The following is a 203,480-nucleotide window of genomic DNA, read 5'->3' on the forward strand; positions in this document are numbered from 1 at the left end:
AACATCCATTTGATGGCTTAATAGGGAGTCGTGGAACTACTGCTTGTGTAGTGCGTGCGTGTGTGTGTGTGTGTGTGTAGCGAGTCCCCCACAGGCCCTTAAGTGGTGTGTATTTATAGAGAGTGCGTCTCTCCGAGGCCCAGAGGCTGGTTATATGAGCCCCTTCTAATGGCTAGGAGGAGAGGAAACAGCCACAGTCATGTTCCCACAAAACAGACACACATGCACACACGCATGCACGTACACACACACAAACATGGGGCGTTAGATAAGGCAATTAGACACTCTGTTGTTCTGTCCTCTCTGGGATAAACTTTGACCTCTGAGGGCAACACTCTAACCTTTTTTTACATGAATATAAACGATGGAACAGTTGAGGTCCATCCTGCAGTGCTGATAAGAATCTAATTCAATCTTATAATTTAATTTTACACATCCTTCCTGTATAGCTGGCGGTGGAGTTAAGTGGCTTTGGCCAGCAGGAGGGCAGGTTGACTCCAGACCCAAATGGAAACTCCTGTGTGCATCACTCTAATGCCTCCCTCTTCAAGTGTTGTGCAGGTGCTGCTGGTTCCTCGTGTCCTTCAGCTGCACCGGGGTTACATACAGTAAATGAGGTAAATGAAGAAAAAGAAGGGCCATATGGCTTTGTTTGTGTCTGTACACAGGCCAGCCAGAGTGTGTGCACGTGTGTGTGGGTATGTGTGTGTGCGCGCGTGTTTAAATCTGTACGCGGGCCAGGCAGCGCTGAAACAGCAGCAATTTAACTGATGCTCCCACCATATGGTTAGAGTGATAGCATTAGAGAACCTGCACTGAACCTGAAAAAGAGACAGAGGGAGAAAGAGGGGGTAGGGTGGACGGGAGCTACAGGCCAGGATTTGTAGCGCAGCCCCATTATGGTACCCTGGTATGCAAATCATGAGCGCGCACACACACACACAAACACGGTGCGTGAGAGCACACACGTATGCTACATAATGTCCCTACAAGTGTGAAGGCACGTAAATGCAAATTAATGTGTGTGATCATCGCACTGACCGGAGTGCGCTTTCAGGGAAATACTCACAGGCTTGTGCACAGGTAGTGGTGTGTGTGTGTGTGTTTGTGTATGCATGTGTGTGCGTGCGTGCGTGCGTGCGCATGTGCACATACACACACATGGATGCACAAACAGAAGTGCAGAGTTACCCTGTGTGTTTCAGCTATCTGGGTGATTTATGCCTTGAATACTGCAGTGTTTTAGGTGGGATCTCAGGGAATTCACAGCCATATGTCCTCATTTTCCTGCCTCTCTCCCACACACACACACACACACACACACATACACACACTTTTAAATACATACCCACACGCACACAAACTGTATCATGTACACAGGGCACACACACACACACTATTTTCAGCTTAAAGGGCAAGGGCAAAAGAAGAGTGTGCAGGTTTGAGAGTGTGAAGCAGGGGGGATAAGGGCTATAAGGCAGACAGACAGAATTTTCTGCTCCAGTTAGAGGGAAATTCTCGGCTCCTGCTCTGGGAGCCAATGGACAAGTGCGATGACAGGACGAAAAAGGAAACGCTGCTGTTATGGTGGTAAACTGGTGCAATTGGCCGATAGTGCCTCTGTGTTTCATTCTTAGAGCGCGGCGCGTTGGCTTCGATGTTCCTGATCTTGGGATGTGTTATAAAAAATTGCACTGACGGCGCTCAACTCTGACTCCAGTGCATCATCACCACCTGTGCCAGCCAAATGGAAAAACAAAGACTGAGCCGGGAACATCGAATGCAATTTATTCCATCAGGACCCACTGCTGCACAATTAAAACAGCTGCTTTGATACCATCTGACACTAGATGAAAATATAAAATTGGATAGAGTGAAAAGGCAAAGAGAAGTTTCATGAGTTACTATGAGAATATCGCAAAACATTATGGCGTTATGTAAGATTTACGGAAGAATAAAACATATTCAAAAACAAATGTGGTCACTTTAAAATCACTAAACCCTGTGGACGACTATGGAGTTATTACACAAGACTTACAAACATAAACTCGTGAGTAAATGAAGGACCTCAGAAAACTACTTTTCTATTCATTTTTCAACTGATTGCATAGAGTATTACTCAAGTGCATTTTAATCTTCTCATTGTGCAAGAACTTGTATACATTCCAAACGGATAACGACATCTAAATTAGGAAAATTCAGCTATAAGGCGACAAGTCACTACATCACATTCTCAACGCAGTCCTGATGTATAATAGAACACCTCCTCCTCCGCCTACATGACACAGAAGCACGATCAATAATGCATTTCATGCTTAATTATTTTTCATGTTGGAGGAAATTAGGTTGGTTAATTAGGACGCTTCGAGGGAATAAGCTACTGTAAATTGACTGACACAATTTATAAAGGTGTAAATGGTGCTTGGCTAAAATCAAACCTCAGAAGTAGCTTACTGTACATGGAAACACGTGGAGGCACGTCTGGTGTATGACTCAGTGCTTGTTTTACTGTAATTCAACATCACACAGAGTTCTCTACACTGTATTGTCCATTTGAATCCCCTGAATTACTGTTAGACAGTATGGACTGAAACCTCACTATCCAATAAAGCAATTTGTACTAAATGTATTAATAAATGAACTAACTGAAACAAATGAATGGGTGGTTATTTCATTAACAAATGTGCATCACGTCACACATCACTTAAATCACCTGAGATATCTAATTGTTAGCTAATTAGCATCCCGATTTGCTTTTAGTTTTGAGTATGTCCACATGCTTAGCCTCAGAGGGCTGGATTACATCGGTAGAAAAATCCAATTGCCTGAATAACATTTTATGTTTTTTGATGTGGCAATGATGTGGTTCTGCTTTTGTTAGGTTTCAGCTTGTTAAGGAGTTAGGAACAGATCATACTTTGGGCTAAAATATCTGGGTTTGTTACTACTGCAACCTGTGGTCTTGGCAAATATCTAACAGAGCTCTGCCTTCCAACCATTCCCCCTCCAAAGTCAGCTCAGGCAGGTCTGAGCCACATCACTTAACTGTAGTAAATGTTGTGATAGGTATGAAATGCTTAAACGTACAATGTCAACATTTTATTCTGCTAGCCGGGGCAAGAAGAGGGGGAATGCTAACTAAGCTTAGCTTCACAACTAAAACACATGCATTGAGCCGGCAGGATGGAAACAATGAATAGACCGTGGGACTGTACAGACCTCACAATCTTCCAAACTAACCAAAACTCACCTCATTAAAACGGCTTTTAATGTATAACTTTATGTTTACAGTGTGTTGTTTTAATTTCATTATTATTATCATTATTATACTGCAGTGTTTTTGGCCTGTGTGCAGCCTACTCTTATAGGGTACGGGTTAGCACAGCGACAGTTCCTCACACTTATTTTAAATATGCTCCAGCTCTTCAGTCCATTAGTAGCAGCTTTCACCTGGAGATGAGGTTCACAGCGCAGATGTCCGAACACTAGACACCTGTGAATTAGAATGTCAAGAGAGGTGAAACCGGGGATGAAGCGTCCGTGAAAAGGAATTTCTGTCGTGCAGCGATACGGAGAGCCGGAAGCATAAATGAAGAGCAGTCTCACCACATGAGTCAGGCTCTTCAAATACACCTTAACCATCCTGGGAATACTTGGAAGACAGTATAGGGTGTGTATATATGTGTGCGCGCATGTGTGCATCAAGGTTTTTCAGAAGGTATAAGTCACCTTGACTGGTGTGCACAACCCGGCCCTCATTTTCATTCCTTTGGCAGACAGTCAGGACCAACTCTCACAGGAGGCAGCCACGACTTTGGAAGGCTGTCTTCATCTGAATTTCCTGAGTGTTCGAAAAGGCTACATGATGTCAGATTATGTTGTTTGTGTGTGTCTCCGGCAGAGCAAGATGGATTAGCCCCCAGTTTAACCCGTGGCATAGTCAAAATGCAAACTGACAGCGAGGCTCCCCGAGTGAGAGGCAAGAGAGGAAGAGATCCGAGGTCCAATTCTATTATTGAAATTGTATCCCGTCTTAATTATTGAAATTGTATCTACACTCTGAGAGCCATCATCCTCCATCTCCCTCTCTTTCTCTCCCTTTTTCACTCTTTGTCTCCTTCCCCCCTCTTCACCCCCTGATTTCTCAAAGGAGAACTGACAGACTTGGCGTGCAGGCCGGGGCAGACAGAGAAGCGTTTAGTCAGACGGGAGAAAGGAAAGGCAGAAGAGCGAGGGAAAAACTAGAAGGGGCAGAAATGAAAGGGAGGGGGGAGAAAGAGGGGGAGGAAATCTCAAAAATTGTTTCTGCTCATCCATCTCAGTGCGTTACACTCCTCCTCAATCGCTTTCGCTCCTCCCTGCCTCTGTCCCCTTTCTTCTTCCCTTCCTTCTGAAGTCTGAAATCTCCGAGGAAGCTCGCTCGTAAGGCCTAATTTATTTACCACCGCCACCCCAGCTGTATCACTTCGTCATTAATTTACCAATGTCACATTTGTGTGAGCGGTTGGACACCAGCCCGGGCAATGCTGCGGCTACACAGCATAACATACATGCAGTGAGTCTCATCCATAAACATGTATTCTATCATTACTATTCCCTGCAGAGTTAACACACTTGGTAACAACCACTAATGAGCCCCGATCTGACCTATATATTCAAATCATAGATGTACTACTGCTACAAGCTGTTTTAGCCATTACCACAAATTTGCCACGTTTACTGTTACACGCCGCTACATGGGACTACCGTGTTGTTTCCGTTTGTTTCACAACTGAGGCAAATTTTCCAGGAAAGTGAAAAAGAAAAAACCTGTTTTCGTTCAAGTTTGCTCTCTAAGAATTTGGACAAATGAGTGCACGCAGCGATGAGGTGTAGGAGTAACTGCTATGATCACAGCGACCAGGCTCTGCCATGCTGGATGATTATAGATTCATGGGGAGACAGGGAACACTCTGTTTGAGTGTGTGAGCGCGAGGAGAAAAGGAAAAGGTGTGTGTGTGTGTGTGTGTGTGTCCGTCCATGTGTGTGTCTGTGTGTTCGAGAGCAAAGTTTCCAGATCTTCCAAGCTCACTTGCCCCCAAATATTCAGGCGAGTATTACATTGATTTTGCATCACTGGAATAACAAAGTACATTCCATCTCATTAAGATACTCACATCAAACACATACATTTATGATGAAAGAAGGTATTAAAAACTTTATGGAAGGCTTTGAATAATACAATGGCGTTATGAAGCAATAATTCTCAGAGCAGGAAGGGTCTTCCACAAAATGTCAAAAGAATTTAATTTATTAATCAATAACCATGCAAAGTTCATTTCGGGCTCTTAAAAAATCATTTAATTTGCCTTGTTTTTGTCGAGGCAGTGGAGGAATATTCTGCCTAAATGCTTTTAAAGAGCGTCGCACTGAAGAATGGAGAGGGAGAGCCGTAGAGGCTTTCATGGGGCTGGGTTTAATGAGATGAAACTGCGATAGCTGGCTGGATTTTAACCTCCGAGCATGCACAATCAGCAAAGCACGTCTGTGCTGTTACATGAGACGTGCTCCATGGAACATTTTAATGTAATCTCATCCTCAGTGGGATGCAACGTGGATGTAAAGGTGTGGATGTAACAAGCTATTCAGTGCAAATGGCCTCAAGTAGAAAAGAGATCCTCTTATCCTCTTCAGACTGCAGACAGCTGACCTGACTTAGATCCTCCTATGATGAGGGATGAATACGATGAACAAGTCAAATACTGCTGCACTTTTGACTTTTTGAAAAAAACATTTTATCAGGGGTGGGATCAATTTTCCGTGTAATTATATGTAATATTGTGGTTGCATGAATGGATCAATCAGGAGTAAGAAATTAGTTTAGTTAGAGATTAATTACTCTGTGGTGGTTTAATGGTTTAATGATGAAGAAACCGACAAATGCAACACACCTACCAACCCTCCGTATCACTCTTTTCCTGAGCACATCAGCTACGGTAAAGTTAGGGAAACATTGTCACGGCTAATAAAATATAGTTGACGTACGATTAAAGCCAGATTATTTAACTGTTTTTCAAACTCTGTGCTCTGGACGCCTGTTCTTACATTATGTAACTTGGGTGGGGGCGGGTACGATCTCACGCTTCACACAACACCAACTATGTCGGTGAAAACGGATGATATTTAACGGAGACAATGTTTCCTGGTTTTCCCCTTCTGATGTATGTCTTCCAGCTGCGAAGCCTCAGTGCTTCTTGGTGAACAGACAGCTCTGCTTCTGGCCAAATTGACCGCTTATTGTTGATAACTAGCTGTAGTTAGCCAGTGAGTTCTGCTAGCCATGCAGCTATCTGATTTTGTGTGAGTGTCTAGTGTGAATTGGTAAGTCTGGTGGGAAAAAGGAAACGTGCGTGTTGACATGTTGCAATGTCGATGTTGTGTCTGTTACTTCATCCAATTATTCCAGTGATAGCCTTTCGTTGTCAAGGTCGCCTGTGGTTTCTCCTTGTGTGAGGGAGCTGTTTTCCATAACAAAAAGTACAAAACATTTGCAAATGCCTCCAGTTTGCATAATGTGGTTGTCAGTCTGCAAAAACTGTACAAGTTTAAGCATAGACAGGTTATTTGCAAAGTAATCTCATGAGTTCTTCGTTCGGTTATCAACAACGCCTTGTTTATGTGTGTCAACGATGCCATCTACCGTTACCGATATCCATTGCCAATTTTACCATCCTGCTCTCATCTGCTAAAATTACATCCGGTTTGCGGTTTACTGTCTTCCAGAAAACAATGTGAATGCAGCATTAATCTTTATTCACAAGACTACAGCATAGACATCAAGCAAGTAATGTTAGCTGGCTCGCTTTGTCTTATTTTGTTGCGCTTGCTGTAAAGTTGATTTGCCTCGGCAAAGTCATGGCCCCAGTAATCTAACCAGAACAAGTCCATGTGTACAGCTGCTCATATTTACGACAGTGGTGTATAAGTGAAAAGCAATAAGTGAGTTAGCTAAGGGCACCAAATCGCAGCTAAAACACGATGAACCGCTTTCTATGGCTTTGTGCCTGCAGTCTGTGGCCGTGTGCAGGATACAGAAACGCCACTGAGGAGACATATCTCTGCTTTGAGTCACAGCACTCTCCTTTTTATTTGTCAGGATAACTCAAGGTATAATGTATCACTTTTGCCTATTCCATTATTTATATTCCATTAAACATTACTTACAATATTACATTCGCTTCACTTTGATGACCATGCAACTGGGGCAGGTGAAATCATAGCTGCCCCTGCTCGACGTAGTAAAAACAGAGAAGTGGCTCTGAGAACGGATTGTTTGTGTGGAGGTGGAGATTTGCCAAGAAAGAGGAGAGAGAGAGCATGTGTGTGTGTGAGAGAGAGAGCAAGATGGGAAGGGTTAAATATTTAATTATTCTTCTATCCCCTACAGTGAAGACCCTCCATTACCGATGGTAGCAGTGTGAGTTTGAGAGGTTGTGTACGTGGGTTCATATACCTGAGTGCCTATTAGTCTGTTAAATCTTCAAGTGGAAAAATAAAGCCCAGAATAGGGCAGTGGATGACGGAGACTTAAAACAGAGTGATGGTGTGTAGGATGATGTTAGTTGATGGGTGGTGAAAAACACACACACTTTTCTCTTCTCTCCCGTCTTCTTGTCCTTGAGGGCGATCATCGTCACCGTTACGCAACTAATTAAACCGCTGCAAAAAGCGCAGGGTATTTTTCCATGGCTGCGGTGTTCAACTGATGATGAAGTTTGTACAAGTTAAGTTTATTGTCATGTGCATTAGAAGTCCCATTGCAAGCTTTTTGCTCTTCTCTGGCACTGCTTTTGCTAACACAACCCAACTGTTATCCTTTATATTGTATGCTTTTTCATATTGTATGCCTGCGAGTGATTCTTTGAGAAGAGCATTTTTTTTTTTTTAAAAGAAAAACATTCTGATCTCAGGACAATTCCCTTTTATTTGGTACTGCTAATTAATTCATTGTATCACTGTCCAAAGTAGCCGCTCTAAATTGCCAGAGAGGATTTTTTTTAAATCCAACCCACGCAGCTGCCTCGGGCTCTCTGAGTGAGACACCAGTCAATACAACTGAGTGAGTGTTTGTGTGTCACGAAGGTGAAAATCTACATTTTCTAGCAGAGCACAGTTTTTGTAACTGACAGTGAAGAAAAATGCTAAAAGCATTACCGCATACAGTACACACGTAAACAGTGAGAGGCAAGTGAGCGTAGGAGCGCACACACCTGAGCGCGTTCGACGACAAATGATGCATTTCATTCAAATGCCAAATTCTTTACTTTCACCTTAATAAAAATGTACACGGTGTTGCTTCAGCCAGTTTTGTGCGTGCCTGAGTAATGCTGCACGCCCGCTGTGTGCGTGTATGTGTCTGTATGTGTGTGGGCATAGATGTCACAGCAGCAGGCGGGGAGGTGTTGATAACTTATTTGGCATTTTGACAGTGATAAAGGACACTTGTTGCCCTGAGCGATGCAGAAAAACACACGCATGCATGCAAATACGCAGAAAAGTATGGCAGCCAGACTTTTGATATTATTTTTTGCCCATAATATGAGCATATAGATTCAGAAACATCTGTATGGAGACAAAAGGAATTCTCTTCTTCGCCCACATCCTGCTGAAATAATTCCGGGGGGATGAGCTATGGCTTGACAAGAAGCAGAAACAGTATGGACGACGAAGAAAAAGCCCCCAACAGCAACATTTTCACAGACTTGGTGGACCACAACAGCAGCTCTCTCTCTTACACACACACACGCGCCCATACGCACGAGCCCACTCTGTACACATATTTACACCCACACAAATATCGACGTGCGCACATACAATCACTTAGGCATGTTGTGGCATGCATAATCATTAAATCCTCTGGGCAACGAAACAATTAAACAGAAAGAGAGGCTTCATGGATCACAATTGCTCCTGTAGGGCTCAAAGACGGATGCAAATGAAGATTTTCAGTGTCAGTGCTGAATGTTTTGGGTGCGTGTGTATTTGTGGTGTCAAAAAGGGAATTATATTCTCGCTGTATCTCCAGCGCTTCAGATAGAGTGAACAGCAGCACGCCCAGATGAATGTGACATTGGTGACAATTGCACTACGGGGCGCGCAAATGCACTAGCCCGCAGCCCACACAAACGCCGCAGCCCACCGCATGCAATGAGGAACGTAATGAGGGATGATTAAGGGAAAGGAGGAAAGTCTAATTGGAAAGGCGCAGGAAAGGTGGAACAGAATATTAAAGAAAAGGCAAGTAAATGTTGTCCCAGGGCATACGCGCGTAAGACGCCAAGTCTACGGGTCTATTAAAGCGTCAGTCCCGCATTATCTCAGGGCTGCAGCTATTAACAATCTTAGTAATCAAGGATTCTACTGATTATTCCGGTGAGCAACCTAGTAAATGTCATATGAAGTATTAAGCACTCTGCAATTCTTTTCAGTGAATCACTTCAGCTTAGTTTAAATATGCTATTTGTAAGGAAAATAGATTTTTGAGTCTCGATCCCAACATCGTCAAAAGCACATTGGGACGACAGCTGACTTGTCCTACAATCCCAGAGTGTCAGTTTTTGACAAGTTAGGAATGACACTCAAAAATCTACTTTTCTTAGAAATAGGACCTTTAAGAGCAATAGCGATATACAAAAGAGAAAACATAATAACAACATGAGTGAAGCTCAGGTTGGAACAAACTGACTGAAGCATTTTATATTCTGTGGGTTATTTTATTTTATTTATTTTTTTGGCGAAACTTAGCTAACTCACGGACATAACCAGGTAGACAGCACATTGATTTTCCTTCTTAACTAGCCATTAAGTAAAGTCATAATTAATGCAAGTTCTTCACTAGCCTTCTCAACCAGCAATCACATTGATTTATGTTAATTGTGCTATTGTTGTTTGTCAATTCCATCTAAAATTAGACACAGTACCTTGTTTGATTTTCATTTTGACTTGTAGCAATCCTGCATTTTCCGTCGTTATATCTGGGCTTTCTTCTGTCTCTTCCTCCATTATTCTGCAATCCACATTCACGCTACAGCGTATCAGCTCTGTGCAACAGAACTAGCCATCCATGCATAAACCCTGTGTGTTGTAAAGTTAGCCTGGATTTGCCATGTCTGTGCATCCAGTCCACAGAGCGGACCTGATGCACAAAGGTAACATTAAAGTTTCATCACCAGTAGGATTTAACATAATTCCATTGTGACTGCTGGTTGAGATCAAGGCTAGTAAATAACATGCGTTAATTATGGCTTTTTACAAAATGAGTTACACTGAAGATTCCTTTCAGCCCCGCAGTATTTATCATCCTCTCCCTGTTTGCATGTTCCAGCCCGGAGTGTTGCATTTGATTTAATGTTTGGTTCAATCAGGGTGAGTTTTTTTCTTGTCGATTCAGTGGGCTTGCCATCCCACTTGCTAAAGCACTTGCTGAGAATTATCACAGAGGGGTTCTGCCGCAGTCGGAGGCAGAGAAACAGGAGTCCACTCTCTCCTTATCTGAAATCTCACCCACAAGGTAAACCCCCTCGTGTGTTTTCAAGAAAGTATCACAGATTATTAACTCATTACATGACAAGTATCACCTGTTTAGGGTATTCTCTGTGTACTTTGTAGACTTTTTGTTGTGTGTTTGTCTTTCTCTTTTTTGTAATTCTTTTGATGGTTGTGTGTCTGTTTGGTTTGGTCCCTTATCCACCTCCCCTGTTGATTCTGATCTGAGATGAACCCTTATCCGATTGGATCTTTCTTACTCCCAGGGGGAGGGTCTGGAAATAGGCTTATCCTCTGATTGGATCGTTTGCCCCTGAGGGAAGGGTACAAGAGAGGTCAAAAAGAAAAACCACGCTATTTTTTGGCCAGCGCAGACAGGGGTGCTGCATTAACCAAAGACACACATACACACACTAAATACATCAAGGTCTCCGGGGAGATTACAGTAAAGAGTTTGATGACCCCATAGAGAGAAAGGCAGAGGCATGGGACTGTGATAGCCTCCATGGACACAAACACACAGCAAATGTTGACCTCAACAAGCTGCCAGAGAAACAGTACAGTTGCTTCCCAGGATTAATGAGGATCAATCGGCAGTGTGTTGTGCTGGAACAGCCCATCCGCCAAAATCCAAAGTTGGCATCGTGCATTTCCGCAAACCGCGGGGACACTGAACTTGGATGTTTAAGGTAAACAAACTATCAAGAGAATGGCAATGATTAGCAGCTTTGTCATTATGTCTTGGTCTTATGTTGCAGTGATATCTGCTGAAGTTAGCATGCCAACCAGCTACACACTTAGCTGAACTTTCATACTCCCCTGGTCCACGAGCTCCAAGCCCAAACAGCTAGCTGCACGGCTAACTGAGCTAAATAGCTACGATACGCAGCCGTTAGCGTTACTCATGTTACATTTACACAATCTGTATCATATAATGCTCAGAAAATGGACATGAGCTGAACTTTTCATCAGGAGAATGAGACAGCTATAGGTGACGCGACTTCCAAGCAAGAGACAACTATCAGAGACCATCTTTAGGGTAATTTTAGTATTTTTTGGCAACTAAACCAGGCAGAAAAATGCATCTTTACTGAACTCTAACAAGTGTTTCTTTTTTGTTTGTTCGTTTTGTCCCAGCGTAAAATATGAAAAATGTAATCTTAATAAAATTAGAGACAAGGTTTCAACGGGTCCTGCAATGGAAAAAAAATGCATTACCAACTGTGATGGTGACATTGCACTTCTTGTCTTTGTCTCTTTCCTTCACACTTTGTCAGCTTGCCTGCTTTCCTCCTGCTGTTGGTTTGTCAGGGTTTGCTCCTTGCGTGTCCTCTGTCTTTCAGTTTTTTGTTCCCCATTTGTTGTGGTTTGTTCTTGTTTTTTATTCAATTTATTTTTTCTTTGATTCTCTTTCGCTTGCCTTTTTGTGTTGGCAGCCATGTTTTTGCCTGCATGGATGCCGGTGTTGTAAATAAAGCTTCTTACCAACCTATCACTGTGTCAGTATTTGGGCCTCCACCTTTTTGCAAACTGCAACAGTCAATATCTGGTGACGGATTGTGACATTGTGAGAATGTCAGTGGCATATGATGGACCACTGACTTTGTTTCAGTATATATTGTTTGCTCTGTATCACACATTACTCTGCTGTTTAATGTCCACGTTTTACTCTGCTGTTTCACTTTTTGCTTTCCTGCTTTTTATCTTTCAGTGTTTCCCAGTAATGTGCAGCTTCAGAAATGGTATAAACCACAGCAGTGCCAGCAGGTATTAAACACTGTATGAGACATCTTTCAAAAGAAAAATAAACAGAAGAGACGGAGCCTCAGAAAAGATCAGATCAGCTGGTTGGAATGAGGCACTATGTTTTAAAGTAGATAAAACCTGCAAAGGAAAAGCTAGAGATATACCAAACAAATGATTTCACAGTTCACAAAGTAAAAAAAAAAAAAGGTATTCAATGTGGTTATAATCGTATACTCACATACACACACAAAGGCTCCCAAAATGTGACAGATACTCAGATACTGTGACAGAATTCATACAGTATATCTACGAAAACGCTTTAATACACCAGTGATTCAACTAACAGAAATTAAGCAGTTTTGGGGAAACTTGAGGCCTGTAAAGACAAGTCAAGTGATTCCTCAGATCAAGCCACTCACAAGACAGTCATACAAAACGTAATGTCAGCTTTGAAGCTAACGTTTGAACGGCTCATAAGTTAGCTGACGAAAGACACAGTGACGTACCTTTCTTTGTGGGCTTTGTAGAGACAGATGTTGGGGTGGCGGTTTTTTGTCATTGACTTTTGAGCATGCACACTTTACGTACCACTGTTTTATACTTACTACCAACATCAACAACATAATCCTTGAATCCAAATGGTTGCCCTTCCTGTTTTTCCTATGTAACTTACTAAGATATATGCTTCTTGTAAGAATTGTTATCCAGATGAGCAACAGCTCCACTGCTGAAACAAAAGTTGCAGTCTTCTCAAGGCAGCAGTGGTGGATGTGTTGGAAAAGATACATGTAGACACGAAACGCTTCCAGCGGCTTAGCTGGGCTACTTGTTAAAGCTATAGGTCACTCTGTAACTCAGTGCAGTTCACATAATCATTAACAACATGGCACCAAAATACCTGAGGGACTATTTCCGCAGGACTCATGAATATCGGAGAGGAGCTGTGGCATTGCTGACCTGCGCCTATCTGCACTGAAGATAAATACAGGTAAACATGTCTGGAGGTGTTCTGGAGCTTAACACTGGACTTCTAACTATTATAAATACTTCTAAATACATCATAATGGTTTCTTCAAGAAACAAGTCATAACTTGGCTAAAGGAAGATACAGAAGGGCAGATGTGACATTAACTATCAGATCAGACTGTTCAATGTGTGTGTTCTTTTCTTTCAATGTATTGTTTATGATGCAAGTCTCCATACATTTGTTAGCAGGTAGCTTCCTCACCATTGCCATCTCCATTTAGAGGACTGTCCGGATGGTAGCTCACCATTTTCGGTGACATCAAAGAGCACTCTTGGCAAAGTACTGCGCACGCTGCCATTCTAAATTTTAATGCCGATTTTCAAATTTAAACCAAACAACTGTTGAGCACATGGGCACTCAATATGCATGCACACAGATGTCCCCAAGTCTCTGTCCTTAGAACAGGCACACGCTCAGGAACAGTTGGCATATACGTGACTGTTGTCTAAGTGGAGATAGAAATAGATCAAGCAGTGGCTTGTCATAGCAGGAGTTAGCCATAATGACAAGAGGTGTTTGAGGCAGAGGAGACGGGAGACGAAGAAGAGAGAAGAGAAGCAGAGAGAGATACGGGGAAAGGAAAAAAAATGCAGAAGGGTACTGACAGAGCATGTGGGAGGGAGGTGTAGTTAAGAAAATGGGTGAGAGACGGCAGGAGAGAGAAAATTATAAGAAGAAAAAAGGGTGTGAGAGGGAGAGACTAGTGCCTTTTATTTTACCTGGATGGAGAAACTGTAATATGTTGGAGAAAAAACGATTCGAGTCAACTGGGAGAAATTGAATCTCCCCAAAATGTAGATAATTTATCCCAACTGTCTAATGTCATTAATTGTATTATTGCATGTGAATTTAGTACTGTTTGTCAGACAAAAACAAGCAATTTTAAGACATTACTTTGGGCTGTGAAAAGATGTGATTGGATTTATTTCAACAATATCCTACTCTGCAAACTAAAAGTAGAGGGCACATTAGATTAGATGTTTCTTATTTTGATGCTACTGCTGCCTAGATGTGATGAAACCAGCAGTGTGCGAGCAGCTTGTCTCACTCTCGGACTCACTGACCCCTTCATCCAAACCAGTGAACCGCACCTGTTGGCTGCTGTAATCAGACTGGACTGTTTTCTGACAGATAATTCACCAGCTAACTCCCTCTAGATCTGTTGATCATCATATGACCGACCAGGAAACTGACATGGATACTCTAAAATCTGAAGATAGATTTGATTTCTCCCCCCCCCCCCCCCCCCCAATTATAACTTTGATGTCATAATGTGACTTAAGCTTATTATTAAATCCAAGGGTAACTGAAGTCTGTTTGTTAAACCTGGGAATATCCAGTATGTGAATCATTTTCTCTTACCAAGGTTTGTCTTGTATGCACACAAATGTCCACCATGTTATCAGGAACACAACTGACACTTGTCTAGTGACGGAGGCATTGTCTGTGTCATTGGATAATTAGTTTCAACTGCTGGAGAAGAATCAAAGCATATATTTAACTTTATAAAGATGCCATATCCATAAAGTTACGAGCCCGAGGTCAACGCCAAAGGGAGTTGTTCTCTACGACAGAAAACGCTGCTCCTCAACTCAACTCAGCCTTTAATCATATAGGACCAACAAAAGTCATCTAATGATACTTTCCAATCATTTATTGACAGAGACCCGACGTTACCCTCCGGAGCAAGCGACAGTGTCAAGACAGCACTGCCTTATAACAGGCAGAAACTGCGGAGCAGAACCTGACTCAGTGGTGGGCAGCCATCTGCCTGTGTTATAATACTGGGACAGTCAACGGAAACTGTGCTGGTGTCGTTCTCATGTTGTGTTTTGTGTGTTTGTACAGCAACATTAGCTCAGTTAGTGGTAGCTTTGCTGATATACAGTAGCAAAACCCGTTTTGCAACAGAATTCTTACTGGAATTGAAAAATGATCTTCGCTTACAGGTCAGGTTTGGTCAAGTCAGTTGTAATGGAATGCATGTTCTTGGCAACTTGTGTGTAAATTTGATCAGCACCCAGCAGTTAGCCTGATTCATACTAGCCTTTCAGACTAATGTAAAGTGTAAGCATTACATTAGCCTTAAAGGCTAATATGGATCAGATTCATTCTCAACACGTTTTTGATTTAGAGGCAGTTCTTGTAGTGATATTTATGGTAGATGTGCAGCTAGCTAGAGGGCACAACAAAAATAGAGTTAGCATGGTGAGCGGTGCTGGCTCGGGTCTGTGTCAGCTGACCAATCAGAGCACACTTGGCTTTTTGACAGGGGACCCCTAAAGAAGAAGTGTGCTAAAAAAAGAGCTTGGTTGTCGGAGGGTGGTCAGAGGCTGTAGCAATGGACAATATGGGTAAAATGATGTGCACACATGTGTGACACCTAAAATATGAGCCTGGAAGTGACCATAATGTGGCCCCTTTAAGGATTAGGAAAATGTCACATTGTTTACCTATAACTTTGACAGGATGACCTGTTATTTGAAAGAGTAAAAAGCAACAAGAAACTTGCTTCTGCAACACAGCAAACAACTTCTCAAGCTGATTTGCCCAGTCAGTTTGTTTACTTCGGGGCTCCATGTTCTCCTCCAAATGTCTGCTGAGGATGTGTCAAGTTGGCCCCAGGCAGGCTGCCAGCTTACCTGCAGAAAGTGTCTTCTTTTCCACAGAAATAAAAATAAATAGCCATGGTGTCCACGGAAATGTATTGGTTTCTGTGATGGATATCTTACCCCCTCCTCTACACTCCCGCTGACCTTCCTACTTAACCTTCTCTTCTTCTGTTGTTTAGCATCCTAGGAAAGAAAAAAAAAAACAGCCCACGCTCAGCCATGCGTGCCACCAACGTTGCAAACACACACATGCAAGGTGCACACACCTGCACGTACAAACAGAAAAACAAACAGCTGAAGCCATGCATAGCAGATGTGTTATGACAGGTCTGATTTGATTTCACTCTCTAGGACACGAGGCCCTGTTTTAACACTGAAAAAAGAAACAGATCTACGGATGTATTTAATAAGTTACGCAACCTCATCGGAAACAGCTGAAGCGGACCACGCCAACTGAGTATTTCACAAAGAAAGGTGTGATAAGCAGCACGTAAAAGCTAGCACAACAAAGGTCTCCTGTATTTAAGAAATAAGACAGACAAGCGAGTGGGAGGGAGAGAGAACTCACTATTTGCTAACTTGGTGAAACAAAACTCCACTTTTCAGCCCGATGACAGGTAATCGATGAGGAGAACAGGAGAAAATATGATAACATGACAGAACACAAAGGGAGCACATGCTGCGGCTGGACACAGAGGTAATGACACACACACACGCGCGCGCGCACACACACGCAGACCAGAGCACGAACACACAGAGAGAATTTAAAGGTCATCAGCAAGTCTGACTACCCAGAAGACAGCTGACAATCAATAGAATAAAGAGGAAAATGGAACAATAGGCAAGGAGGCTGTTATTTAGGTATTGGGAGTATTTTGTTCCCTTAGAGATGAGAAAAAAACTTGGTTGTTGTTTCAGCTGACCTTCAAATGGCACCGGCGGCCCGAACAACATTGGGAGAAAATTTCATTAAATCTCTCTCCTCTCTGCGCAGCCATCAAAGCATTGTCAAATTAAAAAAAGAAATATAAAAACAATAAGCAGAGAAACGATCATCTCTTGCTCTCGTTTTGGTTTTGTTTTGTGCACTTTGTCAGACGGAGCAGACGCCTGAAATCACTTTTGTTTTCTTTCGTCTGACGTAATCTGGTACCATGCATCTGCTCTGACTTCTGAAAAGCTTGTAATAGAAGTGTTTTAATCTATTATCAATCTGCAGCCCCAAAAATCTCTCTCGCTCTCTTTCTCTCTAACGCCACTGTCAGACCGGGGAATATTCGCACGAGGGTTCGCGCCACGTGTGTGTCTACTGTTGAAGAGACAGTCATATCAAGTCAGTGGCAGCGCTCCGTGAAATGAGGGCTCTCATCCATTTTGAGTGATACTTAATGAAAGTAAAATGGGTTTACACAAGTGTGTGTTTCCTTGCGAGAGCGTGTCAGCGTGGGGATTATGCGTGGCAAGGATCAGTCGGAGTTTGTTTGGGTCTATTATTGTCACTAACCCATACACAGTTATATTGTTCCCGCCGAATTAACGTGATCTGCAGTTTGTAGCCTTTTGATGTGGTAATTTTCGCTCGGCTGAGTAACACCTGAAACATTTCCAAGATACAGCGAAGCCGAGAGGTATCCTGGGGAGCCGTTGCAAGGACACGTTTCAAGGAAGAAGGGGAGGAACATTAGTATGTAGCTGATATTTCACCCTGAGCGGGCGAGGATAATATTCATATAGCTGAGGGATTAAAGCCTCCTGCTGCAGCTGGTGGTAAACTCTTTTCTACCTCCAGGCGTGTAGGAAAAAAAAGCCTGTACAGATGCTGTTAAAGTCTTGTTTGTTAGGGAAATAGATTGCGGAGTACGCCAGCAAGCATAGTCTCAGCTAATTATACCCACACAATGTACACACACACACACACACAGAGTGTAATAAATGAGTGTGCTTAACCTCTGTGTCTCCAGAAACACACCCTCACCTCCTTATCGGGGGCAGGTGACACAAACGGCGGTGGCTCTAGTAGTCAAGCAGAAAATCACGCAGTTATTGGGGTATTTACTATATCACATCAACACACAGACACAGACACACAGACACACACAGAGACACACTGAAAACCAGGCATCCTCCAGGGACAGTCACGTCTCTCTGCTTGATAATCTATCTCCATTAGGCACAAGTGATAGGTTCTGATTAATAGAGGCACGGGCAATAAACACACACATACACAAACGCGTAGAAATACTGACGTACACTCTTATTAGCTCGGCACCACCGTCAACAGCACAGCCACAATGATTTATTATTGTTGTGTCAGTCACAAATGAAAATACAATTTATACAATTAGGGTATGTACTTATTCTATTTTTGCCTGTGTGTATTGTTTCGGATGAGTGGGAAGTGAAGTTAATTAGCTGTGAAAAAAAATGAATTGATGGCATCCCTTGGGTTCATTAATTTTTTTTTAATCATTTATTTCTTGAATTTATAAATGTATATAACATAATATAAGCAGCATTTTAGTGATTTGCATTGATTTTTCCAACTTGTTCTGAGGATTTAACCCATCCCTGAGTAGCAGTGGTTAGCCGACATGCAGCATCCCGGTACCGACTCCATATCTGAAGCAATGAACCTGAAATACATGTTTTGATGGTGGGAGAACTTGTTATGAGGCAACAGTGCTAACCTCTGCTGTGCCGTGATAACTGTTTATACACCAGTTATCAATGCTTCATAGGAGGAAATATATTTGTCGACAAATGCATCATCAAAATGCTTGCCACAACATTTTTGTGTGCAATAACCAATTTATTTGACGAGGAAATTGCAGAATTGAGCAAACTCTTCAGACCAGACCATTGAGCGCAATGGCACGGATGTAAATATCTATAATCTAAGTCCTGCAGACTCAGTTTGATATGCAAGAATTTTATGCGATACATGTAGTAGGGGGTATCAGCTCAGGACTGAAAATGGTTAAAGACCCCTGATCTATATCTTCAAATTTGATGCCAGAGGATCATATACTGCAACATGTTGGCTGTGTATCGGATAACTAAATTCTAATAGCAATCTCTCTCAGTGATAGAAACAAATGATAATGTCGCCATCACTGTGTGACATCACTGGCAGGTGCCGCATCGCATAACTCTCACAAGTACATCTATTAAATGCAAAGCCCTGCTCAGTGAGAGCTTCATCAACATGTAATCTACGTGAACATAAAATTTTTTCTTTCCATGGTGGGAATATTTGAGGGGACTACATAGCACATTGATTTTACACTGAGAATTTATTCAACTAAATCAGGAGATGTAGGTATGGTATATAGTTGGAGATCCAGAGCCAGTAATACCATCTATCGAGATCTGAGCTGTGTTTAATAGGCAATGCACTAACTGTAAATGTATGTCTGGTGTGTGTGTGCATGTGTGTATGTGCGTGCTGTATTCATGTGACAGGTCAGATGCCAATTGATCTCAAAACGTATGAGCTCTTTTTCATCTGGCGCCGTCTCTGGCGATGGTCGTCCTGTTCTCCATGTATTTTAAATAAAGGTGCCATATAGACTTTTCTTGTAAACAAACAAATGTATGTTAACATTTAAAAGGCTGAGTGCATTTCTGTCCTCATAAAATATTTACAAACCAATTTTTTTGAAAATATATTTGAAGTCCCACGCTGTGTTTCCTTTGTTGTAGTATTTGCATTGGTATCTTTCTTTCCCCATTACAGCCACCATCTGTCAATCACCAGAGCAGCATGGAATTGACAGCAGGACGTAAATAGTGCCGCCCACTGCTCATGCCCAACTTTAACCGATAAAGCACCACAAGTGCCCAGGCAAAGAAGCACTGTTCTTATTGTTATCTGACGACTTGAATGATAGGGTGACGTTGAGAATGCACGCAGGAAACGTTCAGTGGTGTCTGTTTACATAAACACCGTTGACGACAAACTAGTGAAACATCGGGGTGTTGAAGGGCTGTTCAAGTTCATAGGGGGAGATTTCAACCATTACTTCTTGCAGTGGCGGGGGTAAAATTAGGAAATAGGATCGTGCTTTAGCATTTCCTAAGGTCCAATTGCCCCATTCCATTCCACTCCACTCCTACAGCGGTGTGATTGCAGCTTTGGTTTCAGAGCCGGTTGGTTTTTGTTTTAGTGGGTCAGATAAATGAGCTCACAGCGTCACTTCTTAAACCGCTTGGGCACTTGTTAATGTAATGCTCTGTGCTGCCACATCCCACAATGGGCCAATTAGATAGATAATCAATAAAAGCATTAGTACCTTTACAGTCCGTACTTAGTCTATCTATCTATCTGTCTGTCTGTCTGTCTATCTATCTATCTATCTATCTATCTATCTATCTATCTATCTATCTATCTATCTATCTATCTATCTATCTATCTAATCCCACGTGCACTCTTCCCTCTGCCTCTTTCCTCCACTCTCTCTGCGACTTCCTTGGCTTTATACAGCTAAGCCCTTCACAGTCCACCTTTCATTATACAACCAGAAATAGATTGGAGTCAAGAGTTTTTCGTACAGAGAGCCCACAATACAAGCTTCCCCACTCTCTGCGACACAGCCTCTAGACACAGCAATTTCATTTGTGCCTGTGTCCAGTGCCATTCAATCCATATCTGTTCTCCCAGCTGACATGCAGGCAGCATCATGTATGTGGCATGTGCGCCCGTGCACACACACACACACACACACACGGATACATAGACACAGATGGACTCACGCAGACAAGTACATGCAGTACACCTACATGAGACAACAGTGTATTATTTCCCCCGTGACTTTGACTGGCAGGGTTGAGGAGGAACATTGAACCAGATGCTCTTTAATCCTGTAATGAGAAAACCAGCCAACCACACACGCACACACACACACACACACAGACCCAATAATCTGGAGGACACAATGCCGCTCTTTTAATCCCGATCCCTCTCTGCCTCATAATGATGACACTAAGACGCCCTCTCCTCTATTGCAACTAATCATTTATCTGGTTATCTCACTGCGCACACTGAGAAACACAGATTGCCTTTGTGTTGCCGTCTGTTCCGTTCTAACAGGCCGAGAGGAGGACTGACAAGCTGGCGAGCAGAGAGACAGACAGATGTGCAGTAAGACAGATGCACACTGATCTGGGTTTCGGAATGAGCCAGTCGGTCCTGTCGTACTTTGCAGTCAGGATTAAGTTTGGCAAAGTAAATGGGGCATGTTTTACATTACGTTTTTCTGAAAAATGAAAAATGTTTGCGCGTGCATGCAAACGGGCTCATACATACATTATATACATGGGTGTGGTTACGTGCCTGCAACTGGATGCACGCCAACAAACAGACTCCGGTAACCAGGCAACTGATTCACTCCTAAATCTTTTAAAACCTCAGATACTATTGTCATTGTTTTTAGAAAGTGCACACACACACACACACACTCGGATGCACACAAACACACAAAATCCCAATGTGGCAAGTGTGGTATACTTAGAATATAAACACACCATTTCTAAGCTGCAAAAACTTTGAAACATATTCTCTCCCAGACGTGCTGGCATCCAGAAATAGACGACAGCGAGAGCACATCACACGCTTTGTTTAGGCCTAACGATTGAGACGGGTGCGACGTTGAACAGATAGATAGATGCTACATGTATGCTAAGTGAAAGGGTAAGGAGAGAGAGAGAGAGGGAGTGAGAGAGAGAGAGAGAGAGACAGGGGAGAAACAGAGAAGGAGGGGTGGGGGAGAAAGGGAGGTAATCACAGTTCCACCCAAACAGATCTTTCTCCAGCATGGCTGGGCTAAAAATCGATAGCACTTCTCCTTCTCCCTCGCTCTGTCACCAGAACAAACTTCTGCGCACACACACACACACACACACACATTCACACACACACACACAAATTGTTGACGGGGAGAGATAAAGCACGCGCGCACGCAGGCGAACCCACGTATGCATACACAACAGATGATGCATGGATCACGTTAGCGCGCTCACACACGGAGTCACGCCCGCCGGCCATCTAACTGCCACCAGATATGAGGGTTTGATCAATACAGTAATATCAGTGTTTACAGCAGCCGCACTCTCTCCTCTGCTCCCGCTTTTTATTTTTATTTTTCTATTTTCACCATCTTTTGCCTGCCTGGGAAAACACACAAAAAAACTAAACAAAAAAAAATAAATACAACATACACCCACATTTATCATAAACGTGCGAACGCTGACGCACAAAGTTTGTCTGTTTGCATGTGAGTGGTTAACACGCACAGATAAGCAGCAGAGGGGGGCGGCAGGAATAGGAATGAGTTCTGTTCCATCACTTGCATACAATCAAGCATATTAACACTCATTCCATATTATACATTTGCTAAGAGTGTGTGTTTCTGTTTGTGCCTTGCATGTGTTGCATATCCCGGTGTGTGTGTGTGTGTGTGTGCGTGCGTCAGGATAATGGCTTGTTTGTTTATTTGCCGTTTGACACCGGTCCGCCCTCTCCTATTGATTAGTGCTCCTGCCTCTCTCTTTAGATCTCCTCCCAGTTGGCCGGTTATGAAAACACGATTGTTGAAGAGACAAGTACTTTGCCTAAAGGCTTCGAATGCTCTGTGCTGTGATTTCACAGGTGGTCATAGCGAGGCATATCCAATATCCATGGGCGGAATCGACCACCAGACACTAGTTGTGGTTCCACCTGACCGGTGCTTAATGCCTCTCCGCAACTCACGTTAACCAAAACTCTTTGGTTTCCTCGTCGCTCTGTCCTTCTCATTTCCGCTCCCCTCCCGCTCGCACTCACGTGTCAGCCTAACAGCCGATCAGACGGATCTGATGTCAGTTGGCTGGTTGAGTGGGTGACATATTGCGACTTGTCTCGCGAGTTTAAAACAAAGTACCCCCGGTGCCGCCGATAAATCTATGGAAACCATTAACTGGTGGCTCGGGACTCAACCTCATCATTTAGTGACGCACGCTTCCCACCCTTTCCAGCCCTGCACAATCTAAATTCTGCAGACTTCCATTGTGCTTGTGCATGATGTTACTCAAAGCCCCCCGCTTTCAGCGATGGATTATGGCTAATCTCTTTACAGCCTTAAATCTGTTTCATCTATACCTGCCATCTAAACCCAGGTATTCACCCTGTGGCCCGCAATGCAACTGAATCAGCGGAGGCTTTGCGAAAGATTGTTGTCAGTGGAGAGATATTTAGCCATCTATTTGAATGTAAACAAATTAAAGTCCTCACCACCCCATCCGTCAAATACTCCCTCCTATCAGAGGAATAAACGCCTCCTCCTCCCAATCTTTCCATCCCTCTTTCTCCCCCACTCGCCACCACTCACTCCTATCTCCACCCCTCCATCTATCCATTTCCTCACGGCGCTTACCTCTCTATCCCTTCTGCCTCCCTCCATCCCTTGAGGAGAGAGATGCTATCTGTTTACCCCTCCTCCCCCACCTCTGTGTCCGCGTCCTCTTGACCCACGTGAAGGACGAAGCAGCCCGAGCCGGCAAACTTCACTGGGGCCTAAACACTTAAGAATAATCCCCTTTTGTTCTTCGTCCTTCCCCGCGCGCCGGACAATTTTTCCTGTCGCACCGAACTCTTTTGTGCACCTCTAGGGCCTCATTTTTGCAAGTCATTAGCATGTATTACTGTCTCCTTTGCCTCCAGCTTCAAGTCAAACTCATCTCCAGAACTCCATATCTATCCATCACGGCGCCATAAAAAAAAAAAAGCCCTCCAACATCGTCAAACGCTCTGCGGAGGGTCGTGTTGAGATAAAACGAGAGGGTGAAAAATCAATCCAATGCCCCACTAATTTGTGCGAGAGGAATGAGGACGAGGTGAGGAGTTGAGAGAGGACGATGACGAGCCCGAGATAAAACCCCAGCCAGCAGTGAAAACCCAATGTGATGGTTTACTAACTTCCACATAAGACGAGAGAGAGGAAACTATGCATACTCCAACTGATGAAAGACAACCTGAAGGCTTATGAATCTTTCAGGGATTAAGGGAAGGAGGCGAGGAAATCAGTGGAGAAGGCATACGCAGAGAACAGGTAAATATATCCGACGTAATGAAAGCTAATCAACCCTTTACCTCCACCGAAACAAGCGGCGCTTTGACGGCATTTGTGTCGCGTCTCTACGCCAATATTCCGTCTGCCAGGATCCAAGAGCGCACTAAGATTTTGCACTAACTTCTCCTGCTCGTCGGTGCCAAATTAGATTCATCTGGAGGCGGCACAAACACAGATGGATTTAAAAGCATGCAGGTTGTTTTGGCAAAAAAGAGCGCTGTGCATAGTGGCGAGGCTGCTACTTCTGTCACCTATCTAACAATCTGTGGACAACGTGGTTGTTTAAAGAATAAACACATCGCCGGCGGAATGACTCCGGTACAACCGTCTTCTCATTCATACATGCATATCTCGAGGAACAGATGAGTATTTGTCGCAGACTCACAAAGCCGCCGGGTGAGTCACGCAGGAAACACACACTTTGTTTTTACTCACTCACTCACACACACATAAAGTCACATAAAATGCATCTTGGAGGTGAGCGGGAAAAAAAAAAACTGTCGGACCACTGTACCTCACCTCTGACTACAGTAGGTCAACTGCATCTTTATTCTAGAAATCAGCCCGATTAATAATTCATGCAACCCCATCAATATTTCAGTCATAAGCAGTCATATTTCTGTCCTGCCTGTAAGAATAAATCATTAATGGCCAACGGAAGTCTTAAAAACAACAAAGCAGAGGGTTGGCGTGCGTGCATGTGTGTGTCTGTCTCACCAGACATGTGAGCTGCTGACCCTGGACACGTCAGCACCGTCTCATCACTACATCTCATCCCCCCACCGCCACCATCACCAACCACCCCACCCTGCCCTCCATCCTCAAATCACTTCTGCAACAGTGATTTAACACTCTTGGCGGTGCGGTCTATGCCGCTGATTAAAAGGAAATTAGTCTTTATTTTTAAACCGCATCATCAGTTGAGACTTATCTCCAGGCCTTCACTGGGAAGTACCATGATTTCATGCTGAAATTGCTTTTTTTTTCTCCTTCTTTTTTTTTTTGTGCAACCATCAAGTTTTTTCAAAGCAATTTACTGGAAGTGTAATGGATTTCACATTGTTGTGTGGTTCATAAAGAATGTCAGGCCTGACTCAAGGCTGCAGTGACGGGGCAGCTTTGGAGCAATAAACAACACTATTATTCCAACTGCTCCCAACAAGATGAGAAGTCAGAATAAAGGATTGTTCGGCGGACGCTTCACACTGAAGCCATTAACTTGCATAAAGACTTGAAATGAGTGCAGGGTTTAACAAAGGCCGACAAAAAAAAGGCTAAAGATGCTGCATATCATTTTCTTCCTTTATTTATTTTTTTATTCTAAACTCTTTTAGAGGTGAATGGGACACGACCACAGCCACATGAAAGGCGTACCAGCGTTACTAACACGGGAGCTTGCAAAATGTCTTCACAGCTCCCTGGTTTCATTGTCATCAGTATTCACTGACCAGAATGGATGAGAGTAATAGCTGGTAAAATTGTCTGACTGTCACAGAGCAAATTACTTTCATTGCAACGCAGCACCATCAAGCAGCGAAAGCCACTGACATGTAAATAGGTGGCAAAAAAAAAAAGAGAGGGAGAGAGAAAGGCACTTATGCAGAAGTCATTGACATGTAAATACCAACGGAGGGACGGAAGAGATGAAAGAGAGCGAGAGGGAAAAACAGACAGAGGGAGGGAGAGTCAAAGCGACAGAAGGCTTTTGAGTTCTCAAGTGCTGTAATGGTCCTCATTCACATTCAGGTGTAATTTAAATGAATAGCCGGGCAATTTGATTGATAGAATCTTAGATGTAGCTTTCTGCTCTGAACATGAACCCGTGAAGAATGGAAATAACACTCTGCTCTTTAAGAGCATCCCTCTCCCTCAGCCCTCCTCTCCAGCCAAGTGCAGCGCCACCCATGTGAGACCAAGTTGTACACGAGTCACATAATATCCTCTCTTTTGCGCCGAAATGGCTTCCTCAGCGTGTCAAGCTCTGTGCTCCAATGGCTGCCTCAGTTGCATCTCTTGCCTATGCTGTATGAGTGATGACAGGGAGCAACTGGCTTCCATTGGGATCTAATCAAATGTGAGGGCCCATGCGGGCTGCAGCCTGATAGAGAGGCGCTTTAACAGAGCTGCTCAAGGGAGACTCATCCATCAACCTGCAACCAACCAAAGAGCACCGGGCTACCGCTGGCAATGATGGAGAGCTCGCTGACTGACTCAATGGTGTGTGTGTGTGTGTGTGTGTGTGTGTGTGTGTGTGTGTGTGTGTGTGTGTGCAAGCGTCTGTCTGCACATGCGCCATAAGAGGTGCAACAGATATACAGTATGAGAGGAGATAACTATGTTAGCCCCTGCCTTAACCCAGCCTTTAAAACGAGTTATGTTTGACAGTGCGGATATCTGATCTCTGACAAGTCTGCTAACACAGTTATTTGACATCAGATGAGGCCTTCAGGAACACGTCTAGGCATCGAGCAGAGCTCATGATATTAACTGTCAGGATCGCTGTCTTATCGCTGACCGAAAGTTATCACCTCATACAGATAGGTGTCCATTGTTGTCTCTGCTCAGAGGAGGCTTGGATGCCAGCTGGTGTCCTTTTAAGAGCTGAATCAGAAAAATTACCCAAAGCGCTTAATTATTAGTTTTTAATCCAAGCAAAAAGTGTGTGAGACCAGTGGTGCCCAGGGGTTTACCTCGCATCAACTTATTTTTTTGAAAATAAAGCATTTTTGAAACTTAAAGAAAAACATTTTCAGCGGGGTGAAGCAAAAGAAAGAGACTGCGTGAACAATAGATTCTGAGAACAGATCACAGTGAGATTATCTCTCTTCCCTCGGCTCTGGGGGGGAGAACAGACAGAAAATATGAAGAGCAAGAAAAAACCCAGAGCGAAAGAGACAAGAGAGAAATGAAATGAATGAGCATCTGATAAGATCAAATGATTTACTGAGTTCAAAATACAGGGTAGGGTAGAGAGGCTGTGTGTGTGTGTGTGTGTTTGTGTGTTTGTGTGCGTCGTCCGGTTTCTTTATCGGGGTAGACAGCAGGCCTGTGAGGTCAGTACCTAATCACAGTGGAGGTTAGATTTCTATCTTCCTCCCTTCTCTATCTGCACATCTCACTGGCCTCTCGGCTACTGTCTGAGATCCGCAGCCGGGCTGAGGATTCAGATAATATGTTTGAAGAGACATTTCAATCAGAAGAGAAAGATCTTCATCGATTGATGACTTCATCGTCATGGAAAAGATAAATATTCCTGCGCAGGAATTCTTTCCTCATTAATATTGTGAATATTAACGATTTCCCCTCCAAAACCTTCAAAGTTTGAGAAGGTGGAAGTTAGCTGGATTTTGTTGGCCAAAGTGAGCGTGAGAGGCCGGTGTTATGTTTCTTATCGAGCCCGGCATAGACTTTGTGTTCATTTAGTGCTTATTTATTGTTTACTTAGTCACATTACCTCTCCTCTGTGTCCCCGCAGCGACACAGCTATAATTCACTCCCATAATTAAATATCTGGCTGAAAACTCAAAAGCCCGATTTTCTCCAATTGAATTCCCAATTCCTCACAGATACGCCGCATCAGCTTACAGACTCACTGAGGCTCCGGGTTGGACAAGGTTTTTGGTTCGGAGGCAGTGAATATGTACAGAACAGAGAGAGGGAGAGGACGGGAAGGTGAAAAAGTAGGAAGAAATTGTAGGAGGAAGGAGAGGTGGGGGTGAAGTAGAAATGAGAGTAGACACAGAGTGAGGCAGAAAACAAATCAGAGCAGAGAGAAAGATGTAGATTTTGTGTTTTGTGCCAGGACAACATTTGGACAACTCTCTCCTTCTGGGTGTTGTCCAGGCACTTAGAGATGGGTGACACACAGTGGCATCTGTCTGTTTGTGTGTCAGTGCATCATATGTGTGTGTGTGTGTGCGCGCGCGCGTGCGCGCGCGCGTGTGGTCACTGGAGTTTAGAGATTACGGGCGAGAGGTGAGGCCAAACTGACAACAGCTGTTGACTCACGAAACCACATGACATTGATTTATTTTTGATTCCAGCGTAATGCCCTTTCCTAACCCCTCGACGTACACACACACACACACGCATACACATGCTCACACACGCTGATATAAGTCAGTATGATTGATATAAAGGCTGTCAGTCGCTCTCCCCTCGCTGTCAGGCTTCTCTTATCTCCATGGTGACACGGTGACAGGACTCCATCTATCCCCAGCACCCTGACACACACACACACACACACGCAAGCACAAATTCAGCACGTGTCAATTAAGTTTGCATGTTGAAATATTTTATTACCCCCATTCATCTCCTTTTTTTTTTTTTGGCCTGCTCAGGGCTTCTGTTTCTCCACACGGATCATTTAACTTTCATCTAAAATCTTACACACACACACAGACACACACACACACACACACGCACACACACACACACACACACACACACACACACACACACACACACACGGCTCTTGAAGGCCTCTGATGTTTGAATTGAATTTTACCAAGGCCTCCACAGATGGCCGGGGCCACATCTGTCATTCAGAGCTGGAGACCAGAGAGTCTGAGGCAGATATAATGGGAGTTACAGCTGGATGTACGCTGGGCCTGAATTACAACGGCAGCCCACCGCCACTGCGGGAAGCAACACAAAAACACACACTCACTGTTGCACGATCTTTGCATCAGAAGTCTTCTTAAACTCTGCTCAACAGGTTCATCAACTGTTGGTCAAAGGGGTAGAGGTGTGGGCAGAAAAATAGGCAGAAAAATAGAGACAAAAAGAGAGACTTGCAAGGTGAACGGAGGACCTGATAATGGAATACTACTACCCTCTGCTGGACGTGAGAGGAGCCTGCAGGATGGTTGACGGTTTCAGTCTCATGTTCTCTCTCTTCTGGGCACTTATGACACTAGAGACACTGACCATTTTTTTTAATCAAAGAGAAGCTGTATTGATCCCAACCTGATTCTCCTGTCTACCTCTCACTAGACCAAAGAAAGTCGATGAAAGACAAAGAGTAAAAGCAGACCAGAGAGAAGTCTGTCACTGGCCCTTTTTTGGTGCTGATGATGTGTCTGCTCATTACAGGCACTGGAGGTTTCTTCCGGCGGTCCTCATCTTGAGGGAGGCTCACGAGCTTTTCGGCAAAAGGAAAGCAAACGTTTTTAGCTTGAGGAGCAAACGTACTGTAGCACCTCGCTCTGCTGTAATAAGAGCAGCCAAATCCCAAAATACATGTGAGGATTTGGGCTATTTTTGTTCAAGGGAGCGAGACTGTTTCTTTTTTTTTTTTTTTCACGTGGTTCCGCTGCAACACAATTCAAATGTGAGAATGCGAATGTTGGAGCTTGGGGACAATCCAGCAACGCATCAGGTCCATCTCATGAGAGATTCATCCTCTGAAATCATCAATCTTGACAGATCTTTCTCACTCTCTTTCCATTATATATACATTATATACACTGGTGAAATAAGTACATTTACTCAAGTGTTGTACTTAAGTAAAGAAGTGTATCTCTTATTATATAATAATAATAATAATAATAATAATAATAATAATAATAATAATTATTATTATTATTATTATTATTATTATTATTATTATTATTATTATTATTATTATTATATCTTACTTTTCTGTTAATTTTCTATTTACAATAACTCTAACTGCATATTTGTCTTATTCTTTGTCCTGTACTTGTTGCATCTTGAGCTGTTGTAACAAGTGAATTTCTGCTCCACTGCAATGTTTCAACTGCTTGAGTTACTCATTACTGTACTTTTAGGATGACAATTTTACAAAGCTTTTGAAATAGAATAAACAAGTGGTTTCGTACCTTTTTGGCTTCCGGTTTTACACATATCAGTGTATAATTGAGGGTAAGTAATACTAATGTCCTTGTACTGTAATAAGTATTAGTCAATAGGTGGTAAGGCTGTTATAATGATTATACAATGCTAATTACCATTAATTACATGTGTAAGCATTCATAGTAGCATCATAAACATGATTACTGTCAGATTACGAGAAATGTCTAAACACTTACAACTAACTTACCTAAAATGTCATTTTTACACCTACCTGACCCACAATCCCCAAGTGTAGGAGGGCAAGGAGCATTAAAGCCTCTCAAATACATTTCCGATTACATGGAGGTTTGAACAGCATGCATCTCCACATTTGAGATAATTTCTGATTAATAAAGGACTGAAAATCTCAAGTGTTCTTTATGAGTTCAGAAAATTCTGCTCTTCTTAAGAGAAACAGAAATTTGAAAATCTCCCAGAATTTTTTGAAAGTATCCACAGCAGTCATAAAAATCTAGATCTAAATAAAATACATCCTGAATGAGTACTTTTACTTTCAATAGGTTTTACACGCAGGACTTTCTAGTAATCAAGTATCCGCACAGTGCAGTATGAGTACTTTTAAAAAGGATCGGACTACTTCTTCTTCCACCGCTGCATACTTTCTATGTGCTATGATTGAGATGAACAAACCTGAAGGAAGGGCATCATTCATCTAAGCTCACACAAGCCAAGTCAACACTTTCACTACGCTACTACACCCTTAGTCAATCACAGACACACACCCACCCACACACAACCGCTCCAACATCCTGGTCCAACACCCCTCACACACACGTTACATCCTCTTCACCTTGCTGTCACATTAAGACCCTGAACAACAGTGTGCAGGACTCGAGCATGCCCATGTTGTCAAAGTGTTTGCAAATCCGTCACATACTGTAGATCTTGTGCAAAGACAGAGGACTCTCCCTCCACACTGTTATCCCACTTAGTCCAACACAATGTGGTTAATTGCTCCTGATGATTGTCCTTTGAGGTGAAGGGGGAAAAGGTAGTTAATAGGCACTTACAAGGATCTGAGGAGGGAGGAGCGGCGGGGAGAATGAATGGAGGATGTCATGAATGATGTCCACTGCGCCGTCTGTGATATCAGATTCCCCCATCAGCGGAGACCTGCCCTCCATTCCCCTCCATTCTCTCCCCCCCCCCCCCTTCCCTGTCTCAGTTAACAGAACAGTGCCCGATTTGGCCAACAGTGACAACAAAAGAAAACAACTTCAAGAACGTAAATTAAACATACCTGCAGATGCTTTTGACTGGAGTGTGCGTGCGTGTATGTATGTGTGTGTGTGTGTGTGTGTGTGTGTGTGTGTGTGTGTGTGTGTGTGTGTGTGTGTGTGTGTGTGTGTGTGTGTGTCTGTGAGGTCTGCAGGCCCCTGCAGGCAGTGTGAATAATTAACAGGGCCAGCGAGCGAGGCAGGGTACCAGGCCGGGGGGTTTTGTTACCTTAGCCTCACTCAGCACGAGCATACATCATTAGATAACCCTATCTATCCGGCTGGTTCGTGCACACGCATGTGTGCGTGTGTGTGTGTTCAGTTGGCTACTTTAGATGATTCTACCATTTGATACCTACAAAACCTCACGCTGCTTGGTAACAATTCCCGACAGAAAGCCTATACATCCCGTATCAAAGTGAGACTGGCAGCACTGACATCAGCCGCATCGGGTCTGTACGCGCCTGTCTGTTCAATAATGCCATGCAGCTGTACTGATAACATGCAACAATCAATATCAAAAAAATAAAGACAATCCAATTAGAGAAAGAAGTTTCAATCATCTCTGCAAACAAAATGTCATTTTTATTCAGCATTAGTATTTTGTTTACATTGTTCTATTTACAACATAGACACACTTGACAGGAAAATTGAGGACTATGTCATTTTAAAATCAAAGCAAAATGAAGTTGTTTTTTTTTTTACTTAAAAGCGAGTGAGTGGAGACATCTAATATTTAGAGGGGAAAGGGGATGAAGAAGACGGGAATACAAAGACAGCGGAACACATTGTGAAGTGAAGAGTAAGACAAAGAGGTGGACAAATGGAACTGGCGCCTAGTGACAACAGGACGGGGAGTCTTTGAGTTGATGAAATGCAAACGTCACAAGAACAGGAAAGTCAGACTGCTGGGTTAGAACACAGAAGCAAAGGACGAACATGTAACTATGAGGGCTAGAACATTAATACTGAAATAATAAATAACTTCAAAAATATGTTGTTGTTTTTTCTCCACACCCTGTTCATAGCTTGTGTAGCACCTGCGGGCCCAAACTACCACCCCTAGCAGCTGAAGCTGTTAAAGATGATGATATAATGATATTCAAGTATAATGTGTTTTCAGCAGGGTTGGGCTGGGCTGGGCAGGTGTACTTGTAGCTCACAGAGAAAAGGAAGATCATGAAGCCTCAAAAATCATCATACAGGATTTGTGAGCATAGTGTACGTGCATGTTGGTTGGATGTTAAGTGATTCTTCTGTTTTCCTTTAATTTTACATTGATAAATATATATAGTCCATGTGTGAAGCTTTGGTAAGTTGGTGAACAATGTCTTTTCTAGAAAATGCCAATTAAAAAGTCTGGACTGTGCTGCCAGAACAATGGAAGAAAATACAGTATGTGTGGCCTGGTGGCTTGGTAACCGTCCAACTGGAAGTCTCATGTTCATGAGATTTTTATGTCCCATGTCCACGAGCACCTGCCCTTCTGAATTGTCCATTAGCCAGACACCGAATCCCCAAGAACTCAAAAGATACTCTTCCAGCTCGCCCTGTACTTTGATCTCCTTGACGGGGGTTCAAGAAAAGAGAATTTCTCTGCAGGGATCAGTGTCACTTTGACACATTATTATTCATTGTAGAAGTCGCAGGGTTCACCTTTGTTGTCGGAACTAAGTCGCTCCTTCACCCTTTCATCCATCCGCATTAACAATTAACAGACATGGCGGCCAAGAAGCAGGAGTAAAATATTGTGGAGTGGAAGATAAAAAAAAAAAAAAACTCTTATTGAAAGAATAGAGCACAGAGAGTCCTTCACATGGGCCTTCGCTCAGTTTGATGACAGACTTCACAGAATAGCAAAAAAAGCCAATGGTTGTTTTTTCAGTGGGCTAAAACTTTGTCTGCCTTTTTCATCCACACACGGTGAACTACAGCACACAAGTGCTGAAACACCAAGCACACATACACATGTATTCAGGCATACTGCATACACAGATCTCTGCATAACAAAAGAGTGAAATACAGAATGTGAATTGGTCGCACTAAGAAGTTAATAGAAGTACATAACGACTGCCTTAAAGAAGGTGCAATATGTAAGAATTGGCCACTTGTTGAGTGCATACTCATAACAAACAAGGGGAAGGAGAAACCACTAACTGCTGCCAACTGTAGCTGCCGTTAGCTCAGTTAGCTGTGCAGTAAGCGGTCCAGGCTGGAAGCTCAGATTACAACGGAAGTGTTAGCACAGGAGCTTTGGGGCTAGCTACTGTTACAGCATTCCTCCACATTCTGTTGATAATTTCAATGAAGTTTTAAATTGTTTTAACAAAAATTCTTACATATTGCACCTTTAACCTGCAGAAGATTTCAACCTGAACCGTGTAATTCAAAACTACCATTTGCAACATGTTAGATATTATCCATCACTGAATCAAAGCGGAATGATGTAGTGTTGAAGTGTAGCACTAAAAATGGCCAACAGCTGATGAATCCTTACTAATTACTAAATAGAGGACAGAAGCAGAATCAAGATATGGGACTGACGAAGAAAGTGATCATAAATCAATAATGCTCTGACTCATCCCTGATCACCTGACTGAATGAGCAAGAGCACACCTCTTATCTGGCTCTGTGTATCCACAGTATCCCCTCTAGTTATTATTAAATCTCTACATAATGACACCCTTTTCTCACTGGTAAGCCAAACAGAGCTCAGCTGAGTTATTCTCTGCCGGAACAAAAGACAACTCAGCTGCTGCACAGCTAAGTGCAGTCACAGTTTGGCACCACCGTTTGAAAAGGGAAAAAAATCGAAAATATTTTCAACACTCCGATTAGTTTGAAGGCAAGACAACTGTGAATACTGTGGATAGTACGAAAAGCACAGACCTGTGCAGACTTACAATGACTAGCCGCTGTCACGTTTTGCTTTTGTTTTTGTTGTCATCAGTATGAAGTGTCAAATGTTAGCTTAGAGGAAGGAGTGTACATCCGCCATCATGCCATCACACCGACACATGAAATAAATTAAAAATAAGATTAATGCTAAAAAGCTTCATCATTAAAATGCATTTGTACAGTAATAAATAGATTTGTCCTCTATTTACAGTTTTTCAGACAATTGTTGAAGCAGAGTTTGCAGTTAAAAACATTTAAATCCTAAATATTTCAAAAGTTATCCGTTTGTTTTCTTCTTTTGTTCTGAGGATGAGGGGTTGGCGGCACTTCATCCTCCTTCCACCGGGCGAGGAAGGCAGGAAGACAACAGAGAGCATGCAGGAGAGAAGACGCACTTGAATGAACGACATCCTCCGATGCATCTTTCCTGTGTTTCATCCTCAATCACTTTCCAATTTGGTGTTTTATTGCTGTAGCTGCTGTTAAGAGTTTGTTGTTTTTTAGTTAAATTCGCCTCAGTGCACACATACACATACACCCCCCCACACACACACATGCACACACACACACACACACACACAGATTTTGAGCACCCATGCCACACGACGCATTGTATATCCTTCTACACAGCCTTCTGCTCGCTCCGACTAACAGTTGCCTCCCGACACAGACCTACGAACAGCTTCCTCTCAAAGCCTTTATAAAACTACTACACCAATCCTAGAGCTGAGTCCTTGGGGCAACTTCTTCCTCGTCCCTCTTGGCCATTTAAAACATTAATTAATCTTCTTCTCGTTTTTCAAGGAGCCATTGCGTTTGTGTTTCCCGTTGGCCATGCTCTCGCTATGGCAATGGCCATTGGCCATGTTACCATCATCCCTGGGGATGCCATCTCCTCTGGTCTGGTCCTTGACCTTCCCCCTCAGCGACCGTACCAACCGTCGCAGGGCAAAGAAACCCAGAGCCAGGGCAGCCCCTACCGTGAAAACCACATCCAGCAGGAAGTACTGGTAGGGGGACACCTCGTACACAGCAGAGCGCAGGTGATCGGCACCATGGTGACGGAGGATGTAGCTGATCCAATAGACGGCCCTGGTCACAGGGTGGCCTGGCTGGTCTTTGTGAATGTTGGAGAGCAGACGTGCTTGCTGGCGGTACCTAGGTATGGAAAGACAGAGGTTGGATACAAGGAGAAAAGCTGTTATGGGCAAACTTTGGCATGTGAGAGGACAGAAAGACATGAGAGAACAACCAACCATGTCTGAATATATAAACGGTCATTACTGTATGTGTGAATAAAATGTTTCAATCCCACTTTGTTCTTCATCATGTCAGACCACACCAATATTTACCATATACAAAACATTTGGATTACTCTGAACAGTTTGGATTGTCTGCCAAACAGCCATCATGGAGCTTCTGGTGTACGAATATGGTTGTGATTTTCCTTTTTTTTGTGTTGTGATGAAGATTCAAGTGTGATTGAACAAGGTCTTTATTAAACTCCCATGTTCCGTGGGCGAACTTTTTTTTTAATTGGTAAGAGCCATCTGACAGCAAGGTAAAGCAGTGAACATACACTTAAACCGACATTGTGGCCTACACTTTTACTACTACCTGCTACTCCTTACCGCCATCAACTGTCGGTATATACACTGACTATGAATGACTACCTCATATAACCCGGCTTCAAGGTAACAGGACTATCCGTTTGAGTCACAGAGCGGTGATTCAATACACGATCACCAGATGGCACTGATAATTGATAACAATTTGTGTGTGACTGTGCATTCTAACCTGGAGTCAGTGATGACGCTGGTCAGGGCTGTGTAGAGGTCCTCCTCGCTCATGTACTTCCAGTGTAGCATGATGCCCATACCTTTAGCTGCCACGCGAGTCATGGTGTCATAGTGGTCTCCAAACAGGGGCACGCCAACCACCGGCACGCCATGGTACATGGCCTCGTAGATGCTGTTGAGGCCGCCGTGGCTGAGGAACGCCCTTGTGTTGGCGTGGCCTAGATTATAGAAGAGAGGAAGAGGGATGTTAGTTTGCATGTCAGGTGTTATGTTCATTAGGCTTTTCTTGACGGGGCATTTATCTTGCTGGGGTCGTCTTTTTTCTACATTATTTACAGCAAATCCCACAGACTGCTGCACACTCAGCATCTCTCACTGTTGCTCCTCACTTCATGAAGTTGGGGAGAGGATGGTTTACAGTTTTGCATCCGTGTGTGTTTTGGAGTATCATTTCAACATCGTAATTAAAAAAAAACTCAGTCTGTTTTTATGACGGCAGAAATTTCAAGGTAAAAGATTACCCTTCTTTGTATGTTATACATTTTAAAAAGGTATTGTAGCACAATTCAGCCCTAACTAGCCCACACATTCTTAATTTTATTGTCATTACATGTGGAAGATGATGGAAATGCCTTATTTATTAAATTGAATCGAATGTTTCATAATTTGGTCATCAATAGTTAATTCCGATAAACTGTGGTTTTATTGTTTTATGGTGAACTGTCACTTTAAAATGCCTCTTCCACACAGGCATAATGTTTCAGTATCTTAAGTGTAGAATAACGAAGGTATTAGCTGTAACACCGTTGCAGAATACAACGGCTGTTGTCAGTCTCCGAATGCTGTTGTTTCCTCATTCTTGACAGGCACAAAGTGGCTTACATACTGACATTCTGCCCACTGTTGTGGTTAATACGTAGGAATGGGAGGAAGCCACTCGCACAAATCCTTCTCCACCACACCCACATTCACTACATCTCATATAAGAATGCCAAGGATCAGCTACGTGTCACCAGCCACATGAAGAAGATTATACTGTTGGCAGGTTGTTTTCAAGCCTCTTGGTTCAAGGGTTTTACAGGTGCTATAAAACAAGATTTCAGCTCAGCTAATTTGACTGTTGTACTCACCTAATAGGTCATTCTGAGGCATCCAATCAACAAGCTTGGTGTTGTTGCCAAGGTTACTGGGTGGAACTCCAGAGAATCTAAAAGAAGGAAATAAGGAAGTAGCAGGAGAAGTTTGTCAGGTACCGTGAACACTGTGTCCAAAATGGAGCTCTTTCAATAGTGTACTGTATCGCGATGCTTACCGAGCTTACATACACAACAAAAGTTACACGCTTAAGTTCAGCTTGTTTGGTAAGTTTAAAGCAGCAACACTACTTGGCTGGCTTTAAGTTAAAGGTTATGGTTTGGGTTAAATGAAATCTTAACTCTGTAAGTATGTACAAGTAAGCAAAGGAAAAACATAGTTAAAAGAGCAACTCACTTCCTGTGTGAATCGAAAGGTATTTTACCAAACCATGATTTTATTATCTTTTTTCTTAAAAATCCTGCAATATTCAGAGGAAACGGTAATACGATTCCATCTCAAGTAGACCGTATCAAATTGCAGTAATACATTTGTACAGTAATAAATAGATTTGTCCTCTATTTACAGTTTTCCAGACATTTGTTGAAGCAGAGTTTGCAGTTAAAAACATTTAAATCCTAAATATTTCAAAAGTTATCAGTTTGTTTCCTTCTTTTGTTCTGAGGATGAGGGGTTGGCGGCACTTCATCCTCCTTCCACTGGGCGAGGAAGGCAGGAAGACAACAGAGAGCATGCAGGAGAGAAGACGCACTTGAATAAACAACGTCCTCCGATGCGTCTTTCCTGTGTTTCATCCTCAATCACTTTCCAATTTGGTGTTTTATTGCTGTAGCAGCTGTTGTTAAGAGTTTGTTTTTTTCCTGCCTTAAAAATCGCGCAATTGTTAGAGGAAATGGAAATACAATTCCATCTTGTGTAGACACCATCAAATTGCAGTCTTTTGCATATAAATTACAAAGAGTTTTCATGTTCTGGTCCTGAATGCTGCCACAACCATAGCTAAAAAAAAAAAAAAGAAAAAGAAAAATTGATGTAAGTATGGCAGAAATACAGTGTATAATGCTGAGAGACTGTGGTTTATCTCTCCAGTTTGAACAGGAAGAACAAAAAAAATCTTTGTAATGGAAAGATATTTCTCTTTACACTATCTAGTCAGAGGGGCTAGTCACACAGTATTTCAGATTTATTTCTTATGTGTCAACACCACTGACTGTGTAGCCAACTACAAAATGATTTTTATTTTATATATTACATTGTATATATATTCATTTTAACTCTGAGTTGTTGTATTGCTCTCTCACAAGCAGTTTGGTAAAATGTGTCCAATTATGTATGATATTTCATCTGTTTTCTGATTTGCAATCACTTTCATTGAATTGCTTGTGTTCTATCCAGTACTGTTTTCAGTTTCACAGTTTGCTTCTACTAGAAACTTCATGAAGCCCACTGCTTTCTTGAGCATTTACTGTAAGTGTGTTAAGCTTGCACCCACAGTGAGAGCTGAACATGTAAAGTGTGTACAAGAGATAATGTATACAAAAGGCTAAATGAATCAACTGAGTCGACCACTTAATGATGCAGAAAGTGAACAAAGGGGAATTCAATGTCCATCCCTTTTTCTCTAGACAAAAAGCAAAAAAGCAGAAGGGCTTTGTTTGTTCACTCAGACATTTAAGTTTCAGCCCTTTGTCCTCTCTGGGCTGGTGGTGAATGTGCGGAGTACTGCGTGTGTGTCTGCTGGTGTGCATGGTTTGTGTGTGCGGAAGCATTTCCAACAAACGCAGCACACAATACATATGCATGCTACATAACAACCCCCATCCGTCCATCTCTGTCTCCTTCCATCCCCAAGTCAAACTCTTTCATCTCTCCTTCTCTCCTCAACAAAGCACCAATTCACTGTCCTGCCAATCAAAGCGTACATTCATGCAGCCAATTATCAATGACACGATTCATTTGGCTTGCTCTCTGTCCCTCTCATCAGCCCTCTTCCTTTTCCATCCTCTGAGTTTGGGAGGACTACTGCAAGCCAATTACCATTCAATGTTGCATAAAAGTCTTGGAGCTTCCACGAGGATCCAGTCTTAAGCTGTGAATTTCACATCAGAGTCTCACTTCACCTGTAGACCTTGATATCTCGCCGTTAAAGGTCGGTGCTTGGGAACAGAGGAATGCATTTCCTTTGTCATTTTTACATAATAAAATGTCACTTTAAATGACAAATTATCGCACATATTACTCACACATGTGGCATGCAAAGGGAAACCCAGCAGCCCTCATTCCAACATGCAGTATCTTTTGCCCACAACCCTGGCAAACTTTCTGACCACAATTGGATTGCCTTTGATCTATGTCTCGCTGCTTCTATGATCTATACAACCCCAAAAATCCAGTAATAAAGTGAGTGTCTGTTGTTGGACCCTGCCCTCTAGCATGCCACAGTAGGCTGCCAAGGCTGATGCACCACACATCCGCCCTCCCCCACAGCTCTGTACACTAACTAATGCTTCATGTTCTCCTTTTTGAGTGATACAACAAGAGAGACACTTAAAAAGGTGAGGTCCAGACAACCAAGAGGATAAGCAAACATAGTCCGCCCAAGTATATTTGGTGACCCATTTTAGCATTTTATGCTTTTATTGTTTTTTTCCCTTCCGATACCATTCATGATTGATTTACTAGCTGACAATCTGCCCTCACTCACCACCTCCCGTCGACTCTCAGTCAAAAAAATGCTTGGCAGGTAGAAAGACACTCTTTGATATTACATCCCTCAGCTGTTGATGTTCAATGTTGTATAAACTCCAACATTAAACCAAAGTATTTATTAATGAAAAGCAGCTGTGTTATTAAATTCAGTAACACATCTGATTGATTTGTCATGCAGGCCTTGTGTCAAGTCTCATTCCTGATACCAATATAATTTAGCTAATAAGTTGTGTTTATATGTCTGTTAATTTGAAAGTAAAGAATTTCAAAGAAAGATGAGTTATGGCTGTGCAGAACCTCAGTGTTGTGCTGGAAGCTGGTTGTTCATTTATGTTCGCAGACTCTACAGAGACCCTTTCATGTTTATTAATTTCATCTGATACATCCTATCATTTTGCAAAAATCACCCCCTTTGGTAAAGAGACTTTATTTCTTTTAATAGTATTCACTGGTATTCGTCCATATGAGACTTCGAGTGTGTTTTGACTATTTTTGCTTTGGTTACACAAGAGGGGTCATACTCTACCAGAGCTTGACCTTTCTCCCTGTTAGCTATAATAGATTCATATTCCAGTGACTGTCGGGGCCTCGCTATCTCATTGAGTACATCTGTTGAATCTGAGCAACCTTTACAAGACATTCATAATTTCCTCCTCTGCTTTTTTTATTCATGCAAGCTTCACATTATCTTGAGTAATGTATTACAATTGTCCTGAAAAAAAAGAGGAACAAAAAGCCCTGCCATACCTCTCCTTCCTTCTTATCTATCTTATATCATATCTTTGCAGGAGCTTACATGTTCACTCTGAGGTTTATTTCAAAAGGTCAGTAGAGTGGTTTGTCTATTAACAGCTGACTTTGAACTTCTTACCCTTGGGTATTTGTCATGATTGCACTCATTAATTTTCACTCTAGAGTTTGAGCTTAAGTCTTTGTTATCCACCTTTAAGCCCTTAAAGTAGTTAAAAAGGCACCTCTGCCTGTCACACACAGTGCTTGGAGGAAATGTAGCAGTGCACAAGGTGACATTAACATAAAAGCTAATGGTTACAATGAACTAACTGAAATAAAAAAAAAATTGAACAATCTTAACTTTCCAAAAACATTGGAAGTTCAATGATTTATTTCCATTTGCTCCATAAAAAAACAAACACTTTGAAGCTAGAGCTACAGTGTGTGTGCTTATACTTAAACTACTACTGAAAACTGACCAAAAATAAAATAATAAAAACTTTAAAGAAAGAGAAAAAAACTTTAAAATGGACTACAGCAAAATTATCATTGCAGTAAGAATAAACACCTCATATCATTGCAAAACTGTTATTATGTGGCACAGACGGACCTAATGAAAGGTTATCTGACCACTCTGTCAGGTATGACATCACTGTAAATTGTGTAGTGTGCTGTTTGAACAAGTGAAGACCTTAAGCACCAGCCACCGACCTCTGCATACAGGCACGTGTTCAAACATTAACCCAACATACACCTATAGAAAAGGCAGCATGAGAAATGCACTACTGGGAACACACCAGAATAGACTGACCCATATAAACACATTTCAGTCTGTCGGGGAATGCACAATCTCGCACTCAGTCAGTGTGGATGTCCTATTAACTGATCCTTAATCATTTATGAGATTAAAGTGGTACAGCAACAATGAAGTTCAAAGTGGTCGATGAATCACAAAGATAAATGCACAGCACCAAGATAAAAGTTCAGGTTAAACAGGTTCAAATCATTGGTGAAACTCAGGGTCATGTCTTTTTTTCCCCTTAGGCCCTCTTTCTCTTCTCTGACATGATTCCCACCCAAGTCAATATCAACTGATCATTGCTGTGGTAGAGAATATATTTTAATCACACCTACAATATCTGTCTCAGCTGGTAAACACAAGAATGTTATAGTACTCTTGTTATCAGTTCATCATGGATGAAATTATATGTTTTTCTCTGTGTTAAGCATAGTGCATAACACAGAGAAAAACACATGCCTGGACGGACAGAGACCGTTTCCCTATTTCAGGTGCAGCAAATCACCCACTACGTCACAAAGTCAGACCACTTTGGTCAAGGGCAATGTCTACTTCATGGCGTGGGCGTGTAGGTATTGTTCAGGATTTATCACTTCTCATATTTGATTTTTGCTGAATGAAAGGTCACACTGATAATGTTTTTATGTAGACTAAATAATACAATCGACAGAGTTTGTGGAAAGGGGCAGAATAAAAGTATATCTCCTCCTTAAAAATATTATTATGATTGTGAATCAATAATTTCACAATGTTTGTTGGGTCCAAAATGATTGCTTTGTTTTTTGACCGTGTAAGAATTCTGACTGTTGGTTCCAGCTTCTAACAAGATTTAGCAACCAATAGTATAACACTGTTGAAAAACAATATATATTAATGACTAACCAATAAGCAATTGTTAAGGATCAATTAAAGAGATCTCTCAGAATTTGCATCCCTACTAGCTAGCATTGGCAACATTAGGTAGTGCAACAAACTGGCAACCGCTTGAGGGGGCAGATGATTCTAACGACAGCAGTGTTGTGACCCAAATGCAATGGTAAGGGGGGATGGAATGCTACATTTAGTAGGTGAATGTTATTTATAACACGTTTAATAAAATACTGAGATCTCTCCGACATTAAAATGTGAAGCCATCATCATTAGTTTATGTCTTACGCTTTTCTGACAAGTGAAAATAGACTCAGGATCCACTCAAAGCTGTTGTATCAAACAGACAACCTCATATAACACCTTAAAGTAAGTGAAAAGTGGCATGATGGACTTTGGTCTCAACATACAGACAAAGTCACAGGTAACAACCTGCAGTATAGCTGATTATGGCGGGCCATAAAGAACTACAAATTCACTTCCTTACATATACACTGTACATACTCATTTGTGTGACATACAGAGCTTCCCGAGTGCTCAGAGTGTTGGAAAGTAGCCTGAGGCTAACTAGAATAACCCTGCTCACATCTGTCACAGTGAGAGCTGTGTACAGTATGAGTCAAAGTGAGAGAGCAGATGCTTTACCTCCAGACGACGCGCTGGGGCAGCCTGGCGAGGGCTCCTGCCAGTTTGTGGGCAATGTCCTGGGAAAGGTACTTGACCCCAGCTCCGAACGACACCACCACGAAGCCGTGCTCCGCCGTGTCGTTCACCCATGCCTCAAAATCCTGAAATATGAGAGGCAGACAATGAGAGCTAAAAATATACACATTTTGTTGTGTTTCTTGCCTGTGAAACAAAGATTCATAATTCAATGCAACACTACTATATTGGGTTACATGCTGGAGCTTCTATTCATTCATGTGTGTTGAAAATTCACTTGACCCATATTGGACAGATGCGATGATGTAAATATAACAGCTGATTTTTACTGCGTTACTGCGTCATACCAGACCAGCAATAAAACCAACCATTGACATAAACTTTGGACATTGTTATTGCTGTACTTGTCATAAGCAGACAGAGGAGCGATTTATTGCTATGAGTCAGGTGTGGTGTGTTTTACACTCACATCGTGAATAATTCACAGGCTAAAAGATAAACGTGGGATTATGTTTAAACTTATTAAACAAAGAGAGACTCAAAGACTATAAATCTCTTAACAGGTGCAATCTTCAGTTAGCATATTGCATCTTCTTTGGACTGTACAAAAGTATATTGCGTGTAGACCATTTAAATTCAAATCCAGAGAATTTGTAACATTAAAAAAATGTCCAAAGAAGAAGTTTATCAAGCATGCTACAGAATGCCCGATCCATGAAGCTGATAGATATATGAACGTTTATGCCACAGAACCGCATGTAAAGATATGCTGAGCTTGTATTTTTGAGGTTTGGTGCCCAGTGTTGCATTATACGTCATCACTCCATATTATGGCATTAATGTATACAGTTTATAGTGGGTGGGTGGGGGGGGGGGGGGGGGGGGGGGGACACATTGTGATGGACTTCATTGTGGCTGTGAGGAAACTTGGAAACTTTTCCTAAGCTCACTGTACTGCTGATCAACAATAATTTACATGTTTAACTGCACAAAAGTCAATAAGATGCAGCCAGCCATCAGACAATTAACAAATGCCTACATTCTTATCAAATCCATACATCCACAACACACGTACCTTGTTAAAGTTCACCTAAATCCCAAAAAACAAACGTATGCAAGTTTCAGTTTTATGTGCCAGCCAAGTTTTTAGATATCGGTTTCTGTTTCTGCTGCCATCTCAGTACAACAGATGTTAAAGGAATTTCTTTTGTGAAGCTTAAAGAACTCAACAGCAGCATGTCTCTCTGGAAACAACATCCCAGCTACTTTTGGATAATCAACAGACCTCGAAATAAATAAATTAACCACCAACTATTTGTCTACAGAACAAAACAGCTCCAAATATTAAAGCTAATAAGCAGAGGTGGAGGTATAAACTCATGAGCATATTACCCAAGATTATAGAGTCAGGCAGAGGGCATCCATGTTTGTTTTACTTTTAGGCACTTATATTCTCTAGATTTCAGATCTAGATGTTGACATGAACAATTGACTTGCAAGTCTGAAACTAAAAAAAAAACATCTCTATGAGAAAAACTCTGATTATTTCTACACCTTGTATGAAATCATTACCTTAACAGAAGTTGGATAGAGGGTTCAGAAAGAAATCTGCAACTGTCTAACTAGAGGCCCCATAAGCACAATTTACACGATGGAGAAATCGCAGTACTCAATGGCAGTCTTGGGTATGAACACAGTAATTGAATGCATTCATTGAATCTGCAGATGTTTCTGGTCAACTGTAAACTAATAAACTGCAATGGCAACTCTTGAATGTGAATGTTGTTTACTCCCATGAGAGTTAAACTCCTCATGTTAGAGTTGTTATCCCACCTACTGACTGGTCAGAGTTTGGGATAAGTTTGGGTGCAGGTCAAGGGAAACGGTAAAACAACAAGAAGCAGACTTGGACACGAAATCATCAGCAGGGTTAATGCAACTGGCAACTCAGACGCAGCTACCTTAAGTGCTGAAGCTAGTTTATATTCATTTGTGAAGTTTGAGTTTTGTGAACCAATCGGCATGGTCTAAATCTCACATTAAATCCAAATGTCAGCCTCATGAGCAGACAAATTTGAACAACATTTCGAGTTAATGTTCTTGGGAATTATCTGTGAGTGAATGATGATCATAGATCATCTACAAAGGGTAAGACCATGTGCCAAGAGCAGCAAAAGTTCCCTCACCGAGTCAAAGGTTTTATTGAGAACAAATGAGGAGTTGCAGCGATTAGCTGCAGGCTTGTCAGTGTGGGAGTGTCATATGATGGCTAGTCTGTGTAACCTAGTGTTGTTAACTTTAACCATCTGCCAAAGCAGAAGTTAGTGGCATCACATCTCAAAGCAGTCTGCCGCAGGCCATTTAACTCCTGAGGAATAGCTGCTGTGTTGCTTTGCTACTAGAATGCTGGCCCTGCGAGTGATTGTTTGTCCACATTGATGGATTAAAAACAATTTAATCAAAGATGAGTGAAACATAACATCACACAAAGAAATGTCCACTGTGTTCCCACTGTAGCATTTAGCCCTTGCTAAATGCTACAGTGGCAGCGCATCCATGCGCCCTTGGATGACCCGTCTTACTCTGGCTCTGATCTGTGGGTCATGCCATCGCCTTTGGAGGATTCATAATACCGCATGCCCGTCCTACATTGGGCTTTTTGTGTTTATGTCCACATTTAGGATAGCTGCAGTGCATTGTGTAGCAAAATATTGTACATTTAAGAATGAAAGGTAAAAATGTATGGACTGACGGACGATGAGGAGGGATCAGGGAATAGCGATGCTGGAGTGATAGATGGGGAGGACAAGTCGAGGGAGGGAGGCTAATGGTCCAGCTGCAGTAGCTAAGACCGGCCCTGGCACAGAGCAACCTCAGGGGCACACTGGGCTCTACTGTCCCTACAACGCCGCCTCAGTGACCCCATAAAAGACTCTCAGTGTCCCCAGAGCCCTGCCCAGAACAATGGCCTCGTTCTCCCTCCAATTCCATTCTAACTCCCTCCGCACAGCATGGCACAATGCTCCCTATTGGCCGGAGTGGCATTGCAAAACCCCCCGCAGTAGATGCCGACAGCCCTCGCTCTCGGCGTCTGAACGCTGGACTAACCCCCATCCCCGCCCGCCTCTGTGCCCCATGAATCCCCTCCCTCTCTGCTCAAAATCTACCGGGTCCATTCAACCCCAAAGCCATCCTCACCCCAGCAGCGTCTATAAAGGATCGCTTTGTAGCAGGATGTGATAATAAGGGATGCCAAGTGATAGGAGAGACAATGGGTACAAGCAAGGGTGGATACAGAAAAGTACCAAAACTCAGTCAGACCGGAGAGTCGACAGGACAGAGAAAGAAGAGACATCAGAGAGATAGGCCATCAATAAATGATTGAGAGGTGTGTGTATGAGTGTCGTCATATAAGTTGCAGCAAGGTGTCGTGAGTCAGACAAGTGAAGGCGTAATTCCACCTATCAACAATGAGTCAGACTTAGGCATAATAACAATATGACTTTCAATACAACAGTAAATTTGCCATTGCACTGCAGTGCTTTTGTCGCCAATGGCACAGAGCCTTCCTTTAATATTCCAGCACTAAAAGCACCACATGTGGACACATCTGTGCGGTTTGTTGTGTGTGAAATATTTATTCTAGCACTCAAATCTAGAAATTAGGAAGAGCATCTGTAAATATAAAGTATTGTTAAAGGTGATATGACGATATACAGAATAATAAATACCGAGAGGATATAAATGTGTTAACCAAATCAGTTCAATCAAAATTTGATCATATAGTTTATACTGAGGTAGCTATCCCTTTAACATCTCTGGGTGTATTAGGGCCATCATGGGCAATGTTTTATATCAGTGAGCATGATGAAGTACCTCGTATTTAATTTGCTGGGTTAGGCACAAACGTGGCTGTCTGGGTATTCAATCCCCTACTGATTTGTGAGAAATGTTCTAACTTAACACAATACACATAAATAATGATCTATAAAATAACTTATAACCAATATTTTAAAAGTGAACAGCAGAAACCCTCTTGTGCATGAGACCAGACATCTACTATACAAAATCTGTCATGAACAGTCTTATCATGTGCTTGTCAACTGTCTGTGTGTCTCTCAGTACTGACCTGTGGCAGTGGGTTGGGAGGCTGGGTAAGGATGCCTCCTATGTACACCACATGTGGCAGGGTGGGCCTGGGGAACTCCAGAGCCATGTCAGTGCAGAGCATCCACAGCCGGCTACCCTGCACCAAGTCAGCCATGGCCACTTGAGGCTTCACTCCATGTTTCTTCATAATCCGGTCATACTTTGGTAACGCAATATAATGGACTCCGAAGCGCTGCACCAGGTAAACAGCTGTGTTGGTGATCCTCTGAAGCAGAGTCATGCGGTCCGTCAGCAGTGAGTTGAATTCAGGTACATATGAAAGCGGAGCTGGGGCACCCGCTTCTGCAGGATACCACAGGCCGGTGCTGAACACGGCATATTTCACACCCAGGATGTGAGCGATCACAAAACCACACATCTCATTAGGATCCACAAGCAGCAGGTCGAACTTGGCCTCCTTGAGGCGGGTCATTACCTCGACATTGCCAACGACAGCGTCACAGTTCTGAGAGTAGTGGTCAAGAATGTCAAACAGTTCAAGAAATGTCAGGCGGCCTGAGAAAATGTTGCTGACTTTAGACTGGAGGAAATTGTCAGCCGTAGTGCTGTTAAAGATCCCTGGGTAGTGCTGTAAGTGGTAGTGAGGCGAGGGGGGCACCTCACGACCCTTTGAAATTAAAAAATGGGTCTCATGGCCCTCCTGGTGCAGAGCCGTGGCCAGCGTCTTAAAGATGTAGAGATGTGATTCAAACATGATGGGTGGGACCACGATCACTTTAGCAGCCCATGATGTGGGACTCCAGGTGAGAAGGCCAAGGAGGAGTAGTAGTGACGAAGGTAGTAGCATGGCTGAAATCATAAATAAAGGAACAACGTTAACACCTGATATTAGAAAGAAAACAGGACAGTCTTCAAAAAGTAACAGACAGCTTATTAGATGTGTGTCGAGGAGAGCTGTCTCAAATAATAATACATTATTGAGGCTTTGAAGCTTCCTTGCTAAAAACTTCACTGCCATTATCTATTTATCACGTTTGCGTCATCTCAATCTATTTCCTACTGGAAAGTGAAAAAAACAGGACAGGGTATCATTGTAAAATGCATAATTCCTTTCTAATAAAAGAAAAAAAGTTAATAGTTATTCTTATCAAGGATTTAGACCAGTGGTGTCAAACTGATCCAGTAAAGGGCCGTGTGGCTGCAGGTTTTCATTCCAACCAAGCAAGAACACACCTGATCCAAATCAGGTGTGTTCTTGCTTGGTTGGAATGAAACACACCTGATTTGGATCAGGTGTGTTCTTGCTTGGTTGGAATGAAAACCTGCAGCCACACGGCCCTTTACTGGATCAGTTTGACACCACTGATTTAGACATTGATTAACATGGCAAATTTTAAAGCTTTGAAGTTCCCAGGTAAGCCTTGCAACATCTTAAACTTGTATAAACCTTACTCTGGCCCACCTCTTATCAGTCACCCAGGATGCAAGAAGGCCAACGTGTCACATAGTGGAAAATCTTACACTGAATGCAACTTCAACAATTGTTAAGTAAGTTTTGGTGAGTTATACATTCTGAGCGGTGCTTCAGATACACAGTATTTGCATGGTTACATTTTTTTATGGTCATGATTTACTTATCAACCTTTGCCTCCTTTTTACGCATTTCACTTCCACCCCTTCCACCCTCCTCACTCCCTGCACAGCCGTCACCGACATGGTGTGGGTAGCACCAACGTCATTCTAAACCTCTGTCCGCTCTATTCACAAACACCAACACAAAAGGGCTATTATCATGCCACCATGTCATAGCCTGTGCCCTATATGCCTACTCTCATTCTCCCTCTCACTCGGATTAATCATCAACACTGGAAAACACTTGGAATGAGCCACCAATTATCCAGGTTTTCCTACTCTACAATGAGTAACCTATACTCTCCTTCCACAGGTTGTTTCACCTTAAGGAATGCGCTGACCTTTGAAGTTAAGTGTGCAAAGGACGACACAAATTATGACTGTGGCTTTGGATGAGGAGTTAAGTAAGCCACAGCCAAAAGAAAGGCTTCTCTATGAATTCTTTGGGAAGCCAAAAAAGTAGTCCTCTTGATTTTTGTACTTGAGGCAAACACCATAGCACAATACAGCAGCAGATGAATTTTTAATTTTTATTTCCACAGTCTAAAGGCCTGAAGATAAGAGGAATAGGAAAATGTGAAGTGACTGTAGATGTGTTAATTTGAATAAACGTCTGTACTATCAGCCTGCCACCCTGACCAGGGTGTGCCCTGTTCTTTGTGTTCCCGGCCATCCTGAAGAGCACGAGCACTCATTTTCTCATGTTAGCCCCTAAAAGGCATTTCCTTCATTGTGTTTTAGCATCACCGATGTCAGTGTTCTGTCTGAATATATATCAAATGGCATGGCCCATATTGTTCCTGCTGACCACCTCCTGATAGCGTCTGAACAAGATTATATAGCCCATCAGCCACCTGTTTTCCACAATATGAAGTTTCTCTTCACAAACAGCTGTGGCCTGGCAGGAAAACGACTCAAGGTGGCCGCCATTTTGTTTAGCATTGTCCGGGGGATATCGTTACAAACACTTCTGAGCCCAGACTGTTGACGGTGACTATAGAAACCGGCCACTGTCTACTGAGGACTGTGATCCGCCATGACTTAAGTTACTAATGATGGAGTCTGGTTACCCTGAGCACAGGGAGGGCTGATGAAATTATCTGGATTAAGAAAATTAAAGGATACGTAATGACGAGCTGATCTGGGTGAAGACAAATTGAGATTAAAAAAAAAGGCACAAACGTTATGGGAACATAGTCCAAAGTTTGTAGGGAAAGGAGGAATAGTGTTATATCAACCCAAGCATACTTTTCTCCATTGTGCTGCGTAAATAAAAGTTTTCCTATCTGACACCATACGTGCAGATGCCGATATATCTGTGACGGGCCAATATCAGCCAATAGAGCCCAACCAATATATTGGTCGGGCTCTACTCAGGGATGCAACTAATGATTATTTTCATTATCAGTAAATACATTTTTGGTTTATAAAATGTCAGATGGTGACAAATGTCGATCAGTGTTGATCAAAGCCCCAAGATTACGTCCTAAAATGTCTTCAGTTTAGTTTAATAGCTGACAACTAACTGATTATTCCTTTGCAGCACTTACCGGTATTACGATTTATATTATTATACTGTTAAACTGTAATTAAACAAAAATAAATTAGGCATTTTAGGCATATAAAGAATTACTTCTGATGTAATGTATAAAGGTAGAGCACAAGTAAGTGCATTGAAACTGAATGTGATTATTTCATATGGTTATGCAAATGACCTATCTTGTAATAAGTCTGATGTTACTAATATTGTGGTATTGATTTTTTCAACTGGTGTTCTTTATGTCAACAGTTAAAACTCCAACAACTGCATCTTATTTTGCAACTGTATATTTAAAATCTAAAACTGTAGAACCAGCTACCAGCTAGGCTCTAACAAGACAACATCATAAACTTCAAGCATCTCTCTGCTATCATTTCACATTTATCGGCTTGTGTTGCAGCTTTCTGTTGTGTGTTTTTCAAATTAAAACCAATTACAGCTTTCACAGGGGGAATTTATATCTCTTAAGACTGAAACAAGTGGCTAATTATACAGTAATTATCCTCCTCTAATACCATAATCTAGACGAACATTTTCTTGATTTAACACAGCAGGAGAAGCAGCCTTGCAGCCTCCACAGCGGGGGTTCATTAGCTCGGTGCACCCTGTTGAGAGGAAAAATGTGACTTCCACGCACTGATATTAAGTCAAACACAAGTCAGTCCGCGCTGTTTATTTTGCCTCATATCTTTCATGTGGAGCCCGATTAACTAATCTGAGGTTTGTTTGCTGCAAAAGCATCTAAATGGGGTCTCCTGAAGGACAAGGATGGCAAGACTAGGCTAGTAACGCTTTGATTATAAAGACTCACTATCACATTGGCTGCCGGTTCATGAACTACTGCTTTGAAGGCAGATTTGTGACCTACCAAAAGTTGTAAAATGTCATGAAATTATTAACTTTAGCGTGACGTTTTTTATCATATCTCAAGTCACTGATAATGAAATATCAGACTCCGATACTTGGTAACTTGGTCTGATGGCTTTATTTCAATGTAAACAGAAATATCTAGCGCAAAAAGTCACATTAGCTAGGAAGTTAGAAGGTTAAGGTTAATGATGTGATATCTGTAAAAAAAATAAATAAAACACTTTGTCCTCTGAAATCCAAGATGAAAGGTGGAGCCGAGAGCACTTCATAGATAAATTTAGCTGAGGTCAAGAGCAATTAGCGCTTGAACTTTAGGCCAAAACAAAATCAACTTGGGGGAACAAACAATCCTCTTCCCCATGCCGAGGCACATGGGAAGGTGTTTGTAATGGCAACACGGTCTCTCTGAATGCCTGCATATGTTTGTGCTTTATCAGCAACTGAAAAGAAAGCGCAGATTAGATATAAATAAAGCCCATCTATGTAGATCACTCAGCGATGAGGAACCAAACTCGACAGACCAGGCTGACACTCTGTGTCCTAGTGAACCCCATTCATTCCACCTACCCGCCCTCCTTCCCCAACTGCCTCTATACCTGTCAGTGCTGGTTTCCCATTCATTTCCATTGTACCAGTCTCCTCTGATTTTCATTACCGCATGCTACCTCACCCACACACTGCAACATTCAGCAGGCAGAGAACAGGTCCGACCTGCTCTGTCTTTTCCCCGAGTTAATGATTGTCGTAGGAAATAAACAAATAAAGCCGGGGGCCTGGCACGAAGCAGCGGAGTTTCAAGTGACCATCAACAATATCTCATTAGCACAATGTACTGCAAATAAAGATGGGGCAGTTGAAAAAGGGGATGTAGTGGGTAAGAAGAGTATATACCCCGCGCACCACACACAAGGAGTTTGGAGAATTTGCATCCCCAGTAGCCATTGTATGTAACTATTTTATTAGCTTTTTTTCCCAGCTTAGCGTCTGTGGACCATTTTTTTCCCCAACAGTCCCCAGTAAATAGGAAACCTGGTGAGGATTGACTACCTTAATTCCTGAGTACACCTTCTCTCAAACATGGCAGGCCCTCTAACTCTAGGTTGAGTTTAAACCTTTATCCTTTGTAAATAAGGGTTTGCTTTGGGTAAAGGCACACCTCATGACACACACACACACACACACACACACAGCTTGAATGTTAAAGCGGTCCATCAAAGGATTTCTGGAGGAGGAAATTTATCTCAATCCACAGCCGGGTCGGCGTGTTGCTGACGCGTTTGGCCAGTGACTTGCATATCTGATAGCAGGAAAAGCCCTACTCATCCCTCGGATCATCGTTTGAAAAAAAAAAAAAAATGTGTCAGGTGATCGCGTTGCGCAAGTGCAACAGGTGAGACCGGACAGGTGCTTTGGAGTTGCGTTTATCAAATAATTAAAATTAATCAAAAAATGGAAGTAAGCATCGAATAAAAACAGAATGGGCTTTGAAGTATGGATCGCCTCGGGTCATACAGGATCACCCTCTTAACATTTTAGGGGTTTAATAACTTCCCCACAGTCACGTAATGTGATCAGATGGTGCGCATTTCATACAGGCGAGGAAAGTTCTGATTGTGAAGTGCTGCTAACCTGACGAGGCTGTGCTTTTCTGGACTTAAGTATCAAGGGTGAAAAGTCATTCTGACAACCCAGAGGAACAAAATAAATGAATAAATAAATACATGAAAAACTACTGTAGCTTTTAAAAACTCTTTTATAGCTACATGGTGGAACACCAAATCTAAAACTGTGGCCTAAAACTTTATATGTATATACACACACGAGGCTGGTAAAGTGGTGCTTCAGTAATACCAAGAAGAAAACCAGGAATCATCGCCCGTGGTAACATTTTCTTTGGTAACCCGCAACACAGGCTACACCTGCGTCTCAGGAGGTTCCGACTATCACCTGGGCCAGATATCACGAACGACCTTCACAGCCGTCGAAGTCAACAGTATTTAATAAATCTGTACTCGGGATAAAGAATAGATTTTTTTTTTTCAAAAACGGGAGGAAAAAGTGGGTTTCTGTTGCGGAAACCTGTCGCCGCACCTGTCGCGTTGTCTCGCTTGCGGGTGGCCTCCTTACCTTGAGACTTCAGTGCTGGTCGTGAGAGGAAAGGGAAGAAAACTGCGAGTAGTCCGAGTTTGCTTGAGCGGGTTTTAAAGTGAGACAAAACACATAAGGAGAAAAAAAAAAGTGGCGAGGGTTTAAAGTAAAATGGGTCCCCGGGTATCGAAGAGGCGCAGAGGGAACATTAAACTCGATGTCCCTCTGACAGGGGCGGTGACTCACACCGCCCTCATCGGTGGAGGGGAGGGGAAGGGAAGGGCAGAGAGGGCGGGGCGGGGCGGGGGGGGGGGGAGGAGCAGAGTGGCTGTGGTTGGTGGAGTAAGAGCAGTATAGGTACATTACAGGTACTTTGCCTCTGTTACAGGGGGCCCTCCATCTGTGTTGATACTGACAACAGCTGTGATGAGTGTGTTGGTCATAGGTTGAGCTGGTCTTTTTTTCTTTCCCCCTGACATCATGGGAGGAGACTGGCTCTGACAGAAAGAGAAAGCTCCAGGGCTCTTACCTGAGAACACCTGAGAGGACAGCCTAAAAGCACGATGCCCATGTGATAGTTGATAGGTGATCATTGTTATTAGTACCTTTGTTTTAAAGTGATACATTACGTTATGATGTTACTGTCTGCGTAGAGTGATAAATTACTCATTACACTACTTTTTAGTTACTTTAAAAAATGAATTAGCCAAGATCTTTTTAAATCAATGAATGGCCTTGGACACAGTGATGAGCAGGCAGACTTAGTCTGATTTATAATGAGATAGGAGTAAATAATTCTAATCATGTGCTTAGTCATATCAAACAAAACAAACCTATAGCTTCTATAATGTAGCCAATCATGACATGACGAGACGAAAATCTATTTTTTCTATTTTTTCTATTATTATTATTATTATTATTATTATTATTATATTTTAATATGGTCATGTTGGAGTGGATGGGTTCTTAAATAAACAACAATAAATTCTTCACTTCGGCCGGTAACATGGATTGTAACGCGTTACGTGACATAATTGTAGTAATATATTACTGAAATATTATCTAGTAACACGTCATAGCACCCAGTTACCACTAAAAGTAGATTCAGAGCTTCTATTAAAGCAGAAATCCTCTCATGTCTCAGAATGAAATATCTCATATTACAGGATTATTGCACTTTAATGCTAAAGCCGGTACGCTTGAGCTAATCTTGACAAGTAATATATACTGCTGGAAAAATCAGACATACTTAGATGGCTGGTATCTATGAGTGAGCACAATTTGATGTGGCTCCTTGATCCGCTGAGTTTAAATTACAGTTAAGCAGTTATGGGTGGTTTAAAGGACCTATTAGTAAGAAAAAAATATTGTTGAGTCTCACTCCCAACTCATGAAAATGATGTTTTGGGATGGTGGCCAACCCCTGCTACCATCCCAAAGCATCAGTTTTGATGAGTTGGGAATGAGACTCAGTAATCAACTTTCCTTATCAAAAGGACCTTTAAAATTCAGAGTGATACAGTGTTTGATATTGGCTGGGGACTATTGGGCCTTGGTGGAGGCATATGCTTTAAGCATTGAACAGTTTTTTTTTACTTTTATCTTTTTTATTTTTGGGTGAATTGATTATTTTTTTCCGCCAGATGCCAAGGTGATGACCAAAATTCCAAAACGCAAAGATAATCATTTAACAAATTATATCAAACTAACAATATCTGACATTTGTTTGCTGATCTGTAAGGCTAATAAAGGATTCAGAAATCATTTATAAACGGTGCCTTATTTGAAACGGATGCCCATCTTATTACCTACATCTTTCCTTTTTAGAAATCGAGAGAAGATCTTGATTCATTAGAACCTGTTAGAAAGTGGTAAATGCTTCTGTGTGAGGTTTATGGTATTATAAAAGGACAGTTCCATTTCCATAAGGCATGTCAAATTTCATATAATATCATTATGTAAACATAACACTATCTATTCCCCCCATTCAATCTTAGGAGATTGATCATGCTGAAATTCAGCAGTTTACTCTACTAAAACCATTTTGGCAACAACGTTTTGTAACAAATCTTTTTAATCAGCAAAATGATTAGCTATCCTCAACAAACTGTTGTACTCAGTCTCATTATTACACCATCTGTACCAGTGTGTGTGTGTGTGTGTGTGTGTGTGTGTGTGTGTGCGTGCGTGCGTGCGTGTGTGTGTTTGTGTGTGATTGAACTTAATCTTCATTACCAACTCATTCATTGGCAGAAAAACAGCACAACAAACACACACCGTGTACTGTAGGTATAAAGTATAAAGTAGCTGTTGTGTTGGTGCAGTTCTTCTGCAGGGACAGGTTTCAGGAAACGGGCTCGGGGGGTTGACTCCCCCACCGGCAGAACAGCCAAGACAGGACAGATGCTTATCAGGCAGAAAAGAGGCGGAGATAAAGAATTTAAAGGGGTGAGTCCATTATAATTATGCTGACACAGGGACTTAACTGTCACACAAAGAACTGGGTCTGTTTACATGGTAAACACACACATGCACACACAAATTAACTGAGGGGAATGTAAAGTCATTTGGGGGGATTGGAGAGCAGAGCCACGATGTGTTTGGTGAAAAACAAAACGATGTTTCTTCTCTAACAGTGATCCGTTTGTTTATGCATCGGCCTTCCACACACACACAAACACACACACACACATACACCAAACCGCACAATTCATCTCTTTCGATACATTCGCTGCCCTCAGCATCACATTTCCTCAGCTATGCCCTGAGTCATCACAATATGCCACTTTGCTATTGGCTGCTTGGCCAGAGCATCCATTCGGCCCTCCAATCCAAAAACCGCCTGTATGTAGATTTGAAGTGTGTATTTGTCTGTTAACTTGGCCTTTCACACTTGTCAAGTCATAGTTGAGTAAAAGTAAAGATATCTTGTTAGAATATCATGTTGCTAAAAGTGAAAGTCACACATACAAATGATGCTCGGGTAAAAGTCTTAAAATATCTGATATTTAATGTACGTATGAATCAAAGCAATTTTCTAGTGAAACATGTATTGACAAAAAGTACAAGTAAAAGTAAATTCTACATATATTTACATGTATACATATACTGTATACTATGGTTGATATTTCTTGGATTCAGTGTTTTGTCTGATTGTTGATGGAAAAAAGTTAATTTCAACATGTGCTCATTTGGCTCAGATGCAGCATGTAATCTGAAAAGTAACTTGTAACTAAAGTTAATCAAATAAATGCAGTGAGTAAAAACTACAATATTTACCTCCAAAATGTAGTGGAGTGGAATTATAAAGTAACAGAAAATGGAAACACACACTACCATCGTTGGTACTTAGCTATAATTAGAAGGCACTTGTGTACTACTTGAATATTTCCATTTTCGGTGCTTTCACTACACCACACTCTGGAGCCACATACTGTACTTTTGCCTTCACCACATTTATTTGAACTTTGAATTTGCTGAGCAACTTTGAAGGATACATGCTGTGCTAGAGTAAAGTAGCAATTACTTAAGATCAGTTATTTTACTGACAATTGAATAAATACTTGTGTTCACGTGCTGTTCATATGAGTGACTGTCACTTTAATCAAAGTGATATTTTAACATGATACTGTTACTTTTACTCAAGTATAGCTTTGGGGTACTTTTTATCTCTGTTTCACTCTCTCTTTTCTCCTCCCTCTTACTCTGCCTGTTCTATTCTCTTTCTCTCTCCCTCCCTTCCTTCCTCCCTCCCCCGCCTGCCCCCATGCCTCACCCCACCCCCAGATATCAGGTGTGTTACCTGAGCTCCATATCAATAGTTAATCACCCTGGGACACCCAATCTACAGAGCATGACAGAACTCTCCCATGGAGAGTTGTGGTGGTCATGGTGTGTGTCCGTGTGTGTGTGTGTGTGTGTGTGTGTGTGTGTGTGTGTGTGTGTGTGTGTGTGTGTATAGTTAGAAAGGGAGAGGGGAGAGTGGGGATGCTAACACTTGCATATTTTCAGAGAAGTGAAAAGCTGCTGAGAGAGCTGGGAGGGAGAATGGCCAAGGAGAGTGCAAACAAAGAGAAAGATGGAAGACGAATGGGCAATGAAGAGGAAGCTGAGGGAGTTTGGATTGTGCAGGGATAGACACAAAAAACTGACACACGAAGCAAATTATCTGACATATGCCTCAGTTTTCTTCTTTTTTTTTAAGGGTTGGGAGCTGCTAATTCATTATAAACTCACTAAATACATAAATCGTACTCGTTTGGGATCATCTGGTAAAAATGAAGCACTTAAAGTGAAAATAGATGGACCACTCAGGGAATACAGGGTGTTAATATCTCTGAATGAGTTTTTGTTGCTTGAACTGGATTGAATTCAGGCAGACTCCGCTCCTGTAACTGTTCTGTTCTGCTCCCTACTGGACAAATAATAGTATTACAAAAAACTGTAGTCGAATATTGCCTGTGTTTTATCGACGTTTGTTGAGCTAAAGATGTCTTATTCAATGTCACTTTTGAGCTGAGACAAGACAAGAACCGTCCTTGTGTTACGAGGTGTGACAGCATTGACATTTTCCATCCATTTTTATTATTACATATATTCAATGTGCACTCTCACATTATTGCAACTCTCTACCGTGTTGTTTCAATGTGAATGAATTAAATCACTTGGTCCTAAGTATTATTTATAATGGTTCTTCTGTCCCCTTTAATAAATCGCACATCTAACTATTTGAGCTACACATATAGAGTCAACGTGATAGAAACACTTTGCAGTGAATGTGTTCAAATACTTGAATTGCTTTTTTTTTGTAGTGTAGTGTAGTATGCAACTTGAGAGACAACAAACATACAACCGATCACTTTTTGCCAGAGTCTGTTCAACACATGAAAGCTTGTTTGTTAAGAAGCAAACATATTGTACAGTATGCCGTATGAATACTTTATTTTCTAATCTCCATGTCCTGACGCTTGTGACTCTGAAGAGGGTGAAAGGAGAGCAGTTGTGTACATCTGTTTCTCCCTGCAGGCTGAGGGTCGAGTTGTCCTCTGCGTCGATAAGTAGAGTTCATCTGTGGCCTCAGGGACTGGATATCATGTTTTTTTTAAAAACAAAGAAAAGGATACAAACACAGATACATGTAAGCACACACATAATTACTTATACACAGATAAATAAACAGACAATGTCACTCATTAGTGGTGTTGTGTAATAAAATGAATCCAGACATTATAATTATAAGCGATTCAGTTGAAATCGCACTGCGCTCCTGAACAAAAAGCCAAGTCATTAGAATTTACTTTTCATAATGTGCAAATGTGGCTGACCAAAACTGATCCCACTGACAGGTGTGTGAGCAAGTACCTATGAGTCTGACAGCTGCATTTGGTTACGAAAACGGGGTCAAACATTCATATCCTGTGCACATACATATGTTTGCTAGATTATTTGATACAAATCGGTTAAACTAATGTGACCTAAAACAAGCCTCCTGCAACAAATTCTGCTTTCATGGTGTTCACTTCTGATGTGATCATTCTGGAGGCTGCAGTTTGTGGTGCTGCTCAATTGCATTGCGCTATACTTAGAGGTGTTTCCGTTGTTTACCCTCATTGATATAAATAGGTTGAACTTAACATCACAAACACACCTCGGTATGATGGAACCTAGTTAACTGCAAACTGGAAGCCTCTAAAATTACCACATAGTTGAATCACACCTCTCGAAAAGCAGGACCAAAAACACTGTGGTTCCTCAAAACAAGTGTATGAGAGGATGAGATATTATGAATATGGAGGGATGTAGAGAGGAGAAAAACATTCAGTTAGAAAGTGTCAGTAGTCTGTCGTGATGACCGTTAGCACAAGGCAAGGACAGCCAAGCATCTGGTGGTGGAACCTGAGTGAAGTAGTTTAAGTGTAGCTGCTGGAAAACAGCCTGGATGTATGTATGGCCAGATCCTCTCCCTACCTCCTACATGTGCAGGGGGATAGCATGCACGTGGACTAACAGTTCTTGAAAAGTAGAAGAGGTTGACATAGGAGAGTTTGGGCAGGTTAACTTGAGCTTGCGGTCTTCTCCTTGGAGCAACTGGTCAGGAGCCGAGTAATGAGGGCGGCGCAGTAATCCAGAGAGAAAATGACTGCAATTTAAAAAAAAAAAAAGATGGGATTGGACTAAATCCCTCATAAAGATGTGTCTGATCCCTTTGGCTGCCGTGTTTAACAGTGTCGTCTAGACTGACATCAAAATTTCAGTTTTAGTCGTGATTCATGTGTTTCCATGTTTTTCCAGGGAATAACACACCCTCATCTCTCATGTTAAAAGTAAGCAGTTGGCGAAGCTGTGAATACACATACAAAGAATTACAACAATTCAGAAATTTTGCTCAGAGGGCCAAACTTAAAAAGGGATTTGAAGAACAGCTACATGATTTTGCAAGGTCCTATGAATTTAATAAAATGATTTATTAATTAATTAAAGATTGCACATATTCGTCCATTACAGTGCCCTCAACAATTTCTGAGATTGTGAACAGGACTGTGTTGGAATAACGCAGCAGCCCGTTGAAATCTTTCTACATTAGGCCAGAACATCTGTATTTCACATCTGGGAATATGTAGACATGGAAGAAGACAGAGGATAAAATGACTTCTAGGCCAGTCAAATATGGATATATGCTTTCCAGACAACATGGAGTCTCAGACTCAGTGGATTAAGCCATCCTGAAACCAGACCGGTTATCCTGCTAAACATATTGGGAGTGTTAAAGGCAGCATGTTCAACGCATCCAGAAAGCTCCGCTTGTGTTCCATTGTTGTTGCTATCTGGAACAAGGTCCCTGCTATTATGCGGAGCGATTAGGTGAATGAATGACTGGGAATACTGTCTAAACACTGTCGGTGTTATATGAGCCATAGAGAAGCTATCAACGTACACTGAGTGAGCAGTTAATTAGCTACAGCAGTAATGCAATCCATTACGTGTGATAACTCCAACATTTGTCAAGCTTATTACATTCATCTCTGTCATGCTCATGTTTAAATTAAACTCAGTGGACATTCTTTGATCCTGTACAGTAATTAGTGGTGTTGTGTTGGAGGACTACTTCTGTCAAATTATGTGTGCAAACCAAACAATGAAGACCAGCACATGATAATTCCCATATTTATTACAGGGCTATTGATTGCATTGGTTGCGTACCTTACATTAACTGCTTAAAGATACAATATGAGGGGTAGCATATCACCAGAGTAACCACCAGCTGCTGTCAACTGTAGCGGCAATTAGCTAGATAGCTCAGCTAGCTGTGCAGCTGGTGCTCCTAGCGTTGTTGTTGTTCACTAACAGACAATCACCTCACCAAAACTCTCACCAAAATGCAACCTAGGCTTTTTTTTGTGAATGTATATGAGTCAAACCTTCGTGTAAAAGCATAATTACGATGAAAGAGGAACTTTTAAGATTTACAGTATTTTAGTTTTCGGGCAAGCACATTTTCAATGGAGTGCTGGGGCACTCTTACGCTAGCATCAAAATCTCTATTTTTAAAACACTAAGAAGGCTCGACACAACATGAAACTTTGCTCGGAGAATCACCAGGGTCTCTACACATGAACACGAGCATTGAGAACATTGCTTGTGTACACAGAGTTCACTAAAAAGAGAGTTTTTGGACAACTCACGTTAACAGATGTTTCCTCCGCTTGCTGCCGTCCTGTCTCTGAATGCAACGTAACATGGAGGACAGTTAAGGTGGACCGCTCCTAAAGCTTAGTTCCATATTAATGCACAGATAATTTGTTGTCTTGACGTTGGCGCAAAACAATATAGTGACCTTGAAGTTGAAAAGGGAGCCTCATATAAGAAACAATACTAAAATAAAAAGCCGGAAAAGTCACGTGAGATATCGCCTTGCTTTGTTGCTGGAAGACAGTAACGGTCCACCTTAACTCTCCTCAAAGTTACGTTGCATTCTGAGATCGATACTTCTCAGCTGCCATGAGAACAAGCTACTGCTAAGGTGAGTTGTTAGAAAAACTTTCTTTTTAGTAAACTCTGTGTACACAAACAATGTTCTCAATGCTCGTGTTCATGTGCAGAGACCCTAGTGATGCTACGAGCAAGGTTTCATGTTGTGTCGAGCCTTCTTAGTGTTTTAAAAATAGCGATTTTGCTGCTAGCATGAAAATGAGCTTGCCTGACAACGAAAATACTGTGAATCTTAAAAGTGCCTCTTTCGTTGTGATTATGCATTTACACCAAGGTTTGACTCATATACATTCACAAAAAAAGCCTAGGTTGCATTTTGGCGAGAGTTTTGCTCTAAGGTACAAGTTGGCAAGCGGCTAGCTGGTTATCATGCCGACTTCAGTAGATATCTCTGCAACACAACACATGCACGTAGTGATGTCTCTTCACCGCAGACACCTGGGGACATTTTCAGAAGTTTTCTGTGGAGTCAAAATCTGTTATCATGGTGACCAAAACACTTATTTTCAGCCAAACCCTGATCTTTTATCCCCTAACCCTAACCAAGTTGTTCTTGAGCGTCTTTAACTTCACCACAGCAGAAAAAGTGTTGTTACAAGTGGTGAAGTTGCAACATTCAGTTCAAACTCATCAGTGGTTTTGCAGAAATGTACTTAGCTAGCATTTATTCTTGTGATTGGGTTGGCAACTGTTCCGTTAATGAATTGATGGTTGGTGACCTAAGTTACTGTGTCATTTAAAATCCTTCATTTACAGGAGGATGTAAAAGAGCCCTCTCCTGTTTCAGCTGAGTAACAGAAGCATGCTTCACAGTTGCAATGCTATTCTAAATGTAATGAGTACCAACGACCACAAGGGGGAGAACAAACACCACAACCAAAAAAAAAAAAACTCTGCAGCATGTTACTGTCAGTTCATTCATAACATTCCTTTGACTCCATGATCAAATTCCCCTCATCGCCACTTTTTCAATTAGTCATGTCTCACACAACTCACACAAAGACTCTCTGTAGAATATATGTGCCCCTTTTAACATGTTTCATGTGACTCCGTCTCTGTCAGATACAGATCGAAGAGACCTCCTGTTGGGTCCCCTGACCTGAAACCTGGGACTGTGGCTAGGTTTCCAGTCGTGGGAAAACAGATGGAATGACATGTGAATTCTAACAGGAATAGAAAACAATTTATTGATTTAAGATGGCACACAAGCAAAGATAGTGTGTGACTATATTTCTCTTTGTGAGGACATCAGTTTGTGCTTTTTTGGGGGGTCACAGAAAATACGGGGTCGCAACTCCTCAAAAGTCACTGCCCCAGTGTTCAGAACATCCATCCATTTTCTATATCCCATTCTTTTTCCCCTCCTCTCTCTCTCTCTCTCTCTCTCTCTCTCTCTCTCCCTTTAGTTTATTTTCTTATTCTCGCTCACTGGCTCTGTAATCAGCCCTCTCAGCGATGGCCATTTTGTTTCTGTCTACCTTATCTCCTGCTTGCAGTTTCCCTCTCTGTCATTATTCTGCTATTAGCTTTTCATCCTGGGGCTAAAACACAGGACTCACACTGACCTTATAGTCGCAGCTATGCTCAAAACGTCTGTTTTGCAAGATAACACACACGCGCGCGCGCGCACGCACACACACACACACACCCAAGCCACCCACCCCAACCCCCTCTCTTGCTCTCTCCATCTCTCTCTCTCAAACGCAGACAGAGCCATGTTCAGAAACAAAATTCACTCATGTGCACCTACATAGCCATGTGCACGCACACCCACACATACAAACGTCCGCACAAAAACACTTTCTTTTTTTTTGCTAAAATGGCAGAAAACAGTTTGAGGAGTTGTGGTGAAACCAAGCAAGCCCAAATGTTTCATTTCACAGAAGAACAGAGATGACAAGAAATCCAATTAAAGATTTAGGCGCACCTGAGTCTCCCTCTAATTCAGCTCTTTTTTTTATGGCCTTTCTTCCCACATCGTGACGGAGGAGTTCAGAGAGAGAGAGAGAGTATTTCATTATTATAATACTCCATTATTTCCAACATTATAATTTAATCTTTCGTAACACTGTTTGAGTGACACCCGAGCTGCACTGAACAAGAAGGAGGGAGACATATTCTGCAACGTCTGTGTATGTAGAAACGCCCTTCAGCATGCTTATGTGTATTTTGGTCTGAGGCCAGTCCTCTTAGATACAATCAGGGGAAATCTACAGAGGGCCCTTTTCAACAGGTTGAGCCTACAATCAATGATTCTAAAAGGTGGGTCTGGGACATTCAGGGGTCCTTGGAGGAGCTTCAAGAGGGTTCCTGGGAAAAACAAGAATATTTTTTCCCTATAATTCCATCCAAAAGTGACACAATGACTATATGTATGACTATTTAAGTATGTCTCTTCCAAATCACAGATAAGTTAAAAATGTAAGTTTCTTTATGCGGGTACTCTATTATTCATTGGGTAAATTTTTCTACTCCTCTCTCATCACCACGCTGTGCTTGTGGTCTGTTACTTGTTTTTGTCACCACAAAAAACAGCTGAAAATGGCCTGCCTTCTCAAGAAAAATAGCCAGCTTTGGTTGCCACAAAAACAGCTGTAATCTCCCTGAGTCGGACTGCTGTTGACCACTTGGCAGCCTTGTGGCTTGTAATAACTCCCTCCTACACATAGAATGTGTACCATGTCAACGTTTGACTTCTGTCATCAATCTGTGGTTAAAATGTTAACTTCTCACATTATATGTGGGCAAATGAGCTGGTTCTGGCCACATGTTTCACACACTGTCTGTAATCCAGACTGTCTGTACACATCCATAAGAAAAAATATGATCAGAGAATAAATAGATAGATAGATAGATAGATAGATAGATAGATAGATAGATAGATAGATGGGAGCTATTGTTAATGTTATCCCACTCATATTTGACCCAATTCAGGATTTTATTTCTTGTCTTTTTTTTTAAATGAGTAAACTAATTTATTATCATTACCATTATTGTGACCATATTTAAATTCAAACATATTATTACAGAGTATGTTTGATGTTTATTCTATTTGTTTACAATAAGGCCATTTTTCAGAAAGCATTTTGTCATGATGCATACATGCTTGTATATCTAAATCTGTTTAACATAACGTAGTCTTATGGTGGTAGTCTTAAAGCAGAATAAATTCCGTCAGTCCCCTCACCCTAATTCTCCCTTGATGGATTTTGAACTCCCTTTTACCCCAAACCCTCTTCCCTCACCTCATCTCACGTCCCTCTTTCCTCTCATTTCTTCCCTCCCACCGTCTCAGTGAGCAGGTGCACAGTGACAGAGTCACTGGACTGTGAAATCTCAGCTCCTTGAGACATGTTTCATGCCTCTCCTGTCCACACACACACACACACACACACACACACACACACACACACACACACACACAAGCACATGCTCACACATTACGTTGTTTTTACCCCACTTCCCTTCAACTCCTTCCTTTCATTCCCGCTCCTTTCCAATCTTTTCTCTCTGCCCGTGTAGAGATTGAGTCAACAATTTGCGAGGAGGCAAAAAAAAAAGGGGGGACAATCAAACTACAGTGGAATGAAAAATCCATGCAGGATTTCATTAGGCAACAACAGAAGTCAGTGTGTGAGCCCATGTTTGTGTGTGAGCACTCTGTGTGTCTCTCCTGCATATGTCTCTGACCACATCTACATCTTTAATGTCTGAGAGTGAATAATGTATGAACCCCCTGGGCAGGAAGACACACACACACACACACACACAGAATGAGAGAGAGAGAGGGAGAGCACCTCTTTCACCGCTTCCATCTGCAGAAATGTCATAAAGCACACACTAACAGTAAGCCGTAAAAGAATGACCACATCATCCACAGCCCTGCACGCCAGCATCTCCCCAACTCTCTTGTCATAACCAGGGTTAGATCATCCTGTGCTCATCTGAGAGGACAAACCACATTTCAAAGAAAGCCAGCGCCACCGACTTCCTGTTTACACGCTGCACACTTCCTGTCGGAGTAAACGCAGAGCTCACATCAAACATTTTCCTTTGTCTTACTCGTCTGACTCTGCGTGCGCCTCTCTTGTCGACCACCCCGCATCTCTCAGTTCAGGCCACACGATGCACTCCTTCCAACGCAGTCATGCATGCTTCATAATTCTAATTTGACTTTCAAATATCTGCATGCTGTCATCTTTACGCACACATACACACACACTCTCTCTTCTGAAGATGAAGATGTGAAGCCGAGGTCAAGGTTGGTTTCTACAGCAACTGTGTGCATAATAATGTTGTGACCCTCCTGACCATCCAGCTCCTCTGTAAAGAGCGTGGCAATAATATTAATACTCTCAAACCTGCTCACCCTTTCCACGTTTGCAGTGGTTTTGCTCTTTCGTCTCTGCGTCATTCTCCTCTTTGCTCATCTCATCAACAGAATGGTTGACAATTTAATGAAAAAAACATGAATAAATTAAGAGGAGGACACTGTGAATGGTTCGATAACCAAGAAAAACAGTGTTAATCATTCAAATGTTCTTTGCAGCAACCAGATTTCAATGTAGCTGAAACGTATATGTAAGATATTGACCTGGCCAGATGAGGAAATACCTCTAGATCAGCGCTCATCTTCTTGTATCTGTAAATGTTATTAAAATCAGTGTACAGTCTGACATCTATTTTGGTAATTATCTTGTGTGGCCTGTAATCTTCCAGCTCACCGTGGTGGAGGGGAGGTCGTCATCCTGGATTCACACTCCAAAAGTCTAAGGCCATTATTCACGATACTTCTATTTTGCATTTGTTTCGAATCAATACATTTTTTTTTTTATTCTTTACCATTCTGTTCCTGCCATAAGTCTCAAATTTGGATTCAACAGTGAATAGTAATTTGTTCCAGTCATCCACTGTGACCTTCAGGTATTTCTTTTAGCCCACCTCAAGTGTTTGGCCTTGCTTCTGTTCCTGATAAGTGGTTCAGAGACTGCTACTCATCCACTGAGATCGCCACAAGACAGCCTTCTTTAGACAGGCTGATTGAAGTCCTGTGCTGTTTATGTAGAAAAATGTCTGTGATGAAGTTGCTTTTTTAGCTCTCAGGGAGCTAAACTGTATGTACTGATGTTCTGATGGTGATGGTGTGCTCACTTTGGGTCTGCCTGATAGAGCTTTGGATACAACTGATCAAGTTTCTGCAGCGTTCAATGCAGGTCCCTCTCAGAAACCTTTGATTTGACACCGAGAAATCATCTCTTTGCTTAGAATAACAACTCGAGTTCTGACGGATTCACGTACAATCAGAATCCTCAAACTTTTGGATTATTTCCAGGTTTATGTGATAACATAACACATGTTTCACACTGCTGTAAGCAAAAAAAGCTATCCCTGCCCACTTTATCCAATCTGGAAAGAGAACTCGATGAAAGAGGTGAGTTTGTCAGTTTGTGATCCCACAGACAGTAGGACCCTTCTGGTCTGGCACAACGAGGTAAGCTGCCAGTTCCAGCGCTCCGGATGACGGCTTGTATTACAGGCCAGGCGATGAAAAAAGCTGGAAGCAAAGAAAGAAGCAAAGAGCTTGCTCGAGTCAAGGGTCTAAGGACAAAGGGCAGAGTACACTGTACAGATAGTAAAGCCCACTCAGGCTATGTAATTTGTGATTTTGGACTATATAAAATAAATTGACTTGAATATGTATTCATTCTTACAGTAGTGGTTTGAGACCTGTAGAATCTACACCAAGGCGCATTGAAGCTGTTCAGCCGCTGATGGTGGCATTCAGAGTTGATTTTTTTTCTTTCTATACTGACAAATCCTCTCTCAGTGCAACAGCAGCAAATCCTCCCCCCTTGAAACACCTTCAATCACGCATAACCACTCTGAGGAAGAATGCTTTGCGGCTGTGCGTGTCCCAGAGAGGACTGTCCTAACAGAGCGGTTCCACCCATCCCCACAAATCATCCGCAGTGAGGCCGTTTTAGGTGCATTTCTGATGGAAAGCGTCTTATCTTACAGCATCAATTTACAGTCCTGAGCTCACCTCTGCCAGGAATGTGTGTGAAAACTCTCTCATGAGTCACCATACTGTACAAACAAGCCCGTGCGGCTTCCATTTGATGGTTGTTAAGAAAGACACATGGAAAATTAAAGGACACAAACACACACACACACCCATACACACACACTCACACACACACACATGCAGGCACATGGGTCTGCTCTTTGGGAAAAACAAAACGACTTCAGTATTTCCTTTTTTTGTGTGTGTGGGGTTTTTGATTCCTCTCAGGAAAGAGTTGCTGACTTCACAGAATGATTTTTCTGGGTTTGTTTAGTTTTCTTGTGTTTTCTCACATTTGTCTTAATCGTTTGCAGTCATTCGATCTTGTCACAGGATTTGCCCTTTTGTCTTTTTCATAAGAGGTAATCAGTGGAAAACACTTTTGTGGTGGGCCGATAACAGCTCACAGTGAGCCATCATGACTGTTTCCTCCGCACTGAGGAGAGGCAAGGGGGGGGGGGGGGACGCAGGGCCCGCGCACGGTGCCATGCGCGCTCCCGCTTTCCGCTGCGCACAGACAGCCGGTGCGGAGAGAGAGAGAGCGCGCGAGAGAGCGAGAGAGAGAGAGAGAGGGCTGCTATTACTAGTGACAGAAAACGGCAGCGAGCACATACAGTCTGGAGAGCGGTTGATGCCACAAGGTAGGAGAGAACAACAACAACAACAACAAAACAAACAAACAAAAAACACCTCCGCATCTTTGTGTTCAGTGGTGACGCGCCGCGTCCATCACTCGATGTGATGCGGGGTTGAGCCGCCCGTGTTTTCCGACGCGATTGCGGTGTCCCGCAGCCTGATCCGATGTCCTCTCTCCGTGCTGTTGTTGTGTGTCCGCAGATGCTGAGCGTCGCCTTGCTGTGTGTGTGCGCCGTCGCCCTCGGACACGTCTCCGCTCGCTCCGACAGCGGCAATTTTTTGGACGATAAGTGGCTGGCGGGGAGATGGGACAAATTCAGAGACGTGAGTACACATTTCGGCTCTTGTGTTATCCAACGCCGTCCCTCCTCGTTATCATATTGACACTACCACCACCACCACCACCACCTTTTTTCCTTCTCCCTGTAGCCACCCCTCATTGGTTTGTGATCATGCGCTCCTCGTTTTGTGTCCAAGCGACGCGTCACGGGGCCCGTCGTGGTTGTTTTGTCACACGTTCATCACCTGCTCCGCCGAGACAGTACGGTGACGGTGCGGGGGTCGTCCCTGCCTGTGATGTGAGTGTGTGAGTCCCCGAGACATACAGCCGAGGCCTTAGCGAAACACAAATGCTCATCTTCTAGCTGTCCGAGAGGCACTGCTGAGTCCAGCCCGCCACCCCCCGAAAGAAGGGGCCTAATTGCGGGCAGGTACGAGGGATGGGAGTCCGCAGCGGTGAGGCCTGCTTGTTTAGAGGCATGAGCACCTGGCACAGGATGAGACGCGAGTGTTTTTAGACATCACACTCATGTTTGTGTGGATCTATGGGTGTGTAATATATAGATATCACTACACAGGCCCCTGTCGGTGGAAATAACAGCGTAGTAACACAATGTAAACGATGGCAAGGTAGAGCAAATGGACACTCAGTGTATTCAGACATTTCCATGCAGTACACTGAACGGTTTGATTAGCCTGAATACATTGTAATGTTTATAAAAAGCTACAACATGCATAGTATAGCACTAAGAGGGTCCCCCCCCCCCCCCCCCCCCCCCCCCCCCCCTCCCAAAGTCTAAAAACAGGACACCTGGCTTGTAATCAGCTGTGTCTGGAAATAGTTTGGATTTCTTCTTATTATGAATATTTCATCTATTCGCTATGATTACAGCAGAAGTGCATTATATTTGCCGTCAGTCTGTTGTGAATGTGCCTCTGAACAGCTCTCAGAAGTGTTGGCATTTGAAAAATGTGCTTTAAAGCAGCATTATGTGACTTTTATCACCTTGAAGTAGCAGCTTCTAAATCATTTTGACGGTACCGTGTCGAGCGAATGGTGCCCCTGTAACACTGTGACTTCAGATCACTGCCTTACATACGTGTTCACGTGATACGAAACATTGTTATCAAATCAGTTGTAATTATAAAGCCATGAATCACAATCACAATTGCCTGAGTGGGCTTTACAGTGTGTGCAGTGGACAACATCCTCCGCCCTTTGTGCAGGCAAGGAACAACTTGCCATAAAAGAAAAACTTGCCATTGTTAATGATTTTAGTTTGTAGGTAGCAGCTACATCACAGTTGCTACAGACCTGGGATTAGTATCCACAACAGTGGTGTTGCATAAACACATAATGTTTCTCTGAATATATAGTGGTGTGCAGGTGGAGAGGTATGAATGACAAAAGAGTTTTATGGATTTTGGAAGATGTGGTCACTGGATAGAGACGGATGATTTTAACACAGATTGTGATAAAAAAAACAAAAAGAGAGCGAGACAGCGATTGGTCGACTGCGGTGAGTTTTCATTATCGGGAATATCGGGAATCGAGAAAATTGGGGAGATTCTCACGTGAATGGCTTGAAAAAGTCACCATGGCTGAAGGCACGGCTTGAACATTGTATAAAATAAAGTGAAAACGGATGTCTGTAAATACAAAGCGTCCCAAACTGAAGACCTACAGGGAGACGAGGTCGCCACCATTTATTTATCCTCTAGTACATCACATTTTTCATATCGTCCCATCGTGCCGTTGAATGCAGTTTGTGTGAAAGCAACGTTCATGAGGAGTTTGGACAATGTGGATTCAAACCGTAAAATGGCATTGGCAGTAACCATATTTCACAGATGAAGATCTTGAGATTGAACACCTTAATAACAGAATGACAAAAAAGAGCGCATGTGTGTTTGAGTGTCCTTGCGTACATGTGAGTCTCCCACAGGTCTCCAGCGTTGCACTGATTGCGTTCGAACTGATCTGGTTGATTATGCTGCTGCTGTCAGGCACCATTACCCTGACGTGTTTCTTGAAGGTGGTGCTGCTGCTGATTGTCATGGCACATATACAGCCTCTGATCGTGTAGCCCAGCTGGCTCATGAGGCTTAAGGTCTGAATCTTAACAGTCTATCAAGCGTGGCACGTTGTATAAACCCAGATCATGGCTGGACAGGAACCAATGTGTCTTAAAGCGAATGGTCGGAATGACGGAAGCAGGCGGCAGAGCCCCTCCTCCTCCTCCTCCTCCTCCTCCTCCTCCTCCTCCTCCTCCGTGTAGTCATTTTGCTCAACACCTGTCCATGAAGCATCAGCCAGCATCAGCAGAGAATCAGGGGACAGTTTTTACCCTCCTGACAGTCAGGATACCAAAATGAAGTGGCCTAAAGTAAATACAATGAGGGGCAGCAACCTGCACTCGGAACTAAGCCGTGCAGATGTGCCTAAATAGTAGAGCCTGACCGATACTGGATGTTTTGGGCCGATACTGATACCGGTATTAGGTAGTAAAAATAATATGATATCCGTGTATCAGTTGACATGCATACACATTCATATACAGTGCTTATGTATACACAGATTATAATTTTGCAGATTGAAAGTGGTAATCTAACACTTAAGACAAAGATACCTATGTTATCGAGGCAGGGTATTTTACACTGTAGAGGTTTCATATTGGACGACATATACCAATATATCTTTGATAGACAAAAAAATCGACTGATAATATTGAGTTTCACTTCACGAGTAACATTACCCAGTTCGTTCAAACAGTAGCAGCTGATAATAATCATTAATTTACTCGCTTTGATTTCAAACAGAAATGTTTGTGTAAACACGGAGAATTTGCCATAAAATTTCCAGTTGCTTATTTTTCTGATTATAATGTACGCTTGGGTGGCTTTTTTGCAATAATGTAGCTGTTCTTCTATTAGTTTTATCTCATTATCATTGATTTTTTTTTTTATCTACAGTACAACACCTGAAGTGCTCGATTTGATTTTGTTTCTGAAAGTGAAAACAATGGCACTTCACCCACCCACATAACAGGCTAGGATGAGTTTCCCATATTTTTTAAAATACATGTCTGTTTTGATCCATTCGATAAATGTTAAAAGAGGAAGGGTTGTTTTGTGTGTGTGTGTTTGATGTGACGATGATGAGATGATAGTTCATTCATGACCCCACACTTAGATTTGCCCCTGGTCAAGATGCTAAAAAAGAATTAATGTATTCAAGCTTTCCACTGTCACATCCTTATTTTTATTAGACATCAGCCTTTCAGTGTGTGTTCAGAAAAAAAATTGCATTTTCGTGGCATGACCCCAAATACTGAGGCTTGCATTACGATGCTTTCAGCTAGTTATAGTGTTATACTAATCAGCAGCAAATTCCAGATAGAAGTCAGTGGGAATCACTACCGTTCAAGGTACAGAGGAGACAGAGGAGAACCCAAAGTAAAAAATAAATCTGTTTAAATATTTCTCTTCTAAAATAGTGCCGTGTAGGTTTCAGGTGGAGAGCATTTGTTAGAAGCACATCTTGCCTCTAACCACAGATTGCGGTAAATGGGTCCACACAAGCAGAAGTGATTTGTACACGCTTGCACTTGCATCCATGCACACACACACACACACACACACACACAAACAGACGCATAAGCATGCATGCCCATATGCACACATGCACACACACATTACGAGAAACAGGCTTTTTGCGAGGGAGCTGTACTTTGAGTGTGCTGCAAAAACAACAGCGTTAACATAATGCACCAGAGAGAATACGCTCTTCACTCGCACCAGCTTTAATGAGTGGTTTCACCACCATGCTGCACACATGCAGGAGGATTTTTCTCTGAATTGGAGCCTCTTGATGAATCTGGTGTCAGGGAGAGAAAAGCAGGGGGAGCGTTCTCTTTAGTTTGCAAATAAAAAGGGAAAATGTTGCCATCTTTTTTTATTCATGTTTCCATGCATCAGGACTGTTTATTTCTTTTTTTAAATCTCCACTCTCCCTGCCCGTCAAAGTTAAGCGTGTGAACTCATCAGCTCAGGTGGACCCACGTGATGCACCCCAGGTTGAACTACTCAGTAGGATTTGGATTATGCAAATAGGGTGCCAGGACAGAACGTCAGAGAGGAAAAGTGATTGGCCATGCGCTGCTCTTTGAGACAGACAACAAGACAAAGAGTGATAGACAGATAGATAGATAGATAGATAGATAGATAGATAGATAGATAGATAGATAGATAGATAGATAGATAGATAGAGGATTGGAAAGATAAGAGCGTGATTGTCGGTGAACTGAAGGTTCTGTGTGCATTCACGTTTGTGTGTTAACCTTGAGGCTCAGGCATTACAGATAAAGGTGGAGCAGGATAGCATTATCTGCTCTATATATATACACGTGCCTTTAATGTGTTGCTGGGTGTTTTTTTACATTCTTTCACAGAGGAATTTTATCTATACATTTCATGAAAATAAACACAGGACTTACTCATCTTCCTCTTTGCATCTTGCAAAAGATTTCTACACAAAAGCAGAAGGTTGAAGCAGCTTTTTTTTTTATGCTCGGAATGGGATGAATATAAGATGGACAATGCTGCCGCGGTCTCGTTCTATTTCTAAATGAATCGATTCATTATCTGGATGTGCTGTAGTTAGAAGCTACGCCAATCTGATTGATATCGTCTCGGTTAATGGAACACATGCATCCCAATACTGTCACATTATTGTCACGTGACGCACTGTATAGAGGTTACAGCTCCAGGGGCCAGTTAGCACAGGAAGGCTGCAACTGTTTGTCATGACACATACTGCACTGGCAGTGATTGTGTCAGCCTAGAACATGTAGGAATTGTTCTTCTGAGGCACACACACACAAACACACACACACACATATATATACATGTTCACATCCAGAGAAAAGAGTGTAGACTGCTTTATTAAACCCTCAAAAACTAACAAATAATGATCAGAAGTTTGCTTTATATCTGCTCTTTTTAAGTTCAAATGTAGTGAAGTTTTAGTGTAAGAGTCAGTGGTGATTAACACATCCCTGAATTAAAGCAGGCTGCACCACGCAAACTAGTTCTTACATAGAAATGATCTTTTACAAAAACTGGATTAGCCGTCGTGAAGCTGACTCAACCCACAAGGCTAACACTAGCTTGCTATATCACGTGTCCAGACAGACTGCAGAGTTAGAGAGGTAATTGAAGAGGATTCATCCACACATGACAATAATAAATCCCATTTTCAACATAGCTCAAATCACAAGACATCAATAACTCAAATCACCAAACAAGGTTAGCTTAATCCGATGTTTCGTCCTTGCTGTGAATGATATTAACATGAACACATGCATGCATAAACAATTTGTAGAGTAACGGTGGTTCCGTTTAGCATTAAGCTTAGTCATATTTGGAAGTTACGGCTTGTAATGCTACAGTGACTTCCTTCTTACTTACACAGCTACAAATAATTCCTAGCAATAGATTTATACATTAACGTTGCGTTCAATGATTTGAAGTGGGATGTCAAAATTACCAGTTGGCAATTTCAGCTGGAAGTGAAGTTGGATTTTTAAAATCTGTGCACCAACAGCTGTGAAAGCTGTACGTTATACTGTTTACTGACACTTGTGTTTCATTTGTGTCTCATCACATAAGTCTTAGACACAGTACTGTCCAACTACAACACCTGGACCTGTAACTTTGATGTTTGTATGCGCAAAATAACACACGGTACTTCGGTATCAGCTTGTGTTGCTATCAATGTCTACTAACCTGACTAGAACTGGTATTCTGACTTGTTTCACAGAGTATGACATCAATCCCAGCTCCGACTTCCCAGGTACAGTAAATGGAGCGCAATCAGACATTATTTACACAATAATTGCTGCAAAATTTAGCAAATCACTCATTTCAAACTAGCTAGTAGCTAACGAAGAAGGAAGTAAGGAAGGACTTTATGCACAATCTTGCTGGCTTCAAGACCAACCAAAGTGGATTTTTAACATGCTGGTAGTTCATAAAGAAGTTTGGATACCTTAGTTTTGGATGAAAGTCTTTGCAGTTAGCGCTATCTTAATCCTACAATCAAATAAGCACAGTATTAATAATTATATGTAATTTCTTTTTCTCAGAACTGCGCAGTACACCTCCTTTTTCATCTCATGTGCTGGTATTCTAGGCCAAACTTTGCTTTGAATTTTACTTTTTAGGCATGTACTGTCACTTTGATCTTTCAGCAAGAGCCATAAGTGGGTCTCCTGCTAAGTGCACTAGATAGGATCTTGGCCACTGATTTACTGTAAGTCCTGGATAGGCCTGGGGCTGTCTTAACTGCACTGGTGCCATCTCAGTTTTTTTAGACATTCTGCTCTGTTTACTAGGTCTCGCCCAGCTTTCAGTACAGCCACAGAGTAGAGAGATAAGCTGAGGAGGAGGAAGATTTAACAATGGGTGGAAAAAACACAATGAGTGATGTTGATGAGGAGCATGACACTTAATTGCACGGTATAGGAATAAATTAATGCCTCGTTTGGACCAGCCTCATTAGAGCATTTTACACCTTTTCATCCTCTCTTCTCATCACCTCTTATCTCACTCTCTGTGTTTTTTTTCTCCTGTGCATGTCCGTCCTGCGTTGTTTGTGTTGTGGAGGGTGAATGATGTAGGGGAGGTACAGAGCTGGAGGCCTTTTCCACTTCAAAGCACCTCAGTGTGTATTTGTGTGAGTTTCTGCGTGCGTGCATGCATGCGACATGCTTGAGCAAGACAGGCAGAGCCATTAACAGTGAAAACATGCACATATTTGTCCTGTTGGAAGTCAGGAGGAAGGCAGTGAAGAGTCGGGAAAAGGTGTAAGGAAGCCAAAGGGGACACAATTAGCGGGGCTGATCTGTGAAAATCTTAAGCAAAGGTGAGAGAAGGCTCATCAGAGGCAATGTGTGCACGAGGACTTGGCTCTATAGGCATGCAAATAAAACCAAACAAAGTAGGGATGCACAGTGGCAAATTATGGTGTTAGCCAACAGAGGCGAATGCACACGCTGTTGTGTTTGTGCACAAGAGGAGAAAAAAGGGACAGCTGACTGTAAGGGAGAGGGAGGAATAGAGGTGGAAAGAGATGGAGAGATAAATTGAAAAGTTGCTATTTTTAGAGCGTACACTCAGGAGGCCATTAGACCTATTGTTGAATTTCGGATTTTCCGTGGTTTTTGGAAAGTGGGTGGCTGGTTGTATGTCCAGTGAAGTGCATTCATGCAGTTATTTGATGTTTTGTAGTGCTGACAGATTCTGGCACTACAGTCAGTGTTGTGGTGATAAGTTTGTTTATAGAACTGTGCATGTGTGTGTGTGTGTGTGTGTGTAGACGTGCATATAAGTGTGCGTTTCATGTGTGTGCGTACGAGCTTGCGTGTGTCCACTGATTCCATTAAGGAATCAGACCGCAAGCACTTTTGTTGTCTTGACTGGTCTGGAGGGCCTTGCTCCCATAATGCAATGTTCTCATTATTCAGTCATCATGGTCCGCAGAGCTAGAGGGAAACCATCCTGAACAGAGGCTAGAGTATCTCTTTATTTGGCTTTATCTTTGCAAAGCTTTCAGTATATGGGTGTCCTTCATATTAAGATGTCAGTGTACTGTGCTTAAATCTAAATGAATTGAATTGCTGAACTTTCTCTCATTGTAAAATGGACCTCTTATTAGAAGTGGAAGGTAGAGAGGGAGGGAGCAGTGTTACAACGAGTAATGAAGAGCCTGTAGTGAAGATGCAGAGGGTCAGAGGGGGCCAGAACTGAAGGATGAGCAGGAGAACTTAATTAGAACTGAGAGAAAGCACAAGGTGACCCTGCTTATTTTTGCAGAGTCCAAGGAAGTAAGAGAGAAGCTAAAGTCGTGCTTTTTGAAAGGTAACTAGGATCTGGTGGCAAACAGTGTCAGAGTATAAGGGAGCGAAACGTACATAGACATGCTGCACATGCATAGAGACAAATAGATTTAAATCTAAATTCAGCTCCACGGTGCTGACCAGCAGTAACACCTATGGAGCAAGTTCAGGCTAGTTGAGGCGTGGGTATCACTGTGTAGAGGTCTTTGCAACAATTCCAATGAAGCAGTGTATAGATATGTGCAATACTATAGGTTCCTGCCATGTTGGTGTTGTTCCTGGACCACAACTGCAACAGTCCAATCACAGTTTTGTAATGTTTCTGACACGGGGGGAAAAGAACAGAAAAAGACCCACATGGGAGAAGTTATCCTTTCAAACATGTTAAACATTGTGAAAGGGTTTAGTTGAACCCAAACCCTGTTTTCCTAACCAAGTATTTTTGTTTCCTAAACCTAACCAAATATTCTTGTTGCCTTAACCTAACAGGTTTTTTTTTTTGCCTAAACATAACACAATGTAGTGTTTTTGTCATGTAAACACAACCAAATAGTGACCATAAAAAAAATAAAGCCATGACAACTAGCTCCAAATGTGGACTTTGTCACTTTTGAAAGGAAAATCCTGGAGCAACACTGTAAGTTCCTGAAACAACACCAATATGAGTCGCGTACCTATGACATCACAACAGCTTTATAGGTCAGTTGCAGCGATGGTCCGGGATCAACATTAATTATGATGTTCAGCACCAACATGACAATATCAGATAGACCCTGCTGACACATACAGAGGTGTAACAGTTCATTAACTACATTGATGCATTGACCATAAATCAGTGATACAGACAACTGGATGAATGTCTCTGGGTTCAGCACCTGTTATGATATGAGGTTTGAGCAAACACCATACTGCACCATATTTGCAAACACCAAAAATGCATCAGAGTCATGAAATTCGGGTCAGTAACTCTGCAATCGTAGGTGTTTGCTCTGCGGGTGACAATACAGGAAACTGCATCTCATCAGCAAGCGTGGAAGACGTCCAAGGAGTTCACATATTTTTGCTGCTTGAAGCAAAATTGACAGCTTATAAAAAAACAACATCCTGTAAACTTTGCAAAACTACCAAAAAAATAGCATTTTCAACCACATTTCAGCCGACGCTGAACCTTTCTTATAAATGTTTCTATCTTGTCATGGCAGAGAACTTTTACAATGAAGCTGCTCCAACATTTATACCAAGGCCAATCAGAAGTAGCACAGTGTAGTACTGCCTCTTTATGAAAACACCTTTTCAGTCACCAAGAAGCCCGCTTTATTGCATTTTTTATGAACATACAATACAATTGTGTCAATTGTTATGGCAACGATGGAAAAAGGTAACTGAATTCACTTTAAACAGTGTTAAGCCACTGATTCACAGCTCTGTGGAGACTCCTACCCTCACATGGCTGATGAAGTTTCACTTGTCTAAAGCACATTCAGCTTCACTGTTCTTTAGTTCCTTACTGCGCCATAACTAACACTGCTTTATAATGAATAATGGCCTTCCTGCGTCATGGCTGATGCACAATTAATCAATCTGTGCTGTTACACTCATCACCATAGTGATCGTGCACAGAATATATGACCATAGCACAGTAAGTCTGATCTGTACATGCTAGAGTGAGAGGTGATCGTGTCCACAGGAATTATTGAACTGTATTTCACTCTTTAATTGAATTAGATGCATCCGATTGGTTGGGATTTTGCACAACACTGGAATGCGGAAAATGTACAACGCGGACCTTTCATCGGGGGGGTATGACACTCGTCTCCATTGAGCCACGCTGTGGGATTTATGCTGATAAGATGTTTTTTCCTCTCCCCTGTTTCCTTCCCTTCCTATTTGTTCTGGCATAAAGAGCTGAATGAGTCACACACACAAACACACATGCAGAGAGAGAGAGAGAGGCCACACACACAAAAAAAATGGAAAATAAGAGATCAAGACAGAAAGAGTGAATATTTTTTTTCTGAGTTACAGTAAACAAGAGGGGCTGTATTTCACTTCAATCAATCTAGTGGTAAGATAGTAAATTAATTGTAATTTGTAGATTAAGCAAGTAATTGTTATTATTTATTTATTGATTCATCTGGTTTATTTATTGAGTTGGAATGAGTTGGAATTTCTATATTACCAAGGGATCTAATGCGGTGGTTCATTCACGGGGGAGAAGCACAATCTGTCATTTTTTACTTGATTTTACTGACGTTGTCCCCTGGATGTCCAGGCGTCTGTGTAACATCAACATTTTAGAAGCGGAGCATCTGTTCTTCACAAGCCATATTGATATAGTTTAGAGTTGTTATGTTCTGTATGTGTTAGATGTATAAATGCTCGTTTGTCAAAGGCAGCCTCTGCAAATCATTAGAGGTCCCCAGGTAATAGTTGCACCCATGCAAATATGGCTTTTGATTTTGGATATCGTTTTATCGCAATGGGGCGCGTGCTGTCTGTTCCTAGTTTTGAAGTCTGTATTAAAGTAAAGCGATGTGATTTTTTGAACTTACCAGACTGTTCTGTTGGTTCTGCTTTTACCCACTTTGTCATTATATCCACGTTACCGATGATTACATATGAAAAATCTCACTGTCATACCAGCAATATTGTTGGGAGTATTGATATGAATAACTATTTGGTCAAAAATATTGTGAGATTTGACGCTCCAGCCTAGCATTAATGAAGTGCTTTTGGAGAGATTTCCAAATATGGAGATATAAATCATGCATCATGATGTAGCCTGGAAATATCACAATTGTATTCAAAGGCCATGTCGCCCCGGCCTTAGTGTCAGTTCAGTGACTTCATTAGAGGTTAAACAAGTGTGATGTTGGCATGTGTGTGTAAGCATGTACGTGTGTGGCTGTCGTGTATGATGAAAAAAGATGTGTTCATGAGAGCGTAGTGCAGTGCTGAGTTTGAATGAAACCAGTGACAGAAACCAGCGAATGAAGCCTCTGAACACAATGCAGCTCTCTATTTCTTAAGCTCCCTCTAAATTTGCATCAGAGGCCAGCACCCCCCTGGGTGTGTCTCCCTCTTCTATTAAAAGCAGGAAAATCACTCACCTCTGTGCTCGTCTGCAACCCTTATTTAGACTGTTTAAACAAAGCCACAGGCAACAGATTGAACCATTTGACTTCATCTCAGAAGGTTTGAACAAAACAGTTCACTTTCAAACATTTACGGAGAGACTAAAGCACTTTGGTACATGGGAAATAACATTATTCATAATTATTATGTTATATATTCAGTTTTCTTGATGTGACAATGTAGTGGGCTTAATATAAAAGAGAGTATATGAGCGCTCTGGGAGGTCTGCATTTTCCCAGACTGATGATGATTCAGTGTTCGATCATATTTGTTTTTCACACTGTATTTGAGATCGTCTGTGACTGCAGTGTGACAAAGCGTTGAGTCAGATACCTTTTAGTACAAAACGTAACATTTTAACGTCTATTGTCTTTGCTGTAAATAAAGATTTTTCACAACCTAATCCATGTTGGAGAAAATAAGTTTCCAAAAGATTTCATGCATTTCTGCTCCATGTGAATTCGACTGGCTGATCAGAATTTGATTCCGACTTTAATGCCTTGAAGTCTTCCCTTCATTTCAAATAGCTAAACACAATATTTTTCTTTTTCTTTTTTTTCTTTTATAACCCTATCATAGTAAATGCAATCCACTTCAAATTGCATTTTCATGAGCCAAATCAAAGGAAGAGCCATTTTATATTTTGTTTTTTTCTTATGTTCTTTCCCCCACCTACCTCAGTTGTTTACAAAAATGCCATCGACATGTGGGTGACGAGATAATGACAGATTTTTCATATTTAGGTGAACTTATCCTTTAATAGTTATCTCACATATTCAGAGGGTTTGGTTCAGGTGTTTTGATGCCACATGTGGTATATAAACAACTTTCCATTAGGTGATATGTGGGAGTATAAGCAGCACATACACTGAGACCCCTTTTTATGCAAATGATGGGATAGAGCTGCTGTCATGACATTGACACTGTCTCGGCTCAATGAATGCATGCTCCATGTGTTTGTAAGTTGATGGTGTGTCGTTGAGTGTGTGTGTGTTTTCCCGATCATTTTATTTCATTATGCAAAGTTTCCACTCAAAAAGAAAGAACCTAATCAAAATGAATCCCTCATTCTCTCTCTCTGTAATGCTTTCTCCTGAAGGAAGTGGAGGTTTGTACAACAGCTTAATAGTATCGTATCTGTCATGTATTATTTTTTACTCCAGAAGTCATTTGAACAGTGTTTTTGTTGTGATTTTGCTCATTGGTTAACCTTGTTTCAGGAGCCTGGAACGTGGACTCCATCCAAGCCCTTCGATCAAGGTGGGTGTGAGGAAGAGAGCCTTGAGTGCTGTTGGCTTTGTGGTAAAACAGAACACAAGAAAAGATAAAAAAGGACTTGCACATCTTCCAAAGATGAACACATCTTTAAAAGTGGTATTTTTTCCATCAATGATGTAGTTAAGATGTTTAATCTGCATATTGATGTGGACAGTGATGAAAAATCAAGAGTCATGGTTTTTTCGAGAATACACAATTAATGCATTACATAAAATTAAATGGGAATAAATTAGGGCATCAGAGTACATGCTGTAGAAAAGGTACAATACAAGTGAGTTGCACGTGTATTATGTTTCCACTGGATCCGTCAACATCCAGTGCGACTGGCTGCCTCCAGACAAACTAGCAGAAAGCCCACGAATGGCGTTTGTCCAATTAGGATGCGCCATGGTAAGATGTATCAAAGTTAAAGGAGGTAATATGCTAATCTCCACGTTCTTAATTTTGTTTGGGGTTACTACTAGAAAAGGTTGACATGCTTTAATACTCAGTCTCCTCTGATTGGTCGGCTTACACACGCCCGACCCAGCACCGCTAACAACATTAGAGCAGCTGTGCTAAATTGATTCTTACATACCAAACTAGCAGTTTGGCAGAAATTATGCAAATATGTGACGTAGTGATGTCACAATGTCTTGGAATTAAAGGCGGGACTACTGACGAGACTTTTCTGGAGCAGTGATTGCTGTAGGAAAGAGGAGCTTCTGTTTTTCAACCATGTACAAGCTGTTAAGAAACCGTATATACGTATATAAAATGCTGAAGAAAACATCAAAAACAAACCCCACGTAAAAAAAAGTCTAAAACAAGACTTAACAGAAATAAAAACATCAAAGTTTCAGCCTCAGTAACACATATGGCAAAGCATGCCATCTGGATATCACACAGCGAGGACTTCAGCTATGAAACAGGAGAATTGAGACGTCTAATAATTGGGCCTGAGATACACTCTGATATTTTGTACAACCCATGTGTGTTTTGACAGGGCCTCTCAAGATGTATCCCTGAAAATATTCCCCTTAGTGCAAGGCCTTTAAACTTTCTACCAAATTCAATTAAACAGTTGTTGCAGTATGATCAGGCATTGAATCTATTTTCCTTACATTGTCATATTTCTAAATTTAATTTTGTTTGTCTCTGAAACATAGACTCTCAAACATTTTGTTATTCGTAACATGTTGCAACCAGTCGCCCTGTGACTCATTACAGCTCAGATGTGGTTTACCAATAATTAGTAGCAGTGAGGAAAGGATGGTGATCATCTTGTGTACTTTATTGTGTAAACCTCCATTAGGCAGATTTTGACAATCACACTTCTCTCTTATTAGTGAACCTATATGAGTGTGTGTTATTTGTACCATTACCAAGTCTTTTCACTGCACCTACCAGTTGATTTTCTATCCTTTGTTCATCTCATTTTCCATTTGTATCAGACAGTGATAAGCTCATACACACATCCAGAAACAACAGGACATGAACACATTCACTCTCCCTTATCACTGTATCCTCAAATGCGCACACACACACACACACACACACACACACACGTCGACATGTCAGGGAAACAATGGCATTAGATGCGTTGGAGGCTGGAGGCAGGATAATCTTCCAAAGCTGCTCAGGGATTACTGTAAGGTTCTTTCAGAGCAGAGGTCATTCACAAACTGTTCTGAGATCAGCTGGAGGCCTCAGATCCTGCACACAGGTTGCCATGCCGAAGGCTGACTAGCGGTCAGAAACAGCTAGCTTGTCTTCTCCGACAAAGATCGCACTCTCAGCCTGAGACTCAGATCTAAAATCGGCTCTCCCTTAAAAGCCAGATATGGCCCTCAGCTGTAAGATCTGATACCAGATCAGTTTGTGGATCTCATTGAGAGCACACATGAGACTGACACTCAGTTCAGGATGATGTAAGGTCAGCAGCAGCCTCTAAAACCAGTTCCATCTGTTTTTAGCTGTAAAGATACTTAACAGTATTATAGCTCATTCGGTTCAGCGTGAGAAACACATTGCCAGTAAACTGTAAGTGAACAGACAGTGGCTGGAATTAACACTCGCGGATTATAACACCTCACAGCTTGGATCTGTATGAAAATAAAAGGCAGTACATGGTTTAACCAGGAATCATTGATCCAGAACAAAAAGAAAATGTAACCTCGGTAGATTTTTTCTCTGTTTGCACTAGTGGGCTTTTGAGAAGCTCTTTAAAAAGGGAGGATATATTTTGGTTGCACATGCAATTAAGACACACATTTACAGAACACACTTGTTCTCATTTTATGACTCTGTTTTGTGTTGTTAGGCCTCGATCCTGCCAAAGACCCCTGTCTTAAGATCAAATGCAGTCGCCACAAAGTGTGTGTGGCTGAGGATTACAAGACTGCCTCCTGTGTCAGCCAGAGGAGAGTTAGGTAAGAACACACGCACATGCACACACACCTGTCCTTATAAGAGGTTAACGTTTTGAAAGTTCCCTTCCTGAAATGAAAAATCACAATTTCAAAAGTAAATGTAATATTTCAATAGAAATATAAAGACAATATGTCACATGAGAACTTGAAATTTTCACGTGAATTATATGAATGCATACGTGATTTGCTTTTCTGACCTGTTGGATTAGAATTTCAACATGTAAAAACAAAACATGGCACGTGAAATCACAAGAAATCTGCCTCTCCACAAACGACAGGCTATTTTTCATATGTGAAGTACATTTTTAAAATGTGAAAACAAAACCTTGTTAGATGAGAATTATGTATTTTCATGTAAGGATTTGAAATCTACACACAAGACATTTATGTTTTCACATGTTTGATATATACGCCAATACGCAACTAGCTTTTTTCACATGTGGAAACAAAACATGCTACATGAAATCAAATATTTGGCTATTTGTACATGTGAACCGATATTAAAAAATGATTGAAGATAAAATAATGTCACATGTGAACTGCGCACTTTCACAAGTGACTGGCTTCACTCACATAAGAATTCGAAAATCACACACAGTTTTATTTTTTCACATATTGAAACTAAACAAGACACATTTTACATTTTCACATGTGAACTGAGCTTTTAGCACCTGGAAAGAAAATGCCACATGGGATCTGGACATTTTTTGTTGTTTTTGTTCACGCAGGAATTAACATTTTCACACTTGAATTACACTAAAGGTGCAATACCTAAGTCTAATAGAAACACATCCACAGAAGAATAATCAGGTTTGACCTGATGTATTGTGTTGGAGAGATGTCAACTGAAGTTAGTGCGCTAACCAGCTAGCCCCTTACTACTTAGTACCTGGACTAATATGAGCGCCAGCTGCACAGCTAGCTGAAATAACTAGCTACCGGCAGCTATACTTAAAAAAGCATCTGGTGGTTAGTCTGGAAATATTTCTGGAGATATTACTATATTTGGAATCCCTTAAAGTTGCATTTAGTTGTTTCTGTGACAAAGCCAGAAATGAAGCAGTGGATTAGGAGCAAATCAAATCTCTTTTATTACTTTGCTTCCCTTCTCTCCTCCCTCGTTGTTTCCCTGCTCACTTATTCATGCAGCATGATAAGCACCAACACCAGAGGGGTGGCTGTTTTTCTGTTTTTTTCCAGCCAGTCTACTGGTTTCCCGGCTCTTTTGTGACTGTTGTGTGACATTACTTTTTAGTCCAATTACCCCGGCGTTGGCACTGCCTTACAACGGACACAAAGTCCTGCCAAGTGATATGAATGGGCTTTGTAAGTATGTGTGTGTGTGTGCGTGTGTGTGTGTCTGTCTGGGATACTGCAGACTGGACAGAGGACAGAAACGCCATACTGACCTCATTTCCCATTCTTAGCAACAACACAATTGCAACTGCACAGTGTAAGCAAATCAGAAAATAATCACATATAAATCCTAATCCATGTCTCATTCCTGAAATTGATGTAAGAACAACAAAAAATGCAACATGGATATGGACATTCTTAGAAAACATTAGTTTGGAATGAAGCCGAAAGGATAAACAGCGCATTGTGGTGAAGACAATCGTTCACAATATTTTCATATGCACACAGTCAGATGGTTAGTGTGCGCGTATGGAAAAAATTTGTCTTCCAAATCTCCTCTCTAGTTTTAAAGATGCCAGTTTGTACCAGAGTCCGGGGTCGAAGTGCAAACCCTGCCCTGTGGTCCACCCCTCCCCTGTCTGTGGAACCGACGGCCACAGCTACTCCACCAAGGTACCCGCACACACACACAATCACCGCTATCTCACATCTTAGAAGTCATGATGAGACGCATATCCTGAATTTTACCCCCTCTTCTGTCCGTGTCGCTCCTGCTCAGTGTAAGTTAGACTACCAGGCGTGCATCACTGGAAAGAAGATCGCCGTGAAGTGCGCCGGCGTGTGTCCTTGCCCCGCTCAGCCTGAGCAGAGCTCCACGGAGAAGAAAGGTACAAGGTGCTGCACACATGACTGCACACTGCAAGCTAGGAGAAACAGTAAATTCCCCTTAATTAAAAAGTCTTCCATGGTGTTAAAGCCCCCCTCTGCCCTACTAAAGTGTCCTTTAGCATGACACTGAAGTTGTAAGGCAGCTGCGCTATAGCTGACTCTGACTTCTCGTCTCCACAAGGGAGAAGGGAGGCAGTAAAGCATCACTTTATCATCATTAATCATCAGTGTAATTGCTCCTCAGTGTGCAGTGAGTCGGACTTGAAGGAGGTGGTGAGTCGTCTGAGAGACTGGTTCAGAGTGCTGCACGAGAACGGCAACCACAAGAGAGTCAAGATCCAGAAGCCAGAGAAGAACAGTGAGTCGCGTGACATTAACACAAAACGGCTCATCTTGCATTACCGTCTGGCTGTATCTACCGTCTCTCATTTCTTTAAACTTTTCCCAGCAGAGTTCGAGGTCGGGGCGTCACCTATCTGTAAGGACCCTCTGGGCTGGATGTTCTCCCGGCTGGACACGAACTTTGACGTCCAGCTGGACCAATCAGAGATCAAGAGCCTCTACCTGGACAGGAACGAGCCGTGCTCCGATGCGTTCTTCAAATCCTGCGACACGCGCGCCGACAAGATTATAACCAGCTCCGAGTGGTGCACGTGCTTCCAGAGGCACACAGGTACGGTTATCTCCCTGCACTCGACATGCAGATACAAACATGGATGTTTATTAATTCAATTCATTCAACCTTTAATTACATTTTCGAAGAATGTCCAAAGGCAGAAGGGGTGTCTGTAGATAACATCACCATAATCCAAGAAAAAAAAAACCCACCACAGTTATCTGCTTCCTACTGAGCAGAGGAAAATCAGTTATGTTTCTGTACAAATCAAAAATCTGGCAATGTTGATAAAAAGTGAGAAAAGAATTCCTGGATCTGAACCTGAATCTGAAGTGTATTTCAGAGTCTATTCCAGGCTGAGACTCATCCTCCATCCAAGTTTCGGGAAAATCCATTCAGTAGTTTTTGTGTAATCCTGCTGACAAACCGACCAACCAGCTTCAGCCTCTGGATCTTATTCTTATCTTAATGACAAAAAGGACGGTGGCCCTGAGGGTAAAAAAAACAACAATATTTCAGAAAACAAAACAGCGTTTCACAAAACACAGCTTTATCAGCTCATATAAATGTTGCGTTTTGAGCCCCAGGGCCACCGTAGATACAGGGAAGATGAAAAATAAGCAGGCTTTAAACAAAAACCCAATTAGTACCTGCTAATGTCCACTGCTGTCATTCATCAGAACAGACTGAATTCTTGTTTTTGAAAAATTGTGGCTTGTCTGATCGCTCTCTGATCTTACTCTTCGTCTCTTCGTATTTTGTTGTAGAGATTTTACTGAGTTCCACGGACTTGGTGAACAAAGTTTTCGTCGCAACTGCTCAAATTGACGGCCAGAATTCAGAAAGCAAGACCTAAGTTTAGATAAACAATAAACGAACTTCTACAGACAAAAGACAGTCAATCAGAATGGAATATTCTCCCTCTGCATGTGAAGAATACATAACTGTAGTCTCTAAAATACAATAAATGCAGCACAGTACAATACAATGCATGGCATTAAAATGCCATTGTACAAGACCTTGGATGAAAATGAGTTTTTTAGCTCATAGAGAAACAGTATTTACAGATCAGTCAGTCGCACTTATAAAAGCAGAAGCAGCAGGATAACAAACGCCAGAAAGAGAAACAAAGAAAGAAAAGGACACAAAGTAAGCAAAGTTTCAGATTCAGCCCAGAAAAGCAGACTTGTGCAGTTTGTCACCGCAGTCCCTTGTCTCTCCTTTGCAGATTCCCCTTGTAAAGCAGAGCTGTCCAGTATCAACAAAAAGCAAGCGGGGAAGAAACTGCTTGGTGAGACAGACACACTAACACTAAAACACACACACACACACAAAAAGGCAAAACGACAAGTGTGTTCGCTCTAATTCATTGTGTGCGTCTGTGTGTTGTCTACGTGCAGGTCAGTACCTTCCGTCCTGTGATGAGGAGGGTTACTTCAGGTCACACCAGTGTCACAGCAGCAGCGGCCAGTGCTGGTGCGTGGATCGGTATGGCAACGAGGTGTCTGGCTCACGCACCCACGGCCCGGCAAACTGCGGTAGGCAAAAATCTCAGGGGGGACAGGGTGTCATATTTCTGTGTTCATGTGAGGGAACAAAAGAGATTTGCAGCGAAGGCGACATGGAGGAAATAATTCATAGACATTAGCATCAGATTTATTGCTCATATTGCACAAAGGGTGACTGTAAAAGTGATTTCAAAATGTTTCTGAAAAGATTTTAGTCAAGAAAAAGGCAACGCAGGAGCAGAATCTTCATACGTAGTTCATTTGCATACACTACCCACACTCTACCAATGCAAAGTAATTTGAAAATCGTCGGAGTTGCCCCTTTAATTGTAAGATTTGGTTTGTTCCGTGTTTCCAGGCGTGATTTTGGAGTCTTCTGGAGACCTCGGCAGCGGAGACTCGCTGTTCACCGACGACGACGAAGACTCCTTTGTCCTCGACGACCAGGCCGGGATGGACGACGAGGACGACGAGGATGAGGACGACGATGACGACAACGACGAATACCTGTCGTAATTTTTATTTTTTTTTTCGAAAAAGAAAACAACAAAAAAAAGAAAAAAGAGAAAACTGTTTGTTTGGTCAAACTGCACGTTTCTAGGTGACTCCCCAGGCAGATACTTAATCGTACTAACAGCCTACGGACTACTCTGTGTATTGTTTGTTCATTAGTAAGAAAAGAAAAAAAACAATATTCCTGGCAAACGTTTATGATTTCTCTTCCTCTCTAAGTATAAAATATGGTTAATGACACTTGCTCACTTGTGTGTCAGCCAACCAGAGAACATAACAAGGACTAATCGACAAAAACCAATCCAGCGCTTTGGATTTGGTCACGTGTGCAAAAGACCTCTCCCTTCATTGGACAGTCTCATGTCTTCTAGTGTGTCCCGTCCTTGTGCAGCACTCCCGACGCCCGAGTGTGTTGACGCCTGAGGGCGCAATGTTAAAGAGATTTCCCCCTTCTTCTTCTTCTTCTTCTTCATCCTCTTCCTCTCCTCCCCCCGAACCCCTTTAACTCCTTATCAAAATGTTCCTGTGTATAGGTGGGATGTTGATGATGTAGATAAGAGAATATTGCACTCTTTAGGTTTTCTTTTGATCTTGATTTGTAACTGTGACTGTAACTGTGTGGAAAAACAAGATAAGAGTTAGACATGCTTCATTAGGAGTATTAAGGCAAAAAAAAAAAAAAAAGGCAAAAAAGAAGAAAAAAAACACAGTCTGAGTTGGATAACAATCAGAACCGACATGCTAGCTGTTTTCACGGAGACACAAATCAAATCAAATCATCTCAAAGGCTCAGCAACGAGGGAGGAACAATGTACTGCTCGGCCGGTGGTGTGAGAGGGGGGAGAAAAAAAAATGTTATTATTATCTATTTTTCTAATCCATTGTTGGATGAATACAGAAGATGAAACAGATTTGTCGTAGCATGTCTAATACTGCGTGATGTCGTTTCAGTCTGTAGAACCAGAGGCTAAAAAAACCCTTTGCGGAACCGGAAAATATATAGAAAAACTGAAGCTTGAGGATGACAAAAGGATTCCCTTCGAGCGTGTACAGATGAAAACTGCACTCGCATAGTTAAACAAGTCTGTGTGATTATAAAAAAAATTTACTTATCTTTAATACGTCGAAGAAAACCTCGTCGCAGCTCACGTCGCAGGATCAATGTCCGGGGGTGGGAGTGGGGGGATTTGATGTTTTTAAAAATTCTTCATGATCTGAGCACACGGTGTGACAGGATACGTCTCTTGCACAGTAAATAAAACCACAGAGCCATGCGAACCTGTCGAAAACGTCCGGCGGGAGGGTGAAGGTGTGCCTTTAACTGGTGAGGACGGATGGTGGCAGCAGTGGGAGGAGCATGCTTACTGGGCTACGACTTGAGCTCGTCTTTACGCTGCGTAAGAGCGGCTTTCGGAAAATACCGTCTTGGGGTTTTGGTATGGCTTGTGCTCTGGGTCTCTCTTATGATGGTGTTAAATAGGCCATATTTCAGATCTTTTCTGATTTGTAACTTAGGGTAGTTAGAATGTAGAGAAGCACAGATATACTTAACAGTTAAGGCATAAAAACACTTAGATTCTGCTGGATTTGAAAATGGTTTATATATTAGTACACCGGCTAGAGGAAGCTTTGGTTTAGACAGCTTTATATGACAAAAAAGATGATCATCTTACAGTGGTTTTCTTCTTTTTTTTTTTTGCTTTTGCTTTTATTTGTACCTGACCTGCTCTTTCGACTTATATTGTATATCTGTCAGGGTTAAAAACTGATTCCCAGATTTGTGTATTCTTGATAAGTCCTGTGACTGTTTATGCAGACCTGGGATTTGCTGAGCTCCGATGTTGAATTTCACTTATTAAACCAGCCGTCGGGCATCATTTTGAATCAAACATCTCTTTGAAATTCCATGTTAAGACCTGAAAAGTGCCATCTAACTGTCCGATAGTTTGTTTTGTTTGTTTGTTTTCTTTTTTTTTTGGGTCTCCCCTCATTCCTTTTAACTTGGAATTTCAATTCACTTTAAGGCCTGGAGACGATTTCAGTCTGAAAGTGTGCAGTTTTCATGAGTGTGATGACATGCAAATCATTTCGATGACCTCAGACACTGTAGCCACTCAAAACCAATCACACACTGTCATCACAGCTCTGATAGCGTTTTAAGGTAATGATACAGATGCATTTTTTACAGTGTATGTATGATTTGCTGAAATAAAAGCTATATTGACCAATGTTCGGCGTGAGTGTTAACTCAGAGGATGGATATGACTGCGTGTGTTGAACGCTTGTATCCGTGTGACCAAGTTTCTGTTCCGTGTTTTTGTTTCGATTATGTATTTCTATTCCTTTTCCAGGAAAAAAAAGATAAGAGAAAAAAAAAGACGAGTTTCTGGTGTTCTGCGCTATAGAATTTGAGGATGTTTAAATTTACATTCATGGAGGAAGTGAGAAAGCACATATCCATCCGTATCTGTTTTAGGATGTACAGCTGCTGTCGCATTGATGTAACATCTGCCATAAGTGGAAGTTGAAAGTGCATCACTTAAAGGGTAAGTTAACGCAAAAATTGGAATTCAGCCATTATCTTCTCACCAAGTCAGGGAAGTTTTGTAGTTCACAAAACAGCGTTGCAAAAAGACAGCTGTGAAAAAAAATACAGCTCATCTGGCATAATCGATGTCTCCAGAACTTCAGAAATCCCAAATTGAATTGAAAATATGTTATTTACGCCCTTTTTAAACAGACAAAATCTTCACTATAGCTAAAAGCGTTAGCAATCACCCATCCGAAGAGGGTGCACAAGCTCCACGGCGAATGAAGCTGTAGATAACTTCTTTTCTAAACATTTTGGAATCTCCAGGCTTCCAAAAATGCCGGACAAGCTGTATGGAGCTGTTGGTTTTTTTGTTTTTTTTTTGGGTGAACTTATCCTTTAAGGCAAATTCTTAAGAAGAAGTGACTTCGTGGTCAGGAGAAACGGACTGCTCGTTTCAAGGTGATGAGTTGTGTGTGCAGGAACATTTCTGCATTATGTAGGAGAAGAACAGGTGAATATTTTATGAGCTGCCATCCGTCACTCCCACACTGCACCTATACGTACACTCCTGCGTACACACAGCAGCTACAAGCACACGTAGAGCAAAACAGATACATTAAATGAATTAACACAGGAAAACACACATTCTCTGACCTGGAAAAAAGTTAGGTTCCCTTTTTTTCCTGCTGTGAGAACTACTAAGTGTAAGCAGACTGCAGGAACTCACACAACGCATATCTGTGTGTGTGTGTGTGTGTGTGTGTGTGTGTGTGTGTGTGTGTGTGTGTGTGTGTGTGTTGGCAAAGAGAGCTGTCAGCAGCTCCACATAGGGAAGTCACTGGGTAAATATCAAGCGTTCACTTCCACACACTCTTTCCTCCGCCTGTATGTGCCAAGCACAGAAATGTGCAGAGATACCATCTAACTTCCACACAGCGGAGCCCCGATGTTGGAGAGCGTCCAACAATAAGAAGTGATTTTGGAGACATTATGACTGAGCGCTGATGGGAAATGCCTCAAAATGCAGGAAGCACTTATGATGTTCTGAAGTCAGGTTTCTTGGATAAGCAGCAGTGTGTGACGCAGGTTCTTTTATCACTTCCACACTCTGCTGCCTGATGAGGTGTTGTTCCTGAATGAGCTGTAAACACCTGCTAAGTTTATTAGACATAATAAGATGCTATTAAGATATCAATCATGATGTTTTCAGCAGCAGCAGAACCATCTCAGTTCAATAGGCAACAATGCCAATGCTAAGGTCCAGTCAGTTTTGCGCTTTTGACCATACAACATAATTCACTTAATTTCACTTGAGTTTTTTCAAATGGAACAACTTCACAAGATGAAGTTGACACACATGCATGTTAAGTAACACGTAGATATACATTAAACAACATTTAAATGATAAGTTAAACCAAAAATGTAAATTCAGTCATTATCTACTCACCCTCACACCGATGGGAAGCCCGTTAAGTTTCCTTAAAACATTTCTGGAGCTTCACAGCTAAAAACAGTGTGGCAGACTTCTACTAAGCAACTGAAGTGGATGGGGACTTGTTTTACAATCTCAAAACAACAAATCAGCAATGGAGCCATTTAAGTTTTTCCATCTGTTTTTTGTGCCTCATCTACATCAGCTGAGGCTGGGATAGATAATGACAAAATGTTCTTATTGGGGGAACTTGTTCTTTAAGATTATTGGTTACACTTGCAACTTTCAAGCCAATCGTTTTTTTCTTAGATTTTTCTCAGTATGATCCACTTACCAGATTTTACAGTGTGGGAGTTGTACCTGAAATTTATTTTTTCAATGTCCTTTTATTTTTTCAGTCACTTGAAGAAATACTGCTCATCAGTTACAACATGGACGTGGTGATGAGACTATTGTCTCCACTCAAGAATGATTCTTGAAAGTCAGTTCATACGTGCATTTTAAAAACAATGAAAATGATTATATACTGGTGTATGAATGTCGTAAAAAGGAAAAGAGGACATCATGTGATACCATACAATCAAGGCACATGGCAGATGTACTGTCATTTTGTATAACGCTAGTCCTTTTATGCTATATTCACAGAAAACAAAACAGTATATTCTATTCTATTCTTTTACATCCAAGTATTGCATTATATTGCCTCGCCATTCTACAAAACACATTTGGTAAATGCGATGATTGCCTGCTCCTCATCTGTGGCTCGAGCAACCGCAATAATGATAAATGATAATTATAATCACAGCCTCAACTGTCCATTGTTTTTTACCAGCTGTTCTCTCCGTCTGTGCGTCTACAGCGGCACTGTGGGCTCGTTTCATTGTTGAATTCTTGTTTGTGTTCTAAACGCAAGCAGCATTGAAAAGGCCTGAGCTGAGCTTCCAGGGCAAGCTGCTGAGGAGGCAGTACGGCTCACCTTTAATGGTTAAGTCACTGTTGGTCAATACTCTGAGACACACACACACACACACACACACACACACACACACACACACACACACACACACACACACACACACACACACACACACACACACACACAGGCACAGGCACAGGCACATGCACTGCAGGCTCATGTTACTGTGTCCGAGTCAGCGCAAACAATAGACATCCATTTAGCAGTGGGACAGAGCAGGTTTAATGGTTGTAAACTATTTACCAGTTGAATCAGAGCCCTAGAGCTCCTGTCAAGAAACACATGATTATTTCATACTCTGCCCATCTCGAGAACACTATAAGATGATACACCGTACCTCGCCTGCAAGTTAATAAATAAAATGCAAAGACTGTTTTGAGATAAAGGTTTTAAAATATGGAAAAGGGGCTCAACAAATACATGCACGTGGATCTAATTTAAAATGTATTCACAGAAACTAGGATAAATATGCCTGCAGATATTTTAAAAGCCTTCCAGAGCACTACTTGTAGTGTAATTTAAAGAATTATTATCTCCGTAGTCCTTTTTCAAATGACTGTGAAGTATGAATATATTAGGCTTTCATGGGAAGAAAAACTTCAGCCATTAAGCGACAAATGTTCAAAGGCTGACTACTTGTACTACTACTGTAATAACTGCCATGATCATTACAAAAAAAAAAAAAAAAAAAAATCCATTCAGGCTCAAATCTTGCTGCTTCCTGCCAAGGCGGCCTACAGCAGAACTTGTTTTCCTGTCTTTCTAACAATCAAAGGCTTCCAGGAATGGTTCTTTTCCTGAGCACTACAGAAAACACTTAGGTGTAACTCACGATCAGCCATCGAGCTGTTTTCCTCTGAATTCCTGTGTTTTATGGAGGCGGACAGCAGCGCGCAGAGAGAGCTTTCCCATCAATAACCGTTAACTGCTTAGCGGCTCGATTCTCGTCAGGTCAATGCTAGATGGGAGTGAAAACGGAGGAGATGAGGCCGTAATCTACACATCAGTAGATTGTGGATATACTCACAGGGGATCAGATTTATGGCAGGTCAGTCCATCTGCATGAGGAATAGAATTTCTTTACAAGGTAGGTGGAATCATTTATTTCACATTTTGAAGGAAAAACAAACAAGACTGTCTTTCCGTATTCATTTTTAATACAAAAAAAATACAAAACACATTTTTACATATATAAAGTCAGCTTTTAACATTTTCATCCACTGTCCCAGGACTTACCAACTACTTTACTGAGGTTTCATCTTTTTTCTAAATTAAAATCAGATTCGGATTATGAAATATGAAATAACATAAATGGCAAAATCATTTATTTCCCCTAAGTGGATTCAGACAACTCTAAACTTGTTAGTCCTGGTATGAGGCTGAAATGTAATTAGGTTCTCATTACTTTTGAAGGGCAGGACACCAACAGTGGACACAGTGGAGAGGTCATTCATTTGTAAAGATTTGCTGCCCTCAGGTGGTTATAGTTAGAGACTCCACGGTTGAATACTTGGGCAAAGCCTCTCCTTGTTTTTCCTCGTTTACCAACAGTTTGTATCAGTGAAGTTTTGTTGCATTTTAGCCTCAACAGATATTTTAATTGAACATTAAGTTCAGTGTTAATATTTTTGAGGAGGAGGGTGTAACTTCTACCCTCTTAATGAATACTTTTTTTTTTTTTAATAATTGATTTTGTAAATACTAATATCCCTTCAAGAACGTGTTGGGGACCATTGCATTTTTATTGTTTTTTAAAAAAATGTTGTTATAATGCAGCTCAAGTGCTGCTTTCCATTTGTTTCTTTACACTACTTTCAAGGTGCACTATGTAGTTTGGGGGAAGAAATTTTAATCAGAAGATCTTCATTTACTTTTTTTTTTATGCCTAAACAAAGTAAATAAACAAACTGACCTCATACTGTTGTACTTTGTTTAAAGTTAGAAAGCTGGTGAGTCCGCCACATATAAATAGTGTTCTGGGGATTATTTTCAAACAGTTTGCTATTCAATCAGGGAAAAAATATATAATTTTGAGTCTGTTGTAGTACTTCATTAATATTGTAAATATTAAAATTCTGAGTTTGAATTTCTTCTCCAAACCTACATGGTGTCCTTTTAAAGCATTTGGCCTTCTATAATTTATGTCAGTAGATACAGAGAATAATGAATAAGGACCTGAGAGTCATCTTTTCTATTTATTGTTCTAAATTGTATTTGTACTTTCTGTCACAGCCCCTGTACTGTTTAGATTCAAAAAGTATTGTTTGTCATTTCAATACATTTGCTGCCCCCTGCTGACTTAAAGTGGTTGATGTACAGTATAATTTACTACTCCATAGCATTACTAACCACACATGCTATGATATATCAGTTCAAAATGATACAATTTGAGAAGAAATAAACAACAGCCTAACAAACCACAGTTAGCTATTCATTTCAAAGTGTACACCAAACTGTAGCTAACAGTATTTATGCAACAAAGCAAACATGTTAAACCATGTTAAATCTTTCATTCAACCCGTAAGAACCTAGACCCATTTTAGGACATTTAGAGTGGACATTCAGGACATTTTAGCACATATAAAGTGTCAGCATGGGTTCTTATGGGTTAAAATAAACCACATTTAGAAAAAGAACAACTTTTAAGGAAAAAAAGACTAAAACAAACAAACTTTTCCTATTAATAACAAAACACAAACCCAAATTAGATTTTGCCATATTACAACTATTATTTTCAAACCTTCTTTCTTAAAAAATGAAACATCAAAATTCAGTGCATGTTCAGCTGAAACTACATGTAGCTTCAGTCTGAAGTGTTCTGAAGTTATCTGACTGATGTCCCTGGGGTGAGTTAACCTTTGGTGTTTATCAAGTGGTTTTGGCAGTTTTTCTGACGCTTGGTCAAGCTACAGTCCCACCATGTGCCTGTCAAGGGAAAAAATAATGTATAGTATTTGAATCCCACACAACTAAGTGATTAGTTTATATACATTAGGTAACAGACAATGAACCCAGTTTTTGTGCTTCAACAGAGTAATAGCTTATGTACAGCATACTGGGGAGAAAACTACAAGCATTTTGTAACTCACCATGGACTTCATCTCTCGTCCATCTCCATCACCTGGACCGTACCGACCCATTTTCTTACTGTTCTCAACATATTCCTGGGAAGGGAAAGACAGTTAAAGATCAGTTATTTTACTTTCTCTTGTCACAACACTTGTATTCTGGGGGCAGTGAAATGTTCAAGAAATCAATAATGGTAAATAGGAATCCTGTTGTTGGATTTCACCCTGCTTTTTTATCTGAGTTGCTGATAAATTTGGACAAAACGTTCCCCATGGTTCATGATTCACTGAGCCCATGAGCAAGTATGCCTTGATTTCACAGGCATCTGCCTCTTGAGTCAAATGAGAATGTTATGAATGTTATGCCTGGTGAAGAGAGGCAGTCTGTGCACGAATAGTACAACAGGTCTGCAACACTCATGTTTCATTAGTATCTGTATTACAAGTGGTACTTGCATGAGGAACCAATGAGCCTCTGAAAGCACTAAATGCTTCTAACACTCCACTCACTTGGGTACAAAAACATCCTCTGAAGACATTCATAAACATTACAACATCTCATACCCGTTTATATACACAATATCTTCTCACCATTAAGGCCTTGTCCATGTAGTATTCGCGTCCGGGGCTGCCATCGTTATACTTTGTGTCCACAGCGAAGCAAAGGAAGAGAACATCAACCACATTCTCAAAGACTGATAGGAAGCAATGAGCCACCAGATAGGCAAACAGACAGACGATGAGGAGAGGCAGGACCCACACGGTGTAGTCCTTCTGGTAGTTCAGAGCCAGGACGCCAGCAAAAGCTGTAGAGGAGACTATGAGCACCTAAGAGTGAATGAAGATATAAGAGTTAGAAAACATATAGGTGGGGGCAAAAAATTACAGAATAATAAGTCTCTGTGCAGTACCTTTCCTAAGAAGAGGACAAAGTCGCCCACAGTGTTGATGGCAGCCACTCGGAGGGCGTTCTCCACCAGGATGAGGAATGCTTCACGGGCAGAGGTGCAGAAACTGGTGCTATTAATGGCGGTCGCAGTGTAAGCATTCTGAAATAGCATGATATGGACATATTTAGGATCTTGCTTCCACTGTGAGGTATACTAGATTTTCTTCCTTGACCGACCTGACATGACTTACTTGATTTAAGTATGCGAGACACTTCTCAAGACACCACAAACAGCAGACACAAGCTTTCAGCATGCAACGAGCACAGGCGTTTTCCTACAAAGAAAAGATGACATTTACAAACAAATTGTGTTAAAACATAAGTATAAAATGTACAAATAATTGAGAATTATACACTTAACATAAGGTTTTAGTTGAGTTTTTGAGATTGTGGCATTTTAAAATAAACTTTGCATAATTTCACACGGCTCACCTTTCCTTTGAGCTGGCTGTGGATGTATGTTAAGATGAGACGAGGAATCTTAACAAGCGTGATGATGAAGGAGCCTTTGGCTAGAGTGCCCAGATGGTAGCGGATGGTTCGTACCATGGAGGAGAGGATGGGAGTGACTGGCATCTGGGATTTATTCCTTTAGACACAGAAAGACAGACATGATTGAAACTGAATTATCAAAAGCAATGTGAAGCAAAGACAGCATTAAGCCTTTCAAGAGACAAAATACTAATTATTTTCTGTTGCTTACCTTGTGAAGTAGTAGGTCACCACGGCTCCAGCGATTGTCATCTGCTGGAAGGCGAGAATGAACTCACTGATCCAGATGAGACCCACAACGTGGTACCACACCAGGAACTGAAGAGGCCCCTGCATTTCATATTCAACCACACCTGTAGAGTTGTTCTTTATCGGTGTGCCTGTGAGGGAATACCAGCGTGAAGTTGGGTCAAATGTTTTACAGGTTGGTCAGTGTAAATTTACATGTGAGCTAAAACAAATGTATCTACAGTACGTCCCCCTGTATTTCCTGCATATTTATGGGACCAAGAGCAACAAATGCAGAAATGTACTTAAGGGGGTCTGTGCAAAAACACATATCTACATTTTTATTCACTGTGACTATACTAAATCATGTTCTCTGTGTGCACTACGGGGGGCATCAATCACACAGGTATTTGTTTATTAATTTATAGAATGGCTTTTATCTGTTTCTATAAATTAACTCTTCACTTGTAACGAATGTGTGACTGCATCAAGCAACTTGTCACCACTGTTCTTCATCACCTCAATACTCTCCTTATCATTTGGTCTCTTGTAGGGAGTTGAACACAGGTGACAACATCAACACACAGTACACCATATTTCATAAACATATGACTCTGACACTTTTACTATAATGAACATTATGCAACAACCCTCCTCATAATATTTTTTACACATCTAAGTTGAAACAAAGTGCAGAGCATAATTTACGTATCTAACTGAAAGAAGGATCTTATGAAATCACATACATGTGCCTTTGGTCTCTGTAAACAAATGAAAATGCCATTATGTTGCACTACGTGTATTTAAATTAACCAAGGCATTTTAATTTTGTGTTAGTCCAACTTGCATTTTATATTTTTTGTAAACTGAGATTATACGAAACGGATGCAATGAGCCCTTCATAGGATAGAATAAGCTCTCAAATAGAATGTTCTGATTGCATTTGTGCTCCCCCTTTTCTTTTGAATACTAGTTTTTCTTTTTTGTTTGTTTGTTGGAAAAAAAAAGATAAGTGGGAGACGAAGAGAGAAGTTGCTCTTTGATTCCATCCTCCCACATCACGAGACTGGCACAAGATTCCAAATGTGGGAGTTCAGTCATGCCGCAAAACAGAGACAAAATGTCACAGAGTAACAAACTTAAGATTCTTGTTTGGGAGAGTTACCACAAACACATGAGGTGATAAACTACTCTGTGCTCTACAAATCATATATACTCCAACAAATCTGACAAATTAATGAACTACAAGCACCTGAAGTCCCGAGGAAGAGGAGCACAGTGACCCAGTACACCCAGAAGAGCATGAGGCAAATGAAGGTCCAGAAAGGCTGCAGGGCCAGCAGGGGAAGATGGATGAACACTTTACCAGCCACGTGGAACAGGGAGATGGTGAGAGCCACACGCTTCCTCATAATGAACATCACTATCAGGAGAACTACCTGGAGGGTTAGACAAGGACCAGTGAGCTAAAGAAATCACTAAACATATGTCACTCTCTGATATCAGATATGCTCTATCAACAAATGCATGAAAAACTACATTCCCGTTGCACTCAGACATACCGTGAAAATAGTAGCACCAATTGAATACACAAGCAAGGCCTTAACGTTGTCTGCAGCCACTTCTTTCCCAAATACTGATAAGGTGCTATTATTGAGGGCATGCTTGTGATCCACATAGAGCCACCAGAGGACGCCTGTTCCACCTGCAAAAGACCAGAGCCCAAAAATAAAAAACAAAACAAAAAACAAAACATCATGTTCTCCTGTTATGTATCTGCATTATGCAAATCACCACACTGCCTCATTTGGTCTAAAGGAGGCCTAACAGTGCTAGAACATGTACGTTACTCTAGAAAGTTACCTATAGAGCCGATGATTACCAGAATGGTTAGAATCCACACCAGCACTTTGGAGATGTAGCGGATGACAACCATCATGATCAGGGACAGAACTGAGAAAAAACAAAGTGCATCGTATGAGCATATAAAACACTGATTATATTGAAATAGTTACATCAAGCTGCAGAAAAGTGCTGATTTTATGGTATCTGCTGGTAAAATATTGCTTAATCTTAAACATAAATAAAACACAATGAACTATTAAGCCATGGGTTTGCTTTTCATTTAGACAGTAATTGAATGAGAAAATTCCATACGCCCCCTGTAGGGAATCTCTGTTCTGCCATGAATCATGTAGCCTTGACAATCACTTTATGCAAACAGACAGATCAAACAGCTGAGATAAAAGATGTCTAAATCAGTTCTGTCTTTTTTGCTGTACCAGTGGGAGGAGTTAGAGCAGACCTTAAATTGCATGCCTGTGGGCTAAACTTCAGGGAATACAAAGGCAGGAACCACTCAGACATTTCCTGTTATTCTAAAAGGGGAAAAAAATAGCTTCCCCTTCCGAATGTTGCTCTCCTACCGAATCCTCATGAGCAATTACGGCTGTGCAGTGGGAGCAGCAGAAAATAAGAAACATACCAGCAGTCTGTCATTGTATATTCACAAATAATATCCACATGCATTATTGTAATCCAGATGTAACCATGTATTATACCTAAAGCCAGCAAACAAAGGAGCATGATGATCTCCTTGCTGGCCATGACCCCTGCAACGACCCGGCGCAGCACGCTGTTGTCACTCACGAATGTGACGAACGCCTGCGCAAATTCAGCGTAGCAGCCGATATCCACAGGAATGCAGCGATGGAAGACTGGGAGAGACTTACTGAAAATGGGACAAAGATAAAGAGCATGGATTCATTCATTTTCAATGGGTAGTAGTTCAAGCAGAGGACTATGGATATCTACCTGTACCTACATATGATTTTATATTGGTCCTCTTTTGTATTACGTGTGTAAGTAGTTCAAACAAGAGTAAATCACTGGGTGAAACTTTGTTCTGGAATTAACTACTGAAATACATTAAAAAAGTAATAACTAACTGAATGACTGAGTGGTTAAATTCCTGTCCTCATAATTTGAGTTTGAACTCACTGGACCTGTGATGTTATCACTCTACTGATTGAGTTAAATCAGTCCAAAAACAATTTAAAGGAGACTCATTATGCATTTCATTTTTTTTTCTTCAGTGTTTTATACAAGTTCTGGTGCATGTTAAAGATCTTGAAAGATAAAAAGGTCAAAGTCAACAACAGAAGCTCCTCTCTCCAACAGATTACACTGCCCATGAAATGCCTCATTACGCCTTTAATTCTGTGACTTTGTGACATCACACTACGCAATTTATGCCTAGCGGCTATTTCCCATGTAAGAACTGATTTAGCACAGCTGCTCTGTTGTTGTTGCGGTGCTAGGTCAGGGGTGTGAGCTGACCAAACAGAGGAGACTGGGTATTTGGGAAGGCGGGCCATAAAGGCAGGGAGGGAATACAGAGCTGCAGGACTGGAATTTTTTATGCACTAAACCATGTATACCTATTCTAGTAGTAACTCAAAATAAAATTATGAACCTGGAAATAAGCATTATTTGTATCTTAGGTGCATACAGCAACACTTAAAAGATACAAGGTCCCCCTATAAACACCAGAGACATAAATATCTCAATTGCTTTTGTCACTTGCTGTCCAGGTTGAAAACATACCATACCTACATGAGCTTCATTCAAGCCTTCACCAGCACTCACTGGTTATGCCCTTTTTTAAAAAAATATCAATAACGGCATTAATAACAAGGGGAAACCAGGTACTAGTGAGAATGTAGCCTTGTCCAATGATCAACAACTTTATTGTTTCTAAGTTGATGCTAAATTAAAATCTAAAGGATATGACTAAAGACACAGAATCAGCACCACCCACAAACCAAAATGCTGGTAAATTATTCAATGAATGGTAGATTTGCACCCCCAAAAACAATGGTGACCAAAATTTGAACCTTCACTAGACATATGATAGCTGGACAAAATAATTATTTTTGTACCCTTTGCTTGATTACCTTGGTGGAACAGGGAGTTTGGGACATTTAGTGGATCTTTCTGAATGACTTGGGTACTTTGTCGGAGTAATATCATAGGAGCAGAGATTGGATCCTATCAACATGAAAACAAAGAATAAATTACATGTTAAGTTTCATTAAAATGTTTGCAAGCAAGTGTAATTGCATCAAATTGTATATCCCATTTATGCCCAACATTTATACATGTAAATATGAGTAAACCAAAAACTCGCATTCAATATACTGGACAACTTTTTTCTCGTTTTCACTTTGCAGTTTTCCTCACCATTATTCAGAGCGAACTGCTTTACATCTTTGTATGTCTTCAGTTCAGCATCAGGGCATTTGGAGACACACAGGGCGATGGACTTGATCTTCCTGTTAATTAAATCAAGGTTGCAAGGGTCCAAAAAGAAAACATACCTGACAGGAAGGAAAAAAAAGAAGGAATTTCAGATTAGCTGGTCAATTAAATAAAGTGTTGCCAAAACCTCCGAAATAAGAAAAAAAGGGAAAGAAGCTATCAGCATATTTGGACTTTACTATGTCGGCTGTGACTGTTCTGTTCGGGCAGAAAATGAAAGATGTTGACATTTGCTACTCTGTCGCACAGATCCTTCTTTGTAGCCGAAACGCCTTTTATTCAAAGCCTCCGCGGGCAATCAGCCCATCAATAAAGCATGACCCATTGTTTCAGTAAAACTGGGCTGACAGGCTGCATGCTGATGGAAAGCTACTGCCCCAAAAGGAGGAATATCATCAAAGACTTCTCACATGAAAGGGAGGTTTTGGGACAATTCTGTCTGCGTGATAAAAAATATCTAACTGAGAATTTCTCAGTGAGAAATTATAAAAAGGGAGATAAACTACTCATTCAGATAAATGGAAAAACTTGCAGAACACTGTGAGTCATTGTGGCTCTGTGTTGGTGATATTAATCTACATTAACCTTCTGAAAAACGTACTCCAAATGTCAGACTGTCAGTAATTTCCTTAACATGTTACAACACGTAGCTCATGGTCTGGACAGCTCAACCTCATCAGCTATGTAAGGTAGAACAGGAGGTAAACTGGTGCGCTTACAGATGCAGAAACTGGTCCTTTGTGGCAAATTAGAATATTCGGATTACATGATGTAATCCTTGCATGGGCAGAAGAAATGCTGACTTCCTTCCTTTGACTACAGAGGGCAAAACGGGTCTGAACATGTTTGCTTCAATGTACTGAAACTATAGCTAAATCAGGATAACAGAGCCAATAAAAAGAGTCGAAGAGGTGAACATAAAGCAGTATGTCTTATGTTAAGGTCATTTGTAAATCACACTCACTTGTTTTCCTTCATGTCCCGTCCACTGAGAGGCACTCCCTCAATTTTGGTATTATTCCGACCACAGGTGTTGCCATAGCTGTCATAGCCTGAGATTAGCCTTGAGGCAGCTCCTGTGGCGATGGGATAGCCACAAATACAGGCCTGCAGATCACACATATTAGAGTGAATCACGCTAACTGTCCGAAAGTATAACATGACAGACATGCACTCATGTTCAGTAGATTGTGAATAATATAAACATGACTTTTAATTTGCCACACTGAAACATTGAGATGTTTGTAAAAAGCACAATTTTATAGCAAACCTACAGTAACAAAAGAGGAATGTCTACCCTTACAGTTCTAGGAATGTTCAGTTTTAGTTGAAACTGTTCAGGAGAGGTGTTCAGCTTTATAGTAATTTTACAGGATGTGATTTATGGTGCTGTTGAACTGATTTGCCTTACAGTAACAGGCTTTTTTTCTGTTTTTTTTTTTACATACATCACTGAGCGTGGAGTGAATACTGACACAATATATTCAAACAGCCCTGAAAACTATAGTACAGCCTCCAAAATGACTACAAATTTGAATTCATACTTCTCTGAATCAGTTTCCAGCAAACCAAAACTTAGTTTAGTGCAGAGCTGCAAAGGCTAACAACTGTTTGCATTATAGAGCCCTTTCACCGACGTCTATGCATTGATCAATTCCTCAGTACAGCATGGGATTTATAGGTATGACCAGGTAAAAGAAATGCAGTCTAATGCATCAGTCATGCAACAAATCCTGCCTAGTCTGAATAATATATTTTTTGTTGAGAATGGGTTTGAGATGTGTTAATTGAATTTCTTGATCATTATGAAAGCTGTAATTGCTGATGTTGAATCCAATGGCCCTAAAATTCTACCCTAACAGGAAATTTGGGTAGAAAAGTAATAAGAGTAACCTCTTATACATTGCAATACAACAACTTCACACAATACAGTCTAAGAAATGGCCCTGAAGTCGAATCAGCACCTATCTAACATAAAGTCCCAACACAAATTTAGTACTGTAACCCTCTTGAATGTGAAATGTATTAAAAAGAGCTTAAGGTAAGTGGTAAACTGAAAGACTTACCATCCCAATACAAAACAAGGTGAATATGATGAGCCATGGGATGTCCGTGCAGCTGTGCTCCTCCAGCGGTTTCCAGTCACGTTTGCCCTTCCAAGGCATAAATAATCAATAGTTATTAAAACAAAACAGATGACACAGATATCCCGACTTCAGTTTCGCTTGGACTGCCGCGGTGGTGTAGCCGCCCTGCAGCGCCACAAGGCAGCAGACAAATAAATGTGACTGAAAAAAAAGAAAGGCAAGCGGGTCTGCTACAAGTGCCGAACAAGTGACGTTGTCGGAACACACGCTGCCTCAAACTCCTCTGCAGATTGAGTGCTTGTGAGTTTTAAAGCGGCCATAACTGCCATCGTGTTTATAGCTAACTTACCTCTGTGCTGCTACAACATCCCATTGTGAAGGAAAACACGACAAGTTGGCGAGGTCAACCCAACCAAAACGAAACTAAACTTTACTTTTTCTTTGGTTGAACTTTGCCGTTCCCCGTTCTCTTCCTTTTTTTCTACCTGTAACCCATACAAGTACACGAATGTGCCGATTTGTTTACGCCTTTTGCAATGCAGTAGCTACACCCATTTGTGTAACTCCCTTCGTTTGGAGTATCAGGTAAACACGGAAGAAGGCAAACTTTCTTATGATGCATTCACGTGCTTTCAGAAATATTAAAATGGTCACGAAAAGAGCTGCAACATCAGCCGCTTTGAGCAAAGCTTTTTAATTTGCATTTCCATTTTTTGTTACCTTCGTGTAAACATTGCTAGCGATTCCACAGAAGAAACAGAGGGTCTGTTGAAATGAGAAAAAAAGAACATCTAAATAATTGGGAATTTGGTCAACAGGAACCCACGATAACGCCTCCCTAGTTGTCTTATAAATAACTGTTTATATTCATGAGTTCATGCGTCGTATATATATATATATATATATATATATATATATATATATATATATATATATATATATACATATATACATATATATATATATATATATATATATATATATATATATATATATATATATATAGCGAATCTGGCCTATGATTACGACGCGGGTGAGTAGCATGTCAAATAGGCTACAGATACGTCTTAGAGAGCGTAAAAAGGCTTACACGGAATTATTGTGCATGTAAATTACGACATGAATATCAAATGAAACACTCTCTCACACACACAAATCGTTATTGTTTCCCTCAAAAGTGAGATCCATGCATGGCTTAGAAAGTTACAAGGTGCCGTGAAAGCAGCATAACAGCCGGTAGACTGGAGGTTGAAGATAAGCGCACGTGGAGAGTTTTCTGGAATAATGAAGTAGTTAATTAACTAACTATTAACTAACTGTTAATTTAACGTAACAAATAGTATGACTTGGTCTGTTTCTCCATAGTGGCAGAAACATATATTATGAAGACGGGTGAAGCTTAATTGGGTTAACTTTAACCAGGGGGGATTCGGCCGTTTGCTAGCTTAACGGCGCCATCTTGCGGCAGCAATTTTACACAGGTGAGTTGATGAGCCTCAGGTTCACAGGCAGACAGACAGATATTTATGTGACATTTGGTCACTGTAAGCTATTCTTATGTGTTCAAATACAAACATACTGGCGTCCCCTTTTTGAAAACTACAATTTGACACGCTGAAAGTTGAAAAGTTTAGAGTTAGCCGTTACAGTCCCTTTCACATTGGCGGGGCAGAGAGAGGAGAGGCTGAACAGTACATTTGAATGACTGTAACGTGGACCACACAGTTCAGGACACTCACAACTCTGGATTTATCTTCTTTCAGTGTGTTAAATAAAACTTGCCAATATGCTATACAAATGTTAAAAAAAAAAAAAAAAATGAAGATGGTCGCTTACCTACATGTGCAACAGCTCCCCCACATTGATTCATACGAGGTTTTGTCGCCCCCAGCAGCTTGTGTCAAGCTATTACAACCAGTTTCTTCCCGCAAATGCTAATATTCATTTTTCAAAACAGACTCTCAGGTAGCCCCATTTCTGTGGCACTCCAGAACTTCATCTCGCTCAGAGACACTTGAGTGGGGATACCTGCTGACAATGTGATTTCTGCAGCCCCTGCAGCTGATGGGTTTTCTCCCACACTGTGCAAGCAAACTGCATGTGGCAGGAGCCTTCCAGAGGCACACATATTCACACATCCAAGCACAAGCAAAGGTTAGTGACTTTGGCTCTGACTTGAATCCTGTGTGGTATTTTTGAAGTGTTTTTTAATCATTGAAAAACACTGCCACATCGTATGTTGTTATTTCTGTATTAGGAACAGCATTATTTCACTGAAACAATGGATTTGTAATTTTTGCATCATGTTATAATAGTTGGACAAACGATAGGGCTACGTGACATGGTAAAAAAATCATATTGTGATTATTTTGATGGATATTGTGATTGCGATATGATTCACGATTAGTGGGAATGATCATTTATGCATCACAATTTTCATCTGTGACATTTTTTAGAATCTGAACCAAACAAACGTGCTTTTTTACATCTGGACAACAAGATTTATCGGCCAGGGCCTCTCTGCAGCACTATTTAATTTTATTAATTATGATCCTGTTTTGTCACACATTTTACCTTCATCAAAAAGGTGCAGCTTCTTAAAATTTGGATATTGCGCTAAGCCATGTTGCAATTTTGATGATATTTCGCTTAATTGTGCAGCATTAATATGCTTTTCTAAAAATCTTGCCGTTAGTCTTTCCCCACATGAGTCAGATGTTTGAAGTAGCATCATTTTCAAGAGGGCATCACCCCCTGCCTGCTGTTTTTCAAGAGGTTTCTGGTTTCTTGACCTGTATGTCCTGAGTGGGCTGGAATGCCAAACATTCTTTATTTTTATTTTTTCTAAGAAGAGGTGCCTCACGTCTTATTTTCCTTCTGCTCTTATTGCACTATAAACTTTTCTGCTGTGTTGCGTAGAAGACCGAAAGGGAAGGTAAATATTTAACTGTGTAAATCAACTATTGCTAAATTCCTGCAGCCTTACACCTGAAAAATAATCCTGTTTAAAAACACTGTATTTCAGAGACACATGCACGTTTTCTTCATAGCCGTTATTGTGTCAGTGTGGATGGAAGGGTTCAAATACAGAAAAGTCAATAGTGATATTGCAGGAACAGAATATATGATGAGCACCACGGTTTGGTATTTCTATATGATTGTATTTAGGAGAACAAGTGCAGATGTTGGGAGGTTACATTTGGAACCAGAATGCAAAGTAACATGGAACGGAAACACAACTGCTCAGAGGTCCCTCTCATCATATGATGAAACAGCTCCAGGCCCCTCATCTCCTTACTCTCCGTCTCAAGTATTTCCTGCTGATGCTGCTGTGGTAACGGTGTCTAAGGACAACACGTTTTCCTGGATCTCTAACTGGAGGAGTCAATGCCAGCACAGCATATGTTCAACAGAATCCTGGGTGGAGGGGTTGTGCAGTACGTCACTATTCAGGCCCTTACAGGGATGGGCCCAGGCTCAAGAATCATTCCTCATAAAAAATGACAAGAGGATAAATATTATGTGTCTCTGTCCTCTATTACTTTCAAGATTCAAGCTGTTAGAAATGGCAAGCTTTGGAGGATATGATGATTTCCACAAGGCAGATCATTGAGTGTCTATGTTGCATCCATTTTTTTTTCTTTCTGCTAAATGGACGATGGGGTGGTGATAAATGACTCACGTCTTACAACAGCTCTTTGTGAATCACTTGCAGTTGCTTTTTCGCCCATGTGAACTGTCTCAAGAAAAGTAGTTGTAGTTTGTAGTTTTATGTTGGTAAAAGAAGCACAAATCAGAATTTTCAAAAAGTTCTGATATTTAAAGAGGTCCGAAACCAGAGCAAAGTTAAACATCTGCTTGTTAAAACAATTTTGGTACACTAGATGGCTACTGTACATGTTTGTGTTATCAGCCTGTGGAACGTTTACCACATTTAATGCTAATGCCCATGTGACTGTTTTGTGTGTCTCCATATGGCTGTATGCATTCCTGCACACACGTTAAAGCTACAGAAGTGTGAGAATGTGCTCAGGTGCTGGTGTTTACAGGGTTATGGGGCATTTGTCTGAGTCACAGATGAAATCCAGCTGTTGTTGCCAGCTGGCCCTGCCTCAATCCATATGGACCTGTCTCTTTTAAGATGCAGGTAGATTGTCTGAGCAGAACATAGGCTGCATCTATTTTCACAAGGTATGCAAGACTCACTTATACTTAAACAGCATCTTTATGTTGTTATTCAGATGCCAATCAACTTCCATGTGCTGCAGAAAGTAGTAGGCCATGCAGCGCTCTCTCAAATACAGCTGCATTGATTATTTAATAGAATATGAGTCGTTTGAATAAAACTCTTAATGACCAGCTTTTAAAAATGGATTGATAGTTTCAGTAATTTTTCACGCAAAAATATTTTTGTTTTATAATAGTAAATGTAAGGTCTCAGGGTATTGTCATCTCGGGAATTGTTGAAGATCCAGGATGACAGAGAGGCAAAGAGACGAGAGTGCTTTCAACTATTTGATGACTTTCTTTGTTGGAGTATTTGTTTATTTCTGCTTGTCCAGGACAAGGTCACAGTTAAAGACACAACGTTTTGCAGAAGTGAGATTTTGAGGGACATTTAATCCTCCTCACTGCAACATTGTTGATGTCTCGTTTGAATAAAATTAGTTTCCTCCTTTCTTATATGCCTGTATGTAATAGGTGTTTCAATTTCAGGCGTGTAAAAGCTGGTTAAGAGCGTATTAGAATATTTTCAAATGGTGTATAATATTAAAGTAAAAGCAGCAAAGCAAAAAATGAAAATTCCAATCACTGAGTACGTATTAACAGTATATTGGTATTGTGCAATTTGATTATACAATTTATGGGAAAACTAATCAGTGCCTTCAGAGATAATGATGTTCCTCCCCAGTGAATGATGCAGGTGGTTTTGTATATACATAATTATATTTACTTATGTGAATCATGCAGTCATCCCTAATAGGTTTGGCCAAACTATATTCAACACAAGTGTGACTGTAGCCAATTGTTTGTTTTCTTGTAAAAGCAGTCTAAAATGTCAGCGTCCCCTTCACTGCTGGTCCTCAAGGCCTTATAACCAAACCAGAGTACCAAAAAAACACATCACAGATGGTAATCAGTGAACACCAATGGGACTTTTAAGTGTGTGACACAATATTTTCCACTGTTGTCTTGAAAATGTAAGGCCCAGCTGACACAAGTCTGAATCATTTGATTTGACATGCCAAACATCATGCTACAGTATACACACATACAGTGTATAACATTCAGTCATGTCTCTTGCACACTCGAACACACACATATCCTTTCACAAGAAGATTAGATAGATTATTTTAGCCTGGAGATTGTTTTGGTCCATATCCTTAATAACTTGTACTTCCTGTTCCCACGGTTAACAGTCACACTATAACCCATGATCACTGGCCAAGGCCCCCTCTGTTTCTCCCACGATGACTTCTTGTGTTTAGACCCACACGAGCAAAGCGAGTTAAAATCCAAAGATGATTAAAGACTTTTTTTTTAATAAAGACAGCAATGGAGCCTTCGGGTGGCTTTCTAAATGCTCTTTCTAAAGTTGCATCATCTACATCGAGATGTTTCATTCAACAACACTGTGATTGCTCAAGTCCCACCCAGGCCTCAAATAGTGTTATTTAAACCGGCATGACTGTAGGCTTTTGAAAAAGGAGTTGTTAACCACAGGGCATAGCAAGTGACAGGAAAGGATTGCAAGGATCTTGGTGTGGTTTGTTGATGTTAATTTTAGATCCACAGATGAGATCCTGGCATCTTGTTTAGTTTTCTTTTTAGTGTAAATGAACCCTACATCCGTTTCTACAACTTCACATAACTGCTAGGCAAGTACAGTAGAAAATGGTTATTTAAAGAAGCCTTAAAATGGGCGCAAGAAAATCTTCTCAAAGCAGTCTTTGTGTATGCAAGGACTCAAAAATGACTCAGTAATAGGAGGGACAGGATTTTTTTTTTTCTCCACAACCGTCACCTACACTTTCCGACATGGGCAAACAGTGTATGTTCTTCAATGCCCATGATTTAGACGGGCTTATTTTTTCAATAATAAACTATATCAGTGAGGAATGTGAGGCTGTTTCCTCTGGGCCCTCACTGCTCCACTTACGGAGTCCAAGGGTTGAACAGTGGGGGATTATAGGGTGAATCATGAATAGGTCTTTCTTAACCATGTATGTGACCGCTGTAGACATGTGACCAATGATGCTGCATGCCTGTGAGAATGTTCATGCTCCTCCTCTGTGATGTGGGACTTGGACAGAGTCTGGCCTGTAGATGACTCCAAAATCGAATACTCACAAACCTTATATACAGTACATAGCAATTTACACAGATTTCAAAATAGACTGTGCAAACATCTACATAAATAACCACAAATGGAAACAGAGAATTTTTCAGCTCATATATCAGCTCATTGTGTCAAGTCACAGTCAACAGTGCTGACATTTATACAGACTTTTCATCTAGTGCCACCAGCAGCTCAAATTTTTCACCTATCCTGTAAAATATTTCACCATCTACTAGACAATTTATGGTTCCCAGCTGCTGTGTCCAAATGCCTTTGGCGATCCTCTGACTTTTCCTTTTAGCACCATCATGAGGTTGACATTTTATAATTGAGTGAAATTGTCTCAACTATTGGAAGGATTGCCATGTACTTTGGTTCAAACAATTGTCAAAAACTTTTATTTTGTCCAAAACCAAGACCAAATACCTGCACAGTAATTTATTTATATATTTCATCATATATCATTTAATGACATAATACTACCATCAGCCTTAGAATGCAGGGATGTTGATGAAAGAAATCAGTCGTATTCGGGTGGCTGGTGTCTATGAGTACAATTTAATATGGATACAAATAAAACTCTATTCTTCTTCCTCAATATAAAGGAGATTATGATTCCATCTGTGTTGTTTGTTGTGGTGGCCTAGTGGTTGGCTGTATAGATCTGGTGATCTTAGATCATGGTTAAGTAGGTATCGTTTGATATTTGATTAGGCTCGACCGTATTAAAGGGCCTTGACTGAGGTATGCGCTCTACTGGGTTCCATTCTAGTTTTCTTTTTCGATTAATCCTCCAATGTTTTTTTTTTATGATTAAACGTTTAATCTTAAAGATGTCAAATATTGTGAAAAATGTTCTTCGAAATTTCCCAGTGCTATGATCACAGTGATATCTTCCAACTGCTTTTTCTGTTCAACCAACAGTCTGAAACGACAGAAAAAAGCAGCAAATCCTTACATTTAAGAAGCAAGAACAAGCAAATGTTTAAAATTTTTGCTTGAAAAATGTATGCAACATTTAATCGATTGTCAATAGTTTGCGAATAATTATCTTTTGATTGACTAGTGAATAAATCAACAAATCATTGCAGCTATAGCAAGCATAGTAGCACCACTGTGCCCCAGAGCTGCTACTGTGGCTGGGGACTTTCTGAAGCTACATTTTGTTTTAATTCCACAATTTTAATGCTTCAGTGCCCTTGCAGCTGATGCACAAACAGACATTAAAAATCCTGCTCATGGCCATCCAGTCACACACATGTTGCTGATTGAACATGTGTATGCACAGTGTCACTGACAGATCAGACTGTGACGTAGACCAGTTGCCCTGTGGCTGTGCAGGATGGTCGGATTGGCAGGGGAGGAGGCTTAGCCTTTTAAATTATAGGCCTGTGTTGGATGTCCACAGGAGGTAATGAGTGGATAGCCTGAGTCATGCGCTGTGTCGGCCTCTGCACTTCAATCACCAGCCTTATCCACATAGAAGCTTCTGTGACCGAAAAGATCTGCATTTCGTTACAGTGCACTCAGCGTTACCACAGAACGCCTCATGTGACACGCTGTAGAGGAGGCTTGTTGAACTTGGATCCTTCCCCTTGAGTACGAACATCTGTGTCCCCGGAGAGCCAACTTTGACGGCAGTGTACAGTTTCCCAGCGAGGCCCCTAAGAAAAGACTCATCCAGAGCTTCAGCTCACATCTGGATGACCCAGAGGTTAGAGGCCGGGGTAGCAGGCAAAGTTGGAGGGGGCTTCATTCCACTTCTGTCTTGTGCTTGAATCATCCCTATTTCTTTGACGCTTTGCTCTTTTTGTGCACCAGACCCTACTGAAAAAATAAAGTCTTAAATAATATGGACACTGCTTGTAATATGGATTTGCTATTGTTGGAATATAATGAATGTATTAATTTGACTCTGCAAATGGTAGTCTGTGGAGTATTTTATTTGTTTTACAACCCATGTGTCAATCAAACTTTACAGGCAAAATTGATATTCATCTTAAATTGTCTCAGTGGCATTAAGTGCAAATATTTCAAGCTTAGCCTTTTCTTTCCGCTGAGTACCTCTTGCAAATGACTATATTAGGAAATGAATTACTGGCATTTGAGAGCTTTAATGTTTTTTCTTCCATTAGGTCTACCATAAAACAAAGATATCAGGTTGACGGCACTTTTAACATTGTCCCCATCACCTTGGAACAATTCAAAAGAGATTTATATTGTCAAGATAATCTCACAGAATACTTTAGAAAAGGTATTCACATAGCATACATCTGTAAAGATATCACGCTTTGCTTTTTTTCATCAGTGCCAGTGTGTTTGGTTAAGAATGCCTGTAGCATTACAAGATGACAAATTTTTTTAAAAAGCATGCCTCAGAAATAACTGCCAAAACATTAGAGCAATCTCTCTTGGCCCACAGCCAGAGGTCTTACGAGGCAGCCGGTCTGTTGCTAATCAAAACCAACTGGTGAGAGCCTTGCCCAGCTTCATGGAATAGCGAGTGAAGGCAGAACGAAGAAAACGTCTACTGAGAAAAGGAGAGAGACAGGTTTTTGGAGAAGAAGTGGAGAGGAAGTTTCTAAAACCGTTAGGAGAGAAAGTACATTAGAGGAGGGTGGAGTGAATATAAAGTGTGCTGGGCGAGTTGTGCGACGGGGGATGGGGCTCCTAGGATGTGACTCAGACTCCCTGTCAAAACCAGCGGGGAGGGGACCTGATGAGAAAAGGGATAGAACGGAGGAGAGCAGGGGTGGAGTGGGGGAAAGAAAACCCGGCCCCTATTACACCACCCCGACTCTTCGGGATTCAGCGTCAGCAAAAACGTTAATGTGATCAAGATGGAAGTTGTCTTTGGATTTTTCACTGCTCCCCGGCTTTCTGCCTGCTTCTGGGGGCTTCACTGCCTTTCCGACAGTTTTACAGCGGAGATACTGACTGGAGACCAGAAAATGGTTTGCAGAAACCAAGACTGAGGACCGCTCACAAAATAAGACGCATGTCAAGTGACTTAGAAAAAGATGGACTCATATTTCATGAGCGTGGACACATCGCTTTCAGTGGATGAATGACAGACTTGCAAAACATCTCTGGATAACTGCACTCTAAGCAAATACTGGATCTATAACCCGGATCTGTTGGATTGTTACCTGTTGTTGAATTACTTTCTTTAAAGCTGCTGGATTATAAAAAAAACTGTCATCACTGGATGATTTGGTAAAAGGAAACATTGTTACTCCATTTTTACAGTAACTGAATTTTTACTGAGCTGTCAGTTTTGATGGACTCCTTTTTGTTAACCTCTCGTACTAATAACCAGGTGCAGGTTTATGTCAGAGGGTGCAGATGGTAGTCGATACCATCCAGCTGATCTCCTGAGGAAATAAAAGGTGAACAAATAAAGATAAATTAATTTCAATGTTGCTTTACTGTTAAAAAACTATTAGAAATGTTATTCCGGAAGCATTTAATAGCATGTCATGTAGTCAATAATATGTGACATAATGTGCAAAATATTTCATTTACTAATTTTTTATAGTATTGACATTTGAACAACAATAGAGAAACTGTATTGAAAGTGCCTCATTTTAAGTCACACACTGTACAATACATGAGGCATAGCCAGGATATCCTATGAGCTATAGCTTGATATTTTTCATCCTCTATCATGATTTTTTTGTATATAGCAGATGTACAGCATGTACATCCTGCTTGTTGAACCCCTGTGTTCCTTTACTTCTGCACATTCTGACCTAGAACAACAGGAAAAAAAACTGAGCACAGTAAAGAGCTTGATTCATGTGATAGGACTGACAGTATGTATTATGGTAATGTTGCCTTGTGCCAACCTGAGTTTATCAAACCAGTTTTACACAGTTAAAGATAATGTATGTTGATGGTTTGTTGTGTTAATTTGACAACCTGGTTCAGTTAAAGTTAACTGTGTAAAGATGTTAAAGAGTAAACAAGGGACGTCTATGTTTATCTTGATGTTTTAGCAGCCAGGCAGCTGTGTTGGCTTTTTTCCTGGCAGCTCCTTAACACTTCAGGCAAACACAACTGTTCCAGATCAATACATTCAATGTAGTTGACATGCTTTAATGTGAAATTCAGCACAGCTCGGCTTAAAAAGGCATCCCATGTTAGATGAACTAATGGAGAATCCTGTCATACAACTTCCAGGAAAGGGTGAATACAATATCAGTGCGTCCTTCTTGAACTTCCACTCACTCACCAGCTGTTTACTTTAAAAGTGAAAAAGTATTTGCCACGTTGTCACCTGCACAGTCAGTTATTGTAAACTCATCACTTGGAAACACTGGCTGTTTCTTATCCCCATTTCTCTTCTCGATTGCAGCAGACTTGGTTCTCCTTTTTTGCCTGGTGTCAGAAGAAGCTGTATGGGATAACACTGGCTGTCCACCATGCCAGTAGCCATACGGAAAAGGAGTTGGGAGGACCATGTGACTCATGCTTCAGGATTACAGTACAGCTATGACGATCTGGATCTGGTGTGCTGTCATGGGGTGGACAGCAATGGGCCTTGGATGGGAGCAGGGGCTTCCAAACAAGGTCGACGGACGAGGTGTGCCTCTATGCCAGAGGGCTGCCACCAACTGCCTACAGAAGACCTGGCTCAGACACGTGAGGTGACGGCTTCTGTTGTGAATGATGAAACTAATTCAGAACAGTTGAAGCTAATGCAAAGCCATGTAGAAGTTCCTCTGGATTTGCAGGAGGAGTCAGTCCACGGCTCTCATGCGTTGGTGGATGTTGACATTCCCAAACGTGCCTCTGAGTCAGTACATCTCCAAACCACAAACATTGGGAATTCTGAAGTGTCTCACTGTAACTCAAACAGTGAGATGTCTATTGCAAATAATTCTTGTGCAGCTGAAAGTAGCAGTGAGAAAACTGTCAATGTTGAAGCTGAAATTGGCACAGAGAGGAGTCAGAGTCACGACATCTGCAATGACGATAATGTCTTTAAAAGTCCACATATCTGTCGTGAAGAGCAACAATGCGTCCCTATCTCTTCAAACAATGGGCCTCCACTGTCTGAATGTGCTAGTGAACAGCCTGGCAAACTTCCAAATCATCAGGAAACAAAGGAGAGCCATACAGAGGGTTACAGCAGACCTCCTGAAATCTCTGAGGCCACACAAAACCAGTCTTCTGCTGCTGAACGGGAACCTCAAACTGACCTCCCAGATGTAGAGGAAGAGAAGATTTCCACCTCTGGCCATGCTGATGTGAGAGTAACCTTACCTGTTGCTATGCTGCTTAGTTCAGTTGATATGATGGATAGTGGTGATGTGATGTCACAGACTAAGAAAGTTGTGGAACCAGTTGTGACTTCAGTGGTAGAGGAAGTATGGGACAAAGGAGAAAGCTGGAATGTAGATTCTGCTGACAAGCTGGATGGATCAAATGGCCCAGAAACTCTAAATGAAAATTCAGGACTTAAACATCGCTCAAGAGACATTCAAGAAGGAGAGCAGGATCATCGTGACTGCACTGGGGTATTGGATCATGCTCGTGGTTGTGAAATATCCTACCAGACATTGTTGGAGCAGCATAATGTTGAAATGACAGCGGCGAATTGGCCTCAGATAGAGGAAAGTGCACAAGCCGAAAGCAGCGAGAAGGCAGCAGAGGTCAGGTATGAGGCAATCACATCATCTGAAATGTGTTTCAAAAGTCAATGTTGCTCTTTGACAGTTGAAAAACTGGATACAGAAAAGCCAATACAAACGATCATTTCTCAATATGCAGACCAGTATCTCGAAACGACCACCTCCGTAAGTCAACCAACAGTAAACAGAGATGAAAGCTCTGTGTCCAAAGAGTTGGCCTGTTGTGAAGATCAAACCCTAGCTGAAGAGTTGGAAAATAGCTGTTCAAAACTGGATACTATCCCAGAAGCTAGCCACACTGAGCCAGATGACACCCCTGTACTGGATCCTCAAAAGAACTCAAATTTCCCCCCAAATCCAGATGTTCAGTGCTCCCACGTGGGTGATGAACATGCAGCTACTGAAAAGCACACCCAAAACCTGCCACCATGCTCTGCAGAGGTCAACGATGAGCTGTCACCAGAGAGACTCCATGACAACCACGAGACCAGTGGTTGTTACTTCAGTGAGTCACCTGCCTGTGAGGTGGCAGATGGTCAGAGGGAACACCGCAGACCAGCAGCAGCCTCAGACTCTAGTATGGAGGAGACAGATGAGGCCGCACACACGGTTATTTACAGTGACACACAGCCAGCCAGTCCAGTTTTAGATGGAACAAATGAAGCTGGAGATCAGAAAGAGGACAACGTGGTCAAAGTGCGCATGAGAAAGGTAAGACTGTATTTAATAAAGACATGGAAGGGATGCAGTAGATCATCATTAGTATTAATTTTGTCTTCAGCACCTCGAAAGTTATTTTTCAACGTGAACTGACACTTACTGGGCAAATATGGCCTACAAATAATTTTTGTCCCACACTCTGGCAAGCCTCTTGGAAAACAATGACTTCACTCTCACATGCTTACAGATCTGTGAGTGGGGGGGATCTGTGAAATGTTTTACTCTTTCTCAACTGCTCATTGCAAAACAAGGTCCTATAAGGGCATGGAGACTATGAACGCACAGGGGGCTGGAGGCTCGAGTAATCTCTGGGGTGAAAGGCTTAAACTGCTTTCTTCAGCTAATACTGTACATTATACCATGTACACTCTGCTAGCCAGCATGCTTGTTAAGTACAATCAAGTACCAAAAACATGTTAGAACAAAACAATGGCCTGAGAACTGACTCACTATTTATTCACTATTAGTAGTTGCAGTGTTGGACTTTTTGGACTGACAACAAGAAATCTATTATTTACAACACAGGGCGCATTGAGCAGGCATGTTGTTTGGACAAGTACCATATTGTGGAAAGTCAAGTTCTTGTGATTTGTGCTTGTTGAAGACGATCACTCGCTTGTAAACAACGACTCTTTCAGAGTTTTATATGAAATCTTATCCTCAAATTGTTTTCAGAATTGTATCCCAGTACCGGTGCTGGTTATGAAAATTTGGTGCATTTAAAAGCCTTTAACACCCATCATATATGAAAAGTTATAAGTTATAAATCATACTGTAAGTCATATTATATGTCATGATGCTGAAATAATATTCCTCTCTAGTCGTAAATCACATCGCAATCATAATGATTTTGAAAATAAATGCAACATGTTTTGTTTTTTTACCATATTGTGCTGTTCTGATACAGTATCTGGCAAAAATTGTAATTCCTTCATAAAGACAGATTTTTACGACTGTTTTTATAATTATAGCTATTGATATTCATTAAAAAAACTAATACTGATATATACTAGTGCATTATCGTGTGTGAGAAACATTTAATTCAATGTTATTATAGTGCCTATAAAATCATATACTGGTTTAAGTGTAACCAAAATGATTTGTTTGCTGGCATGTGTTGTGCCTTGGCAATTTTAAAGTGTGGTGCAGAGGGCAGAAATAACACTGAAAGTTTTATTCCTACATAAATAACAATGACTTAAAAAAATGCCTGGCTCTAAATTTCTTATTTGAGTTTTTTTATCATTAATAACTGTTTTTTTTCCCTCCATTGTATCTCAGCTTAAAATGCAAAAGATAATCAGTTATATTAAAAGGCTTATGAATTCCTTGTGATGTAATATCAATCAGCTGAAGCGTCCAACATTAACAGTGGCTTGATGTTCGGTCTGAGGATGTGGGTTTTTTCAGTCCTCTTGGTTTATACAATGTAGTAGTATGTCACACTGGTAACATAACTTGTGGTATTGTTTTGCCGTGTTGTAGAATTTTTTACACTCTCGAACATACTCTTGGTTTGGGAGTTTATTAGGTACAGCTAGCCGTATCTAACTTAATGGTCATTTTACAGGCTTCAGTTGGTGGTCTGTTGAATTGAGTTGCATTGTACTGACAGGGATTTTATCATGTTGTCCACTCCATGTATATCAATGAGTGTAGGCTAAATAATATCATACATCTCTATATAATGCAGTCCAAAAACTTAACTTTATAGCCATCATGGAGGTCGACTTTATTGTAGTACTGTTCTATTTTTAGCTAGGTGTATCTAATACAGACCACCACAATATGCTTTGACAAAAAAAAAAAAAAAAAAAAGGCCAAGTGTTTAACGTGTCTGTATGCTTGATGTATCATATGATGACACTCTGGTTCTCTGTGTTCCTGAAAAGTTTCTGAGTTGTGTAATCCTGCAGATTTTCATGTATTACCCCTGCATTATTTCAACATAAATTCCGTGTTTGCCTAGAAAGGCCCTTTGAGGCCCTCTTAGTCATGACCAATATTAACGTCAGCCCATCTGCTGCAAAAAACGAGAAATCATAGTCCAGTGTAGGGACATGGAAAACCAGTGCTGCCTTTATTACCACTGGCTCTAGAATCAATTTTAGGATGACTTTAAACCTTTGGATTAAATATCCTAAAAAACTGGCCCCTGGAACTTGAAAAGAGGAGTTGAGCCATTAAAGTGGAAGGCGCCAAAGGCAATCCATCCACCATATGGTGATGGCTGGCCTTCTCTTTGACTGCACCACAGGGCTTTCACCATGGGGTGTATTTACATTCTGTATGAAGTCAGTTTACAAAGAAATTGTGCTAAAGGGAAGGAAATTAGGCAACAAAAATTAACTTTATCATACACATGGGAGGTAACTTACTGTATTAGCATAAAGAAAAGAGAGACGAGGCTTTAAATGAATATAATTACTGAACTGATGTTATTATCTTAGTGGACAAAAGCAACTGGAAATATCTCTGACAAGATATTGTATTAACTCGTGATTATGTCCCCAGTGAAACATGTTGTTGTTGGAGATTCAGTTTGTGAAATGAACCCATCTGGTTTGCATAATGACTTCAGATTAACCTGATACTGAGTTTTGTTTCCGTGTTTATTTGTTTTAGCAACAAGGCTTTACTCTGACCTCAGGGCAAAACTGGCTCAACTGTCGTTTATCTGACAGCAGACGACTTGGCAACATCATTGTCTCGGAGCTCTCTCTGTTTCATTATCTGCCTCTCTTTTAAAACAAATTATTTTCTTTTGGTATCTGTATGAATGAGATCCCTAAAGTAAACAGTATGCGTGTGCAGTGGTTTGATGCATAATTGTCTGAACACTATGTTTAGCTCAGCAGAGAAGGAGACAGTTTAATGGACAGGTCTGAGAAATGGGCTAAAGACCACCGGGTGAAAGAGGAGGTTTGAAAAAGAGAGCAAGGAAAGGAGAAAGGAGGGGTCTAAGAGTTCAAACAGTGTGGGAACTGTCTCCCATCTCAAAAAACAGGAAGTCGAGAGGAATGTAAAAGAAACCTCAAAAGATGGGAATGAGAGAAAAGAAACCTTCTGAGAACACCCAAACCACCAGAATGCCCCTTAAAAAACTTTGCCTCGCTGAGGCGCCTGACATTGCATTGCACTTGTTTTTTACTCTGCCGTTTTGTGGTTGTTATTGCCATCTCGAGCCAGATGCTTTTGTTCATTCAGCGAGGGCTCGTAAAGATGTCATTGTTTTACCACGACACAATGTTTCATTGTGATACTTTGCCAAGGAGAGGGAACGTAGCGATGTGCGAGCACGAGCTAGGAATGCCAATGAATGCATCAATATGGGACATTTTCAAGAGACACATAGTCCTCGATGTCTATTTGCTCCCACAGCAAACCTAATAGGAACTGATTATGACAGGCTAATAGGTCACTAACTGGAAAATAAATCTAAGCGCAAGTCATAAGACATTATTAGGGATGGGAGCCAGGCGCAGTGTTGCAGCTGTAGCTTGTTTATCTTGATGTAGATTCTATCGAGGACCCATATACGCCTGTCGACCCCATACACATTAGCATTAGTCACAACTCAGCATCTCATAAGAATCTTGTCATCAAAACACACCCATTCTAAACCTAACTAAAACAAGATTGGGCCACATTAACCACTGCAAAGGATATGTTTATGATTAGTTTAAAGCACTTCCTTAGTCCTACATTATCCAACAAATTTCTTTCTGATGCATCACACCTAAGAACGGACACATGACATTAAAAAACAGGCTCACAATTAACATCTTAAATGCCTCTATACTTTTGCACAAACATACAATCACAGTGACTGTGTGTCCCATGAGCTCACCCTCATAAAGTGTTTAACGGGGTCTGTTAGCAGAGATTGTAGCAAGGTTTGTTTGGGACTAATGAGCCCGCCGTGTGATGTAATTTCTTGGGGTACTTCTCGGCAGAGGAGCTCAGACGGAGAGCCACACCCGGAGCCAGCATAAAACACAGAGGCAGAGAGAAATGAAAACATAAACAGTTTTAAGAACTCCAGAGAGGGATTTTACAAGTTTTTGAACTTCAGACAAATGGCATATATACTGATCTAACAAACAGGATTGAGGGATAGCAACCGAGAACAGAGTGGTAGGTGGAGTATGAGAGCGGATTTAGCCTGTCTTACTGGAGACACGCCACCTGAGGTCAGTGTGAGACTTGTTATCACAGCATTAGACTGGCTAATTAAAGTCTGCAGATTAAAGGCCTAAAGGGAAAATAATCTTAAAGTCATGTTATTAAAGAAAGACAAGAGATGATACATGATTCATAAACAATACACAGGGTGTGTGGAAAAAGCAGAGGAAACTGGCAGGAGTATTTTAAGTGCAGAAAGGAGAAGGATGTCGAAGATCAGAGGGTGAAAGTTTCAGGATAAGAGTTATCAGCAGCGGTGGAAAAGGAAGAGGAAAAAGAATTGAGGAGGATGAAAACAAATATGTGCATAGTTTACAGAAAAAGCTCCTCGGTCCTCATGGCGTAAAGAGCCAAGAGCCAAACTCAACTGGACGTGAAACATAAAATGAGTTTGACATTAATTAATTTGACATTTATTCAAATACATGAATAAATACAAATATTTATGATAATATTGTTTAAAAAAAATATTAAAATACCCGTGAAGTGAGTGATAGATAGATAGATAGATAGATAGATAGATAGATAGATAGATAGATAGATAGATAGATAGATAGATCACTAGGTATCAACTATAGTATATGGGTGAAGTTGAGATTCATTTATTCTAGTGCTTTCTAATTCAATTTGTGAATTGCAAGAAATGTAATACTCTTCTGCCAAACTGATAAGCAAGCAGGCCACAAGCTGATGAATCTATAAAATGTATGACTTTCCAATTCTCTTCTTTGTTGTTGATTACATGATAGAGATAACAGGAAGAATAGGTATTCAACTTTTATAAAATGTGTATGTGAGAAAGATAGTAGAGTAAAACAGCCATCTCTGATGTTTTTCAACAAAATGTAGTCTAAACTGGATGAATGCAAATATCGACAGTATGATCTGAATTACTAATTAATTGCTTTATAAGTGAAAAGATAACTGTGTGAGTCACAAGTAACCCAGAGACATAAATGGATAAAGTATAAATGTTCTTTGTTCAGATTAAGTACCTGACATATGTTGAGCATATTTTACTTGTATAACTGAGGAGGGAGGCTAATGGTAAATGAAATGCATTAAATGGCACTTAACATACAAAGTATTTCACAACTTGCTCCTCATTCAACCACTCATACACTGTTGGGGACAGAGTTGCCACACATAGCGCTGGCGCGTCCACCGAAAGCAATTTAGGGTTTAGTTTCTCGCTTAAGGCCTCTCGGACAGGTGGGGCCCAGTTTCCAATGGGTGGTCATTAATAACATGCTAAAAGAGTTTGTCTGACTGATCAGATTTTTTCTCTGATTGTCTCTTTATTCAGCGTGAGCATGCTCGTCTGGACTCAATGGTGTTGCTGCTAATGAAACTGGACCAGCTGGACCAGGAGATTGAGAATGCCCTTAGTGCCACCTCCTCAATGGACAGCACCCCAACCCTCCACCGCCGACAACTCGTGGTACTCACGTGCATGTTAGCTCGCTGGATTTGGTAGCAGTTTCTACAACAGTTTATTTGAAGCTGCTATAAATGGATGACCTTAATTAAATCTTTCTTTAATGTATTTCTGTACTTGCTTCAATAGTATCTGACTCCTAGTGGCCAATATGAGATATGTCATAAGTCTTGTCTTTTCCTGGTTTAAAAGGCTGCATTAAAAACTAAAGTTATATACGTTTCTGAACTTAACAGACTGTTCTACATGTTCTAAAACTTGCCTTTAACCACTTAGATAATCATTATATCCTCATTGATAATGATTATTTTTCATTTTTATTTTATTTTGTCGTCCAGTCCCAGAAGGAGATTTCAATATTGTGAGCTATACAATCTATTGCATTTTGCAATACAGCTTGAAAAAATTGCATTATTATTATTATATTGCCCAGCACGTCTACATTGCCACCTCTGTCCTTTACCTCTGCAGGAGTTGGATTTAGGATCTGTGCCAGATGCATCACAAAACCCTCCACATCCACACGCTCCTGCTGCCTCCACCTCAGGACCTACACCAGTCCTTGGAGCAAAACCTAAGAGTGGGGTAAGTCAGGTGCTCTGCATCATACCAGTATACATCAAAACCATAATCAGCAGGTCATGAGGTGACAAATCTGGAAATAAACCATGTTTCATACAAAAATATCAGCAGCATGTTTGCTTGGAGACCATTTAGATCAACCCCCACACTTGCATTATTGTCTACTATCGTGCCTCATCATCATTCTTTACTTCCTTTTTTGGCTTCCTTTCCTTTGCTGTAAACTGAAATTGGCAGGTTCAGGTGTCACTACTATGAGGTATGAATGTTATTCTGACAATATTTACAGTTTTTTAAATGTGCATAGCTGTGGCTGTTTTATAGGTTTCTGGTTTCTCTTGTGTGTTCATGACTAAACATTTCAAATGATTTGCATTGTTCTTTCAGTCCAACATAGAGCTACTGTTAAACAGATTTTATGTCTCCAATTAAACAAACTTCTATTGGGACGTAGTTCTGCAATAGTTTATATAAAAACAGCACAGGGCACACACACACACACACACACACACACACACACACACACACACACACACACACAGACACTCTTTATTATAGTGAATCTCCCAATTGTAGGAATGTCCCCCAGCACTTAGGACTTAGCCAGGCAGACGTTAAAACTCTATAATTAGCTGGTTCCAAAGATCTAGACCGCTTCTCCCCAACAAAGGGGTCAGAAAGAAGGGGCGGGGGTGAAAAGCCAGGGCAGGGGGGAGTGAAGGGGGAGACACGCTTCAAGTGAGACCTGCGTCTTTCAAACCCCTTGCTTGCTCACTTAATGACTTTGTCAGCCTTGCTTTGCTATTGCCTTCAGAACGAGGTCAAAGTGAACAAGGCCTGTTGCCAACGGAATGGGCACTCAAGCAAGGTTTGAACGGATATACAAAACTTGATTTTTTTTTTAACTGCTTTGAGACCATTTATCTCATGATGTAGAGATGTATAATGGGATAACCCTAAATCCAGAACAGGATGTTTCTTTTGCAAAACAGTCCTCTTATCTAGCCAGAACAAAACAGTGCAACCTGTGGAAACATCAGAGTTGCCTTGCCTCACATTTCTGAATTATCTCTCACAATTCCTCATTGATATTGCTTTGTCTTGTTGCACGTCACAACTCTCTTTGCTTTATTTCACTCACGTGTGATGGTTGATTTAAGTGACACATAGCAACATACTCTATGATGGCTGATTTATTATGTCTGTGGCCAACTGTTTCCACAACCTCCATTCCTGCAGTAACCCAAGGTAACTCACTAAGCTTGGGTAAACAGTGCTTTCACTGCGCCTAATAGGAGGCTTTTTACAGTGGAGGCCCTGTGGGGTGATTGATTGAGGCCAAAGAGATGATGACTTCATGAAGGGGATTCTCAGCGGTTAATAGTAGTAGGGGACTATTGAGTCTTTTCAGACTCAAAGTGTTGTGACGCCCCCTTAATCTTTTTAGGCAGACAATACAAATCCTTTAAATGATGTAAACACAAGGCAGATGTGAGGAAGAAGCAGGGTTGAGGTTAAAGCTTTAATTCAAGCAGACGTCAGAGTCGTGTTTTACAGGATGACTACATAATCACACAAGGCAGGACGTACAGAATAATTACTGTCATTTGTTATTGTTTAATAATTCTACTCGGTTTATAATAACAGGGAAGACAGTATATAGTCACTGTTTACTGTAAAAGTTTAGACAAGCTTGAATGTCTAACCTTTTATTTCCCTTTTATTTGATTGCAAATAAATACTGTACACAGGAATTACCAGAACTGTGTACAAATACAGTATCAAATGATACCAAATGTCTCAAAAATTTTAATCAAGTTTAATTATGTTGACAAAGACTGAATATGTTCACCACATACACAGTGAGTAGACACATCCAAATAACCAAATCACACACTGAAAACCAACCTCATACTTTGCATGCAACAAAATCAGAATCCAGGATGATGTATACACAACAAACACTATTAAAATAATAAAAATGCCAGATAATAAATCACTGCCTCCATGCTGCATATCATTTTCAATAGCATGTGCATACACTGGCCTAAACATGTCTTGACATCATTTGTGACAAAAAAGGTATTTGCAAATTGACAGCAGAAGACAACAAACAACATATATCTTTTTAGTAAGCCAATAGTGAGTGCAATCTCCTTTTAAAGGTTACATCAAAGCAAAGATTGCTACTGTACACACAGCTGCGATTTATGAGAAGAGGTCCAAGCAGTCAAGATAAAAGTATTAGTTTGTAGACCTATTTCGACACAACCATGATACTGATAGATTAAGTACCAAGATAAATATCTCCATGCAGAAAGGTTTATCAGGTTCAGATCTGAAACTCTGTCAGACAAACTAATCAATGCAGTTTGTCTTATTTTTTACTTGAAAAAATCCTGCGCTTTGGGATTGGACCTTACCCTTTTCCGGTAATTTTGATTTTGTTTCAAATTAACAAAAACTTGGACAGATTGGAATGTGCAGCTATAACTTGTTGTTGATATGGTGATGCCAAGCCAAACCATCCATCCACCATCCATCCATTGGATGTAACTGCTTTATTCCGTTTATGGGGTCGCGGGGGTTTTTGCTGGAGCCAATCCCAGAGGGCAGGGTACATGCAAGGTGTCAACCACACATCAGGAGCAATTTAGGGTTCAGTATCTTGCTCAAGGACACTTCAGCATGCAGCTTAGCTCAGCCCAGAGCTAAGCCCAGAGCTGGGATTTGAACCAGCGACCTTTCGATCACTAGCCAACCTGCTCTACCTGCTGAGCTACAGCCACCAAGCCAAACCAACTGTTCAAACTGCTTTGAATGAATGTGAATACTTTGGGGGACTGAAATCATTGTCATGACTTTCAGTTTCAGGTAAGAAAATAAATGATGCTCTGGGTTTTACAAGTGAAAAACGAGGAATACAGCTTTTGCCGGCTGATGTAGCTTGATCAGAGGAGGCTCGTCCATAGAGGCAGAGGAGGTTGGTCCTCCTCTATTTTTGAGAGGCAAGAGGAAGATACATTTTTTTTTTAGGAAAGAGTAACTGGTTGAAATAAATCATTACCAAATCTCAGTATCATTTATAAAATATTATATATATATTATATCATTAAAAAAAGTTTCTTCTTTGGAAGAAAATCCACTTAAAACGGTTCAACAGCGACAGCTGCAGACGGAGGAGACGGAGCAGTCTGTGAGAGGAGCAGGGAGCAGGAAGGTGGGGGCTAGCGGAGGACGGAGGGCTTCTGTCCTCCGTGGGAGGGATGAGGGAGGACGTCCTCCCTTACCAATCAGCAACCAGAATACAAGATTGACAGCAGGTTGGTCCAATAACAGTTCCCAAATTTCATTCTCACATTTATACAACCGTAAACAAAAAACACTACTATGTATTTTACAGCTTTCACTGCCAGCCATGCTCGGACAAGAAATATGGAGTTTTCAGCGATATTGGAATCGGTTTCAAGGAAATATAAGCACATTTCTGAAAGAAAAAAAACTGTTAGGAGAAATCAGAGAGAAGTTTCGTTTCTTTCGTTCGTCCTGCTGGAGGACATAAAGTTAGTGGCACGACCGGGACAGCAACACAGTTACAGCGCACACAATACAGAGCAGCATGAAGTCACTGTCGTTAAGATCATGTATTGAGTGCCAAGATAGCACAGGGGGTAGCACAGTAACCTGCTATTCAGGTGACTGGGGTTTGAATCCCAAAGGAGATAGTTTTTTTGTTTTTGTTTTTTTGTCTCGTATATTAGCTTTTTAATGAAATGTTTTTTTAAAGAAGTCTTGTAAATCATTGTTTTATTGCTTAATTTTCATTGAATATAAGAAAGTAGGGTTAATTGGTTGACTTGTATAAAATAACATGACACCGTGGACTGGTTTTCCTCCTGTCCTCCCCAATTTTTTCAGTCACCAGCCGCCACTGAGCTTGATATAGCCGTATTCGGTGAACTTGGGGCATCAAAATGAATATACATCTCAGCAATGTGTCACTGTAGCGGGTCAGGGGCAAAGAAATGTGACCGTCTCATCTCATATCACGTAAATGATTGCAAAGGAGTGGCTGTTAGATTTGATAGTGATATTTGTAAAGGCTTTGTAAACTATGATTGTACTTTTGCATTCCTTCCATCTTATGTTGGATTATGGATGAGGTAACTAGTGTTTGTGTTTTTGCTGTCCTCTTGACACCTCCTGGCACTCAGTGTAACACTTGTGATTGTATCAAGAACATTCTTGTGCTGTTCTGTCTTTTATGTAACAGCGATAAATGTGAAGTTTTATCGTATGTGGCTGCGAACAGTAGTGATGAGTGGATATTCACATGGCATGTACAGTGTCATTCACTCAAAATTGTGCATAAGACATTGGGTTCAAGTGAATAGATTCCTGGCTCCTTGCTAGCTTAACTGGTGGCTATTGTTAGCCTCAAGCAGGTGGCTGTTATTCTTGCATCAACTGTGGGGCTAACATCTAGCGGATGTTGGGCCACAGCAGGTGTTTTTTTCTCATGGTGGAACTGCTATTCTTTGCCCACAGTGTTTTTGTTGGCAAGTTCTATTACTTGCTTAGTGTAGCAGGTGTCTTGCAGTGTTGTTTGGCTTGCATTGTTGTGTTGCAACAGGTGGTTTTTTTATTTGGTTTTGATTTGGATGTATATTATATTGAGGTCTGCAACCAATGATTGTTTTAAGTGTTGTTACATCTTCTGATTATGTTCTTAATCAACTGTGAGAAAAATGTTTGTTTTCTAAAGCTCCTAAAGAGAAAACTAATCACACTTTTACTACTGAAACCAATGTATGATTTTTGCAAGCAAAATGACAAATGATTAATTCATTGTCAAAATAGTGGGTAGATCAGTTAAATAAATGTTTCAGCTTTAATTATATATCCTTATTATCCTAATTATATATCCTCTCTGGTATAATTATTTCCAATCTTGAGCGACAGCTTTAGTGATTTTTTATTTTTTTAAGAATTTGTATAATTACTTGTCATAGCAGTATTAACTGTCATTAATTTGTCTTTGTAAGTGTAATCTGTAGTGACAAACTTAAGTTATGTGTGGTGTAAGAGCCATTTGTTATGTGACTCTATATTTAGAGCTCTGTGGCTGCGGAAGATGTGCCAAGCCACACAGGCGGGTGAAGGCTGCTGACCCCTGACCACCTTCCTCTGAATGTTACAGTCGGAAACAACATATCAGTCACCCTCAGTGAGAAGCGTTCCCACCACTAAGTCATACTCAGAATCCCCTAAAGACCTCAGCTTCTGATCAAGACACAGACTGTAGCTGTCTGTTAAATAGCACAGGAGTGTTTTACATGTCACGCATATGGTGACAGGTAAGGCGCTGCCCTGTACCAACGCTCATCCTCTCCATCTTTGGTAAACATTAGTGAATGGGGCAACCTTTGACCCTTTGTTTGGATCTGTATTCTGTCCCATGGCAACAGCGTTTCAAACACAACTTCTGTCATCTCCTTTGGGGGTTTTTTCCACTATCTGAAAGAGGTGGAGGTGGTGGTAGTAGTAATAATGTGTTTTCATGTCTGGATCCAAGGGATTTTTAGAGGGTGATGATTGATTGAGAGATATTTTTATTCAGAATGACGGAAAGACTTTATTGCCTGTCAGAAGGTTATGTATGTACATGGCTCTTTATCTGTCTGTGTTCTGGTGGACAATAGAAGTGCTGTGGTTTGCGTGCTAAGGTCACTAGCAGATCTCTGCTCTGTCCTTCCTCCGTGTTCCGGTTTGGCAGCCTCACCGTCCCCAAACATCCTTTATCCAAACCACACCTTCTGAATCTCCAACTCTGATAAAAGACTCAATATTTAGGTACTTTCACTACATCTGCTCCCACTCACTCTTGTTCCCTTCCTTGATCAATAGTCACCAGTGTTGGCAGCAGGCATAATTATGTTTGCCTACATCCCACCCCACATATTTGACTTAAAGTCTGTGTAAAGCGGCAAAAAAATTGTGTTATGAGTTTGTCACACCAAAGAAACATGTATCATTGACCACTGAGCCAAATTTGAAAGATTAAAAAAATTGTTAAGTATATAAAATTAGGTCTCTAAATCATGGAAAAACAAGCACTTCTTTCTGCTGTGAAACGCTGGGGGCGTGTCAGTTAGAGGTGCTGGAACCACGCCCATGCGGCGGGGGCTACACGTCATGTTAATGACGTCGGTGTCTCCCCAGGTGTTCCCCAGGTGTTCCCCTTGTCTATCTAAACCCGCGGACAGTTTATAATCATATAGATGCTGTTATAACGTGTATTGATTGAGATCCACATCCTGGAAAGTGACGGAGTGAAGTTTTTCGCGCTAAATTACATAATTATACATAATCACCATCAGTAAACAGGACGCTGTCTGACTCTGTCACTCGCGGGGACGGAGGCTGTTTTCCGGGAGACAGTTTCCTTAAGTCTCGGTCAGGAGGGCTGGCGGTCGCGGTGATTTATTTTCGTCAAACACTCGGTGAGTTAAACACTCTTGTGACAAGCATGACAGACGCTGTTTTGTGAGCAGAAATATGAGGAAGAGTCGGGAGGACAGGGAGGGGACGGACAGGAGGACAGACGCTTCTCCACATACAGCTGTGGGATTTGTTTTCCTCATATAAGTTGCTAAAGACAGTTATAGTTACTACGTTACTTTTGTTCGGTCATGTAACGTTGCTTTGTGGGACATTTCTCTGTATTTAGTTGAGTGAAGGACCTGTGCAGTTAGACTGTCAGACCGACACGCCCTCGCTCCGCGCCTCCGGATTATCCGTTCACACTGGGACGGCTCACCAATAATGCGGCCCTGATACTACCTCCACATACCGCCGGTGGGACCCGCCGTTAGCGGGAAGGAGGGCCGGCTGCGGCGCGGCCACATCATGCCGGTGGGACCCGCCGTTAGCGGGACGGAGGGCCGGCTGCGGCGCGGCCACATCATGCCGGTGGGACCCACCGTCAGCGGGACGGAGGGCATGCTGCGGCGCGGCGGCCACATCATGCCGGTGGGACCCGCCGTCAGCAGGACGGAGAGGAAAGAAAGATGCAGAGCGATGTGGAGGAGACATGGCTGGTTAGCTGACTGGTTGGCTGGTTAGCTAGCTGCAAACTATTGTAAGCAATGCAATCCGAAACTGGAGAGTGAGTGGGAGAACCGCTGAAGCCGATGCGCTGAACATATTTATACCACTTCCGCAGCAGGGCGGGGAGTTATGCAAATCATATGGCCGCGTTACCTAACGCGGCCATGATTTGCATGATTTCTGACCCGCCCATTAAATCCTGAACACAGAAATGTTGAAAAACTGTTTGTGAGCCTAGCTCCAAAATTAAATTCTACATGGCCGAATGGCTTTTACATGTTTTAAGTAAACACATTTATGACCCGTTTAATGTGTTTAGAAGAAAATGGCTGATTTTGGTTTACACGGACTTTAAAGACTGTAGTAGGTCATTATGAGTCAGCAGTCTATCAAACCAACAAGGATTCAGTCTGACAAGGGATGCCAGTAGTGGCTCTGGTCATGGTCCAGCTAGCTGCTTTGTGTGGTGTCATTGTCCCCAAGGTCAGTCCTCTGCTGAGCACAGCTGTAACAAGGAGACAAACACAGACCTGCTGTGGTTTTAAAAAAAAGAGGGAAAAAGAAAAGGCCTGTGTTTGGAACAGGATGTGGAAAATGAACTTCTCCTCAACCCCCGCAAGGAAATCTTGTTTTTCCTGTCGATTCAAGGCTATAGCTGTTGCATAAAGCACTCCAAGAACAGGGGGAGAAAGGTATACTGAATAAGTATAGTCCTCATGTTTTTATAGTTGGCAGAGTAATGTCAGAAAACTAAATCCAAAACAAAGCAGAGCAAAACACGGTGTCATTAGATTTATTGAAATTCTCCTTATGTACCAGCATGACTCTGTTAAACATTTTATCATACTGATTTGACCTTTGATATGCTTAATTGTGACACAGAATGAGTTTTCTGTTTAAGCATCTTTGTGAAAGTCAAACAAAACATAAATCTATGTGTTTACACTCCTATACTCAATGGCAGCTTTCTCCCTCTAATGAGAACATACTGTGGCATAACGTCTAAATCTCATCAACTTAATCACCAATATGATTAAAAAAGCTCCTAATGGTTTCTGGCACTTTCCTTTAAAACTCCAGTGAATCATAGTTTTTCATCTAACCCGAAAACATCACTACAGTGTATTTGTTGCTTACAAGTACTAGTTGGTAGTGTTGAAGGCACGCACTGAGTCAGTGAAGCGAAACGCACATTCTATTACGCAAAGGAGACAGTAAAAGAGCAGGGAATAGTTTCAGGATGATGGTACTTGTTGACAGTAAATCTTAAGGATGACTGGAAAATGCAGGCATCTGGAAACACCCCTGCAGCCCATTGATAATGAACTGCCATAAATCACTGAAGGAACAAACAATCTGAATGCACTCTTAGATGCACATACACACACATTCATAGATGCTGAAACATGCATACAGGAATTCATTGTACAACCAGGTGCAATGTTGGCAACACTTAATCAGGAGTGTGGTTAAAACTCTAATTGGGACACATTTTTGTTTTGACTGTGTGTTTTTGTTCTGTTTGCCTTGAAGTTACATTACCTCAGCCAATATTTAGCTGAGTGCCTCACTCAATTCATCATCTCTGCTCTCAGCTTTAAAGCTTAAGGACAGTGCAGGACCCACTCATTAAAGAGGTTTTGTTTTTTATTTAGAGCCAAACCCCTCTTGACATTCACATATGTTGGCTTGACCTTGCCATCAGCCCAGCATGGTAGGAATTTACGTTACAAAAGGGCTTCCCACCTCAAGGTCTGTCTGATGACGCTCTTGTCATGATATATAGATGATCATAGATGACGTTTCACTGTTGGTTGTTGTTGGTAGCCAGCTACATATAGTTATGAATTTGTAGGGAGTTATGGTTTTGACTTGCATCTACTGCTTATTGCTTGGAAACCAGAGATGGGATGACAAAACAGAATTAGAAAACAATTTTTTTCCTTGAAAGATGATGAAACCTCTCTGACATCACTGCAACCTGCTTGGAGGTGATCGGGGATCTCTGACCCAACTCTGGAGAAGGTCCATCTTTGGTGCGACTCAGCACAACTTGGAGCATTTTAAAAGTGGCAATGATGAATTCCATGAATATGTCATTGTACATGGGAAACTGTGCAGTCTAGAAATTGTGTGCCGTCATTGCTCTGTTGTCCAGCAAAATGCAGAGTAGACAGTGCATTCTTGAGTAAATGTTTAAAAACTATGACCCAGCAGTGTCTCTCCCATAGGTGCCTCTGGTAAGTCAGTAAGCTATGTGTCTGCCACAGGACTGCTATAAGGCCACCACAGTCTTCTAAAGGGGACAGTCTAATCCGTCTGTGTTGTTAACCGACTCTCCACTCTTTCCTAAAAATGTCAGTAACTAATCCACAGGCTAGCATTGTTGGTGCAGTTGGGATCATAAGGCTTATCCCTATTAAATCTGGTCCATAAGCCACAAATTCAACTTGGTGGTGAACAGGAACAGGTGACACATTTACTCTCATTATTACACATTTAAGTGTAATAAGACAACAGTGGTGTAATGTGAGTAGAACAGCCCCATGTGTTTTTGCCATCCATTTTTCAAATTTATATGTTGCATTTTCGGCTGCTCTGTAACATATTAAAGAAAAGTCTGTTTTTGTCAGAATAATCTATAATGGATGATGGATTGATGGGTTAGCCATCATTCAGTTTTTCTTGGTAAATTTGTTCTTATCATTGTGGAAATAAAATGTTCTGTGTATAGAGAACCAAAACAAAAGGGAAAAGGGTGATACTGGCATTGTATATTCTCTGCCTTGTATATATGCTTTAGTTGTTTGTTTCTTTTTTACCTTTAAGCTGCCTTGCATTAAATGGGACTTTTTAAAAAATAATAATTTATCTTATTATTTAAAAAAAATAATAAGATAAATTATTTTTAAAAAAATGCAGTATGCTTTTAACTATATTTCCTAGTTTGCCACAGTAAACCAGTCTGCTGTGACTTGTTGCAAAAAGTTAATGAGGATAAATTATGTTGCTTATGTTGTCTCTAATGCCATTAAAAAGTAAACTATCATTGTTTTATTTCCCATCAATTAGTGATATAGTTTATATAGCAGGACCGTCAGATACTGATGTTCCAATGGTGATAAATTGACCAGTAATCTTTCTAATCGCAATTTTTTTTTAAGTGATCCCCAAATATGTTTATCAAACAGATGTGACGATGGAGGCAGGATATTTTACTGTTTGCAATACAATTGTAGCAGGAAATCTTTATCTGCACTATGTTCTATAAAAAAAATAATTATATATCATCGCGTATCAGACAACATATACACTGATTGATAGGCTAATATAAGCCAGTCAGTATATTGGTCTGGCTCTATTATGTAGTGTAATATCGGCATATTTTACTATACAACATTGCAACTGTTGTTGTTTGACTGCAGAAGATTTTGATTTCATTTTAAATTTGAAGTTTGTTTTTTTTTTCTAATGGAAATGTTAAGTAGTTCATTTTATATACTATAGATGTAGCCAAAATTGTATTTAGTGCATAATAAGAACCATGGAGTCTTATTGAGGACTTTGTCTGGGGCAAAAGATTTATGGTCTTGCGCCTGAAGTTAAATGTTGTACAGATGAATAGTTTACATTTATGAACACCGGTATGAATGATCTCAGATGTGAAATTCGGTGATGACCAGTTTGCCCTTTAGAAGGAAGTTAAGAGTAATTGTCTCGTCCGGTGAAGGATTCCAAGTTCACATTTCACAGCTTATGCTCCAGGGGCCCAGCACTAAATCCCACCAGACACTGCCTGAAACCAGAAGCCTGTTACTTTGGCTTACTCTTGTAAACAAAGGCAAATGTGTGTATGTCTGTCTGTCTGTGTGTGCATATCCACTTTTCTCACTCTCTTTTAGTCAACATTACCCCAAACAGAACATATCATATGGCTCAAGGTTAAGTGAGAGAACAAGGCCTCAGTTGGCAGTCAATGTGTGCGAGTGCACAGTGGGTATGGTAAAATCATTAATCTACTTACTGAAGACTGAAAGTGCAACCATTCATGCTATATATTTCAACCGGGCTTTTACCGTCATGCAGGATGTCAATGCATGTTACTGAGACATTTTGAAGTGTCACCACATCTTGTTTGAGAGTTATTTTCTTTTCAAATAGCTGCAAATCCAACATCTGGACACTAATATACATCTTCTGCAGGAAATGTTCCAACGCATCATTACACCAAGTCATCGCATCACTTCCTGTTGACACACTTCAAGTGTGACATATGGAAACTATTGAAATGTTGAAAGGGGACGCGGGGGAGAGAGTATGAGGGTTGGGGGTTGGGGGTGGGGGGTGGGGGGTGGGGGGATAATTTTCCTCGAGGAGAAGGCTAAAATGAAATTGTTTCCCACGTTTCCCTGCACACGTGCACTCAGGGGTCGACCGAGCATGGAAAATAAATTCTTGTATAAGTGCAGGGCAGAAAGAGCACTTTCATGCCAGTCAAAAAACAGAAATGAGATCCAGATAACATCTCCAAAGGCACTGGACAGACGTGCACACACACACACACACACACACACATGTTTCTCTCCCCTCTGTCACACAGTTACCTTATACGTCTAGTGCTGGAGCCGCCAGCTTACCTGACCATAAGCCATCTGCACTAATTTGGCCATTTGCGTTAAGTGGTGGAGAAAAAGGTTTGGGTTAGCCTGAGCCCCCTAATCCATGGCCAGCAAAGACCATGGGTGGTCACACACACACACTCACACACATACTGCAGCTGCAGTGCAGGAGGGGGGCTGGGGATGAGAAGGTGGCTGTGGGGTTGAGAGATGCATGGGGGACTGTGGATTTGTTGTGCAAGAGCCACATGCCAGTGGCTTGCTTAATATCTTTGACCAGCTCACACAGAAAGCATGTGCATACAGCTTGACATTCGGCTCCACTGCTAAAAAAACAAAATATTATTTGTTAGATTGGCTCAGGATTGAACCTCATTGCTTTTTTTGGTATAAACTGAAATGTGTCAGCAGCACTGAGTGTTATTTGGTCAGCTTCATTCTCGTCTTTCAGATAATTCCTGATTTAAAACTCTACTGCCAGTCACAGAGTCAGACCAAACTCATGCTGTGCAGCCAAACTTCAAACCCTCAAGATGCAGTTTTCAAAGCTAGTCCAAAGGTACCATATATGGTGTATGTCTCTAAAATGATGAGCAAGGCATATGTAACATTTTCATTTGATGGAAACGGTAAAGCCGGTAAAGCCTTCACCACATGGAGCCTCCAGTTTTCATAATTCACTCAGTTTTTAACATCATATTGCTACAGTCAAGACCTTGAACTACATGATACATAATATGTTTGATATTATCAGACAGAGATGGTTTAAACATCCTGAAAAGAAAACAATAATAAAACTCGATATATAATAGAAAAAACTTTTCTACAGCTTCAGGTTGGGCGTGTGAGGATACTCACATTTACCTTAATTCACAGGTAGATAAAGGTTCCAATACTGAGCCTTTGAAACTTGTTAGTTTCAAAAAATCATACCTTCAAAACTTTATATTCTTACCCAGACAAAGTCTTCTTCTATAACGTTTAGGTTGTAAAAAACTATTTTACTGAGCTGCTTGCTTCAGTAATGACAATCATGACCCTAAAGTGGTTAATCAAGCAGGCACACATGCTTTCAAGCCACACATACACACACGTCTAAAGCAAACACATACCATACCCCCTGTGCCCCCACACATCCCACTTCCAGTAAATTAGTGGCAGTAAATGAGGCAGCTGACGCTTGTGTGCTGCGTAGCCTGCAGTTTCCCAGTGGACACCTGACATAGCCCGGACAACCCCACACTGGGATAACCTGCACTTTGGCATGCCAGGGGGTGCACAGGTAAACACCGGGGAAATATGTGACTGTGGTGCTATGAAAACACTGGTACTTACTGGTACCCATTCATTCACATTCTTATTAGACTCTATGGTCTCACACTTACATTTATTCAACTGCAATTGCTGTTATGAGGGAAAACACAGCATTTTGTGAAGCTGAGATTTACACTGTGTCTAAGTGACTTCAGGGGTCATTGACAGGAACCCGTGGTGTGGTGTTTACACAACAGGAAGGGCGCTCACTGGTGAACTGAAATGTCTTGTTAGTGCTAAGCAGAGAAGTCATGCAGACCTCCCATATTGATTCTATTATTCAAGGCCATTCTTCCTGAGAGTTGTGGGGTTTAAAATGCAGAGAGTTGCTGACTTTTTCCTTTTTTTCTGAAGAAAAAAATGCAAGTGGTAATGAATTGACAGTGTTGGGGAAACTACTTTGCAAGCGTAACTTGTAAAATTACATGTAGTTCAAACAAACTACATTTCTACCCCTGGAGAAATGTAGTTTGTAAAACTACTGCTAAAAAAAAGTAGCTTTAGCAACTACTTATACTCATTATACTCATTTAAGTCATCATTAAATAAATCAACATATGGTGTGTGTGAAACAAAACATAATACCCTACAAAAAATTCACATGCCAGAAGAAATATGCCTCTAAACTCGAGAGGAAAAAGTTGAGAAAAGTCAAAATTATTGTTGTTTTCGGCTTGCAGGTGGTAGCGGGAGGGTTGTCCATGACGTGCTTGTGCCATATGAGCACTGCCTTCCTTGGCACAAAGACTCACCCACTCTGTGAAGCGTGTTGTTAAGAGTGCTGCCAGGGCAAGCAATCAGAGGCAGTGTTGGCTTGGCATGTCACGACATGTTTCATGCCTTTTTTCAAAGAAAAATAAAAGAAAGTTATATTATTTAGGTCTTTTTTAAATATAAAATATTTCATGTTATTGGTCAAAATTGTTGTTTGTAAATTGAGTAGTTAAACTACAAAAAATGACCCAAAAAGTAGTTGGGACGCAGCACAAAATATGAATGTAGTTTAACTACCAGCAAGTTACAGCAAATTTTAGTTCAGCTATGTAGTTCAACTACATGTAGTTTACGTCCCCCCAACACCGTGAATTGATGCAGTACTTTTAAATTTTTTTTAAAAGGGGGTAGGTCCAGTGCTATTCATTATTCTTTTCTTTGTCAACAAATCCTGCAAAAAGACTAAACCCAACAATTTACCATTCCTTATGTCTTGATACTTTTTTCCAGCTTCCCTACTCTCACTGTGGCAATCAGCCCCAAGCCCTTTCATTACTTGAAAATGTAATTAACATCAAGGCACTGTAGTTTGTTAAAAATATTACTCAAACTGCAGTAGGCAGATTATGCCCAAACCAAACTATATAGCATGCTCACAGTAAAAACAAAACAGTGAAAAGGTGCTTGTAAAGGTTCAAAATAAGAATAAAAAGAAGAGAAAATATGCTGTACACTTACCAACAGAAACAGTTCATATGCAATTGATCAATAGACAAAAACAAACAGGTTGTTTGTGTTGTGTTGTTGCAGTGAAGACACTGCTATTGCAGGAAAAGCAGAGTCCAACAGCTGAAACAGCACCAAGTATAAATCTGTCTTTGATTTCACTTCACTGTATTTCTGTTTGTGCCGGTGATTTAGTGAAAGAGAAGTGAGTAGCAGTCTCTGGCTGTGATTTCTCCCTGGTCTCTTTTTTGAGGTCATTAATAAGCCATAAATTGTAAAGCTATTCATCCACAGGGCCAAGGGAAATTTACTCACTTAGTGTCTGAAACATCAACTATGAAGTGATTAAATGCTGTTCACGCACACACATATACAGATGCACCTCAGCAGACATACCACAAGCTTCTAAAGAATATGAGTGAGACAGATTGGGACCAAGACAACACTTTATCCAGGGTAAATCGGCCAACACGTTCAGAAAAACAAACTCACGTATGAGAGCAGCCATTGTATTCGCGCTCACCACACTGTGTCATGCTTGTGGTGGTTCATCATAAAATATTAGAACCTCCATGATGTTTGAGAGGCAAAGGGCCTGCAGTCAGATCTTTGCTTTTTGATGATTCATTCTGTTCTCATATTAGAAAGTAAAATATTTTTACTGATGCTCTTATCTTAAATTTTGATTTATTAAGCACAAAAAGGGCAAAGAGCTACAGAACATCACGTTAATCCAATCTGTAATGTTTAATGTGCAATCACAGTGGACTAAGTTGGGGAAATTCCACGGCAACATATTTAAAATACCTGTGAGGATTATTACCTCATTTAAAAATCATTCCTCATGTAAGATGTGTAGAACAGACATAACTATTTGGCACAGTGAGAAAAAATGATAATAGTCATCATGCAAAGTACAGGGCAAAGATTCAACTCACAGAAAGATGTATTAAACGAGAAGTCCCATGAGGCGTAATACTGTACATTGGCAAAGGAGCACGTTTGCCAAACTAAGGTGGGATACAGAAAAGATAGGGAGATGTAGCAAGGAAGAAGATACAATGGGAGAAGGGGGATATGTTGTGAAGAACTATGGGAAAAGTGAATACTGTGGTTTCCTGAAAGCAATTCTCTCAATTCCTTTTGCATCCTTTTTCGATCCTGACTGTAAGACTATTTTGTGGCTCGGAGCAGTAATATCCCACTGTCTTTTCGTCACTGTGAAGGTGTCAAGAAGCCAAATGAGAGTCCAGGAAGCACACAACCCTGGTACAATTAAATAAAGGAGATGTAGCCTGTAAATTTCATGAGCTTTAGAGGTGCTGGTACATGGATTTTATGACCTTTGGCAGTTCTTTACATAACTGCATAATTCATTATAGTGAGAATGATCATTTTTACATTACAATTTTCATTGATGATTTTGGGGGTCTGTACCAAACATGTTTTCTTACATTAGAGAATAATATTTGTAGGCCGGTTTGACCTTTTTACAGAAAATTGCAGCTTTTGCCATTTGGATGTTGCTCTCGGCTGTACTGGGATTTCAGTAATATTTGAATTAATTGTTCAGTCCTACTTTGGATACAGTCTGGCTAATTGTTTCACCCTAGCCCCTTTCACACAGAGAAGCTGCATTATCACCGCAGTGGCGGTTCGCCAATTCTCCATCGTTGGTCATTCACACAGAGCAAAGCGTCTCCACCATAAAGACGAACTACTGTGTAATTCCCACAGAAAGCCGGCACTCAGCTCCTAAAGAGGCGGGACAGTACACGTAATGATGATGTTGCTGTGTTTTTTCAAGGTGTTTCCACGGTGTCCTCCTGTCAATCTAAACCCACGAACAGTTTCTAATCATATGGATGCTGTTATGATGTGTAGTGATTGAGATCCTGAACCACCAAACATCCTGGAAAGTGATAAAGTTTATGTTTTATTCTCTAAGTTACATAATTACATAATCACCATCAGTATACTGGACGCTGTCTGACTCTGTCGCACGCGGGGAGGGAGGCTGTTTTGTGGGGGAGAGTTCAGTGAAATCTTGATCAGGAGGGCTGGGATTTTTTTCAACACAAACACTTGGTGAGTTAAAGTTTTTTTCCGGTGACAGACGCTGTTGTTCTGGCAGAAATACGACGAGGAGTCAGTAGGACAGGCGGGAGGACAGACGCTTCTCTACCTAAATTGGCAATAATTTTTTCCTTATATAAGTTGCAGAGACAGTTACAGTTACTACATTACTTTTGTTTGGTCATGTAATTTTGCTTTGTGTGACATTTCTCTTTATTTTGTTGAGTGAGGGACCTGTGTCCAATAGACACGCCCTCGATACGCACAGCCGGCTTATCCATTCACACTGGTTTGGTTTGCCAATACTGTGCCTCTTATACTACCTTCAGAGGCATATCAGCGCCGGAGCGTAATTTCACTCCTTGCCGTCTCCGAGACATTCACACAGAGGCGGAGGCGGAGAATTGGCGCAGGATCCCCACATCCAAATGGCAGTGTGAATGGGGCTCCTGTTTGGAGTCTTTGTGCTAAGCTCAGCTAAGTTGCTGCTAGCGGCAACTTCATATTTACCATACAGACACAAAAATGGCTTTGATTTTGTCATTGAAGTATTGGCAAAGTGAGCAAAAGGGCACATTTCCCAAAATGTTGAACTATTCCTTTAGGACCATAATCAGTGTTGTCTTTGCTCTGCTCAATCTGCTGTTTAAGAGGCTGCCAAAGGGTAAACAGGCTTTAAAGTAGTCCCAGCAGGATGCACCTAAATCACTTTAATTAGGCCTGAGGGGAGAAAATAAATTTGAAGGGGAAGGCATTTATCTTAATAGGAACATCAGGAGCAAAAGTAGATATTTTACTTTAGCACAACAAAAGGGACTGTGCACAAAGTGGAAACATTTTTTTGAGAATGTACCTTGTCCTCCTTGTACTATGTGATCTGTTCCAGGGGAGTGTGGATTAGAACAGGTCAGGTTGTGGAGGTCAGCCAAGGAACCTGAGGTCAAAAGTCAGAGGCAAGAAAAAGACCTCTGCATTCCAACTGACTGCTGCCCTCTACACACATACACCACACACACACACACACATCACACACACAAACATGCTTTACCAACAAAATGACAGCTCTATTTTTAACCAGAAACTGTGTGTTGATGCATTTCTGGTCTCTAAAACCCAAAACAAATCCAAAGAAGGAAATATTATACTTGTAAAGAATGATGAGAATCTACTATGTCTACAAGATGTGTTGTGATTTTATCAGTAATGTCTCCATGAGGGTTGGATCCACATTGAATCAGAGGAGAGTGTGCTGTGTGCTCTGACTTTTAATGATGTGATATTTGTTCAGAAGTCTCTGCTGGGTTGGTTATTTGACGGTGATGCATATAGAGTTTTAGAAAATACGTTGTGTTTCTATGATTATCTTACACTCAATTTTCTTAGATTTAATACAATATTCTTAAAAGGACAGGACTTTGCATGCACTGATCTGCAGGGATTATTCACGCTCAGAGGTCAACTAAACTGGACACAACACACACAGAGACATGCTCCTTGCCCCCGTTCTCTCTCATTCTTATATCAGAAGACGCCCATTGAGGTAGCAAGAAAACTGTAGTAAGACTATCCAAAGGGATTCAATAAGTAGCTAAAACATCATCATTGCATTGAATAAATAAATTGAATAGTTTCTGTTTTACTGTCTATTCCTCAGATTGTTATATGTTTATTGAATAATGTTTAAATAGACAAAGGGAGTTTATTGTCTGAGTAGGAATCATGAAAATACATCCAACCAAAGTTATCTCAACTATAATCTTCTTTTCTTCTTTTTCCCAGAACACCTCCGCCAACACCATTCCTGAGAGAGAAAAAGCTGGTGAGTCTTTGCTGTTTTTTTCATCCTGTCTCCAGTTAAGATCCTGATAACTAATCCTGAAACAAAAGAATAAGGGTTGCATGTAGTTAGTTTTTCTTAGTTTTGTCATGTGCATTGGGAAAAAGTCTTTGTCTGCGAATGATCCGGTCAGTGTCTGGTCTGGTGCCATGTGAAGACATCTGCGGTACGATTTCTGATTGATGGCCTCTGTCTGGCGTTCACAACATGGGGCAAGAGGAAGGAGGGAGGGAGTGGTTGGGTGGAGGAGGAAAAGCTCTGGTTCTATGAGACACTGGATGCAAGTGTAGATAAGATCCTAGACTCATCTACATAAGCATCAAGACAGTCGTCGCCTCTTACAGATAAGAGCCAGACTGGATGTCGTGTCTCATGCCCAAAACTTCAGACCCGTATTTACATACCTTTTGCCCCACTGTCTTACTCACCTTCTTCTAAGAATGGATATTTATATGCTTAAAATGTTTAAGTATGTGTATACATAAAAAGTTTGACCTGTGGAGAAAGCCATTCACAATTTCATTGTACATGTGTATAGTGACAATACAAGAATATTCTTCTATATTCTATTCTAAGTATTTGTTCAATTTATCAACCTACAATTATCAAACCTCATGAGTTCTTCCTTATGAATTGCCTTGAGAGTATTGACATGTTATGTCATCACTTTGCAATGCTTGCCTTCCTTCACTTTGCACGCTTTATTATGAATCGATCTCAAGAAGAAACTCAATCTGGAGTGACTGCCCCCCTCCATCCTGGCTCTCATCCTGGCTGTCAGCAGTCTTGCCTGTAATGCACGGGGTCATCGAGAAACTATGGATTGACAGACCTACTTTCAGACAGGCGGCAGGGGTGCAGTGTTCATTAAACACCCCCCTGTGTCGTCAGCCCGCCGGTAAACAATACCAAAGAGGTAGTTGGATGTAGGGACGAGTCTTTCATATCACCCCCCGCTGTCTCAAAGCCCACTGGGAGTCCTCACTCACTCTCGCTCTGTCTCTTTCTCTAATTACTGCCACTTGCTGAAAACCTTTCATGGGAATTGTTCTGAAGCTGTCAGTATGTTTGTTCGTAGTTATGTGTGTGTGTGTGTGTGTTCATACATGAGCATGACTACTTTCTTGGCAGAAGGCCTTCTTCAAACGCTTTTTAAAGAAGGCTGAAGCTTGCAAAAATGCACAGTGCCAACTTCAAAGAGGTCAAATGTTCTTGGTCATTTTTCTTTATTTAAATCAGTCTGACTTCCTGTAAGCAAGTTATGTAACCTCCATCTCTGGGTTAGTGTGATGGAACCCAGGACTCTGGAGAGGGGGTGGGGGTACAATGGGAGTTGGCGGAGTTTTGGGGGACTTGATGGAGCACAAAACCCAGTGTTCATTGTGACACTTCAAAGCCCCCTCTGTATCTCCACCATTTAAGCCCCTGGGAATGACACATTTGTGACAGTGTTACATCACACACCATGCCCTAAAGGCTTCTGCTGCACCGCCATGAAAGACAGCCCATTCATGGTAAATTTTACTATCTCTGTGACAACGGAAGCACACCAGTGATCAACAAGAAGTTTCCAGAGCCCACACTCTGTAACAGCACAGTTGATGACCTCCCTGCGGCGCCGAGTGTATCTTTAGTGAGTGGTCAGTGTCACGGCTTTCCTGTGCACAAGGAGGATGTGTCTACATGCAACAGAGTTACAACTGACAACCTGTTGTTTAGGAGTCTTATTTATGGGGCTCATGGGATGCTGCACAGCCTTACGTGATCTGTACAGGGCCTGCAGAGTGCGAGTGCACTGGAATGGCTGGAAATTACATAACTCATGCTACATACTGAAGATGATAAGGGTAGTTATCCATTAAGTTTGCATGACTGTCCTTATCATCAGTTGGGCATGGTCTAGGAGATGATGAAGGTGAGAGATGTGGTGTGCTATGCAATGTAAGGAGCAGTATAAGAGACAAAAAGAAACCCTAAGGGAATCTATTTTGTGCTGACTTCCCATTTATTATGTGACTATTTTAAAACATTAGGCATCTCAATCAATATATGTAGGGGAGAATTCTTCTACAAGCTCTTTAACTTTCATATAGTGTAATAGATTTCTTTTCATAGTGGTATTTTGACAGGTGTAAATAACAAGAATAGTATTGGCCTTTCAGACAATGTGAACATGATTGTTGATATTTTATTACTGAAATGTTCACCATCCTAGAGTCAAATTCATATTGGGTAAACAAATGGTCAACAGAGAAGTTTTCTGGCGAACGTGGAAACTAGAAAGGCCCTTTCAGACCCAAAGATAACAGAACTACTGCTTCATCTTACTGTATGTATGCAGCAGAAGAATGCAGACCATGTCTCTCTCTCCAACTAGTTTAAGAGCTTGTCAACACAACCCTTTAAAGATCCCTGGTTCTAAGAATGGTCTATCTTTTTGTTTCCTTGATTGTAGCTGAGGTTAAAGGCACCATGCTCCGCCTTCCTGATCTAAATATAAACCAGTGGGAATATATAAACAGAACACAATGATGGGCATCCCACCAACAGCAGGGTTGAAGCCTGACCTTTTACCTGGACTCGTAGCCTCATAGTTTACCATATTTGTTGTAGGTGGAGGAAAGGAAAACTGAGGAAAGAGGAAGTGGTTTAGCACCCTCAGTGGAGTCCTACATAGGAGGGGCACTCTGACAAGAGCAAATTGGGGGTTTGTGTGTATAAGTTGTCTCATCATTTCTGTCTGTCTGGCTTTCGTCTTTGTTTCCTTCTCTCTTGTTATCCCTAGTTTCCTTTCTAGTCACCATTCTTCCCTTCTTGGAACTCCAGTGACAAATACATCTTACTGGTATGGGAAATGGAGCGGTTACTGTTCTTTAATTATGAGTGCTCTGAGTGTTAACCTCTGGGAATCCCAGTATTTATCATATTATTACACACTCCCCCTTTGTTGATTAATGTATCTGACCTTTGCTTACCTTAAAAAAAACAAATAGTCTGTGTACCCAAAGAAAATAATTTCTTTAAAAGTCACACTTAGAGTTTTGTGCATAAATGCAACATTTGTCATTTCTGTTGCTAGGAGATTCTTCGCAGAACAAAACAAATATATATAAGTATTGCTGAAGTTGTTGTCTTCATTGTCTAGCGACCACCATTGTTGATGAAAATGTACCTTCACGTTCGCCAGATTTCTTCCTTACTCTCTGATTCTCTCCCAGAAGTTATAATTTGTAATCATGATAGTGATTTATAAATAAACTTGATAAATTATAGATTATATAGCAAGATGTTGATGGAGGTTCTCAGTCATCCAGGTCATGGTAAATCTAGGTGCTGTAGTGAAGGCAACTGGACTTTTTTCAGTTGCCTACGATACAGCGTCCAGAGATTATATACCAAATTACACCAAATGACAGGCACTGTTAGCTTGATCAAAATTGCAGATTTCTTTTTGAACAATGTTGGAAACATTTGGGATAATGTAGTACACAACTCAACAAAATATACAACAAGGGAAAGTCATTTTTTGACATTTAGATGAAGAAATGGTGCACAATATATTGTTGAATCAGTAAGAGTAATAATATAAACATTTTCAGAAATAATCTTATTAGTTTTCTTGTTGAGAGCTAAATAAGAGGATCAGTGTCTCACTTATGTCTGTATGCTACATATGTCAGTAGATCATGGGAAGGTTTTAATGTAGCAAAGCGACAAGAAACAGCCAGCCAATCTCTGTCCTTTATTACTGTTTGTTGGTTCACTCCGTACACAAATATAAAAACATACTGCTTCTAGTCTTCAGGCTAAGCTAAGTTAACCATCTGCTGAATCTATAACTTCATATTTAACATATAGACATAAGAATGGTATCAATCCTCTCATCAAACTCTTGCCCAGACAGCAAATAAGGGAATTTCCCAAAGATACAGATACAGAGATGTGATTGTGTTGTGAGGAGTATCTGCTATACAGTATGTGACTTGATTTTTTTTAGGGTAAACAACTAACAAAGTTTAGCACAGATGGTATCTAAGAATCCCTGTTCACCCACAGATCTTGTGATTGGGCTTTTTGCCTCTAAATAGACGACATCTGCAGTCTGACAAATAGGCAAATTTCCACACCAATTTCCACCTAATTCAGAGAATGTCACAGTGAAATCAGTTCGCATTTGTACCCTGCAGCATCGTCTTCTCTTCTCCTCATCTGAGAAAGTGCTTTGACAGATGTAAAAAAGCTCCCTTAGCCTGGAGCCAAGTCAATAATGGCTCATGACCGATGTTTCTGTTTCTGTTACGTGTTCCTGCTCTTTGATTGAGTCTGCCTTATCCCACTTTTCTTTTGCCACCCCTAAATTCACAGTACAGGAGTCACTGTGTTTGTGCAAGGTCACATTCCTGGCCTCCCCCCGTCAGTCCACACCAGCCTCAACACCTCCCCCCAAACAGCCCCTCCTCTCCCCTCTCATTTGACACACTCTCTCCCTGGCTTCCTGTGTGGAGACTGCTACTGTGACATACTGGAGTTCATTCCATTTATATTTCACACTTACTACTCAGCTGTGAATACATTTACAGGTACAATCTGTTCCCCTTGGAAGCAAATTATTCTACTTTCTTACACTTGATGTCATACATGGAGATATGTGATATTTTGGAGTTAGTAAAAGTTAGATTTTTTACAAGACTTCATGTTGAATCAACGTATATAACTATAAGCGTCCCTCTTGTTCCATAGATTTCCTAAGACTGGAAAACTCCTCTCTCAATTGTATCATCAATTCACATGAGTCCAAGCGCAGAAAGTCCTTTGCTCCTTAGCAAGGTTTGGGAGTTCTTTTTTCAAGAATCCATCTTGCTGGAGCAGGAAACCACTGCTTAAAGGGGAATTTACAACAGGAAGTCAGCTTGCTGAACTTCCAGAGTAACATCAACAAAAGGCTATACCAAAGAAAGAAACATTCATAGGGGTTGTGTCATTAATTTAGCTTTATTTTCAGCAGGTTGGTATGTGTTTTGTCACATGCTGTGCAGAAATATCAGGAATTACTTTTTATAGAAAGTAGGCCATCATGCTTTTTGTTTGCATATGGAACCTGGTCATTGAGCAACTATGGCTGTTGAGAAACGAGATGTCTGGATGTATTTATGGCAACATTATAATAACTTTAGACAATTATACACAGAATATGAAAAAGTTATAGATTTGTGAATAAATACAGTTTTTTCCCCAACTGCCTGAAATGTCAGTCCAGTTTGTTTGTCACACATATGGATATAAATTAAATTTGGTGTAAAGTAAGGTTATAGTCTATGGAATGCACTTTTTGGAACTTCACATCTAGATGCAGATCTGGGAAATTTTGGCTGATTTGTTTACATGCCAACATTTAATTTACATTTTTGCTCTGTAATCATGAGCTGTAGTTCATGTAGCAGGTCTATTACAGGCTACATGCCCATCCACCACTCAGACCTTCCACCTTTTGTTTTTTGCCTCGCTACGTAGGATGCCCCGTTTTTTGCAGCGGCGCAGAACTTTAGTATGGGCCATAAATCATGAGATATGGAATCTTCATAAATGGATGTCATTTCTAGGAATATGGGGCTGCAGGGCCTTATAGTTGAGCAAAATGCTCTACAAGTGTGTGTGTATGTGGCCTATACATATGTACAGTAGAAACATGGAGGCTTCCTTTAAAGTGATAAATAACAGGCATATTATTTTCTTGCATTTTGCCATAAATATTTTTTTTTCTGAGGAGATTGGACACTCCAAGTAAAAAAAAAAGAAGAAGAAAAAAAAAAAGAATGTTTATCTGAAGAATTTGTCCGGAGCTAACCAAGCAAACAAGGGCAGCATTTCTGCACAGGTGTCTCCTCACTTCTGTCATTATTATTTAAAAAACAGGGTTTTCATAACTGACCTTATCCCATGCTTCATTTGTAATGATACAGGGCGAACTTTGATTCGTAACCACAGGATTGTAAATCTCCCAGTGTTGATGGGGTGAGATGCCCATGCTGTCCCCAGGCTAATGAATCAGTCCTGGCTTAGCAGACTCTGTCACTGGCCCTGGCGGGCTCATTCCCCACCTCTGGGTATCGGTTGGGAGAAATTGTTTGGAACATACAGGAGACTGAGATGTTGATTGTTTGGATAAGCCTCATGTGGGATATTTTGATATCTTGAGGTGTCTGGTATCTGGTATATTGCTGTTTTTTAAGTTCTCAAGTTCTCTGGCACACACACATGAGATGCAGTGGTATCAGATAGTAAGAATGGAGTTATATGAAAGTAGGGCATGCTGTAAGATGCGAGGGAGCGTATGTTTGATAGCAGAGTAAGACCTCCAGCAGATGGTCACATCAAAGGGACTTGCACACAATTACAGTCACGCTTTGGGCACACCCACACATACATACTTCAACATAACGACATATTTTTGGCCCTGCTGTAAAGAATAGAATATAGTGCATTGTTTTGCGGACATATTGATGATAGACTTTCACACACTGTTTACATACACTGTTTGAAGTCCTCCCAGAAACAATCCCCCGCCCTCGTTCTTCACCTCCCCTGTCTCCATTTCTAGGTCAGTATGTTGGCAGGTAACCCTCTCCTCTCCTGCCCCTGTTCTGTGGAGTTTAGATGTAGATACACACTCTTGGCACGCTGAACTGTTGTTTGACAGAGGGGGCATTTGGCAAGACTTTCCTTCCTGAGGTATGAGTACTCCATTGTTTTCACCCCCTCTCCTCTCCCCTTCAGGACATTTTCCGTCATATCCAGGTTACTGTCTGTGTATTGCCCCCTTATCACAGGTATAGAGCAAGGGAAAGTACACTGATAGGCTGTTGTGATATGAGCACTGACCCAGAGGGTTTGCATTTGCGTGCCTTGGAGTGTGCCACACTCACATGCCTACATTAAAACTCATAATTTGTTTCAGGATGTCATTTGAGTCAAACAGGTGTATATGAGGGAGGATAGAATAAGTGTGATACTTTGACAGGATGTTTGTTTTCCTGTATTCCAAACCTAATCTTCATTTACAACATTGTTAAAGAGGTTTTTCACAATTGCAGAGGCGTCGACTAAAGGGTCGTCAAAAAGCAAAGACGCGGGAATCCATCCTTATCAGTCTCAACAAACCTCGGGAGACCATAAAGTCAATTGGCCATGATGAGCACAATGCTATCAGCGGGCTGCAATAAGCCAATGCTGGGTACATTACCTTCACTTGCTGGAGCAATCGGCACGACTGGCTGACTTTCTCAAGTGTGAGCTTATTGTGGAATGTAATGGAGGCATCCTGAAACGGCACATATAGCTCACAGCTTCACGCACATGTAACTCATACACTCAGATGATGAGTCACTCACCATATTGATGAGCAAGATGAGTATAAAAGATATACAATTTTACAATACAAATGTATTTTTTCAGTAAAGTTCAGTATCTTTTTTGGGTTAATTGGGAGCAGGGAAACAACATCCAAAACACAAATTAACATTTCATTACCTTAATAAAATTAACATTAGCAGATAGTAGTTATTTATTTCCATATCTAAAAGACAGGGAGCAACATTAGCATTTATTTGGAGGCGTGTTTCTGGAAGCCAAAGAGATATATTTCATGGCTCTTTAGCTGCTAAATGCTCCAATATGTTTACAAGCTTGTTGCTGACTTTGTCTTCTGCTGTTTGGTGCTGTCAAATTAAGGTACAATGAGTTTATCAGGGCTTTTTTTTTTTGCTTAGTAGTGAGACTGAAAAGCAACAGTAAAGTTTCAGGCTGTTAAGACAAAAATATAAGCTGAAAGATACTACAAAAGCTCTGTGTCTCATTTCAATGATAGACATTTATACATTACACAAAGTGATTTGCAAGATTGTTGCGCTAAAAATATTGATTAGTGCTGCTGTAGAATATAAAAAATATACATGTACACCTCCATGCATGCATTCTTGCCTGCAAAAATGTATAAAAAAGATTATATTAAAAGATAAAAATCGTATATCTGGCTTTAACATTGGTTCCTGAGGTAATTCATTTATCTTCTAAAAAGTCGCAGTGTGAAAGCCCACATCAGCTACAGATGCTGTTGTTTGATTGCTACCACAGCTTCTCTGCTGTTCTTTAATTTGTCAATGAGCCGATGACTAAGCTTCTTCACAGACCCTTGAGAGTTGTGCTTGCTTAATAGAAGCTAAATCAGCATTATCCGATCAACTCAGCAGCAGTCTAAGTAATGAATTCCATTGTGTTGTTTGTGTCCATCTCAGTAGCTTAAGTTTCGTTACATAAGGTTTACAATCCAGGCCTATTTCTAAGTAACTAACGGCATTTACTTATGTTTGTTGTTTGTTTGTATGTTTATATGTATGCACTGTATATTCTATTCCTACAATTATGCATTTATAGTAAAGTCATGTCATGCGTTGGACCTTTTCTCACCCCTGAAGGGCTGAGGAATGTGATTATTGGCTATGTGGAATAAAAGGGAGGTTTCTGTGGTTCACAGTGTGAGCACAGATTTAAACCCCAGCATTTTTCCTTCTTGACATCTCGGTGTCCTTTTGGGAAATCTGTCAAAGTATTTTACCATCAACCATTTCTGGGAACCATTCAATTGTCCTGCGGTTTTGTCTGAGTGACTCAGACATTATCCCGGAGCCCTTCATCATCTCACTTCCTGTCTTTTGACCTCGGTTCTGTGATCCTTTTTTCTGCTTGGGTACAAGGACAGGTGGATCTTCATGTATCAGGCAGGCTGCCTGGGCAATGGGTTATATAACAGGCATTGATGCTCTTTGTGTCTAGACAGGGTAGGGCAGGTGTAAAGAGAGCGAATGAGAGGGGTGACAGAGAAAAAGAGATGTGGGATAAAAACAGGGACAGGAAAGGAGAGATGCTAGTCGTGACGCTAAAGCACTCAGAAATTCAGTGAGAGCGCTGGAGCTTGTGTCAGAAAGCACTTACTCACACACACGCATATATCCACACACACGCACACACATACACTGGCAGAATAGAATATGAGAGCATTGCAGCACTGGCTGGATGTGTCCCAGCAGTTACTGCACTAATGCTTGCTGCAGCAGATGGGAGTGCACAGTCCAGACTGGTAGAGAACAGAGTGACTGAGAGACGGAGGCAGAAACCAGACTAGTACAGAGGATGGAACAGAGAGGCTAGTCAGATTATGATTGAAGACTTAAACAAAGATATCTTGCAAGATAAAAAAAAGAAAATAGCAGCAGTGGAAAGGGGTGGGATTGACAAGGCACAGAAGTAGGAGCTGGAACAGGTGTAGAGACAAGGTAGGAGACTGACGTAGATAGGTTTCGGTGGATGCTAATCGGCATGTCTCGCTCCATGAGGTTGCTGCTGCTGCAGAGGTCCTTCAGTGACCATCTCAGGTCATCTACCTCCAAAGCCCTAGACATGCTCAGCAAGACAGCTCGGGAGAGTCGGATAGCAGGTGAGTGATGAGGGCAGTGACTGATGTATGTGTGTAGATATTGGTGCAGTACATGGACATGTTTGTTTGACTGAGTTATATATGTGATTGCGTACATATGTTTTGCTCAAGAGCGTACAGTTGTAATTTACTCTAAGCATGTCAAGTTTAAGATTCTTTGACAAGATACACAACGAGATGAGAAAACTGCAATGTCATTGCCTCAGAGAGGAGACATGATACGCTGCAAGGCTTCTGCACAGTGAGCAGTGTTTCTGTCAAACAGATCAATAGACAAGCGGTTGTTAGATGTTCTGGGATGTTGCAGATGAAGTATTTCTTGGCCCATTTGTAAAATAATGACTACCAGGTTTGTGTCATATTTAAATTTTTTGTGGGGGGCTTTATGTGACACCAGATGTATTTGCGTTGCTGGATGTGTGGGACTTTAAGATGGCAGTGGTGGCAGTTTCCCTCCTACCTGCTTCCAGCACAGTGGCTTGAAAACCAGGTTTTTGCCCATGTATAACTAATGAGCTGGTTGTACACACGCAGGACTGAGTGTATCAGAATAGTCCTCCAACTCCCTGGCTAGCTTGCTCTTAAATAATACAGATTGTCCTCTATCATATAAGAGCAGCAGCAAAGAAAATGGATTAAGAGAGCTGCTCTTGAGGAATGTTGGCTGATATCATCTACAGCTGTGCTGACCAAAGTGGGGTATGCGGGCCAAAGTTAGCCTGCAGTTCCATTTTGGCTCACCAGATGTTTAGTGGGGAAAAAATCGTTAAAGAAACTGTAATATAAAGTGATTTTATGCTGTTATATCTTTTGTAAGGTAAAAGTGCTCTATTTGTAGGATCCCTAATAATTACTTTTCAGATACTTTTCTTTGCACAGGAAGCCAATCAATTAAGGGAACATGGAAATCAAGCACCATTTTGCATCTTAAAGGGGCTCTGTGTGCCAATTTGTGGCCATTTACATGTTTTAATTCCTTTTTATTGTCTATATGTTTTTTTTTTGTAACGTGAAAAATAAAAACTTCCTGTCTTTCTCTGTTGCTTATACAAGTTTGTAGACAATTTGTTTGAGTTGTTTAATGCCGCTGGATTGTGGATTTCTTTGTGAAGGACTCGGGTCAGAATTTCCGCAACAGTCCAATGGATGTGACTTTAGAAATGGAATCTGCTAACATAAACAAACGGCCAGCTTCCAGTACAACACAAAAGTTCCACACAGCTCCTTTTAGAAATACAATATGATACAGATAATGTGTTTGTTTTCTGTTTCTGCCTACCATTAAGTTTCAGTTTTGGCCCTCCAAGGTGAGATATTTGGGCATCCATGATCTCCAGGCTAAAGCCACTTCAAATTGATTTTAAGAAAGCCCTGATCCTCTTTAAGAGTTGAAATGATGTTTGGCTGTAGCATGTTTGAAAGGTCGACACCTTCCAAGTCAGCACAGGTGCTGTTGAGCTCCTTTGAAAGGAGGTATTACAATTTTCCCACTGAATCTAGAAGTCAGTGCCCTGTGGCCTAACCTCCCTATTGAAGTGGAGAGCACCAGGTGATAAATATCTACCAACAAACACTGTCCAGGATGTTTCTGTTGAAACATAGCTCACTGTCTCACATGAAAGAGACTTGAAAAGTAGGTCAATGTATTATGACAGGATCTGATTACAGCTCTCTTGACATGTCAATTATTACTTTTCATTTGCTCTCTTCCTTCAATATTTTGGCACAATGTTAGGGCTTTGACAGGAAATGCACGTGTTGGTAAACCATTATGAGTATGTGTGAATTCATGCATGTGTGTGTTCCTGGCTATAAAGTGCAGGAACACATTGCACTACCAAGAGAGCAGTTGGTGTTCCTAGTCAGCGTGTTTGTATCCATATGCCATTAACATCTTAGGAAACTTGGCTTTTAGTGTGGAAGTCGCCTTAAATTATGAATCACAATCAGATTGTCCTGACTGCATCACCTTTTAAACTGTATTTTTATGATTATAAATGTGATGTTTTATACTGCCAATCAAATATAACCTAGTTTGGCACCTTTCTTGTCTAAGAAAAAAAAAATGTCAATTTGTGAGCTTGAGAAGAAATGATGTAATAAAGAAGAGGAATACCAAGTTTAAGAAAAATAAAACGTTTTAGACAAAATGAATATGACAGGACACTTATTGAACAAGCAATAGAAAATAAAAGAAGAAATTATTGAATCCTATTCTTAAGCTTATTGAAAATAAAACTTTTGTATCTGAATATTGTACGAACTCTGTGCAAGTCTTAGAGATTATAAACAAACATTGGAAGATCCTTGAATGTGACCCAGATCTGAATCATTGGTCATCATTCAGACCTCATTTATTGTCTTTCTACAAGTCATTTATATCTTGAAATGTCACTTGTTATTTGGCCGAAACAAATTCATAGTGAAGGCGATTAAGTGTAATGTTTAATTTTTATTTTCACCTGATTTGTTCCTGCAACTGACCATCACCTGATTGAAATTACTGGCTGTTCATGGGGAGCTTTGTTTGCCTGTATTACAATCTACTTAATCGCAATCCTAATCCACGATCTAAATTGCAACCGTTTTCTCAATTTTCAAATGCCCTGTGTGGACTATGCTCAAACTTGAAGTAGGCCATGAATTGGCCTATTAAAGATCACACATTATGCTGCTAGCTACAGCTAATGTTGTATTATTTACAAAACATTATGCAAGGAAGAGCCCAGTGTAGATGTAACCTTCTAGGTGGCTACATCAAAATGATCTTGAACTACTTTGGACAATTAAATAGGAAATTGATATGCATTTACTATAATACATGAAGATTACTTTCTTGCGCTATGTGAGCCTTGATGACGCATGTGCATGAGGAAATAACACTCAGGACATGCTCTCAAGGACTGCATGTCAGCTCTGTGCAGTATCACGCATCCTGAAACCCAATAGTCTAGTTGACATTTCCCACTCTTGTCGTCCCTATGATCACATCACATATTTAGACATGTTTACAGCTAAAGGGGATTACCTGCTCCTGAGAACACCAACTTTATCACTGACAAAACCCAGCTGTCACTCACAATCTTTGTGCACTCTGTCTATTGAAGACATCATGAAAACGATCACTGCTTTGTCAGGTTGTTGTCCTCGGGAGCTACCTTAAATCAACTCATTTTTATGACGGGGCTTCTTTAGGCAGTGAAGGTGTATGAATGGAACTTTTAAGGGGCCAAAGCTTGGAGCAGACATCTTTTACTGATCCCTCCCTTTGGGGCAGAGGTATGAAATTCCAACAGGACAGTAACAGATACTGTAGCGCTGAGGCTGCATGCGTGTGTGGACTTCTCAATTTCATTTTGCTGTACACCAATTCCACAAAAAGTTGGGATGCTGTGTAAAACACAGCTGTGCAAATCCTTTTGACATATATTCATTTAAATACTGTACAAAGACAAGATATTAAATGTTCAAACTGAAAAACGTGTTTGTTTTTTATAACTATACAATCATTAAGAACTTGATGCCTCCAACATGCAACATGCAATATGATAAGAACCACAGCGTCCAAACTTTTTGGGAGTCAAGGTTGCAGAAAAGATTCTCTTTCTGAAAAGGCCAAAGTCTTTCGACATGTTGCTTGTTCTATGATGGTTCATCTAATACTGTTAAATTCAACGCTTTACAACCGCAGAAGAGATTAATACAGGGATGAATTGATTTATACGAGATTTATAAGGGAGGTTTATTACAAACATTTTGTCTCAGCAAAGATTCGGAAGAAGAGAACACAGTCTGGAATGACTGGCATGCCTTCTGCTCTGTTATAATTTTTTTTTTCTAGCTTCAGGGCAAAGGGCATCAGGAACCAGGGCAGATAGCAAGAAAGATTGAAGGTTACTATGTAATCTGTCATCATACCTGCCTGCAAAATATTCCCTGAAGTCCATTAATTAACGACTGAAGTCAAATTAAATTGTTGACTGTCATACAGATTTGAGATTAAGGTGTTTGAGCTGAGGTGTTGGTTTTTATTCCAGAGATGACATTAGGTTATCTGGGGTTTGCTTTTTTTATTCAGTGTAATCCAAAAGCAAAGATTCAGTTAATTGTGTTTTTGACATTCAGTGGGTAAAATAAATAGTCATTTTAAGATGATTACTGCTGTCTTTGATATAAGCTGATGAGGTTTTTGATGAATAAAGAGCTGTGGACTATGATAAGGAAAATTGGGAGAAAATGACTGATACGACACAGCACTCAGCACTGAGCATACAGTAACTGCTCACTAAATTATGTCAACACCACCCAGCACATAAATTATTTTTCTCCTCCATATATGCATGTTCTCACCATTCTGCCCTTGAACTAAAGTGTTTCACATGACCTGGACATTGTGTAACAGTCTCTCAAACGTCATGTTTACAGGAAACCCACATTTTGTGTCGAGTCTCATTTATAATGTAGTGCCACTTCTGTTGCGTTGCACTGTGTGATGTAATCAAGGATTGCGTCAAGGTGAAGGTTATATCTGCCCTCATTTTACACCACTGTTGGCCAGCTACCTGAGAGGCCTAATCAGTTCATTTAACCTATCATAACGCTACCAGTCTAATGCTGTTGCATAACAACAAGAGATTTGTCAGTCAATCCATTTTCCAGTCATGTGGAGGGAAGAGAGGCATTAGGCCTATTAGGTTGGTGAATTTCATTTTGGCTCAGAATGTTTTAGCAAATGTCTCGATATTATGTTTTTGTAAACATGTCTCAGACTAAACGCACTGTTGAGAGAACTTGTTTTTTTAAAGCCGTAGGTACAGAACATAAAGTACTGAAAGGTTCATTGGCTTAAGGATTTGCACTATGCCATGTCATGCAGCTTTGCTTTTGCTCAAGTTTAAGGAATGTCGAATGAGTGTCGACATGCATACAGCTTCTGCATGTAATGTAATATTGCACTAATATTTAAATGAGATGAGTTTCTTGCGTTTGCACTGTTTTACCATCAGCATTAACACAGCAACCATAACCTAATGATGATACAGTAAGTGGAGTGTCTCAATTTCAGCGTTTAATACAGTCACATATTTATTCAGACTTTCCTAAGAAAAACAAGAGTTTGGGCTGTTTTAAGGTACCTTTGCACAATAAGCACAAATGTCAGGCATGTCGCTCTGTGGTCTATAGTGGGCTGTAAGTTTAGTGGGCCTCTTCTGAAGTGGAGACTTCGAGGTGCAATCGTGCATTGGGCATTGTTCATCTTCCTTGTGTGTAAATTTTAACAATTTTAGTGTTTATGGCAAGACACTAATTTATCTGTCCATGTGAAGCTTTTAAGAGTTAAACCTGGAAAAAAGAAAAGAAAAGAAAAGCAATAAGAAAATTAAAAAACACAATACATTTGCAAATTAAATGCAGCTTGAAATACAATACAGCTATATCGAGTGTGACAGTAAAAGTGACAGTTTCTAGTCTCAACTGTCCTTTTTCCTTCACTCTCAGAATGCACCAGGCACACAGTTACAATTGGGACTGCTGTCCAAGTAAATCAGATGCAAATTACATTCAGACTGCAAGTGCAAGTTGATAAAAAATTCACAGTGTAATAAGTAAATCTGCACCCCTGGGTGGACCGAAGATTGAGGTTTAAATTGTTTTAATGGTCCAGTGTCTTCTCGACTAATATCCACTAATGATACCCTGCTGTATTCCTAATTACTTTCACTATGTGAACAAGAAATCAGTGCCAACAACCCTACAGATTTTGGTGTTGTAGGTATTTAATGTGCAAGCTTCCAAGTGGCCCAGTGGTCTAACCATGTAAATGTAGCATCTCCGCTTCAAGTCAAGCCAGGTATTTGTTGCTACGTGCTAAACAAAAAGGTGTACCGGTTAAGTTATTTGTAAGAAAGTAAAAACACTTTCATTAAAGGGGTTTATGTAACTTCATATTGGCCTGTGTGTGCACCTTCACCAAGGCACAGACTGCCTGCATTTATGCTAAGTCTTTATGGAGCCACAACTTAATGCCAATCTGAATAGCAAAATTGCCCTGCGCTACCAAATCTGCATTACCACATCCCCAGCTACACCACTCCAATTATCTATGCTAGCCGAGATAGGTCCCTTTCAAACCAGAAAAGGACACACACACGGCCAGACAGAAACCTGCCTTGTACCAGCATGTAACCAACTAGACTGGGGTGGTTTGGACAAAAATTACCCACCAAACAAACAACCATCTGACACCGCCAACCATAGAGACATGAGGTGAAGGTTTTTCAACATATCAAAACTGTACTGCAGCTGGGAGAGACATGAAGGTCATAAAACACTATTTTGCCTAAACACACTACAATAATTAGAATACAAGGTCTCTGTTAGGATTTGAGGAGATACATTTGAAAATCTAAGTGCCACAGTTTGAATGTGATTGTGTGTTTGTGTCTTTGTGTCCCTATTTGTGCATGAATGTGTGATTGTTAAGTGGCAGGCTTTTGTATGAGGCTTAAGGGTGGGCCAGTGGGAGGTCCAAAGACATGTTCCGGTCTACTCAAGTCCAGCCTACTGTTAAACCACACAGATGTCCTGGGCCTATTGTGGCCCTACAGGTCTCTACAGGGACCCAGCATGTTCATTTCACGCCTCAAGGATGCCCAAAGAGGAAGTCAAAAAGGGCGCACCACTGTGACATCAGCAGAAGTCTCTTTGAATGAAAATGCAACAGGGAACCATGTAACAAATTAGCTACAACAGGACACTTTCACCCCAAGAATAGACAAAGCTATCAAAGTTTAATAAGAGATTTATATTAAAAACAAGGTAATTAACTGCAGATAAACACAAATATGAAATGTAAACATGTCTTCAACATATTCTTAAAACAACAACTACTTAGATCAGACAACTTAATAAAAGACTTTGCCCACTTTAAACATCCATGGATGCCTTGCTCTGCTGTTGAGCTTTAACTCATTATCCTCAGCTGTTTGTTGGGTTGCGGAATATACAGATGTGGTCTATGCAATAATTAAAGTGTTTGTGGTTTTGCTCCAAACATGTGTTTCGAGTCTGCTTGAAGTTAAATTTTCAGATTACAGTTCCGCCCCTTACAAAAGAGTCATTTTCCATTGACATCTTGATGTCAACGTGAGAATGTGAGACCACAAAACTCCACTAATTATTGAATCTTTACTTGGCATCTTCCATTTTCCACAACAGATCTGCTTGTGATGTTTCATCACGTGGACATTCCAGTGGTTTAATTCAAGTACCTTAAGACACTAATTCTGTAGAACAGCTTGTGATGTTCATTGTAGGCACCAGTTCCCTTGTTGGCACATCACGTTTCAGTTTGCCTTCACATTAAGGTCAAGCTGCTCAATTTGTGTGTCTATAAATAACCTCCTCCTTATTATTTTATCAAGGCAGATGAACTGCTCCACTGTGTACCTCTCTGCCTGCATTTCATCCTAGTCATGTGGCTCTGAAAAAGTAGGCCAAGAACAGTGTTTGCTGTCATCTCTGTTTGTGCCAGAGAGATTTTATGAAAGTCCATGTGTGTCTCATGAGTGAAGCGTGCCACACTTGAACTCCTGAAAGAGTCATAAAAGCAACGTTTGTGTGTGGGGGGTGTAAGCGAGTGTGAGTGATTCAGAGCATACCTAAAAGCATGCACAGACATTTTTACTGCGTTAGCACGCGTACGTGTGCACTATAAGATTACTGCCAAGCTCGACTAGACATGACTATGGGATACGTGCCAGGGACATACTGTATTTTCTCTCTCCACCTCATCCGGCGTTTCCTATCTCTGTATGTTTTTCTGTTTGTTTTGCACATTTTGATCCAGAACTTGACTTCAATAACATGTCAGTCAAAACAAAGTTTGTCTTGTAGTACCCTCAGAAAGGAAGATGTTGAAATCAGGATTGTTGCAAGAATGAAGACCAAATGAATATAGATTTATATTAGATAGTAAAGGCACTGTGTTTGACTATTGTATCTGTAAAGCATGAAAGTACATTCCTGACCTTAGGAATAGTATTTTGATTAAACAGCATGAATTCAAAGACAACCTTTTTTCAGAGCCTTTGTTGTATGACGGTAACCTTTCAATCCAATTTCAGGCAACTCAAAAGCAAACTTCTGAAATGTCAAATAAATGCTAAAAAGGAAGAAAATGTGAATTAGGAATTTTAATTAGTTGTGTCAGAAATGTGGCAGTGTGCACACAAGGCTGTAACATAGAAGCAGAGGAACAAGAGTTGTTTGCCAACACTAGAAGTATTTATGAAGAACCAGTCGCCTTGGCCATCTCATATAGACAAATGGGGACAGATCTTCAGCTTCTTCTTCACTCAAAGCACTCAGTCATTTGAGTTTAATGTACGCTACGTCAGTATTTATTTAAAAGGTGTTTACTTCTCTGTTTTTTTTAAAGGCAGAAACTACTACTACAACTACTTTTTTTCATCTTGTTTAACCAATATGTAATTAGCCAACTATCCATTAATTAGATAGTTTCTCAGACTGGCTCAACCATTGTGAGTGATGTGTTGATGGTTTTAGTCTGTTTCAATTTAATTGGATGTGATTTCGACATCAGCTACAGTCCATATCAGCATAATAAATAAGGCTATATAACCTTTTGATAAATGTGAAGTCTCAGGTCTTCAAATTTATTCAGTGCCATCAGTTATCACATTATTATTTTGATATCGAAACCACAGTAAGGATATAAAGTATCTATCATGTATGCTCCCAGTGGGCTCGTGTTAGTGAAATAAATATTTCTCTCCTAGTTTATTAGTTCTGGCCTAGTTATTCTGACTGATTGTCCTGCTGTTATATAGGTGACTGGTAGTCGATTAACTTGACGTGCCAGTGTGTGAGGGGTGAACACTTTTGAGATATTTATGATTGAATTAGAGTCCTTCAACGCTGTTCCTGTTCAGTGATTTAAAGCCCCCTTGTTTCTGCCTCACAAGGCCGCTTGTTTCGAAGACTCTGGAATGTTTTGCTAAACCCGGTGACTCCGACAAGCACACGCCAAACTTGTTTACTTTGCTTGTTCTACCGCGCTCCCTCACCTCCAGTCTTTTTCTCACTTTCTCCTTTTAATACATGAGCTCACTCAATGTGTCTTTTGACTCTCACGTTATAAGACCCCTCTCTGTTTTATTGAGCCAGCAATTTCTAATTGGTTCTGTCTTTGTAAAACTCTTAACCCTGAAGAAATGTTTCATCCAGGCAGCAACACTGCAGCTTTCACCATTAAAGTCATGTCGACCATTTAATAACAAGAGATTTAAGCATTGCTGATTATTTTTGATGTTTATGCGTGGAGAGAACATTGCCAACACCCTTAAAAGACAGAGAAGAAGAAGGTCACACACAGCATATGTCCAGCTTCAATCTGCGGAGTCGTGAGCAGAATCTTAATGAGCCTCTCCTTTGATTTCTGTTTCTCTTCGCCCTAATCATCACTGGAGTGGGACGTCTAGTACTTTTCAGCAAGACCACTAGTAGCCCACTTGATGCACGCACTTGACTTCTCATTGTTCCATTCGCTGCCCATGCTTTACTGCTGCAGCAGAGAACTCGGGCAAACGCTCGTCTCCCTCACATACTCAAAAATCCTGAACGAGTCTGCTATTTTAAGTGTCCATTGACATTGTACGGAGATGAGGAGATGACAATCACAGAAATCCTGATTTGGCAAAGCTCGGGATTCCGAAAGTGGCGTGCACAAATATTTGCACACATTGTGGAATTCACTCCTGCCTCGGCACTGGAGAATGTCTGATTTCACACCGCAGACTTTCAGGCCGGTCCACTCCTACACCTTTCCTCCCTCCGTCAGCAGAAATAGTGTGAGTGCTGTTGCAAGCAGTGCTGCTTTGTTGGCAGAGACAGAGCTGTCTTTATTATCATGAGTTACTGTGTGCGGTGCGCCTTCCCAGCTTTTAATCAATGCTACTGGGTTGATTGGTGGTGCTGTTTTAGGAACTTGTCATGTACTATCAATATGAGAACCAGGGAGGGAAAACGGAGATGCTGCAGTAGAGTTGAGAGAGATTTAGAGTTAGATTCAGAAGCATCTACAAACAATGATGGCATTTGCACAATTAAAGGATATAAAAGCACAATTGAGTCTTCAATCCATAGAGGACAGGAATGGTATTATCCTGTAATTTGTGTCAGTGTAGACAGATGGTGGCTTGATATTGTGTAATTATTTGTGGTTTGATGATTGCTTGATTAACTGCAATTGCTATACTATAAAGGGAGGGAGGCCACCCTTGAAAACAACTCATGGCAATTTTATTACAGGTATGCATTCATGTGTAACCTTAAATGAAAATACTGAGAACAAAAACCTGCACATAACAAATAAACAGTTGGAATTTCAAGATGATGATGAATCTATTGGCATATCCTCCATGCACATCCTGCAGTCCTTACCAGTGAGGTATGAGAGAAGAATGGAAGTCAAGGTCAGGAACTAAAGAGTAATGAGAATGGATGTTAATCGCTTAACTATCAGATTATTAGTTTGGTTTGTAAAGTGTTCAGCATCTTCAATACGCAACGTTGTAGTATCTGTCATGCTAGTGATGTAGTCTCTAACAAGACTTGTGATATGAGACAAGAGGAAGATGATGACGTGACCACTCGACACTGGTCATTAGTTGTAAAACAGCCACATTCCAGAGGAATCTTTTCCAGATGGGTACTTACAAAAAGTTTTAGTGCCCCATTAAAATGGTCTCATCTCTGATGACTTAACTGCTTCTTGGGGTGCCTGATCTCATGGTATGTTGTTTGTTTACTCTCCAGTGGGCCTTCATTTCCTGTGAGTCTGCTGCCTTTGCGAATCTAGCAGCTCTCAGTGGGTTAGCAATATTTAATTTACTCTTTCAGTCCACAGGGGATTTTAAGATAATCCTGATCCTGTTGATTGGTTGCATTCTTTTACAATTTTGGAGCAACAAGTTTTGACAGTCTTTTGATTTATTGGGTTAATGGGGATGACATTGATCTCAAAATGGAATTTAACTTTACCAGAATGAGTAAATAGGAAAACAAGATTTTCATGCATTGTGATTGATTGATTGTCCCTTACTGTTGGTCTGTTTATTAGTCAGGAGAGAACCAACTCAGTTGTCAAAATATGAGAATCCCAAGAACCACCAAAGTATGAATAATAATATTGTGATACAAGCACATTAAATTAGATCTTCCTAAATGAGCCGAGGTCAGGTCAGTGTTTTCAGAACACAAACAAACTGACACATTTTCTCACATGTTATTGGATAAGAAACCTACTGAGGGTCATCAAACTCTCCTTTCAGGTGAATTTAAGCAAGACTGTATCATTTTTGGGGGGCATGTGTGCACACAGGTTTTCCCCAAGCACAGTCAAATAAAATCCCAGACAGTAGTCTTTCCTTAAGAAGATAATCCATCTTCACAGCTGATTCAAAATGTTTATGGAGATTTGTATCTTGAGCTCACAATAGACCACTTTGTTTCTCATGCGGGTCACAAGACAGCACGAGTCACAGAAGCTGATGGAAAATAAAACTTTAATAGACATTTGAGATAGAGTATTAATCAAAGTATCATGTTTTCCAAGAAAGGAAAGCCAAACAGTAAAAGAATTGGAATAACAATATATTTGAGCAAGAACTGGTGACATAGATAATTCTTTACACATTTCCGTAACCACTCATCCTGAGATGCAAATAAAAAACTTTGCCACAACAGTGGAATGCTTCTATGTATTTCTACAGTCAAGGATGTAGTTGCATGCCTGGCCTTATAAATTGTTCCCAGCGCTGCAGCATCAGTACTTTGATTTTAAAACAACAAGACTAAAACTCTACAGCCATGCTAGCGGCTCTACAAGGCTGTACTTAAGCACAGTGGTGCTTTGAGTCAAAGTCCAGACCTACCAACCAACATACAGACCAACCAACAGAGTGACATTACCATTCCTGGAGTCATAGCCTGATTAAAAATGGGATGTAAGGAAATAGAAATGGACTGAGGGTGGGTAAGATATTAAGAATTGGGAAGGAAAGAATTTACAGATGGGTTTTTCAGAATAGACCACCTCCATCTGACCTGATTCTTGACTCCTTATTACCTCTGCACTGGAAAGTGACTGGTATTTGTATTTATGAGGAGGTTGACAGCCACTCTGGGTCCTCAGGCAAAGGCCTTTTTCCTTTTTCCATCTCCTCATACGTTCCGATCTGCATTTGTCATTGTGTTAGGGAGGACTTGAAGATGCCTGACAGTTGAGAGCATATTACAAAATATAGCAGCCTGGCCAAAAGGACTATTTCTAAAGTGACCCCTTTAACATACACTTGCCCCCAGGTATTTGTTAGATCTGATAGAGTGTTGTAAATGTTATGGCCTCTGATTGTTCTCTCAAAATCCAGTTGTGGTCCTTGGACAAAACAGTTTCAGGCAATTAGATAAGATCTTTATGGAAATGTCATTCCAAGAAAAGTGTAATCATCAGTGGATCCTCAATAATTTGGTTGGAGGTATTGAGCTTTGAGGACCAAGGAAAATGTTTAAACTGTTCTAGAGAGCTTTTGAAGAAGGAGTTATGGATGCCTTCGGGGCTATTGCTGGTCCCTTTAAAGCCTTTTCTATAAATCTCAAAGGAAAGTTTGTGTGAGCGCAACACTGTGATCCATCACAAGTTGTGTTGTGGACTATCACCAAATGCCATCAAGTTAATCCAGTACTGAATATTTTTCTGTAGCAACTTTCCAGGATCTTTATTTCTTATTTCAAGTTGTGAAATGAGTGGTTGGTCAAGTGCTGACATGGCTAAACTTCATTTTGAGTTTTGTTCCCTGCTCATCCTGACAGAGACCTCCGAGGAGCTTCAACATTATCTCTCTTTAGACCAAGACACCCACTTAATGTCCGTTTCTCCCTGTGATCGAGAGGTGTTGTGGGTGACCTTTCACCTTGTAGTCACTAAGGGTTCGTAACCCCTTTGCCACCATGAATGGGTGAACACAAGGCCACTGGCTGAGTGTTGTCACCCTCTGTGTCCAGGCCGACCTCCACTCTAAGTCCTTACAGCTGGTAATAATACAAGCACTAGAGCGCTTAGCATTAGCATGTTTGGTAAGTGACACTTTGACAACTTAATGTCTTTAGTGTGTGTGTGTGTGTGTGTGTGTGTGTGTGTGTGTGTGGCTGAGGTCAGGGTCAGTGAGCATAATGTCCGTCCAGCGTGTCTTGGACTAAATGCCCTGGCAGGTCACAAAGCTGCCATCTACTCCCTCAAACACAATATTTTTCCTTCATTGGGTGTAACACAAAGTAACAAGTCCATGATGTCCTTAGCCAGGCATTCTGGGAATGAGGCATTCTGGGAGTTAATGAAAATGGAATAATGATTTTGCCTGTTATGACTTTATACCTAATTATTTTCCTTACAATTAGTCCTTTGTGTGTGCCAGCCCCTTTCTCAGTTAGCTTTCATTTGAAATAATACTAGTGGTAATCATGTTGGGTTTTTACCTTTCTTTCTGCAGGGTCAATATAGATGTCACGTGAACCACTTGAGTGGCTCTCACCAACATGCAGGCACTGAAACATGAGCTAGAAAAGCCTGGCTGTCTGAAGCCTCATGAGCATGACAGTTTTGAGGATCAAGTTCAAAACCTGCGGGTGAATAAAGCCAGAACACAGTAACCCAGCAGCCGCTCTTATTTACTTGTTTCGTGCTTGCCTCATTGCCTTTAAGCCATTAGTACTAAAAGGGAGGAAGCAAAGGGGGATTTTGTCCTGTTTTTAATGTTTTTTAAGGCCTGAACATATTTTCATCAGACATTGACGTGGTTTGGTCTCTCTGTGGTCATAACATCTCAACACAAGCATTTGAAGGACTGTTGAACACAGAGGTCATTGTTTGTAAAAAGTTGTTTGTGACTCGCACTAAGATCATTTGACCTTGAATGCAATATTTGCTATTTGAGTAAAAAGCTGTCATCTTTTTACTCATCACAGAATCAGCAGAAATATTTTCAACTAAGGCTATTATAATCCATAATCTTAAGGAGGCTTGAGTCTGTTAAAAAACATTTTAGCTATGCTAGTGAAGCCCAGGCACCTGGATTTAATGTTGGCATCTAATGTTTCTGCAAACTGCAGATAACTCGTGGCATATCACCTTCACATTGTCGACCCAACTTTTACAGTGGGACATGATGGAGGGGATGATTGGTGGCATAATTACATCCAGATTTACAGCCTTTTTTGTTGCATCCAAAGCTGACTATTCTTCAGAGGAAGGAAGACCATCTTTAGCCGTATCTGTGCCGTGTTTTCTTTTTAAGAGACCTGGGGACATTCCCAGCCATTTTTGCTACCAAAAAAAAGCTAGGCTATTTTAAGCCAAACCCTGATGTTTTCCTCACCCAAACCAAGCGGTTTTGGTGCCTTAACCTAAGCAGACCATAAGCACAGTGTTGTGACTGGAGAGATATCGAAAATTGATCCTAAACAGCATTAAGTAGCAACATAAAGAAACATCAAATTTCAAATTAGAAACGTACTTAGCTATAGCGAACATTTATTGTGGTGATTGGACTGAACAGCAGTGCCCCTAAAATGGAAATGTCAGTTGGTCATTAGGAAGGCATCAAGGTTAAGCTAAGTCCCACTTAAGCAGACTTAATCGCTGCTGCTACCACTGCATTTCAGCGCTTTATTGGTCTAGTCCATTCATTTTCATCACACCAAACACTAGCAGTATTATATTCTCATGTGTCTGCTCTTGTCCCTCCATTATCCATGTTAAAATTTCCTGTCGACTCCTACTCCTTCGTTTTTGGAAAGATGGGAGGGGGTAATCAGAGAAGGGTCAGTATTAGAGCCATGGCCAATCTGTTGGGGCATATGGAGGGTTCTGTCCCTGCTGCCAACCTCAAGCTGGACAACATTAGTACCCCTCGTTACTCAGGAGTTGCGATATCATCCCCTAGGGACCGATGATGCCTGCAGCTCCTGTTCATCACCTAAATTTCCCACCCTGAAACACATAAGTGCTGTCCATTAGCTCCTAAAGTAAATAAACTGGCTGTGTCTATGTGAAGTCCAGAGAGTGAAAAGGTGGGTTCAGGGTATCAGGGCTAATCACATAAAGTGTTAAAGTGTATTTAAGTGACCAGACACAGTAAGATTTAGACATTAAGCATTTAGTAGTGTGGAATCGTGGAAGTTATAGTCTTCCTTGGTAAACAACCACCACTACCATTTAGTCACCAGTTTTAACATTTTTGGAAATGTTTGGGATAAATAACATCCCTAAGGTCTTGTCGTTTTAAAACATTATGATGATGAAATGTTACATATTATATCTTTAAGAAAATGAAATGTGTCACTCTCCATTTATAACAACTTTCTGTCCACTGCAAACCTACAGGATTGCTGCCTTCTCCTCACACATCTAAACATATACACTAACTTCCTTCTGTTTATTTGTAGTTGGCTGAAAACACCTGATTCCTTAGATTCCTCTGCAGTGGATTTAGGTCAGCTATGCATAAAGACAAACATTTACATTTTACAGCTAAAGTAAGCCCCTTCATAATCATATCAAAAACCTTCCTTGTGGGTCAATGCTTACAGAAGGCTTCCTTTAAAAATACGCCAGGCGTCCAAACAAACTCATGCACATACGTATGTTTGCTCAGACTTACACAAAAAGCTATTTCAAGCCTGAATCTCCTTGATTCCTGCATGTGTGAGGCATTTGTCTTGTGAGTCTCATGTACATCTCTCGTTTAGTAGGTCACGATTGTCACGTGAGATCGACCACTGACTGATCATCTTCTTCCTGCTGTAATTTTTCAGCTAAGTGCTGAAGGGATGAAAGTTACTTGCACAAAAAGCTAAATTAGAGACTAGAGAAGCACTTCAATCTCAAGTGTTTTACCTGGAGGAAGCACAGACCAGTAATCACTGGGAGTACACCAGCACAGGGTATTTTTTCAAGATACAAACTTCAGTGACACTAATATATCTCTGTCTTGGGCTAAACCAATATTGCAGTAAATGATATGGAGATTACAGTGAACGAAAGAGACACATCTATCAAATGTATCCTGTTTGGCTCAGGCATCATTTCCGTATCCAGATTTTTTAAATAAATTATACTAGCAGTCAACAATGAATCAGAAATTAAATTGATACAACAGATGAGGAAAACGTGTTCTACTGAAAAATGTATTTTAGGTGCGTGTCATATTTTTAGTTTTGGCATAGGATTCGTCACAGTGTGTCAGTCTTTTATCCCATCACTCTTTGATCTGACGTTTCTCTCTCTCATCTGATCTCCTGAAAAATGACACAAGACACAGGAGCTGGATGAAGTTGGGAGCTAGAAGAAGTCACTGAAAGTCAATCCTGCTGGCGCACTTGTGCAAAAAAGCTTCTGGATCGGCGATAATCTCAGGGGCGAACCTGGTTTGTGTTTGTCATGACAGCCGAGATGCTTGCACGACTTGTCACGTGGCTCGCCAGGGTCGAGGTTCAAAGGAGGTCAGGGGTCAGGGGTCAGGGCAGGGAAGACTCAAGCATGAACTTCCTGCATTACTCGCTGGCTGATTCTGCACACAGAGAGAATGGACATATGGGACTTTGGAATTTGGTCTTCGCTCCATGACAGAAGTCAAAAACAGGAAAGAAAATAGAATAGGGAAGAGAGTTCTGTACTTTCTATTGTCAAAGGTGTTATTGGACACCTCGGTATGGGCGTGCACATGCAGGATACACAAGCATTAATTTAAAGATAATAACATACCACTCACATGGACAGAAAAAACAAGCATGCGTCCACAAAGGCACACACATTCACACTAATTTCTTTCATCAGATGTCAAATATCTCCCTGGAGTATCCAACATGCATCCACTCCCAACTTGTTCCTCATTCAAACTGACTTAACGCTCCACAGTATAGCTGCAGGGCACGTCATCTCATTGCATCTTAAATCTTGCACCCAAGGCCCCATGATTCATTGCTGTTGAAGGGTACCTGGCATACGTTTGACATCTCTGCCAACTCCTCCAGCCGTATGCCAGCTCCGCCTATACTCAGAGCAATTCATCATGATGTCAGATGAAATCAACAGGCATTACATTCTTAGGTGCAGCTGTCATTATGTATTTGTTCAAGAGTAACTATTTTAAACCTGTCATCACTTTAATGAGGCGAACTCGCACACTAGAATCCGTTTGGATGCACATGTGGTAGCCATCAAAGTAGGGAAGATGTCGCTGACAAAACAATCCTACCTCAAGGTCTGTTTAGTAGCTGTTCTGAAGCCTTTGATCATATCACATGATCTCTACTTTAAGTGTTTCTTGTCCATGTTGGCCTAAAAAAGGAATATCTAGCCAACACCGCGGAGAACAGAATTATTCCAAACAGTAATTATTAGGCCTCACTCGGTTTGGAATAGGAATTCTGGAAATTTCCAGGCATTACGGCACAGCTCAAACTGTTGATGTGTGTTCGTTTCACAGCCATATGGTTGGCATCATTAACCACTCCCAAAGTGTTCACTTGGTTTCCCAAGCAGACCTCCACCTCATGTAATTCTTAGAAAATGTGGTCACACACACAGTAACTCTTTATGTGTTGAAATGCTATTTCTCCAGTTTTAGAGGCTGGTAGAAATAAATCAGGCCAACTCGTTTCATTCACTTTAAGCCAGTAACATCTGCACTGTACCATAAAATGTTGTTTTTGAGTCTAATGAGAATAATCAACCAGCGTTTGCAGAAAAACCACAGCAGTTTTAAGGCATTTAAGTCAGAATAGAGGTTTCCACATACTTGCCATGTTAGCTGTAACACCGAAAGATTCATTTCAGTTTCTGTTGTTTGTTGTGTGTCTTCTTCAATCTTTTCATTGCCTTTTTTCTGCAATCTCATCTCACCAACTTTACTGGGCCTGCGTGATAGTTCCGACCTGTTATCTTTTGTACGTAAATTCTTTTGTCTTCTTTTTCTTTCCTGAATACCTCTCGCTCCTCCTCTGCCCCCCTGCTTTTCTTAGCCTAAAGCAAACCATCACTAATCTTCTTTCCCCAATGCGTGACTAATAAGAAAAATATGAGCAATAATCTGGAGTCTGCATGTGTGTATGTGTTGTTTTGTGTGCATGTGTGTTTCTTTTTTGGCCTTCCTTATCTCAATCAGGACATTAGAATCAGCTGCTGATCAGTAGATTTCCTTTGTGAAAAAGATACTCGTGACTTTGTTTCATAAAAGCTGTGACTATTTTACTGTGCTTGATTTAAAAGAGAAGAAATAGAACAGAGAATATTTATTTATACTATGAATATAAACTACAGTACGCCTGCCACCAGAAATGTGTGGTGGTGAGAAAGCTTTTTTTTTTGTTTATTTTTTTTTTTTAATACTTTATATTATCTAGAGAATTCCTTACTGTGGAGACTAAAGGACCACTGAATCATGCACATATGCGTATATTTAACTTGCGTTTCTGTGTTGTAATGTACGTGTGTGTGTGCACCTACACACTTGTTTGCTTTAGGATTTACACATTAGTGCTGGCCAATAATTCTCTCTGCCATTGTCCGAAATCCAAGGTTGAGAGCAGAAGCCACATATGGTAGTGCTTTGCTGGGAAACAGGGATTTAACTTCTCTAAGATGTCAGTCATGCCCAAAGAGTGAACTGAGTAGAAAAAACTTTCTCTTTTCAATAGATACTATTCACTAGAGCAGTTCAGGGCTGAGATGTAAGTGGATTTTTTAAGATGTGATGGAAAACCTTGGCCGAATCTGATTTGACAGGGACCTGAGGACAGTCATACCCAATAAATCTTCATGCATCAGCTAGTCCGACTCACCGGATGAAGACTGCTGGTATAAGCCTGCCAATGGCTGACTATTTCAGTTGGCATTCTGCTCCCCTCACCCCATCTGTGTGTTAGCATTTATAAAATCCCTGTATACCGAAAACGCCAAGTTAGCCTAACCCTAACCTGGTCACTAAGATAGCAGTTGTTAACTTTCCTTTTGTAGGGGTTTAGCTGTTTCAATGGCATGGCTCACCTCTCCGACACTATTTTTCAAGGGCACTGTCGCGGCATCTTTGGCTTTGAGCTGCTCAAGACGATAGTAATTGGTTACAAGAAATACAAACAAGCCAGAGCATTTTTTCAACCTATAGCAGAATGATAATGGAGACAGCCAGACCTTTCTCCAACACGACCACACTTTTGTGGGGCTAGGTCTGGCTATCATCATCAGCAGACTCACTCTGGTGGCAAGACAAAACAGGACAACCAGGTAGACAGCTGGAAGTAGACCCTGGGATAATTGGGTACAAATGAAAATGTATTTAGACCCTCACAGTATGCTGATGGCATCATGAATTAATAAGCAGCTTCATGTGGCCATACATGTACTTGCTCAATTATGAAGGACCACACAGTCAGAGCTGATAGTGAGTCCACATGGATCCACTGTATTAGACATATTGACACACAGGCCAGAGAGCTGTAATTTGCGGGTTTATGGTGGGTAAGCAGAATCTATATCTACATGTGTGTTCTGTGTCTTCTTTATGGGCTCTACATGGACTTAAGAAAGAGTACTTGTTGCCAAGGTAACAGCTTATGGGAATCCAAATAAACATTAAACAATAAACGTCCAGGAGAAACCAGGGACAGTGTTGCACACTTCACACACGTAAGACTTTAATTTGCGGTCGAGCTCCTGGCACTCTGATCACATGGTAAAAGGCTAACGAACCTGTGTGCATTCATACAGTGTGTGTGTTCATGAATGGTTGTGTGTTCGTGAGATCACTTGACATGCCTTGAAGTGCAAGAATAATGCCTATAGCATCTGTACTCATATTCAGTACTTGTCTCCTTCTGATACTTATACTTCTTTAGTTCTTTGATGTTTTTTGAAAGAAACGTTCATGGTTGGAGGTTTCTTTTCAATCGATCTTGTTTTGAGAGGAGACCATTCGCACCTTGCTGAGCTTCACAAAATGTAAAACTTTATGCATGTTTTTTTTATTTAAAAACATAAAAATGCTGTGCAAAAATAACGGTTGCTTGTGTTTGCATGCGGACGTGCAGAATATTCAAACCCGCACTCAAGAATCATTAACTTCACATGTCTTTATCCCTGCACAGTGCAAATCTTTAGCCACCCTTATGGTGTATTTCTCCTGCTTTAGTGCCATAATCTAAATTACTGCTGTGATAAACAAATACAATTTCACCGCTGAATGGATAACCCAACATAAAGCTGTTGTTTTTCTGAACCCAAGCACCTGGTTGAAAAATACATTGTAGTGCAAGACCGATCCATTGTTTGTGTAAGTGTGTGTGTCAGCCTCCTGCCTCTATTGTGATCGTGGTCAGTCCATCAAAGCCCGGAGAGGGTGTCGGCGAGGCATTTGGGCCGCTTGTCTGCTTCACACTTCCTTTGTTTGTGTGTGTGTTTGTGTGTGTGATGGTCCAAGCCTCTGTCTCCCTGCACTTCCTCCTGGCCATTGTGTGTTTGGCAGCATACGCTCTGCGCCCCCCCAACCATGAACCCAATCAGTGTCTTATTGGGTTGATCCCCCTCGACCATGGATGAGCTATTTCTGGAGATTCCTGTTATGGAAAGATTATTCCCTGCCCACCTCACTCATTCGCGCTCTCTCTCTCTCTCTCTCTCTCTCTCTCTCTCTCTCTCTCTCTCTCTCTCTCTCTCTCTCTCTCTCTCTCTCACACACACTCACACTCACACTCACACACTCTCTCACACACACACACACACACACACAGCAGTTAAACTCATTATCTCAAACTGCATCAGTGAAAGGCAGAGGACACAAACTTGTCATTGGAAGAAATTAGATTCAGGTTTCAAGGACAGTGGCAGTGCCTTGCTTCTGAATAAAACACAATCTCACACACACGCAGTATAATGAGAAAGTAGCACTGTAATAAATACATAAAAGTCACCTTTTTCCCTGTTATTGATTACTTTATGGGCTTGTGACAAGCATCTTTATGACTTTATTATCAGAAATTCTCAACCACAAAACAATATCAGTTCAGACACTTGGAATACACCTAACATGTTCACCTCCATTTAAGAATGGCCTCTATGACCTCTGCAGGCACATCATTTGGTTATCTCTCTTTGTGAGTCTCTGTTGACACGGCCTTGGGTGTTTGTCTGTGTTTTGGACTGACACATCCGTCCGCTGACCCTCACCTGGCCCCCATGTTTGGGGTTTAGGGATAGCAGAAGAAGGGAGCACAAACCCCAAGGCGAGCCCAGAGGAGCGCTCTCCATGGCGGAGGGAATTCTTTCATCTTTCTTTCACTTTCCCATGTGTGTTTTCTCAGTTGTTTTGTCTCTTTTTATTTCTGTTACAGTAAAGTCTTTTTATTCTCGTTAGTCTTTACATTTTGTTCATGCTCATTTTCTTTATTTTTTCCTATTGCAAACTCCCCCTGTGTCTCAGAGGTCAGAGGTGACACTGTAAAGTTTACAACCTACAACAGTAGCTTCACCCAATAACCCATTAGCAACAGGTTGGAGGAGGGGCATACAAGGTCACATTGATGCAAATCAAATATCTGTATTTTATTTTTTTTTATTTTTTTTTTGTTCAAAATAAAAATAATAATTTAGAGAACAATAAAGAACTGCAAGCCCAATTTTAATATAGCCTGTTACCACCTCAATGTAAACAGTCATTTTCGTTGAGGGTTATGCCACAGTAAATCCGATGTCTTAGACATGTTGAAGAAAAGGGCTTAGCATTCTTCTTGTGTTTGTCTGTGTTAGCATGTTGCAGGATGTCTGCATATGCATTCATCTCCGCTTTACAGTACCTGCACTCAGTTTTGCTTTGATCGTCAACCACCAGACATCTCCAGTCTTTCTTCTTTGTCTTTTTCCTAATCCTTGTACATTTTTTTTCTGTACTTGGGAGACTGTTGGTGGCATTGTTTGTGGAAATCAAGAGGACGTTGGCTCAAGAAACAACTCCCGGAAAACCAGATTGGTTAGCATCCCTGTCACCAGCATACAATGTTAGCAATTAACATTCTGGAAGGAGGTGGTTTTATAACAAGCCAACAAGACTGTGGGGACATTTCCGAGTCGGACATCCTCCAGTCGTTTCATGGTGATCAAAACAGGTATTTTAAGCCAAACCATGACGTTTTTCTAACCCTAACCAAGGGGGTTTTGTGCCTAAATCCAAGCAGAGCATAAACACAGCATTATGACAAGAATCAACCCTAAACAAATGTAAAGTTACAACATAAAGATATGTTAATTTTGGACTTGTCTGTGGTGTTGCAGAAAGATACTTAGCTAACAGTAATTCTGGTGATTGGGTTGTTGTTAGACTTGTTAGGTAATGTCATGATTGATATTGTTTTTTATCTAATCAGAGGGAGGAGGGGGAAGATTTGTGGGCGGGCAAATCACACTACAGCACGGATGTATTTGTGTGGCATGAGCAGACATTTTCAGTCAATTGGGGGATATAGCAACCATAAATGTTAAAATATGAAGTCACTCGTCAAGAGTTTCCGATCAAGCAATATTTATTAAAACAAGCTCCAACAACTGCAACATGCGACTTCTTTCAAATGACTTGACAAAAAAAGAAGCCTAAATTTGTGCATTACAATGAAACTTTGCAACTATGTTTACAGAAACTAGAGACATGAGTAAGATTTACTATGACTCATGAGATAATCCATGTAACTTCCCTTGAAATATGCCTTAAAGGTAAAAGTGTTTATTTGCATTCCCTTTCGAAGGAAAAGTTAAATATAATGCAGGTTTAATCCCGCGTGTCTGCCTGCTGTAACACTGATGCATCTCCTCATTTCCTCTCTTTTGTCCAAAGCCCTCATTATACCGCTGTCTATTTGATCTGTATCTGAATCATAAGCCAAACAAGCGCCTGACTCTGACGAGCTTTGATGAATGAAAATTGTAGACGCTCTAAAGAGACACACTCATTTGCCCCGGAGCAACTGGCAGCAGCAGCAGTCTGCCTGTCTGATCTTTCGCACTTTACCACACACATTCATCAACAGTCGCTGGCATTATTGGGTATTTATCACCGCAAAACAACTTGAGAGTGCGTTACCCCTTCGACTTTGCGCAGGGTTGTTGACCCATCTCAGGCGAGGGTAGCTTTGGGTCGGGGTTTTGGGTGCAGTCACTGGGTGGTCGCGTTTTTGCGGCTTAGGGATTTGGCCTTGTTTGGTAATCTCTCTTCATCTCTCCTTCCCCTCATTGCGCTCTCTCTCTCTCTCTCTCTCTCTCTCTCTGTCTCTCTCTCTGTCTCTCACACACACACTAACAGACCATAATTATCTTTAACCTCCCCCTTCAGGTTACAGATTTAGAATAAAAATCACAAGAGGTTATTCCTCCGTTATGTGCTCATAAGGGTCACGTTTTCCATTTGAGGTATTATTTGATATTTGTACACCTCCGCTCATCAGCTGACAAAATGCTAATGCTTTCGCTGGATGTGCTAATGGGGGGCGAAATGTAATAATTTTTGAATACTGGCCAAAATGTGTCCTAAGCACATAGCTGATGTTGAATGCTTCATGACACTCATTGATTTAAATCAGAAACTCATTTTCAAAACTAGTTTTTATAAAGTTGCTTGCAAATTGTTGACAAAGAAACTTTATGAAGTTCCTTGGGCTTGGATCAGATCAAACACCAAAGAGGTTTAACTCACTCTTAGATAAACTGTTATAATGCTCCGATAACTGAAATCCAAAAAGACTTATTTGGGATTTGGGAGGTGTAGTGCTGCATAAAAAAGGTACTGTCAACACCAATTACATACCATATATAAAGCTTGTAAAAATCCAACGTATTAAACCAGGTTTTTACAGCTTGTGTCTCTTGAGTCGCACCCTTCTGACTCATGTCATCAAAAGAATGTTCATAAGCTACTCTCACAAGATTAGAAAAGTCATGAAATAAGAAGGTGATACAATTTGTGTTTTTTTGTCTTTAAAATTGACTTGTATTTCTAGGACATGAATCATTCATGTGTTATGTAGGTATATTTGAAAACTAGGTGATAACATTTGTGTTTTCACAGCTGAGGCATTAATACAAGTATTATTTTAGTATACCAAACACATCTAGTGATTCCCACTGTCTGTTATGCTGTATAGACTCATGATTTTGCTCACTTTATTAGCTCACAGAATCCCTTTTGGGTGAATCACTTGTGACTCCTCAGTCAGCTGGGACCGATACAGCAGCCAACAACAGACTGCACTGTTAGCCAGGATTTTCTGCATCATTCTTTCCTCTGCTCGCGGTCCAAGCCATGGATTACACGTATTTCCCTGCCACACGGTGACTCGTCTGGCTCTCCCTTTTTGCACCATCTCAGCACCAGCGTGTCACCATGGCAATAACACAGAGCTGGCTGATGCCAGACGCTGACCTCGTTGTGGAGTTCTTGGAAATCTGTGGATGAAAAGCCCCCAAGGATTGAGGAGGAGAGGGGAAAATTGGACTGAATGTTTTGAAATGGACCAATTATAAATAAGTATTATGTGACTTTTCTCCATGCTCTTACAAATCCATGTAAATCTGAACATTATCAGCAAGGCATCAACTTTTATTATTATTTTTTACCTGAATGAGGCATGGAAAAAATATATTTAGACATAGAAATCCAAAATGTAAATCAATCCTATTGTTACAGTGTAATTAGTAATTCAAGTAATTATCCAGACGTGCTTGTAGATGCCTCCAAGGTGCTGTGCTTCTTAAGTTTTTACATCATCATCATACTTCCTTGAATCCGCCCTGCATCATGAGGACAAATTGTGTTGTTGTTGGTGGTGGTGGTGGTGTCCGTGCGTCAGGCGCGGCAGGGGCAGGACTTTAGGGCATTACCATACCTGCAACAGTTCTCTTTTCACTCCTCCACTTGCGCTTTTCGGACTAATCTCGCTTCACAAAAGAGCTCCAGTTGTCTCAGTCCCAGTTGTCTCCAGTATTTTCTAATGATATGCTAACTGGGTACCAACCTCCGGGTCAAATGCTGCTCGTCAGGGGAGCTGGTTGAGGTTCAGACGATGTGGCGAATAGGGGGGAATCCCGGGGAGCCCACATAATCACTTTCGTAACATTTGTTTAGCATATTTTAGGTAATATAACTTAAATTGGTGAGGAATACAAAATAAGAAGAAGATCAACATAAATGAATAGCCAAAGTGCAGAAGAAAGTTGAGAGTCGATCTGGTGTCATTGCTTAGCGCGCTTTAAAGCATAATTATGACATGTTAAACGTCCCAAAATTCCCACACACACATACTAATATGATCCGCTGATCCCGTTCTGAGTGGATCTCCAGCTCTTTATCAGGTGGGGAGCAGCGTAGCAGGGGTGGTGTGGGTGGAGCCACGGGAGAGTTGCCCATTCCTAAAGCTTGAATCACTCTACTCCGTCCCCATTCACATTCCTGCCGGGGGACCGCTTCATTCAGGGACTCACGGCGCTTGGGAGGATTTGAAGATTTGTGGGATTCTGTATATCGCAGCCAAATCAAATTATAACCATGGATTTACGGTCCTGCGTAACGCTCAGAGGACATACACAGCAGCCGGCTGTGTAGTTTAAAGTTTTCTTTCTGCTGGATTTATCATGCGGGCTTCGCCTTTAACAGTGGAGTAGACCTGACCGGACAGTCATAGCCTGCCGGGGCGCAGCCGGGAGTTTGGTTTTATGCTCAGGCTGGTCGCGACCCAGACATTAGAAGATGATATTAACGCGTAAGTCAATTCCATTTCATTACCATGAGTGTTTAGAAATGATTATTGTTGACCGCGTTCTATTCAAAGTGAACGTGCTAAATACATTCACCCCAATTTCCTGTTCATCCAGCAGAAATATAGCTCACTTTTAAGCGTAAGTAGTATTCTCATCTTCGGTTGCTTTCAGTATGTAAGACTCTGCAGGTTTGCTTACATTTCCCCTCCAACTAAAACAGTCTTTAAGTCGCCTTTAAGTAGCAACGCTGCGGGCTGTCAGATAAGAAATCTCCGCGCTTTGCGCATAACTCTGTCTCCGGTGTGCCCACTCACCGGTAACATATACGCAAAGATTTAAAATTTAATGCAAATTACGCACGACTCCGTGGAGCCTGCGTTTTTGACTTCATGCAAATCTGTGTTTAAAATCTCCTTTACGCGCACTGGCACACAGCGGACGGGTCGTGTTGGATAGAACTTTCATCCGCGTTGTGAAAAACGAGTTCGAGAAATTGGAATGTTCAGCCTAAATCGTGTTTAGTGTCTTTTAAGATTATCAGAAGGTGTTGTACCAGTCAGCGACATTTCTGTCATCCCAGTGCCTCCAGTTTGTTTAACTGCTCTGCGCCTTTTGCCTGCCGGACTGCCGACCTTTTGCTAAAAGGGGGGGGGGGGGGGGGGGGGAGATGATGTGTTGTGGCTGTATAAAAGCCCGTTTTCAGTGCGATGCTGCCAGGACCAAGTAGATTTGTGGGCTCTGGCTCTTTGTCTCAACTGTTTTAACTATTTGTTCCAACACATGGCTCCTTATCAGCTGCCTCGGGTGTGGAACAGATAGGAGAGCACAGTGAGCTTCAGTTGAGCAATATAACCATGAAGAACGTGCTCTAAGACACTCACAGACATTATGATGGAAGCTGGGTGAATATTACCTGCTGTAACCACTAATCTTGGGACTGTCTGACACTGATACTGTCTCTCCACACACATTTGATGAGTGACTCTTTGCAGCAGATGAGCAAGTTACACAAATACTCACATTTATCTGTCTTCTTCTAAATGTCTCCTAAACTTTCGGTCCGCAGCTGGACTAGATTGGGGTTAGCAGTTGTGGTGGGAGAAGAGCAAATAAAGGAAACACACCTCATCTGCGCTCTTTGTGAAGCAGGAAGCGAGCAGGGGCCTTATCTGAAAGATTTACATCCAGCTGGCACCTTGTTTCTTCATGTCCTGTGAGGAGACATATGTTCATGTTTTGTTCTTACCTTCCCTCTGCTGAAGTTACTCTGGCAGTGCCGGTATCTGTTTCTGAATGAGGGTACACAGTCTGTCATCTGGCCCTGAAAAGCTTATCATAGGTTTTGAATACATCTGGTCACCTGATCCATGTCTAGGACCCTCCTTGTAAGCATAAATCTTTCGTCAGGGGGCACTGGGTCCTTTGGGGTTAGCTCTGCGATGATCCGTATGGGCCAGCTGTGTGTTGCATTCGTGCCTGCCCCGGCTGGTGGTAGATAACTGGAATGGACCATGGTAGTAACCTCATTATTCTTTCGTGTGTGTGTGTCAACAGGGCCATAGCTTGAGGCCGGCCAGATGGCGATATTCCTGGCATCGTCTCACTTAGCTAACAGCCAGACCCTCTCAGGGAACACCAGCTGTCTCAAGCGTGGAATCACAAAACCTAATACCCATCAGGAAGAAAATCTGTTATCGCCCATCTTGGCATTCCAGTAGAGTACTGGAGGGATTTTAGATTGGTCACGTCAAAAAAAGCTGTTGTCTCCAGTTGTCCTGATGCTACGGTACCGATTCAAGCTGTCAAGGACGTTTAGTTCATTCATTAGATAGTTTAATGGATCATGAATCAGTCAGAAACATGTTTTCTTCAAGTTCATGAATGCATCAGGAGTTTGTCCCTGTCACCGTTGTGGTGAAGGACAAACATTGGCAGCGTCTAAGGCTCCTGCCTTTGCTTGTTGTAGATAACTGCTGAGCTACAGAGTCTGGCCTGCTTTTATCACATCACCTGTCTAGACCCACTTTGCAGCTCCTTCAGAACAACCCACTTAGACCTCTAGTTGATAAGAACTCTCTTGCCTGCCTTTTGGGTCGTTTTAAAGGCGGCACTTTGAGATCCGGCGATGATCGGATAATTCCAGATAAGCCACCTCAATTCACAACAGTTGTTAGTCAAGCATTCTTCTCTATCTGCCAACTTCAAAGACGCAAGCCTGTTGATAACTGTATTGAGACTCTTGACCTCCAGTTTGCCATGTATGTAGCAGAGCCTTTGAGGCGGGGAGCAGCATCCTTTGTTTGCTAGCTGCTGACAAACTCCCACTGGAGCTGAGCATTCAGAGTCGGCCAAGCCAGACCCCGCTGCCTCCTGCGATGGAGGGAAACATTGGTCGGCAATTGTGAGAATTTCCTGCCACAGGAAAAGGAGAGAGGAGGAGGGCTGAGCAGAGTCGAAGTAAGGAGAGAGAGGTGAGGAGATGAGGGTGAGAGCAAGGTAAAGAAAAGCAAAGAATATGATGGATAATTTTAGAGGTTGATACCTCTCATCAGTCGGTGAAGCTTAAACCCTGACTGGCCACTCACCAGAACAGCTTTGGGCAAATTCCAGGGGAAAAGCCTCTCGTGATCCATATGAAATCTCTATTAGCATCGGCTTTGCTCTTATTAGTCATGTTATCTGCTGATAATCGCTCTCATCTCTCTTTCCCACTGAGAAGGAGTGTGTCTCACTGTGCTGTTTTTGCTCATTCACATCAGCCAGAGCTAATGTGTGGCGAACGTTCCAGCTGAGAGGATTTGTCTGCACTTCCATCCAGAAAGTAGTTAGTCGTTTGGTCTAAAATGTGTCTAAATAATCAGAGGAAGTAGCATTTTTTTTTCCATTTAACTTGTCCTGATGATGATTAAGCCACATAATGCACATCTGTCTGTTCCGTGGACCAACGGACATGCTACAGACTTCCTGTGTGGCCCCCTCAGCAGGACCAGGAGTTCTGATCTGGTCTGTACACAGATTCAAATCAACCCATCCAGCTGTTGTCCATAAGCCAACAAGGCCACAACCAGGGCCAGTATGACAACCAAACAAGAGAGAGGTTTGGTTTAGCAGAAGGTTATCTTTTGTAGTCAGGGAACTACATGCTTCTGTTACCAGATGTTGCTCTGGTGCTCTTGTGGCTCTTGTCTGCTGCCTTTGGGTTGAAAATGACAAAGTTCTTGTTGTCTGGTGTGTATTTTAGAATATTTACATCTATCTGCACTGACTATACTTTCAAACGGTTGCTACACCATTTAACAAAACAAAGCTAAATGTAAACCAAATGTCTCCTAAATGTGCTGCTGTGTGGTCAATTGTAGTGTACCTTCTTTGTGAGGTTATGTAGTATTTTCAGTTCTGGCTTTGAATCTTTAGTGCTGGCCTGACTCATATTTGTAATCTGTTGCACTTCAGCCAACTTGGCTCATGTAGCACAAGTATCAACATCATTATCAAGGTAGAGAACGTCAGCTTTCTAGGTGAGCCTTACTCAGTGATTGAACATGTTGAAGTGATTGCTGTGAGACATATTTGTCCAGTGTGGCTTTGTAACTGTCTTTAACCATGAGGACATTTGGTTAGTGCACACAATCACCGGAGCCAGTGTTTGTCTTGGCTGCCTCTGCGCCTATTATCTGGCCAGGAACAAACGAAGGCAGGGCCTTTCAGCCGGGTGGTCGGCGGCCACTGCAGCGCCGCTCAGCTCTCTTCCTGTGAGGGAAGCAGGAAGAGGAAGTGAGGTAGTTCCCTGGCGAGGGCTAAGGAATTGGGTTGGACAGTGAGGGAAGAGAAAAAATAAAATACATCCTTGAATCTCAAGTTATGGAAGCAAACTGAAATATAAATGATTGGCAGGGGTTCTGTAGGGTGACATTTTTATGACTAGAGTGGCTGAAATATTCTTTTAAACCTCTTTTATGGCTTTGTTGATCCAGATTTCTTTTTGTGTTTTTAAATCCAGATACAGAAAGACTATATATGTGTGTGGCTCTATTGTTAGGTTGTTTGTGCCAGATGCCCCATGCCCCTGTCCACTTCCTGCAGCCAAACAAAGGATTGAAAAATATTCTTGCTTCACTCTGTGAATGAATGGGGACACAATGTGGTGCAGTGATAAATATTATTCAGTTTTATCCATCAGCCTGGTGAATACTGTCATTATTTTGTTTCCTATGCTCACCGAGCCCACATTATGTCATTGTAAAGTAGATTTGACACACATTCTAGCCCAATGGGGTGTGTCACTGGATAGCTTCCCTCCAAAGGCACTTAATGGATCCCATAGCCTTCTTTTTTGGGGTTTGGGGGTGGAAAGCTAACCATGTGTTTGTATGTCTAATTTGCATTTCAATAGCTTTACTGTCTTTTGAGTGGTTTGTCTTTAAACATGAGGTTGGTCTTTGCAAACACACACAGACTTGCATGTGCACACACACACATAGATACACAAGCAAACACGAGAATCTCTAGCCATACGCAGTCCTCGCTTTCAAGAATGTTGGTATAATTGCCCTTTGGTTTCTACGTTCCTCTGGGTTCACTACGCTCCAAAAATACTCAGCTCAACACACCCACCGAACACACAGCTTCTGAGGCATTCCATCTCACATCTGCAAGGAAAAGTAGAGCCCATCTGTCAAATACAAAAGTGTTGAAACATAGTTGTTGATGTGTTATGTGACACGTGGATGCATGCTGGTGTCACAGTGGTTTGCTCAAGGAGTGCTAGCCCCTGCAGTGGCAGAGGGGAGACTCTGTCTTGGTCGTGTCACACCTTGTTGTTAGTGGGTTTGTCTGCCGTCTAGGCTTGTTGTTGGTATGTAAATGCTCGTATATGGTTGAGCCCAGACCCCTTTGCAACAGTGGTTTTCTTCTGACATCACTGTCTTTTCGAAAGAACTTTGTGGTTTACCTCTTTTTTGTCAATGTCAAGCCAATTCTAGCTTGTTAATGTCTCACTTGTTTGATTTATTGCACACTTATTTCTTTATCTCTACTAAAATAGTAAAGAGATCTCCTTTTATGCTCTTGTTCTTGTTCTTGAGCTTGAGCTAAAAAAAAAATATAACAATTACTTGGTGTAATTTAGTCTTGAAATGAGGTGGAACCTGCCCGACTGGAGTTTTGAAGATAAAATAAACTGCTCTGCATCTTTTTACCGGTGGTTACTATTAGCTCAGTCACGCTCAGCCAAACACAGCTCTCCTTTAAAAGTGCAAAGAACATTACCACAGAAACTTAAAACTTTCCTGTCTGAAATTCTGCCTCCGTGCAAAGTTCTCGTTTTGGTAACAGGATTGGCAAGTACTTCCCTTTCGTGTTTTGCAGCCATTCTATATGTTGTCACTTTCATCCATGGTTTACTAGTGTCTCTTCCTGCCTTTGTTCCACTGGTTTTGGTTTACAAGTCTCTCTCAAGGTTGTGCTACATTTGTACTTGCTGTCATTCCACCTAAGAGGACGTTGTAAAGTCAACTCCTTAAGGCCTGGAGACATGTTTCTGTCTCTCTGCAAACTGCTTGCTGTGGGGGTGAGGAGGCTGGGGTGTTTGCAGCCATTTGCCATATGTCGACTAAAGGGACTTAGCAGATAATTGGGAGACATCACCGTGGCTCCTAAAGCACAGTGGACCTCAACATTCAGTCGGTACTTAGCATACCAAGCCCAAATGTCACACCTTGTGTTTAATGGGGTTATGGACGAGTTTGTCAGGCAGTGTTGGAGAAGTGTTGTGGTAATGTTCGATGTACATCTGATATGTCTGTAAAACATTATTTTCTACATGCATCTTAATCTACAGAGGTTTATGTTAGACTTTAGATATTGGCATCATAAGGGAATAGAAGCTGGAGCACATCACTGCATTCAGAAGACATCCCCAAAAAAAAGAAAAAAAGTTTTAAAACATTCCAATGTCAAAATGGCATAGTCAGAATGGCATAGTCATATCTATGTTAAGACCCTTCACACAGGCATTTTCTGTCTGACATCTCTGTGTGAACAACAAAAGCTTCCTCCTTACATGGTTAAGGAGTTTAGGTGGCATACACTTTGGGTGTGAGGCGAGTGAACACAAGTTGCACAAATGATGCCTTGAGCTATAGGTTTAGAGGCATGTGAGAGGAGAGTGTGAGATAGCTAATAAGGTCAAGGAGTTCAAATTTGATAAGCTGCGGGCCTGCCGAAGTGCTCTGTTCTCAAAGTTTTGTCTTCCTTTGATAATTTCAGAGGATTCTCTGTTTTTAAATTGAGTTAATTTACACTTTAGCTCTCGTGACGCAAAAATGTTTTTCAGGTTGTTTTTTGTGTTTTTGTACGTATACTGTAATTTTCTTTCCAGTTGAGTTAAAGCCTCCTCCAACACCTAACATGTCTTCCTATTGTTCCACTTTGTCTCCTCTGCAGAGATCGAAGCCAAAGAGGCCTGTACCTGGCTCCGAGCAGCAGGGTTCCCACAGTATGCCCAGCTTTATGAAGGTAAGGACCCCAATGAGAAACCCCTGCCCCCACTCTCCCACCTCACTAGCAATAGTGAACATATAAAGGACCAAAACATTCCACCATTCTTATTGGTGTTGGTATGAAAAAGCCATAGTTGAACTGGGAATAATCAGTCTGATTTTCCAAGTTATGTTGTTTCTTTTGTTTTTTCTTAAACATCTACAAGCTGAAATCATTCAAAATAGACAGACTTTTCTGTGTTTCTACAAACTGAAATCACGTTATCAGCTAAATAAGACTGTAGTAGTCATTTACATTGTGATTACACAGCCCGTTAGTATTTTGTCCAACTCATTTTAAAGAGCACAAAACACAATGCGTCTCTGCAAGCAGACGCACTACACATGGCATAACATTCCTGAGGAGCAAAAAGGGCTGTGCTTTTTCATAAGTTTCCTTACGTTGCTGTGCTCATGCAGTTAAAGCCACACAGACCTTTGCTTCTATATTCCAAACATTAACTATTATGTAACCTCAGCAGTAACTCTTTGAGAACCAAAGTTCCTTTCTTAACATGTTAATATAAACACAAAACATGTTTTCTGCACCCTGTAAAGTTACTCATACAATAACAAATGGTTGAGAAAGAATGCCTTCAGTTTTAAATACACACTCACCAAAATACATCAAACATTCTTTACACTCCATATAGCTGCTCCAGCTATACTATGAAGCTGCCAGTTGCCGTTACGTAACTACAGGACGATGATAGCGGGACTATGCTGCCTCTGTCAACAGGTCATTGCTCGTTGCCACTTAACTGTGGAAGGTTTTCCTATTTAAACGGAAAGCTCATTGTGTTTCTGCACAGGTGATGAGGCTGTTTTTACACGGACGGCAACACAAAAGTGCAAACCCACGATCAATCACTGTGCGGATTTTACACCACTCGCTGGTTTGTCACTTTTCTCCAAGCGAGTTAAGAATTTGTGCCGATGCATGACACATTTTTCCCTTCCTTGTATCCATGGGACAATCTCTATTGTCTGTGCTGTCAAGAGTATTGCCCCACTAAAGATAAGTAGACTGATAGGCCTGTTCCAGTACAGTAGGCTAAAGGTGCTGGCCTCTCTTAAATGGCGTTTTCTTATCACCATCGTCCCCCCTGAGGGTTTAGAAACAAGATTCCCATTTTGGGTTGGGTCACTGCATTCCAGATCTTAAAATCCATCCATCCAATCCCTGTAGCTGACAATTGCGCTTAAATATTTCATCTGATTCAAGGCACACTTTATTTGTGTGTCATTACGGTGAATAAATGATTCTGTTAATGAAGCAGACCAGGGGAGAAAGAACGAGAAGGAGAAAAGGAAATGGGACCTTCAGCAGAGCTGGAGTACCTATTGTCATTCTTCAATCAATCCCCCTGTTTTCTCCCTCTGTGCTCCACATCCCCCCTGCCTGCCGAGTCTGAAAGCTGCAGCTGTGTTTGTTTGGTCGGCTAAGACGCTACTTCCTCTTTTAGCTTTTCATCAAGGCTGTATGGGGGAGATGGTGGGACGGAAGGTGGTGGGTGGGTATTTTTTAAGGCTAGGGGTTGTATCTTTTGGTTTCATCTGAGCATACTTTTCTGACTCTCGTCCTGTTTAGATGCCCAGTTTCCCATTGACATCTCCTCAGTCACCAGAGACCATGACTTTCTCGATCGGGATGCCATCGAGGCTCTCTGCAGGTGAGATAACAAGTCATACCCAACCTTCTCTCCTTCTTTTGATGTTGTGCATCATTCTTCATATTCTTCCTCATTTTCTTTTTTGGTACTATCTCTTGTGAAACCATGAGGGCATGACTTCAAAAGGAGGCATGCCTTGGAAAGTTGCCGATGAGATGAAAGAATGACACGATAAGCAGCTTGGGGCCATGCGCTGTACCTTTTCCTCTCATCATTCAGTTTTCTATACCCATACCTTCCTCTCTCGTTATTTTCTTCTTCCTCCGGGGCTGTTTACCTCAGTCATTAGAGTCTTTTGTATCGTCCTGGCAAGCACATATCGCACTCTTACCTTTGAATGCAGCATTTCTACTGTCACATAGTGCTCTTTACATTCAGTCTTTCTTTTCATGTTGTAGGAGCCATAGGAAACTTTGCCTTACCACCCGCAACTTAAGAATTAATTAATGCTTTCAAAGTTTCAGACATGATAAGTAACCACAAGTTTCACTGACTGGGTTTGCATTCTTGGTTCCCCCGCCATATTAATTTGCATATGAGGAGGAGGTTAATGGCTCTTTAATGGAGTCGACTTCTTCATCAAATTCCGACTCAATAATAAACCACAGCAGGTGTCCCTCCATACATCTGGAAGCTATCATCTCAATGTCTCCTCTCTTGGCAGCCTTTCACCCCCCTCCCCACAGCCCTAGTTCCCATCCCTTCATCTCTCCATTGTTACATGATCTGCTCTAAGAGCTCTCCAGAGGCTGGACCCCACCACCCTCGCTCCCCTTCTCCAGGTGGCTGTGGGGATAAGCTTTCTAACCCCCCCCCCTTCCCTCCCCAAGTTGTCGTCGCCACTCCAGCAGATTTCATTCTCCTCGCTCTCTCCATTTCTGTCTCCCTCTCATTCTCTTCCCGCTCATGTGGGGATTATCCTTCAGCAGCTCATTAGCCAGCTTGGGAGCACCCAGGGCTCACCCTCTGTCTTTCTCTTCCCCTCTTCAGTTTTTGCATCCTGTTTTATCTTTTCTTCCATCATACATGCTTTTGGCGATGAGAGGATTTGTGTTTCAGGAGAAAATGTTTTGAATCTCACTTTCAAATGTGTTTGTATTTGCAGGAGACTGAACACCCTCAACAAATGTGCTCTAATGAGACTGGAGATTTCACCACAAAGAAAAAGAGTAAGTGCACATGCTCACACATTACCTCCACTCCTTCCCGAAAAGCCCCTTTTGCACGTCTCCTCAACCACAATTGCATTTGCTCACCTCAACCATCAGTTCACTTATGGCCACAGGGCAAAGCTACTTTTTCTCTCATCTTGTTTAATGAGAAGGCACCTGTTGGGTTTATTTCTATATCAAGTGGGCTGTGAGGACCCTAGGGGGAAGGAGGGTAGCTTTAATGTCTAAATGAAGGGGTTGCATTCACCAGAACCTCCCCCTACTCAAGGCTTGCCCCCCCTCTTTCTAAAAACTTCCTCATACTTCTTTCTCACCATAAATTATTAACATGCTACTTTTGTGCCACTCTTGCAATATAATTTCTTCTTAAAGAAGCTTTTAGGAGAAAGGCAACACCACACTCTTTCACTTTTAAGGAAACAGGCCTCTTGGAAAGTGTTTTCCCTCTTCAAAGAAAGGAGGATAATTCTGTGAATATCCCATTTTAGATGCTATGCGTTTCAGTCTAGACTGACTTGCACTTAGTGACAACAGTCGCACCTTTTTACACAAGTCAACCTTAATTCCCTAATTGCGTTAAGTGCTACATAGTAGCATCCTTGTTCTGTGTGTGGTGGTATTCATTAGGTTGACCCTTTCTGCGGGACCTTTCATTTCAGGAGCCAACAGAGACGAGTTGAAGAATCAAAGAGGTTATTTGCCATCTTTGAGGGAAGACAGCCCCCCTTTAGACAGCTTAGGAATGCATTGATCTCCTCATGTCTTAACATTCCCTATCTCTTTAACCGACATCGCTCAGTTTCTTCCTCCGTCTGATTTTTTCTATCAGTGTAATAATAAATAGTTTTCATTCTGCAGACTCCTTGTGACTTTCAAAGCGGTCAACGTTGGAGTGATTGCTTTGGTGGCTTGATGGTTTTGAGGATAATATATGTTGATAGATGGTTGACGCTCTCTAGGCACAGTGAATAGCACACTAGTGTTATCTCACATTCCAACCAACATAACCTGAGTAGAAAGCCACAGTGAAATTCAAAAATGTCACAAAATCTCTGTTATCCTCTTTAAATAATTAATTTTTTGAGCAGGACTAGATACAGTCTTTGCTTGCTTTGGTTTGATTTCAGGAACTTTGACTCCACTTTGATTAGGAACTGTGAAGAAATCTCCTTTGGAATCTCCCATTTCAGTGTGTTTGAGGGTTGATATCTTTGTCATAGATAAAGATTGACAGTACCAGTATATCATGACTGTCTCACCCTCTGTGTGTGTGTGTGTGTGGGACGCGCGCGCGCATACACACAGGGGATAAAGACTGTATGGGGGAATGACCCCAGTCTGGCCGGCTGCATTGTGAGCAATGGGGGTCATAGTGGAATTTCCTGAACTCCCTCCAGGCCCTGACATAGATTAACCAAACCGGGGGAGGTGTGTGCATTTTTGGAAGGTGCATGTGCACTATTTTTGATTGAGTATTGTTTAGTCCATGCAGTCAGGAAGTGACTGAGACGTGTTTATTAGCTGACCGTCTTTGCTTGATCAAGTGACAAGACCTCAGTTTAGGATAACTTCACCCAAAACTGTTGTCTTATCACATCACAGGTATGTTATATATCAGAGGAAATCCTCTTTAGAAGCTCTTATGTAAAGGTTTTTTGTGATGTTAAGGAATCCAACAACCGAATCAGTATATTTCTCAGTTATTATTAAGGAAGTTTAGGCATCCAGTAGCTTATTGCAGGTGATACAAACCAGTGCAATCCAAGCAAATGTGTATAATAATAATAATAACAACAACAACAACAACAACTAAGTACTATTGATAGAGCAACTTTAAAAAAAGCTTTGACAGAATAAAGCAGGACACTCAAGAGACAATGTAACAGGATAAATGCCTAAAAGTCAAGTAAATAAACAATGAAGCTCCATTAAGAATGAAAAGGCAGAACAACAACAAGCGGACAAAAAGGCTAATGATAATAACATGACACCCGTAAAAGCTAAATTGGAACTGGACGTGAATGTGCAGAAGGAAGGAGAAGAGTGTGAAAGTCCAGCCATTATAGAATAAATTCCATAACTCCAGAAAGTTTCCTGGACCAAGGTGAGGAATGTTGGAGAAGAAATGGAAAACGTAGCTGTACATAATGTCTTCTTCTCATTTTTCCCTTCTCTTCTTGCTATTCCCACCCCCTCTCTCTTATCCACTCCTTCTCCCCTCTCCAGAGTGAGGACTCAGATGAGGACGAGCCTTGTGCCATCAGTGGCCGCTGGACCTTCCAGAGGGACAGCAAGCGCTGGTCCCGTATGGAGGAACTGGAGGTTTTTTCCACACTGGTGACAGATGCTGCCCCGCCCCCTTTCCCAAAGGATCAAGTATCCCAGAAAGGCAAGCTCACCCTGTGTGAAGGCAACAGTTCGGAGAGTGTCCTGACCGACCTCAGTGAGCAGCCTGAAGTAGGCTCCCTTCACAGCAGTGGGAGTGGAGGAAGAGGTGAGGAGAAGAGCCATGGTGCAACCCTGACAACTGAGGCTCTGGCTGCTGGTGCCACTCGTGCCAGCTCTGTAGCTAGCATGTGTTCATCGTCGGGCACAGGCGGGTCAGGATGTGCTAATGAGGACTCTTTGTCTGATGGGATGCCTCCATCGCCTCTGGAGACACTTGGACAGTTCACCTTTGATGTGAAAATGGGTATGAGCGGAATGGGAGGAAGTCTTGATAGAGGAGGAGGCAGCGGCAAAAGCACTCGCTCAAGAGCGAAGAGCTTCCTCAAGAGGATGGAGAGTCTACGACTGCGAAGCGGCACCACCTCCAAGAGAAAGAAAAAGGGCAGCACCAGCGGAGGGAAGATAGAAATCAGTGGCCCTGTCATCAAAGAGGGTCTGGATGATGACAAGTTGCGGAGGCTCAACTGCGTGGACATCTCTAGTATGAACCTCAACCACAACCTCAATCACCACCGCAATCCCACTCAGACTATGACACTTAACAGGAATCGCTCTGTATCCTACTCCACTCAAACCAGCAATGGCAGCACTGGGAGCACAGGGAGCAGCCAGTCCGAAGCCAGCAGTGGAAGTGCAGTGAGCACACCGAGTCCAGTGACTCGTGCTCGCAGCCACAGCACGGCAGCAGGCTCTAGTAAGAGAGGAGGAATGTATTTGGAGGGTTTTGATCCTTTCAGCGTTCCCCAACAAGATCGGCAGCCAACACCCCCACCCAAATCTGCCCCGCCCATCCCCTGTCAAGCCAGTAATGGGATGACAGATGATGAGCAGAACCGCAGGAACAACTTCAGTGTGCGCGACAACAGCAGACAAACAGAAGAAGAAGAAGAGGAGGAAGAGGAGGGCATGATCTTTTTCTACTTACCAGAAGGTCACAAGCCTGGAACATTCCCCAAAGCCCTGCAGGACAGGAGTTCACGCAACTACAACGATAACGGGAACTCAGTGATCCTCAGGGGGCGGCAGAGTAGACGCCAGCGCCGTGGCTCCTCAGGCTCCGTCGACAGCCGGCTTAGTTTTTATGACAATGTCCCCTACACGGAGAGAGAGGAGGAGGACGAGGGGGATGAGCGCAAACTGGAGCAAGTGCTGCAACACGTCAGTGGCCTGCAGCGGTTCGTTAACGCCTGGTCAGAGGCTGTGGCCGGGGAAGAGGAGGAGGAGGATGAAGAGGAAGAGGAAGAAGGAGACTCAGACTCTGCACTGGACTCAGCCTCGCCATGCCCGTCATCCCCCTTGCAGAACCGACTGGAGGAGACAGAAAACGGAAGTGACCAAGACAGTACAGGAAACCCACTGGGCGAGGGAGAGGACGGGATGAGAGAGAGGAGAGATTCTGGCGTTGGGGCATCTCTAACCAGAACCAGCAGGTCAGTAAAGACCATCTAAACTGTATAAACATCTAAAGAACTACCTCTCATAGTATGTTGTAGGGGCTGGATGGCTGATGATTTTAGATTGTAATCGATCTTGAAGGAATCCAAATGTAATATCTTCTTTTTTCGAGACTTCATTTAACCTCTTTGACTAGCAAATCAGAGCTTTTTGAACAATCGCTATGTGAGTGATATAGCCAACTAGATGGCTATGCTGTTTGGACAAGCTTTCTTGGTTGATGTAAAAACAAGCAAAAATGTGAGAAAAATATTGTAAGACGATTTTCTTTTTAAAGAATACATAATTTTCTACCATTCTTCTGTCGAAAGTTCGAATGATATCCCACCTTTATCTTACTTTTTTATACTCCGTTGAGCTGAAGATTCAACCTGCTGCTTCCAAAGAGGCTCATGCTTTTTTCTTCTTCTGTAAAGCTCTGGCCAGACATTACGGTAGCTCATGAAAACGCTTAAGGATAACATAGGAAGACAAACACTGAGGTAGCAACAACAAAAGAGTTTGCTAAGAAAGTGACAGCAAATGATAAAATGATAAACAGCGGGACACGCCGAGACTTCTCTCCTTACGTAATGCTGTTGCTGAATACACAGGAATGCTGCTTGGTCTCCATGGGGACTGCTGCTGTTCCTTCAGGAATCCACAGGCAGAATTACATTTGGGGGGGGCGTGGGTTTTTTGAGTTTTAGACAGTCTCTTGATGGATGTGTACATAAACCCTTGTAATCCCTAAACCGATCACTTTGTTGTGTGTTGCTGTGTTTAGTTTATGTGTACACAAAAGCATGACGTAGATCCCAAGACTTTAACTGCTCCTTTTTTAATCAACATTCTTCTTCTCACATCTCAGTTTTTTTTTTCCCTCCTTCTCCTTCCCCGCACCCCAGGCCGCAGAAACTCCGCTGGCCGAGCTTCCAGAACTCCCACCGGCCCAGCTCGGCCTCAGCCCAGCTCCAGATTAGCTGCCAGTCTGTGCTTCAGATGAATCTGCTCCAGAAGCTCTCCCTGCTGCAGCTCACTGCTCTGCTAGAGAAACACACCCCTACAAACAAACATGGCTTCAGCTGGTGAGTGGAGAGCGCGATTTCCAATAGTGATTTTTCGACACACAAGCTTGTTTTTCATTGAAATGCCAATTCCTCCATGTTGCCCTTAAAAATATCCATTTGGCCATCCGTCCATCCAACTACTACCCCTCCCAGTCCCCTCCATCTGCAGGTTGTTGTATAGCATGGTAACGGCTGTCCACAGAGGTTGGGTTTCACATTCTTTTCCCAGGCCCGTAATTGCTGGGAAGGGGTGTACATTGTCTTTTTCTCAACGGGGCAATCATGGCGGTTCACACACATGGTGTTACAAGAGCTGGAGGCTGGAAATTATCCCTCCACCTCTACCTTCTCAACCACCTCTACATTATTGGACTGGCCTCACTTCATGCTGCAATAGCACCAGATATCGTCCTTGTTAGTTGTCTCCAGAGCCTAACTTCTTCTTCCAATCTTTATTCCTGGCCCTATTCCGTTTCTGTTTTATCTGAGGTTAAACTGGGGAACAGTCTTATTTGTTAGGTCATGTGATAGGGAACTAAAACAGTGCATGAAATGACATGATTGACATGAAAGACTTAATTTTGTTGACTAGAAATAACAATACAGGACATACAGGACAGTCATTACAGGCAGAATATATATTAGAGTTACACAAGAACCTGTTTTTAACATCTGAAGGAAGTTTTTACACTAATTTACAAGATCAAATGAAATAAAATGGAAAAATCTAATCATTTCCTTGTGTTTTTCCGTTTCCACTGCCTCTTGTACCTGAGGCCTTCCTTTGACAGGAATGGAAAGCGTTATGACCTCAACTCGTCTTATGACAGGCTGAAAGACAGAGGCCACTTGTTGGCAACTGGAGGCCCACACATATTCAGAATTCCGAGCCAGGATCATAATATGCCTCCTTTTCCGTTTATCCCAAACTGTGGTTCGAATAAGCACTCGGAGTCTTGTGAACGCCTGCTCCTACAAAGACTAACTTATCCTGAGTCACGCATAGCGTCTCTCCGCTAAACACACTCACACCCATGCAGATAGACACACAGACATAAATCTGTGGGCGCATTCTTGCATCTCTCAACTCTGGAGTATGTGGTTACAGACTTGGTGCTCACTTGCACTCAGTGGCACACACACACATACATGCAAACAACATAACAAAAAGTCAGACAGGCACTTTGTGCAGATGTATAAAGCAGTGGGATCCTCCCCTTGTGACACCCTGGTGTACATCCCACACACCCCCCCCCCCACCCTGTTTATCCCACCCCTCGCATAAACGTGGAGACAGGCTACTGCAGCCGCTTGGTTCCCTTCTTTGCACACACATAAAACGCATAAACACACACATTTTGGTTAGCAGGCAAATTGTAAGAGTTACATTTTTGTGTCTCTGTCGTATCCATCTTGAGTCGAAATTGTAAATATCACCTGGTATCCTGAATGATGCAACCTGATCCTGAACATGATATTGTTGATATATTTAGAGAAATCTTTTTACAACTGAACAGATATTGATGAGTTTTATTTTCTTGTGTGTGTGTGTGTGTGTGTGTGTGTGTGTGTGTGTGTGTGTGTGTGTGTGTGTGTGTGTGTGTGTGTGTGTGTGTTGCAGGGCTGTGCCAAAGTTTATGAAGCGGATCAAGGTGCGTGACTACAAAGACAGGAATGTTTTCGGTGTGCCCCTACAAGTCATCGTCCAGCGGACAGGCCAGCCCCTCCCGCAGGGTATCCAGCAGGCCATGCGCTATTTACGCAACCAGTGCCTTGACCAGGTAACATAAAGTACACAAATAAACACACATATATAGACAGATGTGTACATAAGCCTGTGCATATACGGTAATTGCAGTGTACACATAACCTCAAATTTCCTGCCAGCCTGTCATTAAGCTTTGAGCACCATTTTCAGTTTCCACCGCAAAGAGAAAAAGCTTCGTCTTTAAGGTGCTTTAGTTATATAATATCAGAATTTAGGACATTTGCAGTCAGTCATATATTCAACCCTGAATTTTTTTTCACTGGACAATATGTAAGATGGAGTTGTGAATCGGAAAAAGCCTGATACCCACACATGTCGGTGTGTGTGTATACAGTTTCTGTCTTCCCACTTTTTTCTCTTCTCTCTGTCAGACATTCACTGAAGCGGGAAGGCCTGGAGAGAGTCATAATGCGCAGCTGTTAAATCACAGTGTCTGGCTGTTTAATCCAGAGACATTATGAAAGATTTATCTCAGTGTGTGTGTTTGCATTGTCACATGGCTGGGTGGAAAAGGGGCAAACACAAAAGTTGTAACTATAGATAAAGTTATCTTACGTAGCTAGAAGAAAATTAAGATTAAGAAAGAAATACAGCAAAACCAAACAGTGTGGTAGGAAGCAAGGATCTGAGTTTCAAGACTGAAGACAGATTTTAAAAAGCCCTGGCACACAAGGCCAAGGTGTTGCCAGTGTTGCTGATGACCACCTGCAAAGAAAGCTGCCACACAAACCAACTAATTGGCAGAGAGGGCGGAGAGGGTCGTCACCACATACAGAAAGGAAAGACAGATGGAGTCTGGGCAATATAGCTATTAATGGAAGGCATAACAGAAAACAGTGATGGTGTTCTCTTCGAAGCAGGACAAGGCGCCTCTGTTGGGAGGTGGGGAAAGCACATGGAAAATATTCCAGCCGGGCAAGCCAGCTGTCTTTTTCTCTTTTCCTCCCCAACATTGCCATTTCATAAATCCATAAAAGGCCACTCACGATTCAGAACAAGAATGCCCATTGGGTGTCACGCAGCTTCTTGTAAATACAGTCACCTGCTGTGATGTAACCATATTGACTGTAAGCTCTGGATTTGTAGATAAGTAAGGGATATTATTTTCAATGATAACAACCTGTAGCTTTAATCACCATAGATACGCCATAATGATAGGATCAAACTCATGGTAATACTGAAACTAATAAGGGAATTACAGTTCAGAGCGGACTGCTCATGCCTTCTCTCTCTTTGTCCTTAACTCTTGTTTTCCAGGTGGGTCTTTTCCGGAAATCGGGTGTTAAATCTCGTATCCAAGCTCTTCGTCAGATGAACGAGGCGAGCGGCGCAGACGGGGGAGGAGTCAACTACGAGGGCCAATCGGCGTATGACGTCGCAGACATGCTGAAGCAGTACTTCAGAGATTTGCCAGAACCCCTGCTCACCAGCAAACTGTCTGAGACCTTCCTCCAGATTTATCAGTGTAAGAATGAAGTATAAACAAAATCTTGCAGAGGCATCCAGATGCAGTCATACATGCCTTTACTTCGCAGCCACAGAGGATTGGATGAAATTTTATTGCTTTAGAGCTGTGGGTGTTTGTCTGCCATGGAGCAAGAAATTGTGAAACTGTAAAAAAAAGAAAACAAACAAGATGAGTGCAGGAAATACCTGTGGAATGAGGTGATACATGTGATGCAGTATGGGTTCATCCTTCTGTGACTCAACATGGAGCTCAGGTTCTGGTCTTTGTGATTGTAATAGCTGCATTAGGAACTGTTTATATAAGGTAAAACAAAACCAGTCCTGTGCATGAAGTGTGAAGCATATAGTGTATACACACACACGTAGGCTTATATAACACACTTAGCTCAACATATATCCCATCATAGCTCATTCCTGGCAGGCTCAAGTTAACCCATGGACACAAAAATTTTGACATAACACTGCATGGCAGTGGAAATGAGTCTTTTTTGTGAATGTCATATTAAATAAAAGCTACAACATCCTCCTCTTCATCTCCAGACATGCCTAAAGAGCTCCGTCTGCAGGCGGTGCGCGCTGGTGTGCTGCTGCTGCCCGACGAGAACCGCGAGGCGCTGCGGACGCTGCTGTGTCTGCTGAGCGACGTGACGGCCAGCGTGGGCGAGAACCAGATGACGCCCACCAACCTGGCAGTTTGTCTGGCGCCGTCCCTTTTCCACCTCAACACCCTGCGACGCAAGGAAAGCTCCTCGCCAAGGTGTGTATCCACTGTAATCATTGGCCTTATTTTGATTGTCGGCAATAACACAGTTATTGTATCAGCAGCTTACATAACAGGTAATGTGCTGTACAGGAAAGAGTCGCTCAAAAGAAACAAAAGAACAGGATATTGTAGACGGAGGAGAAGAAAACGGAAGAGAGCCTAGTTTAAGGGAGGAGGAAGCGAGAGAGACAGAGGAAATAAACATCTTTACCTAATGAAGAAACATATTTTGTGTTAAATATGACAGGAGACGATTCATCAGGTGCAACACAGCAAAACGGTTCTTACTTTTGTTCCCTATGCCCTCTATAATGTGGATGATGGATGCTGTTACTAATCATATTGTGTCTACCTGTCTTTTTCCCTCTTTGTCAATTAAAGGGTGATGAACAGGAAGCAGAACCTGGGAAAGCCGGACCAGAGAGACCTGAATGAGAACCTGGCTGCCACTCATGGCCTGGCACACATGATCCAGGAGTGCAGGAAACTCTTCCGGGTCAGTAGTTGAATGTATACTCTGAAAAGTTAGCGTGAACATGAAAAGCTGAAGATGTCACACAAGGTTTGCTGATGGATGATTACAACCCCAGTTTCCATAAACTTGTGACATTAAGTAACACTTAAATAAAAACTGAATGCTAATAGTGTGATGTGAACCCATGTTGCAAGGCATGCCCCTGTCCAAACTTAATAAAACATGTTGCTAGCATCAAATTCAGAATAAGCATATAAATCCAAAAATCTATTGAGTTAATGAGTTTAAAAAAAATCAAATATATTGTCTTTGTACTGTTTTTAATTGAGTGCATGTAAAAAAAAAAAAAAAAGTTCAGCAAATTATCATTTTTTTATTTATGTTTTGCACAGCGTCCCAACTTTCTGGGAATCAGGGTTGTATTTGGCAAACTGCACAATGAAGTTTGCTGACAGAATGAATGTCACCTCTGAGTCATCGTACCATGCCAAACACCTTTAGTCCCTTTGTTTGCCCGATAAACAAACATAGCCCCAGTTACATAACTCACTGATCCATTCATGCTGTCATTTGCTCAAGCAGTGTTATGATTACGTAAAGTAAATGTGCCAACCTGTCCTGTCCTGTTGTGCAGAATTGGACTTCACTTCTAACCAAACTTAAAATTAAAAGAACAACATAGTCCCAAAAACCCTTGAATCCACCACACGGAGAGCACTTGACTGGATAAACAGGAAATAATCAGCAAACTACACTTTTCCTAATCCAATTTCAGTCCCATTCAGCCTAAACCGTCCCTCTGCCCAGTGCAGTCTCCTCTGACATGCTACAGTGAGCGCTAAAAGGCTGCATACTGTGGGTCATTACTGTTCAAAGTTTAATTAGATTGTGGGAGCGCTTCCTGGCTTCCTGTCATGTTCACATCACACAACAAGCAAACTCAATTACCTCCCTAATCATTTTTATTTTAATTAGATTTCTAATAGGAATATGAAGCATGATATAACCGACTAATTTGACTCCATTTTTAAGACCCTTTATTATCGAATGAAAATCCTTTTTTTAGACGGTAACGTTGTTAGTGTTCAATTCAACCTGAAAGAGGCCAGGTACAAACAGACAGAGAGAACATGGGGTGGGTGGAAATAGGATGCGTTTCCTTTTTTTAATTGTTTTACATGCAATACTGTTTCCTGTTAATGTAATGAAAGTGGAGATGCCTGACAAAAATAAAACATGGACGAGAGACTTAAAGCTATTCACTCTCATCTTGGGACATACATAACGTAACGTCCGACCCTCATCGTCCTCCTTCTTCTCCCACAGATCCCAGAGGAGATGAGCCGCTGCAGGAACTCGTATGTGGAGCAGGCGCTGCTGCCACGGCGCCTGGAGGACCTCGCTGGTGAAGAGGCCGGGCAGGGAGGTTACAGAACCTGCCTACAGGACAGCCTGGACGCCCTCCTCAAAGAGGCAAAGGACAAGTTTAAAGGCTATGACAGCTGCTCCACACCCGAGCATGCTGAGCTGGCCTGCAGGAAGGTAAAAACAACTTGCTGTACTTTTTTTATTTTTTTTATTTCATCCATATGGCTGCTTTCAGTGTGTCTGTTTGTGGCAGAGGATGATACAGTGAAAATGAAAGTCATGAAAGATAACTTCATGAGAGAAAAAACAGCATCGGTCGATCTGTCACCATCAGTGAAGCGCACGTTGTCTTTTCAACTATCTGCGTTTCCTGTCTCCTCCAAACTCTCTCCTGCTTCTCTAAATATCTCATGGAAAACCAGCACTTAGGGTTTCCTGTATAGAAACACATCCGTGTGAAACTGGCCTGGCCCTTGGCTTCTCATTCCTATCCCACTACTGGACTCTCTCCCAAAATGACATCAGCCTGACAGTGACACATACACAACCTCACCATTATCCCAGGCCTACATTTCCTGTGTCTACTGTGCGAGGGCCCAGTATGAGGTTATCTTTTCTCCAGTTTGAGAGTCACAAGGCGCAGAGAGTGCGTTCTTTATCAGCCGATGGCATAACGGAGCAGCTGACTTGGCTAAAGAGCAACAGGAGGTCCTGAAACACAGCCTGACTGTTGTGTATTAAATTATTATTTGATAACCACTTCTAATTTCTGTTAATATGACTGATAAGATTAGTATCGCAAGGAAGCTGAAATTGAATGTTTACCAGTTTTTCAGGGTCGATACCGATACTAGTCAGTATCCAATCTTATTAGTACCAAGGCCTTACGTCAGGACTCAGGTGTCACTATGAATCGTCCTTGGTTCCCATCAGGTGGGGACATTTAATCTCCAGTTTCTCTCTCCCCTCATTTCTTTTCATCTCTCTGCTTTCAAATAAAGTCATAAAATGCACAAAATTATTTAAAAGAGAACTGTGTTTAAACTAATTGGACTTCAATCTGTTTTTTCAGGTGCATGATGGTTTTCCCCTGCGGCAGTGGAAGGTGACTGTGGAGCTGCCTGCGACTGCCGAGGAGGTCCTGACGCGCCTTCTGCGGGAGCAGGGCCACTGGGACGAGGACCTGCTCGAGTGCCGGACGGTGGAGACTCTGGATGAGAGGACGGAGGTCTACCAATACGTCAGGAACACCATGGCACCGCATCCTACCAGAGACCACCTGGTGCTCAGGTAGACATGCTGATTATCCTCCTCTTCCTCCTTATCTGTCTCAAGTATTCATCACAGCTAACTGATTGATGGTTATTAGCAGCATATTTAGCCAACATTGGCGGCAACAAATAGATTTCATGCACAATGTTATTGCTTCATAAGTCTTTTTCTGTCTTGATAATACTACATGTAGACATAGAAACAGAGACTCATGTTTGTGGTAGTGTTTCCATCCATCTGTTAGAAAATGTATTTCACACAAAGCAAAACTGTATGGAAATCAGGTTTTAGTAGAAGTTCTGCTCTGATTTTATGTCTTTTAATCCAAACTCTTGTCTCGCTCCAACAGAACATGGGTAACAGACCTGCCAAAGGGAGCGTGTGCACTGGTGTGTACATCTGTGGACCATGAAGGCGCACCTGTTGTAGGCGTTCGGGCCAATGTCCTCACCTCACGTTACTACATAGAGCCCTGCGGAGCCAACAAGTGCAGACTCACACATATTTCCCGGATCGACTGCAGGTGAGAAAAAGTCTGACAGGAGCAAAGACACATTTTAGGATTATTTAACGTCTTTGAGCTGATGGCACAACGAGCTAATACCATGTCTCCTTTGTTTTCTTCAGGGGTCGTTTCCCAGAGTGGTACAATAAACTGTATGGACACTTGTGTGCTGCTGAAGTGGCACGGATACGTGACTCATTCACGGTGCCCTTGGACAAATAAAAAAGCAGCGTGCAATTTGTGAGACAACAGGCTCAGCCGCTTCTTTGAGCCCCTGGACCATAATTTGGATCCTACAGAGGACTCGAAATGACTTATTCCATCCATCCCAACAGAGAGGTAAACTGGGTCCAAACCTCTTCATGCTCACAAATCCTGGATCCTGGATTGAAGGACTTTTTTGACTGATGCTATTATTTCAAACTGCTCTGTTGGGGTTGTCTGTGTGGTGCCTAGAGGACTCAAGTCGCACAAACATTTATCCTGGGCCAAAGGAGATGATGTTGCTGATACGGGACGTGAGGTTTAACCAAAGGGTGCTATTGCTTCTGAGAAGCAAAGAGGCGTGCGTGCGTGTGTGTGCATGAGAGTTCAAGCAAACAAACGGTTAATAAATACATATTCCTCGCACTGGTTTCCAGTGGCAGCATAATGTGTACATACAGTATTGTGATCACGGTAATGGATTGTGTCCGTCTCGTGTTACCTCTGTCTTTTTCCTTTTTATGTTACAGCAAAGCACAGTAGACAATATTATGGTCAGTTGATTGATGAATCCATGGGTGAAGAAAGATGTGAATGTGCTGGTAATATGCAGACGGAGTAGAGACAATAGGCAGGATGTACTGAGATGGCAGGCCGCTGATGGCACAGAGGGTTTTTAGTGTTTCAGGAGAGGGAGGCAGGGACAGATGAGAATCGGTGGCTGGCTCACCAAAAAGAGAGGGAACGATCAAAGACTTTTGCCAAGATACAAATAGATGTGTGCTCACTTTTTTAAACAAACAAAAAATTCAACTCCACGTGGCATGAGCAAATGGGAAGTTTGGAAGATGCATGAAAAAAACGTAAGACCAACAGATCTACAGTAAAGGACCAAATTCGGAAAAAGCTGAAAGAAGTGGCTGCCCCGTGTTTAGCTTTTCCTCACTATTAAAGAGTTCGAGGTAGTGTTGTTAAAAGCACAGTCAGTTCACTTTTTGAAACGTTGTTGTCAGCTCGACATCACTCGTATATATTTGAAACACATTAATGTCACACAGAACAGATAAAAAAAACAATGCACTGTTCTATCTTTCAACAGAAGCCTCTAGCTAGCCCTATAAAAGATGAGAAGAAAACAGAAAAAAAGGTCCTTTTATAAAGGTGGAGATTTTACAGGTTTTACTGTAAAGAAGAGGGCAGATCAAATGTTTGTGTGATTTCAAACGGAAGGAAAATATCTTTGTGTAAGCTTCTTTCTCTGTGCTGTCATGTCGGTGTTTTAAAAAATAAGAGAGATTTAGGTCCTCATAATACAAGCTGACCTTCATTATGTAACACTCACGCTTCAGTCTGAGGGTTTGTCATATGGAGTTGTAGGATTAATACACTAAGCCATTGTTCATATCGTAAGTGTTTGTACCTTTAACTGTGTCTCTGCCAAATAATAACGCATGACAATGACAGTTAATTTAAAACAAATATATTTATACCTCAGATATCTGTTTGTTTTGTATCATACCATTTTATTTTATTTTAATGTAAATGTTTAAGCTTTGTGTTACAGAAATGGACAAATGTTTTATCTTTTTTATTAATATTATTTCTGTACAGTTTAATCAAAGTGCACTATTAAATGTATTAAAATAAAAAAAGCCCCGAGTCTTGAGAGTTATGTAACAGTGAGTGTACAGGGAGACTTCCAATCCCTCATAATCGCCTCAGTTATTTGTTTACACTGCAGTTTATTACACCTTCTCAGATCCAGACTAACTCAGCGCCACATCCATCGCTCTCTTCCCCTTCATTCCACACCAGTAAATCCATAACCGGGCCAGAGAGGCGTGAGCTGCATGCAGGGGGGTATCAACTGGCCTTGGTAGATGGTGATCTCACTCGTTGTCTTGTTTCTTACATAACAGAAGACAATGGGGTCCGTTGTACACAGCTGGCCTGGTCTAGACTGAAGGGGGGGCAGTCATGCGGCAAAGAAGAGGGGGTCCAAGGGTCAGAGCAGGGGTTAATGTAGCCCTTTATGTTTTTAATCACTCGACTAAACCACAAGTATCCATCTGTAGGGGGAAAAGCATCTTTACTTGCTGTATTTTCTGTTCGCGCTTTGCTCTTATAGAAGAATTTGAATAATTATGATCTATATATACACTCATACTGCTAGAAGACTTTCCTAACAACAGAAACAAGTGTTAACTTGATTTTAAAAGCCGACTGTAGAGACAATGCACACACTTTTTTCTGATGGACCTCGAACACCTCATGTACTCTCCACTTCAGTGCAACACAGGAAGTAGTGTTACAACCACACAGACTCACACAAAACTGCAATGTATGCATGTTTGTTATATACATTCAACAGATTTGTGTAACACAAACCTCTACACATAAATTCTGTCTGTCTTTCGGCTTTTGCTTTCTCTTCCTCCGTGTGTGTGTGTGGTATGTTTTTGCACGTACATGTGTATGTATTTCTGCTGGGAACCCAAACACCTCTGGGAGATTATGCAGGGCCAGATAAGGCTGACCGAGAGTCAGCACCAGGGCTGCATTCCTGCAGCGTTGTTTGAGAATCCAGCGCAGAAGGTTTCCCACATTGATAAATGAATACGAACGTGCAAGTGCATGCTTCCAACAGAACAGTGTGTTTTGAATTCTTTGTTTACTTTTTGTTGTTACAACTGGGAATTCTACCATTCTATTTCCCTCCTGAACCAGAGAGTATCAGTAGTCCACTAGTCTTGGATTTTTTAAATAAATGGTTAAGAGTGGGCTGTCAGACTGAAGAACGACAGCAGGCTTCAATAGTAAAACTTTACGATAACCATCATTAATAAATGGCATATTTAACTTAAGTTTATGGTTGTTTCACTGTCAATAAACAATGAAAAGCTTTATCAAGCATTTATTAAGGTATGATTTATTGTAAAGTTGCAGCTGAGGTTTGTTCACCTTTACAGTTGCTTAATAAATGGTTTGTAAAGCATTTCATTTTGTTCGTTTATGGTCAAAAACGATTAACTACAGATCAGTTAACTATAAATGTATTTATCAGTCATGGTTACTGCTTCAACTGCAATGTTAACACACAAAGAACTCATTAAAATATGCAAATAAACCCATTTTTCTCCATCATTTGCACATTGGTCTTCATTGCACAGCTGACACCATCAGCGCTAACCTGCTTATTACAGATTTGATTAAGCACATCTTGTTTCCTCGTCATTGACCAAGTACGTAGCCTAAATGGTGCAATATGTAAGAATCGGCCATCTTTCAAACTCATAACAAAATGAGGGCAGCACTGTAAGCGCAGTAAGCTGCTAACTGCTGCTAACTGTTGCTGCTGCTGTTAGTTAGTTAGCTCAGTTAGCCACGCAGCTAGCAGTTTGGGCTGGGAGCTCAGGGATCAGGACTGTGTCAGTGTTCAGACTGCTAGCAGGGGAGCTTTGGTCCCACATGGGCTGGAGCTAGCTGGTTAGCATGCTAACTTCAGTAGATATCTGTGCAACATGTCACGTAGACACTGTAATGCGAAAACTGCTAGTTAGTCACATGCTGTTAATGATTTCCGTTTTCAACCTAAATCTTTTACATATCCTCTTATCCTCTCATCTTTCATTGACTGACAGCATCACATTTATCGTAATAAAGTACTTGTTCCAGCTCTGCAATGACACTTTATGAGTGGGTATATCAAACTCAACAACCGTTGATCTTTATGGCTGCACCATTCTATCAAATTGACACAAGCTTTTCGAAACTTCAGTCTTACAGATTTGACACTTTTCATCTTTTCCAAATCATTGTCGGCTGCAAAGGATGAGTTAGCGCACACTTCAATTCTTAGCATCAAATGCAGGTGAAACTGAGTTTCTCCACCAATGTGTCGTCAACAAAATGTCACAGGTGTATGAAGTGTCTGGCAGGGACTCTTGGTTGCATGCCTCCACGTGGACTGGAATGCTCTGATGGATAACTCGTTGTATTGTGGCAACAGGAATGGTATGTCATCGTGATAACAGCATGTTTTAAGAGTCAACATGGGAAAGATTTAGCCAAACAATGTTTCTACAGTTGACCTCATATCATTCTTGATTATCTCGGTATTGCAGAAATTCCAAACACTCCGTTTTTAAGAGGGCAAAACCAGATCCGTCTATCCAAATAATTAGGTCGGTGTACACTGATGCATTAAGAGAACGTGCGTGCAAAAATACAACTCCACACACACCATCTAGTTGTTTTAACAACCTAATCACCGGTGTACCAGACGTCGAATCACAGTCCTAATATGGCAGCGTGAGTGCTCACTCCATCCCTGCAAATATTTTATTCAACCTGTGTGGCAAACGAAAGCTAGAAGGCGTGGAGCACACCCTGCCAGTGGTGTGTTTAAATGTCTCAGACCAAACACAAGGGGTCACTGAACTGGACTGCAAGTGAAAACAAAGGTCTGTTAGACAGTTCAACACTGTCCTCTGCTGGTTATATGGGATAAGACTAGCTCCCCCACAGACAGACTTCTCTCCACTCTTAGTTCATGGGCCAAACGAGATGTTGGTACCACCCAAGGTGGCAAAGGTTACTCATCATTTTTGAAAAGATACATGTCTGTAGGTAACATTTTTGTATGATACCCTTCCTGAGTCACAGCTAAATTGGTGTTAAGAGCTGTTGAAGTTACCCTTCCCCATTGAAAAAATGCATTTAGACACTGGTGCATATCTTTGTATTGGCTCATTTTCAGGACATTTTACATTGTTTTATATTATTGTGTTTGGTACTGTTTTTAAGGGGACACTCAGAGCTTTCCTTCAAGGCCTTTTGTCTATATGTGTGACAAGTACAGTGGACACTGGAGCTCTTCAAACTTCTAATTTTCTTTTTTTTTCTTTCAATTTCCGCCTAAATTATACGTTTTCTTTTAGTCCAGTGGCATCAAGAAACATCAGAGACACAAAACACAAATAACTGGAATACTGCCATGACTCTCAGGATTCAGGATTCAGGAAATGTATGATTTATCCATATTATTTCATTCTGAGGGGGTGATTTTCAGCCTTATATTAGGCGGACAGCTATAAGCAGTCAGTAAGATCTGCATTTGTTCAGGTCAATGACAATACAGGATAATCATTTAAATCATAGTGAGGAAACAACTGTAGTCATCAAATCAAATCATAATAACAATAACAATAACAATAATAATAATAATAATTTGCCTTCAGCACATCAACATGACTCATCACTCAAACTGGTCATAATTTTCTTCATCTGACTCCCCAAGTTCAAAGTCGAGTTGT

General features: G+C 41.4%; 4 protein-coding genes and 1 long non-coding RNA gene across 14 annotated transcripts; 3 read left to right on the forward strand and 2 right to left on the reverse strand.

Moving 5' to 3' along the window:
• Positions 1-31,661: 31,661 nt before the first annotated feature.
• On the reverse strand, positions 31,662-53,153 carry ugt8 (UDP glycosyltransferase 8). Its single transcript, XM_030424478.1, has 6 exons — positions 52,950-53,153; positions 46,800-47,629; positions 42,653-42,795; positions 36,936-37,012; positions 35,804-36,023; positions 31,662-35,164 (listed from the first exon to the last, which is right to left on the reverse strand). The coding sequence occupies exons 2-6, from the start codon at positions 47,625-47,627 to the stop codon at positions 34,783-34,785; spliced, it is 1,650 nt and encodes a 549-aa protein (XP_030280338.1). The 5' UTR covers positions 47,628-47,629; positions 52,950-53,153; the 3' UTR covers positions 31,662-34,782.
• On the forward strand, positions 37,059-37,673 carry LOC115585830 (uncharacterized). Its single transcript, XR_003984772.1, has 2 exons — positions 37,059-37,166; positions 37,565-37,673. It is a non-coding gene; the product is annotated as an uncharacterized LOC115585830 (long non-coding RNA).
• Positions 53,154-67,450: 14,297 nt separating the features above from the next.
• On the forward strand, positions 67,451-89,492 carry spock3 (SPARC (osteonectin), cwcv and kazal like domains proteoglycan 3). 6 transcript variants are annotated; one of them, XM_030416436.1, is made up of 13 exons: positions 67,451-67,604; positions 67,801-67,923; positions 73,700-73,732; positions 80,011-80,019; positions 80,132-80,171; positions 82,492-82,600; positions 84,301-84,409; positions 84,516-84,624; positions 84,870-84,983; positions 85,074-85,298; positions 86,470-86,532; positions 86,642-86,779; positions 87,108-89,492. In XM_030416436.1, exons 2-13 carry the CDS (start codon positions 67,801-67,803, stop codon positions 87,263-87,265), a joined length of 1,230 nt encoding a protein of 409 aa, XP_030272296.1. In that variant the 5' UTR covers positions 67,451-67,604; the 3' UTR covers positions 87,266-89,492. The 6 variants fall into 6 exon arrangements, with proteins under 6 accessions (XP_030272296.1, XP_030272302.1, XP_030272305.1 ...); XM_030416442.1 differs by having other exon boundaries at positions 85,077-85,298; XM_030416445.1 differs by lacking the exon at positions 73,700-73,732.
• A 3,846-nt stretch (positions 89,493-93,338) lies between these two features.
• Positions 93,339-103,950, reverse strand: slc44a1a (solute carrier family 44 member 1a). Its single transcript, XM_030443193.1, has 16 exons — positions 103,697-103,950; positions 103,327-103,413; positions 102,225-102,367; positions 101,183-101,319; positions 100,897-100,990; positions 99,502-99,671; positions 98,804-98,893; positions 98,503-98,645; positions 98,193-98,379; positions 96,924-97,092; positions 96,653-96,809; positions 96,412-96,495; positions 96,183-96,320; positions 95,863-96,099; positions 95,293-95,367; positions 93,339-95,128 (listed from the first exon to the last, which is right to left on the reverse strand). Exons 1-16 carry the CDS (start codon positions 103,718-103,720, stop codon positions 95,105-95,107), a joined length of 1,959 nt encoding a protein of 652 aa, XP_030299053.1. The 5' UTR covers positions 103,721-103,950; the 3' UTR covers positions 93,339-95,104.
• A 660-nt stretch (positions 103,951-104,610) lies between these two features.
• Positions 104,611-201,306, forward strand: dlc1 (DLC1 Rho GTPase activating protein). 5 transcript variants are annotated; one of them, XM_030442763.1, is made up of 19 exons: positions 112,429-112,903; positions 113,007-113,076; positions 114,045-116,034; positions 121,535-121,669; positions 122,138-122,251; positions 140,587-140,626; positions 182,452-182,523; positions 184,138-184,219; positions 185,325-185,388; positions 187,618-189,269; positions 190,182-190,361; positions 191,965-192,124; positions 193,369-193,576; positions 194,119-194,335; positions 194,723-194,837; positions 196,143-196,358; positions 197,257-197,474; positions 197,806-197,979; positions 198,084-201,306. In XM_030442763.1, the coding sequence occupies exons 3-19, from the start codon at positions 114,112-114,114 to the stop codon at positions 198,181-198,183; spliced, it is 5,670 nt and encodes a 1,889-aa protein (XP_030298623.1). In that variant the 5' UTR covers positions 112,429-112,903; positions 113,007-113,076; positions 114,045-114,111; the 3' UTR covers positions 198,184-201,306. The 5 variants fall into 5 exon arrangements, with proteins under 5 accessions (XP_030298789.1, XP_030298623.1, XP_030298711.1 ...); XM_030442929.1 differs by lacking the exons at positions 112,429-112,903; positions 113,007-113,076; positions 114,045-116,034 and adding exons at positions 104,611-104,828; positions 105,305-105,501; XM_030442851.1 differs by having other exon boundaries at positions 112,429-113,076; positions 114,048-116,034.
• Positions 201,307-203,480: the final 2,174 nt, after the last annotated feature.

Source organism: Sparus aurata, chromosome 1 (genome assembly GCF_900880675.1).
Source record: "Sparus aurata chromosome 1, fSpaAur1.1, whole genome shotgun sequence".
NCBI lineage: Eukaryota > Metazoa > Chordata > Actinopteri > Spariformes > Sparidae > Sparus > Sparus aurata.

Bases quoted from the DNA above. Each gene is read 5' to 3' on its own strand.
- ugt8 (XM_030424478.1), bottom strand. From the start codon at position 47,627: ATGCTACTACCTTCGTCACTACTACTCCTCCTTGGCCTTCTCACCTGG. The intron at 36,024-36,935 runs GTGAGTACAACA...TCTATAATCTAG, and splicing joins GCCTCAGAATGACCTATTAG to GCCACGCCAACACAAGGGCG. The intron at 35,165-35,803 runs GTTAGAATGCAC...TTCCATACCTAG, and splicing joins AGCGTCATCACTGACTCCAG to GTACCGCCAGCAAGCACGTC.
- spock3 (XM_030416436.1), top strand. From the start codon at position 67,801: ATGCTGAGCGTCGCCTTGCTGTGTGTGTGCGCCGTCGCCCTCGGACAC. The intron at 86,533-86,641 runs GTGAGACAGACA...GTCTACGTGCAG, and splicing joins AGCGGGGAAGAAACTGCTTG to GTCAGTACCTTCCGTCCTGT. The intron at 86,780-87,107 runs GTAGGCAAAAAT...CCGTGTTTCCAG, and splicing joins CCACGGCCCGGCAAACTGCG to GCGTGATTTTGGAGTCTTCT.
- slc44a1a (XM_030443193.1), bottom strand. From the start codon at position 103,720: ATGGGATGTTGTAGCAGCACAGAG. The intron at 97,093-98,192 runs GTGCTTGTAGTT...ATTCCCTCACAG, and splicing joins CCTCTTCCTCGGGACTTCAG to GCACACCGATAAAGAACAAC. The intron at 96,810-96,923 runs GTAAGCAACAGA...CTGTGTCTAAAG, and splicing joins GTGACCTACTACTTCACAAG to GAATAAATCCCAGATGCCAG.
- dlc1 (XM_030442851.1), top strand. From the start codon at position 114,112: ATGCCAGTAGCCATACGGAAAAGGAGTTGGGAGGACCATGTGACTCAT. The intron at 140,627-182,451 runs GTGAGTCTTTGC...TCTCCTCTGCAG, and splicing joins TCCTGAGAGAGAAAAAGCTG to AGATCGAAGCCAAAGAGGCC. The intron at 194,336-194,722 runs GTGTGTATCCAC...TGTCAATTAAAG, and splicing joins AAGGAAAGCTCCTCGCCAAG to GGTGATGAACAGGAAGCAGA.